This window comes from Microcebus murinus, chromosome 5 (genome assembly GCF_040939455.1).
Source record: "Microcebus murinus isolate Inina chromosome 5, M.murinus_Inina_mat1.0, whole genome shotgun sequence".
NCBI lineage: Eukaryota > Metazoa > Chordata > Mammalia > Primates > Cheirogaleidae > Microcebus > Microcebus murinus.
In genome coordinates, this window is record NC_134108.1 from 101580914 (window position 1) to 101858955 (window position 278042).

General features: G+C 48.0%; 15 protein-coding genes, 2 long non-coding RNA genes and 1 pseudogene across 31 annotated transcripts in view; 7 read left to right on the plus strand and 11 right to left on the minus strand.

Moving 5' to 3' along the window:
- Positions 1-430: 430 nt before the first annotated feature.
- On the minus strand, positions 431-61971 carry PTK7 (protein tyrosine kinase 7 (inactive)). Its single transcript, XM_012773142.2, has 20 exons — positions 61743-61971; positions 25648-25935; positions 25083-25185; positions 24483-24673; positions 24240-24390; positions 23072-23220; positions 22556-22822; positions 19251-19384; positions 18957-19092; positions 18700-18819; positions 16940-17089; positions 16672-16822; positions 16434-16561; positions 15109-15312; positions 14149-14304; positions 13293-13525; positions 12203-12283; positions 3652-3803; positions 1971-2149; positions 431-1539 (listed from the first exon to the last, which is right to left on the minus strand). Exons 1-20 carry the CDS (start codon positions 61819-61821, stop codon positions 1379-1381), a joined length of 3213 nt encoding a protein of 1070 aa, XP_012628596.2. The 5' UTR covers positions 61822-61971; the 3' UTR covers positions 431-1378.
- A 1229-nt stretch (positions 61972-63200) lies between these two features.
- On the minus strand, positions 63201-78587 carry KLC4 (kinesin light chain 4). Of its 3 annotated transcripts, XM_012773151.3 has the most exons (17): positions 78409-78587; positions 77940-78045; positions 76235-76517; positions 74302-74532; positions 72940-73021; positions 72105-72324; positions 71548-71635; positions 69330-69431; positions 68915-69088; positions 68490-68589; positions 68036-68088; positions 67754-67824; positions 67463-67571; positions 66076-66213; positions 65681-65796; positions 65276-65339; positions 63201-63670 (listed from the first exon to the last, which is right to left on the minus strand). In XM_012773151.3, the coding sequence occupies exons 1-17, from the start codon at positions 78464-78466 to the stop codon at positions 63620-63622; spliced, it is 2046 nt and encodes a 681-aa protein (XP_012628605.1). In that variant the 5' UTR covers positions 78467-78587; the 3' UTR covers positions 63201-63619. The 3 variants fall into 3 exon arrangements, with proteins under 3 accessions (XP_012628605.1, XP_012628606.1, XP_012628607.1); XM_012773152.3 differs by lacking the exon at positions 77940-78045 and having other exon boundaries at positions 78409-78463; XM_012773153.3 differs by lacking the exons at positions 77940-78045; positions 78409-78587 and adding an exon at positions 77504-77600.
- A 51-nt stretch (positions 78588-78638) lies between these two features.
- MRPL2 (mitochondrial ribosomal protein L2) lies at positions 78639-84062 on the plus strand. Its single transcript, XM_012773155.3, has 7 exons — positions 78639-78833; positions 80249-80417; positions 82518-82659; positions 82770-82885; positions 82959-83069; positions 83369-83442; positions 83812-84062. The coding sequence occupies exons 1-7, from the start codon at positions 78738-78740 to the stop codon at positions 84022-84024; spliced, it is 921 nt and encodes a 306-aa protein (XP_012628609.1). The 5' UTR covers positions 78639-78737; the 3' UTR covers positions 84025-84062.
- Positions 84063-84331: 269 nt separating this feature from the next.
- CUL7 (cullin 7) lies at positions 84332-99407 on the plus strand. Of its 4 annotated transcripts, none has more exons than XM_012773149.2 (26): positions 84333-84739; positions 85527-86210; positions 86591-86742; positions 86881-87381; positions 87869-88007; positions 88107-88303; positions 88598-88838; positions 90050-90287; positions 90378-90483; positions 91477-91704; positions 91988-92078; positions 92179-92350; positions 92511-92616; positions 92901-92996; positions 93120-93295; positions 93640-93773; positions 94093-94275; positions 94532-94638; positions 94736-94918; positions 96317-96477; positions 96646-96862; positions 96965-97235; positions 98066-98211; positions 98333-98459; positions 98548-98753; positions 99009-99407. In XM_012773149.2, exons 2-26 carry the CDS (start codon positions 85535-85537, stop codon positions 99330-99332), a joined length of 5178 nt encoding a protein of 1725 aa, XP_012628603.1. In that variant the 5' UTR covers positions 84333-84739; positions 85527-85534; the 3' UTR covers positions 99333-99407. The 4 variants fall into 4 exon arrangements, with proteins under 4 accessions (XP_012628599.1, XP_012628603.1, XP_012628602.1 ...); XM_012773150.2 differs by having other exon boundaries at positions 84334-84739; positions 85527-86114; XM_012773145.2 differs by having other exon boundaries at positions 84332-84739; positions 96646-97235.
- Positions 99408-104392: 4985 nt separating this feature from the next.
- Positions 104393-108510, minus strand: RRP36 (ribosomal RNA processing 36). The gene is made up of 7 exons (XM_012773167.3): positions 108335-108510; positions 106621-106768; positions 106429-106495; positions 106232-106336; positions 105528-105602; positions 105290-105407; positions 104393-104933 (listed from the first exon to the last, which is right to left on the minus strand). The coding sequence occupies exons 1-7, from the start codon at positions 108444-108446 to the stop codon at positions 104797-104799; spliced, it is 762 nt and encodes a 253-aa protein (XP_012628621.1). The 5' UTR covers positions 108447-108510; the 3' UTR covers positions 104393-104796.
- Positions 108511-108830: 320 nt separating this feature from the next.
- On the minus strand, positions 108831-115237 carry KLHDC3 (kelch domain containing 3). The gene is made up of 11 exons (XM_012773163.2): positions 115035-115237; positions 112606-112818; positions 112268-112444; positions 111997-112112; positions 111768-111839; positions 111425-111638; positions 111262-111348; positions 111005-111113; positions 110798-110871; positions 110597-110675; positions 108831-109463 (listed from the first exon to the last, which is right to left on the minus strand). The coding sequence occupies exons 2-11, from the start codon at positions 112757-112759 to the stop codon at positions 109397-109399; spliced, it is 1149 nt and encodes a 382-aa protein (XP_012628617.1). The 5' UTR covers positions 112760-112818; positions 115035-115237; the 3' UTR covers positions 108831-109396.
- Positions 115238-115331: 94 nt separating this feature from the next.
- MEA1 (male-enhanced antigen 1) lies at positions 115332-117099 on the plus strand. 3 transcript variants are annotated; one of them, XM_012773169.3, is made up of 4 exons: positions 115332-115470; positions 115926-116206; positions 116290-116392; positions 116702-117099. In XM_012773169.3, the coding sequence occupies exons 1-4, from the start codon at positions 115407-115409 to the stop codon at positions 116851-116853; spliced, it is 600 nt and encodes a 199-aa protein (XP_012628623.1). In that variant the 5' UTR covers positions 115332-115406; the 3' UTR covers positions 116854-117099. The 3 variants fall into 3 exon arrangements, with proteins under 3 accessions (XP_012628623.1, XP_012628626.1, XP_012628625.1); XM_012773172.3 differs by having other exon boundaries at positions 115376-115499; XM_012773171.3 differs by having other exon boundaries at positions 115438-115586.
- On the minus strand, positions 116981-138770 carry PPP2R5D (protein phosphatase 2 regulatory subunit B'delta). Its single transcript, XM_012773162.2, has 16 exons — positions 138613-138770; positions 133883-133960; positions 122262-122466; positions 121848-122047; positions 121652-121762; positions 121434-121526; positions 120879-121009; positions 120694-120753; positions 120494-120602; positions 120239-120292; positions 119759-119929; positions 119530-119657; positions 118757-118858; positions 118589-118661; positions 118328-118444; positions 116981-118178 (listed from the first exon to the last, which is right to left on the minus strand). The coding sequence occupies exons 1-16, from the start codon at positions 138637-138639 to the stop codon at positions 118041-118043; spliced, it is 1797 nt and encodes a 598-aa protein (XP_012628616.1). The 5' UTR covers positions 138640-138770; the 3' UTR covers positions 116981-118040.
- A 3419-nt stretch (positions 138771-142189) lies between these two features.
- Positions 142190-155084, plus strand: PEX6 (peroxisomal biogenesis factor 6). 2 transcript variants are annotated; one of them, XM_012773158.3, is made up of 18 exons: positions 142190-143161; positions 145025-145188; positions 145656-145739; positions 149153-149255; positions 149340-149473; positions 150739-150850; positions 151205-151413; positions 151862-152057; positions 152252-152328; positions 152473-152605; positions 152686-152891; positions 153027-153088; positions 153275-153383; positions 153700-153816; positions 153942-154019; positions 154168-154307; positions 154626-154802; positions 154886-155084. In XM_012773158.3, the coding sequence occupies exons 1-17, from the start codon at positions 142280-142282 to the stop codon at positions 154760-154762; spliced, it is 2943 nt and encodes a 980-aa protein (XP_012628612.2). In that variant the 5' UTR covers positions 142190-142279; the 3' UTR covers positions 154763-154802; positions 154886-155084. The 2 variants fall into 2 exon arrangements, with proteins under 2 accessions (XP_012628612.2, XP_012628611.2); XM_012773157.3 differs by having other exon boundaries at positions 154626-155084.
- A 125-nt stretch (positions 155085-155209) lies between these two features.
- On the minus strand, positions 155210-158196 carry GNMT (glycine N-methyltransferase). Its single transcript, XM_012773164.2, has 6 exons — positions 157954-158196; positions 156659-156786; positions 156156-156272; positions 155822-155964; positions 155620-155741; positions 155210-155533 (listed from the first exon to the last, which is right to left on the minus strand). The coding sequence occupies exons 1-6, from the start codon at positions 158157-158159 to the stop codon at positions 155362-155364; spliced, it is 888 nt and encodes a 295-aa protein (XP_012628618.1). The 5' UTR covers positions 158160-158196; the 3' UTR covers positions 155210-155361.
- Positions 158197-169651: 11455 nt separating this feature from the next.
- Positions 169652-178127, minus strand: CNPY3 (canopy FGF signaling regulator 3). Of its 2 annotated transcripts, none has more exons than XM_012773173.3 (6): positions 177868-178127; positions 174377-174500; positions 173356-173452; positions 171089-171211; positions 170717-170834; positions 169652-170363 (listed from the first exon to the last, which is right to left on the minus strand). In XM_012773173.3, the coding sequence occupies exons 1-6, from the start codon at positions 178013-178015 to the stop codon at positions 170140-170142; spliced, it is 834 nt and encodes a 277-aa protein (XP_012628627.1). In that variant the 5' UTR covers positions 178016-178127; the 3' UTR covers positions 169652-170139. The 2 variants fall into 2 exon arrangements, with proteins under 2 accessions (XP_012628627.1, XP_075859453.1); XM_076003338.1 differs by having other exon boundaries at positions 169652-170414.
- An 878-nt stretch (positions 178128-179005) lies between these two features.
- LOC105875839 (fumarate hydratase, mitochondrial pseudogene) lies at positions 179006-180524 on the minus strand (annotated as a pseudogene).
- Positions 180525-183608: 3084 nt separating this feature from the next.
- PTCRA (pre T cell antigen receptor alpha) lies at positions 183609-190004 on the minus strand. 2 transcript variants are annotated; one of them, XM_020287008.2, is made up of 5 exons: positions 189930-189987; positions 186374-186419; positions 185625-185821; positions 184734-184778; positions 183609-183944 (listed from the first exon to the last, which is right to left on the minus strand). In XM_020287008.2, exons 1-5 carry the CDS (start codon positions 189985-189987, stop codon positions 183610-183612), a joined length of 681 nt encoding a protein of 226 aa, XP_020142597.2. In that variant the 3' UTR covers position 183609. The 2 variants fall into 2 exon arrangements, with proteins under 2 accessions (XP_020142597.2, XP_012628630.1); XM_012773176.2 differs by lacking the exon at positions 186374-186419 and having other exon boundaries at positions 185625-185939; positions 189930-190004.
- Positions 190005-208255: 18251 nt separating this feature from the next.
- On the plus strand, positions 208256-209090 carry PEX39 (peroxisomal biogenesis factor 39). Its single transcript, XM_076002749.1, has one exon. It carries the CDS (start codon positions 208327-208329, stop codon positions 208630-208632), a length of 306 nt encoding a protein of 101 aa, XP_075858864.1. The 5' UTR covers positions 208256-208326; the 3' UTR covers positions 208633-209090.
- A 1090-nt stretch (positions 209091-210180) lies between these two features.
- Positions 210181-217276, minus strand: RPL7L1 (ribosomal protein L7 like 1). 2 transcript variants are annotated; one of them, XM_012773178.3, is made up of 7 exons: positions 216964-217276; positions 216258-216366; positions 215109-215272; positions 213970-214107; positions 213161-213270; positions 212750-212964; positions 210181-211885 (listed from the first exon to the last, which is right to left on the minus strand). In XM_012773178.3, the coding sequence occupies exons 1-6, from the start codon at positions 217002-217004 to the stop codon at positions 212756-212758; spliced, it is 771 nt and encodes a 256-aa protein (XP_012628632.2). In that variant the 5' UTR covers positions 217005-217276; the 3' UTR covers positions 210181-211885; positions 212750-212755. The 2 variants fall into 2 exon arrangements, with proteins under 2 accessions (XP_012628632.2, XP_012628631.2); XM_012773177.3 differs by having other exon boundaries at positions 215109-215269; positions 216964-217274.
- A 56-nt stretch (positions 217277-217332) lies between these two features.
- On the plus strand, positions 217333-227351 carry LOC142870978 (uncharacterized). 2 transcript variants are annotated; one of them, XR_012919324.1, is made up of 4 exons: positions 217333-217495; positions 218936-219105; positions 224703-224814; positions 226595-227351. It is a non-coding gene; the product is annotated as an uncharacterized LOC142870978 (long non-coding RNA). The 2 variants fall into 2 exon arrangements; XR_012919323.1 differs by having other exon boundaries at positions 217333-217421.
- Positions 227352-232565: 5214 nt separating this feature from the next.
- The window catches only part of BICRAL (BICRA like chromatin remodeling complex associated protein), a 74819-nt gene continuing 29342 nt past the window's right edge, over positions 232566-278042 (minus strand). Inside the window, exons 1-12 of one of the 3 annotated variants that reach the window (XM_012773180.3) lie at positions 276545-278042; positions 274086-274131; positions 273619-273667; positions 273462-273530; positions 268475-270154; positions 249291-249396; positions 248478-248578; positions 246857-246918; positions 246075-246220; positions 244495-244589; positions 242473-242575; positions 232566-236431 (exon numbers count right to left, since the gene is read on the minus strand). The exon at positions 276545-278042 is cut by the window's right edge and continues 18275 nt beyond it. In XM_012773180.3, the coding sequence (XP_012628634.2) occupies positions 235647-236431; positions 242473-242575; positions 244495-244589; positions 246075-246220; positions 246857-246918; positions 248478-248578; positions 249291-249396; positions 268475-270154; positions 273462-273530; positions 273619-273667; positions 274086-274126 (3237 nt within the window). In that variant the 5' untranslated portion in view covers positions 274127-274131; positions 276545-278042 and the 3' untranslated portion in view covers positions 232566-235646. The remainder of the gene's footprint in view (positions 236432-242472; positions 242576-244494; positions 244590-246074; positions 246221-246856; positions 246919-248477; positions 248579-249290; positions 249397-268474; positions 270155-273461; positions 273531-273618; positions 273668-274085; positions 274132-276544) is intronic. The other 2 variants (XM_076003341.1, XM_076003340.1) reach the window with 2 other exon arrangements.
- LOC105875844 (uncharacterized) overlaps positions 275554-278042 on the plus strand; it is a 19572-nt gene continuing 17083 nt past the window's right edge. The window contains exon 1 of the long non-coding RNA XR_012919325.1: positions 275554-275642. This is a non-coding gene — a long non-coding RNA (uncharacterized LOC105875844). The remainder of the gene's footprint in view (positions 275643-278042) is intronic.

Below are 278042 nucleotides of genomic sequence, written 5' to 3' on the forward strand. Positions count from 1 at the left end.
TCAAGTGACTACTACAGAGCATACCTTTACATTTTCATTACTGAGAAGTTTGGTGAGGAACAAAAGGAACTAGAGCAATTTCAGAGTTAAGGACTCATTTCTTTAGGATAGGGGCCCCTGCTGAAGTTATTGGAATGAGGCAGAGGATAACTGATGACACAAGGTCTAGGTATTAAGTACCACCTCTCTACCTACTTGATCTACCCCCTAAAGTCAGAGTCCTAAGACTGTCATTAACTCTAACTTGTTTCCCCTCACACTTCTGCCCACCCTATCTAAGCATGAGGACTAGGCCAGCCCGCAGAGAATGAGCAGCGGACAGACAGCAACACAGGGTCATACAACAGCAGGTGGTCCCGCCTACTCCATGCCCTTGTTCTCAGCTGCCCTGCACACTGGAGAGAAGAGCCAATATCTGCCAGTTAATCTTGCCCAGGCCCCACCAGACTCCATGCAGGCACACGGTGCCTTCTCATCAGCAAGGGAAGAAGGAACATCATTTGTAAGCAAAAGCAGGGAGTGAGCCTCAGAAACAAGTTGTAAAAAAGGCTTCTTTATTGAGAGCAGCGAGTGTAAAAAAAACAAAAACAAAAACAAAACAAACAAAAAACAACAATAAAAGTGTGAGGCAGGGGTGGCCCAACCTCCCCCTCTCCTCCAGGGGCCCACCCCTTCCTCCCATACCCACCCACCCCACGCTGCAATTACATACAAAAGCCGCCCAGGGTGCATACAAAAAGGGCGGGTTATATAGTGTTAAAAGCTCCTGAAAACTCCTTCATCTGCCAGGCACTTAGGATGAGGAAAGGAGAGATGGGTGAGGGGAAGGATGGGTCTGGGTCAATGTGCACAAATCCACGTGGGGAGGACTCACTTGCTGTGTCCTCCATAATCCTGGTCTAGACCCCCAGTTGGGACCCGTGGGCCAAGAGACTCCTCGGCTCTGTGTGCCCAGAACTTGAGTATATTAAGGAAGTTCCCCCAAACCCAGGCCATCCCCAACCTAGCCCTCCCCAGGCAGAGTTGGCAGGTGAGTGGCACAGCTGAACCTGGTCAAGGAGAGAAGTTGCAGGCCAGAAATTGGGGTTACCTGAGGCACCCACATGTCCCTGATGGGGAAAGGGGTGGCAGAGAAAGCTGCCCAGCCCAAGGCCCTAGTCACCCAGTCTGGGTCCAAATCGGCCTCCTCAAGAGCTGAGGGTGAGGAAGAGGAGGAAAGCCCAGGTCCTGCGCAGACCTCAGCAATGCCTGTGGTGCTATGGCATGGGCCCCAGGGCTCAGGAGGACAGAGATCTTGCCCGTCATGCTGCAGGCTCCCCTCAAGAGGTGTCCTCCTCTGCCCACGCCATCCTGAGGCACAGCCTGCTGGGCTCCCTCCTCACGGCTTGCTGTCCGCGGGGCTGTCTCCCAGGGTGTTGGCGATCTCACTGAAGGAGGGCCGGTCCTTGGGGCTGAGAGCCCAGCAGCGCTGCATCAGCCGGTAGAGCTTGGAAGGGCAGCCCTCAGGCTGTGGAAGTCTAGCCTTCCCAGCCTGCAAATCTGTAGGCAAGAGAGTGGATGAAGTGTTGGTCAAAACATTTAATGACCTGTCCAATACTTGGTGGAGCTCGCAGTTGCCACAAATAGCAACATGAGGATGACTCTGGGGGAGTGCTGGCTAGTGGTAGGTGGGCACGTGCAGCCAACAGATGACTCCCCCTACGCCCAGCTCACTCTGGCTGATAGAGCAGGGTCCATGCAGCACAGGCCCATGCATGGAGCCCAAGTGGGTTACCCCACAGGTGTCAGAGTGGCTGGAGTGGGCACTGGGGTGAGGGCTATTTACCAACCAATGTGAAAGCATTTCAGTATTTTAACAATCTGAGTGGTTGTATCTGTGTACCTGTTAACCACCAGCCCTGAGAGGGGAGGCAGGCTGAACTGGGCCAGGGGACCATCTGAAACCATCCCCCGGAATCATGGCTGCCTACCTGCCAGCACTTCATCATCTGCCTGCCCGTCATGGGGCATCTCTCCATGGGTGAACACTTCCCACATCAGCACTCCGAAGGCCCAAACATCGGACTTGGTGGAGAAGTCACCCTCCAAGATGGCCTCGGGGGACATCCAGCGCAGCGGCACCCAGGCCTGGCGGAAGTGGTAGTACTCACTGCAGGAGAGAAGCAACATAGGGATGGGGGTGGGGCAGAGGACACAGCCTGGTGGCCCAGCCTCATCCCACATCTGGGACTCATCCCCAGGCTACTTCGAGGCACCCAGAGAAATTGGTAATATGAATTCTGAGCATGGGAGTACACTGGATGAAATCTAGAGGGACCACATGGGGTTTAATGGTTTAAAAATTCCATTAAGAATCAAACTAGGGCCGGGCGCTGTGGCTCACGCCTGTAATCCTAGCTCTTGGGAGGCCGAGGCGGGCGGATTGCTCAAGGTCAGGAGTTCAAAACCAGCCTGAGCAAGAGCGAGACCCCGTCTCTACTATAAATAGAAAGAAATTAATTGGCCAACTGATATATATATAAAAAATTAGCCGGGCATAGTGGCGCATGCCTGTAGTCCCAGCTACTCGGGAGGCTGAGGCAGAAGGATCACTGGAGCCCAGGAGTTTGAGGTTGCTGTGAGCTAGGCTGATGCCACGGCACTCACTCTAGCCTGGACAACAAAGCGAGACTCTGTCTCAAAAAAAAAAAAAAAAAAAAAAAAAAAAGAATCAAACTAGGACCGGGTGCGGTGGCCCACGCCTGTCATCCTAGCACTCTGGGAGGCCGAGGTGGGCGGATTGCTAGAGGTCAGGAGTTCAAAACCAGTCTGAGCAAGAGCGAGACCCCGTCTCTACTATAAATAGAAAGAAATTAATTGGCCAACTAATGTATATAGAAAAACTTAGCCGGGCATGGTGGCGCTGGCTTGTAGTCCCAGCTACTCGGGAGGCTGAGGCAGTAGGATTGCTTGAGCCCAGGAGTTTGAGGTTGCTGTGAGCTAGGCTGACGCCATAGCACTCACTCTAGCCTGGGCAACAAAGTGAGACTCTGTCTCAAAAAAAAAAAAAAATCAAACTGGCTAAATGTTAATAGAAAAAAAAGCTAATAATCATTCATACTTTCTATATTGGTTTAAGAATGTGAAAAACAAGAACTCATTAAATGGAAAGAGCTTTATTAGTGATAAACCAAACATGAGTAAACAACAGTCAGACAAACAAGGGTGATTTGGAACTAGGGTGACTCAAAAGGAAATTCCTGGGAGGCATTATGTAGCATGGGTAGGCACTCCAGAACAATCTTAGACCATGAGTGCTGAGCTCTAAGTCTTGGGCTTGAAAATAATAATTACTTAATTCAGGTAGTTACAGAGGGATCCACACGAATAGTTAAACTATATACAAACTGTTACCAAGTTTTCCTTCTTATAAAAAAAGGTTTATATATCAGTGTAAGGCTGTGTTCAGAAAAAAAAAAAAAAAAAGGTTTATAATCTTTTATCACTAGAGAAAATTTATAGCTATCAGGGACTTACAGCCCACTGGCTGAGAAGGCTCTGCCCCTCCAGCTTTGTACTAAGCATGCACTAAAGCCCTTTCCCACACCCCCCAAACTTTATTTGCCCTCTAGGAAGGAGTGGGGAGCCCCCCTCCCACCCACGCCCTTTTACCTGTTGTAAACATCCTTGCTGAGGCCCAGGGCCGACACCTTCACCTGTCTCTGGGCGCTGACCAGGCAATTGCGAGCGGCCAAGTCCTTATGCACAAAGCGGTTGTTGGACAAGTGCTCCATGCCCAGGGCCACCTGGGTGCACAGGGCCACCTGGAGAGACAAAGGGGTCTGTCAGAGCAGCCCAGGACTAGGGGTCAAGGTGACCACCCTCAACACAACCCTTGATGAGGCCTCAATGCTATCAGTGTGCTGCTTAGGAAGCCCAGAAGCGTAACAGCCTCAGCTTCCTTCTCTGTAGAATGGGAGTAATAACTGTACCTCCCTGGGTTGTTTGAAGACTCAGTTAAATGAAATAAAGTGCTTGACATCACTCTGACACACATCAAGTGCTAGATAAGTGAGTGGCACACGGGGCTGGGTACCTACAAAGTAACCACTTGTTGAGTGAAAAATGACTGGGCAGAAATCATAGCTTACATCTTCATGGGTTCTTTTATTTTCACTTTAAAAGTCTGTATTTTCTACTAGTTGTATAAAACGTGTGTGTGTGTGTGTGTGTGTGTGTGTGTGTGTATGAAGGTACACAGAAGACACATGACCAGTTGCCTCCAAGGAAGACAGAAGTAGGGAAACTTTTGGCTTACATTTTTTTAAATTGTGAAAAAAACACAACCCAACAATGCTAGCCCCCCAGAAATTTTAATCATTGTGCTTGGTCTGTTTCTCATTATGAATATACCATACTTTAATCATTCTTACACCAACAGATATTTGGGTTCTTTCCAGTTTGGGGCTATTGAGAAAAGTGCTGCTATAAGTATTTTTATAGGTGTACACATGTATGAGTTTCTCTAAGATACCTGGGAGTGGGTCACAGAATGTGAATAACACTAGCTCTACAAAATAATGCCTATTTTCCAAAGTGTAAGAGAGTTGGAGAGATATTTCACTGACACTCTTTTTTGAATTTTTTTTTTTTTTTTTTTTGAGACAGAGTCTCGCTTTGTTGCCTAGGCTAGAGTGAGTGCCATGGCGTCAGCCTAGCTCACAGCAACCTCAAACTCCTGGGCTCAAGCGATCCCTCTGTCTCAGCCTCCCGCGTAGCTGGGACTACAGGCATGAGCCACCACGCCCGGCTAATTTTATATATATATTAGTTGGCCAATTAGTTTCTTTCTATTTATAGTAGAGACGGGGTCTCGCTCTTGCTCAGGCTGGTTTCGAACTCCCGACCTTGAGCAATCCACCCGCCTCAGCCTCCCAGAGAGCTAGGATTACAGGCGTGAGCCACCGCGCCCGGCCTCTTTTTTGAATTTTGAGCCATATGAATGTATTATATTATACAGTATGTATTAAATGTAATTACATTATATTAACATTTTAAAACTATATATTAATGCATTGAACAAGTAGTAATTGAAATGAAGCCAGGCATGGTGGCATGTGCCATAGTCCCAGATACTCTGGAGGCTGAGGCATTACATATACATATATGTAATGACTGTAGCAATCAGTTTATTACACAGATTAATCATTCTTGAATGCACAAGCTCCAGAGGAGCAATTGGGTCTTTAAACATACACAACTATTTCCATCAAATGAATTTTCATTCTGATATCCAAATAAACCTAAGCAGTTAAAAATATAAGAAAAAAAAAATAAGAGCTTTTAGCTATGTATTAACTGAGAAACCACATACAAACCAAAGAATGTGGGAGAAAGAGGGGCTGAAAGGCTGAAGGTGAACTGAGTGGGGAGTTGCTAAAGGCTTGGGAACAAAGGCCATCACACTTCATGTACTAATAGCTCTAATCCATTTAACTGCTGACCAGTTAAACTTAGACCTGAAAATACAGAATGTGGGGTAGAGTTTAATCTGGTTGGTCATAACCGTCACCTATGATATAGGTCCTTCAGAAAGAATTAAATACAGAAACAGCTTCATGTTCTTCACCTTGCTTTTTCTGTTTTGAGTTTAAATGGATTCTACTTAAAAACAATCTCCTACTGATCAGTCCATGGAGCTATTCTTCCCCATCCAAGCATACACCATACCTACCACCCCCCCCCCCACTAGCTTGTTATCCAAATTTAAGTCAACAAGGAAAGCTTTTAGTCTCATACTTAGGTTATACCTGGATAGCTGGCTTGTCACATGCACATATTTCTCTGATAGGAGGCCATGCTTGTACAGAAGTATAGTTCTTCTAGTTTGTTCTTCCAAGTACGTACAATATGCAGCACTGCTGTGTCAGGTAAAGGTGCACAGTGGAAGATGAAGTATGGGCTTACAGAGAGCAGTCAAATGGAAATCAAAAGGACTTTCTCTGAGTTCCCCTATTATTTGTAGAGGTTATCCAATAATGCCTTTAATTACGTCACATGCTTCTCAAGTCCATTCCTGAGCTATTTTGTTGTACTTTTCTCTGTTTTCACAGATTTGAGCAATGGATTGGGATCCCACAATAGAGAACAGAAAGCCAAGAGTACTTTTGAAATGGTGTTGGAGATCACTGTGATTGTAGAATTATCAGGACAGATGCTGCTGTTACTATTAATTTTTGGATGATAAATTCTTATTATAAATGCAACCTTGGGTGGTTTGAAGGGTTAATCTGTTGGGAAATGAATTGTAAAAAAAAAAATACTCCAGCCTGCTAGGAACGTCATTTGGCCCCATTATTGTAGCTTGCCAGTGGAACGCATCTCCAATAGAACCTAATGAACGCTGTTCTGTGGGATCCTGTGCCAGATTATTCAAAGGCTTTTCCTCAGCTTTCTTATGCACTGGCCGGTGACAGCCCTGCGTGCCCCACTGCCTCCTCTGGTAGTTTGCTAACTATGATCACAGCCTGTTAGTATGCCATGAAACCAAATTAATAATTTTTTTTTTTTTTTTTTTTTGAGACAGAGAGTCTCACTGTGTTGCCCAGGCTAGAGTGCCGTGGCATCAGCCTAGCTCACAGCAACCTCAAACTTCTGGGGGCTCAAGCGATCCTTCTGCCTCAGCTTCCCCAGTAGCTGGGACTACAGGCATGCGCCACCATGCCCGGCTAATTTTTTCTATATATTTTTAGTTGGCCAATTAATTTATTTCTATTTTTAGTAGAGATGGGGTCTTGTTCTTGCTCACACTGGTTTCGAACTCCTGACCTCAAGCAATCCGCCCACCCTGGCCTCCCAGAGTGCTAGGATTACAGGCGTGAGCCACCATGTCCGGCCAAAATTAGTGAATCTTAACTAGCATTAAAAAAAAAGAAAGAAATGGAATAGAAAAATATCAGAGTATATATATATAAAATACACATAGTAAGGGTATCATTCATGAAACTTTTCATTTTTTAAAATATATGCATATGTATGTGTTGGATTATGATGTAAAGTGTACTTTTTGCTACTGCGAGTCTCAGTAGAAAAAGTTTAAAAAACAATGGTCTAGGCCAGACATGGTGGCTCATGCCAGTAATCCTAGCACTTTAGGAGGCCAAGGTGAGAGGATAGCTTCAAGACCACCCTGGGCAACATAGCGAAATCCCATCTCTAAAAAAAATTTTTTTTAAATGTTTTTATTAAATTAGCCAGGTGTGGTAGCCCAGGCCTGTAGTAGTCCCAACTACTCATGAGGCTGAGGCAAGAGCATTGCTTCAGCCCAGGAGCTATGATCAGACTACTGCATTCTAGCCTGTGCGACAGGGTGAGACCCTGTCTCAAAACAAAACAAAACAAAACCCAACAACAGTGGTCTAAACTTGTGCCATCAATACAGTAGTCACTAGCCCCATGTGGCTATTTATTTATTTATTTATTTTAAATTTTTTTTAATTTTTTGAGACAGAGTCTCACTTTGTTGCCCAGGCTAGAGTGCCATGGTATCAGCCTAGCTCACAGCAACCTCAAACTCCTGGGCTAAAATGATCCTCCTGCCTCAGCCTCCCGAGTATCTGGGACTACCAGCATGCACCACCATGCCTGGCTAATTCTTTCCATATATTTTTAGTTGTCCAGCTAATTTCTTTCTATTTTTTTAGTAGAGACAGGGTCTCTCGCTCTTGCTCAGGCTGGTCTTGAACTCCTGAGCTCAAACAATCCACCCACCTCGGCCTCCCAGAGTGCTAGGATTACAAGTGTGAGCCCCCATGCCCGGGCCCCCCATGTGGCTATTTAAATTTAAGTTATTAAAGGCCAAGCAGGGTGGCTCGCCTATAATCCTAGCACTCTGGGAGGCCAAGGCAGGAGGATGGCTTGAGGTCAAGAGTTCAAGACCAGCCTGAGCAAGAGTGAGACCCCATCTCTACTAAAGATAGAAAAAATTAGCAGGCATGGTAGCACATGCCTGTAGTCCCAGCTACTCGGGAGGTTGAGGCAGAAGGATTGCTTAAGCCCAGGAGTTGGAGGTTACAATGAGCTACGATGACTCCACTGTACTCTAGCCTGGGTGACAGAAAGAGATTCCGTCTTAAAAAAAAAAAAAATTAATTTAGATAGATAGTGAATAAATTAAGTAATTAATTTGATTAAAATAATAAAACTTAAATTTCAGTTCATTAGTTGCTCTAGCCACATTCCAAGTGCACAATAGCCACATGAGGCTAGTGATGACCGTATTGGCAAGCACAGATATGGAACATTTCCGTCATCATAGGAAGCTCTGTTAGAGTGCAGTGATCTAAACCACCACAAGACCAGACTTATCCTCACGCCCAGTGTACTGACTGGCACTGCATTAACGCAGCGGTGCTAAATGAACGACACCATCAGAGCTGGGAAAAATCTCTTCTTGGTGTATTTATCAAAAGTAAAGACACAAAATCTCGGAGAGTTTCCAACCAAATATGTTTAACAAAATGAGGAGGGTTAAAGAAGAGGTCAGGGCCAAGCGTGGTGGCTCACACTTGTAATGATAGCACTTTGGGAGGCCGAGGTGAGAGGCCTGCTTGAGGCCAGGAGTTTGAGACCAGTCTGAGCAACATCTTGAGACTGCCATCTGTACAAAATATTAAAAAAATTAGCCAGGCATGGTGACACATGCCTATAGTCCCAGCTACCAACTACCTGGGAGGCTGAGGCAGGAGGATTGCTTGAGGTTACAGGAGTATGAGGTTACAGTGAGCTATGATGATGCCATTGAACTCTAGCCAGGGCAACAGAGTAAGACTCTCTCTCTCTCTCTCTCTCTCTCTCTCTCTCTCACACACACACACACACACACACACACACACAAAGGTCTGGCTGGATAGGTTGGCCAGGATTATCAAGCCCCTCAGGGTACAGGGTGGGACCCGGGGTCTCCATAGGAAAGTAGAGGCTACATGCATGAAATAACCCCTGGAGTGCGCCAAGTGCCACTCACTGGTGGTAAAAGGACCAGATGACCACTGAAGTGGTCATCATAAACAGGGCCAACTCTATTTCAGACTTCAATACCCTAGGGCATTGTCCAGACTATCTGTAAGTGGGAGACCAAGGCTTTGGTAATGTGCCTTCATCAGACCTGTAGTTTCCCCCAGCCTGCACTCCCTGATCTGACTCACAGGCCAAACAATCTGCTGCTAGACAAGGGAAACAGAAGAAGGTGGACGGCATGGTGACTAACTTGCTTTCTTTCTAGAGAGGCAGTGCCCCTGGAAACACTGGCTAAGTGAGGACAGTAAAAGGGAATTCTGTTAGACCCAAGCCAATTACGCGATTCCTTGCTACTGGGCAAGATGCCATTAGATTCACCAGATTAATTCTCAACTACTGACTGTTATAAAGACCTGTTCTTTGGTAAAGACCAGATCTACCCTTTCCTTTCCAACTGTAATACCCCAAGGGCTTGCCCAGGTTCTGGCTAACCCACTCTGACACAACGAGCTTTTCTTATAACAGGCATTCTGTTTCCTGCCATGGCATCTGACTGCATAAACCATGGCCCACCAGGTGTGCTAAGCTGATCCTACCCCTCAGTGTGTCACTAGCTTGCAGGTGACCCACGGAGCTATCACAGGTTGCAGTTCTCTGCTGTGCGTTCTCTGACATCAACTTATCAGCTACTCTAAAAGGCACTACCTACAATTACGCTAACACCCAGAGCTCATGTCTTTGATTTCTATCACTATCCCACTGCTATCTGGGTTTCCCCTCAGCCCACCCATGCCAAGCATGGTACCCTTTAAATACTTAACTTTTCCTCCTTCCATTCCCATAGGTCCTAGACTATAAAGTGACAGAGTATCTGGCTACATTATTAGTACAAGAAAGTAGCTACAAGTTTTAGTACATCTTTCCCAAGAATTTTCATTTTCACAGAATCCCCAGAAGCAGTATTTTTCAAACTGGTGACCAAGACTCACATGGGTCTTGAAACAAATTTAGTGAATTAAAAAAAGAGAGAGAGAGAACATAGTAAGAAATATCAAGTGCATCAAATACAGTGTTGTGAAACTTTAATTTTAGTTATATGTGAGTGTGTGTGTGTGTGCACTCTAGGTCATGAGTAAAATGCATTTTTTTAAGAGATGCAGGTTGCACAGGCTGGCCTTAAACTCCTGGGCTCAGGAGTAGCTAGTCCTATAGGCATGCACCAGCTCCCCTGGCTTAAAATGCATTTCTTACAAGGGATCCTAGTCAATGAACATTTCAAAGCCACTAGTCTCCATCAGGGCTCTTTGAATTTTAATGAGCTTAAGAATCAACTAGAAAGTTTGTTTGAAAACTTCAGGCCCTCCACTCTCAAATATTCTGATTTCCTCATTCTGAGTTATGGTCCAGAAATCTGCATTTTTTTAAAAAAAAAAGCGCAACTTCTCCATCTGATGCAGAATATTGTCCTTGGAGAGTGTGGGACCCAACTTATTAAAGCTCCCCCATCAAAGTTAACGTGATGGCAAAAAGAAAAAAAAAAAAAAAAACAGCATGGAAAAGATGTTTAGCAAAGGTGGTAATGAATTTCAGTCGAATAGGGTCCCTCAGGTCACATGACAGAGGTAACTGACTTCCTATCAGCCAGTCTACGTCCTGTCCCAACCAGAGAAACCTACCTTGACTCCCATTTCTCCTAAAGCCATCCCCTTCCTGCCATTCAACTACTTCCTGTCCTTAAAAACTGAACTCAAATGGTTTTCTCTACCAGGAAACATTCTTTGTTACCACAACTGTCTGTCCACCTAAGGACATGGATGTCTTCAACATCTCTAATTTATGCCTCCCTACTCCCTTTCATGTCTTACAAGTTTATAAGGCACATGCCATGCTCATTCACCTAATCTCCCCCACCAGATCATCCCATTCTGGCCTAAGGACAGAATGCTTCTCAGTTTCAATTTTGCATTACCAAGGGCCCTCAGGGCCACACCTGGCTCAGTTAAAATCAGCTTGCTCTCTGAGTGTCCTAATTTATGAGTTGTTTGGTCCTAAAATACCACCTAGCTGGTGTAGCATGTCCCATCCTGTGGCTTATCACCTTCTATCGCCACTGCAGACACTTCCTGCAGCTCCACAGGGATGGAAGCAGGGGCGTGATGTCAGGGGCCTAGGTCACTTGCCCTGCCTGAGCCTTAGTAAATTCTGGGAGCCAGCCTGAAGGGCACAGAGCTGCTTCCCCAGAGAGATCAGGGGGCAGTCAGGGTCCCATTCACCTGACTGATCAGCCAGCCACACCTTTCTGCTCTGCCTCCAGAGGCTGTGACCTGGGTCAGCCTACAAGGCAAGGAAATGGTCCCCCAGGAAGAAGGGCCCTAGCAGTCTCTGCCTACCCTGCTCCAAGGTCCAATTTGCTGCCAGCTTGGAAGCAGAGTGCCCAGTCATGTGGAAGGAAGTGGATCCCTTTCAGAGGGGCAAGGGAGAGTGGGTGTGGGCAGGAATAGCCTGAGGGAAGAAAGAAGAGGCTGGCCTGTAGTAAACCTCAGGCACTGGGAATGTATAGACTGGGGTGGCAGGGGGTAGCAGGCATGCTTTCCCCTTGTCACTGTTTCAACTGAGGTCTGCTCCACCAAGGGGCCCCTGCCAGGGCTCTGTGCCCAGAAGGCAGGAGGAAAATCAGAAGGAAATGCTGGGCAGCTCACCGCCCAAGTGAGAGTGAAAGGTGAAGACCACAGAGGAAACCTGGGCAGCCCATTCACAGATCGCTGAAGAAACACACCCAGGCCCACACCCAACTCAGCGAGCCCTGGGCTCCCGCTGGTTGCTGCTTCTCCGGCTCAGGGCTCGCTGCAGGCGAGCAGGTGTCCTGCCTCAGTGGAAGCTCCTGCTCCAGAAGCAAGGGCCAAGGGCCAAAGGCCATGTACGTGAACCCAACATGGCAATACAAAGCCACGTCTGGGCTACATGACCTGGGACAGGCCACTTAACCTCTCTAAGCCTCAATTTCTTTGTCTACAAAATAGGGATAGTAACATATATTTCAGAGGACCACTATGACAATTAAAATAACACATGTGAAGTACTTACTTACCGTAGGGCCTGGACCACAGGGAGCTCTCCGTAAGTGGCACCTCTATTACTATGACAGCCCTTGTTTCTGGCCCACCCTGGGCGTGCTCTTCCTCCTTCCTTCCCTCCCTGCCCTCACCTTCTGCTTGGTGCTGAGGGGCTGTGACTTCAATTTTTCATCCTTGCTCTTGGAAATCCTCAGGAACTGTTTGAGGTCTCCCTAAGGGAAAAGCCAATCATTTGTGTCAGGTCAGAGCCCGGCCATTGGCTCTAAAGCACCAAACCAAGCAGGTGCTCACACAGGTCCTGCCCAGGGAGGCAGTGGGCAGCTCTGATCTGAACGCCCACAGCAGCCTGGACCTTCTTGCTGTGGGGAAAGTCCACAAGAAATGCAGGAATTAAAAAAATATATAAGAGATGACTCCTAGAAGATCTCTCAGTCAGAAAGAGGAGACTTGTCACTCCTACCCTCAGGGGTACCCCTAGACAAGTGGGGTGAAAAAGCCCTTGCACTCAGTGACCAAGAGGAAAACACAGGCCCCTACCCTTTGTCCTCACCCATCCCCTGTCCTCCAGGGGTTTATAATGTAACAGACAGAAAGGAACAGAGGCCAGCACCAGCAGCAGAGACCGGCATAAAGCAAAGCACTTGCTAATGGAAAGACTGAGAGTGACTCCTCTCTCCCCGCTCTGCCCCAGAGCTAGGGATTTGAGAAGCAGCAGCTTGAAGATCAAGGGGGTCAGAGCCTGGACTAGCTGGGGAATGAAGAAGGGGCAGCTCTCAGAACGACAACCTGAGTGGAGAGAGGAAGGCTGGTGGCTGCACTAACTCTTGTGCCACACATGGCACTGGGATGCCAGGAAGGGAAGAAGGAAAGCCGGGTTCTGCTAAGTTTATTTTCAAGTGGGGACAAGCCTTGGGGAGGAAAAAATTAGAAATCAAAGAAAATCAGAGTAAGAACACTGGAAGGCATCCACGCAGTGTGCGACGTTGAGATGCCCCAGGACTCAGAACTAACCCCCAGACACAGACAGGAAAGAAGGGGTGCTGACGAAGGAGAAGCAAGCATCAGAGAGCTGGGAGGGCAGGAAGCTGAGCACCTCAAGGTGGCAACAGCAGGCAGGTAGAGGTTTAGGTTGAGACCACACGAGAGAAGGTTTCCATGGTGCCCCAGCCCCATCAGACACCGCCCTGCCCGAGACCCCCAGGTGCCCTGCCCCCAGCATACCAGGTCCACATACTCCAGCACCATGTAGTGGGGCTCGGCCTCCCGGCACAGCCCCAGGAGCCGCACCACGTTGGCGTGGTTCAGCTTCCCAAACATCTCGAACTCTCTCCGGAAGTCCAGCTGCTGCTGCTCGTCCTTGCTCTGCAGGCTCTTCACCAGCACCAGGGTCTCCGCCACGCCCTCCTCCAAGCCCTGAGCCTTCGCCAGGAACACCTCCCCAAACTCGCCTTTCCCTGCAGGTGCAAGTCGGGGTCAGCAGGCTGCCCACACCCAAGAGGGGATTCCCCTGACTTGGGGGAGGTGCACAGCCTCTCCTATGTGGGGGGCGGGGTCTTTGCTCCATCCCACGCACCTGGCTGGGCACTAGCCTTGCCGTCTGCTGTGTGACTCCTGCCCCTCCCTGGCCTTCAGTGTCTCCAGTAGGAAAATAAAGGGATTGGTCTAATATCCAGCATTTCCCAAAAGGTGGTTTGTGTGAGATTTTTTGGTGGCCCATGATAAACATGTCTTAATAGTTTCATGTTTGGATATATGCTATGAAAAAATTTATCTAGCACAAACCCGTAATGTCTCACATTTTTTCCTAGAACAAAGCTAACTTAAGTTAAAAAGAAAAAAAGGAGTCAACTCAAATAAAATATCAAGTAAATAATACTATAGGTAGTACACGGGAATGACAAATCTGGTCCAGGGTGTGTGAATGGGGACACTCTGGATGAGAGCCCTATTTATGGTCCCCTCCACCTCTAACATTCCAGGCTTCAGGGACTTCAGAGCCGCCAGCCCGTAATACAACCTCAAGACAGAACCAGTGACCTGCAGTTAAGCAGGGAAAGCTACAGTCAGGGCGACATACCCAGTGTGGTGATGGGCTGCAGGGTGGCCCGGGGAAAGTGCATCTTATCACTTGTGCTGTGCCGTTTGTTGGCAGCTGCAGGGCCGGAGCCCAAGCTGGTCAAGGCCACTTCTTCTTGGATCTCTGCTGAGGGCTGCCCATTCTGCAAAGGCCCACCTGGGAAGAAGGGGCACCCAGAGAGCGTCAAGATGAGACCTGACACTCTGGCCACGGGGGACCTCAGTTCTCCCCCTCAACCCTCCACTCTCGCTAAGACAGGTCCAATCACAGTGTTCCACATGAAAGGGCTGGTAAATTGATGAACTGATGGGGCTGGGGGTGAAGGGAAATGGGGATCCCTTAGGCGCAAGATCACTTATTGATGCAGCCGATTACAACTCTGACATGGAACAGACTGCAGAAGTCTGCACGCCATCCCTACATAGGGATTTGTTTTCATGGGGCCTCCTATTGGACAAAGCTCTAAGTAGGCACAAAGGGAAAATAACACCAAGGGAGACTCAACCCCTGTTCCTGAACACCTAAGCCAATAGGAGAGATCCAGCAATACCCCAGGAAGCTCCCACTCAAGGAAGGGGGGTGGGAGGAGGGAAGCAGATTGCCCGTGGGGGAACTCCCGGACTAATGGCGAGAGACAAAATGTGCAACAGAAACATGTATACATACACTAATTATACCTGTGGTTTAGTGCTAAGAGGAGGAAAAGGTAGGAAATCATAGGAAGCTGGTCCAAGAGGCTCCAGTAAGGAAGTCTTGAGCCAGGCTGCTCAGAAGCCAAAGCCCTGGGAAGTGGCCACTGCAGGGCTTCCAGCGAGGGGTAGAGCAGCCCCAGCTCCCAGATCCAGCACCAGCCACCCATTTCCTGAGTGCTGCAGCTGTCTCCCCCGTGGCTGCGGGGGGGCACTCAGCTCCTGCCGGAGGGGTAGGGGGATCCCCTCCCGCCTCGAGGGGGCCCCTCACCATTGAGGCACTCCATCTCTGGCTCCTCGCCCTCAGGCTGCTTCTGCAGGCGCTTGGCTTTGCATCGCTTCTTGCAGTAGAACATGAGGCCCAGCACAGCGATGATGTACGCCACAGCAGCGCCCACCGACAGCCCGATGGTCTGGATCATCTTGTAGGGGAGAGAGCTGCCCGGGCCCTCCGACTCCTCCAGAACAGGCTTGTCTGAGAGATACACAGATGGCTCTGGCCAGGGGCTGCTGGAGTTTCTCTCCTAACCCCTCTCCACCCCACATATAGGACAACTTCCCAGACACAGAGACCTGGGAGGGTCACCACCTTTACTGGCTAGCAGGTCCCGGTGCCCCAGCAAGGTCACAGGGAAGGCTGTGAAGGAGAAAGCCGAGATTCCTAAGCTGCGGTGCATCAGTACCCGAGACAGGGGACTCGAGTAAAAACACACCTGTCAGGGCACCACCATAAAACCACATTATTTGCTAACAAGCTTCCTAAGTGGCTTGATATTGTGAGTCAGGCCCCAAAGAGCAGCATTTGGGAACTTCTCGTTTAGAATCCCAGCCACTGCCTGGCACAGTGCCTATATCTGTAGAAAGGGCTTCTAATGGCTATAGAAAGAGGTCCCTGGGAAAAAAAAAAAAAAAAGAAAGAGGTCCCTGGAGTCATTAGGGGAACGGAAGGAGAAAGGCCAAAGGGGAGACCAGGCAAGATACCCCAACATCCACACACACCCCAATGGTTCCAACCAAGGGACTTTTTCATTTCATTTTTGTCTGTTTAAACTGCCACACAATACTTTCTCTAGAAAAACAATTCTGCTGCTAAACCAAAAAAGTTTCAGAACCTCTCATTTAAACCACCTTCACCTTACATAGGCAGAAACAAGTCCCCAGAGGGGAAATAATTTCCCCAAGGGCACAGAGCTAGTTAGCAGGAGAGGCCGGACCTGGAGGGCTGGTTATCAGAGAAGCCCAGCACAGGGCATTTTACTTCGCACATCATTCTCTCTGGCCTCCAGGCCAAAGGAACCTTGTCCCGCTGCGCCCTGACCTGATCCCTCCACACACACCCAGCAGTATGCGTGTGGCTGCTGCAGGAGACCTGGGAGGAAGGATTGTAGGAAGGGAACATGCCCCCCAACACACACTCTCCAGCCACGAATGTTAAATAAAAGACAGCCCAGCTCTAAGCAAGGACTCAGTGCAATCCCCTCCCCTATCACAGAAATGGTTTAAATGCCTTTTGTGTTCAAGGGCTGATGAGTACGAGGTGAGAAAAAAGTCTGGTTCCAGCACATCCTGTGTGGGACGCCCCTCCCCAGCCCATACCCACGACGTAGAGGGGGGCCTCCGTGTGCTTGATGTTGCAGCTGTTGCCTGCAATGCAGGTGTAGCGGCCCGAGTCCTCAGGGGCCACGTCATGGATCACGAGGGAGCCGTTCTGGAAGATGTGCATCCTGCCGGAAGAGAAGCCACAGAGCTGGCCAGGTGCTGCCTGCCTGGCTGGCTCCCGGGGAGACAGGGCTACAGGAAAGGCAGGGTGGGTGTGGGACAGAGGTGGCCCTACCTGGGTCCCAGCTTGGTGGGGTCCAGGATGCGGTCTTTGCCCTTCCACTGAATGAGTGGCTTGGGGTCCCCTTGGGCCTCGCACCGCAGCAGGGCCGTGTGGCCCTGGTACACGGTTGTGCGCTCTGGCTCCACCTTGAAGGTGATGAAAACTGGATGGGAAGAGACCAGGGAGGGACAAGGAGTGGTGAACAAAGGGGTTAGCAAGGTACAGGCTGCTGCCCCAAAGGGCCTGCCATACTGGCCCCAGAGCTCTGCCACGGTCGCACCTGCCACAGTGAGTTGGACGTGGGCACGGATCTGGCCCTGTGGCCCATTGGAGGCAATGCAGGTGTAGTTGCCGGCATCATCTCGAGTCACCCGGGCAAAGTGCAGGGTCCCGGCGTTATCCGTCACCCACTCGGGGAGACTGCTCCCATCTGCAGGGACAAAAGAGGAAAATGATGGGATGGACCAGAGTTACATGGCTGGCTGGCAATGCCCTCAGTCCCTCACCTCTACTCAAAAACATGTCATCGCTCCTCACCACCCACAGGCAAAGTCCAAACTCCTAACCCAGGTGTTGGAAGGCCCTATTATTTATTCCTTTTCCAATTTTTCAGTTTCACCTCCTTCTACAGCCCTGTGTTACACTCCAGCTCTGCCAAACTGGACTCTGACTGGGCCCAGAACTGGCCTCATTCTCCTCCCCACAACCCATCACTCCTTGCTCCTAGAACCCGTTCCTGCTCTGACCCCATTCCAGGCTTCAGATCCACTTTGAGAGGAAGGCATCTTCCAAGAGCAACTTGTTTGCATTCAGGATTCACTAACCGTCCTTCCTCCAGACAGCCTGCTGGCCCCACCTGCTGCTGACGGCAGCTCTGACCTGGGCTTCCTCGGTCTCTACCCTGCCGGCTGCCCTGCAGAGCCTTCCAGGCAGCCGGGCGTGCATGTAGTCCCAGCCTCCAGGGAGGCTGAGAAAGGAGGGTCATTTGAGCCCAGGAGATCACCCTGGACAAAAGTGAGACCCCACCTTAAAGTATTTTTAAAAATAAAATAATATTGTGTGAAAAAAAAAGATCCATTTTTAAGCCCCACTTTGCCCAGAAAGATCCCCCAGACCTGAGCAGAAGGAGGCCACTTCCTCCGCAGAAAGTCCAATCCTACTCTCTCGCCCTCACTGTTAGTGGGAATGTAAAAATTGGTCCAAACTTTCAAAAAAAAAATTTGGCAACTTGCATTAAGGATTGTAAAAATGTTCATACCCTTTTATACATAATTATTCCATTTCTGGGACTCTTTCCCAAAGGAATTAAACCTAAACCCAGAAAAAAAACTTTGGCTTAAAGACATTTATTGCAGCAATAAAAAAAGGGAGGGGGTGTTAACAACCCAGATCTCCAACATTTAGAGAATGTTAAAGTAAATTACAGTGAATCCAATCACTGGAATATTATTATAATCATGAAAACCACTATTTATGCAAAGTATATAAAGACATGGGGAAATGCTTGATAATGTTAAGTTAAAAAGGATACAAAAATACATATATTCAGCTACACTGTCTATTTCTATAAGCACGTCTCAATCATACAAGTTTAATAACTGAAGCTGAACATACAACTGCTATGTAAAAACAAAAAGATACGCATAGAAAAAGAAGTAGACACAAACCCAAAGATGATAAATGGCAGGATTAAGCATTTTTTTCTCTCAAAATTTTCTAAAGGAGCCCATGTTACTTTTATGTTGAAAAGGATAAACTATTTTGGCAAGGGGAAAGGGAGGATTTCATAGCACTGTCTGGATCAAGCCGATCTCTGTTGCCTTGAGTCATCTCACACGTTGTCCAGTGCTGTAATCTGACCCCTTTTGTGTCTGGCTTTTTTCTTTTCTTCCTAACTGGACTATAAATCAGCCCTGCGCTTCTCGTCAATCTCACACTTCCTGGCGCAGTGCTGGGCACTCAGCTGGCCCTCAGACATACACACATCTGGCCAGTGGACAGCCCTGCCTGCCCCCACCCCCCTGTCCGCATAGTACCCACCTGCCCGTATCCACTTAATGGTGGGCTTCTCTCGGCCCGTGGCTGAGCAGGGCACTGTAGCCTCCTTGTCAAACTCCATGCACTGCTGTGGCTGGGGCGGCGGTGTGAACTTGAGCTTTTCTGTTTCAGTAGAGGGTGGGTAGGCGGGTGAAAAGAGGAGGAATTGAGGAAGCTGGATAGCACCACCAGCACCACCACCCCCACTTTCGTCTCCTGCCCGGCCAGGCAAGGCGCTCTCCCCGGACATGCTGGCTCACCCAGCACTTGGACACGGGCTTGGGCCTCGATGCTGCCAGCTGGGGTGCTGCTCACGCAGCGGTACCACGTCCCATCGTACACCTCCACGCTGTTGATGCGCAAGGTCCCGTTCTTGGAGACCTCGAACCTCGAGTCCTACGGCATACAAGACATCAAGAGCTATCTCAGAGCCTGAACCCACACCCCTATCTCCCTGGGGGGCAGCCTCAGGGGAAAGGGAGCTAAGGAGACGAGCACAGAAGGGGGCATGGGGGCATGCCCACCCCCATCCACCGGCAACAGTCCTTTTTCACCTCGGAGATGAGCATCTGGTTTCTGTACCAGATGACCGTGGGCTCTGGCGTGGCCTGGGTCAGGCAATGCAAGTAGCCTGGTTTGCCCTCCTCCATCTGGCTGTCTTGGGGCTTCTTCAGCCACGTGGGCACAGCTAGAGGAACAGGAAGGAAACAGTGATGGCTGATTAACAGGTCTGCAAACCAAAGGACCCAACCCCGAGAAATTCTAATATCCCACTGGGCCCTGAGTTCAGAATCTCCAGGCTGCTCAGGGTATAACGGCAGTAGTTACTCCTTAGGGAAGGCAGAGTCTTTTAAATGTTATCTTAGTTAATTGTCACAATAAACCCCAAGAAGGTATGTAGTCCTTTTTATTTTCTTTTTTTAAGGGACAGGATCTCCCAGTTACCCAGGCTGGAGTGCAGTGGCACAATCATAACTCACTGCAGTCTCAAACTGCTGGGCTCAAGGGATCTTCCTGCCTCAGCCTTGTAAGTAGCCGGGAATATAGGTGCACGCCAACACACCTGGCTAATTTTTTACAATTTGTGGGGGGGGGGTACTTTTTTTTTGTAGAGATGAGGTCTCACTATGTTGTTCAGGCTGGTCTCAAATCCTGCCCTCAAGTGATCTTCCTGTCTTGGCCTCCCAAAGCTATGATGATGCCCACTGCACTCCAGCCTGGGCAACAGAGCAAGACCCTGCCTCTTAAAAAAAAAAAAAAAGAGCCAGCCTTGATTTCTGATTTCTCTCTGCAATCCCCAGCACCATAACATTCATTCTACACGAACACTAGCTACTTAAGCTCCAAAATATATCCTGAATTTGACCACCTTTCACCTCCACCACCCCACCTCTGTTTAAGCTGCTCCTTCAACATCTCTCCTAAACTATTACAGTCAGCACTAACTGGCCTCCCTGTTTATACTCTTGCCCCTTACATTCTAGTCTTCTCAGAACAGCCATAATGATCTTCTGAAAAATCAATCTTCTGCCCAAAACCCTGCAAGGACATCCTGACCGACTTGGTGTGGCAGACTGTTTGCAATGATGGCTGTAAACAGTCCTCCCATCCCCTTCATCTCTTTGCAATGTGATGCTAACACTTTCCCCATCAAGAAGCAAAGTCTATTTCTCTACTCCCTGGAATCTGGGTGGCCTGTGACTTCCCTTGTCCAGTAGAATACAGCGGAAGTGTTGCAGCTTCTGCTTTTGCCATCTTGGAACCCAGCCTCCACCTGAAGAAGCCTGGGCCAGCCTGCTGCAGAAGCCACATGGGGGACAGCCAGGTCAACAGCCCCAGTCAACTGCCAGACATGGGAGTGAGGCATTAGGGACCAGCCAGCTGACCATCAGCTGACTGCAAACACGTTCGAGCCCAGCCAGCAGGACCCGGGACTAATGAGCAGTCCCAGTTAAACCCTGCCACAGAGTCACAAGCAAATCAATGGCTGTCGTCTCAAGCCACTGCATTTTGGAATAGTTTGTTATGCAGCAATGGATAACCAATACACTTAGAATACAAGCCCAAGTCCTTATTATGTTCTTACAAGGCCCATGTGATCTAGTTTCCACCTCTCAGGCAACCTCAGCCACTCTCACTATCATTTATTCAACTCAAGCCACACTGGCTACCACTGTCCCTCCAACATACAGGTCCATTTCTGTCTCGGGGCCTGTCACGTGGCTGGTTCCCTCCTTAATTGATGTACCAGCTCAAATGCCACCTTCTACAGAGCTCTTCCTTAAACTTCCCCTGGACCCCACCCTGTCTCTCTCTGTCACTTTTCCTATTTTATTTTTCTTCATTGCTCTACTGCCACCTAAAATTATGCATTTGCTCATTCAGTTGTTATTCTTGTTTGCTTTGTCATCCCTATTAGAATATGAGCTCCACAAGGGCAGGGGCGTTGGTCTGTTCCATTCACTGCTGCATTCCCAGGACAGGGGACAAACTGTCAGCACAGAAAAGGCACTCGACAGACACATCTCGCTGAGAGCTCACTGACTGCTGTCCCAGAGGCCGAGTGGGACCCGAGTCTCCAGCACTCAGCGCCTGACCTGGCCTTGCCTGTGTCACCACTCTCTCTCAAATGCCAGAGGCCCCTTCCTCGGAGTGCAGCAAGGGGCACGTGGCATGGCTCAGTCAGTGTGTGCAGAATGACTGATCAAAGCTAGCAGTTCCCAAACTTGAGCACACACAAGCATCACCTGGAGCACTCGTTAAACACACCTCTGCCTGGTCCCCACCCCACAGTGTGGGTTGGGAGATGTGAAGTGGGGCCCTGGACTTTGCATTTTTAAAATACCCCTAATGAAGCAGGTAACCCAGACTTCAGTTGGAGAAAGGCTGACTGTGTAGCTTGTCTTTGTCTGCATGTCACTGTGCATCCAGAGAGCACCTGCTACATGTATTCTGTGGCTTCCCACCCATATCAGGTGCCTGAGCACGAGAGCATATATCTGCTGGGACTTCAGTATCCTAACAGAAATACTATCATCGCAACTCCACGTTTACAAAGCCCTTTTCAATTCAAGTCTTTCTCAAATTTACTCACTTGCAAAGATGTTAGTAATGTAAAGGTAAGTGGAAGCAGCACATCGCAAAATAATTTGTATATGTGTGTGTCTGTGTGGATATTATACTTTGTATTTCATATCCTTTTAAATGATCATGAAGGTCTGGAACAAGGCATGGTATAAAGAAATAAATAAACAAATAAATAAATCCCTATGCCTGTAGCAAGTGTATACAGGGTTTTTCATACATATTTTTGGTCATATTTATTGCTTTCCCCCCTTTTTTCCATAATTAACGTTTATTAAAGAAATTCGGAAAGTACCGCAAACTAATACAAAATAAAAATTACCTATAATTCTGTCCACTCTTACCTCCCAAAAAAAGAAAGAGAAAAATCTTTTTCATCTACTGCATTTGATCTTTCCAACCACCTAGCAGGGTAGGTAGTAGATTATTAGCCCCATTTTAGGGATGAGGAGACTAAGCCCTGGTAAGTGGTCCATTGTAGGCAGAGTGGGATCCAGGTCTCCAGACTCCTAGTCCACTGGTTTCCTCTGCAGACATGGTTCTGTGAGGGCTGTCACTGTGTCCTCTGGTGCACCCCTCCCAGCCTCTGTGCCTGGCTCTCCACTGCCTACTCCAACCCCCGCAGCTGACTGATTCCCAAGCCTGCAGGCTCAGAGCTGAAAGCACCTCAGGTGAGCACCAGCGAAGCCTCTGCCCATCACACCCACAGTCCAAGGCCTCCTGCGACCTGGGCTCCCCTCCACCTCTCCTCCACCTTCAAGGCAAAGGTGCTCACTGGCCACGGTGATGTTGACATCCTGTCTCCGCTGACCAGCCAGGTTGGCTGCGTGGCAGGTGTAGACACCGGCATCACTCTCAGTTGTACTGGCAAACACCAGCTCGTGGCCCTTCTGGTAGACCCTGCCATGGGTGGGCAGCCGGACACCTGCGTGTTCCCACCACACGCTGGGCTCCGGCAGACCTTTGGGGGGCAGACAGGTCACATGCTCCTTGCTGCCAGCTGTGAACACCCTCGGCTCAAATAGTGGCATGTCTTCAATCTCTGCAGGGATGTAAGCAGGAAGGGAACAGCCAAATTACTGTGGGTCTCAGGGTACATGATGCTCTCCCACAGCAAGCCTAGGCTTTCCAACCACAAACCCTCCCATGTAACCCTCCGCATCTCCTTTTCCTACCCCCAGCATCCTCTTCCTGCCCCTTCCCTCCAAGCTGCTTTCTGAGTGGAAGCAGGAGCTTATGTGCCAAGGTCAAAGGCAGCCCCCAACTCAGTATCCCAGACCAAGGGTCCCACCTGCCAGGTGAAGCGTGGCCTCCAGGATGACGGGTGGGCCCCTCTGCCCCTGGCCGATGCAGCGGTAGACCCCTGCATTGCGTGGCCGGACCTGGGTCAGCAGCAGGGACCCATTGACAAACACTGTGGCTCTGCGAAGGTGTGGCGGACTGCGGAGGGGAGAGAGTGCTATTTGGAAGAAGTGGCCCACAGGCCTCCTGCTAGAGGGGAATGAGATGGAACCCCATCCTGCAAAGGTAGGAGATGTAGGAAGGAACTGGCCAGGAACAGGGCAGAGAGAAGAAAGCCAACACTCTACTTTTGTACGTATGTATGTGTGTGTGTGCGCGCATATGCATGCATGTCTGCACTTGTTGGTGTACGTGTGTAGGTGTGTGCTCCAACTACAAGAGACTTGGCTTTGGGAGCAATGAGGCAAACAGTAAAAGTAAGAGACAGGGAATAATTAGCAGTGTGCAACTGTCAAGACAGAGGGGCCACCTTCCCACAGGGCCAAGCTGCGAAGGCACTCAGCTCTAGGGGTCAGAATCCCCCGGGCCAAACCAGACAAACTGCTGATGATGTCCTCAGTGCTGAAGCCAGGTGGGATTCACACCTCTAGCCTAGGAGCCACCCCCCCTCCAAAACCATGGTCATGCCTGATACCACAAAGGTACCCTCTGCTCTCCTAGAACCTGGGCAAGGACAGAAGTCCCTGTAGAGTGGCTGGAACCTACTAGCACCTTCTGGAGGTGTTTGCTCCCTTCAAAAAATGTGTGTGTATGTGTCTGTGTATGTGTGTATAAGGTGTCTTTGCCATCCCAGACCTTGTTATTTAGACTGTAACCGCCTAGGTCCTGTGTCCCTCCCATTCCTGGGTCTCTACCCATCCCCGCCATCCCAGAAGACCCACGTAGGCAAGAGAGGAGCAGGTAAAGAAGACACCGCTAGCTCAGAGTGCCTTTGTGCAAATTGGAAAAAGATGCCTTTCCCCAGACTCTTCCCTTTGTTAAGACTATTTTGTTAACAGTAAAATACTCTACTGCCATCTGCTGGAAATTTGAAGTAATACATGTAGAAATCTATGATACCTGTGATATGAATCGTACCCTCTTCCAGAGAACACACACGCGCAGTACACAACCAGTACCACTGTACTGGACGGCTTCCTTACCCACAGATGCCTTACCGACTGCGGTTAGTGATGGGAGTCTCATCCTCAAAGACCCACTGCAGGCTCGGGGGTGGCTGGGCTGAGAACTGGCAATGGAACATGGCCTCCTCATTCCTTGCCACTACCACGTCCTGGGGTGCCAGCACCACCCTGGCAAAGCTTTCATCTGGGGCAGGGGAAGTATGGGGGCGTGAACAGGCAGGGTGGTGAGGCCCCTCCCATCCCCCCTCACCTCCCGCATTCCCACCCCAGGCTCACCAGCAATGCTCAAGGTGAAGTTCTGGCTGCTGCAGGCCTGGCCAAAGGCATTGTGGGCGCAGCAGGAGTAGAGGCCACTGTGCTCAGGGCCGGCCGGCCGGAGAGTCAGGTTCCGCTCCTTGCTGCTGACTGTGTGGTTGCTCTGACCATCGGAGAGGGGGGTCCCATCCCGGAACCACTGGTAGGCAGGCCTGTGGGGCAGAGAGGGTCAGCAGCAGAGGGGAGGTGTACTCAGTGGCCAGTGGAGAGGGTATGGAATCAGAGGGTCACGGCTGGGCCCCTCAGTTTACAAATGGAGAAACTGAGGCCTAAGAAGAGAGTGACTTGCAAAAGGGCACACAATTCAGGGAGAAACAGATTGAGATTCTAGATCACTCAAGTCCCAGAATCCAGGGATGGATCACTCCACACACCATGTGGGCCTCCTCAGGTGCCCGGGGCTGGTGTGGGCAGCATCTGGGGAGGAGTGAAGAGCACTGTGGCGGTGGAGGGAAGGGGTCACAGGAGGAAGTGAGGTCCATCTGCACAGTCTAGGACTTGGGGAGAAGTCCCTACCTGCCTAGAATGATCCCTCCCTCCCGACCCTCCTTAGCTCCTTACCGGGGGTGTCCATCAATGTGACAACGAAGGGTGACCTGGGTCTGTGGCTGGATCTCAGCTTCTGAGGCTGGATGCTTCAGGACCACAGGACCTGCCTCAATCCCTACAGCAGAGGGGTTGCAGTGAGGGTGGAGCAGAGCAAGGGCGGGAAGGCACAGGGAAAGGAGGACAAGCAGGAAACCACGGAACCTTGAGGCTCCAGAGCCAACAGCTACCGGGACGCCCCACGGAGCTGAGGCTGGGGCTATCGGAAGCAGATCCCGAGTGCCCGCTCAGCCCCTGGCAAGTCCAACCTGCCACTTGGCCAAAAGCTTGACTGCCCTTTCCATTTGTGAAAGCATCTGGCGGATAAATGGGCCCCAGACTTCAAGGAAAAATATTTTTCGAAAAAAAATGACATTTTTAGCTTCATCTTATTTGCACAGACAGAAAAAGCTGGTGACAACTACATTCTGCCTGCCCGCTTCAACTGGCAACGGGAGAAGCTGAGGCAAAGGAGGGGTCCCCCGGGGCTCAGAAGTTGAGGGTCTGACAAGGGGACTGGGCACAGCCCTCTGGCTCTCACATTTGATGTTGAAGGAGGCGTTGGCACTGTGGGCTTGCTCTCCAGTGATGTCATCCCGAGCCACACACTGGAAGTTGCCGGAGTCCTGCAGCCGGTCCACAGCTGCAAAGCTCAGGCTGCTGCCCTGGGCGAAACGCCGCTCCGTGTCCTGGACGGGGGCCCCGTCGAGCAGCCAGTACACGTGCACCGGGCCTGGGGCCTCGACTTCGCAGCGGAGCAGTGCCCGGCGCCCCTGCAGCGCGTCCTGGGAGGATGGCTCCTTGATGAAGACGATGGCTGCCTGGGCACCTGCAGATGAGGACATGGGTCAAGAAGAGCTGCAGCCTCTGACCTGGCACAGGACAGGAGGAGGAAGGGGACTGTGCATAGGGGGAGGTGTCCAGCGATTGCAGGTGTGACGGATCACGATGCCACAATTGCCAAGTATCCACTGAGGAACTTTTAAACTGTGTGGCGTGCTCTGCCAGATACAAAGACACAGTACCCTCTCCTCAAGAGGCCCCAGTCTGGAGGGGCCCACAGAACAATTCTAGAGGACATAGTTACAGCCACACAGATGCCAAATGAATGTTGTGGGCAGCCAGTGCCTCTAGAGCACAGAGGAAGAACAGACCCCTGAGGGCTGGGTGGCGGCTGACCGACCACGCAGAAAGGCTTCCTACGGAAGAGGGCCTGGACCTGCAGGGCCAGACCACAGGACGTCTTGATGCCAGGTGGAGGGGCAGGGACACGGCAGGCACCTCTCCCCACCATCCACAATCAGGAGGTTGAGCAAAGTTAAACCAGGACCCAAAGAGCATCCTGGAAAGATTACCTGCACTCACACCCCCCCACCCCCCCACCCCCAAGGGTGCCTGTACCAGAGGTGGCCACTGGTCAGGGAAGCTTTGAATTGCACCCACAGATGCTCTGCAGCCTGAAGTTCCCCAGGGCCTTCTTTGAGAGAACCCACCCCATCACCGGAGAAGCCAATATTCCCTAGAAACCTGAGCTTCCATCAAAGATGCATCAGGGTCACCCTCATGTCTTCCTTTCTATCCCTGAGAATCCACCTGTGGCCAAGGCCAGCTTCTCTGTGCTCAGTTGCAAGGGAAGCCAAGTGGCTCCAGGTTTTTAACTAAAGTCCTTTCCCCTCCTGCACTGCTACAGTTCAGCTCTGGCTGGGGCCAGGGGGACGCCCACGGACAAGGAGGTCCCTGGAACCATGGCCAGTGGGAACAAAGGGAAGGTAGGAAGCCTTCGCTGAGCAGCAGACGGGTTAGGGAGGCGGAGGGCAGGGCCAGGCAGGTGGGTGACATGGTTACGGCAGCAGCAGAAATAACACACTGGGCTTTGTTCTTGGCCCACGTGGGTGCCCTGGAGCAGCCGGGCCTTGAACACGGAATAGGCGGTGGCCCCCGCCCCCCGGCCCCCTCTTCCCCCTCCCTGCTCCATAAGAAACAGGCCACCTGGGACTGCTACAAGAAGAAACAGGCTCTGCCTCTGGCCAAGCTGGGCCAGGCAAAGGCAGGCAGGAAGAAACTAACAGGGTTCTCCTTATCCCCTCCCAGACCACTGGAGACTAATCTTATTTTTCCTCCCCCTCCTCCCCCTGAACACTAATCTTGACCCAAAGGGCACCCTTCCAAGTCCCTAGAGGTAGAGTTCAGTTCTTTAGGGCATGACAATTGGTCTCCTCATAAAGTTGGTCCCAAGACAAGTCCAGGACCCCCCAGGGCTGGGTCCACACGACAGGCTACCCCTGGTGTTAGTCCATCTTGCAACACTCTCCGAGGCACCAGCCTGCATCTCCCAACACAAAACAGTCACAGAGCTACAAGTGGCACAAAGCATCCCCATAACTACTTCTAAATGAGGCACTATTGGTTCTCTGGGTGGGACAATTATCCATCATGCTGGGCTATCCTGGCCACCATTCGAGTTAACAAATCTGCCCTCCAGGCACTGCTGAGCAGCCCCAGCCACTGTGACAACCCAAACACACCCTACACATTTCCAAGTGCTGCACAGGGGTGTGGCCCTGCCCCTGCTGGGCATTATGGTACAACCCCTTTGTGGTACAGATGGGGAAACCGAGGTCCAGGTATATGAGGGGATTTGCCCAAGCTCAGATAGCTCGTGTGTGGCAGAGCCAGGACCATGACCCACAGAAGCCAACTGCAGCTCCGCACTCTTCCCAGCCCCACCAAGGGACGCAGAAACAACCCTGAAGTATCTGATCCTACGGTGGGAGTCACATTCCCCACGATCACAGCCAGGCAGTGAGGCAGACACACCTCTTGCAGACAACGCCAGGCATATAAAGGCTCACACCAAACACTGGCTGACCTGACGAAACCTCGAAGGAAGTATGAGGTAAGAACTGGACTATGGGGCTGGGCGCGGTGGCTCATGCCTATAAACCTCTGGGAGGCTGAGGGGGGGAGGATCGCTTGAGGTCAGGAGTTTGAGACCAGCCAGAGTAAGAATGAGGTTTCAGTCACTACAAAAAACAGAAAAATTAGCCAGGCATGGTGGTTCATGCCTGCAGTCCCAGCTACTCTGGAGGCTGAGGCAGGAGGATTGCTTAAGCCCAGGAGTTTGAGGTTGCTGTGAGCTATGATGATGCCACCGCACTCCAGCCCTGTCTCGAAAAAAAGAACTGGCGTATGGGTTACTTCCTGAGCACTTCTCATGACACAAATGGGCAGATTCGGACTGACACTCCAGCGGGCCTCTGCAAACGTGGCTCACCAAAATCTTGGGAACCTCAACCCAGAACCCCAGGATGCTGGTCAATGGCCAAAGAAAGATCACCTGCCCTGAGTGTGAGCAAACCCCCGCTTCCCGCAGAAAGGTTGGGGAGCCAGGAGTGTCGCCCATGCAGAGGAGCAGCTAAGGGGTCGGACTCAGGCTGGTCGGGCTCAAATCCTGCCTGTCACCCTCAGCGTGTCCGACCTTGGGCAAGTACTGCAGACTGTGCCTCAGCTTCCTCTGCCTCTCACGAGGTTGTCACGCATTGTAAACCTGGTAACGTGTGAAGTGCTTTGGACGGAGTTCACCTTCAGTCAGCGGCAGCTACCGTTGGTGTTCTCACGATCACCCTTCCTGCTCGAGGACTCAAATTCTAAGATTAGAAGGCTCCCCCTTCGCCAAGACCCAGGACCACTCCCAGACCCTGGACAGGGAAGGAGCCGCCACAGCAGAGAAATCTGAAGGGAATAATCGGATGGTGGGTGGGATGGAGGGAAAGGGGCCCTGGGGTGGCAGGAACCGCAGACCACCTGCCTCAGAAACCCGAGCTGGGAGAAGAGAGGATAGCATGACTCGAAGGGACCCCAGCTCAGCCCCAGCCACCCCCACCTCGGCCTCCAGCGTCCCCTCCTGGGGCTGGGGCTGGGCTGCTCCAGAGCTGTGGTGAGAGATGCTGCATTCCCAGACTGCCACTCAGAGCCCCCTGCACCCCCACGACAGGGCCTGGGAAACATCAAAGCCAGCCCCGAGGGGCCCTCTGCCCTGACGTCAGCTCACAGCAGGTCCTGGTTAGTGCTTGGCTGGGGCAAACTTTGGATGTTTCCAAAGGCAGGGAGAGCAGCTACCAAGCCTACTCCAAGCCCTTGGCCACGAGCTCCTCATTCAGGACGTGGCCCAGTGTGGTGGCACCCAGGTTTGCTCAGGGGACAGCCTGGATGTGCCCAGTCTGGCCTCCTGCATGGCTTGCGGGGGGGAGAATCTGGTCTGTTGTTGTGCGGCAGGAGAAAGGGGCAGGAGACTCAGAGGCAGAGGGACAAAGGCCTGGCAGAAACGTCAGTCTCTAGCAAAGGAGGGGCTGGAACGTGAGGGACCCTCTACCTTAGCTGAATCAGAAGCTTTCCCGATACCAACAACAAGAAATGGAGGACAGAAACGACAGGCAAGAAGGAAGGCTTATGGGGACCAAGGTGATAGTCACCAGCACATTCCTGTCCCCCCTCCCTGGCCTGAGGACGCCCCCAGGGCTGTGGTCTGGGAAAGGCCTTCTGTGGTGGCACATGGATCCTGGACTTCCCAGGACTGCCCCCTTCTCACAGTCCGGCCCCACCACACATCGCCCCTGCCACACCTGTGTCTTCATGCAGACACATGGCCACGCACCCCTCAAAGCAGCCCACTCCATGCAGCAGCTTTGTCCCCGCTGCTCCAAAGCAATGGCACCTTAGTTCAGCCTCTCTGCTCCCTTCTCCTTGCCATGAAACGAGGACACCAGCCCTACCAGGCTGTGTGAGGGCTAAGCGGGTTCACGTGCACAAAGCCCACACACGGCACAAAGCACACAGAGGGCGCAGTGGGTCAAGAAGCCCCTCAGCAACGACAGGCAGGCAGAGCCATCTGCCACACCGGGCGCCAACCCCAACAAAGCTGGAGCTGTGAATGCCCAATAAGGACATTTCTCAAGCCATTTCCTTGGCTCCCTCACAGCCATCTATATGCAGACACTCACTCATGCCTGTACCTCCAGCCCCAGCCCCTGGAGAAAGGGCTGTGTGGGCAGCAGCCCAACTCCCACACGCCCTCCACCCCCCGCCCCCTGCAAGCATCTGGTCTGGTGCCCACCCTCCTTGCTGCTCTCTGGGCTCCAGGCCCAGCCGACCCATGTGTGTATATGTGTGCCTGTGTGCACATACATATGTGTAAACACAATTGTTATGGAGAGCAGAGAGCAGCAGGAAGTTTTTCCTAAGTATTCCTGCTCTAAGTAATCTCAGCTGCTTCAGCTCAAGTACCCATCTCATCTGAGCCACTCAACTACCCCATTTCTACCAGGGCTAGTCCTACTGGTCTAGGAAAAACACGGCCAGAGCCTGTAAGGCCCCAAAACCTGCCAAACACCACTGGCTGATTCTATCAACCCCCTCTCCCTCTTATTAAAGGAAATTCCATCCTTCCAACAGATGCTCAGGACCAGCCTGAGATACCAAGATACTGGCCGAGTGAGGAACATAATGCTACAAGCCCAAAAGTCCTCCAGAAAGGGACAGGGATTTTGCATGGTGGCGTGCGACTGTGTGAGTGGCAAGGTCAACAAGCCGTGCCTATGTGGCTGACTCTTCCACACCAGGACAACACGGACCACTCAGTCACTGGCTCCACAGCCTGGGTCCCTGTGAGGAACATCCTGAATTCCAAGGGGGCCCGAGAGCTCAGACCAAGGTGGCTCATGTCGGAGCACACGTAGATGCCCAAGGGAGAGGTTTGCCAACTTCCCAGTCTGGGGCAACAGCACCGGGTCCAGGCCAGGAGAAGCATTCCTCAACTCGAGAAGCACTCCTCAACTCGAGAAGCACAAATGCTCCAGGTAAGAAGTCGCCCCCAAGCTCCCTGACCTAGAGAGGACACGCCTCCTCACAAGTCCCCACCACCTGGAAACTCCAAGGGGACCAAGTGAGAGGCGCCACGGTGCCTCTGCAGCCACTGAACAGCCTGCCCAACCCTCTGCCCCAAGGGGCCAGCACACTGTGCTGCAGACCCTCAGCCCTCGAGGATTTGACTGGAACACTTTCAACTGCCTGAGCCATTCCAAAGGCCCATGGCTCACAGCCATCGGTAATGTTTTGAGGAACGAATCTCAACTGCTGCAGGAATAAGTCACTTGGATGAACAGTAAGGCCAGTCATTTCCCAGTTCACCCAAATTGGCAGAAACACAAAATGCTGCGGGGGTATTTGTGAATCTGGGGATTTGGAATGTCCCTCTTAACTACCACCAGTATACTACATGGTTTCAGCACAAGCAACCCAGACTGTCTGATGAGGCCAGGACGTAAGCATGGCCTCAGGGGTCGCTGAACGTGGACCATAGCAGACCACAAGACCCAGCAAGCTGCACAGCACAAAGTTCCAACCCCCTTCTGTCTTCTGACGGTCTACAAAAGACCCCACGTTCACCAACAGGAGCCTGCAGCCCTCCAAAGTCCATCCCAGCCCTTGCTCTTAGCAGGGCAGGAGGTAGTGGAGCCAGGGACCTTGCTGAGTTCTCCTGTCCTGGGATTTAGCTGGCAATATCTGGAGAGGTTCCCACACCCAGATTGGAGAAATAGAACAAGATCACCAGGGACCGAAGCAGAAACAGCCTAGCAGGCCAGCTCTTTCACCTTAGGCAAAAACCACAACTCAGACCTGTTCATCCCACTCCTGGGAGGCCCAGGAGGGGCAGATCAACCTCTAACAACAGGAGTAAGGCCTTGGGTCTAGCATTATGTGGTATCCAAGCATGGAGGGACAAAAACACCAGCTGTAGATGTGGCTTAAGGTGCTCCCCAGCCAGAGGCCACACCATCAGCCTCTGGAACCTGCCTGTCTTCTACCAGGGCCGGAAGGGTTCTACCCAGTACACACCTCTCACCCTTAGTGATCCTTAAGTGGCTGTGGTGTCTCTAAGGAAGTGGCAGTGAATGAAATACCCAGCTGGGGTGAGGTGGTGTCATCAGGTCAAAGGAACAAGGGGTAGGGAAAGGAACCTAGGTTCTAGTTCTAACATATCCACTAGCAAGTAGTGCAGTTACGGACGCAGAGGGCCCACTCCCAGAACGCACCCCCCAACAGCCTCCAGCGCCCATTTGGCAAATGTAGGGCCAGGCCCTGGAGGGATTAAAAGTGACTTTCCAAACAGCAGGTGTGTGGGGTCCAAGGCAGCTGGGGGCTGCAAACAGGGATCCAGCATCATTCTGATGAGCCACTTCCATTCCCGGCTCAGCCCCATGCGGCTGCCCCAGATCTACCTCTGCCTTCCAATGCCCCTACTGCCCCCGCCCCGTGCTTGCACGGAAAGCACACTGCCTTCAACACCCCAATACTCCTGCTTCTGACTGGGGGCTGTGTCCCCCAAGTTAAGCTGTAAGGTCGAGGGGAGGGCAGGCATTTGCCCAGTATGATGTTTCAGTACCCTTTGGGGTGCCTGAGCCACAGAGTCATACCCCTTGAGTATCTGTGCGAGAATGAAGTCATTCCAGTGTCTATCTAAACCCAAAACCTTGTCCTACATCTACCTTTATTTTTCTTGGTCAACTTAATTTCCACCTCTGGACCTCAGTTTTCTCACCTGGAAAATGGCAGCCTTGAACCCAATTTTATTGATTCTTTCTCAGCCTACAGGCCCTAATGATATTCATATTAAATTTTACGTTTTAAGTACACACACACACAAGTCTGCCTATTTTTCTGGGAAGTTAAAAAAAACCAGAAGGTCTAAGGAACTGTGGATCCCACAATTAGAATGTCCTTGGACTAAAGAGATCCCTTCCTAAGGTGAATGCCAGGAAGGGGGCCTGGAACAGAATTGCTAGAGCGAGCCACAAGTTCTCTGCACCCTCCATGCCTGGGGACAGATCTGTTCTCAGCCCAAAGGAGAGAAAGAGAAAGAGAGAGGGAGAGAGGGAGAGAGAGAGAGAGAAAGAGAGAGAGAGAGAGAAACAGACAGACAGAGATAGCAGCCAGCTGTCTCCAGAGGACGTCAGTGAGGAGCCTGAGGAAATAATATACATGCCAGGGAAGGTGACGGCGCTGCTGGACTGGAAGACTGGGAATGGAGCCACGAGCCCCAGAAAGACCTCAGTGGTGCTCCACCAGTGCTCTCAGGGACCCAGAGAAGACAAGGAGCCCAGCCCCTCCCTACCCAAGGAAGATGGAAAGGAACTTGCTGTGGGCTCCACAGCCATTCACAGGAGAGGCCCAGATCCAGGGTGCCTCCAGGTGTCTGACTCCCAGGTGCAGTGGTAAGAGGCTCTGGGACATGCAGGATCCTTCAGAGTTCTTGGAGAAGAATGCCAGGGTGGAGCCTGGGAGTCAGCTTCCCCTTGTCCCTCCTGCAGAGGCAGGGAGCAAATGAAATGACAACCCAGGTACCACTACCTTGGACCAAGCCTTAGCCTGATGATTCATTTTCAAGACAGGCTCAGAAAACTCTATGACACTCCATTTTATAAGCTCTTTGTACCCATCTCTGCCTCCCACGTGGGAGGCTAATAATCCAGGCAGATGAGCACAGCCCACAGATCTAACCAGAGTGGCCACAGCCAAATTCCCTGAAGCAGGGAGGACCTATTGTAATCCCTGCCCACACCCCAATACTGCTGAACACCTGGAGGCAGGGAGGGGTCATGCGGTGGCCTCAACTCCATTCAATGAGGAAAATCCTCCGGTGGCTTCTAAAGAAGTTAAAATGCCTCTAAATCCATTCTGTCCACTATGGTAGCCACTAGCCACATGGGGCTATTTAAATTTAACTAAAGCCAGGCATGGTGACTCGTGTCGGCTCATGTCTGTAATACTAGCACTCTGGGAGGCCAAGGTGGGAGGACTGCTTGAGGTCAGAGGAGTTTGAGACCAGCCTGAGCAAGAGTGAGACCCCGTCTCTACAAAAATTTTAAAAACTACCCGGACATCCGTGGTGTGGGCCTGTAGTCCCAGCTACTAGGAAGGCTGAGGCAGGAGGCTTTCTTAAGCCCAGGAGTTCAAGGTTGCAATGAGCTGTGAGGAGGTCACTGTACCACTCTAGCCTGGACGACAGAGCTAGACCCTGTCTCAAAATAAATAAAATAATTTTTTTTTTTTTTTTTTTTTTTTTTGAGACAGAGTCTCGCTTTCTTGCCTAGGCTAGAGTGAGTGCCGTGGCGTCAGCCTAGCTCACAGCAACCTCAAACTCCTGGGCTCAAGCGGTCCTCCTGCCTCAGCCTCCCGAGTAGCTGGGACTACAGGCATGCACCACCATGCCTGGCTTTTTTTTTTTTTTGTATATATACTTTTAGTTGGTCAATTAATTTCTTTCTATTTTTAGTAGCGACAGGGTCTCGCTCAGGCTGGTTTCGAACTCCCGACCTCGAGCAATCCGCCCGCCTCGGCCTCCCAGAGTGCTAGGATTACAGGCGTGAGCCACCGCGCCCGGCCCAATAAAATAAATTTAACTTAATTAAAATGAAAATTCATTTCCTCAGTTGCACTAGCCACATCTCACGTGCTCAGAGGCCACACGTGGCTGGTGGCCACTGTACTGACTGGCGTAGATAGTGAAGCAGCTCCACCCTCAAGAAAGCTCCACTAGGCACCACTGCCCTAGTTCTCTGACTACCCGCTTCTTGCCAGGCCTCGTGCATGGATGCATTTCTAATCCAAAGAACCCTCAAGGCTAGTCACTCTCATTTTATAGGCAAAAGGAAACTGGAATCAAGGATATCCTAGTAAATGGCAGGGTCAGGAATTGCCCCTGAACCTGTCTGGCTGTAAGTCTGCGTTCTTTCCATGATGCCATGATGGCTGTTTCTCATTTCATTCACTGATTCTCTTTTATCCACAGCCCCCCACAACCATTCTACTGTGTTTAATGCAAATCCTTTTGTTTGTATGTGCTCTCGCACAATGTGATTGCAGGTATTTTTCATTCATGTGAATGGGCTTCCAATTGATCTCACCCCACTTCGTACTTCTTTCCACTCAGCACTACGTTTGGAGGCTCCTCCTTCTACATCCTGCTATTCTCCCCGATAGATGAATGTACTGTTGGGTTTTGGGGGGGGGGGAAGAAGCATATGAATTCCTTTTAAATGAGTAAGTGGCTGAACAGAGCTATCCATAGTTTGAAAATCGGCAAGCCTATGCCCTCCTCTCTGCATGCCCCCGAAACCCTGCTCTGGCCTCCATCGTCGCACAGATCCCCTCAACTCCCCTGCTTCCCACGCCTCTGGTGACCTCAGAGCCGTGAGTGTGTGTGTGTGTGTGTGTGTGTGTGTGTGTCTCTCTCTCTCTCACACACACACACACATCAGGTTCTCCTGTCCCCCCGTCCTCTCCCCAAGCCCAAAAAGTGTCCTCAGAGCCCCGTGTGTGTGTGTGTGTGTGTGTGTGTGTGTGTCTCTCTCTCTCTCTCTCTCTCACACACACACATCAGGTTCTCCTGTTCCCCCGTCCTCTCCCCAAGCCCAAAAAGTCACTAGAGGCTGGACCTCAGCTGGTTTCAAAGGGATTAAGAGAAAGTCAGTCTCATACTTTTCTACTTAGAAGTGCTCTGCAAACCACTTCCCGGAGCAGACCGGAGCGGGGCATGTGAGGAAATCGCTTTGCTATGTTGTGATGTGGAAAGCACGAGCCTCTCAGAGCCCGCGGCGGCAGGCTGCGTCTGCCACACACCCAGGGACACGCGGCAATGTTTAGCACATGTGTAGGAGGTGGACGTGCCCCTCAGCAGTCTGGCTGTCCCCCCTCACAAGGCAGGGCCCAGCAGTCAGAGCCACAGACCATCTCTCAAAGGCCCCCTCCCCCCAGACTCCCTTTCCTGCGGAGCAGAGCGTCTCCACCTGTCTGACAAACAGCTGCTTCTGGAAATCTGCCCTTCTCTCCAGGGAGGGGTCTTAGAAAGGGTCGCTCTGTCCAGGTCTTTAAGGCCAGACTTTAGGCCCAACCTGGGACACACAGAGAAGACTCCAGACTGAGGGAGGAGGCAGGAAGGTACCTGGAAGAGCCATGGGATTGAAGAGGCAAGGTGCACTCCTGGACCCAGGCTCAAGGAGAGGGGCATGGGGGCAGGATTTTGCGCAGAAGATAGACCCCCCTCCTGCGGTCACCAGAGAGCCACCTCTGCTACCAACATGGCTGGGGAAATGTAGACTACAACAATGCACAGGAGAGGAGGGGAAGGTACCTTGCAGTAGTTAACTGCAGTCATGGCCACTGCTCAAGTATTGCTCAGAGGTAACAGAGTCTGGCCCAGTGTTGTTAAGTGAGGCCTGGGGGATGGGGCAGGGGGTCAGTGGCCCGGGCTAAGTGGACACAGGAGGCAGTAGTGGAAGGCAGGCCAGCTGCTCAATTGGAGTCAAACCCCAAATACTTACTGGACTCCTTATAAACCCCATTTTACTACTTAAAATATAAACTCTCTCATCAGGCAAAAACTAACTTTATTGTTTTATTTAATATCTTAACTGGATTATTAATGATTTGTTCTTTTATTTTTAAGGAAAATAACCAAAATAGAGTCATACTTTAAAAAAATCAGCTGTTTAGAAAAAGCATGCTAGCTAAAGATAGCAAAGTAAGTATTTCGATCTCCAAATCAACAACAACAGATGAAAAGAAATACAAACCAACGAATAAAGGACAGAAACAAGTTTTTGTAATTTATTTTTAAAAGCACCAAAATCTTGCAACTCATCACCAGATGCCTAAAGCCTAAGGATAACCCACTTTGAGGGGAAAACATTATAAAACATAAAGCACACACAAAAGGCCGAAGAAGAAAGGGCTCTTAAGAGGAGCTGATGCAATAGCTGAACTGAACAGCCAAAAAAATGACAAAGACTTAAAGTTTATTTCATGCCTACTCCGTCGATCTTTAAGTCAGGGTCTGGGAGGCACCAAGATCTGGCTTCACTTAAGTCTGGAACTGGCTGTGCCTCCATTCCAGAGGGTGCCTCTTACAGACCTCTAAAGTCATGCAGACAGACAGACAGACGGGGAGATAAGATGAGGGGACCAGGGAACGGTGGGGGGCGTGGGGAGAGGTATTGACAAACTAAGAGAGAAAGAGACAATACGAGACCCCAGACCCTGACAGAGGGAGAAGGTGAGAAATCCACAAGCAGAGAGACAAGGACAAAGACTGAATAATATGAGTCACAGGGAGACACAGAGAAAGAGCACAAAGAGCACACACATGTGCACATACATGCACGCAAGCACACATTTACCCCAGCTGCCCTTGGCAGATCTGTCCTGTGAATCTAGTAGGGGGGCCCTGCCCACCCCTCCTATCACCCTGACCACCCCTCCTATCACCCTGACCACAGGCCTCAGGACTGCCCGGGGTAACACTAGACACAAAAGGTTACAGCTTGTCTGTAAATGGGAGGTGGGAGGAAACAAGATGGGAGGGGAGGAAGCTCTATATATACCAGATTCAGATCATTTATAATGGACAGCCCTCAAATTAGAGGCTCCTGGTAAATAATTCACCAGGAAGAGTACAGTACCTTCTTCCCTGGGCTCATCCATTATTCACCAAGATAAATGTGCCATATTGTTATGCTTCCTGACATCTAAAATGGTCTGAGCCATTAGGCTAGAAGTAAGACCACAGCAGGGCAATTTCCACCCAACTTTTCCAGAACCCCTGACCCAGCAATCCTGCTACTTTTAGAATTTAAGTCTGCTGCTCCTCAAGCAAGGGCAAAGTATTCAGCTTCTAGGAAGAGCCAGGCCTGGGCTCAGACTGTGAGATCCCAAGGACAGGCCCACACCCAGGCCAGCCCTCAAGAGCCTCATGCCAGACAGACACAACTGTACCAGGAAAGGCCTGAGTAAAACCCGTGTGTCCACCAGACCCTGGAGGTTTTGGCCCTCTCAAAGGGAAAAGGAGGCTGGACGCTATGGCTCATGCCTGTAATCCTAGCTCTCTAGGAGGACGAGACAGGTAGATCGCTCAAGGTTAGGAGTTCAAAATCAGCCAGAGCAAGAGCGAGACCCAGTCTCTACTAAAAATAGAAGGAAATTAATTGGCCAACTAAAAACATATAGAAAAAATTAGCTGGGCATGGTGGTGCATGCCTGTAGTCCCAGCTACTCGGGAGGTAGAGGCAGGAGGATCCCTTGAGCCCAGGGGTTTGAGGTTGCTGTGAGCTAGGCTGACACCACAGCACTCTAACTCAGGCAACAGAGTGAGACTCTGTCTTTAAAAAAAAAAAAAAAAAAAAAAGGAAAAGGAAAACACCTGTTTGTATCTGTCTAGGGGAAATACTGTTTCTTAACAGTTCAAAAAGTTTGATTTTGATGCCAAATGAATGCCAGCTATCAAATGCACAAAGACCTGCATCCTAGACTTTGCTCTCAGCAAGTCATCCTATTCTTCCTTTAGGCCTCAGTTTTCTATAAGTAAAATAGGCTAGTAACACCTGCTCTCTATTGTGTAGCTCCCCTGCCCATGATGAAATGCCTTTGGGAAGTCTGAAGAACTACACAGCTTTTAAGGTCCTGGCATATAGTGCAGGATGGAGATGCAGTCAAGAGCTGAGACTGAAGTCGGGACGTCTGCACTCAAACTTCCACTCCCTTGCTTATGAAGAGGATGAACTAGGACAAGTTGTTTATTGTTTTTGTATCCATACAAAATGCTGGATTGGGCACAGTGGCTCACACCTGTAATCCGAGCACTTTGGGAGGCCAAGAAAGGAGGATCACTTGAGGGCTGGACTTGGAGACCAGCCTGATCAACACATTGAGACCCAATCGCTACAAAAATTTTTAAAAATTAGCTGGGTGTGATGGTGTGCACCAATAGTCCTAGCTACTCAGGAGGCTGAGACAAGAAGATCACTTGAGCCCAGGAGTTTAAGGTTACAGTGAGCTATAATGATACCACTGCACTCTAACTCAGGTGACATTCTGCCTGCATTCTGTCTGCCCTAGGACCTCCAACTAATAGGGGGGCAGATTAGCAATTGCTCATAGTTTCATACACTCCCTCCAGAAGCTGTTCAAAATAGAAGCATCTCAGCTGGGCAAGGTGGCTCGCACCTATAATCCTAGGACTTTGGGAGGCAGGAGGATCACTTAAGGCCAGGAGCTTGAGACTAGCCTGAGCAATATAGCAAGATCCTGTCTCTACAGAAAATTTAAAAATTAGCCAGGCATGGCGGCATGTGCCCCTACTCTCAGCTACTCAGAAGGATGAGACAGGAGGATAACTTGGGTCCAGGAGTTTGAGGCTAAAGTGAGCTATGACTGCACCACTGCACTGCAGCCTGGGCAACAGAGCAAGACCCCATCTCTAAAAAAAAAAAAAAAAAAAAAAAAGAGAGAGAGAGAGGGAAAGAGAAAAAAATTTAAAATGAACATTCAACACTGGAGAGTATATGGAGAAAATGGTCCTCCTACTTTGCCGGGGGAAGTAGTACAAATTATAATAATTCCCTGCTGGAAAATGGTTTGGTAATATTGTACCAATGTTCTCAAAAATGTGTGCCCTTTCTCCTTGGAGAAGCGGCTGATTCCAGGTTTGGAAATGTACAAGATAAGCCTGGAACTCCGTCTTACCATACAAGGAAACAATCAAGGACTAGCAGGGTCTCATCAAAAGGTACAGGGCCAGCTTAAAGAGACTCCTACAAGTAAAAAAGACAGGACCATTTAAGCAACCATAAGGGTAAGAACCACATGTACTGAAAAACATCAAATAAGTTTAAGATACCTGAGTTTATAATGATGTTTAAAACAAAAAGCCTAAAGCTACTCATTGGCCACCTTTGAATGATGCTAGAAAACCAGCTCATTGTTTTGAAAACAGGTAAAGAATCAAGCATTTATTTTCCCCTTTTTTCTTTCTTTTTTTTGGAGATAGGGTCTCACTCTGTTGCCCGGGCTAGAGTGCAATGGCATCATCATAGCTCACTGTATACTCAAACTCCTGGGCTCAAGCGATCCTCCTGCCTCAGACTCCCGAGTAGATGGCACTACAGGCATTTGCCACCACACTCGGCTAATTTTTCTATTTTTTTATAGAGACCAGGTCTCCCTCTTGCTCAGACTTGTCTTGAACTCCTGGCCTCAAGCAATCCTCCTGCCACGGCCTCTAGGCATGAGCCACCACATATAGCCGAGGTTTGTCTATGGAAGTTTCCAACTAATAAACAGAATATCATCATTTTACTACCCCCTAATAATGGATCTAGCAACAATTATTGATGGCTGCTAATTCCAGAGAGACAACCAGATGTTATGTATCTACTGAGGGAAGTACACATAAAGGAAGAAAAAATTCAAAGGCCTTACAAAGCCTCTCAATCTAACTTTCATTATTTAGGGGGAAAAAAGCTTAAGAAGCTTTCTAAGATAAATTTAGAAAACAAGACAGAAGTTAGATAACAAGATGTCACCAACTATGAACACACATCCTCTATATATATCTTCTATTGCTGCCATAAATGGCTACTAAAATCTAATACTGCCATTTAACATTTCCTATGCTTACAACCTTGGCTCCCCTACTAGACTGTAAGCTCCCTGAGGACAACAGCTGACCCCACACTTGTCCATCTCCACTACAGGAGCCTTGCCCATGGGAGGCGCTCAGGAAACATCAGCTGATGTGCGGTGGTTTCACTGAGCCAGATAATTCAGCGATGTTATTCCTACATGATGTGGAACCAGCAGGGTCAAAGCCCAATATGGGATCCTGGTAGGCAATTACTTTAATTATCATTACTAATTCAACAAACATTTATTTAGAGCCTACCATGTGCCAAGTACTCCATAAGAGTACTGGGGATAAAAGAGAGAAAAACACACAATTACCACCTTTAAGTGTCTCAGTTCAGAGGGGGAGTCAGATAAGTAAACATGCAATTACAGTAACAGCTAACACTTACTGACCGCTCACTATGTGCCAGGCACAATTCCAAGCAGTTTAACCATTAGCTTGTTAACGCTTACACCCACCCCATGAGGCGGGTACTACCAATCCCCCTTATGCAGATGAGGAAACTGAGGCACAGAGAGGTCAAGCAACCTGTTAAAAGTCACACAGCTGTTAAGTGATAAACGCAGGAGTCATCTGGCTCCAGAGGAAAGCCTACCATCATCCCTGGGCCTTACTGTGTTATCATACGGAATGATGGGTGGGCGCAGAGGGTGCACAAGAGAAGCTTCTAAGTCGGAGGCGGGCATAAGGGATCAGGGAAGAATCCCAGAAGAAGGGTCTTCAACACGAGGTTTTAGAAGGAGTGGGGCTTAGCAAATAGAACAAGTCAGAAGTACAAGGACAAGGCAGGGTCAGAGAACCTGAGTAAATCGGGATGCTCAGAGTTTGAAGGATGAGAGGGAAGTACAGGAAGAATAGTGGTTTGGGGTAGGGAGGCAAAGGAGGTGAAATATAAATGTACCCACCTCAGGCTGTCGTCCCCCAACAACAAATCACTGCCACAGTGAGTCCCTGTTTCCACGGAGGTGGTTGCTAGAGTAGAAAATGGACTGAAGAAGCCCTCTGTCACGGAAAGAGCAGCAGTGGCAGTCACGGAAGGCAGGGGATAATGCCACTCCTCCTCTATTAGCTTCCTAGGGCTGTCCTACCAAACCACCACAGCTCGGTGGCTTAAAACAACAGAAATTTATTCTCTCACAGTTCTGGAGGCCTAAGTACAAAATCGAGATGTTGGCAAGGTTGGTTCTTTCTGGGGGTTCTTACAGAGAGTATGTTCCATGCCTGTCTCCTAGCTCCTGATGGCCCCCGGCAATCCCTGGTGTTCCTTGGCCTACAGATGCGTCACTTCAATCTCTGCCTCCGCCATCACATAGCCATCTTCCTTTGTCTCTACATCTCTCCACCTCTTCTCATCGGGCACCAACAGATACACAATTAGTCACCTTTTTTTTTTTTGAGACAGAGTCTCGCTTTGTTGCCCAGGCTAGAGTGAGTGCCGTGGAGTCAGCCTAGCTCACAGCAACCTCAAACTCCTGGGCTCAAGCAATCCTGCTGCCTCAGCCTCCCGAGTAGCTGGGACTACAGGCATGCGCCACCATGCCCGGCTAGTTTTTTCTATATATATTAGTTGGCCAATTAATTTCTTTATATTTATAGTAGAGACGGGGTCTTGTTCTTGCGAGAGGCTGGTTTTGAACTCCTGACCTCGAGCAATCCGCCTGCCTCAGCCTCCCAGCGTGCTAGGATTACAGGCGTGAGCCACTGTGCCCGGCCTTAGTCACCTTAATGAATTCATCTTAACTTGATTATATCTATAAAGACCCTAATTCCAAATAAAGTCATATTTAAAGACAGGTACTGGAGCTTATCTTTTTGGGGGAGACACAATTCAACCTATTATACCTGCTATTCTGCAACTTGCTTTTTTTGCTATACCATTAATCATGCGTATCTTTCAACACCTGTTTACATGGTTCTAGCTCATTCATTTCAACTGCTGTATATTATTCCACTACATCAATTACCCATCCCATTTTTATCCAATACCCTAGTAATGGGCATTCACGTGGTTTTCAATTTTTTTGCTATTATAAAGAATACTCCAATTGAACCTCTCTGTACAGGTACCTAGGGACACTGTTAATAAGAGTGCTTCTTTCTATAGGATCACTAAGAAAGAGAATATAATTTCAAGTTTTTGATAAATGACAAATTGCTCTTCAAAAAGGGTGCACTAAGGCTGGGTGTTTATGGCTCATATCTGCAATCCTAGCACTTTGGGAAGCTGAGGCCGGAGGATTTCTTGAGGCCAGGGGTTCCAGACCAGCCTGAGAAAGAGGGAGACCCCATCTCTACAAAAAACAGAAAAATTAGCCTGGTGTGGTGGCACAGGCCTGTAGTCCTCTTTCTAGCTACTCGGGAAGCTAAGGCAGGAGGATCACTTAAGCCCAGGAGTTTGATGTTACTGTGAGTTATGATGATGACACTGCACTCTAGCAGCCTGGGTGACAGAATGAGACCTTGTCTCAAAAAATGATAACAACAACAAAAGGATGCACCAATTTATGCTTCTTTAATAACACGGATGCTTAATATCTTTGTCAGTCTGAGTGACTTTGTTTTAATTAGCATTTTGGTTGAGATATTTAGTTTTTCCTTAACAAGACAAAGCAATCCATCATGTTTACTGGTTAGCCAAATTTCTTATTGTCCATTTTCTATTCAACTTTGTTGCCTAGTTTTTTCCTGTTTATTTTTTCCTGTTACTTTTCTCTTATTAATTCAATAAGATCAGAAATGTAAGACTTTTTTTGCATTATATATTCACTTACTACCCCCTCCCCATGGTCATTAAATTATCGCATGCCTACTATGCGCCAAGCATTGTTCTACGTGCTGAGGATACAGCAGCAAACAAGACAGTGAAGAGTCCTGTTTTCAATTGTTATTTAACTTCTTGGAATAAAGATGTGTTTGGCCAGGCATGGTGGCTCATGTCTGTAGTCCCAGCACTCTAGGAAGCTGAGGCGGGAGGATCACTTGTGGCCAGAAGTTTAAGACTAGCCTGAGCTATAGGAAAAGTGAGACTCATCTCTACAAAACATAGAAAAACATTGGCCAGGCATGGTAGCATGCACATGTAGTTCCAACTACTCAGGAGGCTGAAGCAGGAGGATTGCTCGAGCCCCAGAGTTTGAGGCTACAGGGAGCTATGATGACGCCACTACACTCTAGCCACTACACTCTAGCCTAGGCGACAGAGCAAGACTCTGTCTCAGAAAAGAAAAGAAAGGAAAGAAAGGAGGGAGGGGGGAGGGAGGGAGGGAAGGAGGAAGGAAGGAGGAAGGAAGGAGGAAGGAAGGAAGGAAGGCAGGCAGGCAGGCAGGCAGGCAGGCAGGCGTGTTTGCATATGATTGGGGCTGAAAAATAATAGGGAGTGAATTTTCACCCTTGGGTGCAAAGCTGCCTTGTCCTGGTTCGATCAATTTGAGAGCCTTCTAGGGAAAATCTACTCTGTTCTCCAGGCGTCCCAGAAGGACCCACCAAAAGAACAGTATGGTTAATGAAGGTGGAAGCAAGAACAGCTTGCAGGCAGCAGCACCCCTTCCCTGGAGGGAAGAGCCACAGCCCAGCCCCATGCACCCCATGCAAGGTTAAGGCTGTGAGTTCAGAGAACCAAGTTTTAAGAACAATTCCTCCTCATCCCAGGTAGAGGGGAGTATCACTGAAGCACTACTTCTGGCCTGACTCTACCTCCTTCCACACACCAGGAGGAAAGTAACGTCTGATTGGGTATGTTTGGCTCTGACCCTTCCTCCTCCTGACTTGGAGGGGGGTCAGCCTGACCTGCAGCTAGCACACATTTTATACAGGTACCCTACACACCCACACGCACACACACACACCCTCCAGCACTGCTATGACAAGGGGGTAAATTTGCCTAATTCAGGGATGAATAAAACAAATTTATCTTCTTCAGATTAAAGCCTGTTGTTCAATCTAGCTTTTATCATTAATAAAAGTGATACTCTGAGGCCTGGCGCAGTAGCTCGAGCCTGTAATCCTAGCTCTCTGGGAGGCCGAGGCAGGCGGATTGCTTGAGGTCAGGAGTTCGAAACCAGCCTGAGCATGAGCAAGACCCCGTCTCTACTATAAATAGAAAGAAACTAATTGGCCAACTAATATATATAGAAAAAAACTAGCTGGGCATGGTGGCGCATGCCTACTCGGGAGGCTGAGGCAGCAGGATTGCTTGAGCCCAGGAGTTTGAGGTTGCTGTGAGTTAGGCTGACGCCACGGCACTCACTCTAGCCTGGGCAACAAAGCGAGACTCTGTCTCAAAAAAATAAAATAAAAGTGATACTCTGATCTCCCTCTGTCCAGTCCCTCTGTGTCTGCCTTTCTCCCTCTCTCCCTCCCTCCCCTACTCCCTCAATTGGTTTAGAACTCAGAAGGGAGAAAGGTATTTATTGACTACTTCAATATTTTTCCATTATATTGGTTTATGCCTCAGTATTTTGTTTTATTAATTCTGTGAATGGATAAATGTTTCTATTGTATTTTCTAAATGGTTACTTGCTGACGAGCAGTAAACCTTCTGGGTTATGCATGGTGGGTTTTATATTTGGCCAAATGAGCAAATTCTCTCATAACTAGGTTTCCCATGTAAAAAAATGGCACCATCTGCAACGAATGTTAACTTTGACTTTTATTCTTTTTCTTACAGTATTATTTCAGCTAGAATTTCCAGAATGTTAAATAGTAGTACCTTTATTATTTTAATGTAGTGACTTCTTTATTTTAATGAGAACAGCATTATGTTTCATTTTTAAGTGTTAAGGTTGGCTGTGGTTTGAGATACTTTTTTAAAATTCAGGGATGGGTGTCAATTTCTATCTGGTGTCATTTTTGCCTCTATTGAAAGAATAGTGTGACTTCTTATTTTGATGAATTATATGACATTAAACTTTCCATGCGTTTTTTGGAATATATTCTTTACTTGTTTATGGTATGATATCCTCTACAATAGTGTTAGATTTAATTTGTCAGTGTTTTATATTAGACTTCTTTATATCAACATTTCTAAGTAGCGTGGTTTTCTTTTCTTACTGTCAGCCTTTAGAAGCAAGGTTATATCAACTTGGTGACACATACAGGATACTGTCCATCTGTTCCTTGGCTCTGTGACAGTCTATGAAATATTACAGGTTCTATTTCCTCAGTGCCTTTCAAAATTTCCCCTCAAAACCACGTGATGCAACTATATTTCAATTGTTTTTAACAGTTACTGCTCTATCCAGTCATTCTAATGGTTCTTGAATAAATTTCAGTCATTTATATTTCCTGAGTATAGATTACTTAGCATAGAATCAAACACGGCAACCCTTAATATTAAAATCTTTTCCCATCTCAATGATCACAATTGTAATTATTAGTATACATTTCTTAAATGGTAGCTCTCCCATTGAACGGTCAGCTCCCTGGGGACAGAGGCCTTGCCCATCTCATTCCTTGCTCTATATCCCTAGTGTTTTACTGGGTACCTAGAATGTACTCAAGAAATAGTCAAGGGGGTGGGAGGGGTGGATGATGAAATTACTTAATGGGTACAATGTACAATGTTTGAGTGATGGATACACTAAAAGCTCAGACTTTTTGAGCTTCACTGAGCATCTGGGGCAGCATTAGGCTTTGTGGGAAAACTAAGGACAGACAAGACTTTGACCCACTCCTGCCCTCTTCACGAAAATAACATAAATACAAAATCTTGTATGCAATTTTGGTAGGTTCATATCCTTTGGCAGAGCAACTCTTCTTCCAGGAAGAAGAGTTGTATCTTCCAGATACACAAGCACAAAGACAGAGACAGGTATAAGGATATTTGTAGTGGCATTGTTTAAAATAGGAAACCCTCAGAAACAAACCTAAAGTCCACCATTAGAGAATGGGTGAAATAAACCAGGGAAGGGGGTAGGGTAGAGGGAGTACAGACAGCAGTTGCTTCAGGCTCAGCTTCCCCTTCAAAGATGTAGGGGCCTTCCTGCCCCCTCACCTTGTGCCCCCAACTCAGCAAGGTCCCAGGGGAGGAAGAAATACAAGCGGGGAGCACAGGAGGAGGCTAAATAATGCATTGTGTGTTTTCTTTGGCCAGGGCAGTCTGGCCAACCTCTGGGGGCTGCTGGGCAAACATTTTTCATATTTTAGTAGCTGGCCTATGCCCAAGGCAGTCAGAGAAGTTAAGTAAGCTTTGAATGAGCTGCGCCCATGCTCTCCCCAGTCCCAAGAATTCTTAATGAGGTTCTAAGGCAGCAGCCTCCAGCAAACTCGTGTGGCCTTAAATATCACTCACCCTACACTACTTTTAATGAATGCAAATGATTCAGCAACAAAACACTTAGCCTGGAGTGAAATCCGTCTTTGTGTGGCTGGTTTTACCAGCTTACAGCCCCGCTCAGGCAGGGCCCTACTGGGCAGGCAGGCACACAGCCCAGCAGAGCCCCAAGTGCCCAGGCTAGCTCGGGCAGACCCCTGCACATCCAGGGCAGTGGGAACAGAATGCAGGAAGTGCACACCACGAGAGAAGACCCTCGCCCTTCCCCACCCACTACCCCAACAGCAAGGTGCAGACCTTCGCATCTGCACCTCTCTAAGACTCTGGCTCTAGGGCAGAGGAAAGTGTGAGCAGAAAAACAAAAGGTATTTCTTTGATCTAATGAAAGGGGCTGGTCCCAGGAACCTCAAAGGCCCCTCCGGTCAGCATACATCCGGCATTCAAGGGCACTTCACCGGAGACACGCCCACTCCCCACCCCCACTTCACCTGATGCCAGGTACCGCAGGAACTCAGCCACTGAGAACCTGAAAAGCTCACTTGGATCCTCGCCCTCCTTCACCAACTTCACGGAAGCAACAAAAAGAGAGGTAGTGTAAATAACCCGATTTACACCCTGTTTTCGATTTACACCCTGTTTTCGGAGTTCTCTTTTGGCAGCAAAAACTGAAAGCAATTTGTCAGGAGTCTAAAAGCAACTTTTAACTAATTTATTTCCAACCTGGGGCTCAGGGGGATTTGTTGCCCTGTCAGCCTGGTCAACACCTCTCCCCAGTGAGGCAGTGGCCTGGCCAGAACAGGCTGCTGCTAATTCAGCTGCCACTATCTTCACCCACGAGACCAGCCGCTGGCAGGAGACCCACGAAGGTCCATTCAAGTTCTCTCTAGGCTTTCCTGGTCACGGAGGTAAATATAGAATCAAGGGCATAAGACCCAAACTAGGCAACTGGCTAAACTCAGGACAAACGAGGGCCCACAGGTATCTGCCTGACTGCCTCAGACATAAAAAATGGCTTCAAAGTGTTGGCTGACTTCGTGTGAAAGAGACCACTGCCTCTTTCAATCCTCACAGGACAGAGAAGACAGGAAGATCAACCTCCCCAGAGAAAAAAATTTCACGTTGTAGTTTAGAAGGCCTCCAAAAATAAGTTGTACATCATCAAAACTGCCCTTAGTAGTACATCCAAGGCTTTCAAGAAAAGAGCACTGAAAATTTTCTTAACACTGTAACAGTGTTCTTCCTGATTGTTTGAGGCATGTTATCTACGATACCTTATTCTTCTTCAAGACACTCCTATAGGAAACCAAAGGAAGTAAAGAAGGGCATTCACTTGATAGAGAAGCTGGGTCTCCTAGCCCCTGGGACTCTTAAGTTCTTGCCTTCTAGCTGATCCATTAATCAGCCCCTTTCCTACCTGGGCACACCTACCAAGAGTTAAAACTCTGGGTGACAATGCAGAAAGAATGCATGCTGAAACCCCTATCAGGTAGAGTGCCTAAGCCTTTAGACATGAACATGTTGAAGGCTTGAAACACAAACCTATATAGCAATCTATTAAAAATAACAACAAACATTGCTCTTGATATTTATATAAAAAAGACGTATCTTTTTCTTTTCATCTACCATCTAAACCCATCCCCACTGCCAATTCACCTTACCATCAAATGAACCAGAACTCAATCAAAAAAAGGATTTCCTGGCCTTGGGGCTACTGTGACCTGAAGAGTGAAAGGTGGCATTCAGCAATGCTCTGCTGGCACAAAACAGAACGAATGACACCAGGTGTCTCCATGAAGTCAGGATCAACCCCACACACCTGTGCTGCCAGGGGAAGCATGTGCTACCATCCTGTCTCCAGCCTCAGCTCCAGACACTGACTGTACGCCTTCTCTGCACTCGGATCTTATTAATTACTCCCTTTCCTGTCTTGATACACTTATCAATAATCCATTCCTGGAGTGAATCTCCAGTCGCCCCAGAAACAGCTCAGCCTTTTGAAATGCAGACTCTGCCATCAGAGAGTCATTTTGTTCTTGCCACAACAGACCCTTTGCCCTCTTAGGGACATCTCTCTCCTCTTCTGGACATGTCTTGCCTTCTGAGGACTTAAAGTCCACAACCTCACACACATGCACACAATACTTAGCATGATGCCTTATGCTTTAAGCATCATTTGTTATTTATGTGCCTGGCTAAATGGAAAGGAGTGTCTATTGAAAGTTACTGGTAGGTAGGAAGTAAAAACAGGCCTGCAAGTTAATCACTCTCATCAAAGTTATGACCGTCTTTTATTGAGCATTCACTAGATCACAGACCTAAGTCCTTCACATACACTGAATTTTGCAGATGCACTGATTTTAAGATGCACCTTTATGTTCACTAAAAGGAAAAATGGCACCTGTTGAACTAAGACACAATACTACATACAGTAGTCCCCCCTTGTCTTTGGGGGATACATTCCAAGACCCCCAGTAGATGCCTGAAACCACAGATAGTACCAAATCCCATATATATTATGTTTTTTCCCAGACATACCCATGATACAATTTAACTTATAAATTAAACATAGTAAAAGATGAACAATAACAAATAATAAAATAAAACAATTATAACAATATGCCAGCATCACTACTCTGTGCTTCAGAGCCATCACTAAGTAAAATAAAGGTCACGTGAACACAAGCACTGCAATATCGCGACAGTTGATGAGCTGGACAAAGGGATGATTCACATCTCACACGGAATAGAGTTGGACAGTGAGCAGTTTCATCAGGCTTCTCAGAATGATGTGCAACTTTAAACTTCTAAACTGTTTATTTCTGGCATTTTCCATTTAATATTTTTGGACCATAGTTAACCACAAATTGAAACCACAAAAAGTAAAACTGCAGATAAGAAAGGGCTACTGTAATTGATTATAAGTTACGTCCCAATTTCAAAGATGTGAAACTGTGAAAAGAAAGAGCATCTTAGAATAAAATACAGTACTATCTCACTTAATTCTTACCAGAATTCTAAAGGGATTGGTATTATTATCCCCATCTGACAAAAGAGGTAACTGAGGCTCAGAGAAGGGAAGTGAACTGTCTAAGGTTCTCTCAGCCAGTAAGCTGTGGAGCCAGAACTCAGTTCCTGAACAGATTTCTGAATTTCCCTGGAAAGGAAGGGACAAGGTGGGGGGCAGCCAGGCCTCGGACAGAAGCTTCTTGGTTAAAGCTGCCCCATCAAAGCCAAATAACACTTGTTTGGCTGATCCCTAAAATCAGGGTCTTTCTTCAATTGCACCTTCACTGATCCTGTTTCCAGAAACAACAAAAGGAAAACAGGTTTCCCTAGCTCCTTCCTTGCAAAACTGGCTGGAAGTGAGGGGGAACCTCTCAGCCAACTTGTTATATATAAAGCACATTTAACGAGCCTTTCAAGTCCTGGGAGTGGGAGAAAGAAGGGTTCATTGGAAACCTGATACTTTGGCAGCCAAGCAAGAGGGACAGGGCCCTTACCATCAGCCCCTGGGGATAAACACCATCCCCAAACCCTTTGTCTGCCAGGAGATACTTCCTGGGGGGCAGGAGGCGGCAATGCTTTTTACGACAAAGCCCACCTAACAACAACCATCCACCGGAGACCTGGCTGGGGTCTTTGTACAACCTACCTAACCATAAACCTGCTGGGGTCCTTCTCTCCACAAATACCTGTGACCATCATAAACACCCTTAAACAACCCTCATTTACTGCCCAGCCTGCCTGCTGCTAAATGAGGGCATTTGTTTCAAATTTGCAAATACCGAAAGCAGTGGAAACCGAAGTCCGCCCCTAAAATGAAATGTTCTGCATTCCTCCCGGCCTGAAGCACCACGCTTCAAAAGCTGCGAGAGGCCCTGGCTGTTTACTCACTGGTGGGGCTATTGGGAGAGGTATTTCCCTGCTCCCTGAGGAGGCGCCTTTGATCCAAGCCGGGTGGGAAGGGGCAGAGGGGTGCCACCGTGCCCAGGCTAGGCTGTGCCTGCGCTCTCCTGCCCCTTTCTGGGTCACCAGCGGCAGCTGTGGAGCAGCCTGGAAAAGGGAGTCTCTCGGGGAAAGCCCAAGTAGAGACTCGCCTAAAATTGCTGCCTGAGCAGGCCAGCTTGGCGGCCTTCACAGGAGCGCTCAGACTGTCTTCCAACGCTCTTCAGACAAGGGTAACAAGGGTAAGAGAAGACACAGGAGGCCAAGAAGCAGGAACAGCACTCCAGCCTCTCACACGGACAGGAATAAAGGGTGAATTCCCCACTCCATCCCCCATCACACCAAGCAACCCAGGTTACTCAATAAAAGCCTTTTGTTCTAAGAAGGAATTTGCAAAAGGGGAAGATGAGACAGAGACAGAGAGAGACACCTTCCTCCAGGCCCCCAGGGCTGTTCCAGGACCCAGCCTAGCCCTCTCCCCTCAACTCCAACTGCAGGAAGCCTGGACCCCCGGGGTAGAGAAAGAGCCCAGATCATAGACCCAAAAGCTGCTGTCCAGTTGGACATTTTTAAATCGGCCAGTTTAACAATTGGTTTAATCTGCTATTAACCAAACTGATGGAATGATCTGCTCTGAGTGCTGGAACTACAACACCAACAGCATTTCCTTTTTTTTTTTCTTCTTAAGGCTGCAAGACAATGTTTTCTTTGTGATTTGTTTTGCTTTTCAGATGGCTGGAAATGAACTTCGATCTCAAATGCCATCCTAGCACATCACCTCTCTAAGGACCTGCTGGCCTGAGGGAGCCTCTCTCTCTTCTCCCAGCCGAGAAAGGGAAAGAGCTCCGCTTTGTTGTTTTTTTCCTAACAGATGAGCAACAGTAGAATCAGATCACTGGAGTTGTCCCTTCGTAGCCTAAAGTGACAAAATATAGGCTCCCATGTTGGAACCTGAGAACTTTTGAAGGAGAAGAAAAAACTCAAGCAGGATCACCAAGTGTGGTGACGGTTCAGCAAAAAGGAGATACACCTGGCAAAAAAAACCCCGCATCTCCCCAGAATGTCAAATGTCATGGTCTTTTGAACACTTGTGAGGGTTAAAACACTGGACTCCAAAGCCATAAATTGAAGAGAAACCTAAATCATCAGGCCCCTACTATGTGCCAGGGCCTGGAGCACCAAGTGTGGGCACCTCTATCTATACAAAAGTAGTTAGAAGTGGCAAACTCTAATAGCCACTGGGGGATGACTGTTTTACCACCTACGTGCTCTCGACTCACAGCAGGCAGCAGTGGTCTGGAATGTGGCAGCACACCTACAAGCCAGGGCCTGTAACTGCCCGTGACCTTCCAGAAGCACCAGGAGGTGGCGGCTAAGGATTCATGGGTTCCTAAGAAAAGCTCAAACCATGGGGATTCAGGCATAGTGTTCTAGGTTTTTAGACTATAAATAGTCTGACAATTAACTCTTAAAAACTTTAAAGATGTGTACTAACCTCCAAATGGGCCACTGAAAATCTTAATCTTGCTGTTTTGTAACAAAGGCGGGGGCATGGAATTGGCCATCTGGAATGCTGGAGCCCAAAAGATCTCTCCATGTATAAATTATTCATATACTCCATGCGTGGAAAGATCAACAAAGGTTACTCCACCCTCTGACTCTAGAAGGACTGCTCCCGAACCTACCAAGAGAGCTGTCTCATCTGCAAAATCCACTCCCCTACGCGGATTGCCCTCCAAGGCGTGCGTGTGCAACGTTTCATCGCTTGGAGTGATGGTGGATGTACAAGGCCTCTAAGTCGAGAGCACAGAAGGGACTGGCACTCTGGTCTCAGCTCTAGTCCTTACCAGCTCTGCAGTGTTGAGCGTATCACACTTTTCTGCTTTAGTTTCTTTACCTAACAAATGCTACCCCTAGCTCCCCAAAACACCACCCTTGTCCTGCCTACCTCTGAGCCTTGTTGATAGGATCGAATGTCAGCGTGAGTAAAAAGCAGTTTGTAAACTACAGAGCAGGGTGCAGCTGTCGGTTATTACAGATGAGGCTCTCCCAAACTATACTCAGCCTCTCCTTCCCAACTTTAAGCCTCCCTTCTGTGCAAACGAAGAAAAGGGGACTGACCGGGTAAACACTTCTGCCTTCTCTTACTCAGATAAACTCTCTCGTGGTTTTTTCCTCCCAAAACCTCTCATTCCCAAACCTCTCCACAATTTACTCAAACCTTTCCATTCCCCTTTGCACCCAGGGAATTACACCCTAATACCCACATCACCAGTTGATCGAGTCTAAACACATCTGTGCCCACGCACTAGAAACTTCAAAATAAAACACAGCCCTCAGATTAAAATGCTCACCCAAGACCAAGGGCGAGGAGGAGAGCCCAAAAAAGTGTGGCAGAAACACGGCTGAAGGTGCCACGCTGGGTCAGTCTCAAAGGTCATGATGGTGATTCAAAGTCTTCTATCCTCTAGTTGAGGCCTGGAGAGGAGGAGGGGACTTGCCCATGGTCATCCAGGCAGTTTGGGGCAAATGTGGGAGCAGGGTCCATGTCTCTCTGCTCTGAGCCCAGTGTTCCTCCAGGTGCCTCCTCAGGCTCAAGAGCTATGGACAGCACCAGGACACCCACAGCTAGAGCCCATCAAGACCTGTGGGACTCACTTTTGAGACAGGTGATACAGCTTCTCTTGCAGGAATTCCTCTAAACCAGGAATGCCCACACACTTTACCTGGGGCCATGGGAGGCTCTGGTGTCCCCAGGGAGTGGGGAGACAGGAAAACCTGAAGCTCCTTAATAAAATGTGAAATAAACTCTGAGCAGTCTGCCCTTCCCTGGGGACTTAGCCAGCCTTCTGCATCAATTATCGCAGAGAGCTAGGGGCCCTGTATCTGCAAGGCAGCAAAACCCTCTGCTGGGGAGAGGAACCCAGAAACAGGCCCACACCTCAGCAGCCACAGATGCACAATGAGGAGTGGATACAGTCCTGGGGCGTCAGCTTCCCAGGCTTCTCCTACTGTATGTCAGGCAGCAGCGCCCCGCCTCACCACCATGGCAGGCAGAACCGTAGAAAAGAGGGCTGATCACAACACACAACGTTAGAACAGAGGTCACCAAAATCCTCTTGGCCCATCAGCTGAGAAACAAAGAGGCAATTGTTGCAAGGCCCTCATTCCAGTGGGACAGTCACATATACTCTACGGGTTGTGCACTGCTTAAGACGCCTGGCCAAAGTGTCAACACTGAAACACTGCCAGAACTGCACCAGCCAAAGCCTTGAGCCCTGGTGCAGGGTTGCATCCACCTGGGGGAAGGTGGACTTACTTCCAATGTGCAAAAAGGCACTGCATGAGCTAGATGCTGGGACACCTCAGCAGTCCCAAAAGCAGACAAGCATTCTCTTTGTTGCCCCCCGCCCACCCAAGAAGGAGACACAGGCCGGGCGCTGTGGCTCACGCCTGTAATCCTAGCTCTTGGGAGGCCGAGGCGGGCGGATTGCTCAAGGTCAGGAGTTCAAAACCAGCCTGAGCAAGAGCGAGACCCCGTCTCTACTATAAATAGAAAGAAATTAATTGGCCAACTGATATATATATAAAAAATTAGCCGGGCATGGTGGCGCATGCCTGTAGTCCCAGCTACTCGGGAGGCTGAGGCAGAAGGATCACTCAAGCCCAGGAGTTTGAGGTTGCTGTGAGCTAGGCTGACGCCACGGCACTCACTCTAGCCTGGACAACAAAGCGAGACTCTGTCTCAAAAAAAAAAAAAAAGAAGGAGACACAAAAAGAGCCAGTGTGTCTACTGGAGGAGAGGCTGTGCATTCTGGTGCCCACTCTGGCCTCCATAACCACCCCATAGAGCCCTCCACCCTGATCACACAGCACCCTCAGCCTGGACAGAAATTCCCACAAGTTACACAGATTCGCTGACTGTGCAAACCCCCACAGCCACCCAGTGATGACAGAAACCCTTCCTGCAGGTATCATTAAGTCTGCCTAGGCTGCAAGAAGCACAGTTTACTACCCCATTCCCTGGAAGAACCTCAGTGTTGTTGGGGGAAATGGCGGCCCTCAACCAGCACTGACCCCCGCCTTGGAAGGTAAAGGGAGGGAACTTTCCCTCCAGGAAATGCAAAGTGGTTGTGCCCACATTTGCTGTTGGAATACTGAGACCCATTCAGAAAACCTGTGCTTGTGGATGAGGAAACCATTTCTAAGGCTGCCAGTCAAGGGAGACTTTGTTGAGCCCTGCAAACTGCAAACCCATTGCAGAGAGTGGAAAGAAAGGCTAACACTTCAAAGAGAGACAAAGTGCCAGGACAGTCTCCCGGAAGAGGCATCAGGGCTAACCAGCAGGGCAGCTTCCCAGGGGTCAACCATCTCCAGGGCTGAAGAGCATTACATCACAACTTCACAGGGGCGGGGGCAGGGATAGGCATCGCTTGCATTGTGCAGATGAGGAAACTGAGACTCAGAAAAGTTAATAAACCAGCTTAGGGTCATGTGACTAGACCGCAATTGGGCCAGGACCAGAAGACAGAAAAACTGGCGTCACAGATCCATAGATGTCTCTTCTCAATCATGCATGGCTGCAGTGTGACACTAGAAAAGAACCACCCAAGTTGTCCCATCATTCTGAGGCAGTCGCTGCTGCCCACATCTATTTAGAAATGTTGGACTCAGAGAGAGTGAGTGAAAAAAAAAAAAAGAAAAAAGTGAGACAAAAGAAAAAAAAAATAGAAATGTCTGGCCCTCTCTCCTCTCTGAAGCACTCCCACTCCCCATTTGCTTCTGCCTCTCTGATTTAACTGTTGCACATATTCTGGAATGTTCTTCTATCCTACTTAGGACTTTACCAAATGTTGTGCTTAGGAGCTTCACACATAGAAGACACTCAAGCACTTTGACTGGACTCCCTCTGAAGCCCCTAAATAATAATACCACCCTCTTTCTCAATACCACACGCTTGAGACTGATAAATTCTCCTTACAGCTACCCAGTGGTTTTCAAACTTGAGTGTAGGCAGGAATCTCCTAGGAAGCTCTTTATAAATGCAATTTTCTTTTGAAATTTGAACGATGTGACTGGATTGGCTATTCAAAAAAAATAAATATAACAAATAAGAAAATAAAATACTATTTTGTGGCCCCTCCCTCAATGACTCTGATGGGTAGGTCTGCAGTAAGGACCAGGAAACTAAAATTTTAACCAGCACCTCTGGTTATCCGCCCTCCCACTATACTCTCCACTATACATTTTTTTTTTTTTTTTTTTTTTTTTTTTGAGACAGAGTCTCACTTTTGTTGCCCTGGCTAGAGTGAGTGCCGTGGCGTCAGCCTAGCTCACAGCAACCTCAAACTCCTCCTGGGCTCAAGCGATCCTCCTGCCTCAGCCTCCCAAGTAGCTGGGACTACAGGCATGCACCACCATGCCCGGCTAATTTTTTGTGTATATATTTTTAGTTGGTCAATTAATTTCTTTCTATTTTTAGTAGAGACGGGGTCTCGCTCAGGCTGGTTTCGAACTCCCGACCTCGAGCAATCCGCCCGCCTCGACTTCCCAGAGTGCTAGGATTACAGGCGTGAGCCACCGCGCCCGGCCCACTATACATTTTTGAGCAACACATATCTACACCTTCCTAACTAACACATGACACAAAATCCCTACGCTATGTCTTAGGATTTTGTTTTCAGAAGTTACATATATATCCACACCAGCCAGTGCATACCCTATTTATCAAGGCCTAAGCTCCTAACAGGAGGTTGGGATCTGCAGGACACTTGGTTGATGACGTTCCAGTCCCCTGTGCACTCATTCAACATACCTCAGTTAATACACACAGCGAGACAAGAGCCTGGCAATGCAAAACTAAGTAGCATGAGAAAGGCGCCTGCATGTGTCAGCCCTTCAAACCAAGCTTCCTCTCTGCTCCACTGCTGTTTGTGTAATGTTACTGGGAGGAAAATGACCTAAAAGCAGAGAAGAAAAGAGGATGGAAAAAGTGACATACTACAGAGGGCTTCCTCAAACCGCTGATTAGCTGTGGCAGCTCCCGCGCCAGCTCCACCAAAGTGCCAGGGGGCTCGGCGGGGCTGACTGTGCACTCAGCAGTGAACTCAGAGAACCCCAAGATAGGACTGTAACACAGCCACAATGGCAGAACTTCCACACCTCCAAGAAAAAGGACCAGGCGGATGGGGGCCAGAGCAGGAATCGGGGAAGGGGCAGGTGCGATTCCAAGGCAAGGAAGGCTAGGGCCAGTGCCAATAACCATGCCCTGAGCCTATAACCCCATCACGTGGCTCTGGCCAGGGGTAGTGCCCAGGCACCGCTGCACAGAGGCATATTACTGAGGTTAGGGAGAGCAGGGAGAGGTTGAGGGATGCAGGCCAAGGACATCCAACCCTGTTTAACGACCCTTTCTTCCATCAGGAAAACACCAAAGACTAAATCCTTGGCCCCAAACTGCTCTTGGCTCATATATTAGAGTCTGAACCGGCCAACCTCCATCCCAGACGAGTCTCACAGAAGCTGCATTGGCTTAAACACAAACTCACACAAAACCCCTCACTCCAGAATATGAAATGCTCCAAAGACTAACAACACTACAACTGTCAAAGCCTAGCAGAGACATGCCTCCCTTTATGAACCAAATGTATTCCTGAAAAGTCATCGTTGGACCAAATTTCTGCCTAACAAATCCAGTTTCACCACTGGCTTTTGTTATGAAATGAGATGTACGCTCCTCTAGGAAAAGCTGAGGCTCTGAGAGGAACTGTCACATTTAATGTTGCAAACCTTCTAGGGTCATGCATTTAATGGACAAGTTTTGTTGGGTTTTTTTTTTGGCAAAAACTATTTCAAATTAAACCCAAAGTGAGGTGATTTTTAAGTGAACACATCACACCAAAGAGTGTTCACATGAACTAAATTATTTAAAGCAAATCTTCAAATATTGTACAGGATCTTGGGCCCCTAATTGATACTGCTGCATCAAGAAAGCTCTGTACCTTGAGTTTCTGTACAAAGGGGGATGCCTCGACCAAGACTTCTGGAACTGTGGGGTGCAGAGTCACCTGGGGATCTTGTTAAAATGCAGACTGTAATTCTGATTCATGTTCTCAGGGGATGCCGATGCCACTGGCTTTGGGCCTTATTTTGAGTAGCAAAGTAATGGATAATCTAGGCCCTTATGTAGGAGGGGACCTCGGCACCCGTTTTTAAGCTGCAGCCTTTAAAGGCTAAGTCAGCTTCATATGTAGAGGCCACTGCCCATGCACAGAGCTCAGAGAAAGCCAAAAGCCCTGTCACATCCAAACTTGGAAAAGCCACCACCAAAAACAGCCAGCCCAGAAACAGGGAAGGAAGGTCTGATCCCTTGATTCGGTCATGGTAGAGCAGGCACAAGGAGGAACAACAGGCAATCCCAACCCAGAAAAACTGGACAGGGCACAAAAGACTCCAAATGTCTAGGATGCAAAGGGGATGTTTAACTTTGCCCTTAATTACTCTGCCCTACACCCAAAAGGTTCATTTGCTTTTTTAATAAACCTAGGTAAGGACCCATTATAAATAAGGTACTGTCCTACATTCTACAGGGGGAGCCCTTCAGTAAACTAAAACCCAACAGGGGCAAAAATATAGAAGGTGCCCTAAGAATGACAGAGTCCAGGCAGCCACTTTCTGGCAGGAAGGACAAGACAGCTTCACAGAGGAAGTGGTTGTGGCACTGGGCAAAAGGGAGATGGGAAAAGGCAATACACACCAGGACTGGCCCGAGAGAAAAGAAAGGTTCTCTCTGGCCCAAAAGGTCAAAAAGAAACCAGGTAAGCTTTAGGAGACGGCAAATAGGCCAGCTGGACTGGAATGGAGGGTTCCAGGAAGTGGAAAATGTTTGTTGGGAATGATTTTGAAGCCGAAGGTATGTTGGGAGCACACCACAGAAGAGAAAAGACCAAGGAAGAGGCTCTTTAAATACTTCTTTATATTTAATCCTCAGCACAACTCCAGGAAGTAAGCACCTTACAGAGGAGGCAAACTGAGAGATCAAGAAATCTGCCCAGGGCCACAGGGCCCATCAATGAGTTTGAGTTGCTGCTTGGCCAAATACAGTCCGCCCTCCTTAACCCTGGGTTCCAGTCATGGATTCAACCAAGGACCAAAAATATTCAGAAAATAATAATAATAATACAACAATAAAAAATACAGATTTTAAAATACAGTATAACAACTATTTACATAACATTTACATTGTATAAGGTATTATAGGTAATCTAGAGATGATTTAAAATATATGGGAGGATGTGCCTAGGTTATATGCAAATACTACATCAATTTAGATAAGGGACTTAAACTTACTTTGGATTTTGGTATCCTTGAAGCTGTGGACCCAATCCCCCAAGGACACTAAGGAACGACTATATTTCATCTCCATAGTCTGAGCTCCACCCACTACTCAATGGTGCTTTGAACGCCAGGTGTCTGAGTATATCCTTTGGCAAGCGATGTAAAGATGACCCCTCCCGTCTCACCATACTGCCCAACAGCTGAGAAGAGCCATCACTAATAAAAGCAACGCCTAGGCCTGAATTACAGGCTGCAGAGCCTTGAGGAATCTACAAGACATCCTATCCCTATCTCAGGATGTGACGACTCAATTTCCCCAACCAGAGCCCCCAGAGGAAAGAAACCAGGGAGGGGGGATGGGAATGGGGCTGGGTAGTGACCACAACTGACCATTCAAGCGGCTGGGGTCAAGAATCCCAGATTTCAAACTTCAAGCCTTCTCCTCCTCCTCCACCGTATTTATCACAACAGGGATCTCAAAGTTTGGAAAGTAACACAGTCATTTACAGCATAATTACCCAAACTTCAAAATGGTCTAATCCACAACCTAGCCAGCCTTGTCCCTTACTCCAGCCTTATTAATAGTGGGGTCTCACTACAACTCCAGTTAATTACACAGTTAAACAATGAGATGAAAAAATCTACTGTGATCTATTAAAAAGTCATTGCTCCCTTTAGTCACGCATCTGGGGGTAGGTTTGAGTCCCAGGACTTCACTAGAAGACAGCAGGCACCTCAGCCTAGGCTGAAATTGTTTACAGCACATGGACAGGTTCCACACCAAGGCACATTTGGTGGAATTGATTTAAAGCTCTCATTAAAATGTTCCTTTGTTGAGCATAAGACATCCCCTCCAACCCCCAGGGGATTCCAGACCTCCTGTCCCCAGCCCTCAGCCGCCCTGACTTCCCCCCGTAGAACTCCCCCTTCCCTCCGCTAAACACCCTCCATCAGATTAACATCAGACTCATCTTCTCATGGAAGAATTTAGGAATTTAGCATTTGTTGAACAAGAGCCCTGTCTCCACCAGAATCTCCCCTTGACTCCAGAACTCCAAACAGCAGCAGCACAGGCAGCCACATCAGGCAGACCCACACACCAAAACCCAACCAGACGACCCAGGAGGCCCTGAGCTCGGGCAGCTCACCCACATGGCTGGGCCTCCACTCCGGCTGTGCAGAAAAACTTCCATACTTCCTCTGGGAGCAGATGTGGATTCTGCCATGAGCAATAACCACCACACACACAGGAAACACCCCCACCGATTCCCCGGAGCTTGCTCTCTTTCCGGGGCTACATTTACCTCTCTTTGTACAACTGGAGGTTGGGGAGATGTTTGATTCCATCAGTGCCCAAACCCCTCAACAACTGGCAGGCCAGGAAGATGTTAGAAAAGGCAATTCCCGACCCCTACCCTCCCCACTGCCACTCTACAAGGGAGGGGGAAAGCCATAAGCTAGGACAGGTCCCCAGGACAGAGTTCCCCAAGAGAAAGCTGCTTTGAGGATCACCACCAAAGATTTTGTGTTTTGGAAGATGGGAGGCTTTATTTCCAGTCCAGGCTGTTTGGGATGTGAGGGTAGCTGGGTGCTTTCCTGTAAGGCACTTCAACACCTCAGTGGAGACTCCTAGGTGTGATCAAGCCAGGAAATAAAACCTGAGGGTCGAGGGTCTGTCTGCCCTGGAGATGCGGCCACACCCTCATCAAAATGCTGAGGCCCTCCAAGAAAAGCCAGAGTTTGCTCTTTTTGCCCTTCTGCCCTAAGAAAAAGAGACTTCCTTTCCTCTGTTAGGACAGATAGGATGTTAATCCAGGAAGAAGCAGAATTAAACCCCGTCCGCACCTTTGCAGGTCGGCCATGCCCGATTTTGGCAGCGGCCTTCACACATTAGTCACCGCGACAGCCTGGGACCCTCTGCCTCCCAGATTCGCCCCTGGCACGAAGTGGGCTCACGCTCCAGCCCGTGAGCTAGAGAAGAGGCGACCCCTAATTCTTCCCTTCTTCCGCCCTCATTGGCAGGGCCATCTGGGGTCCCAGTTTTGCCCAGGAACTTGGAGGAGGGAAGCCGGGAGCGGAGTGGGTAACAAAGCTCCGCGCTCTGAGCGCTGCAGGTCGGTCGAGCATCGGGCCCCAAGCCGGCCGCCTTCACCTGGACTGAGCTTGCCGGGGTGACTGTCTCTCCCGCCGCACCCCCCACAGAGCGGGTAGTTGTTCCTCCGCGGAAAAGAAAACTCCCCACCTGGTCCCGGGAGCCGGCAACTCCCGGCCGTTCTCGAGCAGACTCTCGGGTCAGACCGGGAAAACTGTAGAGGCTGGAAACGCGTCCCCGCGGCGCCAGTGGGAGAGGGACCCCGGCCGACTTCGCGGGGGCTTCGCCAACCTCCCGGCCCTGAAGCTCCTCGCGCCCTTCCGCCGGGACCTCGTGTGCCCGGCGAGCCTCCCCACGACTCCAGGGTTTCTGCCCCCGCTCCAGCCGCCCAAACCCACCTCCCCGGGTGCCCCCTTGCCCCCGCAGGACTCCTGCGCTTCCCGAGCCCTGCTTCCTCAGCTCGCCAGGACTCACCGCCCAGCAGCGGCAACAGCAGGACGCTAAGCAGAGGCAGCCGGCGGGGGGTGGCCGGGGACCCCCGCGCAGCTCCCATCGTGGCGGCTGGGGAAAAGGAGCTGGAGGGCGCGCGGCTGGCCCAGGAGGCCGAGCGCACAGAGCGCGGGCGCTGCCGCAAAAGCCGGAGCCCGAGCCCGAGCCCGAGGCGTCCAGAGCCGGAGCCGCGCGCTCCCGGTACCTCTGAGTCCTCGCGCGCCGCCGCTGCCGCCAAGCCCCGCCCCCCGACGCCCCCTCCCCGCCGGCCTCCGCGTGGCGCCCCGCCCCTCCGACGCCCCCTCCCCGCCGTCGCGGGAGGAGCTCGCGCTTGGGGGAGGGGTCTGGAGAGGGATGGGGAACGGAGGGAGGAAGGTTCTGAGCAGTGCAGGGCACCTTAGCGAGGTAGTGGAGTATACTCTGTGCCCACCGCCTAATCTACAGGAACCCAGGGAACCAAAGTGACTTTTGTGATTCCGTGGCCCCTAGGGAGTTCTGGGCCTACCTGGAGGCTCCGACCAACAGTTCCCCCAGAATTTTCCAGGTAGGAGGAAGGAAGATGGGCCCTGACCCATTCTTCAGCAACCCAAAATCCTAAGGGAGACCTTGAACAGCAGGATGTCCTTGATGTCCCCAAGCAGGATAACCTGACGATGTTATGTAGCCCCAGGACAGATGTAGCCTAGAGAAGGAGGGGAAGAGTGCATGTCTGAGGTCTGATTTTGCTCGGGACCAATCTGGACCCAAAGGTAGAAACACTGGGCTCTAAAAGCTAGGCTGAAGGCTGTTAAACTGACAAATTCATCCCAAGTCCATCTCCAGGCAGTCTGGGCTATGTCAGGGCATGGCCAACTCCAGCTGTGGGGAGGCCCAGCACAGCTCTTGTTCCAGGCACCCCACCCCCCACCCCTAGCGCCACCACCCCCACATTCTTTCTTTGTTGTGAAAGCAGCAAGGGGTGTAGGAGGCGGTCAGGAGGAGTCAAGCTTCAGAAGATGGGCCCCAGCTGCTGCTCAGGCCTCCAGGATATGCTGAGAGGGGATGGATAATGCCTTGTCTCCCCTCTGGCTCCAAAGGGCCCCCCAGGCCTGCTTAGACTTCCCTTCCCCCAAGCAGCTGGGAGGAGGAGGGGCAGCCACAGAGGGCCTCACAGCCAGGAGAAGTGGCGCCAGGACTCCAGGGTCCTGCCACATGGCCACCACATGTCCCTGACAACCCAGTCCTCAGCACCTTCTCCTTGAGTTGTGGGCCTCCTTCCCCATCCCCCAGATGCCTTGCTACAGGCCCTGCTGGAGAGGATACAAACAAGTGGAGGAAGAGAGGAAAGATCCAAGAATCAACACTCCTCCTGTCGCCCCATCCATCACTGCCCCTTGCCCTCCTGTGAAGGGCCCCAACACAACCCTTGCTTCCTATCCTCTTCAATCCGGACTCAAGCAGCAGAAAGGTTACCTGATTCTTTTATTTAAGAAAAGTGAAATACATGGACCTGAAGTGAGGCAGCAGAGAGGCAGAACAGGAGAGGTCAGACCAAGGCTGCTTGGCTGGCCAACCCCAAACCCTCTGCCAGAAAAGCCAGGAGCAGGCTGCATCTCTGAGGTGTATACCTGCTTCTTACCCACCTTGGGGGCCTCAGAGCTAGCTACTCTAGAAGACCACAGGGTGAGGAGAGGGTATCCTGAGGGCTATTGCCTAAGGGGGATTCCTGAGGAGGGAGCTGAGACCCTAAAGGCAGCAGCAATCTTCTGGTTAAACTGCTCCCCCTTCACTGTCCCACCTTGGGGTGGGTAAGAGCCAGGAGCAATGGGGAATGCTGTGAGGACTGTGGGGGGACCCAGCAGACCTGGGGGTTGGGTTGAATGTCAGCTGCTTGAAGAGAGGTCCGTAGTGCTCGCACTGAGGCCCCGGGAGACCTGAAACAGACACCACCACCCCATTAGCCCAGGGACCTCAACCTCCCAAAGACTGTCCATCCATCCCATGACTATAGTTGATCTCTGGACCTAGGATTGCGCCTATAACCTCAACTCCAAGTTCTGGGGCATTTGGCTTTTGTATAGCCTCTGCTGGCAATTTCCAGAAGGCCACAATCTGGTGGAGAAACTACCTGGAAGAGCCACATAAATACTGGTGTACACTTTGTCTATGTTGACATAAATGGTCATTTGCTATTAGACTATCATGACTGTTCTCTCAAATGGAGATTATTTAGTACTTTTTTCCCCCCTTCTCATCTACCACTAAGCCCCAAGGTAAGGAGTATGGTGACTGCAGGAGGAAAAACAGTTAGTATCCCCAAATCATTCTTTTCTTTTTCTTTTCCAGAAACAGATATCCCTCTGTCGCCCAGGCTGCAGTGCAGTGGTGAGATCATAGCTCACTGTATCCTTGAACTCCTGGGCCCAAGTGATCCTCTTGCCTCAGCCTCCCAAGTAGCTGGGACTTCAGGCATGCACCACCCCACCTGGTTAATTTTTTTCGGTTTTTGTAGAGATGAGGTCTAGCTGTGTTGCCCAGGCTGGTCTTGAACTCCTGGACTCAAGTCATCCTTCCATCTCAGCCTCACAAAGTGTTGGGATTATAGGCGTGAGCCACCATGCCCTACCCCAAATCATTTTTGGATTTTTTTTTTTTTTTTTTTTGAGACAGAGGCTTGCTCTGTTGCCCAGGCTAGAGTGCCATGGCATCAGCCTAGCTCACAGCAACCTTAAACTCCTGGGCTCAAGCAATCCTTCTGCCTCAGCCTCCTGAGTAGCTGGGACTACAGGCATGCACCACCATGCCCAGCTAATTCTTTCCATATATTTTTAGTTGTCCAGTTAATTTCTTTCTATTTTTAGTAGAGACAGGGTCTCGCTCTTGCTCAAGTTGGTCCTGAACTCCTGACCTCGAGTGATCCTCCCACTCCCAGAGTGCTAGGACTATAGGCGTGAGTCACCCCACCTGGCCACCCCCTCCTTTTTTAAGACAGAGTCTTGCTCTGTTGCCCAGGCTATAGTGCCATGCCGTCAGCCTAGCTCACAGCAACCTCAAATTCCCGGGCTCATGCAATCCTCCTATCTCAGCCTCTCAAGTAGCTGAGGCTTACAGGCTTGCGCCACCACGCCTGGCTAATTTTTTCTATTTTTGGTAGAGACAAGGTCTCACTCTTGCTGAGGCTGGTCTCCAACTCCTGAGGTCAAGAGATCCTCTTGCCTTAGCCTTATGGAGTGCTAGGATTACAGGCATGAGCCATGGTGCCTGGCCTCATTCTTGAATTATTCATAATTTCAAAGTAACAGTTTAAAGAATATCGATTACTATTTCCCTCCTGATTAACTTATTCGCTACTAACATCTGGCCTGAAACTATCCCTTGGTGGTCACTGCACCCAACAAGCACTGGGGACCTGATTCCTTAATGACTCTAATCCCCTTTTATGCCAGATGACTTTCCCTGCTTCCCTAATCCCACTGGGTGATCTTGCTAGCCGTCCTTTCTCTCTCGCCCACCAACATGCTCACAAGTACTGCTCTCACCTGGAGGGGTGCAACACTGGGTTGGTTCAGATAGTTCAAGGAGGCCGCTCGCTTCATGTTGCTGCTACAATGGAAAAATAAAGAATTGAGGCCTCCTCTTTTCCTCTTGAATGTCCCTAAAGCTGTGGGCCTCTTGGGCACTGCCACACAGTATCCAATCATTGTCTACCCTCTGTCCCCTCCTATCCCACTCTTATCTGTATTAAGAACCAGCATCTCCTCAGGTACCTTCATCTCCCACCCCACTGGGGCACCCATACTGCCGAACTCTCTCTCCATGGCCATCCTGTTGACCTCCTCCATGTTTCTCTCCAAGATACTTCTCCTCCAGAGATCAGAGGCCAAGAAGAGTTGAAGGTAAGAGCTTACTTGCCTGCTTTGCCATATCTCAACTTCATTGTGTACCTGGAGGACCGAGGCTCTGTCCCCTGGAGTTTCCTCACCAGGAGTTCGCTGCTTCTACGAAGCACATCCCGGATCTTGCCAAGAGAGCCACTCCTCTGCAGGGTCCCACTGCCATCCTGGCAGAGAGGAATGAGCAATGGAAGCTAAGAGGATCCCACAAAGACTGGTTTCTGGGTCTATTCCTGCTATTTATTCTGCACACATCCCCCAACCCCAAAACCCAGTGATTAAAAACAAGAGCCCTGTCAAAACTGGCTCCCAGAAATACCCCTGAAGGAATGTACTAATAGAATAGGGACAATATGCCCCCATATTCCACAAGAGCCCAGAGAAAGGCAGGCTCAGAGCCTCTTACCACCACCAGCAGGAAATCAAGAGGCAACGGTTAGACTTACCCCTGACCACTCGACAGCCACAGAAGCATCTTCACCTCCCTCAAACCTCACACTGTCCCCAGGGCCTTCCTGGGAGGTCCTTCTGTCACCATCCCCAAGTAGCTCTGCCACCTTGGTCTGGCTGATAGGGTCAGTGCCCTGAAAGGAAAAGGAAGTACCTAGAACTTCCTACTGCTTAACTCCTCTGGATGGGGCTTTTAAACTTTTTTTCACCATCAGCTACTGCAAGGGAAACATTTTTTCCTTGTGATGTCCCAGTATACACCTACAGGAGTAATACCTTTCCTATTTACAGTGCATTCCTGTATAGAGATCCATGTATGTTTTTAGCCATAGCTCACAATGAATTGATTTCACAACCTACTAATGAGACACACAATTTGAGAAACTTTGACTCAAGACTGTCCTCAACCTCACTCCCATCACCCTATACCACCCATATCCCTTCTTATGAAAGGGGAAGATTTCCCCTTTATAACCCCATTTAGTGAAGGGAATCTTGAACTTAGAGTCCAAACTACAAAGGGCAGGTGGGAGATAAGAACATACTTACTTAAACAACCACATCCGCCTACAAGACTGCCTCATTCTCTTCTCCTCCTTTTGCCTTCTTCTTCAGCTTCTCTTTCTTTCTTTCTTTCTTTCTCTCTCTCTCTCTCTCTCTCTCTCTCTCTCTCTCTCTCTCTCTCTCTCTCTCTCTCTCTCTCTCTCTCTCTCTCTCTCTCTCTCTCTCTCTCTCTCTCTCTCTCTCTCTCTCTCTCTCTCTCTCTCTCTCTCTCTCTCTCTCTCTCTCTCTCTCTCTCTCTCTCTCTCTCTCTCTCTCTCTCTCTCTCTCTCTCTCTCTCTCTCTCTCTCTCTCTCTCTCTCTCTCTCTCTCTCTCTCTCTCTCTCTCTCTCTCTCTCTCTCTCTCTCTCTCTCTCTCTCTCTCTCTCTCTCTCTCTCTCTCTCTCTCTCTCTCTCTCTCTCTCTCTCTCTCTCTCTCTCTCTCTCTCTCTCTCTCTCTTTCTTTCTTTCTTTCTTTTGAGACAGGGTCTCATTCTGTCACCCAGGCTAGAGTGGCTATGGCTTAGTGTCTGCAACCTCAAACTCCCAGGTTCAAGCGATCCTCCTGTCTCAGCCTTCCGAGTAGCTGGGACTACAGGCGCACACCACCATGTCTGGCTCATTTTTTTTTTCTGTTTTTACAGACAGGGTCTTACTATGTTGCCCTTGAACTTTTGGGCTCAAGCAATCCTCCTGCCTTGTCCTCCCAAAGTGGTGGGATTATGGGCATGGGACACCACACCCAGCTTCCTCTTATTTTTAGGAGACTTACAAGAAGCCTCAGTGGTCCCTTGTCCCCAGGACCCCTCCTCCTTAGACCTCCTTCCCATGCAGGTTTCTGACCTGTTTCCAGGAACGCAGGGCACATTCTTCCAGAGTCTCAGCTGCCTCCAGCTTTCCCTGGCGCCTGTAGAGAGCTCCTAGGTTTCTCAGCGTAGTGTTCACTGTGGGACTGTGGGGAATGAGACCAAGGAAGGAAGAGAACATGGGATAACAGAAGAAACCAGGAAAGAGAAGGAGCATAGCTAAGGTCGAGAGAAGATCAAGGAAAGAAGGAAAAAGGTCTAAGAGGCTGGGATCAGGGCTTGGATGGAGGGCATTGGAGGCCAAGCCAGCTTTTCACTGGCAGCTCACCTGCTCACTTTGCAGGCCTTGTACCAACCTCCATACTCAGCATAGGGTGTGCTGCCCTCACGGTGCCGGCTCTGTAGGATGGGGTCAAGGGGAGGAGAGGGAGTCAGAGATGAAAAGAAAGAGATGCTGGGTATAAGCTGGCATGGGGCTAATGTACAGGCTGGGTTGGGAAAGGCACTACACATCTGGGGCTGGTGCTAGGTGGGAAGCAGCTGGGCTAATGCACAGAGTAAGACAGAGACCCCAATAGTGTCAGGCTTCCCAGGCTGCCACCCAACTCACTTTGCTCATTTCCTCTCGCTCCTCTGCATGCATCCAGATGGGCTTGTGGTCGCCTAGAGGTAATATATGGGGTTGGATAGGGAGGTTAGAGATGGAGCTGGGCAGTACAGGGGGAACCAGGATCCAGTGGCTGACAAGGCTGGATGAAAGGGGTCTAGCTCCCCCTGAGAACCACTGTGGCCTAACCCCTCACCTTTAGTCTGCATTTCTTTTTTTTGAGATAGAGTCTCACCATGTTGCCTGGGCTAGAGTGCCGTGGTGTCAGCCTAGCTCACAGCAACCTCAAACTCCTGGGCTCAAGCAATCCTCCTGACTCAGCCTCCCGAGTAGCTGGGACTACAGGCACACACCACCATGCCCAGCTAATTTTTTTCTATTTTTAGTTGTGTGGCTAATTTGTAGTCTGCATTTCTTTACCTCCCTGCAGCCCTCTCCCCAGGCCCTCACCACTCACCATCCACAGACCCAAACTCCTGCAAGTGAGCACGGGTCAGGATCTCTTTGTATAGTGTCTCAGCCTCAGCATATTTACCCTGTTTCAGGTAACAGGAAGCCTGGGAGGCACAAAGGCAAAAATACAGAAGGAAGAAAGGTCTTAGCTAAGTTCAGGGAGTTCCATTTCTTGGTGTCTCTGTAACTCTCCCCAGAGATCCTCCTCACACCTTCTTTCCTATCTACAGCATCAAGGGTATTTTCATCCCACTCTCAAGGGAACTTCTGCCACTGAAATGAAGCAGACCCCTCATCCCAAAGGTAGCCCCAGAGATGGGTACAAAGTTGACAAGAATAGTGCTCCAGATTATCCTGCTTCCCAATTCCAGGAGCCAGGTGGCCTTTCCCTTTTCCTCCTTCCACCCACTTTGTCCTTCCCTTCCTTACCAGGTTGTTCTTGGTCCGAGCTACATTAGGGTTGTCCAGCCCCAGCTGCCCCTCATAGATGGCCAGTGCCCGCTGGTAGTAGCGTTCCACAGCCTCATACTTGCCCTGGTTCTGGCACAACAGAGCCAGGTTGTTCAGCTGCTTTGCCACATCTGGGTGGTCAGTGCCCAGGACCTGAAAGGGAGCAAAGGAGTAATAAATGGCTATGATTACGTGTGTGCACATGTACACATGTGTGTGTTTGTACACATGCATGCACAAGTGGACAGCAGAGGGAAGGGAATGATGGAAGAACAAATGAGGCAGAGATAGGCAGATGAGAAAAAAAGAAGTGAGGGAGAAGGGTCAGACCAGATGAGAGATGTGGAGAAGGGATTACAGCAGCAAGGGAAGAATGGAGAGAGGGCATGGGTACCTTTTCTCGAATCTCCAGTGCCCTCTGGCATAATGGCTCTGCCTCCTTGTATTTGCCTCTTTTGCCGTAGAGCACAGCCAGATTGTTGAGTGTGGCAGCCACCTATGAAGAGAGACCTGTCCCCATCAGACACTGATGCTGCAAAGGACCTATGGGAATCTGAGTGTTCCCCTATTTGTACAGCAGGACCCCACATTGCACAACCGCAAGAGACAGAGGCTGAGGGGAGGGGAAACTGCTGAATAGGATGGCTCTGAGGCTTTATGGAGTGGTATCGCCCTCTAGGGGGATTTTTAGAAATTTCTCAAGATTTTTTTGGGGAGGTTGCCATGAAGATTGGGAGCACTATTTATTACCTTTGGATAGGCAAAGAAAGACACTGCCAGACATTCAAACACTGAATGTAAACTTTGACATTTGGTGGGATATCAAGATAGGAGTTATGTTTTGTGAGATAGATCATCCCTACCCATCATATCACATCATAGGGGATTACTTTCATATGGCTCATTTTTAAAAGTATCTTATTTTTCATTTTCTCTACTTTGAAAATCTATCATTTGCCCTGGTATGCTATGCTGACTTAAGGCTAACTCTCTCTTTCTCTTATCTTATACAACTTAAGGCTACCTGTCTTTCTCTCATTATATACAAATAAATCTGGTCTGTGATAGCTTACTATAACACTGCATTTTTTTTCTTTTTTTTTGTTTTTTATTTTCTAACTTTTCTTTTTTTAACTTTTTTCTTTTTTTTCCCCTAGAATAGTTCACCATGTAAACACTGCATTTTATTTTATTTTATTTTATTTTTTTTTTTTTTTAGTAGGCAGATGTTGGAAGAACACTGCATTTTAATTGAGCCTCTACCCATACTTCTGGTCTTTCATTTTTCTAGTACTTTAAAAAATTTTTTTTAGAGACAGGGTCTTGCTATGCTGATCAGGCTGGTCTTGAACTTCTGGGCTCAAGCGATCCTCTCACCTCAGCCTCCCAAGTATCTGCGACAATGGGTGCAAGCCACTGCGCCCAACTCTAGTATTAATACTTCTTATATGGAATGGCTTACTGGTCTTCTTTTAAATCCAAAGTTATTCATTATTTATCAGACTCTTTGTTATTTCTTCTAGCAGGGTTGTATTTAATACAGCTATTATTGTATTATATTTTATCTTATATTGTATATGTTGTGTTATTATAAGTTACTTTCCTTGTTTCTCTTTTAGATTAATTAGGGTATCATTAACATTTTTGGAAATCATATGTGGAGGTAGGATATATCATTTATGAATTAAAATTCAGGAAAATATTCACTATAAAAAGGAGTCATTGGGCCGGGCGCGGTGGCTCACGCCTGTAATCCTAGCACTCTGGGAGGCTGAGGTGGGCGGATTGCTCGAGGTCAGGAGTTCGAAACCAGCCTGAGCTAGAGCGAGACCCCATCTCTACTATAAATAGAAAGAAATTAATTGGCCAACTAATATATATAGAAAAAAAAAATTAGCCAGGCATGGTAGTGCATGCCTGTAGTCCCAGCTACTGGGGAGGCTGAGGCAGCAGGATTACTTGAGCCCAGGAGTTTGAGGTTGCTGTGAGCTAGGCTAATGCCATGGCTCACTCTAGTCTGGGCAACAAAGTGAGACTCTGTCTCAAAAAAAATAAATAAATAAATAAATAAATAAAAAGGAGTCATTGGCCAGGCGGGGTAGCTCACGCCTGTAAATCCTAGCACTCTGGGAGGCCGACGCAGGTGGATCCCTCAAGATCAGGAGTTCGAAACCAGCCTCAGCAAGAGTGAGACCCCGTTTCTACTAAAAATAGAGAGAAATTAATTGGCCAACTACAAATACATAGAAAAAATTAGCTGGGCATGGTGGCACATGCCTGTAATCCCAGCTACTCGGGAGGCTGAGGCAGGAGGATCACCTAAGCCCAGAAGTTTGAGGTTGCTGTGAGCTAGGCTGACACCACGGCCCTCTAGCCAGGGCAACAGAGTGAGACTCTGCCTCAAAATAAATAAATAAATAAATAAATAATAAAAAGGAGTCATTAAGTCTCAGAGAATTGAGAACCACTAGGATCGCTGGACAGTGCCTTGGAGGACTAAGTTCTCATGCCTCCTTTCTAAGCACCCCTACTAAGTTGCCTGAGGGCAACAGATTGACAAGCTAAGAGAGATCAAAAGAGCAATGAGGGAGATGCAGGCAAGGAATACTGACAGCAGGGTGGTCCCGGCCCAGGGTACTCTCCCGGATACTGAGGGCATCATTCAGCAGGTGGGCAGCTTCCTTATACTTATTCTGGTCCCTGGAAGAGGACAAAAGTGACAAGGGTTACCCTGAACTCTGCCTCCAAGACATCTATCTCCTCCCCTCCATCCTTTGGCATTAGGGACTTCCATGGGGAGATAGGATGCCTGGTGCAGGCAGTGAGAGGGCTTCACTGACACACTCATACCACAGTGCAGAGCACTGCCATCCCAAGAGGAGGCCACAAGTCATAGGAAGCAGGAGATAGAAACAGAGAAAGAGACGTTGCCCAAAAGAGAAACTGGAGGAGCAAAGAGCCTGAAAGATGACTATTTTCTAGGTCAAGGGCTAGGGTATAGAAGAAGTGAGTGTTCTGGTACATAAGGAAGCACCCTAGTTGGGTATAGCTAGGAGGCCCAGCAGAGAGGAGAGGTAACCTACCTGTGGAAAGGTAGAATGGGAGCCAAAGGAGGACCAAGGTGGAAATGCAGAGAAGATTCTGGCTGATGGAGGAGGGCAGTACTCACCGATACACCAAAGCGAGGATGTTGAGCATGGTAGCAACATCAGGGTGGCCACGGCCAGATGTGCGCTCCAGGTCCTCCAGTGCCTGCTTACAGAGTGGCACGGCAACCTCATAGCGACCCTGGGCAGCATACTGGATCACCAGGTTGTGTAATGTACGCAACCTTGCTGGAATCTCATATCCACCCTGCTGGGCTGCTGCAGAGCCCTGGCCACGAGACACTAAAACATCCCAGAAAACGAACAAGAGACTTCCTCAGAAGAGTCTTCCTCTCTCTTTTGCTGTCTGCACTCCCCACTTCCTTCTCCATGTCTTGTTCCATACCTGTGCCCACCCCGCAGTGAGCTCTCAATCAAGACCTGCCTCAACTTTTATTCTTTTATCCATTCCTTTGTACCTGTGCCTATCACAATCCCATTTGTAACCCAGTAATTCATTCATTCAGCAAACATTTATTCAATAAGCATGAACCAGGGGCTGTCCCAGGTATACGAAGATGAGACAGACCTGATTCTTTCCCTTGAGGAGCTCATGCTTTCCCATCTCAGGGTCATTTTCCCACTAGACTGTGAACTCCTTACTGGCAAGACCTGTCATTTTCATCTCGGTATACCTCCTACCTAGCACAGTGCCTGCCACATATTAAGTGTTTAATAAATGTTGATGAATAAGGGGGACACTGAGGAAATCAAAGTACTAGCCCAGCCTGTGCCCCACCTCCAAAGGAAGTAGAGACCTATTTCTGAATGGTGAGCATCTTGTGTACACGATGGGCCACAGCTGGAACCATCCTCCTGCTGCCCCTCTTCATCCTCCATCTCCAGAGACAGACTCACAGCCATTGCTAGGGTCCTCTTCCTCCTCATTGGGGAAGAGGTCATCCAGGGAATCCTTGGAGGCATCGCCTTCCTTCTCCTCCTAGAAGGGAAGAAGCAGCATGTAAGGGCCAAGATATCCCCAGTGGCCTCTTCAGGGGCCTCTCTAAGCCATGAAATCACTGACAGATGGGACGTAGGAAAAGAGCCTTGTTCCTGACTCTGTCGCTGGGAAAGCCAGCATCTGGCCTAGCAAAGCTCAGGCCTCTCTTGTTTGTAACAGCCAGAGCAGCTCTGGACAAAATAGCATGACCTTTCCTTCTTTTACATCTAGAAGGTTTCCTTCCTAACTACCCTCAGTCTCCCCCTCAACTCTTATAATTACAGCCCTGTGCTGATTCCTGTGTGTTTACATTGATTATATGTCTGTCCTGTCTCTCCTGAGGGAGGGAGTGTGTCTGATCTTATTGACACGTACACAAAGTGTCTAGTTCAGCCTTGTGCCCATCATCTACCACTGCTCATTCTAGACTTAGTGCCCAGCCCTCACTGCTTCCACACTGGGAAAATATCTTTTCCCTATTAGGAACTGCAGCCTTATAAAAATACCTCCAACCCTCCTACCCAGCGCCACCAATGTGTCCTATGCAAAACATCTCTTCACTTTCCCTGGGACAAACTTTCCAGCCCCTGAGCCTTATCTATAACACCTCCACCTCCAGTCTAGAAAGCTCTTCCCTCTTCCTATAATCCTTCAAAGTCCATCCCATTCCTAACCAACTCCTAATCCATTTGAATGAGAAATCCAACCTAAATCCTACACATCCTTGTACCCTACCCCCTCTGTGAATCCTTCTCAGACCATTCCAGCCCTCAGGGACCTATCTCCTTGGAATTCCTCCCACATTGACTGCACCACTCCATCACTGAGCACTTGCTGCTTTGTGTTGTCTCAGACATATTCTCATGTGTAAGCCTCGTTCCCTACAGGTACATTATAAACTCAAGAACACAAGAACTCTCCTTTATAGTTCTTTATCCTTTCCTACACACATCTTCTTCTGCTGCATAGAGTCATTGCTCAACTGGGCTATGCTTTCCCTAGTGGTAGCACTGAGGATTCTGGATTGGAATTTTCCAGATGCATATCTGTCTCCCCTCACAAACCTATAATTATGAGAGCAAGAACTCTGCCCCATTCCCCAGTGGAGTGCACAGTGCTTGGCACACAGTTGGTATTTAATTAAATGTTGATTGAATGAGTGAATATTGTTTCCCCATTGGGCAGAGCTGCTGGCCCGAGGATGACGAGGCCATTGCCCCCACGTTTGCAGTAACTCCCAGCTGCCTGTCCTCCAGACAGCTTTGCCTGCGCATGCTTACCGCAGTGTGTCCATCCTCGTCATACTGCCGCAGCTGCCCCAGGAACTCCAGGTGCTTCTTTTCCTCCTCCAGCTGAGCCACAGCCTGTTCACTGCGCTGTAGCCGCTGCTGGGTGCCCGCCAGCTCGTCCCGGAGCCACTGGTTCTCCTGGCACAGCCGTCGCACCTGAGCCCGAAGCTTCTGTTTCTCTGACTCCACTGTGCTCAGGTGGCTGGCTAGAGCCAGCATTACCTAGGTGGGCACATCCCATGAACTCCAGACTCTGGATGGGAGTGTTCAAGGATAGGAAGGAAGGGAGCCTGCTAGGAGGTGGCAAGACTAATAGGGGCAGAGAGGAGCCAGGAGGTGGGGGTAGTAGCAATGGCTCTACCTTCAAAAATATATCCTGAATCCACTCGCTCACCACCTCCATCGCCATCACCCAAAACCAAGCCACTATCGATACCCAACTGGATTACTACCATAGCCTCCTCACTGGCCTCCCTGTTTCTGCTCCTGTTCCCCTAGAGTCTATTCTCAACCCAGCAGCCAGATGACGTCAAGTCAGACCATATCACTCATCTTCTCAAAACATTCCAATAATTTCCAACTCACTAAAAGTAAAACCAAAGTCCTCATGATAGCCTACAAGTTTCACATGATCTGTCTCCCTCTCCGCCTTTGCTTCCCCTCATTCACTCTCTGCAGCCTGACTGGCCTCTCGCTGTTCATTGAACTCACCAGGCAGGCCCCAATTCAGGGCCTTTACACTTACTGTTCTCTCCGCTTAAGACACTCTGCCCCTTTTTACTGCATTCCCTCATCTTCAAATGTTTGCCCAAATGTCACCTCTCTCCATACTCCCTAGTCTCCTTCTCTGCTTTTTTTTTGTTTTTTCTCTTTTCTTTTTGGTAGAGATTGGGTCTCACCCTTGCTCAGGCTGGTATTGAATTCCTGAGCTCAAGCAATCCTCTTGTCTCGGCCTCCCATGCCTGGCTTCCTTCTCTGCTTGCTTTCTTTTTCTATTTCTTTCTTTCTTTTTTTTTTTTTTTTTTGAGACAGAGTCTCACTTTGTTGCCCAGGCTAGAGTGAGTGCCGTGGCATCAGCCTAGCTCACAGCAACCTCAAACTCCTGGGCTTAAGCAATCCTCCTGCCTCAGCCTCCCGAGTAGCTGGGACTACAGGCATGTGCCACTATGCCCAGCTAATTTTCTCCATATATATTAGTTGGCCAATTAATTTCTTTCTATTTATAGTAGAGACGGGGTCTCGCTCTTGCTCAGGGTGGTTTCAAAACCCCTGACCTTGAGCAATCCGCCTACCTTGGCCTCCCAGAGTGCTAGGATTTTTCTCTTTCTTTATTTTTGAGACAAGGTCTCATTCTGTCACCCAGGCTGCTGGTGTGCAGTGGTGCCATAATAGCTCACAGCAATCTCAAACTCCCAGGCTCAAGCGATCCTCCTGCCTCAGCCTTTTGAGTAGCTGAGACTATAGGTGTGCACCATCACGCCCGGCTAATTTTTATTTTTTTTAGGAACAAGGTCTCACTATGCTGCCCAGTCTGGTCTCAAACTCCTGGCCTCAAGCAATCTTCCTGCCTGGACCTCCCAAAGTGTTAAAATAACAAGCGTGAGCCACCACACCTGCCCTATTTTTATGGCTTTATCCTTAGCAATTAGCACTCTGGCATAGTGAATCTTTTACTTATTTACTTGTGTATCATCTGTCTCCCCCAGCTAGAAAGCAAGCTCCAAGATGCAAAGATTTTTACTGCTGTGTTCAGTGATGTGTTTCCAGTGCCCCAAAGAGTTCCTGGCACAGAGTAGTAAATACATATTTACTGAAAGAATGCAAGCGTCCAGGACAAGGTGATCCCAAGTGACTCCAAACATCCAATCAGACAACTGCTCCTCCATCCACCCCAGACCACTTGGCACCACCTCCGCCCTCTCACCTGGGCCTCACTTAGCCCGAGCTCGATGTTTTCCATAGAACGGCGCAGTTGCCGGGCCTTCTCATGTACCAGCCCTTCCTCGTGGCCTCCCTGCTGCAGACACTCAATGGTTTGGGACAGACTTTGCAGCACAGCTTGGTGTTCACTGTGTAGGGCCTCCAGCCCTTGGCTCACGAGCCGAGTGCTCCCCAGGATCTCTTCTTGGCTGAGCCGGTGCCCTGCAGGTTCATCACGCTGCCCCAACACCAGGCCTGACATCCTGGCCAGGGAGAAGTCACCCAGTCTAGGGAGAAATAACAGAGTTCAGCTAGGGTAAAGATGAGACACAGAGGCTGAGCAACTTGATTAGAGGGTGGTATGGATACAAATGAAGGGACAAAAGTATGGGTGACCCTGTGACTTAGCTGGAGAGAGAGAAAGTGATCAGCAGGGAGGGAGCCTACATCACTAAACACAAAGCTAAGATTGTGGGCAAAAAGAGAGGAATATGAATTGACTTAAATAAAGACTATAGAAAGAACAAAGTTGCTTAGAACTAGCAGAGGGATTCAGGACTTAGAAAAGGAGTTGGAGAGAGAGCTTGGGTTAGAAAAGGAATCAAGGGATCATGGAGTGTGGATGGGAGAGCTGCAAAGGGAATAGGGTTAAGTAGACAGGAGATACGCAGAAAATGGTGCAGGGGGTTAGAAAAAAGGGAAGAGACCAGATGCAGTGGCTCATACAATCTAGCACTCTGGGAGGCTGAGGCAGGAGGATCTCTTGAGCTCAGGAGTTTGAGACCAGCCTGAGCAAGAGCGAGACCTATCTCTACTAAAAATAGAAAAATTAGCTGGGTGCAGTAGCGTGAGCCTGTAGTCCCGGCTACTTGGGAGGCTGAGGCAGCAGGATTGCTTTAGCCCAGCAGTTTGAGGTTTCAGGGAGCTGTGTGATGCCACTGCACTCTAGCCTGGGTGACAGAGCAAGACAAAAAAAGAAGAGAGAGAGAGAGAGAGAGAAAGAAAGATAGATAGATGTTTCAAAACTAAATCAGAGAAGAAAGGGAAAAGAAAACAGGAGCCTTCGTTTGAGGTATCCAGATGAGAGGGCCTCAGAAGGCACAAGGTCTTCAGGCTGTGTCACCCATGGAACTAAGCCCAGCATCTCCAAACCTGGTTAGCCCTGCCTCTTTTGCTACTAGCCTTCAACCCATACTTTCCAGCCCCCCCAGGATTCAGACTGTCTTCCTATTTCCTCAAAAGGGCCTGTTTCTCATTTTTGAAGTCCTCTTACCTGTGAGCAGAGCCCTTGGCTGAGGCACTCAGGCCGCAGTCCGGAAGAAACTCTGCTCAGCAGCCAGCGACTCAGAAGGCTCTGCCCTGCCCAAAGTCCAGAAGTCCAGCATTCCCACCCCCTCTCTCACCACTTCACAGCCACCCAGAGGACCTGGCACAGAGCCCTACCCAGGACAAACATACTCCCTCACTCCCTCTGCCTACATGTCTTCAAAGACGCCAATGTCCCTTCTCCTTCCCCAAGCCAGCCTCCCACTCCAGGGCTGGGCAGTTTCTTTCTCCCTGTAAGGGAGCAAGAGATTTAATCAGACACCTGCGGCAAGGGGCGTGTCTGGGAATGGGTGAAGAGGAAGACCTGGTCATTCCCAGCCAGTCACTTCCATGGGCTTTGTCTCTGTCACGATCACCTACTAACAGCTTCTGAGAGGAATCACCTTAGGGTGCCTCCCAAATGCCTGATGATGCAGGGAAGAACAGGAGGTCTGCTGAGTGGCTGCGGGGTCACAGGGAAACGTGGCGCCGGGAGCTGGTCTCCTGGACCTGGAAATGCGGTTGAGGAGTGTCTCAGGCTGTCGACCTGCCCTGGGGCCCAGGGTGGGGATAGAGTGAGATGGGTGGGGGGAGGTGCTGTTGGACGACTGAGGTCCGCGTCACGGGGGAGGACCCGGCGGCCAGACAATCCCCAGGTCACCTAGCCAGTCCGGTGCACAGGGGGCGGGGCAGGCCGTCTGTCTGTCTGTCTGGACGCCGAGGGGCGGGGAAGAATCGCGGGGGGGCGGAGTTTTGCAGTCCGGAATTTCGTGAGGTTGGTTGGAGAGAGTTTGTTCATCTGTCTGGGAGTGCAGGAATAAGAGGTGACGGGGACCTCAATCCTCAGCCCCAGAGGTACCCTCAAAGACTCACCTGCAATCTGTCGGTCTGGCTGCCGATCTTGCCAGTACTGCCCCTTTAAATTCATCATGGCTGCCGCTTGAGGCAATTGTTTTGACGGCTCAGAGGGGCGGAGCCTGTCCCTTAGTCACGCGACCTTAGAGCTGCCCGAGGATTGGCTCTGACCTGGTTTGGGGAGGGAAGGAGGAGGCATCCAGCTTGGTCTCCAGTTCTCTGCCGGCCTCCTTTTACGTTATTGGGAAGAGACGGCGCTGGGGGCAGTTTACGTCATCTGGGAGCGCCGGGTAGACCGGCTAAGGGTAAGGGTGGCGTGCTGAGCCCAGCAAAGCCTGGCTACACCTATGGCCCTGTTGGCAGTGACCCGCGCTCTGGGCTCCCTGAGCCTGGCGCCCTTGGCCATCGCAACGCCTGTCCCGAGTCTGCTCCCCGCCGCCCAGGTAATCCACCTTAAGCAGGAAGAAGGCTGTTTCCGTTTGGGCTGCCGTGGAGGGGGTTGCAAGTCTGGTCATGAGTCTCGAAGATACATTAGCTTGCATATCAGACCAGATACCGCAGGTGAAAGTGCTTTGCAGATCGCCGGTTCAACAGGTTTCAGTAATAACTAACATCGATTGAGTGCCTGTGATAAGCCAGGCATAAGTGATAGATGTTTCAAATAAATGAACTTTCAATCACTCCACAAGGAAGTTATTATCGTTCCCATTTTACAGATGAGAAAACTGATAAGCGGTCCAGGATTACAAACCAACTGTTGGAGCTATGCAGTCTGGCCTCAGGGCCTGTGCTCTTAATCATTATGATATTATACCTAAAAGGATGAGTTATTGCTAAGATTAGAGAATGCAGGGCAAGGTACCAGGAATAGGGGCCTCAGGTGAAGGTATCCTAAGGTCCTTAGTGGGCAACTGGTGAGTCACAGAAAAGAGAAGTTGTAAGTCTTGTCCCTCTGCAGCTCTCTGGTTGATTATGGTAGAGTATGGCAGATGCATATTTAAAATTCAAAACCAGGCCGGGTGCGGCGGCTCACGCCTGTAATCCTAGCTCTCTGGGAGGCCGAGGCGGGCGGATTACTCGAGGTCAGGAGTTCAAAACCAGCCTGAGCGAGAGCGAGACCCCGTCTCTACTATAAATAGAAATAAATTAATTGGCCAACTCATATGTATATAAAAAAAATTAGCCGGGCATGGTGGCGCATGCCTGTAGTCCCAGCTACTCGGGAGGCTGAGGCAGAAGGATCGCTCGAGCCCAGGAGTGTGAGGTTGCTGTGAGCTAGGCTGACGCCACGGCACTCACTCTAGCCTGGACAACAAAGCGAGACTCTGTCTCAAAAAAAAATAAAATAAAATAAAATTCAAAACCAAACCAATCTACTCTGAAATGTTGGGAATCTACTGCAAAGAACAAGACAGAAATGATCCCTACCTTCCATTCATATGTGAAAAAACTCCCAGAAACATAATACAGAGGGCAAAAGGCCATGGGTGCTAGTGGTAATGCATGGATGTATGGAAGTTACCAGCTCTGGAGAAGGCAGTTGAAGGAAAAGACTCCTGAAGATGGAGAGTTTTCAGCCAAATTTGGAAGGAGATAACCAATGGGATAACATTTCATTGAAGAAATACTTTAAAGGTGAGAAGATCAGATGAGGAGAGGTAATCACATACACATCTGGATAAACATTCTACACTGGTATCCATGCAAGATTTAAAGGGTAGAGTTTTTGAACAACTGGTCTGGGATACTTCCAGGAGGAACTAGGCTACAAGCTAAAGTTGGTCTGTGCCCTCTGGGTTCTCTGATATTTTTCCTTCAACTAGTTTTCAAGTGAAAGAGATTTCTTTTTTTCCCCTAGGTGATGAACAATGCCTTCCTCCGATTGCCTTCTGCCTTGGTGTCACTCCCCTGCCGCCCACTCCTTACTTCTGCAGCTTGTAGTGCCAACTTTGTGTCCTGGAAGAGTCGTACCAAGTACACCATTAAACCAGTGAAGATGAGGAAGTCTGGGGGCCGAGACCACACAGGTGGGAGCAAAGAGATTTTTAGCACATTGACTGCCACACTAGAAAAATTTTTCCATAGGGCTATGGTGTTTTATTACACATAGAATAAAAACTTTGAAAACAAAATGATCTTTCTGATTTAATGAAAAATTTGTTATTTTTAAATGTTTTCTGTGCACGAGTTGTACGCAACTTGAAAAATAATTCTCGCTGCTCCCAAGGTGAAGAGATGTGTGAGTTATACATGCTCCAGGAGGCCTGGGGTCAAAACTAGTGTGAGTTAAATACAACTCACATGGCAGTTAATGTGTTAAGCAGTAAAGGGAGGAAAACATGCTAGTATCCTACACCTGTATATTAACACATTTATACCCTGTAGGGCAGAGGAATGTAATTAAGCATTTATTGGGCTCCTTCTGCATATCATAGTATATGCGTGGAAGCCAGAGACTAGAATACAAAGCAACAGAGAACTGGTCTGTGCCCCTAAATACAATCACACACAGTGGTTCTTGCCTGTAATCCCTGCTACTCCAGAGGCTGAAGTGGAGGATCTCTTGAGGCCAGGAGTTCAAGGCTGCAGTGAGCTATGATTATACAACTGCACTCCAGCGTGGGTGACAGAGTGAGACCTTGTCTCAGAAAAAAAAAAATAGTTGAAGAAAACTGGCCATACACAGAAAGTGTCATGACATTTTTCTTCACATACTTCAAAAATTTATAGTAGCCAGGCACAGTGGCATGTGCCTGTAGTCCTAGCTGCTTGGGAGGCTGAAGCAGGAAGATCACTTGATCCAGAAGTTTGAGTCCACCCTGGGCATCATAGTGAGACTCTGTGTCTTTAAAAGAAAAAACATTTTTTTTTTTTGGTAACAGTTGAAATTATTGGAGTATGATTAATATAGCTCTCTAAACTTACTGAATTCCATGATTTGAAAAGATTTTACCTGGAAGCTTTATACAATTGACCAAGTTTTGTGTAGGTGTTGCCCTACCTCCCTTTGCTCCAGTACACTGTGCTGGAGCAAATTTTTTTTTTTTTTTTTTTTTTTTTTTTGAGACAGTCTCACACTTTGTTGCCCTGGCTAGAGTGCCGTGGTGTCAGCCTAGCTCACAGCAACCTCAAACTCCTGGGCTTAAGCAATCCTTCTGCCTCAGCCTCCCGAGTAGCTGGGACTACAGGCATGTGCCACCATGCCTGGCTAATTTTTTTTTTCTATATATATATTTTTAGTTGGCTAACTAATTTCTTTCTTTTCTTTTCTTTTCTTTCTTTCCTTTTCTCTCTTTTTTTTTTTTTTTTGAGACAGAGTCTCACTTTGTTGCCCAGGCTAGAGTGAGTGCCGTGGCGTCAGCCTAGCTCACAGCAACCTCAAACTCCTGGGCTCGAGCGATCCTTCTGCCTCAGCCTCCCGAGTAGCTGGGACTACAGGCATGAGCCACCATGCCCGGCTAATTTTTTTTATATATATATATCAGTTGGCCAATTAATTTCTTTCTATTTATAGTAGAGACGGGGTCTCGCTCTTGCTCAGGCTGGTTTTGAACTCCTGACCTTGAGCAATCCGCCCGCCTCGGCCTCCCAAGAGCTAGGATTACAGGCGTGAGCCACCGCGCCCGGCCTCTCTCTTTTTTTCTCTTTCTTTTTTTCTTTCTTTTTTTTTTCCTTTTTTTTTTTGACAGAGTCTCACTCTGTTGCCCAGGCTAGAGTGCCGTGGTGTCAGCCTAGCTCACAGCAACCTCAAACTCCTGGGCTCAAGCAATCCTCCTGCCTCAGCCTCCTGAGTAGCTGGGACTACAGGCATGCACCACCATGCCTGGCTAATTTTTTCTATATATTTTTAGTTAGCCAATTAATTTCTTTCTATTTTTAGTAGAGACGGGGTCTCACTCTTGCTCGGGCTGGTTTCGAACTCCTGACCTTGAGAGATCCACCCACCTCGGCCTCCCAGAGTGCTAGGGTTACAGGCATGAGCCACTGCGCCTGGCTTAGAGCAAATTTTTATCATTTTCTGCTTGTGCCATAATGCTGAGAAGCACAGCTGAGGATGGGCCAGTTTCCGATGCTGGGAGCTGAACTAGTCTGACCAAGAACATGTCTCCGAACTATCCTGACCACAGGCCGTATCCGAGTGCATGGTATTGGTGGGGGCCACAAGAAACGATATCGCATGATTGACTTTCTTCGTTTCCGGCCTGAACAAGAGACCTCGCCGGGACCCTTTGAGGAGAAGGTTGTCATGGTCCGCTATGATCCCTGTAGGCAAGTTTGGGATGTGGGACGATGATGGGATCTGAATAACTGCTGTGTAGTTTCTTAGAAGATGTGGGACCACCTAGATGGATTGCTTACTTATCCCTCACCCTGAACAGGTCAGCAGACATAGCTCTGGTTGCTGGAGGTAGCCGGAAACGCTGGATCATTGCCACAGAGAACATGCAGGCTGGAGATGTAATCCTCAACTCTAACCACATAGGCAGAATGGCAGGTGAGAGATGACTACCAGATGTGTGGGCTGGAGGCTGCAAAGGTTCTAGTGCTGATGAAATTTTGTCTTTTAGTTGCTGCCCGGGAAGGGGATGCACATCCTCTTGGGGCCCTGCCTGTGGGGACTCTCATCAACAACGTGGAAAGTGAGCCAGGCCGGGGGGCCCAGTATATCCGAGCTGCAGGTATGGGAACAGGAGCTGCCTGGGTCTTAGAGTTTGAAAGGCCAAGGAGTGCCTGAGGTCACAAGTCTCTGAACCCATGGGTCTACATCTGGTGCTGGCACAGAAAAAGACAAGGAACATGAGGATGAAGATGTGCTTGTGTTTTGATCTAAAACATTGCATGCATGCTTCTTTGTTGTATCTGCTCCTAAAGGGCAAGGCAAGAGCAGCATGTTGGCTATGGTCCCTTTATAAATTCCCCTTCTCCCCACCAATGCCTCCTCTCTGTGGAGGGTGGCAAAACTATTTTTCTTCCCCAGGGACTTGTGGTGTGCTGCTTCGGAAGGTAAATGGGACAGCCATTATCCAGCTGCCTTCTAAGAGGCAGATGCAGGTGTGTGTGTGGGTCCTGGTGGGGGAGGGATCAGCAAAGGAGGAATTTTTGGAATGTCCCTTGCCTTCCTGGGATAGCTCCCAGGTGTTTTGTGAAGCTAGGAACTGCCTTGAGCTGGATCTGTCCTTTTCTGCCACATGACTAGGTGTGTCTCGTCAAGTTGGCCCCATAATGGAATAGGGAGGATGACTTTCTTTTTTAACTACCCAGTTTCTACTGTAGGACCCACATTTAGGTTCAACCATGTTGTGCTTTCCCCTTGTCCTCTCCCTTTTCAATGAGTGTTATGAAGTGGTGCCCTCAACATTGTCAGGCTCCCCAACCCCTATCCCCGACTGTGCATTCCCTTCCATTTGCTTTCCCTGTCAGGTGCTGGAAACGTGCATAGCAACAGTCGGCCGAGTATCCAACGTCGATCATAACAAACGGGTCATCGGCAAGGCAGGTCGCAACCGCTGGCTGGGCAAGAGGCCTTCCAGCGGGCTATGGCACCGCAAGGGGGGCTGGGCTGGCAGAAAGATTCGACCACTGCCCCCTATGAAGAGTTATGTGAAGCTGCCCTCCGCTGCTGCCCAAAGCTGATATTTCTGGACTCTAATAAAATGCTCCTCCCATTTTAATCTGTTACTATTTTTTCAGGGGGGTTAAGGATGGTACAGATTAGATGTGGGGAAAAAAAGAGCAGTAAGTATAGGAGGAAGAAAATGGAAAGACCAGGATGAAGCCCCACCCCCAGTTCCTTTACATATAATGGAGGAGGAGGGCACTAAATGACCACCGAGGTCTCTTCTGGTTCGGATTTTGGGAAATAGGGAGGCACTTCCGGCGTTAGGAGGAGGACAAAAAGGAAAAGGAAAGGGCGGTGCGGAGGAGGTGCCGCGCATCGCCGCGGTGGCACCCGTAGCTCCGCCCCTGCGCGCTCCCAGGGCCCCTGGCTTTCCGCTGGGTCTGGCGGAAATAAGCCGTGGCTCCGGGGGGTGGCAGAGCCCCTGGAGCTGGGCGTGCGGCGCCGCAGGCACAGACCAGGCTCCGCCCTGCCCCAGCGGCCGCCGACCCCGCACCGGCAGCGACCGTGGCTCGGCCCTGGAGTCCTGAGTCCCCGCGCGCCACGCCCCCTGCCTGCTCGCCCGCCTGCCTGTCCTGCGGAGGCACGCCCCCTCCCGCCTCTTCCGCCTCGACCCCTTCGGGGGGCCTTGGTTGGGCCCAAATCTTCGCCCGCGTCGACGCCTGCGTCTGTCCCGCGTCCCTAGCTCTGCAAAGGACAGGCCTCGCGCCAGGATCCCGGTGGACTTCTGAGGTGGCCAGGGCCCCGCCGCGGCCCCCTGCCCGTACCCTGGGTTCTCATCCGCTCACTCGCCCACCGAGCCTCGCGCTCACCCGACCTCGCGTCCCCCTGTCCTGCCGTGCCTCGGGATTCTAGATTATCGGGCCTAGCCCCGCTCACCCACCCTACTGCATGCCGCTAGCTTCTTGGGTCTCCGGTTTCCATCCCCCAAGCATCGCGCCCCTCACCACCGGGTCTCCTGCGCGCCCTGCTCTGCCCTGTGCCCGCGACCAGACCCTCCTCCCAGCCCGTTGCTCCCGGGGCTTGCACTCCACCACGAGTGCTCTGGGTCTCTTCCCTCTGCGACTTACACTCCCGTGCTTCAATCCTAGAGATAGCACCCCTTTGCACACTCACTGGGGATCTCTCTCCCAACACCCCCCCACATTCCACTTTGGGCCTCACACACCTCCTTCCCAGGGCTGCTGCCCCATCCCAAGGTCTTGGGATTGACGGTAACTCCAAGGCTGCCTGCTCCCACTGTCCTCCCACTGTTCGAAACTAATCCACTCCAGGCTGCAGAGTCTTGGGGAGACCTTCCTTTTAACCCTCAAATTTTGTATTCTCTCAGAACAAATACCCCACTGTTTGTCTATTTAAGCCTGGCCCCACCCAGCATGCAGCGGGCAACTCCTGGGCCCTGCTTCACCCCACCCACCCTGACAGCTGTTGCCATTTGCTTCCCCAACTCCTGGATGTCCTTGATTTTCTGACCTCCCCTCTCACTGCAGCTTGCCTATTCTTTTCCTGTGTGTTCCAGGTGCCAGGATGGTGGGGGAACTTCGCTACAGGGAATTCAGGGTGCCTCTGGGGCCAGGCTTACATGCGTATCCCGATGAGCTGATCCGACAGCGGGTGGGCCACGATGGGCATCCTGAGTACCAGATTCGCTGGCTCATCCTCCGGCGTGGGGATGATGGGGAAGGGGGCTCCAGCCAAGTAGACTGCAAGGCTGAGCACATCCTGCTATGGATGTCCAATGACGAGATCTATGCCAACTGCCACAAGATGCTGGGCGAAGATGGCCAGGTCGTCGGGCCCTCCCAGGAGTCTGCAGGAGAGGCTGGGGCCCTGGACAAATCTGTGCTGGGGGAGATGGAAACCGATGTGAAGTCTCTGATTCAGAGAGCCCTTCGGCAACTAGAGGAATGTGTGGGCACCATCCCTCCCGCCCCTCTGCTTCATACTGTCCATGTGCTCAGTGCCTATGCCAGCATCGAGCCCCTCACTGGGGTATTCAAAGACCCAAGGGTCCTGGACTTGCTCATGCACATGTTGAGTAGTCCCGATTATCAGATTCGCTGGAGTGCTGGCCGGATGATACAAGCCCTGTCCTCCCATGACGCTGGTGAGGGGCAGAATGGGGAGGAAGGGAAAGCAGGAGAGGGGCTGGGTCGGCTCAGGGACTCACAGGACACTGTGGCAGGAGCCTCTGACCTCATCAGTACGTAAATGATTCTGTTGCCTTTCTCTTAGAGTTGAAAGAAAGGAGATGGGAATGGGGGTGGACATGGGAGGTGGGCATTTCTGCAGGAAGAGGGAAGACTGAATCCTCAAGAACCACATATTAATTAGTTGGCTTTCTATGCAAAGGGAGAGTTTAGCCTGTAGCATATTGCGGGTGTGTGTGTGTGTGTGTGTGTGTGTGTGTGTGTGTTTGTATGACTAAGATAGTAAATTTTGGCTTTTGAAAGAATCAGCAAATCATGTCCCTCCCACTGTGTTGGCAAAAGGATTGGATTGAAAGGGTGAAGGGTCTAGGAGAGATGATGCCTGGGAAGGGTGAGGTTAGGGAGCATTTACTGATTGGGGTTTGGGTTACAGGGACCCGGACCCAGATCCTTCTGTCACTGAGCCAACAAGAGGCCATTGAGAAACACCTGGATTTTGACAGCCGCTGTGCTCTGCTGGCACTGTTTGCACAGGCCACGCTTGCTGAGCATCCCATGTCTTTCGAGGGCATTCAGCTGCCACAGGTATCCTGTGGGGGTGCAGGGTGGGACAGCTAACAAAGTCTAAAGACCAGGTTTTTGTACCTGTTTACAGAGGACAGTGTGGAAGGAGGGGCTAAAGATGGGACAAGGCGGATGTAAGCCAAAGGTTGTATCCCGCAGGTCCCAGGAAGGCTGCTCTTCTCCCTAGTGAAGCACTATTTGTATATCACCTCACTCCTGGATCAGCTGAATGACAGTGCTACAGAACCAGGAGCCCAGAACAACTCTGCCCCTGAAGAGTTGAGTGGGGAGAGGGGTCGGCTGGAGCTGGAGTTCAGTATGGCCATGGGCACCCTGATCTCGGAGCTAGTGCAGGCCATGCGCTGGGACCGGGCCTCAAGCAGACCAGGAAGTTCAGCACAGCCATCCGGTTCCATCTTCCAGCCTCAGCTGGCGGATGCAGGCCCCGGGCTTCCACCCCCCGAGGCCCAGCCCTCCCTCAGGAGGTCAAGGCGGTTTCGCCCCCGCTCTGAGTTTGCAAGTGGCAATACCTATGCCTTGTATGTGCGGGACACGCTGCAGCCGGGGATGCGAGTGCGGATGCTGGCTGATTACGAGGAGATCAGTGCCGGGGATGAAGGCGAGTTCCGGCAGAGCAACAGTGGTGCGCCCCCTGCGCAGGTGAGCGATCACAGCGGTGGGAGGCTGCTGGGCATCTGTTTTGAGTGGCCCATAGCTGGACTTCCATCCAGGGGGCTCTGGCAGGCCAGCCAAGGAGAAAACCCTTGGTAAGACTGGGGTGCTGAAAGGTAAGAAAGGGGCCATTTGGAGGGCTGAGAATATCTGGTTTAGGAAGCTGTAAAATCAAGAAGACTCACACTCAGGAAGAAACTGACATAGCAAGACTCCCTTCAAGGTCAAGGTCAGGAGATGGGGTGGTTGGAGCCAGGAGGAAGTGTAGGAGCACAAGCCATCAAGGCTTGGGTGAGAGGAGAGGGAGTCTCATCCCCAGGAGGGAAGGCATCCACTGTGTGTTTATGTGTTCTCCATATGCCAGGGTTTTGCTATTTGGTGGTCACCCCAAGGGCTGTAAGTCCTCATTAACTGGGCCACAGGCAGTCACTACTGACCTCTCTTTCCCTTCCCTCTTTTGTTCCCTGTCCTCCAGGTGTTGTGGGAGTCAACAGGTCGCACCTATTGGGTGCACTGGCACATGCTGGAGATCTTGGGCTTCGAGGAAGACATTGAGGAAGTGGCCGCAGCTGATGAGCAGCAGGGGGCAGTGGTCAATGGAGCCCTGGGTAGAGGTGAGCTCAGAGAGAAAGCAGGGATCAGCTCTGAGCAGGGGAGCCGTGGCCGGCTGGGTGGGCAGTGACATCCCTGTGCCCCACGGCCCATTTCCACAGCCCTACCCTCCTGGCGTTGGAAGCCAATGACAGAGCTGTATGCTGTACCTTATGTGCTGCCTGAGGATGAGGACACTGAGGAGAGTGAACACCTGACCCAGGCTGAGTGGTGGGAGCTCCTTTTCTTCATCAAGAAGCTGGATGGACCAAGCCATCAGGAGGTTCTCCAGATCTTCCAGGAGAACCTAGATGGGGAGGTAGAGCCAGCATGAAGACACTCAGAGGTTGGAGGGCTCCACTGCAAGGGCTGGACTGTGTAGAGCATTTGGAAGGCTCGGGATAAAAAGTGGAGGTCAGATAGCATAAGGGGCTATCTGGGGAGGGGAGAGGTCTGGAATGTTCGAAGGTGGGAGGTGTTGGTGAACTGTTTGGGGGAAGCCAGCTGCCAGCCATGAGAGGACGTATGTGCAGAGAGGTCCTCACCCCTACCAAGGGCCCCTGGAGCCTCGATGCTGGCAGGACTGACTGCAGTGAGAGTTTCTCCCTGACAGCACATCCTGGATGATGAGATCCTGGCTGAGCTGGCCGTGCCCATAGAGTTGGCCCAGGACCTGCTGCTGTCTCTACCACAGCGACTTGATGACAGCGCCCTCAGGGACTTGGTTAACTGCCATGTCTATAGGAAGTATGGGCCTGAAGCCTACCCATCCCTTCTAGAGGCCCAGCAAGATGTCCTCCTATTGGCAGCCCAGGCCCAGGCTCAGGAATCAAAAGATGTAGCCAGAGTGGAAGGTAAGTGCTAGACAGACACAGCAGCTGAGCAGACTTGCCTTTAGGGCCTCAGCACAGGACAGATGTCTGTGCTGATTTTTGTGAGTCCTATCTGGAAGATGTGACACCTTATGAAAAATCTGAAACTTAGGGATAAGTAACCAATGGAGAAGCAGATGTGTTTCCTTAAAGAATGAAGGAGGATGTAAAGTAAGAAAATTGCAAGAGATTTTTGAAACCTTAAGCCCGCACGTTTAACTTTTTCTGTTATAGAGAAAGACAAATTATTACATGTAGGGAAAAGCTCTGCTCTTTGCAGACAGAAAGCTACTTTGTTTTTTTCTCTGAGACAGTCTCACTCTGTTGCCCGGGCTAGAGTGTCGTGGCATCAGCCTAGCTCACAGCAACCTCAAACTCCTGGGCTCAAGCGATCCTCCTGCCTCAGCCTCCCAAGTAGCTGGGACTACAGGCACGTGCCACCATGCCTGGGTAATTTCTTTCTATTTTTAGTAGAGACGGAGTGTTTCTTTTGCTCAGGCTGGCCTTGGACTCCTGACCTCAAGCGATCCTCCAGCATTGGCTTCTCAGAGTGCTAGGATTATATGCTTGAGCCACCTCACCCAGCCAGAAAGCTACTTTGTTATTTTAAGAATATAAAATCCAGCCGGGCGCGGTGGCTCACGCCTGTAATCCTAGCTCTCTGGGAGGCCGAGGTGGGGATTGCTCGAGGTCAGGAGTTCGAAACCAGCCTGAGCAAGAGCGAGACCCCGTCTCTACTATAAAATAGAAAGAAACTAATTGGCCAACTAATATATATAGAAAAAATTAGCTGGGCATGGTGGCTCATGCCTGTAGTCCCAGCTACTTGGGAGGCTGAGACAGAAGGATCGCTTGAGCCCAGGAGTTTGAGGTTGCTGTGAGCTAGGCTGACGCCACGGCACTCACTCTAGCCTAGGCAACAAAGCGAGACTCTGTCTCAAAAAAAAATAAATAAATAAAAAAAATAAAAATAAAAAAAAAAGAATATAAAATCTGTCATAAAAGTTGTCATATAAGTATGTTAAGAGACGTTATGAGATCCCCAAACATAACTTTTAGGGGAACAAAAGAAATTAAAACCATTTTTAGGAGAGATTAGAAAAAAAGATTGAGAGTTATGAATCTGTCTATCCTTTGTTGAGCCTTCATATTACTAACTGTGGCCAACTCTTGGGACTCCCCACTTCCTGTAGTGAAAGAACCCCCATCTCAGAGCCCCAACACTCCCCTGCAGCGTCTGGTGGAGGGTTATGGTCCTGCTGGGAAAATTCTCCTGGATCTGGAGCAAGCCCTCAGCTCGGAAGGGGCCCAGGAGAGCAAAGTCGAGCCGTTGCTACTGCAGCTGCAGCGGCAGCCCCAGCCCTTCCTCGCGCTGATGCAGAGCCTGGACACTCCGGAGACAAACAGGGCGCTGCACCTGACTGTTCTGAGGTGAGGGTGTGGGGAGAGGCTGGCTTGGGCAGAGGGGGGTCTCTGAGGCTGACTGCACATCCTTCTGCTCTGCCTGCCTCTGTCCCCCAGAATCCTGATGCGGCTGGTGGACTTCCCCGAGGCGCTGCTACTCCCCTGGCACGAGGCCATGGACGCCTGCATGGCCTGCTTGAGGTCCCCAAACACTGACCGAGAGGTAGCCCTGCCCTGCTATGGGGAGATGCTAGGAGGGGGGAACACAAGGCAGCCACTGGGGAGGCAGACCCCCTGGGCAAGGCTCTGGAGTAGTATGGTGAAGCCTTTGTGCTCTTGGTTTCAGTTTTGCTTTTAAAATTGAATTTTATTTTTTTAAATAGGTAATACAGTCACATGGTTCACAAATCATAATGCTATAACAAGTTACATGTTGAGAAGTCTTGCTCTCACCTGAATCCTTATTCTCTTAGCACCCCCCACATACCCACTTACATTAATTTATGTATTCTACCTGGGTTCCCTTATGCAAATATAAAGAAATCCAAATATGTGTTTTTACTTACCATCTTTTTCTTACACAAAACAAGATGGGGAGCAATATATATATAAACACTAAGAGCTCTGATGGCTCCTTTTTTGGCTGGGCCTATGAAAGAAAGGGGATGAAGGAGGCAGAGGGGCCGTCACATACCAGAGCCCCCTATAAGAGGCTTCAGAAAGGGTCAGAAAACTAGAGTCATGGTGGCAGTGAGTGTCTGCAGTCACTTTTGGCTGTTACCCAGATTGTGGTTTCTGAAGTGGACTGCCCGCCCACAAATCCAGTCCCTTTCAGTCGCCTCCCAGCCATCCAAGTGTCTGTGCTTGGGGCCCAAACATCTTAAAATGCAGCCCCATAGCTGGCTCTTGGGGCAGCTGAGCCTGAATGAAAGAACCCAAGGATGCTCTCTGCAGCTGTTGCCAAGGGAATCAGGAGGCTGGAACCCCAAGGGTGGCAGCCACCTCTTGGCTCTTTCCATTTCAGTTTGTCTCTGGTTCTCTGACTTCACCTAGCTCTCACATCTCCCCATCCCTGTCTTTTTACTTCCTCACTCTGTCTCGTCCACTGCAGCATCTCCAGCATCCTGCACACCCTTAGGTATATTCTACAACAGATACTCTGGTGGCCCGTGCCCTGTCCCCGTTATTCACTTCCCCCTGTATGTCCCCACCCCAGGTGCTCCAGGAACTGATTTTTTTCCTGCACCGCCTGACCTCAGTGAGCAGGGACTATGCTGTGGTGCTCAATCAGCTGGGAGCCCGAGATGCCATCTCCAAGGCCCTGGAAAAGCACCTGGGGAAGCTGGAGCTGGCTCAGGAGCTGCGGGACATGGTGTTCAAGTGTGAGAAGCATGCACACCTCTACCGGAAACTCACCACCAACATCCTGGGAGGCTGCATCCAGGTCAGGAGGAAGGGCAAGGGAAGTGTGTGGGCTCGGAGCTGCATCAGAATCTGCAACCAAGCAGTGGCAGGGAAGGGGCTGTGTTCCTACAGCTGGGAACAGCAGGATCATGAATGCCAGTGAGGCATTGGTTCCCTGCCCCCTTCCCTATCTGGGCCTGCGCTGCTGGTGTTATGGAGGAAGGCCCACTGCTGCTTGGTCTTCCTTCCATATGTGTTTCCCTGTGTCTCTCCATGTTCTCCCCTCCTTCCTGTACACCCTCTCTCTGATGTTCCGGCTGCAGATGGTGCTAGGCCAGATCGAAGACCACAGACGAACCCACCGGCCCATCAACATCCCTTTCTTTGATGTGTTCCTCAGATATCTGTGCCAGGGTTTGTGCCTGTTCCCTGTTGCCCCGTGTCTCCACACCAATATCTGTTTTCCCTCTGTACCCTATCAGGCTGTGACCTTTCCCCTTCCACTTGCCCCCAGGCTCCAGTGTGGAAGTGAAGGAGGACAAGTGCTGGGAGAAGGTGGAGGTGTCCTCCAACCCGCACCGAGCCAGCAAGCTGACGGACCGCAACCCCAGGACCTACTGGGAGTCCAACGGCAGCGCAGGCTCCCACTACATCACCTTGCACATGCACCAGGGCGTCCTCATCAGGTAACATGCGCCCGCACATCCGCCTAGCCACACACCTAGGCTTTCTCGTGACTTCCCTGTATTTGTCTTTGGGGAAGCACCACCCCCGTGAACTTCTGGGCTCTGTCTGCAAGGACATGACAGGTTCCAGTTCCGACTGGTTCCTCCTCCCCACTCCCAGGCAGCTGACTCTGCTGGTAGCCAGCGAGGACTCGAGCTACATGCCAGCCCGGGTGGTGGTGTATGGGGGTGACAACACCAGCTCTCTTAACACGGAACTCAACTCGGTAGGGGTCCCTGTGCCATTAGCCCACTCCTCACAGGATCTGCCCTCCTGCCCAGACTCTGAACTCCTAAACACCTCCCTGTCCTGAGCCCCACAGAAAGTAGAGCCCTTTATCCCTGTGCGCATGTGACCAGGCCCTGAGCAGCGGGGGTGGCATTAGGATCCCTTGATCAGGACCCTGCATATCCCAGGGCTGGGGAAGGGAGGGATCCGGCAGGGGCACGTGGGTGTTCTCGACACCCCCATCCACATGTGTGGAGGTGACAGTCTTCTCTGCCCTGCCAGGTGAACGTGATGCCCTCTGCCAGCCGGGTGATCCTTCTGGAGAACCTGAACCGCTTCTGGCCCATCATCCAGATCCGCATAAAGCGCTGCCAGCAGGTGGGGCCGGGGTGTGGCCCTGGGTCTTGGGCAGCTCCAGGGGTGAGGCTTGAGAGCATAGTTGACCCCAGCCCATCACAAGGAGGGCACGTGGCAAGTGAAAACGGGCTGTGTGTATTTCAGGGCGGCACCGATACACGCATTCGGGGGTTGGAGATCCTGGGCCCCAAACCCACGTTCTGGCCAGTGTTTCGGGAGCAGTTGTGTCGTCACACGCGCCTCTTCTACATGGTGCGGGCCCAGGCCTGGAGCCAGGACATGGCAGAGGACCGCATGAGCCTCCTGCACCTGAGTTCTAGGTGTGTGAGAGCATGTCTCTGTGCCTGTATCTGTGGGAACAGTAAGGCCACTGCAGATGGCTGGCGGACACAGGTCTCTGCAGGCCATGAGATGGAGGCTTAATACTGTTGGTGACAGGGAGTGTTCTGAGGTGTGGGGAGGGGAAGGAAGGAAGGATGAAGAGAAGAGATTTTTCTGGCAGGCTGAGACTGACATATACCAGTTAACATAGGGCAGTCCTGAAGAACTGAGCAGGGTTTTAGTCCGGGTGCTGGTGGCCAGCTGGCTCTCTTAAGCTGGGTGGACACTGGGCTAACTTACGTCTCAAGCCTCTGACACCTTCCTTCTCCTTCCTCACCTGCAGACTCAGTGGGGCTCTGCGCCAGGAGCAGACTTTTGCTCACCGCTTCCTTCCCGACTACGAGGCTGCCCGAGCTCTGGGCAAGACTTGCTGGGAGGCCCTGGTCAGCCCCCTGGTCCAGAACATCACCTCACCTGGTAACCATCCCGACACCTGGCCCCTTTACTAATCCCATTACTTGGCCCCACTACCCTGCTCCTCACCCTACCCTAGAACCACCTGGGTTATGCTCTTGGCCGTTGTGGTGCCTGCATTCATCACCCTGGTGCCCTCTTCCCACAGCCCAGGGGCTGCCCGCTTTCCCACGTCTCCCAAGTGCCAGCTGACACCACAAGGTCAGGAGGGGCCTTGACACTCCCGCCCCTGTGTCATACTGCCTAGCTGCTCTTTCTCTACAGTCCCACCCAGCCCAGCCTCCCCCATGCTGTGCCTTGTTTTGTATGTCTCAATCTCTAGATGAGGATGGCGTCAGCCCCCTGGGCTGGCTGTTGGACCAATACCTGGAGTGTCGGGAGGCTGCACACAACCCCCAGAGCCGAGCGGCAGCCTTCTCCTCACGGGTGCGCCGCCTCACACACCTGTTGGTGCATGTCGAGCCCTGCGAGGCATCCCCGCCAGTGGTGGCCACTCCTCGGCCCAGTGAGTTCTGGGGATCAGGAGGGAGCTCTCGCTAGGAGCGTTTCCCTGGGCCCCCACTCCCATGCTGCAGGCTCCTGTCCATCCTTCCCTTCCCTACGTACCTAGCCTGTTCTTCTTCCAGGTCTGTGTCCCCCCTATCTGGGAACATCATTTTGGGTGGCAGCATGTCAGGAAAAGGCCTCAGGGCTCACCCTTGGGTGGGAACGTGGGAGCCAAGGGCTGCTCTTTGCCTCTGCCACTTTCTCTGTCTCCACAGAGGGCAGAAACAGAAGCCATGACTGGAGCTCCTTGGCTACCCGGGGCCTTCCGAGCAGCATCATGAGAAACCTGACCCGCTGCTGGCGGGCTGTGGTGGAGGAGCAGGTGGGCAGGAGCAGGGGTGGGGGAGAGAGGGCACTGTAATGGTGGCTTGTCGGGTGGGGGTGGCCAGCCTCTTCATGCTCCTGCCTCTTCCTTCCAGGTGAACAATTTTCTGACCTCATCCTGGCGAGATGATGACTTTGTGCCACGCTATTGTGAGCACTTTAATAATCTGCAGAAGTCGAGCTCTGAGCTGTTTGGGCCACGGGCAGCCTTCTTGCTGGCGCTGCAGAACGGCTGCGCAGGGGCCTTGCTGAAGCTCCCTTTTCTCAAAGCTGCCCACGTAAGCCTCCACCCTTGCCTCACCCCTGGGTCTCCCCACAAACTCCCCCTTCCTCATCTCACAGTGGCCCATTCTTCCATTCCCATTCTCTGGTGAGCATGTATTTGTATATAGCCATGATATCAAAAACTTGAAAAATAGAAAAAAGAAGAAAATAGTGGCCTGCAGTATACCAGCCTAATATAGCTTGATATACTTTCTCCTGTTAGTAGGCATGATTTATAATTTACTTGCGAGTAGCTACAATGCTCTGTCCTGTTTTCTTTTGACTGTTACATTAGAAGCCTTTTTCAGTATTGCTATTTGTCCTCATTTTTAATTTTTGCACAAATACCATCCAGGGATGTACTATGATTTACTTCACCATTCCCATTTTTTCAACAAATATTTAATGAGCACTTAAAATGTGTCAGGCAGGCCGGGCGCGGTGGCTCACGCCTGTAATCCTAGCTCTCTGGGAGGCCGAGGCGGGCGGATTGCTCGAGGTCGGGAGTTTGAAACCAGCCTGAGCAAGAGCGAGACCCCGTCTCTACCATAAATAGAAAGAAACTAATTGGCCAACTAATATATATAGAAAAAAGTAGCCGGGCGTGGTGGCACATGCCTGTAGTCCCAGCTACTTGGGAGGCTGAGGCAGAAGGATCACTTGAGCCCAGGAGATTGAGGTTGCTGTGAGCTAGGCTGACGCCACGGTACTCACTCTAGCCTAGGCAACAAAGCAAGACTCTGTCTCAAAAAAAAAAAAAAAAAAAATGTGTCAGGCACTGTGATAAGAGCTCTAGAATAGCTAACAAGATAGGTGAAGACCTTCCCCTTAAAATTTACACTCTCCTGGGCAAGATGCAGTTAAGTGAATGATAAACTATTAAATAAAATGTGATAAGCACCGTGGTAAGCAAGGGTTGTGCAGCAGGAGCATGAAAGCCCTGGCTGCTTGAGTTGCTCCTAGTCCTATTTTATCAGTAACCTCACGGTATGACCATCTGACCATCTTTGTACACAGAACTTATTTTCTCATTTTAAATGATTGTTATTATAATAGTTTCAATTTTAGACACAGTTAATGTGAAAAAAAGATTCCACAATTTATTAATATTGCTAATGTGCACAATTGTTAATGATTTTATAAAACAGTACCAGGTGGGTACAATATGTGTTGCTTTAATGATATATGCACTGAAGGCCTTAACTTCACCACAATGCAGTGTATCAGTGTAGCAAAATTGCACTTGTACCCCATGAATATTTACAAATAAAAAATAAATGGAAAAATAGATAAAAGCACTGACTTAGAAAGCTGCCAGCCATTCCTATCTACTTTCCAGACCCTCCTCACTGCTCCCACTCACCTGCTCCACTTGCTTGTTCACGGTTTTCCTGTGCTCTGCTGACGCCCAGGTGAGTGAGCAGTTTGCCCGGCACATTGACCAGCGGATCCAGGGCAGCCGGATCGGTGGAGCCCGGGGGATGGAGATGCTGGCGCAACTGCAGCGATGCCTGGAAACGGTTCTCATTTTCTCTGGCCTGGAGATAGCCACCACCTTTGAGCATTACTACCAGTGAGTGTGGACCTGGGTAATGGGAGCTAGGGGTGGGGCAGGATGGCAGCAGCAGGCAGGGCCAGCTCATGGGGTCTGGGAGTCTGGGATGCAGGCAGGCTGGAGCCCTGAAGGCTGGGCCACGCTGGCACCCACACCAAGCCTGTGCCTGGGCTGTGTGTGCTGCAGGCACTACATGGCAGACCGTCTCCTGGGCGTGGGCTCCAGCTGGCTGGAGGGAGCTGTGCTGGAGCAGATCGGTCCCTGCTTCCCCAACCGCCTGCCCCAGCAGATGTTGCGGAGCCTGAGTACCTCGGAGGAGCTGCAGCGCCAGTTCCATGTCTATCAGCTCCAGCGACTTGATCAGGAACTCCTAAAGCTGGAAGATACAGAGAAGAAAATACAAGTGGGTGCCTTAGAAGGGATGAGCAAATGGGCAGGTAGGAAGGAAGAGAGGAAGAGCAGTCTGGAGGAGGCCATGGTACCTGGGAACCCTGTGCCCCTGCAGGTGGGCTGTGAGGCTAATGGCAAGGAGCACGAGAGCGAGGACGATGAGGAAGCTGGGACAGCAGCAGCGGTGGACGTGGTGGAGGGAGAGGAAGAGGAGGAAGAGAATGAGGACCTCTACTATGAAGGGGCAATGCCGGAAGTGTCTGTGCTCGTCCTGTCCCCACGCTGCTGGCCTGTCGCCTCAATCTGCCACACACTGAACCCAAGAACCTGCCTGCCCTCCTACCTGAGGGGCACTTTGAACCGATACTCCAACTTCTACAACAAGAGTGAGCAGCCGGGCACAGGGGACTGGGGAGAGGATGGGCTGTTGGGAACAGACTTGGAGTTGGGGATAGACCCTGAGGTTGGGAGCCTTGATGTGAAAAGGGATGGTCTTTAGGGGTAGGAATTCCTTGGGCAATGAGAAAAACTGGAGTGGATTTGAAAAGAAAGGGCAGGTGCTCATGTTTCAGCTGGGGTGACAGGTGCTACCTGACACCAGATCCCTGGGTGGTTGCCTTTTCTATCCTTAAATAAGACCCAGGAATCTCTGTGGGAGGTGGGGAGGATGGAGGCAGGAGGCACCTGAGGCCAACTGAAAGGGCTTTCCCTTGGCTGTAGGTGTCTGGCCCCTTCCTGGTCAGTCACCTATAACCGCAAGCCCCCCCAACTGGGGGCTGATGCCAGGCTGGGCAGCAACAAAGGAGGGGGAAAAGACTCAGGCCCTGCCCTCAGGGAGCTCTCAGACTAATGGGGGAGACTGTTTCCTCTCTCACAATATTCCACTTTGATGAGAGCCCCGGTCTTTCCTCACTTTGTGGTTTCTTCTCCCTAAAAAATAAAACAAGGCTATCCTCAGAGGCACTGATCAGAGTGTCTTCCTGGCAAAAAGCTAGGCCCAGGGTGGTTCCCAGGTACTTGAGGCCCACTAAGGAGCTATGCACAGGGCAAGCTGAGATCCAGAAGCTCAGACCAGCAACCACAGTGTCCATAAATGGTGGGGCCACACACTCTGCAGATAACCAGGGGCGAGGCTGGCCAGTGGTGCACCCTCATTCCAAGCCCTGACTGACTCCTTTCCCTGACTGTCTCCCACTTTTCCCTGGTTCCTCTTTAGGTCAGAGCCACCCTGCCCTAGAGGAAGGCTCACAGAGGCGACTGCAGTGGACGTGGCTGGGCCGGGCTGAGCTGCAGTTTGGGGACCAGACCCTGCATGTGTCCACCGTGCAGATGTGGCTACTACTGTATCTCAATGATCTGAAGGTGGCCCGGCCTCTCTGCTCTCTCCCACTTTGTCCCTCACCTTTCCTCCCTATCCTTTTTCCCTCCACCCTTTCCTCTCCACTTCTTGGGGGGCCCTGAATGTTTTCCATCATCTCTTAAGGTGGTCTCTGTGGAGAGCCTGCTGGAGCTCTCAGGGCTCTCCCGAGACATGCTGGATCAGGCGATTGGGCCTCTCACCTCTTCAAGAGGCCCCCTGGACCTTCAGGAGCCAAAGGATGTACCAGGAGGTATGCACTCAGGGCCAGAGGGTCCTCTGCTCTGAGCCAGGGTCAGGCTCCTTATGGGCATGCATCAGGCAATCAGCATTTATTTCAGGGGTCCTCAAGATTCGAGATAGCAGCGAGGAACTCAGGCCAAGGAGGGGAAACGTGTGGCTCATCCCACCTCAGACATACCTGAAAGCTGAGGATGAAGAGGGCCGGAACTTGGAGAAGAGACGGAACCTTGTGAACTGCCTCATTGTCCGAATCCTCAAGGCCCACGGGGATGAGGGGCTGCACATTGACCAGCTTGTCTGTCTGGTAGGTGAGGGTGGGCATGGTGGGTTAGGAGGCTTTGCAGGGAGTCCAGGGGAATGGGAGCAGTCCATATGAGGTGCGTCCACGTTTGAAGCAACTGGTTCACTATGCAGCCTGTAGGTGTGTGAGGAGTGAGGTCAGGGTACTTAATGTCCTTGAGGCTTCCTGTCCTAGCAGCTTGTGGTTGGAATAGAAGCTAGCGGTGGGGTAAGCTGGGTGCCTCCGACCTACTGTTCCCCCTTTCCTCTCCCATATCAGGTGCTGGAGGCTTGGCAGAAGGGTCCGTGTCCTTCCAGGGGTTTGGTCAGTACCCTTGGTAGGGGGTCTGTCTGCAGCAGCACCGATGTCCTCTCCTGCATCCTGCACCTCCTGGGCAAGGGCACGCTGAGACGCCATGACGACCGGCCCCAGATGCTGTCCTATGCAGTCCCTGTGACCGTGATGGAGCCTCACACCGAGTCCCTGAACCCAGGCTCTTTGGGCCCCAACCCACCCCTCACCTTCCACACCCTGCAGATTCGCTCTCGGGGTGTGCCCTATGCCTCCTGCACTGGCACCCACAGCTTCTCTACCTTCCAGTAACCCTGGAGATGGGGTCCAGGGTAGGTAGGGCTGGGGCTTTCTACAGAAATAAAATACAGGAGGAGTTTGATTATATGACCTGTGTGTGTTTGGCGACTGCTAGAGATCTGAACAGGGAAGGGGAAGGAGCCCCCTGGTACCGAGGCTGTCTCATGACATGCCAAGAGTCTTGTTAGCATGAGGATTGTAGACTGGGAGAAAGGTAGAGGGAGTCAAGTATGATTTAGCATCCCCCTCTGGGCAAGGGGATTAAATAGACCGGGATTTTCAGCCCCTTCGCAGAGGGTGTGCCATCAGAAGTTCTTTTCACCTGGCAGGCTGGAGACGCAGGCCCACTTCAGCCACTCACCAAATGATTTATAACTTGGGCAGATGATCAAGCAGGGCTTCATTTCCCTTGTTTGTGGAATTGGACCAGTCACGCTGGGACTCTGATGAATAACAGGTATGGAAGCATTTGGCATGGTGACAGCTTTACCTATTTGGCCGCCATTCCCAGCAGTGACTTTGATTCACTGGCACCTTCCCTGAGTAAGGCTGACATAGTGAGGTGAGATAAAAGACCCTTGGTCCCCAGCAAGCACCCAGGAGCCTGAGTGTGTATTCCATCCGATTGTTTAGCATCTGTGTTGGAAGCAGACCTAGAAGGAACTGTAGCACAGTTCTTACTTCCGTAAGTATCTCCACTTTGCTCCTCTTCCACGCCAATGCCTCCACCCCTCCTCTGGCCCTGCAGAGCTGTACATACTGTCCTCACACTCCTAGCTCTAAGTAGCCCCATAGGCAAGCCCCTGCCACTGCAGGAGAGGTTTGCTTTTGCTGCTATGATTAGCTCCCTTGGCCCTACTCACACCAAGGCAGGGCAAGTCAGGCTAGGGGACTGTGTGCCAGGGATGGAACTCTGCCTCTTGGCAGGGCCTCTGCAGGGAGGGATGACCCAGGCGTTCCAGAGGTGAGAGGAAAAAAGCTATAGAAGAAAGGAGGGGGGAGAGTCAGGTGGTAAGGGAGGAGGGCACAGAGGCAAGAGAGGAAACTGAGTGCCATCCAGGGCTGAGATTTAGAATAGAGTGTAGGGGCCGGGCGCGGTGGCTCACGCCTGAAATCCTAGCACTCTGGGAGGCCGAAGCAGGCGGATTGCTCAAGGTCAGGAGTTTGAAACCAGCCTCAGCAAGAGTGAGACCCCGTCTCTACTATAAATAGAAAGAAATTAATTGGACAACTAATATATATAGAAAAAATTAGCCGGGCATGGTGGCGCATGCCTGTAGTCCCAGCTACTCGGGAGGCTGAGGCAGGAGGATTGCTTGAGCCCAGGAGTTTGAGGTTGCCGTGAGCTAGGCTGACGCCACGGCACTCACTCTAGCCTGGGCAACAAAGCGAGACTCTGTCTCAAAAAAAAAAAAAAAAAAAAAAAAAAGAATACAGTGTAGGAGGAAAAGGCCAGGGCCCGGAAGTCAGGCTGTTCAGGGTGAGGCCACAGAACAGAAGGCAGAGAGGGCCCCAGTGGACAGAGGGCTCATGCTTGCTTTGTAGTATTGGTCCCATGCTGCTGTTGGTGGCTTTCACAGCAGGTTGTCAGCCTGTTGGCCCTATGGGACAGAATCCAGACAGAAAACAGCTGACTGGGGCCACAGTGGACCAGAGCACTCTGGGTCTGCTGCAGTTTGTCACTTGGGTGCCTCTCCACCTTTGTACCAGAGATCATGGCCTACCCTTTGGCTCAGCTTAATCTTGAGCTGGCTCTCAGTTGCCAGAGCTTTTTGCCCTTCTCTGGGCTCACATGCTTTTCATAAGCTAGCTTCCTGCTGAGGGCTCTGGTAGCCAGGTCAGCATGCAATGCAGGTAGGGACAGAGGATGGGACTTTCTTGCACTGAAACCCCCAGTGCTGCTATTGCCCCCACAGGCTCCTGCACAGGCTGAGCTGTAGATCACACCCTGAATTCAATGTACCTGCTGAACCCCTTATGCTTCCTACTCAGTCACCAGCCCCTCAGTCTCACATAGGGAGTGCTCATCTTCAAGGGACAAAGTCGCCAGCAATTCTTAAAGGATGAACACACCAGCTTTGGCCCAGAAACCCTTCAAGTTGCTCTCTGCTGTCTGTATATCTCCTCCACAGCACACATCACCCCACCCCCAGACTCCAGCCTGGTTGATTTGCCCCAATTCAGGTGAGCAGCTCTGACTCTAGGCACAGCCCACCCTCTGTCACCTGCACAAGGAAGGACCTGAGCCTTTCTCTGCCCTCAGGACCACCCATGCTAGAAAGCAGATAGTGGCTTCATTGCTAAGATAACTCAGGGGACAGGAGTTTGCTACCCTGACCCCTTGTGAGGCCATCCTCAGTTGCAATTCCTTATATCCCTACAGCTGGTTTGGGACCTTGGCTTGTCAAGACTAAGTGGGCCAGGTGCAGTGGCTCACACCTGTAATCCTAGCACATTGGGAGGCCAAGGCGGGTGGATTGCTCAAGGTCAGGAGTTTGAGACCAGCCTGAGCAAGAGCAAGACCCTGTCTCTACCAAAAATAGAAACAAATTAATTGGCCAACTAAAACTATATAGAAAAAATTAGCTGGACATGGTAGTGCATGCCTGTAGTCCCAGCTACTCAGGAGGCTGAGGCAGGAGGATTGCTTGTCTCAAAAGCAAACAAGGATTGCTCTGTCTTAATTAAAGAAGAAAAAAAAAGACTAAGTAGTCAACTACCACCACCCCCACATAAAAAAAAAAAACACATAAAAGACCAAATATGGATCCCATTTATATGAAAAGTCACAAAAAGGCAGACCTATATAAAGATTAATGGTTGCCTGGAGCTGGGGGAGATTGGGAGGACAGGTGTCAAAATGTTCCAAAATTGTGGTAATAGTTACAGAAATTCCATGAATACAGTAAAAAACACTGTATGCTTTATTTTTTTGAGGCAGGCTCTTGCTCTGTTGCCCAGGCTAGAATGCAGGGTGTCATCATAGCTCAAATGCAACCTCAAAGTCCTGGGCTCAAGCAACTTCCCATCTAAGCCTTCCGAGTAGCTCTAACTAAAGGTATATGCCACCATGCCCAGCTAAATTTTATAGTTTTTCTTTTCTTTTTTATTTTTTTGAGACAGAATCTCATTCTGTTGCCCGGGATAGAGTGCTGTGGCATCAGCCTAGCTCACAGCAACCTCAAATTCCTGGCTCAAGCAATCCTCCTGCTTCAGCCTCCCAAAATGCTGGGATTATAGGTATGAGCTGCCTACCCGACCAAAACAATGTATGCTTAAATGGATAAATTGCATAGTATGTGAATCACATCTTAATAAAAATGTTACCAAAAACAAAAGATAAAAACTAGGTCAGGTGTGGTGGCTCACACCTGTAATCCTGTAACCACCTTTTCCCATGCTTGGGAACTCCCCACCACAAATCTAGACAGAACATAGGTTCCACCTCCCACCATATGAAATGGCTGCTCCCTGTTCCCTCAACTCCCTTTGCAGTCATGTGACCATTGCTTGGTTAATCAGAGGAAAGAAGGCAGAGAGTACCTTTTGGTGGCAATGTGGCACCTTCACATCAACATTCTGATTCTGAGGTAGAATTAAGAGTGCCTGTAATTGCTTAAACGTTATTCCTCCCACCCTACTTTTTTTTTTAGAGGTTTTCTTCAAGCTTCTTAGTAGTTCTGACTCCAATAGTTGAAGTTTTTTGTTTTTGTCTGCCAGATCCATTCTTTGACTTTAAAGTAGGATTGACACTTGTGACACTGGGGTCCCTGCAGCACTGGATCCCTCACTCTCTCCTGGCAAGGCAAACTCAGGAGAAGAGTAGTTTATCCTTCATCTCCTTTCATTTCTATCATCACAGCTACATCTTTTCCCCCACCCCAGAGGCGTCAATAGATGTCCTGCCTTCTGATTCTACCTCTCTTCTTTTTCTTTAGAGCTGCTTTTAAGATGATAAGCTTCCTAATGTTCTATAGTTTCTTATGCCTTTCTAAAGTCCTGTTTGGGATTATCTGGACTTCCTGATTCTTAAGAGTTTATACATTTCATCAAATCTAGAAAATTCTTGGTCTCTCTAAAATATTCTCTCCTTCTGGAATTCAGATCCCATGTGTCAAACGTTTTCATACTTTTTCTTTAAACATAACTTTTTTTTTTTTTGAGACAGAGTCTCACTTTGTTGCCCAGGCTAGAGTGAGTGCCGTGGCGGCAGCCTAGCTCACGACAACCTCAAACTCCTGGGCTCAAGCAATCTGCTGCCTCAGCCTCCCGTGTAGCTGGGACTACAGGCATGCGCCACCATGCCCGGCTAATATTTTCTCTATATATATTAGTTTGCCAATTAATTTCTTTCTATTTATAGTAGAGATGGGGTCTCACTCTTGCTCAGGCTGGTTTCGAACTCCTGACCTCAAGCAATCCGCCCACCTCGGCCTCCCAGAGTGCTAGCATTACAGGTGTGAGCCACCACGCCCAGCCCATTTTATATTTCTAATATCTCAGTTTTTACCAGGTTGATTCTGTTGCCCATTGTTCCTAATGACTCTCGCTCATGGTGATTTTTTTCCTTGTGTGCTTTTGTGTTTTAATTGTAAGCTCATATTCCTGGAAATTTTATCTGAAAGAATACCTTGAGGCCCGGGTTTGAAGAACTATCCTCAAGAGAGGATTACATTTGCTTTTTACCAGGTGCCTGTTGACACTACCAATCTGAGACCACTTTAAACTAAGTTATCAGCTTGAGGATTTTCCAGGCCACATGGGTAGTATAAATTCCAGTTCCAAACAGTACTGAGGGCCAGCTGGGCTTACATATTATCAGGGGAGTTTTATGTTCCCACCTCCTACCTCCCTTTGCATTCCAAACCAAAGCCAAGTAGCTAGAGTTGTGGGATTGGTTCACTACTGAAATGACTGTCTTTGCAGAGCCAAGATTAAAGTAGGAGAAGTCTCTGATCTGACTTCCCACTTTCTAGAAGCTTTGGGTTTGTTGCCTAATCCCATACATAGCCCAGTAAAACAACAGTTCTAGGCCACCTACAAATCCCATAAAAAACAGAATAATAAAAAGATGAGTAACAAGAATGTTTATGAAGTGGCTTCTACATAAAATCCCAACCCTGGGAGCCATGAGCAGATTCCATGGCCTTCACTGGCCTCAGGGTCACTCACTGGCCCCTCTTCTTCTGTACCAGAATCACTGCTTTAAGGCAAGGATGGGAGGTGGTCATGAAGACATGATGAAGCAGATCCAAGCAGAGGCAGTGTGGCTGGGCAGAAGGCTGAGCTACTCTTCTTGTCAAGTCCTAGGGGCAGTTCAAGAGCTCTCCAGCCTTCTCTGAGCCAACCTAGTTCAATGGCAGCTGTGATTCTTGCCCTTGAACAGGAAGGAACCAGGAAAACAAGCCAAGCCCAAGACTGTCCCCATAGATCCACGTCTCCCTGAGGCAGTAGCAAAGCAGAGGACAGTTCCTTATTACTCTTTGCTCAAAGGGAGATGTCTCTTATCCTTGCCTGCATTTCGGCGCCTCTTTCTACTTAAGAAGCTCTCCAGCTTCCTTCTGCGTCTCAGCTCCTTGAACTTCTCTGCTAGGGCCAGCTGGCGCTGCTCAGCTAAATAACAGGGAGAATGAAAGCCGGTAAGCAAAGGAGGAATCCCACCCCCACCCCACCCCCATCCCATCCCTGCCTTGTTCCTTTTCCCTTTTCCTTTCCTGTTCCCATCATCCCATCCTATGTGGGGTAGGGGTAGATGGAGATAAAAGCAACAATCTCTGCCATAATCTAATTAGGGACACAAGATTGGTTACAAATAACCCTTCCCTACTATTTCTACTTTTATCCAAGTAACCGTGGGATCCAGCCTTCATGCCTTCCTTAAAGGAGCCCAGGGATCTCCAACACAGTACCTTGCCACTATAGCCCCCACACCCCTGTCCCATAACCTGCAATAGTTATGTCCCACTCACATTTCTTCAGGAAATATGGCCGATGGCCCTGCTGGGCCTGAGCCCGCCGTTCCTGCTTCAGGACCAGGTGCAGCTCCTGCTGCCGCTTTCGTTCCTGCTGTGCCATTTCTTGCTGCTCCTGAGGAGCAAAGATGAGATAAGATGAGATGGATAAACAAGACGGATAAACAAGAAGGACCGTGAACAACCCCCACCTTTAATTGCTCTGACTACCCACTTGCAATTATTACCCACTCACCATTCGCTGAAGCAGCTGCTGCAGTTTCTCATGCTCCGCCCCTGCACGGTGCTTCTTCAATTGCTTTTTCACAAGCTCCACATTGGAAAATGAATATGATGGTTAACAATCTGTAAATGTTAGCTGAAATTCTGTGCTAAACATTATTTTAAGAGGTTCACATATATCAGCTCAATAACACTGAGACAGTAATTATTATCATTTTTATGATTAGCAAACTGAACCATTAAGAGATTAAGTAATTCACCAATGTTCATGCTGCTAGTAAATTGATGAGCCAGGATTTGAATCTAAGAACCAATTTAGGGAGAATTAAATCTGCACTGGCCAACAGGGTGGCTCACGCCTATAATCCTATCATTTTTTTCTGGGAGGCTAAGGCGGGAGGATCGCTTAAGCTCAGGAGTGCTTGAGCTCAGGATTTCGAGGCCAGCCTGATCAAGAGCGAGACTCTGTCTCTACCAAAAATAGAAAAAATTAGCTGGGCATGGTGGTGCGTGTCTGTAGTCCCAGCTAGTCAGGGGACTGAGGTAGGAGGAACTCTTGAGCCCAGGAGTTTAAGGTTGCTGTGAGCTAGGCTGATGCCTTGGCAATTTGCTCTTGGGAGGGAGGAAAAATCTGCAAATCTGCTCCCTGCTATGCTTCCTGCTCCCCAGTCCCCTCTGCCCAATTCTCTAACCTGTGCCCAGTCTCATCCTGCATACCTCTTTCTCTTTGGCTCGGATATCATCCAAGAATTGGTATGTTTTGTCAAACACCTCAGGATTATATTCTCCTGACAGATCATCAAAGCGGGGGTCCCGGGCTACCTTTGGAGAGAATAAGAGAATACAAAACAGAACTGTTCAGTTGCCTTTTACTGAAAGTAAAAGTGAGAAAGTGTTTCCTGCCTTTTCCTCACCTTTTTACAGATGGGAACAACCTGACGTAAAAATGGTACTTGGATCTTGGCTGACATTTCCAGAGGCCTACGGAGAAATTAAAAGGACAAGTCAAGGGGACTCCAGTTTTGGTCAATCGCTTCTTATCTGCAACCCAACAGAACAGAAATTTACTCAAGGTTCCACCTCCTAAGGCAGGCCTTGTTCCTCACCTGTGCTTATCTGCAACACATGCGCTTTGGACAGGTGGTCTAGAACCTTGTTTCTTAGTGCTGTTTGCAGCTACCAATTGTTTATATGTCTTAGTGCCCACTTGGCTCTGCAATTCCAACAGCTCCTCAAATGACATGTTAGATGTGCCTGCAGAAGGGAGGGACACACAACTCAGTTCAGCATGTCCCACTGCAGAAAGACATCATCCCATCCTCATTCCTTAGGTAGCTGATCCTTTTTAATGTCCCCTCTCAGACCAATAATTATTATACGTCCTAACAGAACAGGCTGTAATGGTGTTACACTGACACCTAACTCCCCAACTATTTTAGCTACCTGGTACCTCATCTTGATAAGGCAGGTGTATGTGTAAGGTCAAAGGTGGACTAAACTGTAGTCTTCTTTTTCACCCTCTCTTTTAAATTACTCTTCACAAGTTTCCCCCAAAAGGGCCTCCATCTCCCTTGCTCAGTTATACTGTCAATGTCCTGGTTCATACTCTCAGCATCTCTTACCTCAATCAGTGCTCTAGCCTAGTAACTGGTCTCCCAACATCCAGCCTCACTCATCTCAAAACTGAGCTCTCCACTTCAGCCTCAGAGGACAGAAAATGAAATCAGATCTTATCACTCCCACACATATACTTTAGATCATGTCACTCCTGAAATCAAAAACTCCCCACAGATTTCCATCTTGCTCAGAGAAAAAGCTGTATCTTACAGTGGCCTTAAGCCCCTGTGTGACCTGGCCCCCTGTAACATTTCTAATCTCATCTACCAATCTCCTCACTCCTCTCCAGTCAACTGGCCTCCTAGCAGTATGTTCCCACCTCAGTTCCTTTGCACATGTTGCCTCCACTTGGTACATTTCCCCACACATATGTATTGCCTGCGGCCTTACCTCCTTCAAGCCTCCGTTCAAATGTCACCTTCCTAGTGAGGCCTTCTCTACCTTAAAATTGTTACCCCTCCTCTGTTTTCTCTCTCTCCATATCCCGTCACTTAAAAAAAAAAATTGAGACATAATTCAAGTACCACGAAACTCGCCCCTTTATACAAAATCAGTGTTTTATTGCCTTTTATTAATTTGTCTTTTTTTTTTTTGAGACAGAGTCTCGGGCTGTTGTCTGGGCTAGAGTGCCGTGTCGTTGGCCTAGCTCACAGCAACCTCAAATTCCTGGGCTCAAACAATCCTCCTGCCTCAGCCTCCGGAGTAGCTGGGACCACAGGCATGAACCACCATACCCGGCGTATTTTTTGTGGAAACAGGCGTCTCGCTCTTGCTCAGGCTGGTCTCAACTCCTGATCTCAAGCGAGCCTCCCGCCTCGGCCTCCCAGAGTGATAGGATAACAAGGTGTGAGCCACCGCCCTTACACTCCATGAAGACAGGAATGTTTGACTACTTTATTCACTACTGTATCCTGAATAAAAGTCTGCGGAACTTGTTGAATACTGACTTACCAAGCCTTCACCAGCTAGTCAAGCCCTGTCCCGCCTCCGTGCTATATTGCACAAGCCGTTTCCCCGTTGCCGAAAACCCTCATCCTACCTTTTAAAAACTGCTCAGGATGTCCTAATCCCGGAAGCATCTCAACCCCCACTTCCCACTGAGCTGGGGGAGCTCCCAGAGTTTGCCTTTAAGAGAATCCAGGCTCGGGACCCCCGCCAGGCTCCTGAGAGCACTCCTCCCCACCTCCAGCCCCGTGCCCTCACCCCTCTGCAGGTCGCAGGCCACGGCGCCGGGCTTCAGCTCCCCGACGTCCTGAGCCCCGCGGGGACCTCGGGTGAGGGCCGCGGCCCCGGCTGAGGGACGTGTTCCCCGCATCAGCTCAGGCAGCGTTAGCAGTACAAATGGCGCTACTTCCGTTCGCGGCAGCCCCTGCCCCGCCTCTTCCGGCGTTCCCTGGAGGCCGGGTTTCGACGTGATGATGAATGGACAGAAAACACAGACTGCGCGCTCCAGCGGTCACCAGGGAGCTCAGCCCAAAGGAGAGCCCGCCCCAGAGAGAACGTCGTAACCTTCGGCTCGAGTTACATGGCACTGAGTTCCGCGCTCCAGAAGCTGGAGCTAGGCCTCGGTGGCATTTGGTTTCCTAACACCGTTGGCTGAGAAGCCAGAACCTCAGGAGTGCCCGTCTTCAGTACCCAGCCTCCCCAGACCCCACCGCTGGCTCTCGCCAACTCCACCGGATTTCACAGAAACACATCACACGTTTGGAGATTTTAATTCATTTTTACAAAATCTGACCTGGCTGAGCTTCAGGGTACAGCAACAGCTCAGGGAAGGGTGGGATTATCTGCTGGTCCCCACCTCCGCAGGTCGGGAAGAAGGAGGTCTCATGCCAACAGCAGCAACTCCTCTCAGCTCCCAGTCAATGCTCACGGCTCAAGCAAGGGGTGGAGGTGGGAGTGGGAGTAGGGGTAGGGGGAAGCTCCTGAGGCTCAGACTCTGCTTGCTTCTCCCTTCTCCCCATTCCCTTCCTAGCAGAGCCTAGCTGGCCTGGGGCAGAGCAGAGGCCCAAGGAGCAGTTGGAGGGAGGTGGATGGGGACAGAGCACCAAGGGGAAGGGGCCCTCGGCCCAAGGAGGGGAGGAACTTAGCCCTCCCACCCCTGCAGCTCCCCACTGAATTCACAGCACAGAAAACACCTCTAGTCCAACAACTCCACGGGGAGGTATGCGGAGTCCAGGGTCCAAAGGGGCAGGCAGGTGAGAGATGGGCAGGGGCAGTGAAGACAACAGCAGGCTTAGGAGGGAAAGTGGCAGAAACTTCCTCCTACCCATGGGAGGAGACGATGGGGCGACTGATATTGCTGTTGGTGGTCATGGCATTCAGCTCCCACCTGGAAGACCAACAATGACAGGCAGAAAGAACAGAAGGTGGGGAGCCCCCACCCCAAGCCCAGAATTGCTTGAACACACCAGTCCCTCCAACTTCTTAAAGCTCAACCGCCCACAGCCACCTCTTCCTTACAGCCCTACTAGGTTTAACAGTCATTCCCTACCCACCACCAAATCCAATACCTCCCACTCTTCTACCTCCAAGCTCACGTGGATTTCCTGTTTATGTTTATATATGTGGTCTCATGTCTGAGCACCTGGGATCTGTGTACACATCTCAATAAACATCCCAACCTACCTTTCTTGCTCTGCTCAGATTCAATCAGGCAGCCCCTCCACCTCACCCACACCAGAATGCCCATTTTTGTTTTCAACTCCCATTCTTTTAGGTATGACTCAGCTCTCCTATACTCCCTGAGGCCTTTCTCACCCATCCCATCATTTTAAATTAAATCCCTCTTTTTTTCAACAATTCTTTCATTCTACAAAGATTTACCAAGTATCTCCTTATGCCAAGACCCTAAAAAGTCTACTTGGTATTAGGTACTGGCACATATGTCAATCTTGGGCCAGGAATTTATCAGGTCAGATTTGTACATTCTATGTCACCAAATACTGAATACATAGACCCTCAGCAAGCAAGAGTTAAACTAAACTGATAAGAGGCATGGGAAATGTTTCAAAATGACCCTGAAAGGCAGAATTATACACAAAGTAACTTTTGGTGCTTGATTTGAACCTAAGAATGGAATTCAAAGGGAAGCAGCCAGGACCTGGAAATAATGAGATCCAGAGGCTCCTAAATGTGTCTTTGCAGCTAGATTCTAAGATTTAATCAATTATTCTTGGCATGTCAACAAATACTTTATAAGCTCAGGTCTCAGAAGGTAATGCTTCTGAGCTTGGTTTAAAAAACTGGATTGATTTTTAATTTCATATAACTTACCCAGCTGACAGTTTTATCATATGACAGGGGTAACTTCACCTCTTTGCATCTCATTTCCCACAAGTACAATATATCTCCAGCAGAACAAAAACGTCTGTCTCTTCCACAGTGAGACCAAACTAATCAGGTCATGCCTGTGCTGCTCACTTATCCTCAACCAATCCCTCCTTTTCCAACCACTCACTGTACCTGATGTCATGGGGCAAACAGGACTGGTCCAGGTTATACTGAATCACGGCCAGTTTGCACAGAGTCTTCAGACTAGGGCCTTTAAGGAAGGAGTTGGAGGAAGGAGATGGTCAAGGCCAAGGAAAGGATCCAGTCCTGGATATCACCGCCCAAAGATAGGGACCCTGAAGGCAGGAGCTCTTCAGGAATAATTGTACTTACTAAAGTCCAAAATGTGTAAGTCAGAATGATCTATGAGGTCAAACTCATCTCCCAGGCCTTCCTCAGGAGATGGACTGTAGGGATCAAAAGAGAGATGAAGGTAGGAGGAAAACTACCCACGAGACCCTCTTGCTCAAATACCTCCCACTCTCCCGTTAGTCACAGACTGAGGCCCTTCCCTGCATCCCTCCCCTCTCTCCTCCTAACCTGGTACCCCCAAAGAGGACAATCTTGTCACCAACAATACAGCAGCATTGGCGCCGGCGGGGACATGGTCCCTTCCCCTTCGGTTCAATCTTTTTCCAGCTAAAGGACACTAAAGAGAAATGTATATGGAAGTTCAATACCTTCCTAGTCCAGACATCTTCTCCACCCCCCATCCCCTCACCTACTCAGGATTATTATTTTCTTTTCCTCCCACCTCATTTGCTCCTGGTTCCTCCCCTAAAGGCAGTGCTCTTTACCAGGGTTAAACTTCCAGAGGTCATGGAAGTGCCGGTTCAGCCTTGCGTTATAGCCACCAAAGATATACAGCTCCCCGTTGTAGCCAACTGGAAGGAGAGAGGAATGTCAAAAGTGTGAGGAGGACAGGAAGGGGGACTCCACAGGGAAGTAACAAACACTCACAGGCTGAGTGGCTCCGGCGCCCCTCAGGCAGCACTGGAGTGGGTGGACAGTCCAGCCAGGCCTCAGTTCTGGTGTCAAAGACGCGAATGCGGTTGCAGTAAATCTCATTGTTGGAATGGAATGGCCCAAAGCGGTCAGCACGGCCCCCAAAGACATACATGTGATTTCCCAGCATTGTGGCTGAGTGGAAGTCCCTCCAACGTGCAGGGTTGCCCTGGGCAGGGGCAGAGAGATGAGGCAAGGGGATTAGCACAAAGGCTGGTAGGGGATCTGCTCTAACTGTTGGAGCTTCCTATGATTTCTTCACTGGAGGGTGGGGATCTGGGAGAAATAAAGGGCAAACCTTTGTACAGATAAGGGTCCAAGTCATGGTGCTGGTATCCAGCTTATGAATGTCATTGGAAAAACAGTCCGCCTGAGTGGGAAGAGAAAAGAAAGAAAAGAGGGAGCCAATAATCACTCTGTGACCCTCTATCTCTCCCCTCAAAACCTGCAAACAACCCAAAGCCTCCCATTCCACCACCCTAAATTCTCATTCCCACCAGAAACCTCCAGTTTCTTCCCAGACCTACCAGCTGTTCGTAGCCCCCGAAAATGTACATGATCTTGCCCAGGACACAAGCCGAATGTCCATCCCGGGCCCCAGGAACTGTTCCTGACACTCGGGGTGTGGACCATTTGTGAGCATCTGAAGGAGTGAGAGAATTGCCGAGGTAAGCAACCTCTGACACTCCCTCCTAAATTCTGGGGTGCCTTATTCCCCAGCCACCCCAACCCAAGCCTTTCCTGGGCCCCTGAGGCACCATGTGGCAGAATATAGTCTCTCTTGAAATGCATACTTACTGACATCAAAGGCATAGAGAACATTGCAGGCCCCTTCGGTGTCATTCCGCCCGCCCCAAAGGAAGACCATGTCGTCGATGAGGACGGTTGAGTGTCCATATCGCATGTAAGGGACCACAGGAGCCTGCCCGCGGATGGCGGGCCTCACTGGGGGCAGCTTTGTCCAACGCAAGGACACTGTGGGCACAGCTCTGCTCAGCCCTGGGAACCTCCCTCCAGGCTGTCCACCTTTCCCCAAACCAATCCCCTTGGCCACAGGGACCACCACCAAACCTCATTCAGCCACCCATTCCCCTCCCTGATGTGGGCACCCAGGGACAGTCCCAACGTTGGCTTACCTGCATTGAAAATGTGCACATCTATCTGACGCAGTGTCTCATAGTCTTCACCAGAGCAGTAACCCCCGAAGGAGTATACCCGGTGCCCAACAGCCACTGCAGCATGGTTCACCCTGCGGGGCCCGCCCTCCAGGTGCACTGTCCACCGTAACATCCCCTGGGCCACTGGTTACAGCAACATGCCCCCCCGGCACGGCCTGCTGCCTCTGCTACCTGCACACAAGTCAGGGCCACGGGCTTCTGAGGCAAGACTTCTTCCCAGCTCACTGTGACTCTGTCCAGGACTAGCACTTGCCTTCAAGTGTCACCCTGGTAGCCCTCCCACACCACCCCTTTGCAGGGACACTAGTCATAGCTCAGGTGGCTGGCCCTGGCCCAAGGGACCTGCTGAGGTCAAGGAGCTGGCCCAGGGGACCTGCTGAGGTCAGGGAGCTACCCCTGGCCCTGTGTTCTCCAACAGCAAAGGGTGGGGCCACTCCAGCCTGATCCCCAGCTTAGAATCTGCTGATCATGGTTGTCCCCTACTCCTGGAAGCTCCACTCTGTCCCCATCTTGAAACAAACTTTAAGCCCCCTTCCCAGGCTGGGTATGTTTTCTTGTCTCTGCTCTGCTTACTGCCACCTCTCTAAGAATCTCTGTGTTCTTTAAGGTGGGGAAAGGGATCTCAAAATACTCACAACTATTAATAGCTCAGCCAGCCCCAGACAGTCCATTGAAAGCTGGCACGGGTGCTTCAAAGCAGAAAAGCTTTTAGGCTCTTAGAGTGGAACAATGCCCCTACCCAGGACAGGGTGGAATTGATCCAGGACCTCCATGTTAATACGGTTGGTTAGCCCCTCACAGGGAGCTCTTGTCAAGCTGAACTTTTGTCATCGGGGTCACCCAGGGCCCCCCACAAGCACAAGGAGTTCCTCCCACAGCTGTGCCTGGTATGTTGCCAGGACTGGGAACTTACGCCAGAAAGGTATGTGTATGCTTGGGATTGGTGATGGGGTGGGGGTTGGGAGGGGGGGTTTTCTCTTTTTGCCACTTCCCCAACCCTGCTATTGTGGTAGAAAACAAGCCATTTCCAGCAGTTCTTCCCCAACTTGGGTCCATGAAAGGGGGACAGGGGTGGGGATGTGCACTGGAAAGGAGAAAGGGGGCAAAAATGCCTTTGAGCGGGACATGAGAAAGACCCAGCATGAAAGGTCATGATCTCTTAAAGACAACCTGCCAACCTAGTGATAATAGGTACACTTGAGGGCTCTTTCAGGGAAATCCTCTCGAAACTGGCAATGCCTTTGCTGCCAGGCACCTGCTTGGGTTTGGGTGGATCATCTGCTCCCTGTTCAAGAAGCCCTGGCAGAAGGAAGGGCCAAGCAGAACCTTAGGCACAAAAAAAGCTCAAATAAGGGAGGCAGGCCTCTTGTAGGAAAGAGATGTGGTTTTCAGCTGGCTTGCCAGTCCCACCCACCCAACCTCCCCCAACCCCACACCCCAAGCTCTAAATAGCCACCCTACCCAACCTGAAATATCTCCAACAGGAAGCTACTCTCACTTCATTACTCCTGCTCTCAATCCAGAATATCTTGGATCTGGGCTTGTGCGCACAGTTAAGCGGTCCAAAGGCTTAAGAATTGAAGTCCTTCATCTTCCCTCATAGCCTCTATTCTCCCCCCCTTTCCGAAAGGTCAAGGTAAAGCAAAAAACGCACAGGAGAAGGGATAAGCAATGCAAACCAAAGATGAAGAAAGAAATCTTAGTTTCTCTTCCATAAGGACAATTCAAATTCAAGGAGAAAAAGCCCTTAGGGTCTTAGGGGCTTCTTTTATCTCTGGGTCTCACTGATCCTCCATCACTAATGCATTTTCAAGCTTTTTCGATCCGCTTAATGTATCTACCCCTCTTTCTGGTCTCTTGCAATTTAGACTCCCCATTTCTGGCCCTTCTTTATCTCCTGAGAGCTTTGTAGTTTTCCCATTTTTCCTTCTCCCACCACTTCAAGCTCCACCCAACAGCCCTCCATTTTCCCACCTCCACTAAGAGAAGAAAATTTAACATGTACTGACCACATATATTCTCCCCTGAATATGACTCTATCCCTGTCTTCTTCTAGACACCCCAGCCTCCCATCCCCCACAAAGCCAGGCACCACCCTCCACCCCTCGCCGCTTCCATTATGTTCAGCTTCTCCGTTCTCCTCATAACCCAGTCTTCCTTCCGATTTCCTTCAGTGCCTCCTCCAGCCACCAGGTCTCTTCCACTGGTCTCCTCAGCATCCTCCCCCAGCCCTGCTTTCCCCATTAACACTCTCCCATCATCCCCCTAGTTCACTCCCCACCCCCACCTCATCACTCTCAGGCCCCTCCCCCGCGACTCCAGCGGTAGGTATGGGCGACCCCAGCCCCTCCCCAATTCTTCCTTCCCCTCAACCCATCCCAGGCTACCTGCCAGGCCGGGCCGGGGCGGGGCCGCGGGTCCTCGCGCTGCCTGCAGCCTAGAACCCGTTGCGCGCCAACCGACGCCTCGGTCCCCAACGAGATAAACACTGCCAGGCTCCGTCCTTCCGGCGGGCAGCTGTGCGCGCGCGTGCAGTCCGAGCTAAGTGACCGAAGCCTTCCGGGACTTGTAGTCCGAAGGTTTCCCGAGGGACGTGAGGGCGGCGGCGGAGTGGGCAAGCGCCGAAGGAGAGATTCTGCGCATGTGCAGATATGTGTCAAACCCGAGGGGGTCGCTGGGTAATGCAGTCCTTTGTTTTCTGGGCTGGGAATGGCGGAGGCGGGCAAGGGGCGGACTCCTCGTCCTCGCTAGCGTCAATCATGAGCATGGGGCGGGGCTGGAGGACTAGGCTCCCCGGCCCGTCCTGCCCCGCCGGAAGTGAAGGTGCGAGTTCGGCCGCGGGCTCTGAGCGGGTGAGGCGCGCGGAGACACCAGCGCGGAGACTCAGTGGGGCGGGTGGGGGACGCCGCCCCTGAGGCCTGGAGGGCGTCTGTCAGGCGGTACGAAGGGGAACCTCTAGGAGAAGGGAGAAGGGGCGAGTAGGCCCTGTCTGGTGACCCGGGATTCCCAAGCGGGGGTGGGTTTCTCGTGGCGGTGTTTTTTAGGAGGTTGCAGAGCCTCTGGTTGGGCTTATTAAGGAATTGGCAGAGCAAGGCGGGTGGGGCCCTGTTGAAGATAAGAGCCCCGACTCGGAGAGTTAAGAGAGTGGAAGAGAGGGGGATGCAAGAATCTTGGGGATGGGAGCTGGTTTTGTAGACGCAAAAGGAGACCACAACGTGCTGGATGAGAGAATGAATGTGGTTTCATCCAATCCCTATCCTGCCTCCCTGTTCTTACAGCCCCTGCCCGGATGGCAGCAGTCGTTCTAGGGGGAGACACTATGGGCCCTGAGCGTATCTTCCCCAATCAGACTGAGGAACTGGGGCCACATCAGGGCCCTTCAGAAGGCACTGGGGATTGGAGCAGTGAGGAGCCTGAGGAAGAGCAGGAGGAAACGGGGGCAGGCCCAGCTGGCTACTCCTACCAGCCCCTCAACCAAGATCCTGAACAAGAAGAGGTAGAGCTGGCGCCAGTGGGGGATGGAGAAGATGTAGTTGCTGACATTCAGGATCGGATCCAGGTATGATGGAGGGTGTTCCTGAGTAGGTGAAGCTAGAATTCCTGAAAGGCTGGACCTGAACTGTCTTCTCTCTGGCTCCGTAGGCCTTGGGGCTTCATTTGCCAGACCCACCATTAGAGAGTGAGGATGAAGATGAGGGTGGAGCTACAGCATTAAGCAACCACAGTTCTATTCCCATGGACCCAGGTAAAAGAGACCATTCTTTCATTGTGGAATAATTATGAAGGAAATGGAGGGGGCTGAGTCAGTAGAAGGAAGTTACAGAGGAACACCTTATTTCTAAAAACATAGTTTACAAACTAAGATTCTGCAGACTTTAGCATCCAGGTGAAATGTTATTCTGCTAGACTTGGGGATGGGCAGGCTTGTCTAGACATAACAAGATGGATTTGGTGACCCCCACCATCCCAAAAGCTCTGAGTTGGTGCAAAGATTGGGAAGGGCAACTTGTCCCATTTTTTCTATCCCCTAACTGGTCTCTGGCTGTGATTTCAGAACACGTAGAGCTGGTGAAAAGGACGATGGCTGGAGTAAGCCTGCCTGCACCAGGGGTTCCTGCCTGGGCTCGGGAGATATCGGATGCCCAGTGGGAAGATGTGGTACAGAAAGCCCTCCAAGCTCGGCAGGCATCCCCTGCCTGGAAGTGACCACACTGAGAGCTGCCTTATCTCCCTACATTCCAGGCCAGAACCAGCAGAGGACTGAACACATCCCTGGTTGTAATGTCCATCTCCATCCTCACTGTCTCCCTTTTCACATCAAGGCAAATCAGACTTCTTCTCAGAGACCCACTTTATTCAGTTCTGTACATAAGGGGACATCGGCCCAAGCCCAACCCACCTTAGCATGTATCATTCTGTGGAGAATAAAGCACCCTATGTACACAGCCAAAAGCCATACTGCCTGTGCCCCTGGAACCTGGGTCCAGCCCTTCTCAGCCCTTTCCCCTTCCAAGGTCCTAAAAGAGACAAGTGAGGGCCTTTCCAGCATCAGCAGAAACAAGGAAATAAATAGGTGTTGGCGGAAGCTATGCTTGGGGCACTGCTCCCTGCTTCCTTCTTTCTAGCTATGAGAACCAATAGCATAGGAAAGCAGTCAGCTCCAGGGTGGTCCCTTCCATGTTTGTGATCCCAGGGCTGCTGCTGACCACAGAGGGGGCACAGGGTAGGGTATTTTCTCATCCCCCTTCTTGTCCATCTGGGCCCTATATTCATCACGTATTGTCCATAGCATATACTTTTCTCTTTTTGACCTCCCATGTTGTCTTGGTCAGGCAGTGGGAAAGAGGACATAATATAACCCCACCAACCTGCACACTGCTGGGGTTGGGGGCCTATTTGTGCTGCCGGGGGTTGGCTTCCCTCCAGCTATTCACTCCAGGGGCCAATGGGGCTTGACATAACTTTGGTGAGGATAATCTCCTGCTGTTCCCTATATGCTTCTGCAGGGGGGAGAGAGGAGGAGAGAACTCAAATGAGAATGAAGGGAAGAATAGAGGAGCATATGTATTCCTGTTTGTGTATTTCTCAGAGTAGCCTCAAGTAGCTGTGGGGTTAGGAACAGGAGGGGCACAGCCATCCCCAGGTTGTCTGAGCACTGAGCATCTGAGTGCTCAACCTCTCTGTACTAGCCACAGGGAGGCATGAACACATTTTGGGGAGAAGAGGGACTACTCTGTTGGTGTCCCTGCTTCAAGTGCCCATATCCCCTCCACAGAGTAGCTACAGAGGCGCTGCCTTGCCCCAAGGCAGCCAGTAGGGAACCGAAAGTGGAGGACTAGGGCAGCGTCCCAGGGCTGAGTGGGCTGTGGCCCTGTGGTGGGAAAGTGTGGGGGTCAGAGAGCCTCCTGGCTGGCAGTTAGGAACTCTTCCGCCCGCTTGTGTGCCTCCAGTGCCTTGATGGTGTACACATCCTGGGGCAGCTCTGACTTCCTCCGCAGTAGCACTTTCTCCTTCTTGATGTCCTTTAGCATCTGTGTGTGGACAGGGAGGAGAGGAATGGTGACTAATTCCCAGTGAATTCTGTTGTTTCCTCCCCTTATTCTTTGGCTCTGCTGCTCTTGTCTCCCTTCCCTTCCAGAGCTATTATTTCTAATCTACCCCACCCCCTGTGCCCTCCCACCTGCACAGCCTCAGTCTCCACCGTCCTCTTCAGAAGCTGGATGTCCTCTGCTGTGGGGGTCTCTGTCTCCATCGAGTACACAGGGGGCAGCGGTGGAGGAGCTCGGAACATGGGATACTGAGAGCGAGAGGAGGCAAGGATGAGCGGTGAGAGCCACTTCAGACGTTTGTGGGCCTGTCTGCCTTATATTCCACCTACAGCAAACTCTTCCCCAGCTCAACATGGGCCCCTCTGTTCATAGCAGTGGCAGAAAAACCTCACCTGGGGATTAAGCCGGGCAAGCTCCTCGATTTTTTGCCACATCTCTTCCCTTTCCTTCATTCGGAACCGGCCTCTGAGGGAGCAAAAGTAGAATTGGGGCTGGGCTTGACAGAAGCAAAGTGAGCTGGTGGTAGAAGATGAAAGTCTCCCGGGGAGAGAGATACTCACTTCTGCTTCTCTGCCTTATATTGTTGTGTGCAGTCATCAAACAGCTTCTGATTCATTTCCATAAACAGCTTCAGGGCATTATAGATCAGTCCATGGATTGTCCTGCCACCCAGAAGAAAGATGAGGTATAGGAGGCCAGAGCCTGCCATTAGTGCCAGGACCCCAATTTGTCCTCTCCTAGGGGGTGTCTCTGTTAGGAGTTTTCTTTCTCATTTACTACTCCCATTTCATAAACTTCTATAAAGTATAAGCAGATAGCTCTGGCCAAGTCATGTGACTTGAGACAGTCTTTACAAATATTGGTCTAACTGTCCATCCTCCCCCCACCCCATGCTCCAAGGCCTACCTTGTTCCCACCACTTCCTACTCTCTAACCCACACTAATGGTGTCCTAGCAGCATGATGGACTGCATCTGCATAGACTGCACTATACTTGCTTTTAGTAGTAAAGTCTTTACAACTCCAGGATTCTTCCCACATACTGTCTAAGAGGATCATATCAGCTTCCCATAGCATAGAAATTATACCTCCAAAGCTGTGATGTGACCTGCAGAATAGCTGGCCCCAAGGATGCAGACTGCTACCCTGCTGTTTGGTATCATGGAAATCTCTCACATGGGCATCTTTCTTCTCCAGTCAGTCCCTCACGGTCCTATCAATATGCAGTGGGCACCAGTCCCACTTGCTGACTGACCAGGTTAAGATCCCTGGCTCCTTAGTTCTTTCACACTCTTCAAAGGTTCCAAAACCAGATCCCCACCCCAGCACCTTACTTGTTCCAGTGACTCTTGGAGTTCCTGTAGAGTGCAGGGAACATGATGGGGAGGACTCGGGCAGCATTGTCACTTATCAGGCTCATGATATACTCATTGTTCCAGTAATAGAGAGCACGCTCTGCCACCTGGTGGGGAGAAGTGGGACTCAGTGAGGGTATTGCTTGTTTCACTCAAGACCTGGGTTTCTAGGAGGCAGGGACAGGGATATGCTGGGTCTGAGTGTCACCTGGAAATGGGGGCTGGAGACACATTTGGCAAGCTGGCGGAAGAGTGGTTCCATCACTTTGCTGAACTCTGAAGGTTCAATGACGTCCAGAATCTCCTCTAGTTCATTCAAGAACATCACCTCCTTAGGGCTGTGGGTCTTGGGCCAAAATTTGAGAAGTCCCACAATCACCTGTGAAAAGAGGAGGACATGGGGATAAAATCCTCTATACCTGCCTGCTTCCCCAGGAAGCTTTCCTGCCCACTCTCCCCCACCCAGTGGGCACAGCTTAGGATGATCTCTGCTAACTGCTCATGTTTCTCTGGCTTGAATTTGTTTTCTAAGTGTATATATAGGCTTCACTTTTCCTTCAGAGAGGAAGCCACGTTATCTGTCAGGTGCTCCTGAGCACCTGCTTAAGGCACTGCTCAATAGGAACAGACTGGCAAGTAATGCTGGTGACAGTAAGTGGTAGACCTTGGGGCCCAGAAAGGGAGTTACCGGCTCAGTCAGACTGCTCTCCTTCTCCAGGAACTGTACCACACAGTATGCCAACTGCAAAAGTTTGAGGTAGAAAGGTGAGGTGCAGGTTTAGAAGGTTTCAGCACCGCAACAAGATCCCAGAATGGAAGGGGAGGGGTGAGGAAAAATTATCCCACCTGCTCCCTATGCCTCCCCTATCCCAGCTGGACTACCTTTCCACCCCTCTTTTCTTGGCTGTCCGAGTTAGGGATCATCAGGAGGAAGGCAGCTCACCTGAGGGTGGTAGACACTAAGGGACTTGACCTTGTGAAGGGGAAGCAGGACACGAATAAGGAACATCTTGTGCTCTTCCTTAAGGGGCAGGGCAAAGCCATTGATGATGCTAGGAATTAAGGGAGGTTTGTTAGGGCCAAGTTGAATGCACCAATCCCCCAACTTTTTTCAGGCATCTGTGCCCCAACCCCACATCTCACCTGCCAAGGATCTCCAGGAGCTCAGCAATCCCATTGTGATGCTCGGTCTCGTAGATAAACCTGAGGGAAGAAAAAGGGCTCTCCTGATGTCCCTCTAGCATTCTGCAGAGCCCTCCTACATCCCTGTTCCTGCCCCACCTCTGCAGGAGCTCACTTTACTCCTGAGTCTGGGCTCCTGGCCTCACCTGTAGAAGATGTGGTTGATCTGCCTACGAATATAAGCCCGGAGCCCCAAAAACTTGCCATAGATGCGATGTAAAATGGTCTTGAGGAAGTCCCGCTCTCTAGGATCCTCACTGTCAAATAAGTCCAGGAGCTGGGAGCAGGAGGGAGGAAAGGCAGCAAGTGAAGCAGCAGCCAAAAGGCTGGGGCTGGGGCTAGGGTGACATAGGTCCTGCCAGGGGAAGCCCAGAGGTTTTCTGGAGAGAGGGAGTGGGGACAAGTCTCACAATTCTATTACATTGATCTACCCAAAGTGATGTTTGGGTATGCGTGTTTACATACCCCACTGAAAGCAGGGGAGGTACTGTGTTGCTTATTTGTTTCCCTCCATCATGCTGGAAGCTCCTTAAGGGCAGAGTAGGTTTTTTTAACTCTTCATAGTCTTGTGCCAGATATAGCTGAAGCTCAATATAGTCAGCATAAGGGGAAAGAGCAGCTGGGACACAGGGGAGTAGGGCTTGGGGCTAGAGTTCATGGAATGGAAAGAGGTGGGGAGGACAGGAACCTCAGGGACTCACAGCAAGGACAAACTTCTGGTCAATGTACTTCTTCGCTATGTTTGGCTGGAAATCAGGAGACTCAAGGAAACGTAAGAAAAACTCATACACGAGCTGTGGGGGAAAGGAGCATCTACTGAGGGGGTAGTCCCAAAGCCTGGGAGATACCCCCTTGCTGCAGACCTCAGAGTGCCCCCATTCCCTGCAGCCAGGGTCAGGCTTCCCCCTTGCCCTGGTACCTGGAGGTGTGGCCAGGCAGCTTCGAGGGTGGGCTCATCTTCCTCTGGGTCAAATTCGGCCCCTGTGGGATTTGATGAAGGTGGCAGCGTCCGGAAAAGGTTCACTGAAAACTGAGGGGTAGGTCCAAGGTTAGAGGTCTGTCCAGGCTTCACCCCCAACCCCACACTGCCCCCGGCATCCTTTCCCTGTGCCTACCATGGTGACAGCCTCAGGGTAAATGGCCTCGGTGACGACATCACGGCTGTGGGTGATGTACTCCACCATCTCGTTGAGTCCTGCCCGTTTCACCTCCTTAAATTTGAGGTCACTGAGTGGGTCTGACACGAAGTCAAAGAGGACACAGCACTGGCGTAGCTTCTGGATAAACAGCTCCTCCCGCTCCTGAGTTGGCGAATCTGTGGGGGGCCCAGCAGTCAGGTTCTCCTCCCTTCACTGCCATACCCTGTTTGCCTTCCACAGCTTTCTCTTAGCCCACCCTGCCAGCATCCTGCTCCCTCGCATCCTCTGGAACTCCCTTCCCCGCCCCCAAAATACCCCAAAACCTGCATTTCACCAATCCCCTGTACCCACTAGGCTTAGTACAACAGCTCCCTGACCATCTTTAAGTACCTTTCAGGGCAGGAAGCTTCTGCAGCTCCCGGTTCTTGCTGAGGTTGAAGCGGGAGGAGCTTTGCCGTCGCTCCTTCTTGACAATCTGAGGCCCCCCTGAGTACTTGATTTTGCTGAGCTGTGTAGGGGGTGGCGTGCTATTGCTGGGACGCTTGTTGGATGATGGTGGCTGCGGCTGAGCCTGGGGTTGGGCTTGTGGCTGGGCCTGGTCAAACAAGTAATCCATTGAAATCCACTCCCCAAGATATGCCTCCCACCCTGTGCCTGGACCTCCCCCACCCCCCAGGCTGTTTGTGCCTGTACAGGCCTGGGCAGCCAACATCTGTCTCCTGTCCTAAAGTGCTCAGGCCAGGGTCACAGAGATAACTATGGGTTAGCCCTAGCAGGGAACAGTCAAGAAGTCATGTCTCCAAAATCATGCCCACTGCCTGTGCATCAAGAGCCTTCAAAATGTCCATTCCAGGCTGAGCACAGTAGCTCACGCCAGTAATTCTAGCACTCTGGGAGGCCAAGGCGGGAGGATCATTCAAGGTCAGGAGTTCGAAACCAGACTGAGCAAGAGCAAGACCCTGTATCTACTAAAAATAGAAATGAATTGGCCACCTAAAAATATATAGAAAAAATTAGCTGGCCATGGTGGTACATGCCTATAGTCCCAGCTACTTGGAAGGCTGAAGCAGAAGGATTGTTTGAGCCCAGGAATTTGAGGTTGCTGTGAGCTAGGCTGATGCCACGGCACTCTAGCCCGGGCAACAGAGACTCTGTCTCAAAAAAGAAAAAAACAATGTCTATTCCAGTTCATGAACAGGCAAAACTATTTGATGGATTGATAGTGAAAGAAGTCAGAAAAGTGTAACCACTTGCCATTGGGGGGGGGTACTGATTGAGAAGAGACATGAGGAACCTCTGAGTAATGGAACACTCTACATCTTCACTGGATCTGGGAAGTGGTGCATAGCATATACATACCTAAAGATTCCTTGAGCAGTACACCTAAGATTACTTTATTGAATGTGTGACATTCTTCAATTAAAAGGTAAAAGAGGTCAGGCGCAGTAGCTCATGCCTGTAATCCTAGCACTCTGGGAGGCCGAGGTGGGCGGATTGCTCGAGGTCAGGAGTTCAAAACCAGCCTGAGCAAGAGTGAGACCCCGTCTCTACTATAAATAGAAAGAAATTAAGTGGCCAACTAATATATATAGAAAAAATTAGCCGGGCATGGTGGCGCTTGCCTGTAGTCCCAGCTACTTGGGAGGCTGAGGCAGGAGGATGGCTTGAGCCCAGGAGTTTGAGGTCGCTGTGAGCTAGGCTGACGCCACGGCACTCACTCTAGCCTGGGCAACAAAGCGAGACTCTGTCACTCTGTCTCAAAAAAAAAAAAAGGTAAAGGAAAGAAATTGATTCCCATGCCTCAGTATTTTAACTACTAGAAAGTTAACTTAATAAAAATCCTAAATTTTGGCCAGGCACAGGGTGACTCACAGCTATAATCCTAGCACTTTGGGAGGTGGAGGCAGGAGGATTGCTTGAGATCAGGAGTTCAAGACCAGCCTGAGCAAGAGTGAGACCCATCTCTACAAAATACAAAAAAATTAGCCAGGTGTGGTGGTACATGCCTGTAGTCCTAGCTACTTGAGAGGCACTCTAGCCCTGGTGACAAACAAGACTTTGTCTCCCCCGAAAAAAGAATCCTAAATTTTATATAAAGCTTTGTGTGCAATACTTTTAACAGCCTCATTTATAACAGAAAAATAAATAAATGGAATATCATGGAGTTAAAATTATGTCTATGGAAAGTATGTAATAAACATAATCACAACTGTGAAAAGTATATTCAGCTGTGAAAAATATTTTATAGTCACAGTAATTGACCCCAACCTGGTGATAAGTATTTTGGGAGGAGGAGAAATGTCTACATAGAGCATAAGAATACCAAGGCCTTAATTTTCCAATTAAGTAGAAAGTCAATAGATAATATCTAAATCTAAAAAAAAATTTTTTTAAAGTAGTAAAAGAATCTAATTTAGAAATATAAAACTCAATCTCTGAAAAAATAGCTTGCAGTGGAAAGTGTTTGCCTCAGAACAATGGGAGGAGAGTGGCCTGGGGCAGGGTAGGGGCTGCACTTTTCATTACAAGCCCAATAGTAGTATCAATTTTCTGAATGTCCGAGTTGTCATAGTGATAAAAAAAAAAAAAAAAAAATTAAGAAACAGAGTCTTACTCTGTTGCTTGGGCCAGAGTGCAGTGACATCATCATAGCTCACTGTAACTTCAAACTCCTGGGGCTCAAGCGATCCTCCTCCTACCTCAGCCTCCCAAGTAACTAAGATTACAGGTGCATGCTACCATGCCCAGCTAATTTAAAAAAGTTTTCTGTAGAGACAAGGTCGAACTATGTTGCTTAGGTTGGTCTCAAACTCCTGGCCTCAAGAGATCTGTCTGGGTGCGGTAGCTTGCGCCTGTAATTTTAGCACTCTGGGATGCTGAGGCGAGAGGATTGCTTGTGCTCAGGAGTTCAAGACCAGTTTGAGCAAGAGTGAGACCCCATCTCTACTAAAAAAAAAAAAAATAGAAAAATTAGCCAGGCATTGTGGCCCACATCTGTAGTCTCAGCTACTTGGGAGGCACTGAGCTATGACGATGCCATTGCACTCTACCCAGGGTGACAGAGTGAGACTCTGTCTTAAAAAAAAAAAAGGAGGCCGGGCGCTGTGGCTCACGCTTGTAATCCTAGCTCTTGGGAGGCCGAGGCGGGCGGATTGCTCAAGGTCAGGAGTTCAAAACCAGCCTGAGCAAGAGCAAGACCCCGTCTCTACTATAAATAGAAAGAAATTAATTGGCCAACTGATATATATATAAAAAATTAGCCGGGCATGGTGGCGCATGCCTGTAGTCCCAGCTACTCGGGAGGCTGAGGCAGAAGGATCACTCAAGCCCAGGAGTCTGAGGTTGCTGTGAGCTAGGCTGACGCCACGGCACTCACTCTAGCCTGGACAACAAAGCGAGACTCTGTCTCAAAAAAAAAAAAAAAAAAAAGGAAATTGAACCCCCCTTCTCACTCCCCAACTTCAAAAAACAAAAAGATCCCCCTGCCTCAGCTTCCCAAAGTGCTAGGATTATAGGTGTCAGCCACTGAGTCTGGCCATAATGATAAAAATGTGTAACAAAACAAAAAGCCTAAAACTATAAAATGTGTAACAAAACAAAAAGCCTGAAACTACATAATTGACAGAAAATTGCTTCTGGCTGGGCACAGTGGCTCATGCCTTTAATCCTAGCACTCTGGGAGACTGAGGTGGGTGGACTGCTCAAGGTCAGGAGGTCAAAACCAGGCTGAGCAAGAGTGAGAGAGACCCCGTCTCTACTATAAATAGAAAGAAATTAATTGGCCAACTAATATATATAAAAAAAATGAGCTGGGCATGGTGGCGCGTGCCTGTAGTCCCAGCTACTCGGGAGGCTGAGGCAGGAGGATCACTTGAGCCCAGGAGTTGGAGGTTGCTGTGAGCTAGGACCCCACGGCATTCTAGCCTGGGCAACAGTGTAAGACTGTCTCAAAAAAAAAAAAAAAAGAAAAGAAAAGAAAATTGCTTCTTATGCTAAGTTAAATAAGGACAATACAAACTATATATGCAAAATGAGCTCACCCACATTAAAACATGCACAGAACCAAAAACTAGGTTCAGAAAAGGGAAGAACAAGTCCACCATTGTGGTAATGACTATCTCCTATAGCAGTAGAATTATAGATTACTTTTTTCCACTTTTCTAAATTTTCTATAAGCTGACACTGTTTTTATAATGTGGAAAATACAGCTATCCCCCAGATGTGGGTGTCAGAGCCCCAGGAAGTCCATTTTCCAAAGCCTAAACACAGGTGTTTGCAGGCTGTCTGCCCACAGACATTCCTGGACTGTCCAGGTAACACCCTGTTGGACAGAAGAGAGGCTGAGCTCCAGGACAGCCCTTGCCCCTAACCACAGATGGCTCTAGGACCGAGGAGAGAATCATGTCCAGTTGGGTACCCATGCCACAGGAAAAAGTGACCTGCTGTCTTTATACCCGCCATCCTTCCTTCTCTCCAACCCCATCTCAAATTCTTTTTTAGTTAATCTTTTATTTGTAATTATCAGTAAATAATAGTTATATATATTTATGGGGTACATGTGATATTTTGATAACAGGTATACTATATATATATATATATATATTTATTTATTTATTTATTTTTTTTTTTTTTTTTTTTTTTTTTTTGAGATAGTCTCTCACTCTGTTGCCCGGGCTAGAGTGCCATGACGTCAGCCTAGCTCACAGCAACCTCAAACTCCTGGGCTCAAGCAATCCTTCTGCCTCAGCCTCTTGAGTAGCTGGGATTACAGGCATGCACCACCACACCCGGCTAATTTTTTTCTCTATATATTTTTAGTTGTCCAGCTAATTTCTTCCTATTTTTTTTTTAGTAGAGACGGGGTCTTGCTCTTGCTCAGTCAGGCTGGTCTCGAACTCCTGAGCTCAAACGATCCTCCCGCCTCGGCCTCTCAGAGTGCTAGGATGACAGGCGTGAGCCACCACGCCCGGCCAATACAATGTGTATTAATCAAATCAAGGTAACTGGGGTATCACCTCAAGCATTTATCATTTATTTGTGTTAGGAACATTCCAGTTCCACTCTTAGTTAAAGTACACCCTAACTTATTGTTGACCCCAAACTCTTACTCCTTACCATAAGAATGGAATAATTTGAAATCCTCTGGGATGGGAGAGGGAGGAAGATAGAGATATTATCCTTTGCATACTCTGAATTTTTTATATAACAATTACGTCAAGTTTGTGACCTATCTGGGGATGAGAGAATGGAAGAGGAGTACTAGGTCCAATCTGGGCAGGACTGTGGGTCAGTGTGGCGCATTACTGCTCTGGCCATCTGGCTTTCTCTTCTGCCTCACCAACAACCTGACTAAGGAAATGAGGAAGGGGGGCAAGTCAGTCATTATAACCCTCTCCTTACCAGCCTTAAGCCAGTGTGACTTGGTCTAGACAATGCAAGACACACCAGAGTCTGGGGTCTTTCTGTCTATCTATGGCAGACAAGTCACACCTTGGGGAGTGGTGGGGGAGAAAGGTAGAAGGTTGGTGGACCAGAGCTTTGTGGGCCTCCAGACCCTCTCCTGCTTCATGCCTCCATTTCCCTGCCTTAGGAACAACCAAAACTTTCTCCGTGAAGCTCAGTTCTCAAGAACACACTCAGGCCAGACTGCCTGCCTGGGTTCGACTCCTGGCTCTGCCACTTATTAGCTGTGCAACCCAGAAAGTCATATAGCCTTTCTGTGCCTCAGTTTCCTCATCTGTAAAATGGGGATAGCAATAGAACCTACCTTATAGGGCTATAATAAGGATTGAAATGAACAGTACGTGACACATAGGAAGCATTTTATAAGATTGTCTTCTACTACTGCTATAATACAATTATTATTATTTCCTATACCTGGATTTCAGGAATGCAGCCTGAAAATTCCTTCTTAAGCTAGCATACCTCAAATGTTCCTTTGAGTCCATTATCCTCCTCCTTTGAAAATGGGGGACCCCTATCCCCCCCACTCCACCCCAGGGGGGAAAAAAAAGAAAATGGGGGACCTATGAAATCACTGCATCTTTCCAGACTCAGCTTAAGTCCTACCTTCTTCCAAGAAGTCTTCTCAGATCATTCCAGCCCTATGGTGCCCACCTCCCACCTCCAATTCTACATTTAGCTTAAAACTCCCCAAAATCATAGAGGTATTCTCTCCCATGGTGCCATCTAGAGCTCTATCTAGCTGTGCTTAATTCTTTACTTCATTTATTCACTAAATTGTCTGTTCCACTGGCTCTGTGATTGTGCATACCCTAGTGACACCTCTTGCTCAGTCAGTTCATGTGTCATCCCCTTGACTAGATGTTAAGTCCCCTGAGAGCCAGGCCCTGGTTTGCACCCCTCTGGGTCCCCCCAGCACTGGCACCTAACAGGCATTCAATGAATGTTTGGCTGGATGATTTTTTTTTTTTTTTTTTTTTTTTTTTTGAGACAGAGTCTCACTTTGTTGCCCTGGCTAGAGTGAGTGCCGTGGCATCAGCCTTGCTCATAGCAACCTCAATCTCCTGGGCTCAAGCGATCCTACTGCCTCAGCCTCCCAAGTAGCTGGGACTACAGGCATGCGCCACCATGCCCAGCTAATTTTTTCTATATATATTTTTAGTTAGTCAATTAATTTCTTTCTATTTTTAGTAGAGACAGGGTCACGCTCTTGCTCAGGCTGGTTTTGAACTCCTGACCTCAAGCAATCCGCCTGCCTCGGCCTCCCAGAGTGCTAGGATTACAGGCGTGAGCCACCGCACCCAGCCTGGCTGGATGATTGACCAGCAGCCAAGGCCCTCAGTTCCTGGCCAGGCTCTTCCCCACAGGCCTTTCCTCTCTTGTCCCAACTCAGGAGCCCTCAGTATAGAGCTCTGTATAACATCAGGAGCAAAGTCAGGAGGGAGAAACGTCAGTGATACTAGGGTAAGGGACTCAGTGCCAGCCTGAAAACAGGACTCCGAAGAAGAACATGTCTGTCTCTGTCCTCCCAGGTAAGATGCAGATACCCTGCACCTCCATAAACCTCATACTGAGAGGACAGCCAGAGAAAGGAAGCATTCTTCCCAGAAGGGAAAAAGCCAGCCTTCAATTGTCTCTGCCACTAAGGAGGGAGTTGGACTAGATCAGTGGTTTTCCAACCATTCTCCCAAATGCAAAGATTTAATGTTATATCTTTTGCATAATGAACTAACTGGCCTAATAAATGAAGGTCATTTTAGCTTAAAACTCCCCAAAATCATAGAGGTATTCTCTCCCATGGTGCCATCTAGAGCTCTATCTAGCTGTGCTTAATTCTTTACTTCATTTATTCACTAAACATCGCATTAAGCATTAAAGATTAAAAGTTTATATGTAAATACTATACCATTAAAAAAAAGGATTAAAAAGTGACTAAGACATAGCCTTTGCTTTCAAAGAGCTCACAGTCCAGTAGGCGGGATAGACGCAAAAGCAGCTAACAGTACAAGGGAAATGCAAGACCAGAGAATCACAAATGATATAGGAACATAGAGGGCTGAGTTACAAACTTTGCCTGGAAGAATTAGGGAAAATGTCCCTGAAGAGGTGGCTTTTGACTTGGCTCTTAAAGTATAAATGTGAGTTTAATAGGCAAAAATAGAAACAAGAGAGATAAAGCAGTCCAGGCCAATGAAGCCACATCTGAGGGCTCTGAGTCATAAAAGGGCTTGTCATATCAGAAGATGGGAAGTTCAGTGGGACAAGAAGCCAGGATAGGTACAAGAAGAATGGGGTGGGGCCAGCTCAGAAGGCCAAGGGTGCCATGCCTAGCAAGTTTGGATTTTAACTTGTAAGCAATGAAATGCCAAGAGAGGTTTTTAAGTAGAGGACTAATCAGCCCAGGGGGCTTTGTTACCTTTGTTACCCTAAAGTTTAACAACTCTGGCCCCAGAGGGGACAAGCTAAAGTGGGGAGACTGGGATAATTTCCTCTTCCTTCTGTCCCTGCTCCCAGAACTTAAGACAAGGAACCAGCACACAGAAAGAGTCCAAACACTGAGTTATTTTCTCCAGAGACAGATCAGGAAAGACCCTTACCTGCAGAAGCAGGTCACAGGGAATCTCAATTGATTTCCCAAGCCTCCTTTTCATTCTAGGATTCTCTTCTAGAATCTTGGAACCAGCATATCACTTCATTAAGACCACAAGAGAACCTGCTCCTGAGCCACGCAGACCTGTGTAGAATTCCAGCTCTGCCTTTCCTCACTCTGTAAAAGCTATTTAACATCTGTTAAGGCCAAGCATGGTGTCTCACGCCGGTAATCCTAGCACTCTGGGAGGCCAAGGCAGGAGGATCGCTTGAGGTCAAGAGTTCGAGATCCCCCATCTGTACAAAAAAATATTTAAAAACTTAGCCAAGTGAGGTGGTGTGCACCTATAGTCCCAGCTACCTGAGAGGCTGAGGCAGGAGGATCACTTGAGGTTTGAGGTTACAGTGAGCTATGATGACACCACTGTACTCTAGCCAGGTTGACAAAGCAAGGTTCTGTCTCAAAAAAACAAAACAAAACAACAACAAAATCTTTAAAGAGGCTTAAGCCTCAGTTTCATTTGTAAAATGAGGATGATAATAACTAAATAACTAACCTCAAGAGTGTCATAAAGGTTAAAGGAGACAATGCATGCTAAGTATTTAATACAGTGCCTGGTGCATAGTGTACTGGGTTGAACAGTGTCCCACCAAATTCACGTCCACTCAAAATATGTGAATGTGACCTTATTTGGAAACAGAGTCTTTGTAGATGTAATCAAGTTAAATAGTGGTCATACTGGAATAGGGTGAGCCCTAAGTCCAATATGACTGGTGTCCTTACAAGAGGAAAATTCAGACAGAGACAGAGACAGAGACACATGGGGAGCATGCTGTGTGAAGACAGAGTCAGAGACTGAAGTGATCCAAGCAAAGGAATGCCAAAGACTGCCAAAAGCCACAAGAAGCTAGGAGAAAGGCAAGGAGTAGATTCTTTACTAGAACCTCAGAAGGACATAGCCCTGTTGAAATCTTGATTTCAGACTTCTGGCTTCCACAACTGTGAGAGAGTAAATTTCTGTTGTTTTAAGGCACTAAATTGGTAGTAAATTGTTTTGGCATCCCTAGGAAACTAATACAAAGCAACTGCTCAATAAAATAAATATTGGCTGCTATAATTATTAGATCAATTAGAAAGGCTGTTAAATGCTTGACACAGAGCAAATCTGGCTAGAAGAGCCCAACATTCTGGACTAGAAAAAAGGCAAGGGAAGGACTGTGACAAACAACTTCTGAAGACCACAGCCTCACAGCCTGGCCCCAGCTTCTCCAGCATCTCCCTCCCATCCCATACGTGGTTATGTTTCTGGCAAGTCACAGAGCAGAATTCCTGCAGCTGCCTCATACAGGTGAGCCCTGAGCAGCCTTTCACAAAACAGCCCAAGATGAACTCAACACCCTCTTTTTCCAGAGGGCTTGAAACAGACCCACTACCTTGGGCGTATTTGTCCAAAAGGCAGTGTGGACAAACTGTGGCAGTTGGTCTCAGCATACTTCTTATTCTGTTCAAACCTTCATTTTCCCATCTATGAAATGACAGGGTTAGACCCTAAGGTCCTTTCCAGCTCTAATCTGAAGTTGGTTCATTTATTCATTCACTCATTTACTTACTCACTCATTAATGCATTCAAATGCTGGGTACCCACGGGCCCACTGTACCAGGCCCGTCAGCAGTGAACCAGAGCCTCATGGACCTCCTTCACTAACACAGGAGATAGCTGATAAATAACGAAGTCACAAGGAATTTTTCACATTTCATTAAAGTTGTGGGTCAGGTGTGGTTGCTCACACTTGTAATCCTAGCACTCTGGGAGGCTGAGGCGGGTGGATTGCTCGAGGTCAGGAGGTGGAAACCAGCCTGAGCAAGAGTGAGTTCCCAAAGCCATCTAAAATTCAGGTGCTGAAAAAAAAAAATATATATATATATAAAATAAGAGTGAGACCCCCGTCTCTACTAAAAATAGAAAGAAATTAATTGGCCAACTAAAAATATATAGAAAAAATTAGCTGGACATGGTGGCACATGCCTGTAGTCCCAGCTACTCAGGAGGCCGAGGCAGGAGGATCACCTGAGCCCAGGAGTTTGAGGTTGCTGTGAGCTAGGCTGACGCCACGGCACTCTAGCCCGGGCAAGAGAGTGAGACTCTGTCTCAAAATAAATAAATAAATAAATAAATAATAAAGTTGTAGTTAAGTGCTACCATAGTACTGGGTGCCAAAATAGCAACTAACAGGAGCCCTGACCACATCTCGGGGATGGGGGTGACTGGCCAAAAAAGGCTGCTTTAAGAAAATGACATCCAATCTATCTAATAACTGAAGAAGTAGGAGTAGGCAAAAGGTAGGAATGGCCCTCTAAATATTCCCTTCTCTCCCTTTAAATCCTGTTTCTAAGTCTTCTCTTTCTGCTTCAAATGTCAGTTGCCAGCAACCACCTTCCCTGTGGGACCCACAAATGTCCTCATTCTTGAAGAGGAGACAGAGCCCAGAGAGTCTTCCCAGAAGCACTTACTGTGAACCAAATGTGTGAGGACACAGGTGTGGGGAAGAAGCAATGCAGAGTAACACACAGCTCCCTCCCTACAGTTTGGGGTGGTGAGAGAGAGGCAGATGAGAACAAATGGCCACAGTACTGAGTGATAAGGATTATTCCAGACATTCAGACTACTCTATATGGCAGAGGAAGTAATTTCTCTTCTGTGGCCCTCAACTTACAAATCTGTAACAGGGAAAACCTATCCTTCTGATTACTCAAGTGAGGCATAAAACAATGGTCCCAGGTGTGAAAATACTTGGATCTTTTTAGAGGTGATAGGGACCAGAAGCACCCATAAAAACCTAAAATAGTTAACCCAAAACACTTGTTAATCAATCTCTTCTCCTAGAAAACCACAAGACCTGCCCTAACACAGGAGGGAGGAAGCAGAGAAAGCACCGATACCAGCTTCCAGGTAGGATGTGGTGGGTGCTCACTGGACACATTCACAGGATGATCTGTCATCCAAAGCATCCACTATGCACACCCTCAAATTTTCATGGACATGCTCTGGACTTCCTTAAGTCCCTCCCCACTCTGGTGCTCTCTCAGCTTGCCGTTTATTGCTTTATAGCCCAAGATTGCTGAGTTGTACTGACCTCTGCTCAGGACTGTCCTTCAGTCATGCTCCCATTTGATCGAGCAGAAGGGTAGTCTTGCCCGACTCAGGGACACCAGCCACTTCTAACCCCTTGGCCCACCCAGAGCCATGCTGAAGTCCTTATCCCCCAATCAAGCACCTGTGGACTTTTCCCCTTCTCCTCAGGACCCCAGAACCCCTGCCTTTTGCTGTAAGAAAAAGGAATTCTTTTTTTTTTTTTGAGACAGAGTCTCACTTTGTTGCCCAGGCTAGAGTGAGTGCTGTGGCATCAGCCTAGCTCACAGCAACCTCAAACTCCTGGGCTCAAGCAATCCTCCTGCCTCAGCCTCCCAAGTAGCTGGGACTACAGGCATGTGCCACCATGCCTGGCTAATTTTTTCTATATATATATTAGTTGGCCAATTAATTTCTTTCTATTTATAGCAGAGACGGGGTCTCACTCTTGCTCAGGCTGGTTTTGAACTCCTGACCTCGAGCAATCCGCCTGCCTCAGCCTCCCAGCGTGCTAGGATTACATACGTGAACCACCGTGCTCGGCCAGAAAAAGGAATTCTGAACACTCAAAATTGACAGAGAAACAACTCTCACAGGAATCCCTGGGGAGCTTGAAGACCCAGACAGCTTAAGTGGTCTATACCAGCCAAAGGGAAATCTTGCTTGAGGGCGGTCTTGATGGGGTGTCCAGGTCCCTCCTAGGCTATAGAAGCTTCCTTTCTTTCTGCCTAGGTAACTTCCGGGCCCTGGGATCCCTTACCCCACTAGCCATCAAAGAGTTGAAGCTAGCACCTGTACCACAACTAGGGCTGTGCCTATATTCGTTACCTCCTCGGTGTTCTCGCCTCCACCATCCTTGCCTGAGCTGCTGGGCTTGGCCGTGCCTTTGGCAAGCTTGGGGGGCTCCTGCAGGGAAAAGATGGAGGTAGGGTTAGCAGATGCCAGGGGAAGGGAGAGGCCCTATCTGGACCCCTTAGGTCTTTGTTGCAATTATCCTCTGTCCAATTGAATCAGTCAATCAGTTAGAACCTACCTTGTGCCTGGTGGAGCGTGTATACACAAAGGGACAAAGGCAGATTCAGCCCCTCCAAGCAGTTTAGAATCTGGTTAGGAAGTCATCCCTAACATACTAATTAAGCATGAGAATGCTCTTTCATCTTTCACTTCACCAGGCTGGTGCAGAGGCTGGCCCTGGGAGGGCCTTCAGTCAGGTCAGAACCAGGGTAGAAAGGCTTAACCATCAGGGAATGAGCTGCTCAGACTGGCTTCTGGCTAAAGTGGTCAGAGAAGTGCCAGAGGCTTCCATGCTGGAGGGAAGGGAATCACCACTTCCCCCTCAGGGCCATCTGGAAAGACTGGGAGGCATTTTTTGATGTCACAAATGGCACCCAGACAAGAGGGTACTACTGGCATTTAATCAGGAGGCCCCAGGGATGCTAACAGGTACAGGAATTGTCCCACCCAAAATGCCAAGAGCACTTTGGTTGACAAGCACCAGGACAGGGTTGGGGTAAAGCCCTTAATTATTACAAAGAGTGAGCACTAGTCTGAAGTCTCACTTGGGAACCTGGCAGCTGGCTCAACACCCTGGCCTGCCCAGCATCTCTTCCTATGCTAAGGGCCAAAAAATGCAACTGCACAGGGACAGGATGGGGAAAATGTGAAAAAGACTTGGGGATTTAGGTCTGACTGGAAGCGCAACACAAATCATCCCTGGCTGCCACAGTAGCTTACATGACCTTCCATCCTGTTAACAGACCTGTGCGGAGTGCTTGGCACTGATAGGGCCATCCTGGAGAATCTAGTTCAGTTGTGATCATCAGACTTTGAGAGGAGCAATGACAAATCCCAGTTTTTCTTAGGGGGAAATGCAACCCACACTGGGAGTGGATTCAAAAGCATGTCCCAAGTGCAACAGCTGCAGGAACTCGGATAGTTAACAATGGAAGGGAGGAGTCATGGGGGATGGGGAGCAAGAAGGGTCTTAAACAAATGAAGGGCTGCCATGTGGACTGAAGATACAACTTGTCCTTGGACCCACAAGCAGTACAGCAATGGACTGAAGTTGCAGGAACACAACTGAAGCTCCAAACAAGGAAGAATTTTCTCACGGAGCAGCTGCACAAAAGCTAGCTACTTAGTGAAGATGAAAGCTCCCCAACCCTGAAAGCATTCAAGCAGAGGCTGGGTAACCTCATGTAAGGCATGCTGCAAAAGTGATTCAAGCCTTAAATGAGGACTAGATTGGAGAATCTTGGAAATCACTTCCAGCTCTGAGATTCTGCAATTCAATAGCAGCCGAGCCCCTTCAGTGAGAAGTGTTAAATCGAGTGATTGTGACTATGGGGGCAAAAGGATTTCAGGGAGAAGAGAGCTCTGTGTGGGCTGGAAGGAATATGGGGAAGGCTTATTGCGGGTGGAGAGGAAGAAAGGTGTGGTATGGAGCAGCTCCACACAGTAGCACGAGGGGAAAAGGATCCCTTCTTTGGGCTGAGCACTCTCCCACTGCCTACTAACCGAGCTAGCCACACTGACCGCTTGTCAGTAGCTCAGAGCTTAGCATGGAGAGAAAAAGGATGGAAGGGTGCAGGATGGACACAACACTGAGGTGTATGTCTGCATACACCCTAGATGTAGGCCCCTTGGCCAAAGCTGACCCATCTTTGTACATGTCTGATCTCTCTACTTGATCACAAGCTGCTTATTCTTTTTTGTACCCCTCCACCCACCCCACGATGCTCAGCATGATGCCTCAGACATCTCTCTCAAGGAATGTGCCTAAGAGAGATCCAGCTGCCTTGGTGTATGGGTGTGAATGGGCTTGGGGGGAACCAGGCCCACAACCCTTGCTCCCTGGCTCCCGCATAACAGGTGAAATGCACACACTTTAGGCACTGCACAGCACCATGGTTCTAAGAATGGTGGGGTTTGGAGCCAGCCCTGTGTTTTGGGCCCAGCTCTTCCTAGCCATATAATCATGGGCAAGTTTTCTAGCTTTTTTGAGCCTCAGTTTTCTCATCTATTAAATAACAATAAGCATAGTGCCCACTTCCCTTAGCACAGTGTCTCACACATGAAAACTCTAATGCTGGTCAATGTTATTACGATTATCAACAAGAAGAAAGTGGGAGGGAGCAGGGGCACCCCACTCAAGAACATAAAAGAGATAAGACCCAGATGAGAACATGAGGGCAGGGGAGGCATGCAAATCGATCCAAGAGACTGACCTAGCACCTGTCCATTAAGCATCAACCGTGTACAAGGGAATTGCCAAACCAAAATGGAGCTTAGTTATTATCTCAAGGGGAAAGAAAAGACTTGTCCACAATTAATTCCAGCCCAAGGCCAAACAAAATAGGGCCATAAGTGGCCTACCAAGTGTTCTGCAAATCTAGGAAAGGAAAGAGAGCTTATTCCTGACTGACGGTTCAGAAAGGCTTCCGGAGGGGGCTGTGAAGGACGACCAGGATTGGGACCAGCAGATGTGAAGAAGAAAGGGGACAGGTGATGGACAAGCAGTAAAGATCCTCCACCCCCCAACACCTCTCTGTACCCCCATCCCATCCAGGCAAACCTCAGTCACATTTGCACCCCACTCCTCCTCAGAACTTGCCAACCATTGAAGGTGGTTAAATGCAGCCAAAAATCAAGGGCAGAAAGTTAAACCTTATAGGGAGTTCAGAGTTATGCCTGGCTGCATGCACCCCAATCCTTCCAATACCCTTTCCCAACCAATTACTTACACCCACAGTTCTAGCAAGTCTAATTAAGAATCTCTCTTCTTCTTCACAATGAGCTAACAGGCAAAGGCTTTCTGCAAATGGGACAACATCTGGTCCATCAGACTAAAAACTACAGGCGAATGAGGACCTCACCAGCTTCCTCTGAATTCCACAACCCTTAGCCCCTGATGTGGCTGACTTCTGTGGGCATCACTTGTAACTAAGCTGCCCAAACCACCTTAACTTGCCCACTCCCCAAGGACAGGGCCTGGGTGGGGCACAAAAGCCTGTCTAGCTCATCAGCCCAGGAGGTTCAACATCTCGTACACCATCACCAACCCTATACCCAGAACCTCACATCCTGAGAGGTTACAGGGACAAGCCAGAATCAGAGATGCCTGGCAAACATACAATGGCCCCAGGATAAAAAGTTAGACTGGTAGGGTCAGAGATGGCAGCTCAGTAACCCAGCCAGTCAGGGGGCGAATGAAAGCAATATACCTCTGGGGTCATCAAGCAGGTGGCCAGAACACCAGGCTCAAGTCAGCCCTCATCACAAGGGGCCAGCCCCAGGAGAAGAGAAGCTGGGGGAGGCTGGAACTGGTATCCTAGCATCCTCTGTGTGAGTCTGTACCTCAAAGGAACCACACCTCTGAGTCAGATCTCAGCAACAGCAGGAAAGAGAGGGTAGAAAAAGGCAGGGATGAGGAACAGGGGAAGGCGGTATGGAGGTAGAAGAGGAAGGTGAAAAAAGACAACATTAAGAAATTGCCTTGTGTCAGGACATCATGACAAAGGCATGGGTGTCCAGGGGTGGCTGGCCTACAAGGTGAGAAGGAACACTAATCTGACAATTCTGATTCCTGATTGAGGGTAGTGTGGCTCAGGAAAGGCAGAAATCTAGCACTGATGCAAAAAAAAAAAAAAAAAAAGGAAAAATGCAAAGGCTATCCTAGGATTAGCGTAAGGGGAGGAGCCTGCTCAGATTAGGAAAGGTGACTGGTCTAGGATGAACCTGGGAGCCAGCTGATGTTAGGAGGGCTTTGATACAGAAGAAGCCTTTAAGTCAGGAGATCTGATATTGCAGCTGGGCCTCCAGCAGGCTGTGTGACCTTGGACAAGTCCCTTCCCCTGTTGGGGCCTCAGTTTCTTCATCTGTACCACTAGGGATTACACTGCCTGCGCTCAGAAGTCTCTTCCAGCACCGATGGTCTGAGGTTCCAACAACAGAAAGAAGGGCTCAATCCTGGCTTACAAGTTTGTGTGTGAAAGAACTAGAGGGAGGGGCCTAGGCCAGATTTGGGTGGAGAAGAGAGAAAGCAGTGCTGTTCTAGGTCAGGGGCTTGGCATGGAGCGAGAAGGGGCTATAGAGGATTGTGGGGTGGCTGTTCCAAGCTGGTGAGAAGAGGAGCAAAGGGGCTGCGCAGGGCGGGGGAGGGGGCAGTTCTGGAGGGAGGTGCAGTTTCAGATGAAGGGCTGTCCCAAATCGGTGGGGGACTGGGGCTGGGGGCGGCGTTGGGGGAGTAGGGGAGTGACCTGGAAATGGAGCAGATCTGAAGGAAGGAGGTTACCCTGGGCCAGAGGTAAGAGAAGGAAGGAAGGGAGGGAGGGAGGTGTATGTGGGGTGAATCTCTCTGGGACAAGGTGGGGGAGGTGTCCTAGCTGCGGCACCAGCTGGGGGTGCTGCCAGCCGCGGGGGCGGAGGGCTGGCCCCAGGAGTCCTGCGGGGGCCGGACGGGAGGGTCAGTCTGGGGCTGTCCCGGGCCTGGCGCGGGCCCCTCCCAGAGCTCCACGCAGGCCCCAAGGCGGAGGCACAGGGAAAAGGGCCACGCTCACCTTCTCCTTCTTCAGTTTATAGGGCATCTCGGCCCGTCCGGACCCGGCCCAGCTCCTGCGGCCCCGCTCCGGCTCCGGCTTTGCTCGGCCGCACTCGGCCCGCTCCGCGTCTCTTCGCCACCGCCTGCGCGCTGCGCCCGGGTCGAGCGGTGTCTGCGCCTCCAATTGGCCCGAACTCTTACAAACCTGCCTGACAACCAGGCGCCGCCTCCTCCCATTGGTCATTGGAGCCACTATGCTTCCTTTTTTTCTCATTGGAAAGAAAGAGTACAAACCGCCAGGGTTCGGCTCCCAGAATTGGCTGAAGTGGGTGGTCCCGCCTGAAAGTGGGTGGAGCTTAGCGAAGGAGGCGGGGAGAAGGGGAAACCCAAGCTGGGCTAGAAGTGCTGCACTTCATCGTCTGGTGTGCGTCGGCCTCGGCCATTCTTCCAAGCATTTGGAGCTATGTTCCTTTCCTTTCTTTCTCAAGTGGCGGTCACACTTTCCCCATGCTGCTACTCCGCCCAGTCCAAACTGGAGGAAAGAAGCCCTAAAACGAAGGGTACCTTTCCTCATTGGGGTAATGTGGCACTAATTGCAGATGCAAAATTAGTGGAGCGCTCCCAAGAGCCCTCCAGGGCATCTGCTCTTAGACAAGACTTGCAGAGGAGAAAGGGGAAACCTGGCAGGCCGGCACCTGGGTGAAATGAGTTGAGAATTACTGGTTTGTTGCAACTTTAGGAACAGGGTCCCCGTTCCTACTACACATATCCTGGGATTGAGGAACCAGTTAGATTTGAGCAGTTGAGAATGCAGTGGAAAAACAACCTTATTGTTGAGTGCCCTGGAAAATTCATGCGCCACCCTGCCCAAACCAATGTTCTAATGGATAAGAGCCCTCAAGGAGTTAGCAGCCTGGTCAAGTTTACATACTTGTATAAACAGATGGTTAAGATACAAGGTAATAAATTACACAAACCTAGAGGCGGCATGGAGGAATAGGTTTCAGACAGGCTATTCCAGTAGCAGATTGACTACATGAAAAAACCGGATCAAGAATAAGCCTGTGGCCAGGCCTGGTGGCAGGCTACTGGGAAGGATGAGGCACGAGAATCGCTTGAGCTCATGGGCTCGAAGCTGCAGTGCACTGCGATTGCACCTGTGAATAGCCACTGCAGTCCAGCCTGGGCTAAAGAGCAAGACCCTGTTTTAAAAAGAAAAAAAGGCCGGGGGGCGGTGGCTCACGCCTGTAATCCTAGCACTCTGGGAAGCCAAGGCGGGAGAATCACTCAAGGTCAGGAGTTCGAAATCAGCCTGAACAAGAGCGAGACCCTGTCTCTACTAAAAATAGAAAGAAATTAATTGCACATAAGGAAAACAGAAAGAAAAGGCATGTGGTCCCCTGACCAGGAGAGCAATGGGGATGGAGAAGAAAGGATGGAGTGGGAAACGTAGAATCAACAGGATCACAGGATTTGGTGATTCATTAGATTGTAGTGGGATGGTAATAGAAAGGGAGGAGTTGAGGATGACTTCTGGAAGTGATTAGAGATGAGGGAGGAAAAATGTTGTCATAATGGCAAAGGAAGTACAAGAGGATTGGTCAGTAGAGTCAGAGAAAGACTAAGATATTTAAAGATGGAACAGCATCACCTTGATTTCTGCAATTAGGATGTTACATGACTTTGCCCACTATCTGAAACCAAAAAGAAAAGAAAGAGAATGAAAGAAGAAAAAAAGAAAAGGAGGTCACAGGTGATTTTTGCCAGGGAAGTTTCAGAGGAGTAGAAAAAAGTTTTTAGTGTGTTGAAGAGTAAAAGGTAAGGAAGTGAAGACAGCAAATGTAAGGATCCTGGCTGTCTTACAGAAGTAGTATTTGGCTTTCAGTGACTAATGACGATTTCAAGGTAACACAAAGTGCACTGCATGTCAACCATTACTCAGTGGGGGAAAAGCCTGGGAGGAAAGGACATTTATTTGTGGATGGGTATTTGTGTCTGTATGAGTGCTGATCCAGGTAGGATACCAGATGTATTTACCTATCCCCAAGACCTCAAGGAGCACCATAGTCCTGAGGCCTAGAGCTTTGCCTGCTACTGTGTAAAGCAGGCATATCCTCTTTGGGCCTATACCATCATCTAGCCAGTCTTTGGTCCCTCTGAGAGGCAGTGGACAGAGCCACGTATAGTAGTAGCACCACCAAATGGGAACTTTCATTCATATGAACCCAGTAGCTTGTATATTCTTTCATGCTGTTCTGAAGATGTGGGAGTGGACAGTTTCAGATTTAGGACTGGAGATACCTCCAGGAACTATAATCAGACAGTAAAAATATATTTTTTTTCTTGTCTCTCTGGGGATAGAAATACAACAGAGCCAGGTGTCCTGTTGTACTCCTGTAATCTTGGCTACTCAGGAGGATGAGATGGGAGGATCATCTGAGCCCAGGAGTTCAAGTCCAGCCTGGGCAAAATATCGAGACCCTGCCTCTTAAAAAAAAAAAAGAAAAGAAAAAGAAATACCTTATAACATGTAAATCATTCAACTAGTAGATATTTCGCTTTCAAAATTTCAGGAATGTATAATGTACAAAATAGGAAACTGCCTCAAGACGCTCAGCTGTCAAGGAAAGGAGAAAGGTGGGTGTTAGCTGGAAGAGAATGCAAGGTCCAGAAAGAGGAGATTGCTACCATCCAATCCATTGATTGTAAGTGAAAATAGTTGTTAATAATTGGAAATGTGGCCTATCACTGTCTCAGTGTCTTGTACAGAACAGTGGGGGTGGAGACAAGGGTAGAATCAAATTATTAATAACACCACAGGTGAGAATGAGGCTGTTGGCTTGTTGCTTATGACATAGGCCTTGAACCCCTCCCTACTGCCTGCTCTGCGTGTGCCCCCCTCCAGGATAGAAACAGTGGATGAGTCTCCACTTTGCAAGGATTGATGTGTGTGTGTGTGTGTGTGTGTAGGGGGGTGTATGAAAGAGAGAAACTGCTTTGTCTTCAACTCAAGATTGATGGGAGCAGAACGAACAGGACAAGAAGCGCTGGAACGTGGGTTTTATGTACGATGTACTGGAACAGGTGTGGCAGCACCAAGCACTCCCTGTATATGAATCACGTGTAGTAATTCAGGCAACAGCTACTACCTACCCATAAGCAAGTGTGAGACAGTTTTCTAATCCTACCACTCCCTACCGCAGTCTTCCCTGCAACCCTCAAAACTCAGCGCCCACAGTTCTAAAGGGGAAACGTCAGAATTCCACGGAGGAGTGGACTCTTTCCTAAACATTCCACTCCCAGCTCCCAGCGCTGGGCCCAGTTGTCTGGGGCATGCTGACGGTTCATTGATCAGTCAACAAACTGTTAATTACATGATACCGGGCAACAGAGTTGACAGGCTCCGCTAGAAGGCAAAGGCAAATGCCTATAAACAGAGATTCAAAGAGCGCATGCGTAAAGGCCACGCAACCGCAGTGATTGTGGTTACTGCCATCGAGGCACAATCCAGATCAATCTAAGGCGCAGCGCATCCTCTCAGAGCATGCGCACTGCACCCGACGCTCTTCCATTCTTCTCATGTCTCTCGTGGCGGAAGCGGAAACGGCTCTCGCGCCGCCGAGTCGTCTCTCTTGCTGGCTCCGGAAGCCACACTCCTTCACCTTTCTCGTTGATCTCCTATCACTATGGTGCTGGCCGTCTTGCGTCTCCTAGAGCCCTTTCCGACCGAGACACCCCCATTGGCAGTGTTGCTGCCGCCTGGGGGCCCGTGGCCGGCGGCGGGGCTAGGCATGGTGCTGGCCCTGCGGCCTGCGGGGGAGAGCCCGGCAGGGCCAGCGCTGCTAGTGGCGGCCCTGGAAAGGCCGGGCGCAGGGACCGAAGAGCAAGGTCCCGGGCCCCCGGAGCTGCTGGTTAGCCGCGCTCTGCTGCGGCTCCTGGCACTTGGTTCCGGGTCGTGGGTGCGGGCGCGGCCCGTGCGGCGGCCCCCGGCGCTGGGTTGGGCGCTGCTTGGCACCTCGCCGGGGCCCGGGCTCGGACCACGAGTCGGGCAGCTGCTGGTGAGGCGCGGAGAAACCCTGCCAGTGCCTGGACCGCGGGTCCTTGAGACGCGGCCGGCGTTGCAAGGGCTGCTGGGCCCGGGGACTCGGCTGGCTGTTACTGAGCTCCGCGGGCGACCCGGACAGTGCTCCGAGACTGGGGACCGCAGCCGGCCCCCAGCCCCACCCATGGTGTCCTCCTTTGCGGTTTCTGGCAAAGTCCGGCGACTACAAGGAGTTCTGGGAGGGACTGGAGATTCACTGGGAGTGAGCCGGAGTTGTCTCCGTGGCCTCGGCCTTTTCCAGGGAGAATGGGTGTGGGTGGCCCGGGGCGGAGAGCCATCTGACACTTCCCAGCCGCACTTGGTCACAGTGCAGGTCCTAGAACCTCGCTGGGACCTCTCTCAAAGGCTAGGACCTGGCTCTGGGCAGCTGGGAGAGCCCCTCGCTGACGGACTGGCGCTTGTGCCTTCCACTCTGGCTTTTAATCTCGGCTGCGACCCCCTGGAAGTGGGAGAGCTCAGAATTCAGGTAGGAGACAGGACTGAGGTCAGAAGTGCTTCCTCTTCCTTATGCCCTCTTCTCTGTCTTACCTGAATTGGAAGACGAGAGCTGTAGAATTTAGATCCCTTACTCCATACGATCTTTGACTTTTCACTTAATGTCTCTTAGCCTTATTCATTCTCTATAATCAAAATGTCATAAGCCTACATAGTGTAGTGTGGTGCATGAGCTTTCATCTGTTCAGGTGAAAGGTGAGATTCACAGTCAGATCACCAGATCAAGGGGTGCGGAACCTGCGGCCCCAAAGCCACAGGTTCCTCACCCTCAATACCCATCCTTTCCCTCAATGCCCATCTGAAAATGACACCTTCCTCACAAAGCCTTTCATAGTCTCACCACCACAAATTTAACATGACTTCTTCCTCTTACAGCATTTTGTACCTTTCTTAGAGCATTTATTTGGTCTGGTTATGATTATGTGATCTGTCTAATCCTCAATTATATATTGTAAATTGAAGGAAAGGGCTCTTTATCATCTGTGCAGCCTGGTGTTTAATTTTAATATTTTATTAAATACATCCAAGAGAAGTTTTTGTTTTCTGCCTTTACTTCAAGAAGACAGTTGTGTTTGGGGGACAAATACAGTATAGTGTTTAATTAAGCACTCAGATATATGGTGTAGGTTGGTGCTGTCCAATACGTAATCCACTAGCCACTTTAAATAAAGTAAAAAATTCAGTTGTTTGGTTGCTTAAGCCAAATATTTTTTGTTTTTATTGTTTTGGCTCAACCTCCCATGTAGCTAGGACTACAGGTACACACTACTACACCTGGCTAATTTTTTTTAAAAAATGTTTATAGAGATGGGGTCTTGCTATATTGCCCAGGGTGGTCTCAGAATTCCTGGCTTCAAGTGATCCTCCTAAAGTGCTGGGATTACAGGTGTGAGCCACGGTGCCCAGCCACTTTAGTCACATTTTAAGTGACTACAAGTGTCACTTAAGGAATTGCATCAGTAGCCACATGTAGATATAGAATATTTCCATCATTGTAGGAGGTACTATTGGGCAGTGCTGGAGTAGCCAGTTAGTACTATGGGATGTCTGGAACCCTTTCAACTTTAAGGCCGGGCAAGGTGGCTCACGCCTGTAATCCTAGCACTCTGGGAGGCCGAGGCGGGTGGATTGCTCGAGGTCAGGAGTTCAAAACCAGCCTGAGCAAGAGTGAGACCCCCGTCTCTACTATAAATAGAAAGAAATTAATTGGCCAACTAATATATATAGAAAAAAATAGCCGGGCATGGTGGCGCATGCCTGTATTCCCAGCTACTCGGGAGGCTGAGGCAGGATTGCTTGAGCCCAGGAGTTTGAGGTTTCTGTGAGCCAGGCTGATGCCATGGCACTCACTCTAGCCTGGGCAACAAAGCAAGACTCTGTCTCAAAAAAAAAAAAAAAAACTTCAGTGAGATCATCATGTCTTTTTCCCCACAACCTGATTTCAGAGTGTCTCCACTAATGTCCACTTAACATTAATCTCAGGGGATGCCTGGTGTCATTCAAAGGACTTGTGGGAATGAATGTCTTTACCATTTCACTGACTCTGGGCCAAGTTAAAGGTATCATAGAATGATTATCTTTACTGGGGAACTTTTTGGAGCCAGAGTCGAAGGGAGGTGACATCTCTTCCTGCTGCTCATTAGAGAAGTTTGTTTTCTAGAGAAGATAGGAAAAAAAGTAAGTATTCAGCTTTGCTACCTCAGGCACTGCCTCCCCCAAGCTTTATGATTATGGGAGGGTAGAGGATGAAAGTAGTTATAATGGCTGCTAAGAGACAGGGAAGAGCCTGCCTCCTTAGGAGAAGGTTATAAAGTGGTGGTTATTTCTCTAATAGAGGTACTTGGAAGGCTCCATTGCCCCCGAAGACAAAGGAAGCTGCTCATTGCTGCCTGGACCTCCGTTTGCCAGAGAGTTACACATTGAAATTGTGTCCTCTCCCCACTACAGCACTAATGGAAATTATGACCATGTTCTTTACCGGCACTTTCAGACACCCAGGTTAGCTACCTACCCCTTTAAAGATAATAGCATCTCACCCTCATCACTCTCCTGTCCCATGCCTTAGATCCCGGTACCCCAGAGTTTCTGGTTAAAAGAAGCCTCATTTTAGGCAAATTGTAGCTAGACCTCTCAGTGTGTCAGGCAGACCACAGAAGATAAATCTAAATGCTGTGGTGAATTTGGACACTCCAAACAGAAACCTGTTTGATTAAAAAGGCCTCCAAAAGAACCAGGATCTCACTCTGCCTCTCACTGGTCTCTGATCCCCCTTGCTAGTCTTTCTACCATTTCTCCCAGCTCATCCTAGGTCTGACTTGTTCCTTGGAGAATTGCTTGGGATCTCTGGTGGGCAGTAGACTCCTAAGAAGTAGTCTGCGTGTTGGAGGTGGGCAGGGGGGAGATGTCAGGCACATGCGCGTGACTTTTCCCATTGTGAGCTGACCAGGGACACTGCTGTGTTGCAGGGTAGTCCAGGAAGGGGACGTTCTGTGTGTGCCAACAGTTGGACAAGTAGAGATCCTGGAAGGAAGTCCAGAGAAACTGCCCAGGTATGCAGCTGCCTTCTGTCCTACAGCTGGGATTGGTAAACCTGGGTGTAGGAATTCTACAATCCCCTCCTACCATGTTGTATGTAATAATTTTGTGCTCAAGAATATTTTGTTGTTTGCATGTACATTTTTCTGGAGAGAAGGTCCATCCCTTCTTCAGGTTCCCAAGCAGGTGTGTAACTGAAGAAAGATTAAGAAGCACTGCCTGCTGGCCTTGGGAGGTGTATATCCTCCAACTGATTGGTGCTCCTGAGTAAAGTAAAGCAGTAAGAATAGTTTAGTGGCCTAGACCAAGATGGAATTCCTTCCTTTCCATTCTCAGCCACTGTACTGTTTGAGCCAGGGCTCGTAGCAACCATATCTCAATGTAAAGATACATAGGCTCATTTCTGCTCTAACTCATGAAGTATGCACGAGCTGCTTCTCAACCCTCTCTCTGAAATCAGGAGGGAGGGATTGTTGCTGTCCTTGAGAGGCCTACTCTTTCTCCTATCCTTAACAGAGAATGGGGAATACAGCATAACTGAGCCAAGAACCCAAAACAAGAAGTCCAGCTTTTCTTCTCCTCCTGTTGACCCTGACCAGAGAGGTTCCATGTAAGATGGTGAGACAAAGAATTAAGAGCCTGCTTTGGCCTTATGTAAATGGAGAAGGGTCTGTCCTGTACCCCAGGCAGTCCCTCTATTCTGGACTGATTTCCCATAGTGGTTTACTAGAAAGGGAGCACAACTGATAGAAGCACTAACCCAACTTTAAGAGCCCTCATGTTCAAGGTCTCTGGCCACACCTGGGTCAAGTGCCAGCCTGGGTCCTCTACCAGGAGAGAGGTGCCTTGTCTGGAGTGCCTGATTTATCCTTGGTCAATATGCAGAGCTTGGTTCTGGCCAGCGTTCAGTCCTCCCACTGTCAGGGCTGTGGTGCCTAGATCAAGGCCCGGGTAGTGCCCTTTCTCACCCCATTTAGGCTCTATGGCACAATCTTTAAGGTTTCCCAGATTAAGTCCACAACTGGGGTCTAGTGGAAAATGGCCAGGCTGGCACTTGCAAGTCATTTCCCACCTCCATCCCCCATCCCAAATTGGCAAATGCCTATGAGCAAGCCTTCTGTAGGAATACTACAGAATGCCCACCGTTTGTACTTTCAAAGGAAAACAAGTACTGAGACCTCCTGAGACAGACTAACAAGCCAGTTATATTCCTGAACCTCTGCTGTCCCAACCCTGTAGAAACCTGCCTTCCTCCTGGGTGCTGAGTATGTAGTTCTCCCTGAGCAAGTCCCTAGGAAAGCAGAGTTGGGTGGGTGGGCAGGTGGGTCCAAGGACAGATAGAGATGAATGCTTTAGGTGCCCTGGGAAGCCCTGCAGAGGTTCCTGTGATCCCTGGAAAGGAGTTGAACTGTTGGTGGTGTAGCCTCTTCAGCCTCTCCCCCTCTGTACTTCCCCAGACCAGGCTGCATAGGAGCCAGCTCCACTGTCGCCCATCTGGCTCTCTGGAACACAACCCAGTGTTGCTCAGCAATGTCCAGATAGCTTCCAGAGCTCTGGCCCTTTAATCAGTGAGGTGGTCTAACCACCCTCCACCAAAGAAGGTGGCCTCTTCTTAACCCCCATCCCCTGCCCCACAGTGCTGCTCCTCATCTGATTCCTATGCAGTGCTTGCCATATGCACTGACTCAAGATACCCAGCTCGATTGAGGGTCTACATTATAGATCCACATGTTGCTTATATATAACCAATCACAAGATACAGTTTTTCTTATGCTCTAGTTTTTACCACAATCACTGCCAACTGTAATACTTACAAGAGTTTCATAACACTATCCTGGTATGTTTCTCCCCACCTTGAGGCCCTCCCATCTCTCTTTGCTGCCAGAGGGAGCAGCTTTGTGACTACAGGACAGTGTAAGCAAAGGACTTTTTACTCTGATTGGACCTTAAAGAGGCCTAGGTGATAGTCTGGCTCTGTCATTGCTTGCTGCCTGAGAATTAAAAAGGGGAGTAGTTCATCATTTCTTTATCTGAAAAATTGGGTTAGCAGCTGCTACCTGCTACCAAACCTCTTCCCTGTTAGTAGGTTGAATAACCCTAACTCACTATGACGCTAGCCAATGACTGCATAGCTCTGGTTATGCATTGGAATTGCTGGGGAAGATTTTGAAAAACAGATGCCTAAGCCACACCCCAGACCTATTGGAGCAGAATCAGGATGAGGCTGGAGCCTGTGAAGTCTTTTTTGCCCCCTACAAAGGAAGAAGAAATGTTAATTTTAAAAATTGAGAGATAATTCACATTACATAAAATTCACACTTTTAAAGTATACAATTCAGTGGTTTTATTATATTCATAAGGTTGTGCAACCAATATCACTGTTTAATTCCAGAAAATTTTTATCACCCCAAAAAGAAATTCTGTACCCATTAGTAGTCATTCCCTATTCCCTCCCTCTCCCACCCCCTGGCAACCACTAATCTACTGAATGGAATCATACAATATGTGAGAAATTTTATTTTATTTTTTATTTTAGAGATGGGTTCTTGCTATGTTGCTCAGGCTGGTCTTCAAATCCTTGGCTCAAGTGATCCTCACCCCTCAGGCTCCCAAAGTGCTAGGATTACAGACGTGAGCCACCGAATCCAGCCAATTTTTAAAGTTTTACAGATAATTCTAATATGCAGCCACAATAGAGAATCATTAGGTATACATTTGAGGGAGAGACTGTATTCTGAAGCCAGTGGAAATGATCAGATGATTCGTCACTTAGTGCAGCAGTGGCTTCTCCCATTGGAGCCAGTGGATAGGCCACAGGCCTGGAGAAACACCTCAAAAATCTCTCTGATGGTTGTCATGGGCGATATGGAGACACAGGCCTAGCTCCTGCCCTCAAAATGTGTACGATCCAGTCAGGCAGATAGGAAAGACCACCTGCATTCCTTTTCCCCTGCCTTCTTAGCCCCCACCATGCCTCAGGGCACTCATTTGTGCTGTTCTTTTTTTTTTTTTTTTTTTGAGACAGAGTCTCGCTCTGTTGCCTGGGCTAGAGTGCCATGGTGTCAGCCTAGCTCACAGCAACCTCAAACTCCTGGGCTCAAGTGATCCTCCTGCCTCAGCCTCCTGAGTAGCTGGGACTACAGACATGCGCCACCATGCCTGGCCAATTTTTGTATATATTTTTAGTTGGCCAATTAATTTCTTTCTATTTTTAGTAGAGGCGGGTCTCACTCTTGCTCAGGCTGGTTTTGAACTCCTGACCTTGAACGATCTGCCCGCCTTGGCCTCCCAGAGTGCTAGGATTACAGGTGTAAGCCATCGCCGGCCTGTGCTGTTCTTGAATTTGTCCTCTATGATTGGGAAAGCCACCTGTCCTTGGGGGGGGGGTGGACTCTGGATCTGGGGTTGATTGGCCTCTTTCCTACAGGTGGCGGGAGATGTTTTTTAAAGTGAAGAAAACAGTTGGGGAAGCTCCAGGTGGGCCAACTAGCGCCTACTTGGCCGACACCACCCATACCTCCTTGTACATGGTGAGGTCCCAGAGGCGGGAGTAGAGCTGGTGAAGGGGATAGAAATAATTTTTAGAAACTGAAGCTTTCTCCTGCCTTTCACAGGTAGGTTCTACCCTGAACCCTGTTCCAAGGCTCCCTTCAGGAGAATCCACTGTCTGGAACAGTTTGTCTCCTCCGGGCTTGGAGGCCTTGGTCACCGAGCTCTGTGCTGTCCTGAAGCCCCGCCTCCAGCCAGGGTGAGTGAGGCCACAGCCCTGGGGGTGTAAGAAAAGCCTGCTCAGAACATCCCTGGCGAGGCAGCGCCAGGTGAGTAGTTCATAATGCTCTGGGCAGGGTGGGATTGGAAGGACCTTCCTCAAACCAGTATGTTCAATCAGGCCACCCGCCCACTCCTCTCTGTAAGTAAACTCCCAGGCTACTTTCATGAGATAACCTCCATCTTCCAAGGTCGGCCATGGAGGAAGAATCCCTACCAGGGGCAGCTGTCTCTGACACTGCCCTTCCCCTCAGGGAGCCCGCTGGTCATCCTGGGCTGTACCACCCTGGCCCTGCAGGACACAGCTCCCCATATCAGTGGCCCCAGTGTAGATACAGACCCCACCCCCCAATGCCTCTCAGTACCATCCAGGCCAGACGTAGCAGTCAAGGCTTTATTTACTTATTTATTTTTTTGAGACAGAGTCTCACCTTGTTGCCCAGGCTAGAGTGAGTTGCCATGGCGTCAGCCTAGCTCACAGCAACCTCAAACTCCTGGGCTCAAGTGATCCTGCTGCCTCAGCCTCCCGAGTAGCTAGGACTACAGGCATGCGCCACCATGCCCGGCTAATATTTTCTCTATATACATTAGTTTGCCAATTAATTTCTTTCTATTTATAGTAGAGACGGGGTCTCACTCTTGCTCAGGCTGGTTTCGAACTCCTGACCTCGAGCAATCTGCCCACCTCGGCCTCCCAGAGTGCTAGGATTACAGGCGTGAGCTACCACACCCGGCCTACAGTCAAGGCTTTATTGAGGGCACAGTGACGACACAAGGGAATTAGTCTCTAGCCGCTGGACATGCTCCTTGCCCCTGCCAGAGCATCAATGGTGGTGTGGGAGATGTGGCCTCTCCATGTGGAGACAGCCCTGAGCTTGGCAGAGGAGGGCAGGCAGTGGGGGGCTCAAAGAGAAAGAAAGGGGGTGTTTGCTTTTTAGACCCCAGGGTCCCTGTGTTACTGGGCAGTCTGAAGCTGTGGTCCCCAAGCCCCAGGCTGTGGACTGGTACTGGTCTGTGGCCTGTTAGGACTGGGCCGCACGGCAGGAGGTGAAACGTGGGTCGAGTGAATGAAGCTTCGTCTGTATTTACGGCCGCTCCTATCACTCACCATCCCCATGCCCCGCCCGCCAGTCCATGGAAAAATGGCTTTCTATGAAACCAGTCCCTGGTGCCAAAAACGTTGGTGACTGCTGCTGTAAAGTTTGGTCAGAATGAAGGAGATAAGTATCTGTTCTCTGGTTGCAGGGGTACCTTACTGACAGGAACTAGCAGCGTTCTTCTACGGGGCCCCCCAGGCAGTGGGAAGACCACAGTAGTTGCTGCTGCCTGTGGTCGCCTTGGGCTCCACTTAGTGAAGGTGAGGGTCTCTGGAGAGTAGAACCCCACCCACTTCCCCTCCCCAGCTCAGATCCTCCCTCTCCCCTCCATCTACTGCTAGGCCCTAACACTTTGGCCTGGTGGGTCAGACTCATCCCCATGATGCTCAGTTACTGGGAGGTGCTTTCAAGAGGAGGCGCTTTGAAGAGTTTGGTGGACAGTCCAGGGAATGGGGTAGGGTAGACAAGAGGTGGGACTTGGCCAGTGTACCTTATTCCGCTATCCCTGCCCTCCAAATAAGAAGATGGCTGCATCTTGTTCTGACCCTTCCTCCCCCTGTTCTGCCACCATCCTGCCTGCCCCTTCTCACAGGCCCCTTGGGACCCCTCCCCAGGTGCCCTGCTCCAGCCTCTGTGCAGACAGCAGCGCAGCTGTGGAGACAAAGCTGCAGGCCGCCTTCTCCCGGGCCCGCCGCTGCCGGCCTGCGGTCCTGTTGCTGACGGCCGTGGACCTTCTGGGTCGGGACCGCGATGGGCTGGGTGAGGATGCCCGTGTGGTGGCCACGCTGCGCCACCTCCTCCTCAGCGAGGACCCCCTGAGCAGGTATTTATATTTATATATACAGGGCTGGGCCTGTTAAAGGGGCAAGGCTCAGCCCTCTACCTCTCTTCAGCCTTGCAGTCCTGTCTTCCCCACCCCCCTCAATGGCTTCTCAGACACCCACCACCCAGCCGGCTGCCTTCTAGACGGCCCTGAGCTCAGGGTCTGAGGGGGATCCTGAGGGAGGAGGATGTGGTCTAGTATTTCCTGGAGAACACTGAGTTAAAAAAAAAAAAAGGCACACCCTCTGCCCTCGATGAGCTCCCCACGTGACGGGGAAACACAGGACCCCTCTCAAGGTATTCCCAGGGACCCCCACGCAGGAACTGGGGTGGATGCTCATCTCCCTATCCCATCCCAGCACGCTCCCCTCCCCTGCCCTCTGCACCTCCCTCCGGACAAGGCAGTGCTCAGGAGCCGCTGTCCTCGGTGCCCACCCCTCTGTCTGCAGCTGCCCTCCCCTGATGGTTGTGGCCACCACAAGCCGGGCCCAGGACCTGCCTGCTGACATGCAGACAGCATTTCCGCACGAGCTGGAGGTGCCTGTGCTGTCAGAGGAGCAGCGGCTCAGCGTCCTGCGGGCCCTCACTGCCCACCTTCCCCTGGGCCAAGAGGTGAACCTGGCACAGCTGGCGAGGCGGTGTTCAGTGAGTATGAGGGTCCCAGGCCTCCCTGGGACATCACAGGGCCTTTGTCACAGGAATTCAGTCCTGATGCCCTGCAAGTGAGGGTAGAAACCCCCAAGACATCAACACTGGGCTTCTGCTCCAGTTGGGGGACCAGTCCCCCAAGGGTTCCTGCCTGCCGTGCCCTGCCCATGTGTCCTTTCCTGATTCCCTAGGGCTTCGTGGTAGGGGATCTCTGTGCCCTTCTGACGCACAGCAGCCGGGCAGCCTGCACCAGGATCAAGAACTCAGGGTAAGGGAGTTGAATGCAGGAGGGAAAGGCAGCAAGAGGACAGTATGTGGGTGGCTGGCCAATGAGGAAGGGACAATGGGACCGTGGTGGGGAGGACACCTCACGTGAGGTCCTCCAGAGGCCTCCCTGTGTTTCTCTTTGCAGTTTGGCGGGCAGCTTGAGTGAGGAGGATGAGGGGGAGCTGTGTGCTGCTGGCTTCCCCCTCCTGGCCGAGGACTTCGGGCAAGCGCTAGAGCAACTGCAGACAGCTCACTCCCAAGCCATCGGAGCCCCCAAGGTGTCCACTCCAAGTCCTTGGAGGTGGGATAGGAGCTCCCTCCCCCAGTGTATGCCAACCTCACACTGGCCATCTCCTAGATCCCCTCGGTGTCCTGGCATGATGTGGGCGGGCTGCAGGAGGTGAAGAAGGAGATTTTGGAGACCATTCAGCTCCCTCTGGAGCACCCTGAGCTGCTGAGCCTGGGCTTGAGACGCTCGGGCCTTTTGCTCCACGGGCCTCCTGGCACTGGCAAGACCCTCCTGGCCAAGGCAGTAGCTACTGAGTGCAGCCTTACCTTCCTCAGGTGGTCTGGGGGCCCTGGAAGGGATGGTGGGTGGATCAGGGGCGACAGTAGGCCGGGGAGCTGGAGGGGCTGCCCAAGAGGCCGACTGTGTGTGTGTATCTGATGGATTTCACCTTCCCATGTTCTCCCACTCAGCGTGAAGGGGCCAGAGCTCATCAACATGTACGTGGGCCAAAGTGAGGAGAATGTGCGGGAAGGTGAGTGAGCAACCCAATGGTCCCTATGCCCCACCCCCAGGCTGCTCAGTCATTGCTATTCATCCTTTCCACAAATCAGGTTCCTGTCCAGCCGGATCTAGTACTAAAGTGCCAGTGCTAAACTGTCAGACCCCCATTTCCCTCTCCCCTGACTTCAAATGCTCCTGTAGACCTCTCTCTCTTCAGTGTTTGCCAGGGCCCGGGCTGCAGCGCCATGCATTATCTTCTTTGATGAACTGGACTCCTTGGCCCCAAGCCGGGGGCGAAGTGGAGACTCTGGAGGAGTGATGGACAGGTGGGGGTCTGAGTGGGAGTGGAGTCTGGGGTCCAGATTAGAAGGGATGTGACACAGGTCACAGCAGTCTTCAGACTAGAGTCCAAAGATGGAAGTTCCTGCCCTTCCAGTTCTGAGAGAGTACAATGAAAGCCAAAAGGGACCAGGAAGTTGGGCAGGGAACATTGAGGAGAATGGGGACCTATATGGAGAGGTGCACAGGGCACAGCCGAGCAGAGGGCCCTGCTGAGACAGCTCACATGGAGAGGCACCACAGGCAGGTGCAAAGGTTGAGGGTGGACCAAGGACTCTCTCGCCTTCACTTCCTCTTCTACAGGGTGGTGTCTCAGCTCCTGGCCGAGCTGGATGGGCTTCACAGCACTCAGGATGTCTTTGTGATTGGAGCCACCAACAGACCAGACCTCCTGGACCCTGCCCTCCTGCGACCTGGCAGGTGGGCCCCCCTGTACCTCTCACCTCTCCCAGGCCCATTTGGGCTTGTATCTCCATCCCCATCCTGTGTCTCCTTTCCCCTCCTGGCTGGGCTCCCTGACATTTATCCCTGCCGTCTCCCTAAAGATTTGACAAGCTGGTGTTTGTGGGGGCGAGCGAGGACCGGGCCTCCCAGCTACGTGTTCTGAGCGCCATCACACGCAAGTATGCTGTGGCAGAGGAAGACTCCCACAGAGCTAGGGCTTCGGGAGGGTTAGGGGACACGTGCAGCATGCAGAACAAGCTGGTCAGCGATGGCTGTCGAGGGAGGCAGTGATGCCAGCTCTGTTTCTTTCCCGTACCCCTACAACAGATTCAAGCTAGAGCCCTCTGTGAGCCTGGTGAACGTGCTAGATTGCTGCCCTGCCCAGCTGACAGGCGCAGACCTCTACTCTCTCTGCTCTGATGCCATGACAGCTGCCCTCAAACGCAGGGTTCATGATCTGGAGGAAGGTGAGCCACTTGCCAGCCTCAGAGGTCATCTGAAAAGCTAGTAGGGAGCTGCGTGTGCCTGTAGTCCCAGCTACTCAGGAGCCGAAGGAGGATTGCTAGAGCCCAGGAGCTTAGGCCAGCCTGGGCAACATAGCAAGACCCTGAAAAACTAGTGGGAGACAAGCCTGGTTCTAGATTTCAGAGGAAGGACTATTGACAGCTGGGGGATTCTGAGCAGGAAGATGCCTTCCCAGGGCTCTCCCTGCCTAGGCATGGACCACAGCCTCTGTTCCCAGTTGGAATGGGACCCTGGCCTTACCTCCGCCTTGTCACTTCCAGGGCTGGAGCCTGGGAGCTCGGCACTGCTGCTCACCATGGAGGACCTGCTGCACGCTGCCGCCCGGCTGCAGCCCTCTGTCAGTGAGCAGGAGCTGCTCCGGTACAAGCGCATCCAGTGCAAGTTTGCTGCCTGCTAGGAGCCCCTGTGGTCAGGGACCCTGCCCACAATGCCTAAAGGTACCTAGCTAGCCCCACATGGGAGGGAAAGGCTCTTCCTCAGGCTGCAGCCCACCCACCTGAAGGCTACCTCCTCCCTCCAGGAGATCCCCTGGATGCAGTGGCACTGGGATCCCAGTGAGAGCTCAAGAGGCATCTCATGCCTTCTTGCCCCTCCTTCCAGGCCAGCTCTGAGACAAAGGCCCATCTGGCCAGGAGGAGGGCTGCAGCCTGGGCTTCTGGGGATTGGGCTCTGAGAGGGCCAGTTCTGTGGCTAAAAATAAAGTGTTTGCCTCCCCCTGCCGGCAGCGTAGTGTGAAAGAGTGGAGTGGGGAGGAGCAGGGCTGTGGGAGGAGTAAGCCTTCAGGGAGGGCAGAGGTAGGCACTGTGACAGCCTGATCCTTCCGACACAAACACAAGGCCAGAACTGACACAGGCACAGCTGTATTGTTTACCCTTTGTTCACCTGAACCCACATCCCTGTGCCCCAGCTGTGGTCTGCTCTAGAAGCCGCTGGTTCCCATCTCCCAGACGGAGCTGGAAGTTCCTGGGCAGAGGGTGGTAGGAGCTGAGGCCACGCTCAGTCTGTCCTCTTGAGCACGTGGATGAAGTAGCAGGGAATGGAGGCTTGGCCTGGCTCATAAGGCTTGAAGTCACCCAGGATGCTGTGCTGGCACTTGCCCCCGAAGGCTGCTTGGAGCAACTCTGTGAAGGATGCCAGGCGGTGTGGGTAGTAGGAGAGCCGGAACTTACTGCAACAGAGCCCCGGGCCAACCATGAGGATGGGTGGCCCCAGCTTCCACCACCGCCACCCCACCCCTGCCTAGCCAAGTGATACCTCAAGCCAGGAGAACCATCCTGGCCGGCCCTGGGCACCTGCACTGTGTAGTCCAGGGTCACCATGTGGGCTTTATTGTTCACTGTCAGCACTGAGGTTGTGATGTCCTTGGTCAAGTCGCTCTGTAAGTGTGATGCAGGCTGCATTAGCCTCTGTAACCCACCAGGGGACCCTGGACCCTCCCTCCCCCGGTGGGCCCCACCTTGTAGTAGATGTTCTTCCCTGGGGGTGCACAGCCTGAGCTGAGGATGTGGTCATAGTTGCGGTGATCAATGACCAGCAGGCCCCCTGAGCGCACCATGCTTGCAATGTTCTTCAGCGCCAGCTGGTGCTCACTCTGGTCCCCTGAGCTCCAGGCAGGGACAGAAAGGCTATGTCTGCTCAGGGCCCCCAGCACCAGTCTTCCTCCCACTCTCCCCTCCCCAGGGTGCCAGAGCCAAAGCAGAGTCTGCTTTGGCAGGAGAGCAGGTGCCCGGGGTCTGTGGCAAGGGGTGTAGCTCAAGGCATGGGCCATGCCCAAGGCCATCCTCTCTCACCTTTGCAGTCTGGCAAGTGGGCAAAACTGTTTCCAAGGCAGATGACAGCATCAAAGCCACCCCCTGCTGGCTGGGGCACATCTTTGTTGAGAGTCATCCAGTTGGCTTCTTCAATGACTGGGGGCCAGGAAGGGGAAGAGGAATCAGGGTGGCACCATGGTACCCATAGCACCCACCTCCACCAAGTCCTGCCTCAGTTTCTTCCTCAGGACACACAGGGACTCCCCACCCAGTGAGGGGGAAGAGGGGTCAAGGGAGGAGGGAGCCATGGTTAGGAAGGAGGGCTCTGTGCCTGTGGGTTTTTATTTGGGGAGGAACAGGACACCATAAACACTAGGTGCTCTTCATACCTAGTGCCAGAGCCTCACTTTTCAGGGAAATGACAGTAGTTTTGCTGTCCTGAGGAAAACAAAACACCTCCATCCCCACCCCACACCTAAAGGAGCCCTGGGTAGTGAACAGTGCTCCCGGCTGGGCTGGGCGGCTGGACTGGACCTGCATACCCCACTTGTCGAAGCCAGGCTCGTGCCGCCGGTTCCAGCGCTCTTTAAGTGCATACTTCAGCATCTTGTCACTGGCATCCACACTTGTCACACTGAAGCCTTCTTCCACCAGCATGATGGAGTCCACCCTGGGTGGGGCCAGGGATGAGAGGCAGAAAGGGACAGGGAGGGGGGCCTGTGTGGGACCCTTCGGTCTCAACTCTCCGGAGTCCGTTCCTCTGCCTCCTCTCCCCACACCCTCTCCACTGACCTCAGATAACCTCACAAATCTGTTTCCTATCACCACGTGGCAACTTTTTTTAAAGCACCTTTTCAGGCCGGGCGAGGAGGCTCACGCCTGTAATCCTAGCACTCTGGGAGGCCGAGGCGGGCGGATTGCTCAAGGTCAGGAGTTCAAAACCACCCTGAGCAAGAGCGAGACCCCGTCTATACTATAAATAGAAATTAATTGGCCCACTAATATATATAGAAAAAATTAGCCAGGCATGGTGGCGCATGCCTGTAGTCCCAGCTACTCGGGAGGCTGAGGCAGGAGGATTGCTTGAGCCCAGGAGTTTGAGGTTGCTGTGAGCTAGGCTGACGCCATGGCACTCACACTAGCCTGGGCAACAAAGCGAGACTCTGTCTCAAAAAAAAAAAAAGCACCTTTTCAGAGCCAGGCCCTCTACAAATGTGCATTAATCCTCATGGCAACCCTGCAAGGTAAATGGTATTATTCCCATTTAAGAGACAGGTAAACTGAGGCTCCTGGAAGTTAGGTAACTTGTGGACAGGAGGCAGTATCGTATGGTGGTTTAGAGACACTAGCCAACCTGGGTCTGTATCTCCTCTCCACCAGACTGGAGACTTTTATTTCTCTGAGGCCTAATTTTCCCAATTCTATATAGGAAATACCACCCCCTCATGGGGTTTTGTGAAGGTTTGAAAACTGATGTAGCAGGGTTGGCATGTGCAAATGTTGACTGTTAAGGCTCCCCAAGGCCATCACAGGAGGAACCCTACTGGAGCCAGGATCCAAGGAGCCTGTCCCTGGCCTGGAAGCCCCATGACCCCTCACTTCTCTGCCCACAGCCTCTCTCTCACCCTCAGTCTCCTGGGCCCCTTGCCCCCGCTGCCTCGCCGGTGCACTCGCAGTGCCCATTCTGCCCGGGCAGCCACCGGTTCCTGGCCCTGGCGTCCCACCGTCCCCAGGCCCGCGAAGGCTGCCCCGACGTGCCCGGCCGCGGGTCTGTGGTGGGGCGGCCGGGCTGAGCCAGACCGGGGCCCCCTGCCCTTGAGCCCCCACGCGTGCTCACCCGGTGCCGCAGGCCACGTCGAGCACCCGCTGGCAGCCGTGCTGGCGCAGCAGCCCGAGCAGCCACGTCTTGTACTCGGCGGTGCGGCTGCGGGTGTCCCCGATGTAGAGCTGCCACACGCGCGCCGCCTCCCCGTCCGCGTACTGGTCCGGGATCCCTTCGGCTGCCACCCCCAGGGAGCGGGTCCGGTACACGCTGTCCACCATCCTGAGGCCCGCCTGGCTCCGTAGCCCCCGGCTCCGCGCTTATAGTGCGAGCGCTGCCCGCCGCCCGGGGCCCACCTGGCCAATGGCAGGTGAGCGCGGGGACACGCCCCTGCTAGGCTCGGCCGAGCGCCTCCGGCTGTGTTGGCATGGGGAGGGCCCTGCCTGGCAATCCTGGCCTGGGGGCTCAGCCCTCCGAACAATCCCAGGGCGGGAGAGGACCCTCCCAGCCCTCTGCCCTCTCACTCCGGACCGACCCGGGAGGGGCCAGGACACAGGGGAGCGGTGAGATTGCACACTCCATCCCCACCCCCAGTTGGAAAGAAAGGCAAGAAAACTTCAAAATCCACAGAGCTGAGCTCCCAGGCGGGCGGGGCTGGATCTGTGGCCCGCGCCCGTAGTCCCAGCTACTCAGGAGGCTGAGGCAGGAGGATGGCTTGAGCCCAGGAGTTAGAGGTTGCTGTGAGCTAGGCTGATGCCAGGGCGCTCTAGCCCCAGCAACAGAGTGAGACTCTGTCTCAAAAAATAAATAAATAAAATAAAATATTTGAAAAGTTATGTGGCTTAGGGCGGCTTACTATCTTTTCCCCCAATTATTTTTACTTTCTTTTCCGTTTGCCTTACCTGGGAGAGGAAAGCTGAAGAAGGTAGAAGGGTCACTCCTTTAACCCTCTCTGAAAGTGCCTGAGGTAAACCTTGGATTTTTTTTTAGGGCTCAGAAAGCTGTTGGGAAATGTCACCTTTATTTTTTATTTTTGAGTCAGAGTCTCACTCTGTTGCCTGGGATAGAGTGAGTGCTGTGGCATCAACCTAGCTCACAGCAACCTCAAACTCCTGGGCTCAAGCAATCCTTCTGCCTCAGCCTCCCGAGTAGCTGGGACTACAGGCATGCACCACCATGCCCGGCTAATTTTTTCTGTATATTTTTAGTTGGCCAAAAATTTCTTTCTATTTATAGTAGAGACAGGGTCTCGCTCTTGCTCAGGGTGATTTTGAACTCCTGACCTTGAGTGTTCCTCCTGTCTCTGCCTCCCAGAGTGCTAGGATTATAGGCGTGAGCTGCCACACCTGGCTGCCTTTATAATGATCAACAGGCTGTGAGATGTACTTGACTCTTTGGGGCTCAATATATAAGGACAAGTATTCTTGTGATTTTGGTATTTGTGGCCTTTTTCCTTTCTTCTCCCAATATTCATATAAATAATAGTGAAATCTGGGAGAAGGGCATTGATTTGTAAATTTAGACATATGTGCCCACACTTTCATTTGGAAATGGCCACTCAAAGAAGAATGGATTTAGGTGCTCTTTGATGAAAACCAGCTTCATAAAAAGTATTAGTATTCAGAGCAGTGGTCCCCAACCTTTTTGGCACCAGGGACCAGTTTCATGGAAGACAATTTTTCCATGGACAGGCTGGGGGTGGGGGGAATGATTCAAGTGCCTGACATTTATTGTGCACTTTATTTTTATTATTATTACATTGTGATATATAATAAAATAATTATATAACTCACCATAATACAGAATCAGTGGGATTCCTGAGCTTGTTTTCTTGCAACTAGACAGTCCCATTTGGGGGTGATGGGAGACAGTGACACCCGAATTATGTGGCTTATGTCCAGTCTACTCTGTAATCTAATTTTGGTTGTGTCACTGCAGAAAACCCTGCTTCAATGAAGATAGGATGTTGGAAATGGAAGCAGGCTTTTCAGTGCTTTCGTGGCAATCTCAGGATATTCTGCCTTGACTTTATTCCAGATTGCATGGAGATTTGTCACAAACATACTTTTAAGGCCATCGTCATTTTCGATCTCAAGCAGTTGATCTTCTTCTAAGCACAAAGTCGATTCACCTGGCTTATTCACAAATGGGTCATAAATCCATTCCTTCCCAATTTGGGGGTCTTTTGTGGTTGGGAAGTAATGCTCAAACTCTTTTGAAAGTTGAGATAGGTGATCATGCACCAGTTGGGAGAAAAAAGACCCTGACTCAGTCTCTTTCAAAATCTCTGCTGTTTGAAACATGTCAAAAATCCCAATGTCCACTCATCGCCCCATAATTCCAGTTTAGCTTTGAATGCAACCACTTTATCTACTGACTTGAACATAGCTGTCATTCTCCCCTGAAGTGACAGATTGAGTTCATTAAGCATATGGAATATGTTATACAAGCAAGCAAGGATTTTTTGAGACAGAGTCTCACTCTGCTGCCCAGGGTAGAGTGCTGTGCCATCAGCCTAGCTCACAGCAACCTCAAACTCCTGGGCTCAAGTCATCCTTCTGCCTCAGTCTCTCGAGTAGCTGAGCTGGGACTACAGGCATGTGCCACCATGCCCAGCTAACTTTTTCTATATATATTTTTTAGTTGTCCAGCCAATTTCTTTACATATATATCTATATTTTTAGTAGAGACTGGGTCTCGTTCTTGCTCAGGCTGATCTTGAACTTCTGAGCTCAAACGAGCCTTCTGCCTTGGCCTCCCAGAGTGCTAGGATTACAGGCGTAAGCCACCACACCTAAACAAGTTTTAGGCCACAACTAAACAAGTTTTGTGACCCATTCTGTGTCACTGAAATGTGCTGCCAGTGGTTACTGTTTTTCTAAAAGAAATCTCTAGAGTAGCTCTCACAACTCAAAAACTCTGGCCAGTTTTTTTTTTTTTTTTTTTTTTTTTGAGACAGAGTCTCGCTTTGTTGCCCAGGCTAGAGTGAGTGCCGTGGCGTCAGCCTCGCTCACAGCAACCTCACACTCCTGGGCTCAAGCCATCCTCCTGCCTCAGCCTCCCGAGTAGCTGGGACTACAGGCATGCGCCACCATGCCCGGCTAATTTTTTGTATATATATTAGTTGGCCAATTAATTTGTTTCTATTTATAGTAGAGACGGGGTCTCGCTCTTGCTCAGGCTGGTTTCGAACTCCTGACCTTGAGCAATCCGCCCGCCTCAACCTCCCAGAGTGTTAGGATTACAGGCGTGAGCCACCACACCCGGCCTCTGGCCAGTTTTTGAGAAAGCCATCTCAGGCCTGGCGAGGTGGCTCATGCCTATAATCCTAGCACTCTGGGAGGCTGAGGTAGGCGGATTGCTCGAGGTCAGGAGTTCAAAACCAATCTGAGCAAGAGCGAGACCCCGTCTCTACTATAAATAGAAAGAAATGAATTGGCCAACTAATATATATAGAAAAAATCAGCCAGGCATGGTGGCGCATGCCTGTAGTCCCAGCTACTCAGGAGGCTGAGGCCGGAGGATCAATTGAGCCCAGGAGTTTGAGGTTGCTGTGAGCTAGGCTGACGCCACAGCACTCACACTAGCCTGGGCAACAAAGCGAGACTCTGTCTCAAAAAAGGAAAGGAGAGGAGAGGAGAGGGGAGGGGAGGGGAGGGGAGGGGAGGGAAGGAAAAAGGAAAGAAAGCCATCTCACTTCTCTGTATAAGAGAAGACGTGTGTGCTCTACATCCATCTTACAAAGCTGCACTAAGGTACATGAGTTAAGGGAATGTACTTTAATGTGGTTGATCATTTTAATCACATTCTGCAAGACATTATTTGGTTCAGGGAGCATTTTTTGCCTAGCCAGCATTCCTCTATGGATGACACAGTGCACAGACTCATGTTCAGAAGTGACTTCCTTGACCCGAGTAGTGGAACCAGAAAGCCATCCAGTCCTGGCAGCCATCTGTGCACATACTAACACAAAATGACCGATTTAGTTTTCCTGATATGTAATCATTCAAAGACTTGAACAGTTCTGCAGTTGTGGTGTTGGTTGGCAACAAAAGTGCACATAACATATCCTCATGAACTTCCTCCTGAAAAATATATTGCACAAAAACAAGCATTGCTGCCTTTTTGTCTACATCGGCAGACTCGTCAACCTGGATTGTGTACCACAGTAACTCATTAATTCTAACAATTGTGCCTCGATATCCTCTGCTATTTTGTCAGTTCTTCTAGTTATGGTGCTAGCCAAAAGAGGAACATGTTCCACCTTCTGAACTGCAGCCTCTCCTAAAAGTTCACAGCAAATGGCCTTAGCAGCAGGCAGGATCAACTCTTCACCAATAGAACAGGGCTTCTTAGCTTCAGCAATGTGGTTAGCCACTAAGCATGATGCTTTCTGTGCAGACACAGTTGATGAAGTGGTGGCCTTCAATAATGGCTTCTGTTCTTCGTGTTCACATTTCTTTTTTTTTTTTTTTGAGACAGAGTCTCACTTTGTTGCCCAGGCTAGAGTGCCGTGGTGTCAGCCTAGCTCACAGCAACCTCAAACTCCTGGGCTCAAGCGGGCCTCCTGCCTCAGCCTCCCAAGTAGCTGGGAGGCATGCACCACCATGCCCAGCTAATTTTTTCTATATATTTTTAATTGGCCAATTAATTTATATTTATAGTAGAGATGGGGGTTTTGCTCTTGCTCAGGCTGGTTTTGAACTCCTGACCTTGAACAGTCTGCCTGCCTTGGGCTCCCAGAGAGCTAGGATTACAGGCATGAGCCACCACGCCCGGCCGTGTTCACTTTTTTCTTTTGAAAAACTCCAAAGGTTTGTCTTTTAATGCAGGGTCTCCATGTGGTGAGGCAGTTTTGAAGGTTTCATGACTTTGTTGGATAGTTGGTCGCCACATGTTATACAAAGCGGGCTTGGAGAATGTGAATCACCTGTTGCACTGAACCTGTAATTTAGTAAGACTCTTGGTACTTTCTTTAAATGCAGCTTTCATTTTGTCAGCAGTCTTAGAGTCTTCTGCTCTTTCATCATAGGGTCTTTCCTCCTTTTCGAAGAAGCTCTCCATTTGATTTTTACTCATTTTTGCTAGGGTTGGCTTGTGGCCTTACCAAAACTGTGACTGGGACAATTGAGAAAGAGGCGTGGATGTAACTGGTAAATAAAATAATGGGCGGGCCATGCTCGGACTAATATAAGTGTTGGATTCTGACTTAAAGCCTGCCACCAGATGCAGCCTAATTGTCACTTGCCACTCACTGATAGGGTTTTTTTTTGTTTTTGTTTTTGAGACAGAGTCTCGCTTGTTGACCAGGCTAGAGTGAGTGCCGTGGCGTCAGCCTCGCTCACAGCAACCTCAAACTCCTGGGCTCCAGCGATCCTCCTGCCTCAGCCTCCTGAGTAGCTGGGACTACAGGCATGCGCCACCATGCCCGGCTAATTTTCTATATATATATTAGTTGGCCAATTAATTTCTTTCTATTTGTAGTAGAGACGGGGTCTTGCTCTTGCTCAGGCTGGTTTCGAACTCCTGACCTCTGTAAGGCTGGTGGCGGCCCCCTCCCTTCCCTGGATCAAAAAGAAAAGACTCATGAGACCAGACCCGCCAAGGACAAAACTGGCCAGGCCCCACTGAGAGGATCCACACCCAGATGTCCACCTAGATAAGAATGTTTTGGCTCCTGGATTCCACAAATACCTCCAGCCCCTCCTAAAATCCCCAGCTCTTCCCGCCAAAAATCCCTAGCCAGGCCCAAAGGATATAAAAGGCCTCAGCCCCTTCAAACTGCGGCAACTTCCAGGCCCCCCGCTCTTGGTGCCCCAGAACCTCGTCCACGAGTGTATAATAAAGCCATGTGGTTTGGTCCCCCACTCTTTCTCTTTCTGTGTCTCTTTTCTTTTCGCCGCCACCAAAAAACCTTACAACCTCGAGCAATCCGCCCGCCTCAGCCTCCCAGAGTGCTAGGATTACAGGCGTGAGCCACCGCGCCCGGCTACTGATAGGGTTTTGATGTGATTTTGCAAGCAATTGATTTACTATGGTCTCTGCGCAGTCAAAGCTGTCTGCTAAGGATAATCTGTATTTGCAGCTGCCCCTCAGCACTGGCAACACCGCCTCAGCTCCACCTTAGATCGTCAGGCATTAGATTCTCATAAGGAACCACAACCTAGATCCCTCACGTGCACCATTTACAGTAGGGTTCCCGCTCCCATGAGAATCTAATGCCTGTAGCTGATCTGACAGGAGGCGGAGCTCAGATGGTGATGCGAGGGAGCAATGAGGAGTGGCTGTAAATAGAGGAAGCTTGCTCACTCGCCTGCCGCTCACCCTCTGCTGTGCGGCCTGATTCCTAACAAGCTATAGACGGGTATAAAAACTGGAACTATACAGAGATTAGCATGGCCCCTCTTTGGGGATGACATGCACGTTCGTGAAGCATTCCATTAAAAACAGTTGTGAGTAACTTCTAAATGTATGTACTTTCCATTTTGAAAACAAGATTTTTATTCCTAAATTAGTAATTGATTTCTTTCTCATCCAGAAACCCTTTTTTTTTTTTTTTGGGACAGAGTCTCACTGTCTCCCAAACAGAAGTGTGGTGGCATCATTATAGCTCACTGCAACCTTGAACTACACCTGGGCTCAAGCAATCCTCTTGTCTCAGTCTCCCAAAATAGCTAGGACTACTGGCACATGCCAACATTGCCAGCTATTTTTTCTAATTTTTTTGTAGAGATGGGGGTCTCCCTGGGTTGCCCAGGCTGGTCTCAAACTCCTGGCCTCAAGAGATCCTCCTTGGCTGGGTGTGGTGGCTCACGCCTATAATCCAAGCACTCTGGGAGGCTGAGGCAGGCGGATTGCTCGAGGTCAGGAGTTCGAAACCAGCCTGAGCAAGAGCAAGACCCCATCTCTACTAAAAATAGAAAGAAATTAATTGACCAACTAAAAATATATATACAAAAAATTATCTGGGTATGGTGGCGCATGCCCGTAGTCTGAGCTACTCGGGAGGCTGAGGCAGTAGCATCGCTTAAGCCCAGGAGATTGAGGTTGGTGTGAGCTAGGCTGATGCCACGGCACTCACTCTAGCCCAGGCAACAAAGTGAGACTCTGTCTCACACACACACACAAAAGAAAAAAAAAACGAGAGAGAGATCCTCCCATCTCGGCCTCCCTAATGCTTAGGATTATAGGTGTGAGCTACCAAGCCTGGCTTCAACTCTTCTTTACATGATGTTATTCACTGACATTTCATTAGGTAGAATATTGTAATTAATTCTTATACTTTTATTTATTTATTTAATTTGAGACAGGGTCTTGATCTGTTGCCCAGGCTGGATTTGAAATTCTGCACTCAAGTGATTCTCCCACCTCAGCCTCCCAAGTAGCTGGGACCATAGGTGAACATTGCAACCATTGTGTTTTTGTTTTGATTCATAACAAGTAGAAATTCATTTATCAGTTGATGGATGCCAAATGCCAAACTCTAGTCCAAGCTACTGAATAAAACTCTTCTCTGCTAACTGTATCTACCCCACACTGAACACTGGGGCACTGAGGGAGAGGCGGGAAGCCCCCTACCTGCTTGGATTCTGCTAGCAGAATTATCACAATGGGTCCCTTTTTTGGCTTTTAAGAAAGTCCTGTTGAGTGAGTGTAAAATAGGTCTCTATATCAGTGAGTTGTTACACTAACAATGGTGGCTACATTACTGTTAAGCTTAGTGCACCAATGAGAATTCCAGTGATGTGTAAGAAGAGAGATTATTTTTGACCATTGCATACTTTGTTAAAAGCAGTTTTAAGGAGTGCTAATCTCCAGTAAGATCCCTTCACTATACACAGATCTGCTCACTGAGCTATTCTTCAAAGTAAAAATTATACTCTATTTGGGCCCTGGTAACAGGCTAAGCATTGCTATTGACACGGGTGACTTAGCATATGCTATCACATCCAAAACACTAAGACAGCATTGGTGAGTACAGCTGAACCTTGAACAACTTGGGGGTTAGGGGTCCTACCCCTAAGTCAGAAATTTGTGTACAACATTTGACTCCCCCAAAACTTAAATACTAATAGCCTTACTAATGACCAGAAAGAAGGCTTACTGATAACATAAACAGTCGATTAGCACGTTTTGTATCTGTATCACATACTGTATTCTTACAATAAAGCAAGCTAGAGAAATGTTACTAAGGAAATCATAAGGAAGAGAATATATATTTGCTATTGATTAAGTAGAAGTGGATCATCATAAAGGTCTCCATCCTCTTTGTCTTCTCACTGAGTAGGCTGAGGAGGAGGAAGAGGAGAGTTGGGGCCTGTTCACTGAAACAGGAGAGACTTAACATGGACATACCTGCCAGGAAAAATGGGCTTTCTTTTCTTTCAAGAACAAAACACAAGAAAGGGAATTTGGGTCATACTTGGGAGCTACAGTGATGTAGGGCTGCTGGGAACATTTGGACAACACAAGACTCCACATTTAAGGGACTGCCATTCACACAACAAACCTCATTGGTTTGTATGTTTATTATGATAGTTTTCTGGCAGGTATTCAGTCAAGTGTCTTATTCTAACAAAACATATATATTAAAATAATGTTCTGACAGATGAAAGTCAAAGGTTGGAAGAGCACATTTTGCTAATTTGCACAAAGATGTTGTATGGAAATAACACCTAGGAACTTGGAGATACAGAGCCTGCCTTCTAGGAGCTGCCCTTTAAAAAGAATAGAGGCCCCAGGGCCGCCTCCTCTGAGACAACCCCTGCGATTTCACTCTCTAAGCCTGTGGTTCTATTAATCACTGGACTGGAACAAATTGGCCTTGTGTTGTTTTTTTTTTTTTTCTAGAATGAAATGTTGGCCTTGTGGTTTGTCCATCAGTCCTGTGGCTCTGGCTGATGGAAGTCTCCAACAGAGATGGATCCACTCTGGGGTTCTGAAAAGTCATGTTTCTGAGGAGAAGACCCTGATCCAATGTGACTATTGAAGCCCTATCTCCTTTTAGGACAACACCCTGGGTTCCTCTTGGTGAAGCGGGTTCCAGTTGGCTTCATCCTAAGAACCATGAGAGATTTTTGTTAAGCATGCAGCTTCCTAGGGCCCAACCCAGCAGGTCTGAGGTGGGCCCACACATCTTTATGGTTAGCAAGCCTTCCATAATCTGTCATGGGAGTTTAAAGAAAAAACAAAAAACAACAAGCAAACCAGCATTCCAAGTGACTCTCATGTCCAGGTGAGTTTAGGAAATCTTGTTCTAAAAAGGTTTCTGACGGGAATAGTGAAATCATGTTAACTTTAGCTCAGTCACCTTACCTTATGGATGGGGAGGGGTGTGGGAAAGCCAGAGGCAATACCCAAATTCAGGAAGCCTTGTATGTGTGGTGGGGAGTGAAAAAGAAAACCCTAGGGAGACGGATCCTGTATTCTGCCTTTCCTAGGCTGGGCTGGGAGAAGCTGCCCGCTGGCGCGGGCTGGGCAGAGAGCTAGTGAGTGTGCACCGCCTGGCCCTTGGGAGCAGGCAGTGGGCTCACCATGCAGCAGCCACAGGTCAAAGAGCAAAGCAGTCACAGTGCTGCATGCCCTCAGGTCTGGGATTGGGCCATTGGGTCAACACCCCAGTGAGGGTTAGGTCTTTGTCTCGTCCTACTTTAAGAATCAATGAAGCTCTGGGGGCAGAGGTAAGCCAGGCACTGAAGTGCTGTGGGTTAGTGACAGGATGGGGGAATCAGACTCCTAGAGCCCAGGGAGCTGAAAACAGATCCCCGTCCTGGGTCCCACCCCCCAACCTCCAGCCATGCTTGGAATAAAGTCCAGGACAGGACTGCCTGTCAGCCCCTTTAACAGGGGGGGAATCAGTCCTGGAAATGAGAAGGTGGGGCTAGACCAAAAACGTGTCCTACAAGGACCTGTTCTAAGCCTCAATAGCCAAAGGAGAAAAAGCTTCCACTTTGCTTCCCTCCACTCTCTATGGCCTTGGTGGCCCTAACCTGGGGGAGCAGAGAGGCTGGGTCCAGGCTATGAGGGGGCCCCTTGCTCCCAGGAGTTTGGACCCCAGAGCCCCTGTACTAGGTTCAGGGAGCTATGAGCAGTAAATCCACTCCCACTCACCAGACCCAACCCTGGGAAGCGTGGAGGGGAGTCTTACTGTGAGTGCTTATAGAGGGTGCAGTTCTGACTGGACTGTCTGCCGTTCTCTCCTTCCAAGAAGCACCTGTTGCTTCCTATTTTCCTTTTAAAAGGTGGTGGTGAGGCCGGGCGTGGTGGCTCACACCTGTAATCCTAGCACTTTGGGAGGCCGAGGAGGGCGGATTGCTCAAGGTCAGGAGTTCGAAACCAGCCTGAGCGAGACCCCGTCTCTACCAAAAATAGAAAGAAATTAATTGACCAACTAAAAATATATATACAAAAAATTAGCCGGGCATGGTGGCGCATGCCTGTAGTCCCAGCTACTCGGGAGGCTGAGGCAGTAGGATCACTGAGCCCCGGAGATTGAGGTTGCTGTGAGCCAGGCTGACGCCATGGCACTCACTCTAGCCTGGGCAACAAAGTGAGACTCTGTCTCAAAAAAAAAAAAAAAAAAAAAAAAAAGGTGGTGGTGGATTAAGGCCAGGAAACCAAACCAGTTCGATGTGAACTATACTGTCAGTGCCAGGTGTTGGGGAAGGTCCTGGAAGCTGTAGACACTAAAAATACAACGCACTTGGAATCTGGAAACCAGAATCTGAGTCCCAGCTACACCATTCATTAATAGTAGGACAGCTGGGCACGGTGGCTCACGTCTGTAATCCTAGCACTCTGGGAGGCTGAGGCAGGAGGATCATTTGACACCAGGAGTTCGAGACCAGCCTGGGCAACATGAGACCCCATCTTTACAAAAAACTTAAAAAGTAGCCAGGTGTGGCGGCACATGCCTATAGTCCCAAATATCCAGGAGGCTGAAGTGGGAGGATCACTTGAGCCCAGGAGTTTTGAGGTTATAGTGAGCTATGACTACGCTACTACAATCCAGCCTGGGCAACAGAGTAAGATCCTAACAAGACAGAAAAGAAAGAATGAAAAGAAAGAAAAAACTCAGTAGGACCTTGGGCACATCACCTGACTTGAGCCTGTTTTCTCTTCTATGACATGGGGCTACCAGCACCCACCTCACCAGTGTGTTGTAATGGTTAAAGTACTGTGAATAGTACAACTGTCATCACTATTGCTACCAACTGCCTTGATCCCTGCCCTCAGGACAAACTGGGGAGGGGCTGAACATCCCGCCCCTTCTACCTAGAGGCCAGCTTCCCTATTCCTCCCCTGGCCCTGAAGAATGGAGTATAGCCAGGTGATGTTGGGAGACTGGGATGTCCTCCCCTCTGGGTTCCCGGTATGATAGTTGGGAAGAGCAGAGTGAGCAAGTGTGGTTATCAGAGAACAAGGTTCAAGACCAACAGGCAGGGAGGGGCAGAGACCCAGTAAACACTTTACACAACACATGGGAGGCCTTGGAGAGAGAGGAGAGGCAGGAGAGAGGGAGGAAGGAGGGCAGCCAGGTGCCCAGGACACAAGGGAGTAGCATGAGCCGGGACAGTGCATTGTGCTGGGCCTCACTCCAAACAACCCTGGGCCTTCCCTGCACTTGCTGTTACCAACAGTTGGCAGGTTCAGCCTCAATAAGGGAGGACAGGAGCAGCCTCCCCCTCCTCAGCTCTAAAGGCTGGAAGGTGAGGTGCAGGGAAGAGCAACAGGGGATCCCAGGTACCTCTGAGGGCTGAAGGGGACTCAGAAATAGAAACCAAAAGGCCAGAAGGTTTTTACTCTGTGAGCCCTGCGGAGGGCCGGGCAGAGTGCAAGGTGTCCACAGGAGGGGTGAGCACGAGGAGGAGCTGTGGGGCGCTGCAGTCTTGCTTCCCTGCGAGGGCAGCAGTGCGGGCAGGAGCAAGGGCAGTGGAGGCCCGGAATGCCTTTCTCACGGGCTCTGGACGGACTCCAGTCCTGCCGTCCTGAGTTCACGCTGGAGTCCTTGAAGTCCGGAAACCACATGGCCTGCCTGAAGCCCGCGTCGGGAGAGGAATGCTCGGTGGAGGGTAAAGACCAGCCTGGGCTGACCACGGCTGCTCTGATTTCTTCCTGGGGCTTGTGTCTTTCCTTGGCAGAAGAGGGCACAGCCAAGGCAGGAGGACCTGAAGGTGGCAGAGCCATGTCTGCCTGCTAGAGCCATGCCCCATGCTTCAGCTTCAGAGTCAAGGTCTCGGTACAGCAGACACTGGATTAGGCTCAGAGCTCATCAGGGGGGCTGTGTGGGAGGGGGGATGCCTTCTGAATGCCCTCATCCTCCTCAGGGCTGGGGTCTTCCTCAAGACCACCCAGCTCCTTCCTTTGTTTGCTGCTGCTGCTCCTGCTGCCCGATGCCTTGGCCCTGCTGCTCTTCTTCTTGGACTTCTTCCCTCCGAGGGCGGCTGTGTCCCCCTTCTTGCCGGACCACTGCTCTGCCAGGCAGCCTGCGCGAGGAGGGGACATACTCTCAACACAGGTGCCTCGGGACTGGTTCGCTGGGTGAGGAGGGCACTGATCAGGGAGCCATAGGGAACAGCAACTGGAACCAGTGCCTGACATCAACATCCCTACTTTCCTGCTCACTGCGGCCACCAGGACCCTGGGGTTATCCCCATGGCATGCTGCACCAGGCTCAGGGCCTCTCACCTCACCTTGTCTCACCCAGGCCCCTGAGGGCACAGATCCTCCCATGCCCTCTGATGCCCTCTGTGTCTTCTCCATCCTCTCTGACCCGCTCGCCGGAGGGAGAACAAACAATAAAATCCCTGCCCTGCCTTCCCCAAACCCTTGGACTCACTGGTGTCCTTTCCCTTCAGCACGTGGTTGGCGCAGAGGAATTCCGTCAGGTCCTCCTCCTGGTGGTTCCTGTACCAGTCCTCGATCACCTCCTCAAACTCCTCCACCAGCACGTCGCACTGTTAACCGCAACACCCCATGTTGGGAAAGCCCCAGCACCCGACTGGCTCCTAGGGGAGCTCAGCTAAGCTTCACGACCCTCCGCAAGATAGGCAGGTGGCTGTAATTCACCCAAGGAAACTGAAGGCAGGGAGGTGAAGTGACTTGATTAAAGTCACCCAGCCCTTGGTGGTCTTCCTGAGAGCAGACCAATCCCCACTTGTCTCCCCTCCCCATTGGGCATAACAGCCCCCAGGGGCTGAAGGGCCTGTACCTGCTTCTTGAGGTCAGCCACCTCTGCAGAAGTCTCGTTCCACAGCTCATAGGGGATGTCCATCACCACCTTGACCCCTTTGTGTACCAGGTTGTGTAACGTCTCAAAGGTCTCTGACATGCCCTGGAAGAAGCGACCAGACACGGGAGGCGGAGCTAACTTCTTGACCTCCTGCCCTCCTCTCCCAGTGGTGTCTGAGGATCTAGCTCTGAGAAGTCAAGACCCTCTAAAGCTTCTCATCCTTGACCCTACCGTCCGCTCTCATTTTAGGCCTGTTCCCCACAACCCCTGCACATACACACCCTGACCTGCCTCCCCACTTCATCCTTTCACACAGATCTGCTGTTGCCTTCAGGCCCTTTGATTTTTTTTTTTTTTTGAGACAGAGTCTCACTTTGTTGCCCAGGCTAGAGTGAGTGCCATGGCGTCAGCCTAGCTCACAGCAACCTCAAACTCCTGGGCTCAAGCGATCCTACTGCCTCAGCCTCCCACATAGCTGGGACTACAGGCATGCCCCACCACGCCCGGCTAATTTTTTCTATATATATTAGTTGGCCAATTAATTTCTTTCTATTTATAGTAGAGACAGGCTCTCGCTCTTGCTCAGGCTGGTTTCGAACTCCTGACTTTGAGCAATCCGCCCTCCTTGGCCTCCCAGAGTGCTAGGATTACAGGCATGAGCCACCGCGCCCAGCCTGATTTTTTTTCTTTTTGAGACAGGGTCTCAACTCTGTCATCCTGGCTAGAGTGCAGTGGCAACATCACAGCTCACTGCAACCTCAAACTCTTGGGCTCAGACAATCCTTCTGCTTCAGCCTGCCAAATAGCTGAAACTACAGGCGCGTGCCACCATGCCTAGCTTTTTTCTATTTTTAGTAGAGATGGGGTCTCACTCTTGCTCAGGCTTGTCTTGAACTTCTGACCTCAAGCAATCCTCTTGCCTCAGCCTCCCAGAGTGCTAGGATTACAGGCATGAGCCACCGAGCACTTTGAATTTATACTCCTTTTCCAGGAAGTAAGTTTCTCTTGGCTCTTCCGGCTCACTGTGGTTGAACACACTCTGCCTTGAAGATCAGTTTAATTCAGTTCATAAAGAATGGCCTCATTCTTTGTTTTCTAGCTGCATACTAATCCCACAAATGGCCACGTCAATGTACTTAACCACTCCCCTAATGGTGGACATTTGACTGTTTCCAATTTTTTTGCTATGGAAAAAGATTTTAAATACTTTTTATTTAAAAAAATACAGATTTATTATTAAGTACAAAATGCATATGAATTTCTGCTGCTTCAGACAACAGCCTTAGGTATCTATCCAAGTGGTTTATGACTGATCTCCTCTGCTAGAAGGAAACTCAGGTAGAAGAAAAATGGGGGTGGCAACTATCTTACCATGTGCCAGGCACTGAAGACACAGAGATAAAGAAATATGGGCCGGGCGCGGTGGCTCAAGCCTGTAATCCTAGCACTCTGGGAGGCCGAGGCGGGCGGATTGCTCGAGGTCAGGAGTTCGAAACCAGCCTGAGCAAGAGCAAGACCCCGTCTCTACTATAAATAGAAAGAAATTAATTGGCCAACTAATATATATATATAAAAATTAGCCGGGCGTGGTGGCACATGCCTGTAGTCCCAGCTACTCGGGAGGCTGAGGCAGTAGGATTGCTTGAGCCCAGGAGTTTGAGGTTGCTGTGAGCTAGGCTGACGCCACGGCACTCACTCTAGCCTGTGCAACAAAGCGAGACTCTGTCTCAAAAAAAAAAAAAGAAATATGGGCTTGGGTTGTAAGCAGCTTATTCTCCAGGGAGAGAAGCATTTGTGCGCACAGTGAGTGCACTATGGCACGCAGGCACTCTGGCAGGCATGTAGGGAGGTGCCCTGTGGGCCTGGATGAGGGACTGGACAATCACTGCCCCTAAGTGTCTTCTGACATCTCCCCTGAACCCCCACATTTCTGCACATCCTGGACCTTGCTGAGTTCTCCCTATTCAAGTCCCCATGGGGGTTGCAATCCTGGAGCATTTCTGCCTGTGTCTGAAACTGAGGCAGGACCCTCACGGACAGGCTCGGGTCAGCAGGAATGTGCCTACTGCCACTGAAACGTCAGGCCACTCATGAGGGCAAGAGTGCAAACGGCAATCAAAGAATGGGAAGAGGCAAGGAGGGAAGGTCCCAGGGCATGGTCTTCACATCACACTCACGCCACCAGACACACTCAGACACATGCAGGCCTGGCCGCAGAGGGGATGAAGGACAAGCACAAATCCAACCTTGGCAAACCGGTTGCTGCCGGTCCTCTCCTTGTGCAGGCTGTAGTCCAGGAGCCTCTTGCAAATGGTCTCGGTGACTTCGATTAACCGTAAGTCCCTGCCAAGACAGCAGCACGAGAGGAACTGAGTTCCTCTTCTAGACCCAGTGGGTTATATGGTCTGTCCCTCCAGCCCTGCTGCCCCAACACCTGGGCATCTCACCAACGAGAAGTAAGTCAGAGCTGGAAGGAAGATAAGGCATCTGGTCTGGGGGCTCTGAAATGCAGACCAGAGAGACAATATTTTAACAGCTCTAAGGGAAGGAACTTTTTATAAAGCTAAATGATTCGGGATTTAGATTTTTTTTTTTTTGAGACAGAGTCTGGCTCTGTTGCCCAGCCAGAGTGCAGTGGCGTGATCATAGCTCACTTCAACCTTAAACTTGTGAACTTAAGTGATCCTCCTGCCCAGTATTTAGATTTTTTTTTTTTTGTAGTGACAGTGTCTCAATATGTTGCCCAGGCTGGTCTCAAACTCTTGGCCTCAGGTGATTCTGGAGCTGGCCTCCCAAAGTGCTGAGATTAGGGGAGGGAGCCACCGCATCCAGGAGTATTTAGATTTTTTGATAAAGCAAAATATATTAAATTTTGATGGTAAAATATAATTTCATTTTGAAAGGATGATCATAGCGGCCAGGTGTTTTTGGTTTGTTTTTAATATTTATAACTGGCAAAATAAAAAGTTGGTAATCCTATGTTACCAATATTTTTAAAAATTGCATTGGTCCAAGAAATCCAAAAGTCTGGGAATCACTCATATATATAGTCCAACAGTCTTGCTTTTACAGATGGGAAATCTGAAGCCCCAAGAAGGGCTTTACGCAGGTCACACAATTAGTTGGTGGGGCGGAACCAGCAGGCAAACGTGGGTCTCTGTTAGAGCTGACTCCTGTGCGGTGGGTTTGCCCAGCAGGAAGGGAGAAGGAAAGGCCAAAGCCTCCAGGAACACAGCAGGCCTGGCCAGCGAGCCCCCGTTCACTTACGACTTGGTGTATTTGACTCCAGACGCCTTCTGGTCCAGGATGCCATAGCCAGTGCCGATCACCTCCTTGGTCTTGCCGGTTTCCTCAAAAGCTGACTTCAGCTCCACGGCGACATATTTACACACTGGAGGAGCACAGCACAGCCTTCTGAGTACACATGAATCTAATGGGAGGCAAGCGCCCAGCAAAACAGACCCAGGTGGGGCACCCTTTCCTACACTGGACCAAGTCAACACTCGAGGTCAGGAAGGAGTTAGTACCAGACCACCAAATGGAGTCTGTGAAACCATGGCTCCAAGACCACTGCCCCATGTCTACTCTTGGCTCTTATCCCACTGACTTTGTTTCTTCCACCATGCGCCACCCCCCATCACCCTCAACCCTGTCATTTTACTTTGAAATATTTCATATATACTGAAAAGCTGAAACAGTACAATGAATAACTATATACTTTCCACTTGTATTCAACAGTTGTTAATGATTTGCCACAATCTCTCCAAAATATAATATATAATAATATATCGACAATATATACATTGTTTTTGCTAATCTGTCTTGAAAGTAAGTTGCAAATATGATCTTTAACCCCTAACTATGTCACCATGCATCCCCTGAGAATGAGGACCTTCTCCCACATAACCATAAAACAACCATGATACTTGGAAAATGAACAATTCCAACATCATCTAATAGTCCATATTCGAATTTCCCTTATTGTCCCCAAAACGTCTTTTATGGCTATTTTCTCACTTGATTTTATATGTGTTCCAACCCCAGCTCTCTACTCCCACCAAGTTAATTAGCTCAGCTCCTCCAGATAAGCCCTGCTCCTGCTGTTTCTGTACACTCACTCTCATTTCCTCTTACTCTTCCTCAAACAGTTGTTAAGCAACTCCTATGTGTCAGGCACAGCCTGGGGATACAGAGATAAAAACAAGGTCCTTTCCTTCCAGATACTCAGTCTAAGGGAAAAGACAAAACTATAAACAAATAATAGGGTGCTACCACTGGGGTGTGAAGTGCCTGAAGCCCCAGCAAAGTGCTTAATGCCCTCTAGGGGCTTCTCTGCCCATTCTCCCAACTGCACATTAAAAGCCTCTCTCCCAGAAAGCTATTCTGGACTAATTCCACTTACTCTAGGTTTCATTCTGGGCCTCTGCAGGATCCATGCTCTCCCTAAGGGCTTTTAGTCATCTCCTGTGTCTCTCCACCTAGATTACAAGGGTCCCCAAAGTGTGCATCATGTATTAGAGTTTTTTTTCTATATTTCCCTAGTATGAGACTCTATATATATTGGATGCTTGATAAATAATGCTGACAGAGACTGCGTTTGCAGCCAAGCAGCTTCTGATGCCTTTGAATGAAATATGGTCTGCAGGCTAAATGCCATCAGCAGTTTAACACTGACAGCAGAGTACGGAGAAAACCAATTTACCACAAAAATGTATTTATTTATGCCCTGGAGGCTCACTTGGTGAAATTTTATAACATATACATTAATTGAAGGCTTGGAGAACTTGGAACACATGAAAATTCCTAGTCATAAGCTGGTGATCTCAGAGTCTGCAATGAATTGAGGACATCTCACCTCCCTGGCTCTCCATCCAGAACCATCTGGGCTCCCTTCCCTCTTCTGTCCTGTACTCTGCAAGCTCATCATTTTTCTAGCTCCTTTGCCCCCTTCTCCCACGCCCTCAAACACGTAGTACTCTAGGAGGGGGGAAAGAGAAGATTTAGAACACCCTTTGTCTCTTATAGCCATCAACCACAACCTTGCTTTCCAACTCTTCCACACATTACCTCTTCAAGACATCCTCTGGGGATCCCACCCAGAACCAGACTTGGAGGAGACTCATGGCACAGACCCCAGGCCCTCATGGACATCCACCCACACTTTTTATGGGCGAGTTCTTCTTCTCTGTGCTGAGGCCTGTTCCAGTCAGCTACTGAGCCAGGAGGCAGGCTTTGTGGGCCAGACACAGTCAGCACTTAATAACACAGGTATAATAATAATAAATATAAACAAATAAATATTAAGAGGTGCCTAAGGGTTGGAGCTTGCCAAGCCTTCCTGTGACTGAAAATCTCTTTTAGGTTAATCTTCATCAATTACAAAATGAGGTTAGACTAGAATTATCTGTAAGATCCTGGCCAGCTCTATGCTTCTATGAGTCTGTGAATGCTTCCTAAGGAAAAGAAAATGTGAGCTTCTTAGGCAATGAGAATAATAAGAGAAATAGTATGGGCCCTTTGGTAATAAGATAGAAAACAAAAAGAAGAGGGACCAGAACACCCAAAGGATACCAGTTAGGACTAGAGATGAAGTGAAGAAAAACATCTGACTGTCTATGCAAGAAAGTAAGAGAGCAAGCACAGCTATAACCCACCCATACTGGGTGCTCTACTAGGGAAGTCAGCTTATCTCTGGAGCAGCTCACTTTTAATCTCTCTAATGGAAGGATTATGTGTCTCCAACCACATAATAATTCCCAGTGTTTAGGGAACATCTGGCCTGATATAAACTTTGAATTCAGATGAAATGGATTCATAGCCAAACGTGTGGGAGGTGGGAAGAAAAGAGTGACTGTAAAAGTCTGAGGAGAAAACTGAGAAATGGAGGAGAGGAAAAAGAAGTAGGTCCTTCGATTGCTGGTAAGCTCCCTTTCTTTCTCTGAAGTTCCTCACTTCAACCCCTATGATGGGACTCCATATTCCTAAAATCTTCTTCCTTCACCAACTTCACCCCAGGCTTTACTATTCCCCCAAAGTCACCCCTTAGGCCTCAGACCCTCCTCCTCCTCTGCACACACACATAGCCCCCACTTAATCATATTTATTCCAAAAACATGTATTGGGTACCTACTGGATACTCTGGTAATAACTATCTGAGACAAAGTCCCTGTCCTCAAGGAGCTGTCAGTGGGGGCAACAGACAACTACACTGATTAGTGTGCAGTGAGGGCACAAAGGGGAGAGCCTCAGGTTCTTCTTGCCTCAAGATGAGTCATATGGGTCTTTTCAGTTCCTCAAACTCGTCCTTTGCTTCTTAGCCTGCAAGCTCTACATCTCCATCTCCATCTGTAGGAAACTACATCAGCAGCTTCCTCTGAGTAGGCCCCCTCTTTCCAGTTCTCTTCACCAGCTAACTCCTACTTACTCTTCAGGCCTCCTACATGAAGCCTTCCCTGACTCCCGTCCACACACAGCCTTGGCCCCCTCCACTCCAGACTCCCAAAGCCCAGTACCTCCCCTATCACGGCATCTACTACCCTGGGTTGTAACTGCTCGTTCCTACAGATTTGTGAACTCCAGATGTACCGAGACGGGATCTCTCGCCCACCCTGGTGTCCTAGCGCCCAGCACAGTGCCAAGCACACAGCAGGTTCAATGAACGAACAGACTCCAGAGTTCAGGACCTTCCATCCTCCGACGCTTCCCCGCAAGCCCCGCCCCCTCCGGCAGGCTACGCCCCGCGGGCCCCGCCCCCTCACCTTCGCATTTGCTGGGCAGCCGAACCCAGTCGTTCTCCTCGGCTCCGGCCTGGCCCGGGCCCAGCTCCGGGGCCGGCAGTAGTAGCAGCATCAGCAGCAAGGGGAGAAGCAGAAGACAGCGGGGCGCGAGCTCTGGCAGCCACTCCATGGCCCAGCCGGCCCCGACCCGAGGGGACCAGGCGGTGCTTCCTCCGGCCGCGCGCTGAGCAGCTTCCCCGATGCGCTTCCGGGACTGCACACGTGCCTCCGCGTAACCAGGGCAACAGCGAGCCCCTTGCCCGCCCCCTCCTCTCGCGGCCTCAGCCCGCCTTCAAAGCGGACGAAGGGCTGCGGGGCCGCAGCCAATGAGCTTTCCCGGGGTTTGCCCTCTAGCGAATGAGAGGACGGTCTTTTTTCGGCCTCGGCCAGTAAGAGAACGGATGGTGGCCTCAGCGACCTATGGCAACATCTTTTCCCACCCCCTAACGGAGAGGATGGAAGCGCAGAGCCCGGGGGAAAGTGGGATGCTTTTCTGGCCTGAGCGGGATGGGTTTGGGGGCTCTGCTCCTGGAAGATAAGTGGTAAGGCCGTCTTCGAAGCCTTCTCCGCCTCCTTGAACGTCACTTCCCTCCTGGGGTCATAACGCGGCAACACTTACTGAGCACCGATTTTTAAATTTTATTATTATTGTGTTGTTGTTACAGCCAGTCATTCTAGGCGCTTAGAGTGAGAGGAGGACAACTCAGTCCCAGCCTGCAAGCTTTCTCAGCGCCCTGTAACCCTAGATTTGTCCTAATGAGAACTAGAGCAAATAATTTACTCTAAAAGCCCCAGTTTTTATTTGTATGATGACAAAGTGATCCTCCTAACTGCGTTGTTAGGTTTGCCTGTTGTTGGGAAGCTCAACAAGGTTAATGGAATTAAAGCTTATAGCAGATTGTAAAAGTGCAGGCATTAATTTTTATTTTATTTTATTTACTTATTTATTTTTCTTTTATACAATGTATTTTATTTTATACCTATTTAATTCACCTTGGATCTAGAACATCCTGGGGTTTTATACACTGATCAAATTGCTCTGCTATAGACACTTAAATTCAATAGCAATTTCTTTTCAAATTTATCCATTTTTTAAAAATAGAAGGAGTCTGTATTTAAATCACTTTGGACCCAGCATGTCCTTAGGTTTTACCCACTCATCAAACTGCTGTGCTGTGAGATAGCCAAGTTCAATAGCAGTTTCCTTTAAGGTTGATCCATTTTTGTGTGCTGTCTTAGCAATCTTTGCTGCCTTATCATACCCTATGTGAGGATTGAGAGCTGTCACCAACATTAGAGGCTCGTTCATGAGCTTGTTGATCCTTTCTGTGTTGGCCCGATGCCCACCACGCAGTTTTCTGTGAAGGAAACCGAAGTGTCCCCCAGCAGCCTGGCTGAGTGTAACACATTTTTAATCATCATTGGCTTGAAAACATTCAACTCGAAATGTCCATTGCTGCCTCCAACGGTTACAGCGACACGATTCCCCATGACTTGGGCTGCAACCATAGTCATCGCTTCACACTGAGTGGGGTTCACCTTGCCTGGCATTATACTGCTTCCTGGTTCATTTTCAGGCAAGATCAGTTCACCCAGACCCGACCGAGGACCAGAACCCAGAAAACGAATATCATTTGCAATCTTCATCAGACTGCAAGCAGTGGTGTTCATGGCTCCACTGAGCTCAATCAGAACATCATGAGCAGCCAGAGCTTCAAATTTATTTGGAGCAGTGACAAAAGGCAAGTCTGTGAGTGCAGCCACTTTTGCAGCAACCTTTCCTGCAAAGCCAATTCTAGTATTTAAACCGGTACCGACAGCAGTGCCTCCAGCTGCAAGCTCATAGATTCTTGGCATGGCAGCTTTTATTCTCACCATTGCATATGACACTTGTTGAACATAACCACTAAATTCCTGCCCAAGAGTAAGTGGAACAACATCCTGAGTATGAGTACGCCCAATTTTGATTATCTGTGCAAACCCTTTGGATTTTGCATTGAGAGCATCATATAGCTTCTGCAGTCCTGGTAACATTTCTTCATGAACTTCTACTGCCGCAGCAATGTGCATTGCTGTGGGGAAATTATCATTTGAGCTCTGGCTTTTATTAACATGATCATTGGGATGCACAGGTTTCTTGCTACCAAGTTCACCTCCTAACATTTCAATTGCTCTATTGCTAATGACTTCATTTACATTCATATTTGTCTGGGTTCCTGATCCAGTCTGCCACACCACGAGAGAAAAATGATCATTTAATTTACCTTCAGCTACCTCATCTGCTGCCTTCATCATTGCATTAGCAATCTTTGGATCAAGACCATAATCCTGGTTTACTTCAGCAGCTTCAAGATGCCAAAAGCTTTAATAACTGGGATTGGCATGCGTTCCGTTACACCTCCAATCTTAAAGTTCATTGTAGATCTCACGGTCTGGACGCCATAATATTTGTCATTTGGGACCTTGAGTTCACCAAAGGTATCATATTCTATCCAGAAAGTATTTTGACTCGCCATTCGAGCCGCGTTCAGGGGCCAGGATGGAGGGACAGCTGTGCCACTCAAGCCTAGAGCTGAGGCTGAGGCTGGAGCCCACAGGAGGCACCACGAATGCATGAGGATTCGGAGTGCTCGTTACATGGTGCTGAGGAAGCCTGGGTAGATTTCTCTATTTTATTTATTTTTAAGGCAGAGAGTCTTACTCTGTCGCTCTGGGTAGAGTGGTGTCATTATAGCTCACTGCAAACCCAAACTCCTGAGCTCAAGCAATGCTCCCCCCTCAGCCTCCTGAGTAGCTGGGACTAAAGGCACATGCCACCACGCCCAGCTAATTTTTTTCTGTTTTCAGTAGTGATGGGGTCTTGCTCTTTCTCAGGCTGGTCTGGAATTCCTGATCTCATGAGATCCTCTCACCTCGGCCTCCCAGAGTGCTAAGATTACAGGCATGAGCCATGGCACCTGGCCCCAATTTTCTTTTTAGTATGTAATCCAAGTTCCTTTTACTGCTCTATTATTTATTTCTTTGGATTGTGAGCTCCCAGAAGGCAGGAACTTGGCTGATGAACCATTGGATTTCCTTTCCAGCTCCCCAGCAACAACAGGTTGCCTGGCACAGGAGATACTCAGTAAGACTCCCATCTGCTGTGTCATTAAGAGGAGCACTCTGGGTTGGGCATGGTGGCTCATGCCTATAATCCTAGCACTTTGGGAGGCCAAATTAGGAGGATCACTTGAGGTCAGGAGTTTGAGACCAGCCTGAGCAAAAGTGAGACCCCATCTCTACTGAAAATAGAAAAAAATAGCTGGGCATGGTCGTGTGCACCTGTAGTCCCAGCTACTCAGGAGACTGAGGCAGGAGGATGGCTAGAGACCAGGAGTTTGAGCTTTTAGTGACCTATGATCATGCCACTGCATTCTACCCAGGTCCACAGAGTGGGACTCTGTCTCAAAAAAAAAAGAGGATTCAGCTCTAAGAAACAATGGTGATATAGCACACCTTATATTTTCCTGGTTAGAGCTGGAACCCATACTACTAAGTGAAGTATCCCAAGAATGGAAAAACAAGCACCAGATATATTCTCCAGCAAACTGGTATTAACTGAGTAGCACCTAAGTGGACACATAGGTGCTACAGTAATAGGGTATTGGGCAGGTGGGAGGGGGGAGGGGGGCGGGTATATACATACATAGTGAGTGAGATGTGCACCATCTGGGGGATTGTCATGATGGAGACTCAGACTTTTGGGGGGAGGGGAGGAAATGGGCATTTATTGAAACCTTAAAATCTGTACCCCCGTAATATGCCAAAATAAAAAAATAAAAAAAAAAAAAGAGGAGCACTCTCTGGGTCTTTGGGGCTGCTTCAGGCTGCCTGAGCTCAGTGTCCTATGGACACACACAGACCAAGGCTGCTTCTCTGGGAAGTTGTCTGTAAATTGCTCATAAAACTTTGTTCCCCAATACCTATGTTTCCTTCCCAGAGGTCGTACATTTATGCTATTTTATAAAGACTTCAAAGGACTGAGGCCTAGGCCATGACTTGTCATTTTCTGATCTTAGCTTCTTGCTCAAAACAACTGTGTTGGAAACAAGGCATATTGGATAGGCAGGGGCTGTGGCATGTGGAATTCTACAGTGTTCAGGATCAGGACACCCTCCTGAGGCCCTCATGTTCTCTAGGCTTGACAAGACTTGGGTAGGCCCAAAGACTGGCCATGGCCTTGATTTACCTAGGCTCAGAAACCCTCCTGGAAAATAACATTAAGCCAGCCACAGTGGGGATGGAGAAACTGGGGCAGAGCCGGGGTGGGGAATTTGGGCATGATGGGGAAAGAGGGGAGCCCTGCTTCTGGAAAGGACAAATGGGCCTCTCAGAAGACAGTTATGGGGGCAAGAATTAGCTTGGCAGGAGGCCTGGGCTGAGCATCTGGGCTGACCACTGGGAAGGGACGTGGCTGGAGAAAGTCTAAGGCTACAGCCAAACTCCTCCCTGGACCCAGCCCACCCTCTCCCTCGGTCTGTATTTCAGGGAAGGCGCATGCCCTGTGGGGATGGGGGACAGGTCCATCCCCAGAAGTTGTGGGACACCCCTCCGTGAAGAATACAAAAAATAGGTGTGAGAATCTTATTACAGGCCGGTGAGAGAGGAGCAGTGGAGGAGGCAGTAGGGCTTCCACAGAACAGCAGCTGAGAGAGCACAGAGGCTCAGGGAGACTGGGGGTGTCATTGCTACTGGGGGGGGGTACGTTGGAGCATAGCTCTCCATCCCCATCTTGGGGGAAGGTACTAAGTGGTGTCATTGATCCAGCAGACTGTCCGTGATACCCAGGGAGATCTGGATTCACACTAGAGCACCCAGAGATTCTTGAGATAATTTCTGGAGAGGAACCCTGGGGAAAGGTTGGATTTCCTGCCAGTGTTTGGGACGCACAGGTTACACTCCACTGTGGGAGCCTCATATTCTATCCGTGCAAGAATCTTGTTTAAGAAACAAAACAAAACCAAAAAAGCCAAACTCTTTAGTACCTGGGTCAGAACTGATGCTCAATGAATATTTGTCAAATGAATAATGGCCCTTAGTTGATTAATAACCTGTAAGTTTGGAATGACCATCTCATGCTTTCGGCATTAGAAACGATCCTGCTACCTGGGAATCCTGGCCCTGTTCACTCCTGTCGAGTCCGTACAAGACTTCACAGTCAGGCCCAGCGCCCACCTTCCTGGCTTCCTGGGCTCCCTGCCTTGACCTCTCACAGAGGTTGGTTGGGCCAGGTTGAGGAGACAGAGAGAGGGCCTTGCCCAGGGCCTGGCTGTGGGGGAAGGAGACAGAGATGGGACAGTTTCCTCCCCAGCTGCCAGCCCACTCCACAGTTCCCCAGGTCTCACTCTCAGAAAGCCCTCTTCTTCCTGGCAGCCTTCCCTGTTTGTGCTTCCTCTAACTGCCAAGTTTCTCCTCCCAGGGCAGATGTGAATTCAAATATTTTTCATTTGCTTGTGTCATTTACGTTCTTCTTTAATTGTTCTCAGTGTCTGCACCTCAAATGCCCCAGTACCTGGGTGGATCCCTCAGTCTGATGGGAGGGACACAGCCTGTTTCCTCCGAAAGCCCTCAGTCTTGGGGGGGGGAGGGCAGAGCCCAGCCCCCAGGAAGCTCCGGCCTGCAGGAGAAGGCAGGTCAAGTACAAAAAAATGCTCCCAGACTTGAGGAAGGAGCAGTGAGGGCGCATCACGAGCACCAGCCCCAAGCTCGGGTGGTGAAGAACGTCCCCTCCTGCCAGACTGAGCTCCTGGGCTGCCGACCCGGACGCGTGTGATCGCCGCGATGGTCGCGGGGCTGCAGCGCCCACAGCGGGCTGGGCGAGCCGGCGGCCTCCCGTCCCTCGGTCACCGCGGCCGGGCGCCGCCGGTGGGGGCGGAGGGCTCGCAGGCGGGCGGCCGCGGAGGCAGGAGACTGCGGCGGGCAGGCGCGGAGGCGGCTGCAGGTCAGGAGCACGTCAAACAGCAGCAGCTTGAAGAGCAGCACCCGCAGCGCCCCCAGCCGCAGCGCCTGGCCCGGCATCCCTGCGCCAGAAGCAGCCGGTTAGGAGCCTGCAGGAGCCCCCAGCCCCAGACAGGGAAGAATGTCCCCCAGACAAGGGCCTTGTCGTCTGCCTTGCCATGCTCTCTCCCCATTGCCTCCCTCCTCCAGGGTAAGTCCTTCCTGGTGTCTAACTGGTTCTTACTGGTAATAAGTACCTTCATGGCCTTCATCTTATTTTATTCCCCAACAATCAGGGGGGTAGGGGTGGGAGCCAGGCAGGAATTAGCATCTGATGCTCAAAATTCTCTATTTGGTCAGGAAACAGAGCTGGACGGAAACCGACTTCATGCCTTTCCTTCCAGTGCTCTTTCCACCACCCCAGACAGTCTCCCATCTACACAGGCTCTAATGCTGACATCCACCTGGGCTGCACAAGGAGGGCTGCAAAGACCCCTCTGCTCTGGTCTGATGGTAGCAGTTGATCAGAACTTACTAACATTAGTGTCACTAAGATTGATATACAACCCCTCATTGCTAACTTTGACTGGCTTTAAAAAAATAAATCAAAAAGACCCTTCTGTTAGTTGTCACCTGTGCTTCTCAACTGACGTCCAGGAATTAGGCTGGGATCAGAGGATCCACCCATCTTATCCTAGGGTAGACTGAGGTCCAGGCTACCCAGTGGCCCAACCTAGCAAGGCAGCATCTTCATGGGATGCATGTCAACCCCCTGCACGGGACCTATCAGTTCAGGCTGAATGCCCCACTCTCTAGGCCCAAGGTCCTGGTCCCCAGGCTCTTATTCCCCACCCCTCATCCCAAGTACTCACCTTTGAGAGGCTCCTGGGGGCAGGTCCTGGCTGTAGAAGCCTCTCCTGTGGGCCAAGCATAAGGGAGTGAGTCCCTTATCCAAGCCAAGCCACTGCGTCCCCACATCCCCAGTGCTATGCCCAGGCCCTGGCACAGAGTGTCTTTCAAGGCATGTTGGATAAATGAGCAAAAGAGCCAGCAGCAGAAACCCTGAGCCCATTTGCTGTAAGTCCTCTGAGGGACCCAAATATCCCTCACTCTCCACTGTCCCCTGTTCTGAGCCCTGGGGAGCTGAGGTGGCTCAGTACTTTCAGTACTAAGGAACTGATTCTCTTTAGAAGTCAGGGCATTCATTCAACAAACATTCCCATTTGGAAGATGGCAAAACTGAGACAATCCAGAAAGAGGAAGTAAGTCATCTGGTCGGTGCTAATAATAGCTGACTTTGGACATGGTACTTAACCTCCCTGTGCCTGTAAAACTGAGGGAATAATATGACCTACCCCATAAATGTAAAGTGTTCAGAAAATTCGCCTGACACAGAATAAACAGAGTAAATGATAGTGATTTGTTATTTAATTAGTGTTTGGTCCTTACAAGGTGTATACATGTAGGGTGATACGTATGTGTGTATATCATCAATCCCAAGTGGAAGGAGGCATCATTATCTCTTAGAAGTCATGCAGCAGAGCCTGGGTTTGAACCAGATATTGCAGCTGCAAATCCCAAGATTCACGGCCCTGAGGCTACTCTGCCCTGAGCCCAGGCGTCACCTCACCTGGATGGTCAGCACTTGGACACCCTTCATGCCTTTGTGGACTGGAGCCTGCCCTCCCTCGAACCATATCCTGGTTCTAGTGTGTGTGGAAGGGGACAGGGAACACCCATAGGGTCCCAGGCTCCATCCTCACCTGACAGCTGTAGGGGCTGTGTGCTCCTGCTGTGGCGCCCAGGCCCAGTGTGGCAGACCAGGGGCTCCCATGCTGCCAGCTCCTCAGAGGGCAGGGAGAGCTGGGCCAAGCTAGTCCAGGTGCCATCCGTTGCTAGGGAAGGGCCGTAGGTGAAGGCATCCAGTGCACTGCCATTGCCAGCTGAGAACCAGATGGGGCTGTGAAGGCCGGGGGGTGCAATATCAAGGACCAGGCAGACCACCAGCATCTGCTGCTTCCCATCCACCAGGAGCGTGATTGGTGGGGCCAAGGATGGGAAGGGCGTGCTGCCCACACCTGCAAAAGAGTACGCACCTATAGGTGCTAGCCCAGTCTGTGTCCTCCCAGGCCAGCACGCATTGTAGGCTAGGGTTCTGGGTTTCTATGTTTACATCTATCCTTCCACCATCCACCTACCTACCTTCCACCCACTTACCCATCCGTCCCCGCGTGCATTTACCCATCTAACACCCTTCCTTCTCTTCATCTGTCCATCCTTTCATCCATCCAACCTTTCCTCCATCATCCATCTATTCTTTCTACCTTCCATCTGTGTCTTTCCATCTACTCTTCTGTCCTTCTGTCCACCAGTCTATCAGGTTTGAGCTCCTTTCTGTGCCAGGCACTAGGGATATAACACTGGGTAAGCCAAGGAGCTCAGTCCCATAGGAAAGATGGCAAGTGCATAAACAAATATGCATAACCAACATATAATATGATGTTGTGCCAGCCTCAGAAGAGCGGTTACCTCTGGGGAGGAAGGGAAGGAAATAGGACCTGGAATGAGATCAAAGGGGGCTTCAGATATTTCTGAAACTTTTTGTTGCTTTAAAAAGAGGCCTTGGCAGGCTGGGCGCGGTGGCTCACGCCTGTAATCCTAGCACTCTGGGAGGTTGAGGCAGGAGGATTGCTTGAGCTCAGGAGTTTGAGACCAGCCTGAGCAAGAAACCCCATCTCTACTAAAAATAGAAAAATTAGCCAGGCATGGTGGCATCTGCCTATAGTCCCAGCTACTCGGGAGGCTGAGGCAGGAGGATCCCTTGAGCCCAGGAGTTTGAGGTTGCCGTGAGCTAGGCTGACGCCACGGCACTCACTCTAGGCTGGGCAACAGAGCAAGACTCTGTCTCCAAAAAAAAAAAAAAAAAAGGCCTGATTCAAAAATGGCAAATGTTAACCATTTGTTACTCTAGGTGGAATGTGAATGGGTATTTGTTGTATTATTCTCAGTTCTTTTCTGTAGGTTTGTAGGTGGTTTTTTTAAAAACAGCTTTGTTTAGATATAATTTACATACCATACAATTCACCCATTTAAAGTACAGGTCTATTATTTCATTATCTTAAAAACTATGTCATACAAGTACTGCAAACATTTGTCCTATATTTTCCAGGATAGTCCTGATTTTCAACAATCTTATTCTTTTCATTACAGATGATTCATTAACTATATAACAAAATGTTATTTTTTAATATTTGGGTTTTTTTCATAATAAATAAATCTCCAATGTTAAAACCTACAAACAAATTCACACCATGAATTAGGTGTAGCTGGGCTAAAGAAATGCCCCAGAGTGCAGGGAAGGATGCCAGAGAATCTTATAGGGAAGTAGGGGTGAAGGGCCCTGGGTAGAGTGCAGTGGCGTTGTCATAGCTCACTGTAACCTTCAACTGAAGTGGTCCTCCTGCCCGAGCCTTCCGAGTAGCTGGGACTACAGGCCCACATCACCAGGCCTGGCTAATTTTTTCCATTTTTGGTAGAGATAGGGTTTTGCTCTTGCTCAGGCTGCCCTCCATCTCCTGAGATCAAGCAATTCTCCTGCCTCAGCCTCCCAGAGTGTTAGGATTACAGGAGTGAGCCACCTCACCCAGACCCCGTTTTTTCCCTTCCTTCCTTCCTTCCTTCCTTCCTTCCTTCCTTCCTTCCTTCCTTCCTTCCTTCCTTCCTTCCTTCCTTCCTTCCTTCCTTCCTCCCTCCCTCCCTCCCTCCCTCCCTTCCTCCCCCTCTCTCTTTCTCCCTTTCTCTCTCTCTTTCTTTTTTCTCACTTTCTCTCTCTCTTTCTTTCTTTTTCTTTTTTTTTTTTTTTGAGAGAGTGTCTCACTTTATTGCCCAGGCTAGAGTGAGTGCCGTGGCATCAGCCTAGCTCACTGCAACCTCAAACTCCTGGGCTCAAGCAATCCTGCTGCCTCAGCCTCCCGAGTAGCTGGGACTACAGGCATGCGCCACCATGCCCGGCTAATTTTTTCTATATATTAGTTGGCCAATTAATTTGTTTCTATTTATAGTAGAGACGGGGTCTCGCTCTTCCTCAGGCTGGTCTCGAACTCCTCACTTCGAGCAATCCACCCGCCTCGGCCTCCCAGAGTGCTAGGATTACAGGCGTGAGCCACCTCGCCGGGCCTTCTCTCTCTCTTTCTCTCTCACTTTCTCTCTCTCTTTCTCTCTTTCTCTCTCTCTCCCCCTCCCTCCCTCCCTCCCTCCCTCCCTCCCTCCCTCTCTCTCTCTCTCTCTTTCTCTCTCTCTCTCTCTCTCTCTCTCTCTCTCTTTCTTTCTTTCTGTCTTTCTGTCTTTCTGTCTTTCTTTCTTTCCTTTCTTCTCTTGCTCTGTTGCCTGGGTAGAGTGCAGTGGCATCAGTATAGCTCACAGCAACCTCAAAATCCCAGGCTCAAGTGATCCTCTTGCTTCAGCCTCCTGAGTAGTTAGGACTACAGGCATGAGCTGTTGTGCCCAGCCAGTTTCTTAGAGGTCAGTTAACTAGCCTGGGAACACATGGATGGTAAGTTGTCAAGATTTGAACTCAGATTTCTGTGACTCCAAATCCCATAGATCACCTCATCCTGAAGAATGACTAAGATTTTGCCATGTGACACAATCTAGGACATGACTGAGCTAGGGTTGACTCCAGACTCTTTCACTTAATTTTCTGAGTCTCAATGATTCCATCAAGATAAAGGGTTAGGAACATCAGCCCAGTAAAATTGCTATGAAGAGTAAAGATCATAAATGTAAAATGATCTGGCAGGTAACCATTAGTGCTATTATCGATATTAATATTCATAAGGCTTTGCAAATGAAAGGAGTAGAGAAGGCTGGGAGTGAGCTCCAGGACCCTCAACCTCTTGAGCCTTTTCGGTTATACAGATAGAGACACCCTGCAAGTTGAGTTCAGGTTCCACCTCCTCAATGAAGCCTCCCAGGATTGTTCCTACTCACCCTGGAGCCACGGGCTCTCCCTGGTCCACATGGGTGTGGTTTATCTCCCTAGCGAGGGTGCGCCTATAACATACCAGGGGCCAGCTTTACCAAGGAGACTTCTTGACTCAAAAACCAAGGGCCTTCCCCCACCACACACATGCAAACATGCATGTGTTTCTAGATGAAGGTGGAAATCTCCCCTCAAAACTTAAGTCCTGGCCGGGCGCGGTGGCTCAAGCCTGTAATCCTAGCTCTTGGGAGGCCAAGGCGGGCGGATTGCTCAAGGTCAGGAGTTCAAAACCAGCCTGAGCAAGAGCGAGACCCCGTCTCTACTATAAATAGAAAGAAATTAATTGGCCAACTGATATATATATATAAAAAATTAGCCGGGCATGGTGGCGCATGCCTGTAGTCCCAGCTACTCGGGAGGCTGAGGCAGGAGGATCGCTTGAGCCCAGGAGTTTGAGGTTGCTGTGAGCTAGGCTGACGCCACGGCACTCACTCTAGCCTGGACAACAAAGTGAGACTCTGTCTCAAAAAAAAAAAAAAAAAAAAAAAACTTAAGTCCTTTGGCTCTAGCCTTGCTCTTTAGAGGGCTAGGGATAAATACCCCAAGACGGGGCTTTGGGACCTTTCCTGAGCCCATTGATAAGGAGGAGCTGGGAGTGAATTTGAGACACCCTGAGTCCTGTTGGAACGGGGCACCCTGAGGACAGGAAGGGAGGTGACCTCACAGTGTTGCCCATGTCCCATCCCTCCAAGTCACATAACAGAGCCCTGGCTACCTTAACCCCCAGCTTCTATGGAAACCCATCCAGTTTGCTCTTATTGCTGTACCTCTCCAAGAGGAACTGCCTTTCCTACCAACACTGTGGACTCCAGGGCAGGAGGACTTGGGGGCCCCAGAGCAAGGTGGCTGGAGGTAGAGTACCAGGAGAAGGGGACAGTGGGCTTCTGGTGAGACCCTTTCCAGGGGTCCATAAATGGCTTCTTATCCTGCCTCCTTGCATCCCATCAATACCCAGGGAGGCCCAGAGTGAGGGGATGGGCTTGGGCAGACCAAGGGGGACAGAGAAGAGTGAAAAGAAGGGGCTCACCTGTGGGCAGGGCTGGACACCCAAGGGCCAGGAGAAGCAGCAGCCATGTCCCAGCCATGGCCCACCCAGAAGGAGGCAGGACCCAGCTGCAGACCTGAGCTGTGGGTTGGGGGAGGCACCCACAAGACTCCCTCCCAGGCCACAGGCCCAGCTGCACCTCAGCTGCTCCGCCACAGAGCCGTTTCCCTGGGTGACGGCCCCTCCTGCAACCCCTGGTCCCCAAACCCAGTCTTCTCTCACGGGCCAGGGAGCTCAGGGTGCCACTCCCACACCAGGCCCCAGGTGCTCACATTCCCTCCCGTCTGAATAGCAATTGAGTCTGCAAAGCCTTTTCCTAGTCACTGGCCTCGCTAGAGGGCAACTGCCACCCACAGGACACAGAGCACCAGGTGGCTGCATGTAAGGGGCTTGGAGTACAGCACCTTATTTGATCCACGCAACCACTGTGAATTCCAATCCCCAAGTGTGGCCACTGAGGCTCAGAGACATTGAGTGACCTGCACCAGGCCACACATCTGGCAGGTAGCAAAGCCAGGGCTTAAACTGTTTCTTATGGTTGGCTTTGTAGGCAAAAAGCTGTCCAGTAACTTCTTACAAAACCCCTTCTAAAATAAACTTTTTTTTTTTTTTTTTGAGACAGAGCCTCACTCTGTTGCCTGGGCTAGAGTGCAGTGGTGTCACCATAGCCCACTGCAACCTCCAACTCCTGGGCTCAAGGAATCCTTCTGCCTCAGCCTCCCTAGTCCAAAGTGCTAGGGTTATAGGTGTGAGCCACTGCCTCTGGGCAAAATAAACTTTGTAACTCATTTTCAGTGACTTCTTTAAATTATAGCTATAACTGTCATTTTGATCCTGAAATTTCACATCTAGGCACGTATTCTAACGAAATAATAAGTCGTTCAGTCATCATGAGACAGAGATTTAGGCACAAAGATAATCTTTTAAGTATCATATGTAAAAAGCAAGACAGGTCGGGCCCAGTGGCTCACACTTGTAATCCTAGCACTCTGGGAGGCTGAGGTGGGAGGATTGCTTGAGGCCAGGAGTTTGAGACCAGTCTGAGCAACATAGTGAGACCCGCATCTCTACCAAAAAAAATATAAAAATTAGCCAGGCATGGTGGTGTGGGCCTGTAGTCCCAGATACTCGGGAGGCTGAGGCAGGAAGATCACTTGAACCCAGGAATGTGAGATTGCAGTGAGCTGTGATGACACCACGGCACTCTAGCCAGGGCAACAGGGGAAGACTCTGTTGCAAAAATAAATAAATAAAAATAAAATAAAAATAAAACATTGGAAACAACCTAATGGTTCTTTTTTAAATCCTGTTTTCAAAGACTATTGAATAACACGGGATGTAGGATAGAGTTTGGTTCAGAGGGTGGACTGTGAAGCCAAACACCTGTATTTTGATCCTGACTGCGTCATTTAGTAGTTATGTGACTTTTAGCAAATTACTTCCCTAATCTTTAATTTCCTCATTTGTAAATGAGGATGACACCTCAAAAGGGTCCTGCGATTTTTAAACAAGATAATTCATACACATGGTTTAGCACAGTTCTTTTTTTTTTTTTATGAGACAGGCTAGAGTTGCCCAGGCTGGAGTGAGAGCTGTGGCATCAGCCTAGCTCACAGCAACCTCAAACTCCTGGGCTCAGGCAATCCTCCTGCCTCAGCCTCCCAAGTAGCTGGGACTACAGGCATGCACCACCATGACCGGCTAATTTTTTCTATATATATTAGTTGGCCAATTAATTTCTTTCTATTTATACTAGAGACAGGGTCTCGCTTTTACTCAGGCTGGTTTTGAACTCCTGACCTCGAGCAATCCGCCTGCCTTGGCCTCCCAGAGTGCTAGGATTACAGGCGTGAGCCACCGCGCCCGGCAGCAAATGCTTTTTAATTTAATCAGGTCCCATTTACTTATTTTTATTCTTGCTGTGATTGTCATTGGGATCTTTAAAAAATTTTTTTATAATAAATTAATAAATAACTGGCTAATTTCTTTTTATTTTTAGTAGAGATGGGTCTTGTTCTTGCTCTGGCTGGTCTTAAACTCCTCACCTCAAGCAATCCTCTTGCTTCTGCCTCCCAGAATGCTAGGATTACAGGCGTGAGCCACCTACCCTGCTAGGCTCCCATTGGGGTCTTCTTCATAAATTCTTTGCCTAGGCCAATATCTAGAAGAGTTTCCAACATTTTCTTTTAGAATTATTATGGTTTCATGCCTTATATTTAAGTCTTTTATCCATTTTGAATTAATTTTTGTGAGTGGTAAGAGATATGGATCCTGTTTTGGCTGGGAGGCTGAGGCAGGCGGATTGCTCAAGGTCAATAGTTCGAAACCAGCCTGAGCAAGAGCGAGACCTTGTCTCTACTAAAAATAGAAAGAAACTAATTAGCCAACTAATATATATAGAAAAAATTAGTCAGGCATGGTGGCGCATGCCTGTAGTCTCAGCTACTTGGGAGGCTGAGGCAGGAGGATCGCTTGAGCCTAGGAGTTTGAGGTTGCTGTGAGCTAGGCTGACGCCACGGCACTCACTCTAGCCTGGGCAACAAAGGGAGACTCTGTCTCAAAAAAAAAAAAAAGAGAGAGAGAGATGAATCCTATTTCATTCTTTTGCATGTGGCTATCAAATTTTACCAGCACCATTTATTGATTGAATAAGGCTTCTTTTCCCTAGTAAAATTTACCATCTTAACCTTTTTTGGGGGAGAGGTGGTACAGGGTCTTGTAATGTTGCCCAGGCTGTGGTGCAGTGGCCAGTCACAGATGTGGTCATGGCACACTATAGTCTCAAACTCCTGGCCCCAGCCTCCTGAGTAGCTGGGACAACAGGTGTACCCCCGTGCCTGCCCATGTTAACCCTTCGTAAGTGTACATTTCAGTGAAAATTCACGTTGTTGTACAAGCACCACAATCATCTATCTCCAGAATTCTTTTCATCTTGCAAGAGTGAAACTCTATACCTTGATAATCACCAATTTACTGTCTTTTTGAATTTGACTACTTCATCCAAGTGAAATCATATATATTTGTCTTTTTGTAACTAGCTTAGCATAATACTTAGCATAATATACTTGTTTCATCCATGTTGTAGCATGTGTCAGAATTTCCTTCCTTTTGAAAACTGAATAATATCTCATTGTATGTATGTAGCACATTGTGCTTATGCATTCATCTGCAGATGAACAGTTGGGCTGCTTCCAAGTTTTAGCTATTGTGAATAATACTGCTGTGAACACAGGTGTACAAACATCTCTCTAAGACCTTGCTTTCAATTCTTTTGTCGATAGGCCAAATAGTGGAATTGCTGGATCCTATGTTAATTATATTTTAATTTTTTTTTTTTTTTTTTCTTTTGGAGACAGAGTCTCACTCTGTTGCCTGGGCTAGAGTGCCGTGGCGTCAGCCTAGCTCACAGCAACCTCAAACTCCTGGGCTCAAGTGATCCTACTGCCTCAGCCTCCTGAGTAGCTGGGACTACAGGCATGCGCCACCATGCCCAGCTAATTTTTTCTATGTATACTTTTATTTTTTATTTTATTTATTTATTTATTTATTTATTTTTTTGAGACAGAGTCTTACTTTGTTGTCCAGGCTAGAGTGAGTGCCGTGGCGTCAGCCTAGCTCACAGCAACCTCAAACTCCTGGGCTCGAGTGATCCTTCTGCCTCAGCCTCCCGAGTAGCTGGGACTACAGGCATGCGCCACTATGCCCGGCTAATTTTTTTTTTTATATATATATATCAGTTGGCCAATTAATTTCTTTCTGTTTATAGTAGAGACGGGGTCTCGCTCTTGCTCAGGCTGGTTTTGAACTCCTGACCTTGAGCAATCCGCCCGCCTCGGCCTCCCAAGAGCTAGGATTACAGGCGTGAGCCACAGCGCCCGGCCTATATTTATTTTTTTGAGACAGAGTCTCGCTTTGTTGTCCAGGCTAGAGTGAGTGCCGTGGCGTCAGCCTCGCTCACAGCAACCTCAAACTCCTGGGTTCAAACAATCCTCCTGCCTCAGCCTCCCGAGTAGCTGGGACTACAGGCATGCGCAACCATGCCCAGCTAATTTTTTCTATATATATTAGTTGGCCAATTAATTTCTTTCTATTTATAGTAGAGACGGGGTCTTGCTCTTGCTCAGGTCGGTTTCGAACTCCTGACCTCGAGCAATCCTCCCTCTTCGGCCTCCCAGAGAGCTAGGATTACAGGCGTGAGCCACCACACCCAGCCTATTTTTTATTTTTTTTGAGACAGAGTCTCACTCTGTTGCCTAGGCTAGAGTTCTGTGGTGTCAGCCTAGCTTACAACAACCTCAAACTCCTGGGCTCAGGCAATCCTATTGCCTCAGTCTCCCGAGTAACTGTGACTACTTTCATGCGCCACCATGCCTGGCTAATTTTTTCTATATATTTTAGTTGGCCAATTAATTTTCTTTCTATTTTTAGTAGAGACAGGGGCTCACTCTTCCTCAGGGTGGTTTTGAACTCCTGACCTCAAATGATCCTCCTACCTTGGCCTCCCAGAATGCTAGGATTACAGGGTGAGCCACCGCGTCTGGCCTCTCTATATATTTTGTATATTTTTAGCTGGCCAATTAATTTCTCAGGCTGGTTTCGAACTCCTGAGCTTGAGTGATCCACCCACCTCGGCTTCCCAGAGTGCTAGGATTACAGGCATGAGCCACTGTGCCTGGCCTATTTTAAATTTTTTTTTGAGGAACCACTATACTGTTTTCCATAGCAGCTGCACCATTTTACATTCCCATCAACAGTATGCAAAGGTTCTAATTTTTCCACAACCTTGTGATCCTAATGGGTGTGAAGTGGTATCTCATTGTAGTTTTTTTTTTTTTTTTTTTTGAGACAGAGTCTCACTTTGTTGCCCAGGCTAGAGTGAGTGCCGTGGCATCAGCCTAGCTCAGAGCAACCTCAAACTCCTGGGCTTAAGCAATCCTTCTGCCTCAGTCTCCTGAGTAGCTGGGACCACAGGCATGCGCCACCATTCCCGGCTAATTTTTTTCTATATATATTAGTTGGCCAATTAATTTCTTTCTATTTATAGTAGAGATGGGATCTCGCTCTTGCTCAGGCTGGTTTCGAACTCTGACCTCGAGCAATCCACCCACCTGGGCCTCCCAGAGTGCTAGGATTACAGGTGTGAGCCACCGCGCCCGGCCCTCATTGTAGTTTTGATTTGCACTTTCTTAATGATTAGTGATATTGACATCTAAGGCCTTTGTATTATGAGGTTCTCAGATACACATCTGTTATATTAATTTATGTTCCATCACAATTTTTTTTTTTTTGAGACAGAGTCTCACTTTGTTGCCCAGGCTAGAGTGAGTGCTGTGGCATCAGCCTAGCTCACAACAACCTCAATCTCCTGAGCTCAAGTGATCCTACTGCCTCACCCTCCTGAGTAGCTGGGACTATAGGCATGCACCACCATGCCCAGCTAATTTTTTGTATATATATTTTTAGTTGGTCAATTAATTTCTTTCGATTTTTAGTAGAGACAGGGTATCACTCAGGCTGGTTTTGAACTCCTGACCTTGAGCAATCCGCCCACCTCAGCCTTCCAGAGTGCTAGGATTACAGGCGTGAGTCATCACACCCGGCCTTGTTCCATCACAATGAATGAAAAGCTCACTTCATTCCCACCAGCATTTGGGATTCCTTAAAAAAAAATCATAATCTAATTAGTTAAAATAAAAATGTGTTTCATCAACAGTGATATAGCACATCTCATATTTTCCTGGTTAGAGCTGGAACCCATACTACTAAGTGAAGTATCCCAAGAATGGAAAAACAAGCACCACATATACTCACCAGCAAACTGGTATTAACTGAGCAGCACCTAAGTGGACACATAGGTACTACAGTAATAGGGTATTGGGCAGGTGGGAGGGGGTAGGGCGGGCGGGTATATACATACAAAATGAGTAAGATGTGCACCATCTAGGGGATGGTCATGCTGGAAACTCAGACTTGTGGGAGGAGGGGGGGAAAGGGCATTTATTGAAACCTTAAAATTTGTACCCCCATAATATGCCGAAATAAAAAAAAACGTGTTTCATTTTTCTGATTACATTTTCCCATTTAGTTGTTTCTTTCGTTGCATTGTCTATTGCTCTCTTGTAGTGTTAGTGTCTTTTTTTTTTTTTTTTTTTTTTGAGACAGAGTCTCACTCTCTTGCCCAGGCTAGAGTGTGGTGGCATCAGCCTAGCTCACAGCAACCTCAAATTCCTGGGCTCAAGCAATCCTCCTGCCTCTGCCTCTCAAATAGCTGGGACTACAGGTATGTGCCACTATGCCCGGCTAATTTTGTATATATATATATATTAGTTGGCCAATTAATTTCTTTCTATTTCAGTAGAGACCGGGTCTCCACTCTTGCTCAGGCTGGTTTCAAACTCCTGCCCTTGAGTGATCCACCTACCTCGGCCTCCCAGAGTGCTAGGATTACAGGCAGGAGCCACCGTGCCTGGCCAGTGTTAGTGTCTTAATAATTTTGTTAAAGCTTTTGCATGTTAAAGATACCAACCCTTTGTGTATTGCCATTGCTGGAGTTATTTCCCATTTCCCAATTCACTCACTACTTTTAATTTAAGTTTTTAAACCTATAGTTTTTTGTTTTATAGGAACCAACAATCCATCTTTCCTACTGACATTCACACATCCCTTTTAAGCCTAGAAAGTCCTCCCCCGTTAGAGAACTGATACATTCACAGTTCAGTCCTCTTTTTGTGCTTGTGTGGTTTAATTCTAACCCCCCCCCCTTAACTCTATCAGGAATTAATTTTGGTGTATGGTAGAAGTTGCGTGTCTAAATTACATATTTTTTCCAAAGAGCTAAGCACTTATCCCAGGATTGCAGTATTTATTGAATAATCCCTCTAGACCTCACTGTTTGCCAAACATTCCTTATTGCATGTTTTTGTTGCTATTGTTATTTTGTTTGTTTGTTTCTTTTTCTTTTTCCCAGAACACAGAGACCTTATTGCAAGTTAATGACTTTTATATAGGCAGGTTTATTTCTTCCTGGCTCCTTGACTTCTTTATTCTGGTGCAGGTCTCATCCAGTTTCCGTCTGGGTGGTTATTTAATAATCATGTTGATTGCACTCGCCTGACTGTCCGAAGGGAAGCCCCGTGTGGCTAGGGCTACACTCTGGCCCCTTTGTTCCCAAGGGCGGCCAGGAGGCCACGGGCTCCACGTGTTCCCAGGCACAGCGGGGCGCCCAGGTGCGGGCAGCTCAGTGGTGGGTTCCCGCCAGGAGGGGGAGGGAGGGAGGCAGGTGTCCCTAACGACTCTCCCGCCCTCCAGCCTGGGGAAGTGCGGGCGGGCTCTGTAACCACATTACAGATGGGGAGCGGGCTCTCTGGCCTCTTTTAAGTTTCAGGATCTTCCCAGGGAAGGGAAGGAGGAAGACCCCTTCAGCGGCTGCCTGCTTGGCCACCTCCCTCTGCCATTGCTGACCCTTCCACCTCCTGGCTCCCAGTTCCCACCTCAGGTCAGGCGTCCCTGGCCACGGGTCAGCTTGGAAGCTTTCCTTGCCAGCTCTTCACTTCGTGTTCTCTCCTTCTAGGAGCTCCAGGGAGCCCACAGTCTTGTTGGTCCTGAAGATACCCTGCCCAAGGTGAGGATGCCCTGGCACAGTGGCCTTTGAGCTGCTCACCTTGGCTTTGGCTGCACCTACCATGTGCTGGCCCGCTACTGAGAGCCAGGCCCTGAGCACAGACATCTCATTTAATCCTCACAACCTCCTCGGGCGGGTGTTATCTTCCCTGTTTTGCAGCTGAGGAGACAAGCTCAGAAAAACACGGCTGAAGACCGTCCGGCAGACAAGCGGTGCAGGGCAGTTCGGGATTGTTTACAGGTCTGTCTTCCTCCAAAGCGCTTTTCACAAAGTTGCTGGGAGAGTTCAAAGCAATCCGACCGAGTACCAACCTGAGCGGGCGCAGCAGGTGCTCCCTCTAAGTTAGGCCTCCCTCCCTTTTTTCATATGTTCAGATGGAAAACCGAGAGCCACATAGGATGTGAAAAAATTAAGAAAATGTCTTAGTACACTTTAGAGAAGATTGCTGATATCACCAAGTAGTTATTGGTTGTAAATCTGACATATTCAATGAGACGACTGTAAACAGAGGGGCGACGAGGGGCCCAGCATGTGGGTGCACTGAAATGGGAAACGAAGTCTTTTCTGGGAATACTGACAGGGGCACCTATTCCACTCTATGAAATAGGTGAAATGAAAATTCTGTAGTGTTACTTATAATAAAAAAATTAAAAATCATCTAAATGTTCAGTGATAAGGAAGCAGCTAAATAAACGATGGTGCATCTGCATGATGAAACATTGTGCAGGCCTTAAAACGTCCATTCATTCTTTCATTCAGAACCACTTATTGGTCTGTGCTTTATGCCAGGAATTGGGGCTGAGGATGATAAGACAGAAAAGAGATGCTTTCAGCAGTCAAGTGGGGAGACAGGAAGGGGACCAGGAGTGTAACAGAAGCTGTAGCCAAGCATGCGTGTGCGTGTGTGCGCGCGCGTGTGTACAGAGGTAGAAAGTGGGTCCTGGGAGGGGGATCAGGAAAAGTGCTTTAGAAGATGATACTTGAGCCCAGTCTTGGTTTTCTGGATTTTTTTTTTTTTTTTTTTTTTTTGAGACAGAGTCTCACTTTGTTGCCCAGGCTAGAGTGATTGCCGTGGCGTCAGCCTAGCTCACAGCAACCTCAAACTCCTGGGCTCAAGCAATCCTCCTGCCTCAGCCCCCCAAGTAGCTGGGACTACAGGAATGTGCCACCATGTCTGGCTAATTTTTTGCATATATATTTTTAGTTGGTCGATTAATTTCTTTCCATTTATAGTAGAGGTGGGATCTCGCTCTTGCTCAGGCTGGTTTCGAACTCTTGACCTTGAGCAATCCGCCCACCTCGGCCTCCCAGAGTGCTAGGATTACAGGCGTGAGCCACTGCACCCGGCCTGGGTTTTTGGATTTTTTTGAGACAAGGTCTCACTTTCTTCCCCAGCTGGAGTGCAGTGGTGTGTTCATAGCTCACTGCAGCCTCCAACTCCTGGGCTCTAGAGATCCTCCTGCCTCAGCCTCCCCACGCAGCTAGGACTACAGGTTTGAATCACTGAGCCGACCAAGCCTTGATTCTTTCTGAAGAGTTTGTAATGACGTGGAAAAAATGTTTGGGTGAATGTGAATTTTAAAAAGGATAAAAAAATGGGCTGGGCGTGGTGGTTTATGTCTGTAATCCTAGCACTCTGGGAGGCCGAGACGGGCAGATTGCTTGAGCCCAGGAGTTTGAGGTTGCTCTGAGCTAGGCTGACGCCAAGGCACTCACTCTAGCCTGGGCAACAAAGTGAGACTCTGTCTCAAATAAAACACCAACACTAATCCTAAGGATTATAAAACATATAGTGTATGTTCCACCATGCTGGTGGGAAAGCAGATGGGTAATTTGGAGAAAGTTTAATAAAGAGACGTTTGCAACAGTGTGGCAGAATGCAGGGAAACCAGGGCTGCCGCAGGGGCCAGTAAGGGCGGGTGTCAGCACCCAGGGCTGAAGAGGGCGGAGGGGGAGCAACAACAGGAACCCAGAGCCAGAAGGAGCTGTGTGAAGAGGGTACCTGACAGTAGTCGCCGTGACCTTCAGTGGTGACCCCGCAGGGAGGGAAGCAGGAGAATAAATTCCCTGGTTTCACCATCCTCCCAGCTGCTGCCCTGGCTGTCTGGGTGCGAGTGGAAGGTGTGGAGCCCTCCGCTGCCCAGGGCACGGGGCCTGTGGTGGGGGACTGGATTTGGAAGGCACAGGGAAGCTGTTCTTTATCGTTGCATCCCCTCATATCCTTTGCCCACATGAAAACCCATGTCCCCAGCACAGGGGACACATAGCTACTGTGTCACTGGGAGGTAATGTCAGTTTGATTGTACTCCCACTGAAGCCTAAAATGTTAGCTGCTACCAGTGTCCTTCACATAAGTTAGCAGAGGAAAATGGAGATTATGAGGCCTAAGTTCATGGTCAGAGCTGCCCAGTTTCACCCTCCAATGACACAATCTCCTTACCCTTTGCCTGCACCTTGGCTGGACAAGGCTCTTTACCTGGTGAGTGACTCAAATCTTTATTCCTATAGGATCTGAGTCATTCGTGGTCCTGAATTTGTTGGGTTGCTGAAATTAATTATTGAGCAGGATTATGGATAAAGGATTATTAAGAGGTACTTCAGTGAATCCCTTGGGTTCCAGTTCTAGTTTCCACCTCTGTTATGTAATAGCAACTTAGTTTCCTCTGGAAATTGGGATTAATCAGCCCAGATATTACAGTGACCACTTTCTCTGCCTGTTGGTTCAGTAGCGTGAGAAAGCAAAACGGCTAGGGGCTGTCTGAGCTTCCAGGCCATTGTCCCATGGAGGAAATATTTCTCCCTTGGACACAGGGAGCTCCAAACCCCCTAGGCCCAAGGTTATGGTGATGGGCAGCAAAAATTCTTCCAGTGGGTTGTGGACTTTACATACAATAATGCAGAGGCACCTGCCACCACTACTTCTTGGTGTTACATATGATTCTGGTTATGATTTTAAAATATATACTGCATCCTGCAATGTGGCACCCCTACCTGGCAGGGTATAGTTTCCCAGCTGTGCTCTAACAGGCTAATGCACCATTCTACCAAGCCAGCTGCCTCTGGGTCACAGGGCACTCGGTAAGGCCAGTGAATTCCCTGAGCGTGAGCTCATCTGTACATTTCCTTGGCTGTAACATGTATGCCCTGGTTGGAGGCTATAATATGTGGAATGCCATGCTGATGGACACAGCATTCTGTAAGTCCATGCACGGCAATGCTGACAGAAGCATTGTAGGCAGACAAAGCAAATTCATGCCTGAAATATGTGAGGATAAAGTACAGCCCCTGCATGATGGGAGGGTTCAGTCAAATCAACCTACAGCCCTGCGAGGATGGTGCCCGATCAGGGACTCAGCACTGCTGTAAGGAGGTTGAACACTCAGCACTAGCCACTGCTGGCTCAGCCTCAGAGAGAGAAAGATGATGTTTTTGAGCCCAAACATAGTTTCCATCCCCGCCACCAGGCCATTTTATACCTAGGTCTGTTGAACAAGCCCTGGGGGTGCTGGGGAAAGAAGTTGACCATTATCCATAGGGCTGTCATCTTGTCCTTCTGGTGATCACTTTGTCCCTTTGTAGTATTGTGGGCCATTGTACACACCTTGCCTTTGACTGTTAGACATCACCACTTGGCCGTTGCATGAGCAGCTACCACCAGGGTGCCATTATTCTCATTGAGATCGGGGAATCCAATTCCACTCATCCGTCCAGCACCCCACACTAGCGCTCAAGTCTATAGAGGACAGTCATGAGAGCAAGATGAGCATGCTGGTGGCCCTCACCAACACATTTCTTTTTATTTTTTTGTGAGGAGCAGTGCTCAGTTTCCTTGTTCGTTTTTGTTTAGACAATCTCACTCTGCCACCCTGGCTAGAGTGCAGTGGCATCATTGTAGTTCATTGCAACCTCTGACCCCTGGGTTCTCAGCGCTCCTTCTGCCTCAGCCTCCTGGGTAGCTGGGAGTATAGGCACATGCCCCAGTGCCTGACTGGGTTTTTTTTTTTCCTTTTCATTTTGGTAGAGGAAGGGTCTCACTCTTGCTCAGACTAGTCTCGAACTCCTGAGCTCAAGCAATCCTCCCGCCTCAGCCTCCCACAGTGCTAGGATTTTACAGGCGTGAGCTGTTGGGCCAGGCCACCAACACATTTCTTAATGCTTTGGTAAAGGGAGTGCTTTCCAGACTCTCTTAAAATATGTAGCTAGTGGAGGCTAAGAAAGTTGCACATAATAAATCCAGTCCAGCATTCCCATCTCCCTGGAGACTTGTGATTCCTTCTTCTACAGTATGCCAGGGAAGTTCTGGCATTTCAAACTTATTAACTTAGGCTACCATTAAATCCAGGCCTTAATTAACCAAGCTAGCAGACTATTCTTTTTTTTTTTTTTTTTCTTTTTTTTTAGGCAATTACAAGATGAATCTAGCAGACTATTAACACCCCTCCCAGGCGCTTGGGCCAACACATTAAATCCCAAATCCTGGCTGAGCATCCAAGGCAATGAGTTTGGCCAAACTGAGCCTTACATTCCACCCTCCTTGGTCTAGTTCCCTCAGAACCCACTCCCACACCTGCTCTGCAGCTCCTGCCAAGGCAGGTTGGCGAGGCCTGTACCTCGGCCTGGGCACTCTCCTCTCAGCGTGGGCCTTGTGCTTCCCCATCCATTGGGCTATGCTGGGATTCCAACTCATGAAGGGCCTGGGGCCAAGGAGGGATGGGGGCAGGGAGGGTTCTAAGGCTGATATCCTGGGAGGAGGGAGTGGTTACAAGAGGAGCTGTGTCCACAGACAGGAGAATTTCGAGGGAATTTGGGAGTTCAAAGTCCTCAGCCTTGTTTGTGTCTGCCCTAATGTCTCCATGCCACCTCAGGGTCCCAGTCCTTACCCATCAAGACCTTTATCTTAGCATAAGAGACCTGGAGGGCTGAGCATTTAATTAGCGCTGAAACTTGGCAACCTTTACAATGGCATCCCGGGGCCAGTCCCCAGCCACATGTGCCCCGTGCCTATGGGAGGGGAAGGACTCCTTCAAGCTGCCATCAGGGTGTTCTGATTGCTTACTCACACTCCCTGCCAGACATTGATAACTTCCGGTTCTCCTTTCCCCTAAGCATTCCTTGTGGCCATCAGAAAAAGCCAGATGACCCCGTGCCATGGCGGTGAAGAGCCCCCACTCTCCCCCATGCTTCTTCCCATGCCACCCCAAAAGAAGACTTGGGTAATGGCGATACCCCCACATGCTGTAGATTACATGGTGCATTTCCCCTCTGCAAAGAGGCATCTCCTGTACTCCTTGAATTTATGGTCAACCTAATCCCAGTATCCTGTTCGGGGCTCCTGGAACCAGCTCTTTTATTGGTGAGTATGGGCAGGAAACAGCTGACACACTGATATTGGGTAGTTTGAGGAGAATGTAATAAAAGCTCTGTTTACAGAAGTGGTGTGGACAGGGTGAAGGGAAATCCCAGGGGTGGCACAGTGCTGGGACCAGTAACAAGTGTGAAGGGGTGAGGGGAGGGGGCTCTGGCAGACCTAAAGCCAGGGAGGGAAACTGAGGAAGAAATACACTGACCTACTTCCTCTCCTTTCCTCTGCTTCCCTCCTCCCATGGGCCAAACCCAAATGCCAGAGGGCAAGGGGGCTGACTGAAGGTGCCTGTAAATGTCAGTGTCCGGGGAGCTATGTGGACAGGGTGGAGAGAGGACCTGGAGGGCCAGCGGAAGGGATCCAGCATGACCACCAGCTGATCGGAATCTTAACGTCTGCCTCTGCTGAGCATCACGCACCATGCCATTGAATCTGTTGGAGGTCCTGTGAGGCAGGCACTATTGTCACCCTCGTTTTACAGACAGGACATCTGAAGTGGATGTAAGTGAAATAACTTGCTCCATAGTCTCACAGTTTCTAAGTGCCAAGGTGGAATTAGGACCGGACTCAGCCTGGCTCCAGAGTCAGGCATGGGCCAGCCCTGCAGGCTCAGAAGGTGACCATAAGAGCAGCTCAAGTACATTTAAAAACCAGTATATGCCTGTAATCCTCGCACTCTGGGAGGCTGAGGCGGGTGGATCGCTCAAGGTCAGGAGTTTGAAACCAGCCTGAGCAAGAGCGAGACCCCGTCTCTACTAAAAATAGAAATTAATTGGCCAACTAAAAATATATGGAAAAAATTAGCCGGGCATGGTGGCACATGCCTGTAGTCTCACCTACTCGGGAGGCTGAGGCAGAAGAATCACTTGGGCCCAGGAATTTGAGGTTGCCGTGAGCTAGGCTGATGCCACAGCACTCACTCTAGCCTGGGCAACAAAGTGAGACTCTGTCTCCAAAAAAAAAAAAAAAAACCAAAACAAAAAACAGTATAACGTGCAGGCTCCTCATTTCATTGGCACAAAACACTATTACTGTACCAGGTACCACAGTAGATTATTTATGTAATAAAGTATATGATATATCTATATCATAATCAGTGACTTTTTCCCTGCATAGGCCATGAGCCCCTTACAGACAGGACAGAGATCTGTGTGCCAGCATTTGGCACTGTGCACGGCCAAATCTCTCATCGAATCCAGTCTTTCCTCTTTGAGTCTGTAGGGATAGATTCAGTTAGTCAGTCAGTCACTAGTTAACATTTTCTGAGCACTACTAAGTCTCTATAGGTGCTGGTTTAAGCACGTGGGTATTAGATGATCAAGGCTCATGGTCTAATCTAAGAGATGACACGTGCATGCTGAGAAGAGCAAGGGATTATGGGAGCACAAAAAGAGGACCAATTAATTCTGATGGCAGCGATAGAGGCAGTGGGCTCATTGAGTAGAATTCTTTGAAGGATGAATTGAGTTTCAAGAATTGGGGAAGTGGACTCAAAGTCATTGGTGGAAAAGAAAAGAAAAGAAAAAGATTAAAATAAAAAAAAAAGAATTGGGGAAGAAGGAAGGCCATTTCCTGCCAAGATAAGATTTTTTGAAAAAATTAAATCATGACCAGGAATGTGGTGGCTCATGACTATAATCCCAGCACTTTGGTTTTTTGTTTTTTTTCATTTTTTTTTTGAGACAGAGTCTCACTTTGTTGCTCAGGCTAGGGTGAGTGCCATGGCATCAGCCTAGCTCACAGCAACCTCAAACTCCTGGGCTCAAGCGATCCTACTGCCTCAGTCTCCTGAGTAGCTGGGACTACAGGCATGCACCACCATGCCTGGCTAATTTTTTGCATATATATTTTTTTAGTTGGTCAATTAGTTTCTTTCTATTTTTAGTAGAGATGGGATCTCACTCTTGCTCAGGCTGGTTTCGAACTCCAGAGTTCGAGCAATCTGCCCGCTTTGGCCTCCCAGAGTGCTAGGATTACAGGTGTGAGCCACCGCACCCGGCCTAATCCCAGCACTTTGAAAGGCTGAGGCGGGAGGATTGCTTGAGGCCTGGTGTTTGAAGTTGCAGTGAGTATGATCAGACCACTGCACTCCAGCCTGGGCAGTACAGTGAGACCCTGTCTCTAAACAAACAAACGAAATTAAATCATGGATAAAAGATGTCTAATGGGTTATAAATGAGCTTAGGGGTGTTTGGAGCCTATCTCTAGGCTTAGAGGTTGGCACCTGGCCTTGCCACCCCCTGCTGAAATAACCTCTTGGCCTCCAGAGTCCTGGCTGACTCAGGGAGAGGCTCTGGGTATACCTGGGTGGGAAGTAGCGTCGCCTTTGTGTGTTTATTCAGTTTTCCTTCTTTTGCTTCCCTGCCTTCCGCATGCACATCTATGGCAGTGCACAGGGCTCAGATGGCTGTCCAGGGCGCAGGGGCCTCTGGGCCCATCAAGGGGGAGGCAGCCTGGTATAGGGTTAGGAGCCAGGAGGTCTAGGTTCCACCCCCAGCGCTGTCACTCCATTTCATGGGCTTGGTTAACTATATAAAGGGAGTTGGACCTAGTGGTGTTTGAGGTCCTTCCTGACAATTCTGAATTCATGAGCTTGTCCTGCCCATCTTATGTGCTTGTGCTGGGGACAAAATGAAAGAATGTGAGAGAAGAAGAATGACACTAAGATGACTCCTCACTTCCCAAACACATACCTATAACTCCCCCAAATTCTGAGCAAATTTGATCCTTCCTGTGCCTGGGAGGATGCACACTGTTGGTTTTGACCTCATAGAGATGCTGTCATCTTGCACTTCGCTGGCAGGAAAGACAGCAATGTTGGAGCAGAAAGCCAAAACCCCCCAGTGAACCAAGGACAAGGACATCTGAAAAAGAAAGTGAACCTGGTGAGTTAGGAGGGAATCCTTAGAGCAAGAACTGCAGGAGTCTGCCCAGGGAACTTGCCCAGTCTCTAGAGAGGATGAGTTCTTCCTCCATTCAATGTTCTCTTGAATACCAGCTGGTGTACTATGAACTGTAATGCAATTCTGGCATTCACCATTAAGAGTTACTGCAGACCACACAAATTCAAGGGCACAGTGCCCCACAAGACTGCTTTCACAAATGTCAGCTGCAAGTTCAGTGGATCCCCAAGCCACCCACAGTTCTGACTGACTGGTCACAAATTTGGGGGGTTCTGATGGTCCCACTCAGATTCAATATTTCACTGAAACAACTCACAGAACTCAGGAAATTGCTATTCTTATGATTACAGTTTTATTAAGGAGGATACTAATCAGCATGACGAGCCAAATGAAGAGACACATAGGGCAAGGTCTGGGAGGGTCCTGAATGTGAGCTCCCATGCTCTCTCCCCCTGGAATCAGGTTATGTCACCCTGTCACCCTCCAACACTCCAGGGCTCATCAGACAGGAAGCTCCACTGACCTTTGTGTCCAGAGGTTTTTTTTGTTTGTTTTTTTGTAAATCTGGGTTTTATTGCATAGACATGATTGATTAGATCTTTGGCTGCAGACTCAGTTCCATCTTTATTCCCTGGACCTTATGTAGCTTAAAGTCCCAACTCTTTAATCACGTGGCTGGTCTTTCTGGCGTGGCCAATTTCCATCCTGAAACTATTTAGGGGATGCCATGAGTCACCTCATTAGCACAAACTATTGGGGCCCCTATGAATATCACTAATACTTGAAAAATTCCAAATATTTAATCTCCCTCCAAAGCACCAGGGACAAAGGTTAGTCAAACTCTTTATTATATTATACAACACTCGGTGTGGTCAGTTTCCTCCAGACTGACTTCTCAAGCTCTCACCGACCCCTCAACCCCAAATTTTAATTTTGACAAGTTTCAAATTTTCATCTGGATTCACTGATTCTTAGCAATTTTGCCACAGTTGCTTTCTCTCTCATCTTGACCCTTCACCCCTAAATACTTCAGAATGTATCTTCTATGAACAAGTTCATTCTCACACATAACCACAACACAGTTATCACACTTGAGAAATTTAACATTGATATAATATCATCATCCAATATACAGATCATATATAAATTTCCCCAAGAGTATAATGTCCTTTATAGCTGATTTTCTCCCTATCTTGGATCCAATCCAGGATCACACATTGCAGTTATTTATTTATTTATTTATTTACAGACAGAGTCCTGCTCTGTGGCCTGGGCTAGAGTGCAGTGGTATCATCATAACTCACTGCAGCCTTGAACTCCTGGCTCGAATGATCCTTCTGTCTCAGCCTCCCAAGTAGCTGGTACTAAAGTGTGAGCCAACACGCCCAGCTCTTTTTTTTTTTTTTTTTTGTAGTGACTATGTCATTTTGCCTAGGCTGGTCTCAAACTCCTGGCCTCAAGTGATCCTCCTGCCTCTGCCTCCCAAAATGCTGGGATTACAGGCATGAGCCACTGCACCCAGACCCAGCTCTGCATTTATTTTTTATTGTATATGTGCTGCCAAAGTGAGTACTGCATTAATTTTTTATATCTCCTTTAATCTGGGATAGTTCTCAGCCTTTTCTTTCTTTTTTTTTTTTTATGACAATGACATCTGTAAAGTGTCTATGTCAATCATTTTGCAGACTGTTTCTGGTCTTTGGTCTCTTATTTCCTCAAGATAAGACTCAGAGTAAACATTTTTGGCAGGAAAATTACATAAGAGATGCTGTGTCCTTCTCAGAGCATCGAATTAAGAGGCACATGATGCCAGTTTGTCCTATTAATACGAATTAAGCGTTGGTTCCTTGAGTAAGGTGGTGTTTGCTAGATCAAGCTAGATTTTGATAACTTAGAAACCTGAAAATCATGGGCACTGACTTTCCAAGTAGCCAGAATAGCTGTAGCACACCTGCCCTGCCTTCACCTTCTCCCATCCTCTCCCCAAGCATTGGGGATCCTGGGATGGCAGGAAATGGAAAGAGTGGCTAAGCTCTGCGGTGTCTCTCTCTTGACGCCAGCTCTACAGTTATTTTCCGTCGGGTGCTGCACAGCCCGGGATGGGATTCTCCCCTGCAGTATGTTGTACGCGACTCCCGGTCCGTGTGCGCGTCTGCGCGTGCATGCAAGTAGGTATGTGCGCGGTGCCCATGCATGTATGCAAACGTGGGTCTTTTTGTCCTCAGCACCACGTTCCATTCTGTGCAAGCCTTCAAGTTTTGGCGTGTCTGTCCCTTTTCTTCTAAAGCAAACATTCCACATTGAGAGCTCTGGCGTGGGCTAAATTTTGTGTGCGTCTGAAGCGTTTCTGCGCGGAGCGGGTCAGAGTTCCCAAGCGCTCCCCGCCGTCCTTGGCTCGGCCTCCGACCTCCCCTTCTTTCCGCCGGCGGTGGTTGCGCCCTCCTCACCCGGAAGTGCTCGCTTCCCGCACGCCGGCCTGGTTCGCAGCCCGGCATGGAGCGGCCCCGCAGTCCCGGCCCGGCTGCTACACTCGCGGACGCAGCCCCGGCCTCGGCGACCCTGGCGCAGCTCCTGCAGCTGGTCCAGCAGGGCCGCGAGCTCCCGGGCCTGGAGAAACGCCACATCGCGGCGACCCATGGCGAGCCCACGGCGTCCCGGCTCCCGCGGAGGCCCAAGCCCTGGGAGGGCGCGGCTTTGGCCGAGTCCCCCCGAGCTGCAGCCCTAGACCCACGGCCACAGGCATCGCCGACCCTCGGCAAAGGAATGGCCCCGGCGGAGGCAGCGACCGCGCCTTCTTGAATGCACACACTGGGATCCTGGGGTTCTTTGCAGGGGAGATTTGGAGGGCGTGACTGAAGGACTCTGGACACCGACCACTCTTACTCATCTTTTGGGCATTCGCTCTGTCTCATCTGGACTTACTCCTCCTGCAACAATCGGGATTGTTCTGTATTCGTATTTCAGGACCATGATCCTCAGTAAAAAGAAAAATCCTGTTTCAGTCCCTATGTGTAATTGAAACAAATCTCATGGTACTACTTGCTATGCGTCGGAATGTTTTCATTAAAAAATTGTTAAGTAGGCTGCACTGAGTGCGTCTGACCCACTGGGAACAATTCCTGAGAACATCAGTGCTTATCTCCTGGGTCAGTTTATTCTGGTGGTAATGGAAAAGTGAATCTGCAATACAAATGGCATTTTCATTTTATACCGCCATTTTCCAAACAGGCAGTTAATAAAAGATTCTACGATAAAAACTTGGTTCCAGAATGACTTTGAAGATATACTACACCAAAGAAATCCAAAGCATTTAAAAAAGGCGTATGGGCCGGACACGGTGGCTCACGCCTGTAACCCTAGCACTCTAGGAGGCTGAGGTGGGTGGGTCGCTCAAGGTCACAACTAAAAATATATAGACAAAATTAGCCGGGCATGGTGGCACATGTCTGTAGTCCCAGATACTCAGGAGACAGGCAGGATTGCTTGAGCCCAGGAGTTTGATATTGCTGTGAGCTAGGCTAATGCCACAGCACTCCAGCCTGGGCCATAGAGTGAGATTTGTCTCAATAAAAGAAAAAATAAAAGGCTTATGCCTGTAATCCTAGCATTTTTGGGAGGCCGAGGCGGTAGGACTGCTTGAAGCCAGGAGTTAGAGACCAGCCTGAGCAATAGACCCAATTTCTACAAAAAATAAATTAGCCAGACATGGTCTGGAGGCTGAGGCATGATTGCTTGAGCCCGCAAGTTTGAGATTGTCATGAGCTATGATCACACCACTGCACTGTATCCTGGGATACAGAACTGAGACCCTGGTCTCAAACAAAACAAAACAAAAAAGCACCAATTAACAAAAAACCTAGAAACCTTGTCTCCTGGAACCAGCTTGGTCAGGCAAGGGGCTAGAGCAGCAATCCCCAACCTTTCTGGCACGAGGGACCGGTTTCAGGTGGTGATGTGGCATGGCTATACATAGAGATGTACCTACCTCCTGCTGTACAGCCCCCTGGTTAAGTTTCAGGGAAGACAATCCCCCTTCTCCACACTTTGGGGGGGGGGGAGGAGGAGTTGGTTGTGGCAAAGCTGTCACCCAGTCCCTAACCAACCACAGGGATAGATCAAAGTTCCCAGAGCCACATTCTGAAGTCAGTCCTTTTACTAGGCCATGTAGTTCATTATACCCACTCTTGCTCCCTAAAACTGTATTTTACTTTCCTTACAAAATCTAGAACATACCTGCTGAGTGCTGTCATAACCAATCCACATTAGCATATCCCAACCAAGAGTATACATTATGTCTAACTTTTTTTATTTCTAAGAAATGATAGTCCCAAACTGTTCAAATAACATCACACTGAAGTAGTTTTTGTGATAACCTTTTATTTATATAGAATTATAAATTACAAACTATTATTCAATTCTTTTAACCACCATGTGAGGCAGACATGCTAGAGGGTACTAGCTCCATTTCACAGGCAAGAATGGAAACACTGTTCCCATATTTAGTATAAGACATCAGGGATTTAAGCCCTGGGCTTCCATACTCACAACTGCTTTTTTCCCATGGACTTTGCCATACATCATTTTAAAGTAATCTGATTTCACAATGTTTTAATATATAAGAGTAACATCTATAACCTCTATTGTTGACAGGTTAACTCTGGAGCCAACCAACCTAATTAATTACCTCATAACCTGGCACATTTTAAGGCACTGTTATACCTCTCAATTTCACAGCTATGTTTGAGGGCCCCATGAGCCAAAATTGCAGCAAATCTGACCTGAAAGGATCAGAAACAAACCGATCAAGCCTATTTCCAAATTTAACCTAGGCCTGGCACATCTTCACCAATTGCTCAGATGGCAAACTGAGGCAACTAAGTGAAGGCCTGCTTAGAAGTGGACACTGATGAAAAAACACCACCAGTATCAGACTGACTTCTTTAAGGCTAACATCCTCAGAAAGCCTATTGCTGGTCTACGACAGTACCAGCAGGACAAAAGGCAACTGGACTTCTGGAATCCAGAATATCCAAGAAAAAGGTCAATTAAGCTGCCTGCCAGATGCCTAAAAAGCCAAATAGTGCTAAGTTCATCCATGCCAAACCAAGAAAATGGTTCACTCCTTCCTGAGCTTGGTTTTAAGGAGGAAGATGATCTTCAGAGAAACCAGAAAATCCCATCCTGAATCCCCAGGAGGGGAGGGGTGGGGAAGGGGGAGAAATGGTGGGCATTTCCCAGACTTGATAGTGCAAGGAGCAACACAATCTGTCACTGTGAAGGGGAAAAGCTATCTTGGTTAGCTTTACTCTTCCACAAGACAAGGGAACCAGAGACTAGAAAGATCAGGGCTTGGGTGACCAACCCTGGGAAAAGCAGGACTTCCTCATATGAAGTGCAAAGGTCCATGGAGAGAAGAGTCTATGCACAAATTATAAGCAAAATTTTGAGTATATGTGTGAACCCATCAAAGAGGTCATTTGTTCTCAAATCCTGAACTAGAGAAAGGGACTAAACCGGTTGCAGGCTAGGATAAAAAGCCACCAGATGCACGTAGAGCCAGCCATGTCTGAGAGCTCTCAAAGCCATCAATGAAAACTTGGAACATGGATTCAAAGAGACAGCTGAGTTTTTGCATTCTCCTTCCCAATTGTATTTCAAGTCTTTTCAAAACAAAGCCCTGGGAATACCCAGATTCAGGTATGCATTTGGACTTGGACCACTGTTGCAAGAGTCTTAGGGATCCTCATACACATGCTTGAGTCATTCATTCACCAATGTTTAACACCTCAGGATAGAAGATCTGACAAAGCAGGACTCCTTTCTCCATGGAATGTGATTTCAGAGGTGGCAGCAGCCAAAGTGGAAAACACTGGAATTTTTCCTTGGAACTCGACTGTGATGAGAGGTTCCTGCCATGAGCATAACCGACTGTCTTTTCCCTGACTCTTCCCTTTGTCTTTGAAGATACAGTGAAAATAATCTTCTCTGAAGATATTTCACAATTCCAAAACTCAAAAACACATGCTCTCAATGCACTGTGTTTTCAGATATTCTGAGGAAGAAAAACACAATTGCATTAATACAATTTACTACAATCTGGCACCTAAGAGTGTCAACAGCAGCAATAAAAAGTAATTTCAGGCCGGGCGCGGTGGCTCACGCCTGTAATGCTAGCACTCTGGGAGGCCGAGGCGGGCGGATTGCTCGAGGTCAGGAGTTCGAAACCAGCCTGAGCAAGAGCGAGACCCCGTCTCTACTATAAATAGAAAGAAATTAATTGGCCAACTAATATATATACAAAAAATTAGCCGGGCATGGTGGTGAATGCTTGTAGTCCCAGCTACTTGGGAGGCTGAGGCAGGAGGATTGCTTGAGCCCAGGAGTTTGAGGTTGCTGTGAGCTAGGCTGACGCCACGGCACTCATTCTAGCCTGGGCAACAAAGCGAGACTCTGTCTCAAAAAATAAAATAAAATAAAATAAAAAATAACAACAACAACAAAAAAAGTAACTTCAAAAAGACTTAAGGTTTCTTCTACAAAACAGATGATTTAGATTATCAAATCATTTTTGATTAGTTATTAATATTATTCCTTTCCCATTTCCACCTTAAATGACCACAGCAACACAAAAGTTTTATTATTAACATTCTCTAGCCTGTAACTGTTAAAATATACATAGTTCCATACCCTAACCAGGTACTCATTGTTCCAAGCAAGACTCTATCTGTCAGATGTGTAAATACCAGCCCTTCTCTTTCCTCCCAATGGCACGGTTACTCCTAAATACTAAAAAATGCAAAAAGAACATTTATTTATTTATTTTTAGACTAGTCAAGTGCAGCAGTGAGGAACTTTTAAGTGTCAAGGCATGGCCCCTCTAAGGTTGGCGCAAGGGCAGTTTTCAGCCGTGTCTCACCTGGGTCTAGTTCAGCTGGCGGATGAGCTGATTGATGTGTTCACCTCGATAGCCGGGTGAGCCCATCTCCTTGAGAAAGCCCACTTTATTCTTGGTAGCATGACGGGCCACTGAGAGTTGGAAAGGACGCAAGAACCATGAGATCTCCTGGAAATGCTTCCCCGGGAAGGCAATTTCATGAATGAGGTCTTCCAAGCAAATGACACCAAATTTCCCTAAGAAACAAAAGGGCACAGTCTGATTGCTTTATTCAACGATTATCCAGCATCTACTGAAAAGCTCTTTTATGCCAGAGCAGGGCACTCTGGCAGGTTCTTGGGACCCCCAAGAAAGACACAACCTGCATCCCACAGCAACACTGCAAAGACCCTTGCTCCCTGTCCCAACAGACCCCTAAGCTGCAGTACTCACCCAGGTGCTCTTCAATCACTGTGTTATCTGTCAGAGGGATGGTCTTATTCTTGACCTTGGCTTGTCCACGTTTCAAGATGAGTTCCCGGACAGACTTCAGATTTGGAAATCTGTGTGAAGCAAAATAAAGCCTTTACCAGCACCTGGCATACTACAAAACAATCCTGCAGCCTGGCTGAGGAAAAGAGGTTTAAGAGGTTCTTCTATGCACCCCTTCCCACAACCAGAAAGTGTCCTGTCATCACATTCCAGCTGGGATGCTTGAGAATACTTGCGTGAAAGAGGAGATAAAGAAGCAAAGTGGCCCTGGCTATGTAATTAGAAATTTAAATTTGTTGATTTAAATGTTCACCAGGCAAAAAAATTTATTTCCCAGGCCAAAACAACACAAAACAAAAACTGTGTCTTGGCTTGGAGTCTAGGACTCTGGCCTTATGTGATCCTCTACTGAAGATAGTGCAAGAGTTGGTAATTAAACCCAAGTCTTTGTTGAGTTTTAATGTTTGAGGAATACTACTGTTACACAGCCCTGCCCCTAGCCCTACTTCAAGACTCCATGAATTAATCTCTCCTTGACCCATCTTACTCAGCATTAGCCTACAACGGAAGGAGCCCTACGGTACCGTACAGACCATCATTAGCAGCCTTCTCCCCTGTCTATCCCCATGTCCCAAGGTTCTTATGGGACATGGGGACAGATGATTTCTCTGGATGATGTGGTCACAGCAACACAAGTCTTGGAGAACAATACCCTGTGCACCCTAACACATTCCAATATAATGTGAATTCACATGGAAAACCTTACTCACCCCCAGGTCACATAAGGTTCCACCATACGCAGCAATTTTAGGCTCTGTGGGGTGACTCTAACAAAGACACCACTGAAAATTTTCTTTAGGCGAAGTCTCGCGATGGTCTTTTGCACCAGTGAGCTCACCCCATTAATCCTGAAATGAAAGGTAACAGAAGTAAGTCCCTCAATTTATGTTAAGTCAAGCAAGCATAAAATGTGTGCCACTACACTGGGTATCCAGAGAGTAAGACATGGACTATACTTTAAAGAGGTTAGTTTAGTGGAAGGCAGTTATAGAAACAGATCATTTCGTGATGTGGAGCAATGCCTAGAATGTTATGGGAACAGAGATGGTCCCGAGTTTTTGTTTTGTGTGGGGTGGGGGGTATGTAGGGCTATGCATATCCCACTAAGGAAGCTGGACTTGCTTCTATGGGCAGTAAAAGCCTCTGACGATTTTAAGTAAAAGAACCATGATCAGATTTCTTCTGACAATCACCAAGGGTACACAGGACAAATCTCAGAATGTGGCACTGTAGGCAGGGAAATCCAGTTAGAAAGCCAATGCAAGAGTTCAGCAAAAGATTACCGGTAGTGGCAGGAAGGCTAGAGGACAGAGCTCATAAGTATTTAAAAGCCACAGGTTTCTGGTTTGGGTAAGGGAAACAGCAAGAGGCAAAGTTGTATGTGGGCATAAGGGACAGCTAAAAGAAAATACTACTAAATGTGGAAAAATGTATCCCCTGCACTGAATACACCTCATCCACTTGGCTTTATTTTCATTCCTAGAAAGACACCTCTCCCCCACTTTAGGACTTTAGCATATATGCCTGGAAAACCCTCTCCCTACACTGGAGAACTCCTTTCATGTCTTTCAGGTTTCAGATTGAAGCTCCTGCTTTAGAGTCAGTGTCCTCACACAATGGCCACCCTCACCCCTGCCATCCTCATAGCACTTATTTGCAAGTCAATTTACAGAGTCAGTCTTCCTAACCTTGCAGACAAAATTATGTTTGTTGCACTCAACCCCGAATTCCCACCACAACTTGTGTTATGGCTTAGGGCATACCATCTCATCCCCCTAGACAGGGATCTAAAGCTGAACCAACATTTTGCCCCAGCATCACAGAACCCGAAAGACACCAGGTTCCCTACCTTTGGATGCGTACAACAAAGGCCAAAGAATGTTTATCCGGCAACTTCAAGGCATGAGGTTTTACTTCTAGTCGTCTGAGACGCACCCTGTCGCGTTGCTGCCGCCAGGAATCATGTAAAAACGATTCCAGTCGCTTAAACCTGGGCCCTTTTCCTTTCCTCTGCTATAGAGAAGACAGATCATTATCACCATTTTCTACCTCCATTCATTTTTACTTCCAGGACAGTAGTCTATGAGTGAGTATTGATAGAACTTATTTCCCTGTGTTCTGCAAAGGGGAGAAAACAAGCATATTCTATTTCCATGTAAGGGAAAAATGAGAAACTCAACCAAAGGTAAAGATGAGAAAACTTGGGAATAACTCATAAAAGTTTCTAAATAAACAAAAAATTAGTTTTCATGCTGTTGATTCATGTCTACCAATAAATGTTTATGGAACCTAACACTGTGGTAGGTACTATAAAGTACAAAAAAAGGCATGAGTTTGTTTTGTTTCCTGTCACCTAAATATTTACATTATTTTTCTCCAAAGAAATTTAGCAGAACCCAAAGACTGTTCCGCACATTTTAAAAAAAACTGTTTTCTGCCAGGTTTAGTCTCTCAAATCACTCAACATGAACCAAGAAGGTAGTTTCCATCCCACTTTTCCTTAACAAACTCTACTCCAGCATCTTGCCTGCAAAAGGTGTTAGATAAATATTTGCTAAATGAAGACAAGAACCACATATAGTTAAACATCTGCATCCATGGATTCAACCAACTTTGGATGGAAAATATTTGGGGCTGAGGGGGATACAGTAAAAAAGAACAATACAACAGTAAGAAACAATACAAATGTTAAAAACACACAGCATTTAGATTGTGTTAGATATTTTAAGTAATCTAGAGATAATTTACAGTATACAGAAGGAGTATAGGTTATATGTAAATACTCTGCCACTTTATATAAAGGATTTGAACATCCTCAGATTGTGGTATCTGTGGGGATCCTGGAACCAATCCCCTGAGGATACCTGTGACACAACTGTCCCTGGTATAGCAAACCATCGGGCAAAGGGCTCATCGATACCAAATCAAGTTCAATACATGCTAGATACAACTCACCAAATACAAATCTAATTCCTTCCTTTTGGATCCCCACCATTACCTCCTTCTTTGCCAAAAGTGCCTGCTTTGCCTGGGTGGCTTTGAGGGCTTGGTAAGCCTTCCTCTTTTTCAGGAGATTTTCTGGAACCAAAGGGATTTTTTTCCTTTCCCTGATACAGAAAATACATGAGCGACAACAGTATTTAGGAAACGAACATGCAATGGATTTCCAAACCAATTCAATACCCCGGGCTTTAGACAACATTACTATCTTCAAATTCCTGAGGACTGAGATTCTCCGGAAACCTGTGGTTTCTGACTCGTCCTCAAAATGGACCTCTAATACTGGCCTGTCCCCAAAGCCTCAGAAAGTTACGAACCCCTCAGCTTCTGGGTTCGAATACGTTAAGAGAGCTTTTCCTGTCACTGCCTTTCATGGGCACTAGTAGCGACGACTGTCTAGTAAAACCTCGTGGGGTTCGGCGGCTGCAGACCCAGCTGCAGGAACAATACTGAAGTTGCCAGCCTCCGGTACTCCAGCCCGCTGCCTGAAGGCAATTTTCGAGATTATCCGAACTTGACCGCGGTCCACTCGGTCCTCCCAGCCCTACGGCTTCTCACCTCTACCCTCTGTAATCTGGACTCTTTTCTTTTCTCTTTCTACAGTCCACAAGTACCCTTATTTTCCGCCACCAAGGCATAAACACTGTGGATGGCACCGGATATTCAAGACCCCACCCCAGAAACTCAAAGCCCCACACACTCACTCTTGCTCCGCCATCTTTCCAGTGTTGCAGCTACTGATCATGCGCACTCGCACCACACGGGGACTAGAGGAAGCGTTCTGTTTACTTGACCATAGAGGCGTCCGTTCTAGCTCACGTTGGAGGACCCAGACAACCAGAGCCTACTTGGCAGCAGTGAACCGCTTGGAGTCTTGCTAAGCCTGATTTCTGCCACAAGTTGCACAACGCTTCCTTCCACCCCTTCCAAACTTTTCAGAGCCTGTGTAATTTTCAAAATCCAGTCTTTTTCATTTAAGGTGTATTCTCATCACGCTGGTAACTTTGCTGTGAACAATGGAACGCTTCCCACAATGCCCCTATGGCTTGCGCTGTAGCATTGGTGCCGCACTTCCGGCGCGCGCTTCGCGGCGCGACTGTCGAAACTCGGGGCGGTCTTTTCACTTGGAGAGTCCTGGAAGCTATGGCTTTGGCTCTTAACTGTGAGTGGTGGTGTTTGTGGATGACTTAGAGTGGTAAAGAAGGTGGCTCCGATTCCATCTGTTCTGCTCTATCAGTGAGTCCTTTGAGCAAGTTTTTTAACCCCTCCGTACCTCGGTTTCCTTACCCATAAAATGGATGTACAGTAATAATGCACCTACTTAACACCCTTACGAGGATTATATGAGAATCGTGTATAAAGCGCTTAGCATGGTGTCCGATAGTAAGCAGTCAACACTGGTTACCATTACTACTGGACTGGAAACCAGAAATGCATTCTTGCCATCTCAGAACCTTCCCTTGGTGCCCTCACGGCCTGCCTGCGGATATGCTTCTTTCTCTCCCGGTCTGCATAAAATCCTGAAAAACAACTCAAGTCCTATCATCTCTGGAAACTTCCAGAGTAGTGCTTCTCAAGCATTAATATGAATAGGAGTCACCTGGGGATCTCAATAAAATACAGATTTTTTTTTTTTTTTTTGAGACAGAGTCTCACTTTGTTGCCCAGGCTAGAGTGAGTGCCGTGTCGTCAGCCTGGCTCACAGCAACCTCAATCTCCAGGGCTCAGCGATCCTACTGCCTCAGCCTCCTGAGTAGCTGGGACTACAGGCATGTGACACCATGCCTGGCTAATTTTTTGTATATATATTTTAGTTGGTCAATTAATTTATTTCTATTTTTGGTAGAGACGGGGTCTTGCTCAGGCTGGTTTCGAACTCCTGACCTTGAGCAATCCGCCTGCCTCGGCCTCCCAAAGTGCTAGGATTACAGGCGTGAGCCACCACGCCCGGCCTTTAAAATGCAGATTTTTTATTCAGGAGGTGCAGCTGTGTTTTTGATATGCATTTTTTAACAGGCTTCAGAGTGATGCTGGTGCTGCTGGTCCATGGGCTGCACTTTGACTAGCAAGACTCTAGTCTCTTTCCTTTCACTGAATTCCTTCAGCACATTATGATATCTTCCCCATTATATGAATGCTAGGAAGGCAGGGACCATGCTTGCCTTGTTCATCACTAATCCTAAGGATCATAGGATCAGTGACCTTTATTTTTTTTAAGGATCATAGGATCAGTGACATTTAGGATCAGTTATCTAAGGGTCAGTGGCTGAAGGCATCATATTGTTATGTGCTATGTAACTAGTTCAACAAGAAAGTGCCATGGACAGAGCTGCTCACTACCTGATGAATAAATGTCTGTAATAGAGTAGTCACCCCTCCTCCCATAGATACGTGTTGGGAACTGAGGCCTTTGAGGTTCTTAACCTGGAATACCCTGAGCAGAAAATACCCTGAGTTACCAGAAAGTGCTTAACGACCGTTCTGGGAAAAACTGCAAGATATTCCAGGCTTGCTACCGGAGGCTGTTTGTGACTGATCAACCCTAACCCCCCCCCCCTTGCCTCTCCCTACTTCCTTGTTTCTGTATGCTTATAAAACCAACAAAGAATCTAAGTAAAGTAGACCTTGACAACCATTTGCTTGGTCTCGTTCCTTTCTCTCGCCCATCTCTTTCAGGCACGGTCCCCCTTGACCCCCACGAGTAACAAAAGCTCCCGCGGGTCGGGACAAGTGGCGCCCAACGTGGGGCTCGAGGTACGGACTTTTGTTGGATGCACCTGATTTGCAGTTCTCCAGAGAATTCCTGAAGAGACCTCCCTTCTGCCGCTCACAGAATCGACGGTCTGGTGAGTAGATTTTTTACATTGTCATCCCATCGAGATGGGCCATTCTTTGTCTAAAGAGGCCGTTTTTATCAAGGATCTCAAGGCCTCACTCAGAGAGAGAGGAATTAGAGTTAAGAAAAAGGACCTAGTAAAGTTTTTTGTGTTCATTGACCGAGCTTGTCCCTGGTTCATTGTTGGTGGACCTGAAATTCACCCACGCAAGTGGCAAAAGGTAGGCAGAGATTTAAACAATTTACTTCTGAATCAAGGCCCAGATGCCGTCCCTGTATCCGTTTTCTTGTACTGGGGACTAATCAGAGATATTGTTGAGGGGGCAGATTCAGACCCCAATAAAAAGCAGCTGCTCTCGGTAGCAGAATTCAGCCTCTGACCCGTGTCGCAGTCCAATTCGAAAACGTCTTTAAAGGCGGCCGAAGGGTCAGCTTCCCCTAATGATCCTGAGGGACCAACATGCCCTTCCCCTTGCCCCTCGGTTTGTATTAATATGCCCCCTCAAGACCCCTCGGCTGAGCTCCAGACATCTAGGGACGAGCCCCAGATTAGTAGGCCAGACACCAAGACCCTCTACCCTCCCTTGCCCGAGGGTACGGCCCCTCATGCATTCAATTACCCGGTATTCAAGAGACAACCCCTCCGAGAGTCCCTCGACCCCGCAGAAGAGGCAACCCTCGAAGAGGAAGCGGCCCGATATCACGATCCCGAATGGCCACCCCTTACCGCGGCACCCCATAGACCTCCTCCTTACGCGCCCGAGATTTGCGCGCCTTCGTTAATGCCTCCCCTTACAATGCCCTTGCTTTTGCGTGCCAAAGAAGACTTAAGTCAAAGGGTTACGCAATTAAAGGATATCTTACAACTTCAAAAAGAGTTTGCCCAGCTTTCCAAAGACTTGTCCTCCCTCCAAGATACGCTTAAAGATTCTGTCTTCATTAGCCACCCACGTCATGAGACCGCCCAATCACACGCTACCTTAAATAAAAAATCCTTGAAGTTCTCCCATAAAGCCCTAGCATTCCTGGTAGTTACCTGGTCTAATAGGCGAGAAGACCTTGCCGCCCCTTCTTCGAGCCAGTCCCTGCCCTAAGATTCAGATAATGAGGATACGGAAGGGAGGGAAAGAGAAAGCGAAAGTGATGACCTCCCAGAAGAAACAGACTCAGAGCCCACTGAATTTCGCAGACTAAAGTTCAAAACCTTAAAAGAACTGAATTCTGCCCAATGCACCCTTTACCTATTCCCTCCTGGAGGCAGCCTCGGGGGGCGGTTACCTGCTCCCCGGAGAATGGATCAAACTAGTACAGGCGGTCCTTTCTCGCGGGTAGTTCCTCTCTTGGAAGGCCGACTTTCTCGACTGCTGTCCGACCACGGCTGCTAATAATTTAAAAAACCCCAATTCCGCATCTTGGACCCTTGAAAAGCTTAGCCGACAAGGGAGGTTTGCCACTGAACAGCGCCAAAGGAGACTCCCAATTGGGCTTTTGTCTCAGACCGGTGAAGCCGCCTTCAGCGCCTGGCGAACACTTCCCTCTAAGGGATCTGTTCTTACTCCCCTGACAAAAATCACCCAGGGAGCTCAAGAGGGCTTTAGTGAATTTGTAGGTAGGCTTTTAGAATCTGCTGAGAGGACCCTCGGACTGGAGGATGGCGATAATAAACTCATTAAACAATTGGCCTATAAAAATGCCAACAGCACTTGCAGGGCCATCCTCAGGGGCAAACTTAAAAACAAAGACCTTAATGACATGATTAGAATGTGTAATGATATTGACCCCTTCACCCATAAAGTATCGCAGGCCGTACAGCTTGCGGTTGAGGCCGCCATCCAAGGGACCGTGGCACAGGGGGACTGCTTTAAGTATGGTCAACCAGGGCACTTTGCGAGGCAGTGCCCCTTAGCTGCCTCCTCTGCTACCCCTAACCTCAGTGGACCGCCAGGCAGGCCAGCCCAGCCCTCCTCCCTCTGTCCTCGCTGTAGGAGGGGAAAGTATTAGGCCAATCAATGCCGCTCCAAGACCGATTCCCTTGGAAACCCCTTGCCCCCCCTTTTGGGAAACGGCCTGAGGGGCCAGCCCCGGGCCCCCTGTCCTATTCAATTTCAGTCGGCCTCGGGGAACAGCCAACAAGGGAGCCCCCAGACTTTAGACTCCTCCGAGCAACCACAGGGAGTGCAGGAGTGGACTTGTGTGCCTCCTCCGACACAATATTAAGACCTGAGGATGGTGTTCAGATTTTGCCCACTGGCTCCTTTAGACCCCCCCCCCCCAGGCTAATATGTTCTTTTTTATTCTGGGCCAAGCCTCCTCCACTCTTGCAGGGCTCATAGTCCACCTCTCCAGGGTAGATAGTGACTTTACCGGGGAAATTAACATCTTAGCCAGTGCGCTTACCGGCCCTGTGTATGTCTCTAAGGGACAGCGCTTAGCTCAGGCATTACCCTTGCCCCTTAATACATCCTGCCCAGCCATCGCCTCTAACCGAGGTGCTTCTTGCCCTGACTCTTGTGATCTCTATTGGGTCCAAGCTATCACCAAGGAACGGCCCACCCTGCGGCTAAAATTAGATGGTAAACTTTTTGAAGGCCTTCTTGATTCAGGTGCCGATTCCACAATTTTTGCCCAAGACGCCTGGCCTGATTCATGGCCACTGCAGCCCTCCCTTACGCACTTACAAGGTATAGGACAGTCTAAAGATACTCTCCAGAGCTCAAAAATTTTGACATGGGAAGACCCTGAAAGAAATAGAGGTACCACTCAACCCTTTGTAGTCCCGAGCCTACCTGTTAACTTATGGGGGCGTGATATCCTTGCACAAATGAATGTCATTATGTTCAGCCCCAATGAAGTTGTAACCAGCCAAATGCTTAAACAGGGATTCCTCCTAGGACAGGGTTTAGGCAAAGAGGGTCAGGGACTAAGAGCACCCTTGACCACCCTCCCTAAGTCAGACAGATCAGGACTGGGGTACAAAGACCATTTTTCGTAAGGGCCATTAATCCCCCTGCACTTCAGGCAGATAAAATCACTTGGAAAAGTGACTCCCCTGTCTGGATCGATCAGTGGCCCCTCCCGTCTAACAAACTAGCCGCAGCCACAGCGTTAGTGCAAGAACAATTAGCTGCCAGACACATAAAGCCCTCTACTTCACCATGGAATACCCCCATTTTCGTCATTCAAAAAAGGACTGGCAGATGGCGGCTGCTACAAGACTTACGGGCTGTTAACCAAACAATGGTTCCCATGGGGGCACTCCAGCCTGGTTTGCCTTCGCCCGTAGCTATCCCCAAAGGCTACTATAAGATAGTCATTGACCTAAAAGACTGCTTCTTCTCCATACCATTGCACACGGATGACTGCAAACGCTTCGCTTCGCATTCAGTCTCCCGGTAGTAAACTGTATAGGACCCTCTCCGCGCTTCCAATGGCGAGTATTACCTCAAGGCATGGCCAACAGCCCTACCCTTTGCCAAAAATATGTGGCTCAGACAATTGATTCTTTTAGAATTCAACATCCTCAGCTATATATAATTCATTATATGGATGACATTCTTCTGGCCGGGGCCGACGAGGCAACCTTACATCAAGTTACCATGCAGGTTGTCTCGGCCTTACAAGCTCGAGGCCTCCGCCTGTCCCCTGAAAAAATTCAGGTCTGCCCCCCTCACCTGTTCCTAGGCTTTGAATTGTTCCCCAATAAGGTCCTCTCCCAAAAGGTACAAATCAGAAAAGACTCTCTTCAATGCCTTAATGATTTTCAGCGCCTTCTAGGCAACATTAATTAGCTTCGCCCATATTTAAAACTCACCACAGGACAGTTAAAACCCCTATTTGACATCCTGCAGGGAGATGCCGATCCAACCTCTCCACGCTCCCTAACTAAAGAAGGGCAGCAAGCGCTTAATTTGGTCGAACAGGCCATAAACGCCCAGGCCATTGGCTACTTCTCCCCTGACTCCCCCTTGTACTTCATTGTCCTCTCCACCCCCTTTTCGCCCACGGGACTCTTCTGGCAGGGCAAGCCCCTTTTTTGGGTTCACCTATCGGCTTCTCCCCCTAAAGTCCTTCCCACCTACCCTTACTTAGTAGCTAAAATTATTCGCTTGGGGTGAGAAAACTCCTTTAAGCTCTTTGGAAAGGATCCAGATATCATAATACTCCCCTACAATGCTTCTCAAATTCAGTGGCTAATACAAAATGACGATGACTGGGCAGTTAACTGTACGTCTTTCCAAGGCAAACTAGATAATCATTACCCCCCTAATAAACTAATTCAGTTCCTCTATCGGACACCTGTAATATTTCCCAAAAAAACAAGAGTCTCCCCCATTCCAGGAGCTGTCTTAATCTTTACCGACGGATCCTCCTCAGGCACTGCGGCCTATAGCATTAATGGCCAGGTCCGCAGTTTTCCCACCGGATTCTCCTCTGCTCAACTCGTTGAGTTAGCGGCCTTAGTCGCGGTCTTCAAACACGTAGATCAGTCACCATTTAACTTGTATACTGATAGTTCCTATGTTGCTCATGCTGTTGCCACCTTAGAAACTGTGCCTCATATTCGACCCTCCAACAATACCACTCAAATGTTTCAACAACTACAAAGACTCATTCACTCCCGCTCTACGCCCTTTTTCATAGGCCATATTCGCGCCCACACTGGCCTTTCCGGGCCTCTAGTTGCTGGAAATAATCTTGTTGATCAGGCAACCCGAGTTGCGGGCGCAGTCCACACTATCACTGTTAATTCTGTTTGCGCTGCATGCCAAGCTCATAATTTACACCATCTCAATGCCCATACCCTCAGACTTAAATTCTCCATTACTAGGGAACAAGCCAGAGAAATCATCCGCCAATGCAGAGCCTGTTTTACCCTTCTCCCTGAACCACACCTAGGGGTCAACCCTCTTGGCCTAATCCCTGGGGAGCTCTGGCAAATGGATGTCACTCACTACCCCCCTTTTGGAAAGCTTAAATATGTACATGTCTCTATAGACACTTGCAGTGGATTTATCTTTGCTTCCCTACAAACAGGCGAGACCACCCGCCACGTTATTAGTCATGTTATAGCCTGTCTCACCTCCCTCCCTCAGCCTAAAGTTATTAAGACTGACAATGGCCCGGGATATGTCAGCTCCAATTTCAAAAGTTTTTGTGCTCAGCTAGGCATTAAGCATGTTACAGGCATTCCATACAACCCTCAGGGCCAAGGTATTGTAGAGAGAGCTCATCAGACATTAAAAAATACGCTCTCCAAACTACAATCGGGAGGAGGAATTTTATACCCTTTGACAGGTAATTCCAAAACCCTGCTTAATCATGCCCTGTTCATTTTAAATTTTCTCACCTTTGACACCGCCGGTAAAACAGCCGCCGACCGCCTTTGGCATCCACCCACCACAGATACTTATGCACAGGCCTTATGGAAAGAGCCACTTACTGGCAAATGGTTGGGGCCTGACCCCGTCCTCATATGGGGAAAGGGACATGCCTGTATCTATGATACCCAGGCAGGAAACACCAGATGGCTACCAGAGAGAACGATTAAGTTATATAATCCACCCAGGGAACCCCCTGAGAAGAATTCTTAATTCTGTTCTCTTCCAGAAATACAATGACTGCCCGAAAGAAGGTGCTGCCCCTCCTGTGCCTGGTTCTGGTCACGATCAAAAGCACCACCGCAGCCAACATCCATCAGGTCTACAATTATACATGGCAGGTAATCAATAAGGCAGGGGATATTGCCAATTCCTCCTCGCGCCTCTCCGCCACCACACCATGGGATCCACTAGAAGTCGACCTATGTGTGTTGGCCCTTGGAGCCCATGACTATTGGGGCACGCCCTCACATTTTGCACCACAAGCGAAGCCCATTAACACGGGAGAACGAGACACCAGCTCTCGGCCAGGCTGTAGCTCTTGGGTTTGAAGGACTTATGCAACCATGGCCCCTATATATGTTTGCCCTGGGGCTCATCGAGACCGCTCTCTTGCTGATACATGTGGCTATGCCCCTGACTTCTTTTGTGCCACCTGGGGCTGTGAGACTACAGGCTATACCTACTGGAACCCCTCCTCCTCCTGGGATTATATAACAGTCAAAAGAAAATCCCCTTCCCCGTACCACCTCAACAGCGGTCCGGTCCCCATTAAGAAAGAGTGTAGAAACCAGTGGTGCAACCCCCTGTTGATTTTGTTCACCAAAGCTGGAAAAAAGGTTTCTTGGGATCAGTCCAGGGGATTTAAGTGGGGACTCAGACTTTACATATCTGAGAGAGACATTGGTCTCACATTTAAAATCAAATTAATTAAAAGCCTCCCCAGAGGTCCCACGGCCGCGATAGGCCCTAACCACAACCTACACCCACCACGGCCTCGCGGTCCCTCCAGGGGCCTACCCTCCTCCCCAGCTGTGTCCCCTTCTCCGCTTAGCACCTCCCTATACCAACCTACCCTGCCCGAGGGGCCCCCCACCTCTGCAGAACTAATTCTCACATTAATCAACGCCTCTGTCAGGACCATCCGAGAGGCCAACAATTCAGAATATCAGGAGTGTTGGGTATGCTACTCCCCCCCCCCCCGCCTCCCTTCTATGAGGGCGTCGCTACATTTGGTAAACCATTATTTACTAACAACACCAGCAAACTCAGATGGGGCCTAAAGACCCATGATGGCCTGACACTCAGCCAAGTCACAGGCCTAGGCCTTTGCCTTCTTGGCCCAAGGATGCTCCCCCTCCCCCCCCCCCCCGCACCCTTAGAGAAAATATGCAATCAGTCAATTACTGTCGACTCCACCATTCAGTATATTCAGGCATCTAATACCTCTTATTTTGCTTGTTCTTCCGGCCTTACCCCGTATGTAGTCACTGCAACGTTTCTTGAGCATAGAGAATATTGTGTGCTAGTCATGTTCTTCCCCAGACTCACTGTACATCCTGCTGACGAATTGCTCAGATTTTGGGAGCACGGCACCACTATGCCCCGGGAAAAGAGGGAGCCCATCACGGCCATAACACTCGCAGTTGTTCTAGGCCTTGGTGCCACAGGGGCTGGAACAGGCATAGCCTCTCTGGTCACCTCCAACCAGCAATACCTGCAGCTCTCTGCTGCCATCGATAATGACCTCCGAGAGCTACAGCAGGGCCTAAAATATCTCAAAGAATCCCTCGCTTCGCTTTCTGAGGTAGTGTTACAAAATAGAAGAGGCCTAGACTTAGTGTTCCTCCAAGAGGGAGGTTTGTGTGCAGCACTTAAAGAAGAATGTTGCTTCTATGCAGACAAAACAGGCCTGGTAGAAGATAGCATTAAAAGAGTTAGACAAAGCCTAGAAGATAGAAAAAAACGGAGAGAACAGAGTGAAGCATGGTATCAAAATTGGTTTTCCACATCCCCCTGGCTAGCCACATTGCTTCCAGTGTGTTAGGGTCGCTTGTAGGTTTTCTGTTGCTCCTCACCTTTGGGCCTTGGGCATTTAAGAAACTAACTGACTTTGTCAAGTCACAGGTAGACGCAGCCACACAAAAATCGGTCTCCGTGTTTTACCAACGGCTAGAACAAAGAGGCTCCAGAGAAGACCTCCATGAAGAGTCTCCCAATACACCCACTGAAGGTCTAAATTTCTCAAACCTTGCCTCAGACATGGAACGCAGTTGGTTCCAAAGATTGTGGAGACACCCATGACGGGATTATCGCGATGCCGCGTACTAGATGCACACCCCGCCGATGGTGAGGTAACTCCATGACGGGAATATTGTAGGTCCATGCCTGGGGGCACACTTCATAATCAGAAGTGCCGGAGCTGGATGCCACCTACATAGCCTAAGACAGAGGCCTCACCTTCACATTGATCGCCCGATCTTATATTTGGGGTGCTGGTCGCGGAAGCCCATCTCGTAGCCTAAGACAGGCTCTCCACCAAGCTGTATAAATCTCCCTCATATTAATAAAGAGAGGGGGAGATGTTGGGAACCGAAGCCTTTGAGGTTCTTAACCCGGAAATACCCTGAGCAGAAAATACCCTGAGTTACCAGAAAGTGCTTAACGACTGTTCCGGGAAAAACTGCAAGATATTCCAGGCTTGCTACCGGAGGCTGTTTGTGACTGATCAACCCGGAGGCTGTTTGTGACTGATCAACCCAGAGGCTGTTTGTGACTGATCAACCCTAACCCCCCCCCATTGCCTCTCCCTACTTCCTTATTTCTGTATGCTTATAAAACCAACAAAGAATCTAAGTAAAGTAGACCTTGACAACCATTTGCTTGGTCTCGTTCCTTTCTCTCGCCCATCTCTTTCAGGCATGGTCCCCCTTGACCCCCACGAGTAACAAAAGGTCCCGTGGGTCGGGACAGATATGTAAGGGTAATATTGACAGTGGGGAATATGTAGCAGAAGGAATAGACTGAAAAAATTGGCAAAAATATTTTCTCTTTAAAACATCCCCCACTCTTTTTGGAGAACTAAAACCTGCATCCCTGCCTCAGGCCACTGGTCAGGAGGGGCAGAAGAATGTTCTTTGTGCTACTGGAGATGGGTCAATGGAACTGTCTGGGTAGAGGTCCTGGCAGAGGTCTTGTTTTGGGGAGAAGTGGGACAGAGATGGGACGATCAGAATCATCAACTATAGTTGAACAGCAGTTGCTTGAAGCTGAATGGCCTCCTTTTAAAAAGCTCTGTATTTCTGCTTATTAGGAGGATGATGGCATTTTAGACAGGAGTCTCCATTCTCATTTGCTGGCATATTAAAAAACTCCTCTTTCCTTCAAACCACTTGTCCTTGTTCTTCTGATGTAGCCTTGAAGACAAGTGCTGAGCTTTCAGTAACAAAAAGGCAATACGATCTTCAGCGTTACACTCTAAAAGGGAGGCTCATTCTCTTTAAGTACTTCACCATGTGTCTTATTTGTAAAGAGGCAGAACAGAAGGGTCACCAAAGTGTAAAGCATCCATTAAATAGTAAGCAAAAAACAAAAGTCAATTTTGTGATTTCCCTTGGCAGTGGACAGAAGGTAGATTCTGTGGTACCAACAATATTAAGGGGAGGAGGAATTTTAGGGCTGACAATACTAGCGAATGCGACTGGAGGCGAAGATTCAGGGAAATGGTTTTCCACTGCCAGCAGATGGTGCTAGGAGAGTACTTATTCTCAGTGCCAAAGCCATCGCTGCACCAGACGCAGAGAAAGATAGATGGAGTCCTCTTCAACAAAACAGTTGTTCACTAACTGAATATGTGGTTACTGAGCATTGAACATGTGTCCTAGCACTGGGAAAGATACAAGACTTTTTTTCTTAAAAGTAAAGTTAATGAATGAGAACGAAGCATTGCCATTTACAGCCTCAAGAATCTTTTTTTTAGCTTGTCCTCATATGGCTGTTTTCTTCCTGTCCAGTTCAATTATCCATCATTAGGGAATGGTTAAATAAATTATGAACGTCTGTGCAACTGTATGCACAGTGATCCAAGTCTTTAAGTCCTGAAGTCTCAGTGGTGAATGTTTTTCATTTTTTGACCTGCCAACATCCATTCTCATTTTCCTAATAGTATCCCACTCCTCTTGTGAACCATCTCTTCCTCATTATGTATTAAATGAGGTGGTGGCTAGGGGGGATATCAAATCCAAATGCTTTCCCTCCCAATAGTTAAGTTGAAAGGGTCTTTGGAAGACCTTTTCAACTCTGAGAGAGTTAATCTCCCCATTGGGAGGGAGTATGAGACACTAAACTTGTCTGGGATTTTGAATTTTAAGCCGAGTGATGATGGCAGAAAGTAGGAGATTTGGGGCAAGACTTTTAAGGATTTCCACCTAATAAAATCCCCTTGAGTTTCCTCATTCTTATATTTCTAGCCTGGTGGTTCTTTAATCTTCCCTTCAATCCTTATCCTCCCTATAAAATCCCTTTATGCTGGTTAACCAGAATAAGTTTCTGTTGCCTACAACCAAAGAACTACACTAAAGGCTATAATACCATAATACTCCTAAACATTTGGTTGTATTTTTTAAAAAAGCAAGATACAGAATAGGGTATAAGAGAATGGTCCCAGGTTTTTCTTTTGTTTTTTGGTGATAGATATATTTTTAACAGTTTTGGAAGGATATACAAGAAAGTGTTGATGGGGATATTTTGGGGAAATGATAGTAGGGTCTGGAATGGGAGGAAGACTTCTATTTCATGGTATGCCCTTTGTTTATCACATATTATTAATTGAAGAAGAAGCTCTGTAGGTAATTAGATTTTTGTGGTTTTAGAAACCTCTTGACTATATGTTTTTAAGACTGCCTTAAGGATTGACATTTTTTGGTTTGCTGAATTGACTCCAGAATCCCTTTTCTAACATATCCCTGCGTAAGTTATTTCAGTATTGTTTGCACTTCTGGATTATTTGGAGTCCTACTCTTTTACTTGAGATAATTGAGCAGTGCTTTCTAAGTAAGGCCACACCACCACACCCAGCTCAGGCTAAGGGGAGCTCCATCTGCAGTTTTCCATCTGCTCCATTCCCTTTCTTGAATTATGACATTTCTTGCAGTCAGTTTCATTTTGTTTCAAGCTTTCCTTGTTGGGTTCTCAGAGAGTGACAAGGGGTTATCAGGAAGCAGAAAGGAAACAGGTTAGTGTAAGAACAGCAGATGAGCCTAGAGTTGGTGAAAACAGCATTGATCTTGACTAAAAACAAGCATAAGAGAACAAAAGTGGGAAGGAAAAGTGAGAGAACAGGTGAGGGGCAGCAATGGCATCATCATAGCTCACTGCAACCTCCAGCTCCTGGGCTCAAGGGATTCTCCTGCCTCAGCCTCCAGTGTAGCTGGAACTACAGGTATGTGCCATCACCCCCCGGCTAATTTTTTATTTTTTTGTACAGACTAGGTCTCACTGTTGCCCAGGCTTCTCACTATTGCCCAGGCTGGCAGCAGCCTTTTGAGGCCCAAGGATAGACAAAGGAAAGCTAGGGTAGGAAGTAGACAGTGTATAGCAGGTAAGACTAAAAGCAAAACAGAAAAACCCAAACCTTTTCTGAATTATTTCAGAGACAATGGAACATAGCTTTTTTTCTTTTTTAACTTTCTATACTTTTTCAATAACACCTCATTTTATACCCTCAGAAGTAAAGGGCCAGGACAAATCTTCCAAGTTTATGAGCAAGGACACTGAGGCTGAAGAGTAACTTGTATAAAGATATCTGATTACAGGCCGGGTGCAGTGGCTCACGCCTGTAATCCTGGCACTCTGGGAGGCCGAGGCGGGCGGATTGCTCGAGGTCAGGAGTTCGAAACCAGCCTGAGCAAGAGCGAGACCCCGTCTCTACTATAAATAGAAAGAAATTAATTGGTCAACTAATATATATAGAAAAAAATTAGCCGGGCTTGGTGCCGCATGCCTGTACTCCCAGCTACTCGTGAGGCTAAAGCAGCAGAATTGCTTGAGCCCAGGAGTTTGAGGTTGCTGTGAGCTAGGCTGACGCCACAGCACTCACTCTAGCCTGGGGAACAAAGTGAGACTCTGTCTCAAAAAAGAAAAAAAGATATCTGATTACATGTTAGATGAGGTACTAAAACACATTTTACATTTTGCTGATAAAGGTACTTTCTGCCCACCCTGTTGGGCAGACCTTGACCTTCACAGAAGTGATTTTTTTTAAAGGAAATTCTTGCCTTTGCAAGTGTTTTCAAAGGCTAGACTCCAGCACATAACTAAGAATACAGATTAGGGTTTCTTATAAAGGTTTTTTGCCTGTAGCAATATAGACAGGCTATTCATATTACAGAATCCACTTGTTACTACAAATGTGCTCCTACCATTTGTGTATATACCGAACCAGATTTCTCTACATATTCAACATTTTAATTACAAAAATCCTTTATCGTCATCCCTGCAGAAAGTATCATACCTTTTTCTCAAACATAACTCAGGAAACTGTACTAAGAACCAGGGCATGGAAATATAAACTGTAGCTCTCTGTGCAATTTATAATGGTAGTGCAGAAGAATTTTAGCACCCCATTTTTTTCTTTCCTGAACTCTAGTTAGTTGCCAAATGTAATGTATTTATGTGCTTTCCCCCCTCCAGACGTGAGCTCCTGAAGAAGAGAAATTATGCCTGAGTTATCCATATATCCCAATGTCTAGCATAGTTTCTGTCACATAGTCAACTGCTCAAGTAATATTGAATAGTTAATGATCGCCATCTTCAGGTGGATACCCAAGAGGTTCTAACTGTGTCTTGGAGAGCACACAGAAGGCTACAAGCAGAGCAAGACCCTGGGCCCAGGGCCTAGCCCTTTGAGGACAGCACAGCTAGGGCCCTGCCCGAGCAATGCTGTTTCAGTGCCCCGAGACTGTGGAGGGCTTCTTTCCCCCTAGTAATTTACTCACTATTTTCTCTTCATCAGGGAGTACTAGGGCCTTTCCTTAGTACTAGTACTATTCCCTTTCCTGGAATGTGGCCTCCCATACACAGGGCTGAGGGCTTTAACCATCTTAAGACAAGATGTCTGCTCTTTCCTCTGGGCCTGCCCGCAGGGAACACAAGGACCCTGCTCCTAACCTAGCAGCCAGATGATTTTTTCTTCTAATGCTGCATTTCTAGGACACTCCCATTGCACATGGCCTGAAGAAGGGCAAAAATGTCACAAATTATCCTCAGCAAGAAGAGAAGCTTGACATCAGGGCAACACAGTAAATGGCATTGATGACATCTATCCACTGACGCAATTATTCTAGTAGTAATTCTAACTTCTGTTGGTTATATGAGAATTACTTTGTATTTATATATGATTATGGCTGAAGATTTACATCCTACTCTATTAGAGCAGGGGAAGCAATTAAACCATAAAGGAGTACAAATGTAAATTCTAGGCCACGGAGAAAAAATTGTCCCCAGAAAATATATTTTACCTCTGGAAGTTTCCCTAACACATTGGGTAGAGTCACACTTGTGAGGGCAGGAACTCAGAAGGGCCTCATGGGGCTGATTTTGCAGATAAGGCTACAGAGGTATTTCTCCATGCAAAATGTGGTCAAATATGTGAATCCAAAGAGAAACATGTTAACTCTGGGATAAGTCTTATGTAAAATAGTTTTCTTTACCTATTCTTTAGCTTCCTCCTGGTCCCTACAGAAACAAAATAAATAATTGAAGAAAATTTCCTGTAGAGTGAGGTTCACTTATTTAACTTGTCAAATGACCCCCCTTTTCCTTCCTTAATAGGGACCCATGTGACAAGAGTAGGGATGGAGACCAGAAATATACATGACCGAATTTCCTCACTGACCAACTTAGTTTAATTTGTAACTGTTTGGAAAGGCCATTCAGTTAAAATCCTGTCCCCTCACTGGGCAGGCTACTTTTTGGTAACGGTAAATGTTTTTAAATAGAATTCAAATTTAAATAGAATTCCCACTGAACACTTACCCTTTTCGTCTGGGAAAAGTAGCCATTCCTATTTGCAAAATCAAGACAATCACAGTTGCACATTTTCCCAAATCTTTGGCTGTATTGCAATGGTTGTTTCATTTTGTAATCTCCAACTAAACATTTCCTAACCATGGATTAACAATATAGTTACTGACTGGTTTCTTTTAACAGTATTTATCCAACATAACAAAATAAACTGCAATTTGTTATACTTTTTTTTACAAAACATTTTATAAATATTTTTACAAAATGTATACAAAGCAATTTCAAGTGAGACATACTATACAAATGAAGGTATTTAAGCAAATAAAGCCCACACCACACTGACAGCGAGTGACGCGTCCTCTTTAAGTCAAGTCAGTCTGTAAGGCCTCCCTAATCTAACAGAGTCTACTAAATTCTTCAGAGCTAAAATATTTTTTTTTTCGTAATTGCCAGTTTAAAATTTGCTTTATCTTTAGGCAGTACGTAAGGACACAGAAAATCAAATGCTTAATAACAAATTCACACTTTTCCACAACAACAGAAAAAAAAAAAAAAAGAAAATGATTTTTGTTACTGAGTACAAGTAGTTAAACTTAACTTTGACTAATGAACCTGAACAACTGAATGTTGGCCATCTGAGGCTGAGCTCTCTTACCCTTCACCAAAGGGGGCTCGACATGCGAGTTATGACCCATGTGCGCATAACCTAATCACAGGAGTAAAATACATTTCGTAATCTTTGTCATTATCTAGAATCCTTCCTCCATAAAAAGTAAACTTACATACAAGGACACAAAAATTTACAAGTTTCATTTTGGTAAATTAGGCTCTCCATTTGCTAGACAAGTGTTAGGGCTTAAAAACCCTTTAAGATGGTATGTAGAAAAGTTAGGATTGGGGTAGCAGGGCAGGATAGGGAAGAAAGGTGGCAAATGTACATGAAGCTTATCTTGTCTCTTGAGAATTCCACTGATTCAAAGTAATTAATGTAACTTATTAGCAGCCCACATAAAGGCTTCCAGGTATAACATTCCACAATGAAAAGAATTTGATCATGAGGGAGTATCGTTAAGTCTTGCTAGGAATTAGGGGAGCATGAGCCCTAAGAGAAGAAGAGCCTATGAAATCATGGAGTTTAGGGCAGGGTGTTACCCCAGGGCTGCCCAAACAGAAAGTTCCAACTGGCAATACCAACTTATCTTTCTAATATGTTACAATACAGGAAAAATGGGAAATTTGCAACTTGGACATTGGCACAAATAAGGAAAAAATGGTAACCCTAAAATGGCCCATATTTTCCACTTTCTATTGGCCAGGGGTGAAGGTACATTGCTATTATGAAGAAAGACTGTTTTGCAGGGTTTTTGTGTGGTGGCACAGAGGGGTGGGGGTCAGTTATAGGTCTTCTGTTGCTGTTTTCCAATAATCAGAAACCTTCCTTTTCATCACAGGCCAATCTGGAAAAGGAATGCCCAACATGATGACAATGGGGGTCATCCCCATGCTGGGGACAGCCAGTAGCAGATCCTGGCAACACTAAAGTGGAGACCAGTGGATGCACTTCTAAAGCCAGGGCGATAAACAGAATAAATGAGAGAGTGGGCACGCAAGAGGAAGAGTGAGTATGCACATGCACACTGTAACCAAAATGACCTCTGGATCCAAGCAGCTCAGATTCATGCATATGTGTGCGTGGGAGAAGAATGGGTATAAAATACTATTATGTAGCTTTCCCCATGATAGGAGATACCTGATGGTTACAATGACATTAAGAATGAAAGTAACAACAGAAATTTGATAAACTGGGACAGGTATACAAGAAAGGAAAACTGGGAACACTCCCTGAAAAGAAATATAAATAAATAAAGCAATAAGTCATGTTCACTAATATGAATACGGGCCAAACAAACTGTAACAGGGCATAACCTTTGGCTCTCAAATGGGAATCCCATGTCTCAGATCTTTTCTTTTCAGTGGTGGGCTGGATGGTTACCTTTGGTTTGTCTGTATTTTGGTAATGATTGCTGCCAGGGTGACTACTGTTCTCAGACAAGAAATATAAACAAGGCCAAAGTCCCCTTTAAGTTTAAACTGAAAAATTTACAATATAGTTTTCAAATGAAAGTGCTTTTGACGCTTGGCTATTTGTTGTGGGAGACGGTGCAAAGAGGTTAAACAAAACAAAACCCAGCAACAAACAAAAACATACATCATATGTTGACTATATCCAATTATAAAATGCAAAACTCTTGTTTTTTCTCAATAGTTAACATATATATGCTTTTACATATATACATATTATACTCCTCATGGCTCTGTCCCGGCCTCCCCTGTACACTGTGCCTCTTAACCAGTTTCCATCTTCCTTTATTTAGCCTGGTGAAATTCAAGTCATGCTGTTGCAACTAAGAACAGAACATTCCCTAGATGAAATTCAACAATGATATGCTGAAAAGCATGAGGTTTTGCTCCTGGAGCATCAGAAAAGCACTTGAATCATCAACAGGGAAGCCCTGCAAATGCCCTGCTTATGTGCTACTGGCTTTTACACCAGGGCTGTGGGGTCCCTGGCAGAGCAGCCAGCAACTTACTGCTCAGAGATGGCTGAGGGGGGGAAGAACTATGTGTTCTTCCCCCAACAAAACAAACAAACAAACAAAAAATCCAAAATAACAAAAAAAACCCATAAAACCAAATTTGGAGATGCAGTGGGATATTCTTTAAAAATAGCTTCTATCAGTCCTGTTTGATTTTCTTTAATAAGTCTGTTCTTTTCAAATGACTTATGATTGTCAAAATTTTACCCAGGGCCAAGTATACTGTGGTCTCATTGAGTTACAGTGTTTGTTTTTTTTTTTAAATAAAACAAATAAACAAACAAAAAATGACTATAAGCACTTTCATAACACTTGAAATGTGTGGGGCCTATCAGACTGCTTTCTAACAGGATTAATTTTACTAAAGGATCTCCGTGTAACCATGACAAGTATTGCTCTTAAACAAAGAACAGGGTTGAGATTACAAAGAATAACCTGTGATGAAAGATCAAGCAGGCTGGAGACAGGAGACCGTTTCCACTTGCTTTTGCCAGGAAAGAATGTAACTTGTTTGGGGCGGGGTCTCAGGGCAGGGGCAGGGAGGACTGCTGCTATTAACACTCTAGGATACTATTTACAGCTGCTTCTAAAATGGAGTCAGTTTCTACAACGCCTTCACTGTGGTCTGGGATGAACTTTTCCAGGCAGTTTTCCTGCGAAGCCATTGGAGAAAAGTTGGGGAAATCTAACTCAACAGAGCCGCTAACCGTGGGGTCACTCTGGGACTGCCGCCCAGCCTTTTTGAGTTCCAAGATGTTCTTAAATGTGGTTTCTAAACTCTTTGTGAGCTGGAGATCTGGCTGGGGCTCGCCGGACCCTTTCATGATGTCTGTGTGTAAAACTTCATTCTTTGGAGAATTCCTCAGAGTTTTGTCCTGGAAGGAATTGTTACATGTCATCTCCAAGTGCGAGTCTACCAGGATACTTGAGAGTTTGCCCTCAGTACCATGATCCGGTCTGGATGAGGTTTTCCGATGCCCTTCAGGGCCGGGAGAGCGCTCATTGGCCTTCATGGGGTCTCTCTGGCTGGCTTTCTCTTCAGATGTGCTCCGGTATTGAACTAAGCCCACTTTGTCAAATTTCAGTGCTCTGCCAAGGCATTCCGTTTTTTTAGAAATGTTTCCTTCTGCAGAGACCACGATGTGATTAGGCACTGGATGAAATTGGTCATGATTTGTTGGTTCGGTCACTCCTGGTTTGGCTCGGTCCCTGCTTTGGGCCTTGGCCGTCAGATGTAGAGAGCTGGTTGTTTTACTGCCATGCTGGTCATTCCTGCCAAAGCTCTCATGATCAGCTTTATCAAGTTTGAAGGAACAACAGAAATCAGCCTGAAATCCCTCTGGAAATGGGAACAAAAAGAACATTAATGAGTGAACAAGAGTAAGGACTATACAACATTCCCTGAGTGGGTCAGGTGCTGAGGGCAAGCCCAGCCCAGCCCAGCCCAGCCCACTGAGTCAGTCTGTTTCACATACAGAAGCATGATACAGAGACGGCTTCCTGTATGAGTAACCAAGGCTGTGCTGCCAGAGCTTCCAGACGGCACCTTAAACCTCATCGAAGAGGTAGCTGCTTGATGACAAATGGGAAAACCTAAGGGGCAAAAGCTTCACTTAGTTCTAAGTGTTATTTAAAATTAGTTTTTTGGCTGGGTGTGGTGGCTAACACCAGTAATCCTAGTACTCTAGGAGGCCGAGGTGGAAGGATCACTTGAGCTTAGGAGTTTGAGACCACCCTAAGCAAGAGCAAGATCCTGTCTCTACTAAAAATAGAAAAAATAAGCTGAGTGTGGTGGCATGCACCTGTAGTCCCAGCTACTTGGGAGGCTGAGGCAGGAGGATCGCCTGAGCCCAGGAGTTTGAGGTTGCAGTGAGCTATGATGATGCCACTGCACTCTAGCCCAGGCGACAGAGGGAGACTCTGTCTCAAAAAAAAAAAAAAAAATTAGTTTTCTGTTAATGGATGCCTTGAAACAGTCTGAAAACAGCAATTAGGTGGTAGTATTAGCCTGGTCTCTTCCTTAGAGCAGAGGGCCCTGGAATGGGGATTTGGAGGACAGGGGGTGGACATAGCTACTTGTCCTTGGGTGATGGCACTTCAATCCCGTTATTTATTTATTTATTTTCCCCAAGCCCCTCCCCTTCAATCCCTTTAGACACGTGTAAGAAACCTGGCCTCGGCCGGGCGTGGTGGCTCACGCCTGTAATCCTAGCAGTCTGGGAGGCTGAGGTGGGTGGATTGCTCAAGGTCAGTAGTTCGAAACCAGCCTGAGCAAGAGTGAGACCCGTCTCTACTATAAATAGAAAGAAATCAATTGGCCAACTAATATATATAGAAAAAATCAGCTGGGCATGGTGGTGCATGCCTGTAGTCCCAGATATGTTGGAGGCTGAGGCAGCAGGATCACTTGAGCTCAGGAGTTTGAGGTTGGTGTGAACTAGGCTGACACCATGGCACTCACTCTAGCCTGGGCAACAAAGTGAGACTCTGTCTCAAAAAAAAAAAAAAAATAAAATAAAATAAAAATAAGAAACCTGGCCTCACTTTGCCAAGACCACAAAATGAATGGTTAGCATGCATCCAAAATTATATCTGCTTGGAAGGATAGTGAGATACAGAGGAACTGTGTCTGTGAACGAGCAACGAACTATACCAGGTTTGAAAAGACAGAGGATGGCAAAAGAAATGTCCAATAGGATTTAGGGCATTGAGGGTACAGATGGACGAGGCAGACTGCTGTCATACAAGAGCAGAAAAAGTGTTAACTCTAGAAGTAATGGAAGTGAAATAGGACTCTGATGACATCTATGAAACCACAAAGAGTATGTTTGGCATGAACATGAATTTGTTCACTAAATCCCAAAATGTGAGATCTTGAGTCTAAAAAGATGATTCCATCCAACTGACACTGGCTGTGCAGGCAGTACACAGGAGAATGCAGCATGGCCCCTGTCCATGTGGTGCCCAGCTCTGAGGTGTTTGTGACAAAATAGGAAGGTTTATCCACAAGCCAATTCACTAAAAAGCAATAGGAGATTTCAGGTTCTAAGAAAAAGGGACAGAAATATATCTTACATTATTCTCTTGTTCTCTCACTCTTTTTTCAAAGAGACGGGGCTTCTCACTGTTTTGCCCAGGCTGGACTTGAACTCCTGGGCTCAGGTGATTCTACCACCTCAGCCTCAGCCTCAGCCTCCCAAGTAGCTGGGCTACAGGTGTGCACCATCACACCTGACTCCCTATGTCATTCTCTTCATTTTCAGAAATATTTAAAGATTATGCTAGGTAGACAGCATTTCTTTTAGACTCTCCCTTTAGACTGAGTGTGAGGATCATATATTCTACTTGTAAACTTCTTGAGCCACATCAAATACAATGTAGAACTTTAGGCTGGGCGTGGTGGCTCACACCTGTAAGCCTAGCAATCTGGGAGGCCAAGGCGGGAGGATCCCTTGAGCTTAGGAGTTCGAGACCAGCCTAAGCATGAGTGAGACCTCACCTCTACTAAAAATTAGCCAGGTGTGGTGGTACATGCCTATAGTGCCAGCTACTCGGGAAGCTGAGGCAAGCTCAAGGATTGCTTGAGCTCAGGAGTTGGAAGTTGCTGACGCCATGGCACTCTAGCCCTGGCAACAGAGTGAGACTCTGTCTCAAAAAGAAACCAAAAAAATGCAGAACTTTAACATTTAAGTATCAGAAAATATATTGGTAAGACCCTCTCTCAAAAAAAAAAATACATTTTTCCCCTTAGTATTTTGAAATAAAAAAAAATAGTTATTTTAGAAAGAAAAGATATTTTAGAATGGGAATACAGCCACAGGAAAATAATAGTCTAATAATAGGGAAATGAATTAGCTAAATTTTCAAGTTAATATGTTAAAAATACATTAAAATATTATTTTGAAGATTATAAAGACTTCGTATGTGTTGAAAGAATACAAAATCATATTTACACATGACCTATGATTGTATTACATTGGTGCAAAAGCAATTGCAGTTTTAGCACTGTTGACATTTGCTGTTTGATACTGGAATACATTCTTAACCAGTTCGGTATGAGCGCCGACTATAGTCGACAGCCACAGATGAACACGCACAGCGACTTTAGCTGACAGCCATGATACGAAGGCGCACAGCTGAGCGTCGACTTTAGCCGACAGCTGTGATATGACTTTTCTAATTTTTCATTTATCAAAATAAAATTGTGAACATTTAAAAATAATGTAATGAAGCCGGGTGCAGTGGCTCACGCCTGTAATCCTAGTACCCTGGGAGGCCAGGGTGGGCGGATTGCTCGAGGTCAGGAGTTTGAAACCAGCCTGAGCAAGAGCAAGACCCCATCTCTACTATAAATAGAAACAAATTAATTGGCCAACTAATATATATAGAAAAAATTAGCCGGGCATGGTGGCGCATGCCTGTAGTCCCAGCTACTCGTGAGGCTGAGGCAGTAGGATCGCTTGAGCCCAGGAGTTTGAGGTCGCTGTGAGCTAGGCTGACGCCACGGCATTCACTCTAGCCTGGGCAACAAAGCGAGACTCTGTCTCAAAAAAAAAAAATGTAATGAAAACATATATGTATATGTTACCTATTCTGGTTTACATTACAAGTAAAGCTGCCTGTAAAGTAAAACAAGCTTTCAGTGCTTTAAAGCTTTCCTCATCACACAAGAGCAAAACGGATTCGTCATCAATGCACAGCACAGACTGTCGTGCGGATTATGAGTGCTGGCTGTGGGCAAGGTTTCGCGGCCGGTAAGCGCTGTACCAAAGTGGTTAAATAAATATGGTTATATTATACATCATTTTATTTTTTATTTTTTTATACATCATTTTAATGTGCATTTCTTGCTTTATGTTTTTTGCTAATGACTTATAACTTGCTGTTTATTTGATATTTATTTTAGACTATGGAAATGATGTTAGACGAAAGCAAATTCAAGTGATTTTCTTATTCAAGTTCAAAATGGGGCGTAAAGCAGCAGAGACAACTCACAACATCAACAATGCATCTGGCCCAGGAACTGCTAACAAATGTACAGTGTGGTGGTGGTTCAAGAATTTTTGCAAAGGAGATGAGAGCCTTGAAGATGAGGAGCGCAGTGGCTGGGCCATAGGAAGTTGACAACAACCAATTGAGAGCCATCATCGAAGCTGGTCTTCTTAGAACTACACGAGAAGTTGCCATTGCCTATGGTCGGTTATTTGGCATTTGAAGCAAATTGGAAAAGGTGAAAAAGCTTGATAAGTGGGTGCCTTATGAGCTGACCGAAAATCAGAAAAATCATTGTATTATTGTCTTCTCTTCTTATACACAACAACAACGAACCATTTCTCTATCGGATTGTGACATGCAACGAAAAGTAGATTGTGTACGAAGACCAGTGATGACCAGCTCAGTGGCTGGACCAAGAAGAAGCTCCTAAAGCACTTCCCAAAGCCAAACTTTTTTTTTTGGAGACAGTGTCTCGCTGCCTTGCCTAGGCTAGAGTGCCATGGCATTAGCCTAGCTCACAGCGACCTCAAACTCCTGGGTTCAAGTGATCCTCCTGCCTCAGCCTCCTGAGTCCAGCTAATTTTTTTCTGTTTTAGTTGACCGGCTAATTTTTTCTATTTTTAGTAGAGACGGGGTCTTGCTCTTGCTCAGGTTGGTCTCAAACTCCTGACCTCAAGCCATCCTCCTGCCTTGCCCTCCAGAGTGCTATGATTACAGGTGTGAGCCATCATACCGGGCCCCAAAGCCAAACTTGCACTAAAAAAAGGTTGTGGTCACTGTTTGGTGGTCTGCTGCCGATCTGATACACTACAGCTTTCCGAATCCCAGAGAACCATTACATCTGAGAAGTCTGCTCAGCAAATTGGTGAGATACACTGAAAACTGCAACACCTGCAGCCCAATAGAAAGGGCCCATTTCTTTTCCACAGCAATGCCTGACCTCACGTTGTACATCCAACACTTCAAAAGTTGAATGAATTGGGCTACGAAGTTTTACCTCAGCTGCCATATTCACCTGACCTCTTGCCAACCGACTACCACTTCTTCAAGCATCTCAACAACTTTTTGCAGGGAAAACGTTTCCACAACCAGCAGGGTGCAGAAAGTGCTTTCCGAGAGTTTGTAGAATCCCGAAGCACAGATTTTTACACTACAGGAATAAACAAACTTATTCCTTGTTGGCAAAAATGTATTGATTGTAATGGTTCCTATTTTGATTAATAAAGTTGTATTTGAATCTAGTTATAATGATTTAAACTTCAAGGTCCAAAACTGCAATTACTTTTGCATCAATCTAATAATAACTATATATAAATAATGCATGTAAATGAAACCAGAACTAGAAGAAAACTTATGGAGAAATAGAAACATTTCCTTCATTAGGATGGTGAATGTATGGTTAGAATTTATATTCCATGAATTATGTTCCATAATTTAAAAATTTTAGCTAGGCATGGTGGTACATGCCTGTAGTTCCAGCTACTTAGAAGGCTGAGGTGGGAAAATCCCTTGGACTGAGGAATTGGAGATCAGCCAGGGCAACACAGTAAGACTGCCTCAAAAAAAAAAATTTAGAGGCTAGAAAAAACTAAAGTGAATTAATTTTTTTTTTTTTTTTTTTAGAAATAAGGTCTTGCTCTGTCACACAGGCTAAAATGCAATAGTGTAATCATAGTTCACTGCAGCCTTGAACTTCTGGGTTCAAGTGATCCTCCCATCTCAGCCTTCCATGCAGCTAGGACTACAGGGCATGTGCCACCATACTTGTCTATTTAAAAAATCTTTTTGGTTTGGCTATGTTGCCTAGGCTGGTCTCGAACCCCTGGCCTCAAAGTGATCCTCCCACCACGGCCTCCCAAAGTGCTGGGATTATGGGCTTGAGCCACCATACCTGGCCAAGAGAACTAATTTCTAAAGGGCAGAATATGGGTCAAATTTAAAATGCATGCAAGTGGCAGGAAAGTAGTTGAATGAGAGAAAAGTACTTCAAAGGGCATTATAATTCACTGGCTTGAGGTCAGGGACCATGTTTCACTGATGTTTCCTGCTGTGACTTATACATAGCAGGACATTCAATATATGCTGAGGTTTAATTGCTTCTGGGAAGCCTTCTGACTAAATTTAGTTCTTAAAAACTAGAGAAAGACTGAGAATTTTAAGTTTACAATGAAGAAAAAGAATCACTTAACAGAATGTAAAATTCCAGTTTGATTTTGTAGAGATCTTCTCAGAGTAATTATATACTCTGAGTTTTTTTCTCCCCCAAATTCATGCTCTGCCTGCAGGTTTCTCACCCAAAGCTCAGTTCAGACAGATTCCCAAAGGCCCCCCAGTCCTTGAACCATGGCAGTAGCCCTTCCCTACTTTCACTCTGACATTTCTTACCAGGGTCTACAAGTGCCAGGCGCTTGTCTCGGGACAGGGAAGCTCTTTCCTCCTGGTTGAACATTCTGTCGATCATAACCATCTCAGCAGAGGGATTGATCCGCTGAAAACGAGAGAGGCCAGTCATTACGCCTTTCAACAAGTGCAAACATCCCACAGCATCTTTGCAACAAATGAAGCAATCAGAAATGAGAATTTGGTGTCTAGGTTCTAGTCATGTCCTATGTAGTCATGTTTGTCCTAGTCATATAGGATGCATTTTTTTAATTATATTTTTTTGGAAAGGGTAATTTATACATAGGTACCGAATTCAAAAGGCACTATAGGCACCTGAAAATTAAGCCTCCCTTCTTTGCCTCCCCTGTGCACCCACCACCACCCAGTGCCTCTCCCTGGAGACAGCTGCCCGCCTGGCAGTTTGAGAGAGCCTAGGTACACACAGCATATATATGCCTCTTTATTTCTGCACACAAATCGTAGCAACTATACTCTTCTGTACCTTCCTTTTCCTACTCTCTCTTTTCATGAGGATGACTTTTTACATTATATTCTGCTGTGCCTTAATTGTGTTTTTATTAAAGCTTTCCTTTTTAGTAAAGTCTTGCTGTTAACAGAATCAAATCTTCAATCGAATCAAATTATATTTCTGGGTCTTATTTAACATGAAAATTCAAGGCAGATATAAGACAATTTGTTTGTTTGTTTGTTTTTGAGACAGAGTCTCACTTTGTTGCCCAGGCTAGAGTGCCATGGTGTCAGTCTAGCTCACAGCAACCTCAAACTCTTGGGCTCAAGCAATCCTTCTGCCTCAGCCTCCCAAGTAGCTGGGACTACAGGCATGCGCCACCATGCCTGGCTAATTTTTTCTGTATATTTTTCGCTGTCCAATTAACTTCTTTCTATTTTTGGTAGAGACGGGGTTTTGCTCTTGCTCAGGCTGGTCTCGAACTCCAGAGCTCAAACGATCCACCTGCCTCGGCCTCCCAGAGTGCTAGGATTACAGGCATAAGCCACCACGCCCGGCCCAGATATAAGACAATTTGACCAAATAAGTGGCCCTTTCCTCACAACGATAGAGCTGATCTTTTTTGATGTCTCAGAGTTTTATTTCAAAAAATTTTAAGAACTATTACAGACTTTGGTGGCATAATTTTAAGTAAATATATAAAAGTAAATATATATTTTAAGTAAATATGTACACACACATACGTATTTACCCTATACCATATATGTATATAATATAGTTCAACAAATCTCCCAAGGTACATTTTCAAAGATGATCTGAAATCGAAAATGATGTGTAAGAGACCAATTTATTGGTTAAAGCCCATATGATTTTAGAACTGCTTCTAAAATCTCAGAATAAGTTTGGTCTTTCCATCGTTTCCGGAGATAACTTCTTCCTTTCTCTAATTAACTGGTGCTTCAAAACTAATTTTAGTTTCTATTTGGAGTGATGAAAATGTTCTGCAATTAGATGGTGGTGATGGTTGCAAAACCTTGTGAATACAGTAAAAACCATCAAGATGTAGACTTTAAAATTAAATGTAAATTTGATAGCATGTTCATGATCTCTCAATTAAAAACAAAACTAATTTTAACATTTGTCATCAGCTAGTCTTTTCAGGTGGGCCTCTAGTGCTTCTCCCACATCTCTGGGTTGGTGAAAGGCTGTAGCCAGCATCAGTGGCTGGGGGTCAGATGGTCTTGGCCTGAATCCTAGCTCTGTAATGACACTACAAACTTACTAGTTATATGATCTTGGGAAAGTTATTTAACCAAATCTCTAGTTTTCCCAATTTGTGAAATAAGAAGAGTTCTGATCCACCAAGTAAAGTACAGCAAATATTAGCTGCTGTTTTTGTAGTAATAGCTAAGTGCAAGTTTTACTATAATCTTAAATATCTGTGCCTTTTAAACTATGTTCTGAAAATGTAATTCCTTGAACTTTTTCTCTCTGATTTAGTACTTATGACCTGTGGAGTTTTAAAAAACAAATATGCTCAGTAGCATGACTTTTACCATGGCATCTTCTAGGAGAAGGCATCTGTATTTGTTAAGCATAGCTTGGGTCCTTTTTAGGAGCTGAGTGGCAACTGTTTCAAATTCATTGTCCACTTTAAAAAAAAGAGAGAGAGAGAGAAATAGTAAGAGGGTGTAAATCACCTACTAGGTCTTTCATTTCTTAAGACTGCAACGCATTATGCCTCCATCATTTAAAAGTGGTTTATCTGTGGCAGTTTTCTCTTCTCAGATTAGCTTTTCCTTGATTAAACATCACCCTTCTACACTGCTGTCCCTCACTGCCCACTGGTATGTGGTCATAGGAACTCATTATAATATTATCCCATTTTAACTTTAATTAGGAAAGCAAAAACATAATACCTTTGAACATCACCTATAAAATAAAACCATATAACAGATTAGCAATAAATATTAATTAATGGAGAAAGATTTGCTAGTTCAGATAACCTAAGCCTATACTCCCTTTCAAAAGTATGAAAGCCAAAAACAGTTGAAACAATGAAGTCTGACTGTTTGGGCAGGGCAGACCAGTTTAACGTAAAGACACAAACTAGTCCTTGTAGGTCATGGTCCTGTAGCTTTGTCTTTTGTCTGTCAGTCTTCTAAGATCCTACATTTTCTAATTCACTCTTCTTAGAGTCTTCACACCCATTTAATTGCTGGATCTTGTCCCTATTCCCTGGACAACCCAGGGAAGCTGAGAGTGGACTGACAGAAACTACCGTGCTCTGAGGTCAGGGACCCTAGCCAGGAGGAGCAAGACTGGCAGTGGCTGAGGGAGGGATTAAAGCAGTGGGGGACACTGATGGAGTCAGCGCTTGGCGGTGGTCGGGGGAAGAAGTAGAACTAAGTCTCACAACTGGGGGAGGCAGTAGGGCCAGGCAGCAGGATGGGCTGAATTCAAGGTTGGGAGAAGAGGCTCTTATCCCTAACCTTTTTGCCAGTTTCTTGACGTCTGACCAACGCCCTGGGCTCACTTTGGAACCTCAGGGAATGCTTTTGGGAGGTAAAGTATCTATCTAATTCATAAAACTGATAGAATCAGCTCAGAGCATGCATTCTGCCTAAAGGCAAGGACTATACTAAACTGCTGTGCAGACCTAGTCTAGAGCTATTCCATCTGCAGCCAGAGGTCCAAATGAAGCTTTGGATTCAGTGCCCCCCAGTTTGTCAATAAAATACTCTGACATTGGGTATCCACTTCACAACATATTTATTTCTTTTTTTAGAGACAAGGTCTCACTCTGTTGCCCAGGCTACAGTACAGTGACGTGATCATAGCTCACTACAACCTCCAACTCCTGGGCACAGGTGATCCTCCTCCCTCAGCCTCCTGAGCAGCTGGGACTATAGGCCTGTACCACCACGCCTAGCTTCCCTTTACAAAATATTGAGAAGAATAAGTCACATCCCTGAACATGGACTGGGAATTAAGTAAATAGGGAATGAATTTGGTCTGTGATTAAAAACAATAACCTGTCTATCATCTGGGGGTAAGGTGGCTCTTGCTCTTCTGTGGATTGCCATGGGAGGGTGCCTGGTGGCAGAGTGACACTCTAGGGCTGCCGCCTGCTTACCTTTCCTCAAGTCTTCTTCAGTGGGCATGGAGCCCTGGCACACGTGGTAGGAGAGCAGTCTCTGCACCGCATCACTTAGTGATTGGAACTGACTTTTGTCGGGTGTCACAGTGTGGGCTTGGTCCCTCTGTAACTGCTGGAGAATGCTTTCAAAGGGAAATGGCCAATGTCAATGTAGAGTCATGTTAGGAAATCAAATCTAATCATGATGTTTATTTGCATGCAAAGAAAATAAGACATACAGGGATATTATTAATCACAGTACAGCAGTTTTGTTCTTCAGTTTTATTTTATATACCCTAGAGGGTTTGGAATTTGGTCTAACCATCTCTACAAGGGACTCAAACTGTGACCCCAACCTCAAAATCACAGTGTTCCCACCAACCGTTCATGTGTTGGCACCCCCACTGACCTTGGCCATGCCTGACCATTGGCCAAGTTCTAATAGTTCTGTTCTAAACACAGGAGTTTATCAAATCATACTCTCCTCAGAGACTCTCTGTCTCTAAAAAGAGAACTTTTCTCCTTAAGAAGAAAAGAGAAAACAGTAGCCTCAAACTACATTTGATATATGTATAGGTCCTAATGAAAACAAGCTATAGAAAAAGATTTCAAAAGTACATTTTAAAAAGGCTAATATATTGATTATTTTTTTCATTAAATGAGTTTTCTGCCTCACTATGTACTCATTATTATAACCTGACTTCTGTAGTGTATTTAATGAAGATTAGAGAGCTAGAGAAACGTTCAAAATTGACCAGTCATTTCCAAAGACAACTCACAAAGCTCCTTTAGTTAGTTGTTTTGCAGCAGGCCTTTTCTGTCCTCCCGAATGACTATCCACCTAAAGACAAAACACATCTCTTATTATTCCCTTTGGTAGAAAAAAGAATACAGTTACGCATATTTCAAATGTTTTCAACTACTTAAAAAGAGCATATTCTAAGACTATAGAATGTGCTCTGCTAAAAAATAAAACAAGTCCATGGACTCCAGTAGCAAAGTTGTACTGTGTTAAGATTACAGAAAGCTCCACTGTCAGTTCCTTAGAAGGACTCAGTTTGCACTTTGAATCCTTAACTCCCTCCAAATGCAACATTACAGTTTTGAAGAAATGTATTTGTAGGTACCAACTCCATTAACATCTGTAAACTCAGTAAATACCACTTAATCTGTCTTCTGACCAGTGTATACAGGAGCACACATGGTTAAGCTTCTGTTACATCCAGTCCAGGTGTGTGATCTAACAGGGCATTTCTTGCATCACATTAGGGGAACAAATATACCTTACATCAGAACCTCAGACCTGACCAAATCCTCCACTGTGTATTCTAGGCAGGGCCAGACGTAGCAAGTTTCATTAAACTCTTTTTTTTTTTTTCAGAGACAGGCTCTTGCTCTGTCATCCAGGATGGAGTGCAGTGGTGCAACCATAGCTCACTGTAACCTTGAATTCCTGAGCTCAAGTGATCCTCCTGCCCTGGGCTTACAAAGTGCGGGGATTTATAGGTGTAGGCCACTGTGCCTGTCCCCTAATTGGTAAGTTTGTTGGAGAAGAAACTAAGTTCTTAGCTGAAAACAAAAAATTTTTCCTTCCTTGTTAGATGAATAGTTTGAAATTTTCTGAAGTTTAAAAGCCAAAGTTGGTCGGGCGCGGTGGCTCACGCCTGTAATTCTAGCACTCTAGGAGGCTGAGGTGGGCGGATTGCTCGAGGTCAGGGGTTTGAAACCAGCTTGAGCAAGAGCGAGATCCCGTCTCTACTATAAATAGAAAGAAAATAATTGGCCAACTAATATATATAGAAAAAATTAGCCAGGCATGGTGGCGCATGCCTGTAGTCCCAACTACTTGGGAGGCTGAGGCAGAAGGATCGCTTGAGCCCAGGAGTTTGAAGTTGCTGTGAGCTAGGCTGACGCCACAGCACTCACTCTAGCCTGGGCAACAAAGCGAGACTCTGTCTCAAAAAAAAAAAAAAAAGCCAAAGTTGGATCAAAAGACATTGGGGACTGCCTACTTAATATACTCTTTGCTGCTATGATAGAAAAAAAAATCTTTCAGCATAACTAGGTAGAACAGATCCACTTTGATATGATAATAAATGATATCTTTAAATAGTAAATTACATTTTTTGAGTGCCTAGTAGGTGCTGGCTCATTATTAATCCATGAGGAAATGAGGAATTAAAGAAGCACTGTAAACATGTCAGAAATAGAATCACATTCATGCCAGAAATATAAACATAACAAGGCCTGGCTCACCAGGAAGATCTTCAGTGGCCACCCTTTTGTGGGCACATAGGGGACTGGGCCAACTGTGCACACAATGGTAGCCAGTAACCACAAGGCAGATGACACAACTACATTTCATTCAGTTAGGAAGAAGCTTTGCAAATAGTTTTCTACCTGCACAGCTGAATGGCCAGGAGATGATCCGACTACTTTTTCCTGCTGTGGTTGTACAGTTCCTAAGGATGCCGATATAACTTTGCTTCCAGAATCCTGTCCTATTAGAATTAATACATAAGACAATGTTCAAAAGAAACAGTGTATCAGATCTATTGTATAATCCCTAGAGCCTGATGTATATAGATTACTGAACATTCTATAAAAGGGATTTCTTTATTATAGATGAGAAAGGAGAGCAGAGCAGTATATTTATCTACAAGCTCTAGAGGAAGAGGTTACTAAAGCCAAATCAGGAAGTAAATAAATAAATAGTAGTAAATAAAAGCTATAAATGCTATAGTTTTAAATTATACATAGTCTGAGAAATAGGCCCCAAGCCAATAATTTATCAGTACTACAGAACCCTAAAATACAATTTAAGGAAAAGGAGGCCCAAAGAGGTAACTGACATGGAATGTTCAAGCTTTTGACTTTTTTACAAAAAGTCATATGTGTCATATAATACCAGATTTCATTGTTTCTAAGCAAATTTTTTCACATAATTTAATGTATCATACTTTAATTAGAAGTGCTTTTTTCTTTCTTAGAAGTATATAAAATGATGGTACATCTTACAATGGATGGCATCTTAGAGTTAATGCAATGTGGCATGTTATTTGGGTGGAAAGGATATAGAAAAAAGGGATAACTGAAGTGGAAGCAAGGTTAGGTCAGAAGGGTTCCATGTAGAATAGGGAGGTGGGAGGCGCATCCTCTGGGTGGCGGAGGGCAGGGGCATGCTGAGGAGAGCGTACTGCAAAGCCTCCTGACCTGGCAGTGCGGTGTTCGAGAGCCCAGAGAGCTGCGCGTGCCTCAGGCCGTCTGCGGTTTTGGGAGCAGAAATGGGGGAAGTCTGATTCAAACTTTTTTTCTGAGCCTGTGAAACATATTATCAAGATGAAAAAATTAATTTCATTACTAAAAACTTTAATGGAATATTTAAAACACCAACCAACCCTCCTAATGCCTACCTGGCATTACCTTCGGGTTAGATTAAAAAGCAAAACAAAAGTTTTAAAACTTTGTTTCTATCAAATCAGGAGAATTGCAAAGTATATCCTTTAAAAATCTGTGGGCATGGGCTGGGCGCAGTGGCTCACGCCTGTAGTCCTAGCATTCTGGGAGGCTGAGGCGGGAGGATCGCTCAAGGGCAGGAGTTCGAAACCAGCCTGAGCAAGAGCAAGACCCCGTCTCTACTAAAAATAGAAAGAAATTAATTGGCCAACTAAAAATATATATAAAACAATGAGCCAGGCATGGTGGCACATGCCTGTAGTCCCAGCTACTAGGGAGGCTGAGGCAGGAGGATTGCTTGAGCCCAGGAGTTTGAGGTTGCTGTGAGCTAGGCTGACGCCATGGCACAGCCTAGCTTGTTGCATTCAAGCCCATGCAACAGACTGAGACTCTGTCTCAGAAAAAAAACAAAAACAAAAACAAATCTATGGGTACAATGAATTTTCTTGAAGCTATTTAGCAGAGATACTGAGTTGATACCAGACTATTTTCTTGCTCCAGGGACTGCTGTGTTTGTGGTGCTCAAATGCAAAGGCTGAAGCTGGGAATTTAGTTTCTATCCTAATTTTCTTTTTTTTTTTAGACAAGAGTCTTGCTCTGTTGCCTGGGCTTGAATGCCATGGCATCAGCCTAGCTCACAGCAAACTCAAACTCCTGGGCTTAAGCAATCCTCCTATCTCAGCCTCCTGAGTAGCTGGGACTACAGGCGCATGCCACCATGCCTGGCTAATTTTTTCTATTTTTAGTAGAGATGGGGTCTCACTCTTGCTCAGGCTGGTCTCGAATTCCTGAGCTCAAGCAATCCTCCTGCCTCAGCCTCCTAGAGTGTTAGGACTACAGACGTGAGCCACCGCGCGCCCAGCCTATCCTCAGTAATTTTATATCATGCCTGCTACAGTTATAATCCTGTTGGTTCCTATGTGTCGTGTGCACAGACTCCTGGTACCTGATCAGGGACCAATAACCAACCCCAAATCTACCATCAACACTCATTGTTTTGCTGTGTGGATGGTGTAAAGTACGTTTCATCTCTGCCATCTGGTATGTCTCTAGTTTGTGTCATGGCAGCATCAGGTGGCATGTCATTGGGAAATGTAAATTCAATTTAATATTAGCCTGTGCAAAATATAATCAGAAAAATTAATTGTATGTTTAAACTGTTGTGTGCTTTTCTATACATGAGGAAGATGAACCGGATGATGTTTAAGAACAAACAAGTCCCTTTTGGCTCCAGAAAAATCTGTTATCTCTATAATGCATTTTAAGTAAGATGATAACGGGCTTTTAAATTACCCCTTCAGTTACTAACCCTTTATGCCATTATTATTTCACAGTATAGTAGGTTTTCAGTTTTTTTTTTTTTTTTTTAAGTTTTATATTATATACTCTCAGTGGATTTAGTCTAATTACCAACACAGGAGACTTTTTTTTTTTTGAGACAGAATCTCACTCTGTTGCTCGGGCTAGAGTGTCGTGGTGTCAGCCTAGCTCACAGCAACCTCACAACTCCTGGCCTCAAGCAATCCTTCTGCCTCAGCCTCCTGAGTAGCTGGAACTACAGGGATGCGCCACCATGCCCAGCTAATTTTTTCTATATGTATTTCTTTTTTTTTTTTTTGAGACAAAGTCTTGCTTTGTTGCCCAGGCTAGAGTGAGTGTCGTGGCGTCAGCCTAGTTCACAGCAACCTCAATCTCTTGGGCTCAAGCAATCCTGCTGCCTCAGCCTCCCGAGTAGCTGGGACTACAGACATGTGCCACCATGCCTGGCTAATTTTTTCTATATATGTTAGTTGGCCAATTAATTTCTTTCTATTTATAGTAGAGACAGGGTCTCGCTCTTGCTCAGGCTGGTTTCGAACTCCTGACCTGCAGCAATCCACCTGCCTCAGCCTCCCAGAGTGCGAGGATTACAGGCGTGAGTCACCGCGCCCGGCCACACAGGAGACTTTAAAGACCTTGGCCCAAGCAAAACATCCTACCAACCATTCATGTATGGGCGCTCACACAGATCCTGGCGATGCCTGACCATTGGCAAACTAAGCTCATGTCAGCATTTCTGTTCTAAACAATAAATTATCTATTTGGTTCTATTTTCTAACATAAAAATGGAAAGGAATTTGATATCACCCAAGAAACACTGGAGGAGGCTTTTTATTAGAGTTGGAAATGGTCACCTTTCTCATTCTTCCACTAAAAGGGAAGGACAAACCTGCACTATTCTACATAGACAGGCAATGAATTCTTAGGAAAACCACCAGGGAAAGGTCAATGTCAAATCTTCTAGTTTTCACAGCATGCCCCCAGAAGATAACCCTCACTCCCCTGCAGCAGTACAGGGAAGCGCTCCACGTGGAGGGGGCACCTGTGTTGGGGACAGGCTGGGCAACACTGAGTGCAGGCCTTCCCACAAATGTGTCCAGAGGGTAGAAACTAAGTGCCACCTGGAAGGAAAAAACCAACCAAATAAAAGTTGGGAAAATGTTGCTTAACAGGGAAAGGCTATATACTAGGTGGGTCTTTGCAAGAATGTCACCAGTATACATTTTTGGAATTTCTTTCAATATGCTTGGTTCACATGAAACAGAAGAAAGTTTTCCTTGTGGCTTCAGAGCATACATCGTGTTTTGATAAAAATGGCATTAGCCAGCTTGATCTCTCACCTTATTTATGAGGCATGAGACCTAGAATAACTCCTGGCTATTAAAGAAACAAATGAATCAAAACCTATGCTATATAAACCTATCCTATATAAGTGGTAAAATTCAAAAGAAAAGCAAGAAAGAGCTCACTATGAAAGTCAGGAGAGGGGCTGAGGCTGGGAGACAGATCTGAGGGTGCTGGCAATACTCTCTTTCTTGAGCTAAATGGTGGTGACATGGGTATTGATTTGTAAGTATTTGTTAACTACATTTATTTTTATTATTTTGAGACAGAGTCTGGCTCTGTTGCCTGGGCTAGAGTGCCGTGGCGTCAGCCTGGCTCACAGCAACCTCAAACTCCTGGGCTCCAGAGATCCTTCTGCCTCAGCCTCCCAGGAAGCTGAGACTATAAGTGCGTGCCACCATGCCTGGCTAATTTTTTCTATTTTTGGTAGAGACGGGGTCTCACTCTTGCTCAGGCTGATCTCGAATTCCTGAGCTCAAACGACCTGCCCACCTCGGTCTCCCAGAGTGCTAGGATTGTTAACTACATTTATGCTTTATGCATTTTTCTAAATGTGCTCTATTTCACAATACATAAGATTAAAAGAAAACAAAAACAGAACAATCTAATGTCAAAGTGTGAAGATTTGCTATAGTTTGAGGATATTTTTATACAGTACTGTACTCTGTTAAAACAAGATGACTACTCGGTAGGTGAGTATGTTTTGGTTTTTATTTTTATTTTTTTTTTGAGACAGAATCTCGCTTTGTTGCCCAGGCTAGAGTGAGTGCCGTGGCGTCAGCCTAGCTCACAGCAACCTCAAACTCCTGGGCTAAAGCGACCCTCCTGTCTCAGCCTCCTGAGTAGCGGGACTACAGGCATGCGCCACCATGCCCGGCTAATTTTTCCCTTTTAGTATTAGTTGGCCAATTAATTTATTTCTATTTATAGTAGAGATGGGGTCTCGCTCTTGCTCAGGCTGGTTTTGAACTCCTGACCTCGAGCGATCCTCCTGCCTCGGCCTCCCAGAGTGCTAGGATTACAGGTGTGAGCCACTGTGCCCGGCCATGAGTATGTTTTGGGATAAGAGTTTTAAAGTCTCCTTGTCTTCCTGTGTGGGTGTTCAGTGTTGGTTTTGGTGAGTTTTGATCTTCTAACCATTGCCTCTGGGCCTAACTCTACCCATTTCCTTGGATCTAGACTACTGATCACTCCAATTGTTACACTGCAGGGCAGATGTTGTGGGTGGCTTGGATAGGGCCACGGTGGCAGGAATCAGTATCCACTGGGGAACTTGGTTTGGCCCCTATATTGGAATCCCCTCCATTCACCAGCTCTGTATGTTTAGAAAGTGCCACTGCTGGGGACGACACTGTCTAGTTCACTGGTGACCTGGTTGCTCCCAGTCCTTTCATTAGGTAGGACTCTTGTCTGTCTGGTTCACTGCCACATCCCCAGCACCAGAACAGGGCCTGGCACCACAGTGGGCACAGAGTTGATAGTTATTAGATAAAAATAACTGAATGAGCCGGGCGCGGTGGCTCAAGCCTGTAATCCTAGCACTCTGGGAGGCTGAGGCGGGCGGATTGCTCGAGGTCAGGAGTTCGAAACCAGCCTGAGCAAGAGTGAGACCCCGTCTCTACTATAAATAGAAAGAAATTAATTGGCCAACTAATATATATATATAAAATTAGCCGGGCATGGTGGCGCATGCCTGTAGTCCCAGCTACTCGGGAGGCTGAGGCAGAAGGATCGCTTGAGCCCAGGAGATTGAGGTTGCTGTGAGCTAGGCTGATGCCACGGCACTCACTCTAGCCTGGTCAACAAGCGAGACTCTGTCTCAAAAAAAAAAAAAAAAACAAAAACACTGAATGAATTCCCCTGACGCATAAGTCCTAGGGGGTCTCTCCCTCCTTACAGTCCCAAACACCCACCCTCAGAAGCCACTGGCTTCCTTCAATTCCCCAAAATATTAGGTTGCAGCTGGGCGCGGTGGCTCACGCCTGTAATCCTAGCACTCTGGGAGGCCAAGGCAGCCGGATTGCTTACGGTCAGGAGTTCGAAACCAGCCTGGGTAAGAGTGAGACCCCGTCTCTACTAAAAAATAGAAAGAAATGAATTGGCCAACTAAAAATATATAGAAAAAATTAGCCGGGCATGGTGGCGCATGCCTGTAGTCCCAGCTACTTGGGAGGCTTAGGCAGGAGGATCGCTTGAGCCCAGGAGTTTGAGGTTGCTGTGAGCTAGGCTGACACCGTGGCACTCTAGCCTGGGCAACACAGTGTGACTCTGTCTCAAAACAAAATAAAACAAAATATTAGGTTGCCACCAGCTGATGGTCTTTTCCAGAAATAAAATTTATCATTATCTTGTTTTACTGAAATTTTAGAGAGAAGATTTGTCTTTGAAATACATTTTCTTCACAAACATAAAAGGTACTTAAGGATAATGTGTTGAGAACCTGGCTCCAAGAATTCCACTAATATCAATGGACAATTTTAACTCTTTAGAACTATGAATTATCTTCATATCATGTGGATATATAGAAAAATCCCAGTGAACTCAAATATTTACTCTATCAATTTACCCCCTCTGCAATATACTTTGAAAGAAGCCAGTTACATACTAGCAAGATGATATTCATCAATCAACAGGCATTTTATGAATGGAGACCATCTGGAGTTGGCCCAGCACTTCTCCTCGCAATTGCCCCATTGCCACAGAAATGGGTTTGGGGGCCAGCAAGGTTCGAAAACATACTTCTGATTTCTGATCCAACATGTAAGGAGGTTAGAACTCTGTTCTAACAACAAGTAAAAACCTGAACAAACTGAAAAATCAGTAATTCTTCTTAAGATTAGAGAAGTAAGGTTAAGGGCAAACTACTGACCTCAAAATTGGAGAGACAGACAGGCCGATACAGAGAATCACAATTTACTGGATCAGAAACCCATGAGCACAATTTCCCAGGAATTTCTACTGAGGGTAGGAAAACATGAACTGTAACTAACAAACTGCTGGAGGCTCAGTTTGCCTGAGACTTTATATCTACAGGGGGACCCAGTCTTGGAGGGGATTCTCGCATTTTGTGAGATTTTCCCTAGTGACTATCAGGGGAAAATCCACTTGTGCTTCCAGCAGGAGGAGGGAAAAAGAACCATTCTGAAATACACCAGAGCATTCTGTTCTTAACAAGGCATGCTTTAGGAGGAACTATTTCACCACAGCCTCACCTGCTGGGGTTATATCAGAGCCTAACATACCTGCGGGTAGGGAAATACCCAATTCCAGCTCCCTCTAGCTTTCCACATGGGGGACGGGAAATACCCAACTCCAGACCCCTCTAGCCTTCCATGTGGTGAAAGGGAAATACACAACTCTGGCCCCCTCCAGCCTTCCTCTCCCAGTTAACTGGGTGGGAAAAAAAAGCAGCATTGGTGAAGTTCACAGTCCAGGGCCACAGACTCACCAAACAGACACCTCATTGCAGGACTACAGCATGCTCCCCCCCACCCCTTTACCATAACATCACTAAAGGCCTATTTATTGCAGTTCCTTTTACCCAGTACATCATGTTCACCTTTCAACAAAAAACCATGAGGCATACCAAAAGGCAAAAAACAGTTTGAAGAGACTGAACAAGAATCAGGACCAGGCCGGGCGAGGTGGCTCACACCTGTAATCCTAGCACTCTGGGAGGCCAAGGTGGGGCGGATTGCTCGAGGTCAGGAGTTCAAAACCAGCCTGAGCAAGAGCGAGACCCCGTCTCTATTATAAAAATAGAAAGAAATTAATTGGCCAACTAATATATAGATAGAAAAAATTAGCTGGGCATGGTGGCACATGCCTGTAGTCCCAGCTACTCAGGAGGCTGAGGCAGCAGGATCGCTTGAGCCCAGGAGTTTGAGGTTGCTGTGAGCTAGACTGCCGCCACAGCACTCACTCTAGCCTGGACAACAAAAGCGAGACTCTGTCTCAAAAAAAAAAAAAAAAAAAATCAGGACCAGAGTCAGATATGGCAAGAACGGTAGAAGTATTAGAACAAGAATTTTTTAAAACTGTGGTTAATGTGCTAAGGGCTTTAATGGAAAAAGTAGACAACATGCAAGAACTGATGGATAATGTAAGCAGAGAGATAGAAATTCTAAGAAAATAAAAAAGAAATGCTAGAGATCATTTCTTTTTGTAAGGACTGTAATAGGAACGCTGTTAAGAGAAATGAAGAATACCTTTGACAGACTCATAAGTAGACTGGACATGGATGAGGAAAGAACCTCTATGTTTTAGGATATGCCGGTATCAATAGAAACTTGAAAAACTGAGAGCAAAAACAAGAAACAAACCAAAAAACCCCCCAGTAATCCAAATCCCAAGAACTGTGGGATAACTACTAAAGGTATAGTATATGTAGAATGAAAATAGCACAAGGAGAAAAAAAAAGAAGGAACAGAAACAATATTTAAAGCAATAATGACTGAGAATTTTCCTAAATTAATGTCAGACACCAAACCAAGATCCAGGAAGTTCAGAGAACACCAAGCAAGATAAATGTCAAAAAACCCTACACCTGGCCGGGCGCTGTGGCTCACGCCTGTAATCCTAGCTCTTGGGAGGCCGAGGCGGGCGGATTGCTCAAGGTCAGGAGTTCAAAACCAGCCTGAGCAAGAGCGAGACCCCGTCTCTACTATAAATAGAAAGAAATTAATTGGCCAACTAATATATATATAAAAAATTAGCCGGGCATGGTGGCGCATGCCTGTAGTCCCAGCTACCCGGGAGGCTGAGGCAGAAGGATCACTTGAGCCCAGGAGTTTGAGGTTGCTGTGAGCTAGGACGCCACGGCACTCACTCTAGCCTGGGCAACAAAGCGAGACTCTGTCTCAAAAAAAAAAAAAAAAAAAAAAAAAAACCCTACACCTAGGCATATCATGTTCAAACTTCCTAAAATCAAAGAGAAAGAAAAAAATCTTGAAAGAAGCCAGAGGAAAAAAACACCTTACTTATAGAGGAGCAAAGATAAGAATTACATCCTACTTCTCAGAAACCATGCAAGCAAGAAGAAAGTAGAATGAAATATTTAAAGTGTTGAGATAAAAAATCCACCAACCTAGGATTCTACACCCTGTGAAATTATCCTTCAAAAGTGAAGGAGAAATAAAGATTTTTTCAGACAAAAAAAAATTGAGGGAATTTGTTGTTGGTAGACCTGGCTTGCAAGAAATGTTAGAAGTTCTTCAGAGAGAAAGAAAATGAGACAAGTCAGAAACTCAGAGCTATATAAAGAAAGGAAAAGAATGACAGAGTGAATAAGTGAAGGTAAAATAAAAAACTTATTTTTCTTATTCTTAATTGAGCTAACAGATAACCATTTGTTCAAAATAGTAATAGCAACAATGTATTTGATTACATATGCTTATATGTATTTGTGCTTAGGTATAAATGAAATAAATGACAGCAATGACAAAACAGATGGAGTAATAAGTAATGTTTTCTTATTATAAGGTTCCAGGACTATCATTTTTTTAGTCCCAGCTACTCGGGAGGCTGAGGCAGGAGGATCACTTGAACCCAACCTCAAACAATGAGGTTGCAAGCTCATGAGCTATGGTGATGCCACTGCACTATAGCCTGGGTGACACAACAAGACCCTATCTCAAAAATACATATAAATAAATAATAAAAAAGAAATCAATGAGGCCGGGCACGGTGGCTCACGCCTGTAATCCTAGCTCTCTGGGAGGCCGAGGCGGGTGGATCGTTTGAGTTCAGGAGTTTGAAACCAACCTGAGCAAGAGCAAGACCCCGTCTCTACTATAAATAGAAAGAAATTAATTGGCCAACTAATATACGTAGAAAAAATTAGCCGGGCATGGTGGCGCATGCCTGTAGTCCCAGCTACTCGGGAGGCTGAGGCAGAAGGATCCCTTGAGCCCAGGAGTTTGAGATTGCTGTGAGCTACGCTGATGCCACGGTACTCACTCTAGCCTGGGCAACAAAGCAAGACTCTGTCTCCAAAAAAAAAAAAAAGAAAGAAATCAATGAAACAAAAAATGGGAAATCAATAGAGAGAAATCAATGCAACCAAAAGTGATTCTTTGAAAAAAATATCAATAAAATTAATAAGCCTCTAAAGCCAGGCTAACTAAGAAAAAGAGAAGACATAAAAATCACTAATAGCAGGAATGAAAGAAGAGACATCACTATAGACTCCTTGGACATTAAAAGATTAATAAAAGTATTATGAACAACTTTATGCCCACAGATTTGATAATCTAGATGAAATGAACTAATTACTCAAAGACATAATTTGCCAAAATTCACACAAGAAGAAATAGATAATTTGAATAGGCTTAAAGAGATTGAATCAATAATTAATAATCTTCCAAAACAGAAAGTACCAACCAGGCCCAGAATGATTCACAGGTGAATTCTACTAAACATTTAAGGAAGAAATTATATCAATTATCTACAATCTCTTCAAGATAGAAGAAGAGGGAATACTTCCTAACTCATTCTATGAGGTTAGCATTACCCTGATACCAAAACCAAAGACATTACCAGAAAAGGAACCTATAGACCAAAGTTTCTCACAAACATAGACACAAAAATCCTCTACAAAATATAGCAAACCAAGTCTAACTCAACAATTTATAAAAAGAACTGTACACCACTACCAAGTTGGATTTATTCCAGGTACTCAAGACTAGTTCAACATTCAAAAATCAATTAATATAATGTATCACACTAACAAGCTAAAGAAGCACAATCACATGATCACATCAATAGATGCAGAAAAAGTAGTTGACAAAATGCACCATTTGGAACAAAACTTTCAGCAAGCTAGGAATAGAGAGGAACTTTCTCAACTTGATAAACATCTACCAAAAAAAGCCTACAGCTAGCATCATACTTACTGGCAAGAAACGTAAAGTTTTCCTGCTAGGATCAGGAACAAGGCTAGATGTCTCCTGTCATCACTGCCTTTCAAGGTTGTACTGAAAGTCCTAGCTAATGCAATAAAACAAGGAAAAAACACACAAAGTGGCATTATCTGCCTGCCAGAGGGCAGTTAAGAGCTAAAATCCAGGGAAGAGCATCTTTCCCTGCCCTTCACCCCCATCTGAAAGTGCCAAGCCTACCAGCAGAGCAGCTTATTTACCCAGAGGGTGCCTTTTTATATTTTGGCCCAAAGGGGTACTTTTTCTTAATTTGTACAAAGGCCCCCTATAGAATAGCAGAGGCCCTGGAAGGCCACTTCTTTTTTTTTTAATTAATTAATTAATTTCAGGATATTATAGGGGTACGAACATTTTGGTTGCATGTTATGACTTTGCCACCCCCAAACCTCATGATTTCAGGCATGCCTTTTCCCTCCTTCAATGCTCACTGTGTCCATTAGTTGTGAGTTTACCCAACTCCAACCCTCCAATCCCTGGAGAATATCACTACCGTGTGAGCACCACAGTGTTGATCAGTCAGTGCCAATTTGATGGTGAGTACACGTGGTGCCTATTCTTCCATTCTTGTAATACCTTACTTCAGAGGATGGGCTCAAGCTTTATCCAGGAAAATATGAGAGTTGCCAGATGACTGTCGTTTCTTATAATTGAGTAATATTCCATTGTATACATATACCAAATTTTATTAATCCCCTCATGAATTGATGGGCACTTGGGTTGTTTCCACATCCTTGCAATAGTGAATTGTGCTGCCACAAACATTCGGGTGCAGATGCCTTTATTACAGAATGTCTTTTATTCTTTGGGGTAAATGCCTAATACTGCTACCGCTGGACCAAATGGTATTTTTTTTTTTTTAGCTCTTTGAGGTTATCTCCAAATTCTTTGCCACAGAGGTTGCACTACTTTGCAGTCCCACCAGCAGTGTAAGAGTGTTCCTTGGAAGGCCACTCCTTCGTGCTGCCTAGGACACTGCTCCTTTGGCCAAGGCTTACTGAACCACAGGTGGTCTAATCTGACTTTCTCTCTGGGGAATTTGGGATGGGGTGAGGGACGGATACCAAAGGGCAGTGGTTCTCAAATTGTGTCAAGATCACCTGGGGAGCTTCTGGGTTCCATCCACAAAAATCAATTCAGAAATCCAACGTGGGGCTTAGGAATCTACAATTTTTAAAAGATCTCCAGTTGCTTCTGAGGTATTGTTAAGTTTTAGAAACCACTGCACTTGCCAGAGGCTATTAAATGCTTGACTTGGAATAATGTAAAGATAGCCTGGGGTGGTCATTTTAGTCCAGGAGAACAATGAAGGAGAGATAAGAGGCTAAGCTACTTTGAAGAGGCCCAGAGAACAGCAGAGAACCTGATTTCTGACCCTCATAAGATGCTACCATACTTCCTGGACTTGGGCTTATTCACACAACACACTGTCCTAAACAGGTTAGGGTGAGTGTCTGATAGCTGTAATCCAAAGTACCTTGATGAGACATTTGGGAATCCACTTCGTACACAACACTGTATTAATCACAGAGAAGGCAGCCAAAGGATACCAAATACTGTCCTTATCCTCCGAAACTTTACCATCCAGAAAATACTCAGGCCCACAGAGATATGATAAATCAACGTGTTATAATGATGATGCCCAACCTTAACTGGTGTCCAACCTCATGCCTGTCCAGCAATCCTTTCTTTCCCCCAGTCAGCTCCTTTCAATGCTATTTTATCTTCAAATCCATAAGCCGGATGAGAACTTCAACTTTCTCTCACGAAATCTACTGCTCTACCTACACCCCCACATTCCTCCTTCCCCCCAGTCTTGTTACAATGGAAAAGGCATCCCTCCTTCTGTCTACAAAGAACCCTACCGAAACTCTGAATGGGAGTCCTCCTCCTTCCCATCAGCTGTGAAAAAACTCAAGTCTTGGCCGGGCGCTGTGGCTCACGCCTGTAATCCTAGCTCTTGGGAGGCCGAGGCGGGCGGATTGCTCAAGGTCAGGAGTTCAAAACCAGCCTGAGCAAGAGCGAGACCCCGTCTCTACTATAAACAGAAAGAAATTGATTGGCCAACTGATATATATATATAAAAAAAAAAAAATTAGCCGGGCATAGTGGCGCATGCCTGTAGTCCCAGCTACTTGGGAGGCTGAGGCAGAAGGATCACTCGAGCCCAGGAGTTTGAGGTTGCTGTGAGCTAGGCTGACGCCACGGCACTCACTCTAGCCTGGACAACAAAGTGAGACTCTGTCTCAAAAAAAAAAAAAATAAAATAAAAAAACAAAAAAAAAACTCAAGTCTTTCCCATCTTAAAAAAATAATTCCCTTGACTCTACACATCCTTGTAGCTACTGCCCTTCACTCTCCTTCATTTTTCTGAAAGTTCTTTATGCTCATTACCACTCCCAACCCCATTCTTGCCCCAGTCTGTCACAACCATTCTGCAGGAACATGTCTTACCAAGGTCATTAGTAGCCTCCTAGTTGCTAAATCCATCAGAAATGCCCCATCCTCACCTCCATTCTCAGTGGGGCTTTACTCTGTGGACCTCTTCCTCCCTGTGTAGCATTCCCTTTTCCCAGCCGCCAGGATGCTGGACACTACTGGTTTTACTCTCCTCTCGAGAGCCTTCTTACTCTCACTTGCAGACTCCTTTCTGTGTCCAGTCCCCAAATGTTGAGGTGCTTTGGGGTTCTCTTCTGGCTGTTTTCTTCTCTATCTGTATACTCTCTCTGGTCTATTTCATCCACTCCCACTGCTTCTCTTGCAATTTATATGCTGATCAATCCATTTCAGCCTATATTCTGGTCTCAAGCTTCGGCATAGATTGTTGTGTGTCATACAACTTGGTTGTCCTACAAGTACCTCAGACTTGACATACCCTAAATTAAACTCAATAACTTCTCTTCAAACCTCAAATCTCTTCCCATTCTCTGTCTCAGTGAATATGGGTGCCCCTGTCCGTCAGGAACATGTGAGTCATCCTTATTCCTCCGCTCTGGCCAATCAGTCACAACCTAATAGTCTCCAGTCCCTTTACTTCTCACCATCTTTCCTGCCACTGGGCTGGGATAGGTCTACTTCACACTTAAATTACAACGCTGGCTGATAACATGCCTTCTAATATGTGCAACTGTATGATTTAGTCCCTGCTCACCTTTCCCACCTAACATCTTCCTCACCCCATCTGAACTTGTTTTCCTTCCCCCCAACAGCACCATGATCTCTTTTCTCTCCAGGCTTTGCAACAGCTGTTTTTCCACCTCCTGGAACATTCTTTACCCAGATCTGCTCTGCCTGGATAACTCTTCTTTCTCCCTTAGTAGGTCTCAGCTCAGAGATCAGTATCTCAAGGAAACCTTCCCTGACTATCCCATCTGGGTTAGAGGATCCTTTTTGGAGCCTGGCACATTTTACTACTTAACATGCCATGTTGGGACTTGGATTATCTGTCTGCCTAGAATAGATTGTTATATCCCTGGGACTGGCATGTGGTAGGTACTCAAATGCAGTTGTATGAATGAATCAATGATGAAACACTTAACACAGCAAGTGGCTGTATGCCTAGTGGGCAGTACAAACAAAAAGTGTAAGAGGCAGAGAAGAGATCCGAGGAGGGACTGAGAAAGGCTTCATTCTTCTAGAGACTTTGCGTAGGGCCCTGAAGGAGGGGAAGAATTTAGACAAGCTAGGAAAGGACATTCAATGAATATGCATTAGTAAAGGCTTGAACACACAATGAGTCTGGTCTATTCAGGGAGCAACAGGGGACTAGCCTGGTTGAAGTGGAAGGTTTCTGACTGGAGAACATTGACTGTCACATCAGGAATTTGCACTTTGTCCTGTAGGAATGGGAAGCTCCCAGATGATTAGGTTCAGGTCACCAAGCAAATGTTTTAGGAGGATTGATGTGGTGGAAATATGCCTTCAGGAAGAGGCTGAAAGGCAGATTAATCAGCTAGACAATCGTTATAGTTGTCCAATTAGGAGATGTTAGGGTTGGAACGAACTTTGGAAACCATCTAGTGCAGTGGCTCTCTATCCTGGCTATACTTTAGAATCCCTTAGGGAGCTTTTGAAAAAATGCTGAGGCCTAACGCCTTTTCTCCAGACTGTTTAAATCAGAATTTATGGGGGTGAGGCCCAGGTATGGATATTTTTTAAAAGCTCCCTAGGTGATTCTATTGCACAGCTAGAGTTCCTAATTTTAGAGAAAACTAGGGCTCAGAGAGTTTCAGACACAAGCTTAGATCACAAACCACTCACTGGCAGAGCAGGACCGATGACTCAGCTCTGACTCCTGATCAACCTCTTGTTTTTCCATTATATTTCAGTCCCTTTAAAGTCTACCTTAGGGTAGGGGCATAGAAAAGGGGATAATGGGAAGCATAATGGTATAGATAGCTAGCAGGTCAAGTTTGCCTTTATGAGCAATTTGTCCATGTTCTGAACCTTTTTACTTTGTACTGTGAAATAGGAGTGATAATGATACTTGTAGACCCAAGGTAAGGACACGAAATAATGTATACAGTCCCTGGCACTGTCCCTGTTGTTGTTAATAATTTTTCTTTTTCTAAGAAACAGGGTATCACTCTATCACCCAGGCTGGAGTGCAGTGGTACCATCATAGCTTACTGAAGCCTCGAACTCCTGAGCTCAAGGGATTTTCTTGCCTGGAGTAGCTAGGACTCTGGAGTAGCTAGGACTATAGGTGCATGCCAACACACTTGGCTAATTAAAAAAATTTTTTTTAAGAGATGGGGTCTCACTATGTTTCCCAGGCTGGTCTCAAACTCCTGGGCTCAAGTGATCTTCCTGTCTCAACCTCCCAAAGTGCTGGGATTACAGGCATGAGCCATCGTACCTGGCCTGTTGTTGTTAACGATATGGTTAGTATTTTCATTGCTATTAGAAAGAATGGAGTTGAGACATTTCAAAGAACAATTTACAGGATTTGGTAACTTATTAAATGTATAGAAGAAAACAAGAACATCTAGATTTTAAAGTCCAGATGTCTGAAAATACAATGGTTCCATAGTAAGGAAGGCAGGTTGAGCTAAAGCAGAAAATAGGGACAGAGCTATGGAGGGGAGAGTGGTGCTGGAATCAGGAAAAAAATTCAGTGTAATCATTTATGCACTCCCACCCAAAATATGGTAGGTGTTACAGGCATATGGGCTCAGCTGCTCTCATAGAAATTTAAATTCACTAATTCTTTTGGTGATCTAAAGAGATTTGGACCTATAATAATTTGTTTACTTTTGTTTGATAGGCTAAATGCTTACAAATCACCTTTAATCACTGACTTTTGAATTTTAATCCATTTACAAGAAAGTATAAATCCTATAAATTACTCTCTGCATTAAGAGACTTAACTTCTTGGAGCTTCTTGGAGAGTGGCTGATTTGAGGTGTGAGGCAAGGTAATCTCAAGGCAAGCCTATAATACTTTGTGCCACAAAGCAAGGAAGTGCTCAGAGGAGATGAACACATGTCAAAAGTACAGAAACCAGCTTAAACAGGCCTCCACTGACCAAATTTGGGACAATTTAAGCATCAAAAAGAATGAAGAAAGCAGGCTGGGCATGGTGGCTGATGCCTATAATCCTAGCACTCTGGGAGGTCGAGGCAGGAGTAGATAGCTTGAGCTTAGGAGTTCAAGACCAGCCTGAGCAAGAGTGAGACCCTGTCTCTATAAAAAATAGAAAAATTAGCCAGGTGTAGTGGCACACACCTGTAGTCCCAGCTACTTGGGAGGCTGAGGCAGAAGGATTGTTTGAGCCCAGCAGTTTGATGTTGCAGTGAGCCATGATGAGGCCACTGCACTCTATCTCCAAAACAACAGAATAAGGAAAGCAAAAGATTGTAACACATTAAATACAAAACTACATGATCTTTTAGAGATATACATTAACATGCTGCAGATGAACTGATGTCTAGATGACTTCCAAATAATATCAGGCAGAGGGAGAGCAGGTGGGGCATGGATGAAACAAGAGTAGCTGTGAACCAGCCGGCAAGTGTTGAGGCTGAGTAAGTGGGCTCATTACACTGCTTTGTCTACTTTTGTTTGTGTTTAAAATTTCTCCTAATAAAAAGATTTAAAAAATGAATCAAAAAAAAAATTCTAAAAACAACAGCAAAAAAACCTAGGAGTTGATAATGTTTTAAAAAAAATGGGAAGAAGAAGAAGAAAAAGTTCTTTATGGAAAAATCTGAGGCAATAAGTGTAGATAGGAAATAAAATTAGAAGATCATTTTGCAACTGTCAATATAATATTCAGGTGGGAGTCATCATAGGAGTCTCACATCACTGGGTGAGAGGCTGAGAAAGGGGACAGGCACATGGCCTTAAAGCAACATCCTAGAGACAGAGATCATTTCTTCTTCTTCTTTTCTTTTTTCTTTTTTTTAGAGATAAGATCTCACTCTGTGGCCCAGGCTGGAGTGTAGTGGCATAATTATAGCTCACTGCAGCCTCAAACTCCTGGCCTCAAGTGATCTTTCTGCCTCAGCCTCCAAGTAGCTAGGACTATAGGCATGAGCCACTGCACCTGGCTCTGTTCCTTCCTTACAGAGGGAACAAAGGTACCTTTGAGTATCTTCAGAAGAAACCTAGCAGAGGTGACCTTAACCAAGTGCTCATACTTGGCATCACTACTAATGGGAAAAACTGACATTATGTGTCTTGCCCAAACCATTTAGCTGATGAGGCTGAATCATGAAGAAACAATCAGACAACTCCATGTTGAGGGCCACTCTGGAAGACAATCGATCAGGGCTGTTATAGACTAAAGAGCTATGACAATGAAATGAAATCAGTGCTCTCCGGATTCTTGAGTGAAAAACTGTTGTAAAGGACATTATTGGGTCAACTGGAGGAAATTTGATATAATTTTATTGTATTACTGTTAAGTTTCTTAGGGATGATAGTGATAGTGTGGTTGTACAGAAGAGGAAGAAGGTCCTTTTTCTACTTCCGAGCAAAGAGTCATGATGTTTGCAAAGTACTTTCAAATGGTTCAGAGAAAAAAATGTATGTGTATAAACACATGTGTATGCATACATAGAGAAAGACACACAGACATTTCAAACAGATAAAGCAAATGTTGCAAAACATAAACTAGTGATACTAGGTGAATGGGTTCACTGTATTCTCCCAGCTTTTCTGTGGGTTTGAAGGTTTTCCCAATACAAAAGGTGGGGTTTGGGGTGGCCAGGTGCGTTGGCTCATGCCAGTAATCCTAACACTCTGGGAGGCCAAGGCAGGAGGATCACTTGAAGTCAGGAGTTGGAGACCAGCCTGGGCAAGAACAAGACCCCATCTCTACTAAAAAATAGAAACAAAGAAACAAACAAAATTAGCTGGGCGTGGTGGCAAGAGCGGGTAGTCCCAGCTATTTGGGAGGATTGCTCAAGCCCAGGATTTTGGGGTTGCTGTGAGCTCGGCTGATGCCATAGCTCTCTAGCCCGGGCAACAGAGCGAGACTCTGTCTCAAAAAAACACAAAAACAAAAAAACCTAAAAGGTGAGGTGGGAACTTAAGTTCACACCATAAAAAGCTGGTTTTACTGGCTGCCTGCCAGTAATGGGGTGGCTGGGGGATGGGAGGAGGAGGGAAACTCTTCACTGCAGTATACATCTTTCTGTACCATTTGATGTTTTTGAACCAAGTTAATGCATCATCTATATTAAAACAAATAATATATAAAATAGTCTTCTCTAATATTAACCATTTATAGTATCAAAACTTACTGAATTAAATTTCCTCAAATATAAAAACACTGCAGGCCTTTGATTATGGTATTTTTGTTCATTACAACATTCTACAAAGTAATTTATACAGAAATTTTATAGAAAGTAAAAGAGTTGCTATAAGTGTTTCTGGATGTCTTGGGGATTTAAATGGTAGATGACCTAAATACTACTCTTCTAACTCATGCTGCATCTAAGGCTATGTCCTCTCATTCTAATAAACATGCTATTTCACTTGTTCCTGAAAACTTACAGCAGCACATACTTGATGTAATGCAACTGACCTAGTTCCCAGCACTTTTTGTCATAAAAAGTCACAAAAACCTACTAAGCAACTGCTACTGTAGGCTTCTTGTTGCCTTTTTTTTTTTTTTTTTTTTAAGAGACAGGTCTTGCTATGTCATCCAGGCTAGGCTGCAGTAGCATAATCATAGCTCACTGTAACCTTGACCTCCTGGGCTCAAGCAGTCCTTCTGCCCCAGCCTACCAAGTAGCTGGGATTACAGGCATGTGCCACCATACCTGGCTAATGTTTTTAAATTTATTTTTACTATACAGCAAAAAACAAAAACAAATTAAAAAAAAGGGAAATGACCATGCTGTGGCTGATTATGCATAAATAATTAAAATAAAGCAGATCAATACCTACAAATATAAAATGATCCTCAAGTTATATAATTAAGTGAAAACATGTGTTGCAGGGATGAGTATATACATGCACTATCTGCCTCCCAGCCAGGAAGGAGAGAAGCTCCAACTATGGAGCATGCCCAGGATGCATGGGAACCGAAAGCTAGAGTCACTGAGGATCAGTAGATGACCTAAAGCTCATGACCACTTGAGACTATTTCAGAAACATAATCCTTATGTGGTTTTAACCAATTGTCCACAGTAATTTATTTGCCCACCAGCATGGTAAGAACAGGCTCAGGCACTTGGTCAAAAGAGAGTGAGTGCTCTGAGTCTCTCCCCTACATGCTGGCATGAGCCAGTTACCCACTGCTGAGTCACACTGAGCCCCTGAGCCCTTCTGATTGGTAGCCAAGAAGCAGCCATAACATCTTCACCCATCATCATAGAACCTAGTGCCTTGCTATAAATGTAAGTAAATACTCTAAAATAAGCTTTTATTTTAAATGCTCACAATACATTTCATTGTCTGTATGTGTGTGTCTGTGTATATATAAAAACAAAATATTGGCTACTATTGAGTATTTGCTATTTGCCAGAGATTATGCTAAGTGCTTCATGTGGATTACCTCATTTAATCTTCCTGATAACTCCATGGGATGGCAGTATCATTGCCTTCATTTCACTGATAAAGAAAATTAAGTCTAGGGAGATAAGTTAACTTGCTCCATGATGACATGAAAAGCTTAGATTCAAACCCAAGAGTCTGATTCAGAGTATCCACTCTAAACTATAATGATATGCTGAATAAAACATTTTAATTAAGAATAAAAAAGACAGTCATAAGTTGAAATTTTTAAGTTAATAAATTGGGAGCCTAGTATGAAAATTATATTCTAGTAAATACACATTGCATTTTTCCATTCTGCAATCCACCGAACACTTATTTGAAAAGGGGCATTACCTGACAGAAGAATTGTTGCTGAGTTCCTGCTCCAGGTGTGTTGCTGAAGGTGCTGGTAGATTTGGAAGAAGAAACTGGAAGACGATGAGACACGCTGACCGGGACTGGAGTCCTGTTTGGCTGGGTCAGCTGATCTCCCGTAAAGTTTGATCCTGATGCACCAGACTGAACTACAGACCCAAGACTAGGATGGGCAGTGCTGGCTGAACTGACAGCAGGGAACCGACTAGGTCCTGACATGCTTGTCACCGAGGGCATGGCGGTGAAGCCAGGTCTTCCTTGGGAAACGCTGCTCTGCCCGGGTGACAGGTGTAATACAGTTGGTGATGCCTGCTGCAAGGGCATCTGTCCACCAACAATCTGAGGAGAGGCATGATTGACTATCACTGGACTTCCAGAGGCAGCAAACGTCTGCCCAGACACTAACTGGACGGCGGTATTCTGGTTGTTGAGCATCTGTCCAGAATATGGTTGGTTGGTCCTGAGCATGTTGGAAGAATTCCTGTTCAACATGACATGCTCTGAGGCCACCTGGCCAGAAATGAGCTGAGAGGATTGAGTCTGAAGAAGTTGCCCATTTATGGTTTGCACATGGTGTACCGAGTTGGAACTGACGGAAAGGCTTGTAGGTATGAGGAACTGACTTTGGGGCGCGTGAGGCTGGCCCATGGGGGAATGAATAACAATACTGCCCCCAGCACTGCTCACTGCTTGTGAGGTGACTGGCTTTCTTGTGTTCTGTTGGTTTACAATGTTCACAGACATGTGTGGACCAACTACTGAGCCCTGGGGTGAGCTTGCAGAAGCAAAAGAGATCCCCTGTTGGACATGGTGTTGCTGAATTCCCAAATTGTTCACATTGTATGTATTTTGCTGACCCATCTGGATAGGCTTTGGCTGTATATTAATTGGGACTTTGTTCGAGTTTGGTGCGAGACCCCTTTGTATGATGATGTTATGCACAGGTAAAGACGTTTGAAAATTTGTGCTGTTAAATGGAACAGTAACAGGCTGCGCTACTGGACTAGAACTGGAGTTCCCAAACAAGGAGTTGCCATTAGGAGTTTGTCTATGAACCAGAAGCCCTCCACTCACATTCGATGGAGCTTGCTGTCCACTGCCCTTCAGTATGATTTGGGATCCATCTAGGTTATTAATAGTCATCATGGAAGGGTGATTACCAAATGACCCGATTAACTGTATTTGACCAGAACCACTAATCTGACTGCTGTTAGACAAATGCTGGCTGGGAACGCTGATCCCCACGTGTTGCATAAAGCCATGTTGCACACCCACTGTATTGCTCGCAAATGATGCTCCAACAGGCACGTGCGTCACCCCTATAGGCTGCAGCGTCTGACCTGAGTAATTAGAAACATTAGAAGCCTGAGTAAAGGATGCTGATGAAGAAGGATGAAGCTGAGCTTGTGCAAACTGTTGGCTTGAACCTATACTGGCATCCAAATATGCCTCTTCTGCCAATGTCTGTTCAGTGATATTGGCCTCCTGCAAGGATTTCTGAAGAATGTCGAAAGGTTGGTCCTCACTGAGATCAGGAAGAGGAGAAGATTCAAGTTCATCTTCAAGAAACTGAAGGCTACTTGAAAGTGGCAGTCCATCACTGGGCCCTTCTCCAAGCTGGTTGCTCACACCTTTGAGGGATGACTTAGGATCAGCATTCTAAAAAAATAAGCAGTGTGTTACATGGCATATCCGATCTTTGAAAAAGATGCATTAAAAAAAGCCCACTTTTGAACATGAATTAAGCATAACAGTTTGCTTTCCAGGCACAACTCTCTAAACTGTTCATTTTATTCTGATATTTTATTTCCTTAGTAAAGATGCTTAATGTTATGTTTGTAAGTATGCGCATTCATTGCTCTGGGTGAATTATCTTATAGAGAACAGATAAATAACACAAACATACTGAGGACTACCTAGAGCTTAGCTTCATTTTTTCTTAGCTTCATTTTTTTGAAATACTGGCACAGACTTTATTTTTTAAGACTACTCACAGTCCAAGGCTTGAGTGGGACTCAGCCCAAAGTGTGTGTGTATCCAGGAGACAGCTATGTCTACTTCTTTGTACCTCCAAAGTCTAAGTGGGTTTTGGGGTCCTAGGTGACTAGAAGGTCTCTATTCCCCACCACCCCAGGCAAGACTAGTCCAGATAAAAACAAGGTTCCAACATAAAATGAGGGAATGGTCATTTGATTTCTTAGAAGTAATTAGCTTATTAAGATGCCTTATGGCCAGGTGCAGTGGCTCATGCCTATAAGCCCAGCACTTCAGGAGGCCTGAGGACTGCTTAAGGCCAGGAGTTTAAGACCAGCCTGGGCAACTTAGTGAGACCCTGTCTCTACAAAAAATTTTGTAAAAAATTAGCTGGGCATGGTGGTGTGTGTCTATAGTCCCAGCTACTTGGGAGGATGAGGCAGGAGGATAGGTTGAGCCCAGGAGTTTGAGGTTGTAGTAAGTTATAATTGTACCACTGCACTCCAGCCTGGGTAACAAAGCGAGACCCCGTCTCTATTAAAAAAAAAAAAGCCTTAAAAACTACTTAACTATATAACAACATATCTTTAAGTAAAAATGCCTTAAAAAAAAGCAAGTGGTGTCCTATTCAAAAGTAAAAGTCAAACAACATTTATCAAATACCCACTTAATATATCAGTTTCTGTCCTTATGCAGTAAGCATTCCAACAAGAGACAACAACACAGGCATATGAAGAGGACTGAACACAGTCAATGATAAATAAAATACACTCCACTGGCCCACAGTCTTTTATGGGACGTGTCAAAACTATAAAAGAAAATGATATGGAATCAACAGCCATTTAAAATAAGGTGAACACAATGTGAATGTACTTAACACTACTGAACTGTACACTGAAAAACAGTTAAGATGATAAATTTTGCTATGTGTATTTTACCACCATTAAAAAAGAAAAAAAGGTGAAGAAAAAAACTAAAACTAGTTTCATCAAGAATGAGTACTCAAGCTGGGTACAGTGGTTCATGCCTATAATCCTAGCTCTCTGGGAGGCCGAGGTAGCCGGATGGTTTGAGCTCAGGAGTGTGAGACCAGCCTGAGCGAGAGCAAGACACCGTCTCTACTAAAAATAGAAAGAAATTAATTGACCAACTAAAAATACATAGAAAAAAAAAAAAAGAATGAGTACTCCAACTTGCAATACTGTAGAAATTATCAGCCCTATGCCAACAAGGTACTGGGACTGGATGACAGGAAGAACTAGAGACAAAAGCCAAGACTAGTTCACCTGACACCCAGTCAACGGTCGAAATGGTCCGAGTCAGGTGGATGTCGTCTTAGGACTTGAAGAATCACTTGAAAGAAAGTGAAGAAAGTAACTGAAAGCAAATATGGCACAGAAATATCAAGGCAACAACAAATATCTCCCAAGTGGTGATAGACAGTTTAATGTTTTTACAGTGCACAAATGAACAGACACGTTTAAACAGACACCTGTAATTTTCAGAGCACTTTTAATATTTTTACTACACCTGACACGATGTGATAAAAGTTCCTAATAAATACATACTGAATGAAGCAGTCTGAAAAGTTAGAATTAACATTCACATGGAAGAAGGAGAGTTGGTAAATAAAAATCATTAATGTTGAAAGAAAGGCTAAATATCTACTTTATGGGCTTAATGGCGTCACACGCAATGATTATTCATTCAAAATGAATGCCAGAGGCCGGGCTCGGTGGCTCACGCCTGTAATCCTAGCACTCTGGGAGGCCGAGGCGGGCGGATTGCTCAAGGTCAGGAGTTCAAAACCAGCCTGAGCGAGACCCCGTCTCTACTATAAAAATAGAAAGAAATCAATTGGCCAACTAATATATATATATAAAAAATTAGCCGGGCATGGTGGCTCGTGCCTGTAGTCCCAGCAACTCGGGAGGCTGAGGCAGGAGAATCACTTGAGCCCAGGAGATTGAGGTTGCTGTGAGCTAGGCTGACCCCATGGCACTCACTCTAGCCTAGGCAAGAAAGCGAGACTCTGTCTCAAAAAAAAAAAAAAAAAAGAATGCCAGAAATGCTACTGACTCACAAGCCTTACAGGAAACCAGTGTTGTGACTTAAAGCCTCTCTAACATGTGCAGGTGTCTTGCATGACATGATCTGACATATCTCACACACATGCAAATACTTAAAAGACTCGTGTATTTGCAAGGACTTTCTGAACACCACTCCATTTTACAGATAAAGAAAATAAAGCCCCTGAGGATGATGGCAAGTTAATATTTATTGAGTACTGTACCAAGTGATTTCCATGGACTGGCAAATTAATCTTAACCACTCTGTGAGGTAGTTCAATTGTTATTCTGGTTTCATAAATGAGGAACTTGAACCTCACAGAGATTTTGCCTTTCATCTAAGGTTACGCAGCTAATAAGTGGCAGAGCAAAGATTCAAACTTGGGCAGAGTGACTCTCTGTGCTTTAGCTTCCTCACCTAGAAAACATGGATAATAACAGAACCACTTCATGGAATTATTGTGAAGATTAAATGAGGTTAATATATGTTAAGTCCTTAGTGCTAAGCACATATAAAATGCTCAACAAGTGTCAGTTATCTTTTTTTTCCTTGTTTAAGATGAAAATTATTTGTAAGTTATTGTGATTAAGAATGATTTTTTTAAGGAGCACAAAAAGAGAGAATGATTTCTTTAAAGCTTATAAGGTTCAAAACTTCCTAATAGGACTTTCTCAGGTTGCAACATTTCTGAGTCACTTTAGAATGTTGAAAGCTTAGAAAAATGGCAAAATAACTCTTACACAGCTTGTCCTAAGTTAAAAGTAGAAAATGTCTACATAATTCAACAGATTTCCCTCCCATGTAAATTACAAAATACAAAATAAGGATTCTTATCATGATACAAAGGCAATTAAAGCCTTAGTTCGGAAGGCATCAACAAGACAGAAACCACTCGATCATTGCATTCATTTTCAATACTCACACTAGAGTTGGCGAAAATTGAATTTGAATTGGCTGCAGAATATCCTGCATTAGTCAGGTCATCATTGTTCTGTAAAGGTACAAATTGGAGAAAGTGGTTACTTTAACTATAAAGAAGAAACAAAATTTATGTCTGTGATATTCTAACTATTACTTACAGATTTATTACTAGGTCCATGCAGAAAATAGTTCAATGCTTGTGGGTCTCTAGAAAAGAAAAAAAAAAAACAGGGAAAATGACAAACAAATACATTACCTATACTTAGGAATAATTTTTACTACAATAAAAAGAAAAGAAAATATTAACCTGAGTGAAATACTCTCCCTATTTTAAAACAATTTTATTAGCAGTTTTTTGTTTCTATTTTGTTTTTGTTTTAATGTCCCATTTCCTATTATCACTCATTTCTGTCTCCTGGGGTTTATTAGAGAGCAAATTTAATAAAGGATTACTGAATTATGACCTTTATGTTAATCCATGCCGCTTTGTCTCCCTACTATATCTATGACGATTATTTAATTTTTACTTTAAAAACCTACCAGGTTTTAATAATGCTATGAGATTATTTTAGTTCAGCAAACCTTACACATTTGATCTACTCTAGTTTGGGAATGAGCATCTTACCCAATAAGATCAAGGAGACACGAGTCATCATCATCATCCATGACAACTAGAAAAAATGAAGAGGAGAGCATTTTTAGCAAGGCAGATTAAAGCCAGTAGCATCAATGCAACATAAAAACATACCTTACACTTATCTGGATACATAACTGTGTAATTCATGTGAGCTTCTCCTCTAATTGCTTATTATTCATGTGATTTTTTAAATTTTGTGGTCATTTGAGAGATAAAGTAATTAATTGAAACTTTTTATTGAAAATAAATCCTTAACTTACAAGTCAAAAAAGAATCTAGACAAATCAAAGATAGTTGGCAGCAACCACCTTCACATGCAGACTCCCCCAAGGGGCTATAACCATGAACAGTAACTTCCTCAAAATATAGAATGCATAAAGGGAAAATAACATTTTTGTTTTAGAAAAGGTTTCATAGGCCAGTATGGTGGCTCATGCCTGTAATCCTAACACTCTGGGAGGCCAACTCGGGTGGATCGCTTAAGATCAGGAGTTTGAAACCAGCCTGAGCAAGAGTGAGACCCTGTCTCTACTATAAATAGAAAGAAATTAATTGGCCAACTAAAAATATATAGAAAAAATTAGCCAGGCATGGTAGCACATGCCTGTAGTCCCAGCTACTCGGGAAGCTGAGGCAGGAGGATCGCTTGAGCCCAGGAGTTTGAGGTTGCTGTGAGCTAGGCTGACACAATGGCACTCTAGTCCAGGCAACAGAGTGAGACTGTCTCAAAAAAAAAAAGAAAGAAAGAAAAGAAAAGAAAACGTCTCATAGATATAGAAGTCTTTTAATTTTTCTACCCTATGTTTCTAAACATGGTGATCAATCTTGATTTCTTGCCATATTCTGGCTATCTCTAGGAAGACAGAAACGTGGGTTCTCCCTGCATTTTGAGACAGAAGAGGGGCACCCTCACCCCAAGGCAGTGCTGCTACAGGCTCTGGCCCGCAGGCCCTGGGTCCTCCTCTTTGCAGTAGCACTGCCAGTGTTCAATTCCAAACAATCTATATCCTAACACTAGAATCTTTAAAATAGAAAATCTCAACCAAAAGTTCACCCCAACTCCAGGCCCTGCTGCTGTCTCCCCAGCCAGCGACAACGTCAAGCTTAGCCAGAAAAACAACTGTGCGTTGGCTGAAACAATAACAACTGCACAAATTCCAAGAGCAGTTTTCCCCCGAGATCCGGTAAACTTACACTAGTGATCCGACACCTGGCAACACTGCTTCACACCCATTTCGAGCCATGCGTGGAATAATTTACATCACGGAATGCCAGGGCCAAGAGTTCTGGAGCAGTTGGAAAGGGCAGTTGTGAACGGCAGTTGGAGGGAGGAATGAAATCCTGACGAGATGCCCAGAAGAGGGACACACCCGAAGAAGGCAGAAGGGACAGTCTCTGCTAAATGTTTTTCCTCTGTTAAAAATGCATCTTCTCTCCAGTTCCCCGAAACTTCCCCTTCTATAAGTCACACAAGGCCAAACTAAGATACATTTACTTCTGCCACATGGAAGGTCACTTGCTTTCCTCAGGAAGAGTCTGGAAGGGGTAAGTAACCCCAGTGTGGGGCTTCCCCTTGGTGGGTGAATTCGTTCAGCTGCTGGGTGATCTGGGAGATTACCATCCATTGGAGTAGAACTCAGTGGAGAGAAGAGATGATGGGTGGGGAAGGAGGAAGGAAGAGTGGGAAAAGCTTACCAAGAGGTGACATCCAAGGCTGAAATTGACAAAGGCAGCTGGCTAAGTGAAAGCTGCTTTTTAGGATTCAGACTTGGAGTTACTCAAGGGCACACTGGCATGGCTGTACCAGCATAACATGACTTTGGAGGAGTAAAAAATGGGACAGGAAGGGAAAAACAGGAAAGCTATCGTCAAATAGATATACAAGAATCTCTGGGAAGGTCTTCCCTTAAATCCTGATGATACTTAGTAGGATAGAATCACATTAACAGCAGCTCATCATCATACCGGGCTTGTCTCCCAGACATCACAATCACATGGAATAAATTAGCTAATTATGATGTATCATTAAGCCTATAAAGTGGATATTATTTCTTTACTTCAATATGACCACTTAAACTGTATCTTTTTCAATTTACTTTTTAAAAGTGTTTAACAGTCTTAAGAACAACTAATTCATAAAAATGTAAGTGAAAAATAGTCTACACCAAAGAAAAGCCATTTTCACAGCTCTCCTGGCTTCCCTCCCTCCCTTACACTCTTACCTAGTTCCTCTACTTGATGAGATGCCCTACGGGCTAATAAACAAACTCTAGACAGGTGTCACTGCCACCAGCACTTTCAAGCACAGAGAGCATTTGCTACCCCAAAGTTCAAAGTGACAGACTGTTCCTTGAGTAGCCCAAACCAAAGAGCAATTTTATAATATTGAATGAAATTAAAAGCCATTGTATATCCCCTCTACCAAACAAAACAGGCTGGTCACACACCTGACGTGAGAGAAGGCTCCTTGGGGACAAGCACCCCCTATCAGCGGCATCAGGCCCCCCACCAGACAGGCTCCTCCAGCTCCCCGTATGTACAACTCTATTAGTCTTTACAGCCAAGGTTATCCTGAAAAAAAAGGGCACCCTGAGAATTCTACTTTTTAAAAGGCCACACTCTTTTCTGACTTTACAAAGTTTCAATTTAAAGAGGTGATCCTTATCCCTGTACCCCAAGCTTTAAATAGTGCCAAAATGCAGTCACAATATAGCCTAATACGGGGTTTCCTTCCCCCGAGATGACATACAGTCCACCAAATAAATTTACTGAAGTAAAACTGTAAAAATTGACTACGATTCTATAATGGGACGACAACCTGCAGATCAGACACTAATGACTCAAAAGCGTAAGAGTTCAGTTTTCTTTGGGAAGATCCTCTCTTTACTTCCGGGCTCTTGTTGAGTTTCTTTTCTCATTCAAGTAATGAGCTGGGAGTCACTAGATGGGTAGCTGGCACCAGGTGAATTTTATGTGTCTGTGTGAAAGATGAGTCCCCCCCGTGAGGGGAAATTCCCAGATGAGCAGTTAGAAATTATTTCTTGGCCCAACACACATGACTAGGACACGTGACCTTCAGTAATAGCAGCTCTGGACGAGAGCATTTGTCATGGAGGGAAGGGAGCTATAGCTCTTACAAAGTCTTAGGTACCCCAAGAGTCCAGAAATCACTGCCCTGGACACCTGACTACTACTCTAAAGCTAACATTTAAAGTTGTTCCTAACTGTATCAACAAATACCTTGAATAACAGTGTTTAATCAAGAAAGAGGACACGGTATAAAAGTAACATTTCATCAGTGAGGAAAAGATATTAACCGTAAGGAGAAAAGAAGGTGGATCCATACCTCACATCCTACACAAAACTAAATTCCAGATGGATCTAAGAGTAAAGAACCTTAAAGTACTAGAATAACATATGGGAAAATTCTTTTTTAAATTATCTTGGAGTGGGGAAAGTCTAAGTATGTCATAAGACACAGAAGTCATAAAAGGAAAGATTGGCAAATTCAACAACATAAAATTTTAGTATTCTGCATGATAGGCTAGGTGCAGTGGCTCATGCCTGTAATCCTAGCACTTTAGGAGGCTGAGGTGGGAGGACTGCTTGAGGCTAGGAGTTTGAGACCAGCCTGGATGACACAGCAAGACTCTATTGCTAAAAATAGAATTTTGAAAATAGACCTTTAACTTCCTAGTTAAAAAAAAAAGAAAAAGAAGAAAAAAAAATAAAAAAAGAGAGGAGATAGTAATTGTAATTAAATAAAATTATTAAAAAAAAAGAATCTGCATGATAAAAAACATATCTTAAACAAAGTCAAAGACTAAAAAAAGTACAAACAAAAAATAACTGGAAAAAATACTTCCAACTCATATCACAGAGGGATTTTTTTCCCCTAAAACATGAAGAGCTCCTATAAATAAAAAAAAAGTTAATCAGAAGCCT

Coding starts and splice junctions, on each gene's coding strand:
- PTK7 (XM_012773142.2), bottom strand. CDS start 61,821: ATGGGAGCTGCGCGGGGGTCCCCGGCCACCCCCCGCCGGCTGCCTCTG. Junction 15,313..16,433: donor GGCCCCCCTCTACGTCGTGG/GTATGGGCTGGG, acceptor TGTATCTCTCAG/ACAAGCCTGTTCTGGAGGAG. Junction 12,284..13,292: donor TGCTGGAGTATGTGGACCTG/GTATGCTGGGGG, acceptor CTTTTCCCTTAG/GGAGACCTCAAACAGTTCCT.
- KLC4 (XM_012773151.3), bottom strand. CDS start 78,466: ATGATGAATTTAAAGGGGCAGTACTGGCAAGATCGGCAGCCAGACCGA. Junction 67,572..67,753: donor AAGGCCTGCAAAGTGAGCAG/GTGAGCTGCCAG, acceptor CATTCCCCACAG/TCCCACAGTGAACACTACGC. Junction 66,214..67,462: donor CCCTGCGTTCCTGGAAACAG/GTCAGAAACCTG, acceptor TTTTCCTTTCAG/GGCACTGACCCTATCAGCCA.
- MRPL2 (XM_012773155.3), top strand. CDS start 78,738: ATGGCCCTGTTGGCAGTGACCCGCGCTCTGGGCTCCCTGAGCCTGGCG. Junction 78,834..80,248: donor GTCTGCTCCCCGCCGCCCAG/GTAATCCACCTT, acceptor TTTTTCCCCTAG/GTGATGAACAATGCCTTCCT. Junction 82,886..82,958: donor CCACATAGGCAGAATGGCAG/GTGAGAGATGAC, acceptor TTTGTCTTTTAG/TTGCTGCCCGGGAAGGGGAT.
- CUL7 (XM_012773145.2), top strand. CDS start 85,535: ATGGTGGGGGAACTTCGCTACAGGGAATTCAGGGTGCCTCTGGGGCCA. Junction 92,079..92,178: donor CCTCAGATATCTGTGCCAGG/GTTTGTGCCTGT, acceptor ACTTGCCCCCAG/GCTCCAGTGTGGAAGTGAAG. Junction 93,296..93,639: donor CTCCTGCACCTGAGTTCTAG/GTGTGTGAGAGC, acceptor CCTCACCTGCAG/ACTCAGTGGGGCTCTGCGCC.
- RRP36 (XM_012773167.3), bottom strand. CDS start 108,446: ATGCGGGGAACACGTCCCTCAGCCGGGGCCGCGGCCCTCACCCGAGGT. Junction 105,408..105,527: donor AGCAGCTGCTTCAGCGAATG/GTGAGTGGGTAA, acceptor TTTGCTCCTCAG/GAGCAGCAAGAAATGGCACA. Junction 104,934..105,289: donor GCCATATTTCCTGAAGAAAT/GTGAGTGGGACA, acceptor CCTGTTATTTAG/CTGAGCAGCGCCAGCTGGCC.
- KLHDC3 (XM_012773163.2), bottom strand. CDS start 112,759: ATGTTACGGTGGACAGTGCACCTGGAGGGCGGGCCCCGCAGGGTGAAC. Junction 111,639..111,767: donor GGACCCTTATCTGTACAAAG/GTTTGCCCTTTA, acceptor GCCCCTGCCCAG/GGCAACCCTGCACGTTGGAG. Junction 110,676..110,797: donor CTTACACATTTTGGACTTTA/GTAAGTACAATT, acceptor CCTTCCTTAAAG/GCCCTAGTCTGAAGACTCTG.
- MEA1 (XM_012773169.3), top strand. CDS start 115,407: ATGAGCATGGGGCGGGGCTGGAGGACTAGGCTCCCCGGCCCGTCCTGC. Junction 115,471..115,925: donor CTGCCCCGCCGGAAGTGAAG/GTGCGAGTTCGG, acceptor CTGTTCTTACAG/CCCCTGCCCGGATGGCAGCA. Junction 116,393..116,701: donor TTCTATTCCCATGGACCCAG/GTAAAAGAGACC, acceptor CTGTGATTTCAG/AACACGTAGAGCTGGTGAAA.
- PPP2R5D (XM_012773162.2), bottom strand. CDS start 138,639: ATGCCCTATAAACTGAAGAAGGAGAAG. Junction 120,603..120,693: donor CTCCTGGAGATCCTTGGCAG/GTGAGATGTGGG, acceptor CTTAATTCCTAG/CATCATCAATGGCTTTGCCC. Junction 118,859..119,529: donor TCCAAGAGTCACTGGAACAA/GTAAGGTGCTGG, acceptor TCTGGGTGGCAG/GACAATCCATGGACTGATCT.
- PEX6 (XM_012773157.3), top strand. CDS start 142,280: ATGGTGCTGGCCGTCTTGCGTCTCCTAGAGCCCTTTCCGACCGAGACA. Junction 145,740..149,152: donor AGTCCAGAGAAACTGCCCAG/GTATGCAGCTGC, acceptor TCTTTCCTACAG/GTGGCGGGAGATGTTTTTTA. Junction 153,384..153,699: donor TCTGGAGGAGTGATGGACAG/GTGGGGGTCTGA, acceptor CCTCTTCTACAG/GGTGGTGTCTCAGCTCCTGG.
- GNMT (XM_012773164.2), bottom strand. CDS start 158,159: ATGGTGGACAGCGTGTACCGGACCCGCTCCCTGGGGGTGGCAGCCGAA. Junction 156,787..157,953: donor GACGTGGCCTGCGGCACCGG/GTGAGCACGCGT, acceptor GGCCCCACCCAG/GGTGGACTCCATCATGCTGG. Junction 155,742..155,821: donor GGAAGAACATCTACTACAAG/GTGGGGCCCACC, acceptor TCACACTTACAG/AGCGACTTGACCAAGGACAT.
- CNPY3 (XM_076003338.1), bottom strand. CDS start 178,015: ATGGAGTGGCTGCCAGAGCTCGCGCCCCGCTGTCTTCTGCTTCTCCCC. Junction 170,835..171,088: donor TGGCTGACCTCAAGAAGCAG/GTACAGGCCCTT, acceptor TGCGGTTAACAG/TGCGACGTGCTGGTGGAGGA. Junction 170,415..170,716: donor GCTGAAGGGAAAGGACACCA/GTGAGTCCAAGG, acceptor CTCCTCACCCAG/CGAACCAGTCCCGAGGCACC.
- PTCRA (XM_012773176.2), bottom strand. CDS start 189,987: ATGGCTGGGACATGGCTGCTGCTTCTCCTGGCCCTTGGGTGTCCAGCC. Junction 185,940..189,929: donor GTGTCCAGCCCTGCCCACAG/GTGAGCCCCTTC, acceptor ACTCTTTTGCAG/GTGTGGGCAGCACGCCCTTC. Junction 184,779..185,624: donor ACAGCCCCTACAGCTGTCAG/GTGAGGATGGAG, acceptor CTTGGCCCACAG/GAGAGGCTTCTACAGCCAGG.
- PEX39 (XM_076002749.1), top strand. CDS start 208,327: ATGGAGCGGCCCCGCAGTCCCGGCCCGGCTGCTACACTCGCGGACGCA.
- RPL7L1 (XM_012773178.3), bottom strand. CDS start 217,004: ATGATCAGTAGCTGCAACACTGGAAAGATGGCGGAGCAAGA. Junction 213,271..213,969: donor GAACCTTATGTGACCTGGGG/GTGAGTAAGGTT, acceptor TGCTTCACACAG/ATTTCCAAATCTGAAGTCTG. Junction 212,965..213,160: donor AGTGATTGAAGAGCACCTGG/GTGAGTACTGCA, acceptor TTTGTTTCTTAG/GGAAATTTGGTGTCATTTGC.